This window comes from Mugil cephalus, chromosome 19 (genome assembly GCF_022458985.1).
Source record: "Mugil cephalus isolate CIBA_MC_2020 chromosome 19, CIBA_Mcephalus_1.1, whole genome shotgun sequence".
NCBI lineage: Eukaryota > Metazoa > Chordata > Actinopteri > Mugiliformes > Mugilidae > Mugil > Mugil cephalus.
In genome coordinates, this window is record NC_061788.1 from 22,285,407 (window position 1) to 22,536,325 (window position 250,919).

General features: G+C 39.8%; 13 protein-coding genes across 24 annotated transcripts in view; 7 read left to right on the forward strand and 6 right to left on the reverse strand.

Moving 5' to 3' along the window:
- The first annotated feature begins 8,848 nt into the window (after positions 1–8,848).
- On the forward strand, positions 8,849–14,507 carry derl2 (derlin 2). Its single transcript, XM_047569615.1, has 7 exons — positions 8,849–9,011; positions 11,147–11,212; positions 11,586–11,659; positions 11,895–11,988; positions 13,221–13,416; positions 13,545–13,635; positions 13,962–14,507. The coding sequence occupies exons 1-7, from the start codon at positions 8,919–8,921 to the stop codon at positions 14,065–14,067; spliced, it is 720 nt and encodes a 239-aa protein (XP_047425571.1). The 5' UTR covers positions 8,849–8,918; the 3' UTR covers positions 14,068–14,507.
- Positions 14,508–15,317: 810 nt separating this feature from the next.
- LOC124996510 (SWI/SNF-related matrix-associated actin-dependent regulator of chromatin subfamily B member 1-like) lies at positions 15,318–23,438 on the forward strand. Its single transcript, XM_047569614.1, has 9 exons — positions 15,318–15,652; positions 16,501–16,612; positions 17,203–17,311; positions 18,942–19,079; positions 19,345–19,472; positions 19,553–19,719; positions 20,017–20,207; positions 20,524–20,655; positions 21,061–23,438. Exons 1-9 carry the CDS (start codon positions 15,563–15,565, stop codon positions 21,098–21,100), a joined length of 1,107 nt encoding a protein of 368 aa, XP_047425570.1. The 5' UTR covers positions 15,318–15,562; the 3' UTR covers positions 21,101–23,438.
- Positions 23,439–23,837: 399 nt separating this feature from the next.
- slc25a25b (solute carrier family 25 member 25b) lies at positions 23,838–45,323 on the forward strand. 2 transcript variants are annotated; one of them, XM_047570284.1, is made up of 10 exons: positions 23,838–25,115; positions 35,645–35,771; positions 35,961–36,048; positions 37,852–37,963; positions 38,760–38,918; positions 39,005–39,157; positions 39,245–39,352; positions 39,742–39,909; positions 39,997–40,147; positions 41,062–45,323. In XM_047570284.1, exons 1-10 carry the CDS (start codon positions 24,780–24,782, stop codon positions 41,244–41,246), a joined length of 1,587 nt encoding a protein of 528 aa, XP_047426240.1. In that variant the 5' UTR covers positions 23,838–24,779; the 3' UTR covers positions 41,247–45,323. The 2 variants fall into 2 exon arrangements, with proteins under 2 accessions (XP_047426240.1, XP_047426241.1); XM_047570285.1 differs by lacking the exon at positions 23,838–25,115 and adding an exon at positions 30,176–30,884.
- A 1,408-nt stretch (positions 45,324–46,731) lies between these two features.
- On the forward strand, positions 46,732–51,982 carry uap1l1 (UDP-N-acetylglucosamine pyrophosphorylase 1, like 1). Its single transcript, XM_047570738.1, has 9 exons — positions 46,732–47,272; positions 48,413–48,617; positions 48,938–49,113; positions 49,186–49,358; positions 49,691–49,884; positions 50,372–50,512; positions 50,634–50,807; positions 51,379–51,445; positions 51,588–51,982. The coding sequence occupies exons 1-9, from the start codon at positions 46,993–46,995 to the stop codon at positions 51,672–51,674; spliced, it is 1,497 nt and encodes a 498-aa protein (XP_047426694.1). The 5' UTR covers positions 46,732–46,992; the 3' UTR covers positions 51,675–51,982.
- Positions 51,983–52,875: 893 nt separating this feature from the next.
- Positions 52,876–57,313, forward strand: zdhhc12b (zinc finger DHHC-type palmitoyltransferase 12b). 2 transcript variants are annotated; one of them, XM_047570116.1, is made up of 5 exons: positions 52,876–53,510; positions 53,716–53,855; positions 54,853–54,945; positions 56,561–56,730; positions 56,817–57,313. In XM_047570116.1, the coding sequence occupies exons 1-5, from the start codon at positions 53,414–53,416 to the stop codon at positions 57,130–57,132; spliced, it is 816 nt and encodes a 271-aa protein (XP_047426072.1). In that variant the 5' UTR covers positions 52,876–53,413; the 3' UTR covers positions 57,133–57,313. The 2 variants fall into 2 exon arrangements, with proteins under 2 accessions (XP_047426072.1, XP_047426073.1); XM_047570117.1 differs by having other exon boundaries at positions 52,910–53,510; positions 56,564–56,730.
- Positions 57,314–57,802: 489 nt separating this feature from the next.
- pkn3 (protein kinase N3) lies at positions 57,803–78,603 on the reverse strand. Its single transcript, XM_047570115.1, has 22 exons — positions 78,311–78,603; positions 75,660–75,927; positions 72,966–73,135; positions 71,757–71,880; positions 71,161–71,312; positions 70,596–70,824; positions 70,207–70,389; positions 69,336–69,445; positions 67,350–67,493; positions 66,721–66,796; positions 66,244–66,403; positions 65,101–65,191; positions 64,867–64,928; positions 64,332–64,398; positions 64,135–64,226; positions 61,042–61,218; positions 60,880–60,942; positions 60,718–60,794; positions 60,351–60,493; positions 59,970–60,077; positions 59,677–59,757; positions 57,803–59,457 (listed from the first exon to the last, which is right to left on the reverse strand). The coding sequence occupies exons 1-22, from the start codon at positions 78,329–78,331 to the stop codon at positions 59,257–59,259; spliced, it is 2,799 nt and encodes a 932-aa protein (XP_047426071.1). The 5' UTR covers positions 78,332–78,603; the 3' UTR covers positions 57,803–59,256.
- A 2,189-nt stretch (positions 78,604–80,792) lies between these two features.
- Positions 80,793–87,521, forward strand: LOC124996762 (protein SET-like). The gene is made up of 8 exons (XM_047570067.1): positions 80,793–81,033; positions 82,525–82,582; positions 82,657–82,799; positions 82,930–83,033; positions 83,115–83,228; positions 83,531–83,701; positions 85,647–85,781; positions 85,993–87,521. The coding sequence occupies exons 1-8, from the start codon at positions 80,964–80,966 to the stop codon at positions 86,011–86,013; spliced, it is 816 nt and encodes a 271-aa protein (XP_047426023.1). The 5' UTR covers positions 80,793–80,963; the 3' UTR covers positions 86,014–87,521.
- A 2,554-nt stretch (positions 87,522–90,075) lies between these two features.
- On the forward strand, positions 90,076–95,345 carry dync2i2 (dynein 2 intermediate chain 2). The gene is made up of 9 exons (XM_047569738.1): positions 90,076–90,314; positions 90,721–90,978; positions 91,505–91,614; positions 91,763–91,920; positions 92,715–92,824; positions 93,793–93,957; positions 94,254–94,486; positions 94,568–94,725; positions 94,974–95,345. Exons 1-9 carry the CDS (start codon positions 90,237–90,239, stop codon positions 95,210–95,212), a joined length of 1,509 nt encoding a protein of 502 aa, XP_047425694.1. The 5' UTR covers positions 90,076–90,236; the 3' UTR covers positions 95,213–95,345.
- On the reverse strand, positions 95,333–125,532 carry sptan1 (spectrin alpha, non-erythrocytic 1). Of its 10 annotated transcripts, none has more exons than XM_047569726.1 (57): positions 125,408–125,532; positions 117,380–117,619; positions 117,149–117,274; positions 116,423–116,563; positions 115,586–115,866; positions 115,318–115,462; positions 115,050–115,204; positions 114,598–114,733; positions 114,382–114,483; positions 114,114–114,251; positions 113,875–113,985; positions 113,647–113,724; positions 113,327–113,482; positions 112,993–113,197; positions 112,610–112,791; positions 112,271–112,514; positions 111,953–112,075; positions 111,628–111,845; positions 111,291–111,383; positions 111,037–111,171; positions 110,446–110,594; positions 110,129–110,185; positions 109,106–109,304; positions 108,638–108,742; positions 108,518–108,550; positions 108,387–108,422; positions 107,811–107,858; positions 106,509–106,600; positions 106,125–106,269; positions 105,854–106,035; positions 105,653–105,752; positions 105,335–105,532; positions 105,100–105,246; positions 104,906–105,009; positions 104,626–104,788; positions 104,274–104,288; positions 103,274–103,405; positions 102,882–103,019; positions 102,698–102,802; positions 102,235–102,443; positions 102,030–102,150; positions 101,699–101,820; positions 101,465–101,597; positions 101,252–101,350; positions 100,957–101,116; positions 100,371–100,447; positions 100,070–100,279; positions 99,627–99,923; positions 98,981–99,093; positions 98,457–98,474; positions 98,227–98,289; positions 97,566–97,620; positions 97,113–97,309; positions 96,952–97,005; positions 96,718–96,864; positions 95,875–96,022; positions 95,333–95,794 (listed from the first exon to the last, which is right to left on the reverse strand). In XM_047569726.1, the coding sequence occupies exons 2-57, from the start codon at positions 117,614–117,616 to the stop codon at positions 95,669–95,671; spliced, it is 7,503 nt and encodes a 2,500-aa protein (XP_047425682.1). In that variant the 5' UTR covers positions 117,617–117,619; positions 125,408–125,532; the 3' UTR covers positions 95,333–95,668. The 10 variants fall into 10 exon arrangements, with proteins under 10 accessions (XP_047425682.1, XP_047425681.1, XP_047425684.1 ...); XM_047569725.1 differs by lacking the exon at positions 125,408–125,532 and adding an exon at positions 122,777–122,932; XM_047569728.1 differs by lacking the exons at positions 107,811–107,858; positions 125,408–125,532 and adding an exon at positions 122,777–122,932.
- A 285-nt stretch (positions 125,533–125,817) lies between these two features.
- On the reverse strand, positions 125,818–138,444 carry odf2a (outer dense fiber of sperm tails 2a). Its single transcript, XM_047569736.1, has 19 exons — positions 138,305–138,444; positions 137,114–137,230; positions 136,840–136,953; positions 136,544–136,726; positions 135,347–135,540; positions 134,753–134,894; positions 134,465–134,590; positions 134,300–134,374; positions 133,960–134,031; positions 133,701–133,817; positions 133,341–133,526; positions 133,069–133,178; positions 131,699–131,834; positions 131,334–131,444; positions 130,962–131,225; positions 129,644–129,744; positions 129,070–129,232; positions 128,222–128,347; positions 125,818–128,118 (listed from the first exon to the last, which is right to left on the reverse strand). Exons 1-19 carry the CDS (start codon positions 138,305–138,307, stop codon positions 127,948–127,950), a joined length of 2,511 nt encoding a protein of 836 aa, XP_047425692.1. The 5' UTR covers positions 138,308–138,444; the 3' UTR covers positions 125,818–127,947.
- A 958-nt stretch (positions 138,445–139,402) lies between these two features.
- scai (suppressor of cancer cell invasion) lies at positions 139,403–166,933 on the reverse strand. The gene is made up of 17 exons (XM_047569737.1): positions 166,629–166,933; positions 164,824–164,948; positions 159,986–160,081; positions 159,643–159,729; positions 158,655–158,753; positions 158,399–158,495; positions 157,327–157,425; positions 157,045–157,197; positions 156,140–156,241; positions 155,784–155,885; positions 154,857–154,935; positions 153,337–153,436; positions 153,062–153,143; positions 152,844–152,916; positions 151,093–151,266; positions 147,491–147,591; positions 139,403–145,496 (listed from the first exon to the last, which is right to left on the reverse strand). Exons 2-17 carry the CDS (start codon positions 164,928–164,930, stop codon positions 145,350–145,352), a joined length of 1,698 nt encoding a protein of 565 aa, XP_047425693.1. The 5' UTR covers positions 164,931–164,948; positions 166,629–166,933; the 3' UTR covers positions 139,403–145,349.
- Positions 166,934–168,111: 1,178 nt separating this feature from the next.
- On the reverse strand, positions 168,112–171,931 carry ppp6c (protein phosphatase 6, catalytic subunit). Its single transcript, XM_047570319.1, has 7 exons — positions 171,722–171,931; positions 170,993–171,088; positions 170,548–170,613; positions 170,157–170,298; positions 169,980–170,059; positions 169,229–169,438; positions 168,112–169,123 (listed from the first exon to the last, which is right to left on the reverse strand). Exons 1-7 carry the CDS (start codon positions 171,794–171,796, stop codon positions 168,875–168,877), a joined length of 918 nt encoding a protein of 305 aa, XP_047426275.1. The 5' UTR covers positions 171,797–171,931; the 3' UTR covers positions 168,112–168,874.
- A 10,849-nt stretch (positions 171,932–182,780) lies between these two features.
- dcc (DCC netrin 1 receptor) overlaps positions 182,781–250,919 on the reverse strand; it is an 88,195-nt gene continuing 20,056 nt past the window's right edge. The window contains exons 2-29 of the mRNA XM_047570186.1: positions 242,316–242,672; positions 235,967–236,254; positions 234,404–234,554; positions 234,020–234,156; positions 229,209–229,363; positions 222,108–222,228; positions 216,060–216,219; positions 214,892–215,046; positions 213,906–214,120; positions 213,700–213,832; positions 212,326–212,375; positions 211,421–211,562; positions 208,594–208,704; positions 207,445–207,639; positions 206,499–206,594; positions 199,964–200,202; positions 199,076–199,214; positions 198,772–198,879; positions 197,123–197,317; positions 197,006–197,038; positions 195,824–195,889; positions 193,786–193,948; positions 192,639–192,862; positions 192,189–192,305; positions 191,020–191,169; positions 188,685–188,975; positions 187,522–187,670; positions 182,781–186,002 (exon numbers count right to left, since the gene is read on the reverse strand). Of these exons, the coding sequence (XP_047426142.1) occupies positions 185,913–186,002; positions 187,522–187,670; positions 188,685–188,975; positions 191,020–191,169; positions 192,189–192,305; positions 192,639–192,862; positions 193,786–193,948; positions 195,824–195,889; positions 197,006–197,038; positions 197,123–197,317; positions 198,772–198,879; positions 199,076–199,214; positions 199,964–200,202; positions 206,499–206,594; positions 207,445–207,639; positions 208,594–208,704; positions 211,421–211,562; positions 212,326–212,375; positions 213,700–213,832; positions 213,906–214,120; positions 214,892–215,046; positions 216,060–216,219; positions 222,108–222,228; positions 229,209–229,363; positions 234,020–234,156; positions 234,404–234,554; positions 235,967–236,254; positions 242,316–242,672 (4,430 nt within the window). The 3' untranslated portion in view covers positions 182,781–185,912. The remainder of the gene's footprint in view (positions 186,003–187,521; positions 187,671–188,684; positions 188,976–191,019; positions 191,170–192,188; positions 192,306–192,638; positions 192,863–193,785; positions 193,949–195,823; positions 195,890–197,005; positions 197,039–197,122; positions 197,318–198,771; positions 198,880–199,075; positions 199,215–199,963; positions 200,203–206,498; positions 206,595–207,444; positions 207,640–208,593; positions 208,705–211,420; positions 211,563–212,325; positions 212,376–213,699; positions 213,833–213,905; positions 214,121–214,891; positions 215,047–216,059; positions 216,220–222,107; positions 222,229–229,208; positions 229,364–234,019; positions 234,157–234,403; positions 234,555–235,966; positions 236,255–242,315; positions 242,673–250,919) is intronic.

The window sequence follows — 250,919 nt, forward strand, 5'->3', positions numbered from 1 at the left end:
TCCGCTCTTTCTGTTGCTATATAAAAGAGTAGTTTGGGTAAATTTTGTCCAGCAGTGTTTTGTATAATCTTACATTAATAATCTTGTTTGACATGTTTTATCAAAGCTGTTAAAATAGGGTATCTATTTAAATATGAAGTATAACGTAAACAAAATTGATAATTCCAGGGGCCCGTGGCACAAAACCAGGATAAGGGATTAAGCTGGGATATGTTAGTTATCCTGGATGAACTTATCCATGATACAGTTGCATAACAGAGAGATAGGGAAAAGTGGGATATGTTATGACACAAGTTACCATGTAGATTTATCCTGTGGAGCTAGCCTGCTCCAGACCAGACTAAGTTCCAGGATCTATTTAATCTCATCCCTTATTTCAGTCAGCAGTCACTACAAATGGAAACCAATATTTATTCCCCTGCCCGCTACACATTGTTATCACATTCAACTAGACCCACTGTCGTTATTTAAACATTTGTCATCATAAATTGCAATCATTTTAGATGATTTTGCAATGAGTAGATAGTTTAGTTTCCCATAGACTATATATAAAAGTACACATCATATATAAATGTAAATACACATCAATGAGTAACATGATGTTTCTTTATTGAATAAGGATAAATCAAAGCAAGATATCAGCTCCTTTCAAAACTGAAGTCCCATAGTGCTCTACAAGATAGAAAGCACAGAATCAAAGCATATTATACCACACACAAATACATGCAGGACAAATCCATACTTAAATGAACAGACAAATATCAGGCCTGTATACACAGTATACAGCACAATAGGCCAAAACAATATAAAATAACACAATTTCCTTTGCCATTGGAGGCCCAGTTTAACTCACCTCTAAATCATGCATCTCTGCCATTGCAAGCCATATTCAACTTAAATTTACAGAATGCATTTTAACTGCATATGCATATGGTGGGAGGCAAAAAGGCTGGCAGGCATCCCCTCTGTCCCCCAGCAGTACACCAGAGAACTCACCTGTGAATACAAAATGTCATCATCACAACCTCATAAATAGAGTGACATTCTTGCCATAATATTAAAAGTGGTTATTAGAGGTTATGTAGGTCAACTTGTGACAGGTGATGATAGATTGCAAACTACCAAAAGATTGGGGAGTCATGGACCAAGCCAGGCCACTCTGCCACAACATTGCTGATCAGGTAGTCAGCACTGCAGACCATTTTTATAAGATGTAGACTATTTAACCAATCAGTGCACATCACAAACAATGTACAGTGTTTATTGATTGAAAATATCAAAAAGTCATGATCACCTGAACATTAATGCTGTGAAAGTATTTCCTACTCACAAAATCTCCCTCATAGGCACCTGAGGAGGATTTTATTTTGATGTGGGTGCAGTCAAATGCACCAGTGATGTTGGGGAAACACAGAACAATGAATATCCTACTATGACTGTTAACACTTGTCCTGTAATTTGTCATTTCCTGATCACATTTAATGGGATTTGTAAGAGCAGGTTTATGTTAATTGTTGTGTGTCATGGTCTGATTGTGATTGGCGGTTCAATCTATATAGTGTAGGAACCTTTGGAAGCCAGTCCATGAAATAAATGGACTTGTCTGGATCTTAACTGAAAAGCAACTGGCCTCTCATTCATCCTTCATGGTAAAGTAAAAGCGCATCAGTTAGGTTTCCTGTTGAAATGCCTCAGTGGCTTAAAGCATTGGCTTAGTTTCTACAGGATTCATATTGAAGCTAGTAGATGAGACATGCCAGACCTACAGTTCGCCTTTGATGGGAGTACAGCGTGATGGTGTTGCTAGACACTGCAAGCTAAACCACAATCAGTTAAACCAAATTCATTTGATATGAATGATTGGATGTCCCATGTAAAGATGGAAGAATGTACCTTGCATGAAGAGGGTGGCATCTTCTTGCGATGGACTTAGATTTGAGTCTATCCCCCCAGGGATCCCCTCCAACACAGGCCTGTACATACATCTGTTAAATTCTAAGGCTCTGTACTCTGCTGGGGTGGGGTCAGCTGTTTTTTTTTTTTTTTTGTTTTGTTTTGTTTTGTTTTTTTTTGTTGTTTTTTTGTTGTTTTTTTTTACTGTTATAAGTACAGGTAATGTAGCAGAAACCTTCTGGGTACGATGTACGCTTGAGCACAGTTTTTGTCAGGGCACTTACCATTCTGCAGGATGTTCTTTAAATACATATACACGCAGAGACAGAGAGGAACCATGGTTGGTTTGTGGTTATCTTATGATCATTCACCATAGACACACACACACGCAAACATTTGCATACATATAAAGAATGAAACAGAAGAGGAGCATGGGGCATGAAGGGGGAAACGGAGTTGCATTTACATAATTTCACTCACATTTGCAGTTTCAGCTTCTCTCTTTGTTTTATGGCAGTCGTGGTGTTTCCTTTCTTTTTAATTTGATCTTTTACCTCTTCATAGTCCTCCATAAGTAGGCTATGTCCTTCTTCTGCGGAGAGAAGTTCGCTGCTCGCGTTGCCATGGTGAATCAGTGAATCTGTGATCGATTGCGGAGTCTATTTGAGGAGCAGTGTGCGCACTCTGAGCCAAGATTAGTTTAACCTGGTTTGGTGAATCCGTGCCTGCTCATCCTGGCTTAGTGTTTGTGCAACCGAATAAGCCCGGACGCCCTTGTTTCAGATTCGTTGAGCCCAGCCTTACTCATTTATCCTGGATATCCGAATCCTACTTTTATGCAACGGTCCCCTGGGGTCTGGGCAGCAAGGGTATTCCTTCTCGAGAGTTCCTGCTCAATATCAATAGGAATATTCCCTCCATTTTCTATTATCTAAGAACAGACAGGGGCTGTGAGGCATGCAGCTTGTGGAACAGATTCAAATAAAGGTTGAATCTGTTCTGCCCTCAGGAAGATAGCTCATTAACCGGTCACTAGGCCAAAGTTACACCTTGCCTTTGTTGGCATTTTCCAAATGTAAATGTAAATGTAATGAACAATTGATTCTGCATGTTCTTACATGCTACCAGCTAGCCAGATAATTTGATATTCTTTCTATTCAAATGTCCAACATTAAAAAATTATTTGCCCAAATCAGGTCCACACCAGGTTCTTCATACCTCCTCCTCAGCTCACTCTGCACAGTCTTTTTCTCTGCCCTATTTCTTGACCTAAAAGTCCTCCTTTTACCTTAAGGAGAGCCTTTATGTACAGGGTTTGCTGTTGGGACATCACCAAGTCTTGGGCATGGCATTGTTCACACAAAAATAGCAATATGAGTCTTAAATATAGTGTGTGAGCCTGTTGATGTCCTCCCCAATATTCCCATCACAGTTGTCTCAAAACACTTATTCAGATCTTCATGTGCCTCATCATGATATCGTTTTACTGTGCAAGCATCAGTTGATTCTCTATACACAAGATACCTATTCGAACTGGACTCGAACCCAGACCTTCTTGCTGGGAGACATCAGTGCTAACCACTGAGTCACTGTGCCGCCTATCCATACTAATATGCAATAATTAGTCATGTGTTTAATTTATCTTTGTTGAGTTTTAATTACATATTATATATACAATTTGTATATATTTAACACAATTTTCAACAGTAAAAAAAAAATGTTTAGCTGTTGTTTTACCCTTGCTTTACATTATGGCTTTTTTTTAAATTGCTTTTATTGATGGCCTTCCAGTAGATAAGTAAGTTTTGTTGTTGAATTTTACATGTATGCGGTCATAGTGGATGGTGGTCAGCACTGATACCTTATAGGAAGAATCCCAGCTCACTCCCACCATTCAAAGACATGCTGGTCAGGTGATCCTAAACTTGCTGTAGGTGTGAGTGTGAATCTGACCCACCTCTCTGTGTGTCCCTGTGATAGGCCTGTCCAGGATGTATTCCTCTCACCTCTCGCCCAATGACAGCCACCCTCAATTCAAGTATTCTACAGGTCCTTGAATGTAGACATTTCACATTACATTGTAAACAAGGGTTAACTAATGGGTTAAAGCAGTGACGTGACAACGTTAAGCAGCAACAGATAATCCTGTACTCATTACCACTGAGGCTACCAAATTGGCACACAATATCATGCTCATTAACTACCATGTAAGTCTGAATATATTTTTCTTCCTTCTTGTGACAGCATATACCAGCAGTGCCTCTCTGTGTATGTATATTTGTCAAGGCTTTTGATGAATCAGTAAGCTTATTTGATGATAAAGTAAAGTAGGGAATTACTCAAGTAAACTTATTCATGAATTATGTATTTTTTTTATCATGTATTCTTTTAACATTACTTTTTTAAAGTGAGATATATTTCTGAATTATTATTTTATTTCTCGTGTGATGGCTGTACTTTGCTGAAAATGCTTTCTTAAAGAAGATTTACAACAGATCCACATGAGTAAAAGTACAACAACAGCAACCAACCACTACATTCTCATCTTGCTCTTCACAGGGTGGCATGTCTGATGTATCCCTGTCCCAGGAAGCATAGACTGCAGTAGTGATGGCTTCCTCTTTGTAGTGTCAGCCTTCAACATCAGCATCACAGTTCTGCTGCTGGAACAAACTCCAAGAACAGGCTGAATGTCATCCAGACTTACAGCACAAGTTCAGCATGTTGTAAAGATATTTCTTCATTTTATTCTGTAGAGTATGTGTGAATGCCAGTTTATTTGTTTTGAATATGTTTTCTTAATACATATTTATGGCCATTTAATAGTTGTAACTCAACTTAATGTGAGCCTCCTCAGGGAACAAATTAGTCCAAATCACTAAATGGCTATTGTGACATACCTACGTTTAGGCACTGCTGCTATCTGTGATACACTGTGTTCTTTATTTATTTATTCATTTATTTTTTTTATCAGTTGTTTACCTTTAAATTAGTTTAGCACAATATTTAATAAGCAATGTCTGAAGACTGTGCTGGCCTGGCTTCGTCTTTTAATTCTTATAAGGGCGTGAGTCTGGTCATTTTTAGAATTCATTATGGGGCGTGTTGGTTTGAAGCAACTCAGATGTAATGATGTATGATTATTTTTTCCCTACTCTTCCCATAAAGCCCAGCCAAACTATTTGATTGGCCTGCCAGATCTTTACTGGGGCATGATCAACTTTCCCCTGCAAACTTTTTGTGGGTGGGATAATTTTGTGTTGGCTCCCAAAAAATAATTACGAAAATGAAGCTTGTGAAATGAGATGTGGTGAGTTGATTACCCAGCCATGTTGATGTTGACAGTGACAGCATCAGCACTTCATTTCCATAAACTGTCATGTAACATCATCAGTCATATCTTGTTTTTGTATCACCATTGGATTCTACATGTTTACTTTAGTCAGATGTATGTATCTATAACAGATGTATGTTTAACTCGTTCCTCCTGCTGTTCTCTTTTCTATGTTCTCTGTCTCTGCCCAGCTGGCCTCAATCAGATGGGTTCCTCCATATGAGCTGGTTTCTGCTCAAGGTTCTTTCCTGTTAAAAGGGAGTTTTTTTCTTGCTACCCAGCCTTCGTGCTTGCTCTGGAGGTTTCAGGCTGGGCTTTGTAAAGAATATCAAGACCATTTTTATTGTTCTTGACACAATATAAATAAAATTGAATTAAATTGTTGGCTCACCAGTGTTGTCCTGTGAAAAACTATGCATGAGCTCATGGAAACCCAGGAAATGTGCTGTGCAGTCCTCCAAGTGTCTTTGGAAAAGTTGAAACTTGGTACCAGAGGCTGATGTGTGCATGTAGCTGGTTCATTACTGCATATTACAAATATTTTGGCACTATGTTTGACACAGCAAAGAAAGAAAACACTGAGTTTACTGTCAAATAAGGTCAAGGAAGAATTAATTTAATGACAAAATTCCGTTCTTTTAATGTGTGTGATAATATGCTGTGTAACTTTTATCATTCTTTCATTGAAAGCCTTTTAACATTTGCCTTTATCTACTGGTGTAAAGGGTTGTCTGTGCAGGAAAAAAAAATAGCTGGAACACAGTTGTTAAGTATGTCCAAAAATTACTGGGACTAAACAGATGGATTTGGGAACGATCTGGGAGGAACGAGTCACTCAAAGAGCACAATAAACCAACCAGATCACATTTTATCAACCGAGTTTAATTGCTGCCTTCTGGTCCTTGCTATAATGTGTCCAACAGTAGGACAAATCATTGAATAAAGTCAAATAAAGATCATTCTTTCTGCTATTAAGCTTTTAAACAAAGACCCCACTCATTTTAGAGGAAAGCTCTTAGGGTTTCATCTATTTATTCATGGAACGTATTTATCCATGGGATTTATTTATTTATTGGATTTTTCCTACTGATTTTATTGATCTTAATGAGCACTGATTCTGTGATTATTATGTGCCCAACCACATTGCTTCCTTGGCTCATTTGTTTATTTGATTGATTGACTGTCATTGGGATGCATGTGAAAAAATTAATTGCAAAAATGTCAGGATTAATTGGTGTTGAGGTGAGGACCCAAATGATGAAGAGGCAGGGAATCCGTGGAAAGGGGGTATTTAATTAAAACCAATAAGAACCAAAAGGCATGGCAGGATAATCCAAAATAAAACATAAACTACAGAAACAAGACATGAAAAAAATCACAGGAAGAACACATGAACAGGACACAGGTAAGTAACACAACAACATGACAGGGAACAAAGGGATAAATATACAATAAAAAGTATAATAAAAGTATAAATACACAAGAGGCTCAGGTGATGACAAGACATAGGTGAAACTAATGAGGCCAATCAAACCAGGAGAAACCAAAAAAGCAATCAACACACAAGGAGGCACAAGAGACAGGAAACCCAGAAATTTAACAAAATAAAACGGGAAACACAAAACATGACACAGACAGACATCAGGACAGAAACACGAGGCACAACAGACAGGAAATTATAAAACTAAACAAAATAAAACAGGAAACTCAAAACATGCACACGAAATAAAAGACAGACACAGAACCATGACAAAAAATTATACATCAGCCTGTGTAACTTAATACTTAAAAAAAATAATGTATGAGTATACAGTATATTACATCTATATTACACATATATTTACTGCAGGTTAGGTATGCTGTTTCTTTCTACATTCCACGTGCTCCGGAACAATCAAACTATTTTACTACACAATCATTAAATAAATGAATAAATAAAAAATTTCCCAATAAGTAAAAAAAGAAATGTGCAAAGATACATACTCGACTTCTGTTAGTTCCATTCCTTCTTGTCTCTGTTCTGGTTCACTGATATTTATTTTAGACAGTATGTGCTAGAATTATATTACCATTTACCAGTTTCTCGACGACTGACATTGCTTAAATAGTTTAGTCATTATCTAATTATTTACATGGACAAAACATTACATCCACCAGTTGTCACACACACACAAATACTATCAACTGTGTCATAAAGCATATCACAAAATGTCATGTAGCGTTCAGGATCAAACAGCCGACATAAAACAAGTGTCATTTATGACTTTGTCTCTGAACCTTTGAACATCTCTGAATCTCTACATTGTATTTTTGTAAGCATTTTCCACCTTTGAAAAGATTTTAAAAAATTAGAAAAAAATTATGATTGAATACATATGGAATTATGTAGTAAAGTAAAAAATAGTTCAAACAGGAAATGTCTTACACTTGACAGTGGTGACAGGTGTGTTTGGGTCCTCTTGAAAAACAAATGATGGTCCCACTAAGCTCAATATAGTGTGCATGCCAGGATAGTATTTTGCTATGTGATGTTGTGGAAGCCAGGCTGGTTAAGTGGGCCTTCAGTTTTGAATACTGTAAATCATCAACAGTGTCACCGACAAAGCATCCACACCATTACAGCTCCTCCAATTTGCACCAATTCAGCCACGAAGGCCTTATTCACACAGTTTCTTCTGAACAGATGAGATGTGGAACTGGCCTTGCATTTAAATATTACTTTTTTACCTGCTGGTAAGCACACAAGCACACATCAGTGTCAAGGACCCAGCACTGCATGTTCCAGGGACAACCCAGTCTGCCTGAGCCACAACTTTCTTCAAGTGAGCCAGTTTCATCACAGCAGCTGATGGTTTCCTCAGATGCACTTAGAACAGATATATGCAGATGTCCTAAACGTTTCAGAATGCCTGACCTTCAAAGTAACAACGGACTGTTGTTTTTCTTTGTTTTGTTGTGTGGTCCTTACCATAATATGGACTAGAGCAGCAGTCTATTCGCTGTATACCAACTCCGCATCTGTACAACACAACAGATGGTGTCAACCACATTAAAAAGGCACACCTGCTAACGGAAAACCATTCCACGTGACTATCTTATGCAGCTGATGAGAGAAGGACAGCAGGGTTCAAAGCTGCAATCAAAATGAAAGATGGCTACACTGAACAATCTAAAGTCTAAAAAATATTTTGGTTTACTACATAATTCCTATAGATTTGCATTAAATAAGAAGGTGTGTTCTTGGGATTTTGACTGGTACTGTGCATAGTTTATTTTAAATGGCGTTTACTAGTAGACACATTTCACTTGTATTTGATTAATCCAGAGATTTGTTGTAAAACTGAGATATATTCCAATGTGTGCTTTTATGTATTCCTTTTTATAATAATAATAATAATAATAATAATAATAATAATAATAATAATAATACTAATTAACAAGACAAATACAATCAGATAAAGCTGCACCATGTTAATTCGTCCCGAAATGCAGAGACTTAAAAAAAAAAAAAAAAAAAAAATCTTATGCCATCACTCCCAAATTTAACATTTGTGCAAGAAACCCCGTCTTTATTTGTTTTGAGAGCGCTGGAGGTTCTCTTGCAAATTTCTCCCTCGTGCTTGAACGCACCACGTTTCGCTTTGTAGAATGACGTGTCAAGAAAGTGCCGGAAGCTTTCAGTCTGTCCAAAATGGCTTACCAGACGCTACAACAGGAGTACTTACAGATTCCTGTTGTAACCAGGGCATACACAACCGCCTGCGTCCTCACAACCGCTGCAGTGGTAAGATAAATTCAGGTGTTGTTCGTGTCCGGCAGGGTATAGCCCGGCGCCTCCTAACGCAGCTAGCGGGGGGGTCGTTACTCTCCGACTCTCTCGGCCGTTCAGTGGTCCGCCGAGCTCCGGCTCCTGTTCAGAAGGGATACGTGTCTGAACGTTGTAACTGGGATGTCAACTCTCTTATTGAAGTCACAGAAAGTGAAGCGGAGCTGCTTGTGGCCCCAAGCCCCGGCTTCATATTCGCCAAGGAACCATTATGATAAACATAGCGTAGCATTTTATGGAAAGCTCTAAAGGTAGTATCTTCCTTGTAAGGTAGCAGCTAGCTATGCGCTGTTCACTCTGGAGGGGTCCCACGCGAAACCCTGTTCGAAATTTGGAAATGTAGACGCGAGTATTGTACGCATCTGTGCACCGTATGCAATCATTCCCCTTCATGTAATGTTGGAAACCAATTTTCTCTCACGTACACATTAGGCGACGTAACATATTGTCTGTCGACTAAAGTCGTTGGAATTTGTAGAATATCAATCAGTTCGGGGCTTTGTATGTAGGACCCTACATTAATTGAAAATACTAATTGAATGTTGAGTGTGGGAAATGGTATTGAAAAAAAGTCTATTTGATACAACCGCGCTTTAAATAAGTAGGGACAGGGGCGTGTTTACAACTGTGTTACATCAGCTCATCTTCTCAAAACATTTAAGTGTTTGGAGACAGAGCAGAACAGTTGCTCTCATTCTGAAATCTAAATGTCTCCCTGCTCTTCCTTGATATATGTGTCCAGTTGCTCAATGCCCTTTACCCTCCTTCATTATATTTCTGTTTCATTAAAGCACCATAGAGAAAGTACAGGTGTATAAATGACATCTGCATTCTCTGCTGTCACACATCATTGTGCCTTCTCAGTGATATAGTCACTGGACTTGATCTCTGCCAGTCTTTCTCCTCAGTCTTCTCCAACCAGTCACACAGTTGACACAGTTAACCACAACTGTTACATCATGTTTACATTTATTTTGTACTATCTGATCACTTCGGGTAACTGTAAATAGGAACTGCTACCAGTAAAACCTGCATTAGTTTCCATGATGCAGATGTCGCAACATAAACAAATAGACTAAAATCATAGTGTGGCTACTATAAAGCTCAACATTCAATGACTCGTACGTGTAGAACTAAAGTGATAAGTGATGAAAAGATTAGTGCAGCACAAAGCTGGCTGATGCTCTACAGTTGTTTTACTTCCTGATCAGATGTTGAAGCTTGACACTGTGTGTGACTTGACAGAGAGCTTTATCTATCTCAGGCTCTTTTTCATCTGCACATACCCTTGCTCCATTTTTTTGTCAAAGTAATTTCACTAACCTCCTGTTTTCCTGTTTCGTGTCATTTTAGACATTCTATAAGTTTACGTTTTCAGGTTTACGGTTTAAACTATATTGTTGACATTTGCACTTACAAATGTATGCCTGAGACGTATAAATGGCAGGAGAAAGCATTTTAGTACAGAAAATAAAGCAGATTAGACAATAGGTCTTTTCTCTGTAAGGCACAGATTGGCTCAACTTGATGAGTTGACTTGGGCGCTCAAGCGTACTTGCTGACACCAGTTTGACACTGAGATGCACAAGTCATGTTAGGAAGGGGGCTGTGACTAGCTGGTCTCACTCAGCAGGCAGGTTCTACCGTACAGTTAGATCTCACAACGGATTTCTTTATACGCATTATTTGCTTAAACATTTGCAACGAACACATATTCAAAATTGAAATTAAGCCATCATTTGGCTTTGTTTGATAATAAAGTAAAATTGAGCTGAGTAACAGCAGCACAGCAAAACTGAATTTGGTTTAAAATCCCCACAATTATCAAACGTAGAGTAAGAGTTATTTGTGCTCAGCTAGAAGTGTCTGGATCAGTTGGATGTGACCAGTGATCACACTTAACACAAACACAGACAAGCTAAATGATAAAGGCCTAATTTTACTACTTCCTGCATAGATCCCACACACTCAGTAAATCTGTAAATCTCAGCTTCCATAGTTGTATGTTAATTTTTGTCAAAGCTGCAAAAAAAAAACTTTGTGTCTTTGTTTTAAGCACCTTGAAAGTGACTTTGTTTTGTCTTCTCTCACAGCAACTAGAGATCATCACACCATTTCAGCTCTACTTTAATCCGGATTTGATTCTAAGGAATTACCAGGTAAATAATCGGACCCTCAATGTCACGACACATAACATTTGTTTTTTTGCACTAGTAACCTTAGTAAATGCAGAGATAAGTCAAATCATTATCGTATGATGCTACATTCATGGTCAGAATTAGTTTTTGTTGAAATGAAAAGACAGGTCAGTGTTTTGTTTATGTAGATTGTCAGATAAACTTTGATAGAAACAGAAATAGTTATAATTCACATACGACTGGGTCTGTTTTACTTGTGTGTGTTGACTAAGTGCATAGCATAAAAGAAAGTAGCTATTAATGCACATATTGGAAATATTAGTAAATAATATTATGTTAGTAATCTGTGTATGTTGTCTGCAGCTGAATGTCTTCTCTCTCTTTCTGTTTCTAGGTATGGCGACTTATAACCAACTTCCTGTTTTTTGGTCCAGTTGGCTTCAATTTCCTGTTCAATATGATTTTTCTGTATCCTTCTCAGTTTCAGCTCTCACTGTAATTACCATATAAAGTTAGTTTGCATACTTTGAGTTTCGCAAGGTCTGTGTGTGGCTTTAGAGGTGGGATGTTAAAACTTGACACTAGAGTTGAATTTGCACAAAGAAACCAAAAGCACAGTTTGAAGTATTGAGGGGAGGTTGAGGATCTATGCAATGGTTCTCACAGAATGTGTGCGCAGGTTTCCTTAACCATCTGCTTTCAGGTACAGATACTGTCGTATGCTAGAGGAAGGCTCTTTCAGGGGACGAACGGCTGACTTTGTCTTCATGTTTCTCTTTGGTGGGCTTCTGATGACTGTATCCTTCCTGTGGCGCTTTCAAAAGCAGATTATGAGGTCTTGACTGAACAATGACCAGTTATTTACTTAGAGAGACTTCATCCTTGACACCTTTAGCATATGCTACCCTTTCACCTCTACAGATAACGAGTTTCTGTGTGTATGAGGCCATTGTTATAAGTCTCACCCACTGCAGCTCTTGATTCCTTCACTGAGGGTTATCAATACTTGTAGGTGGGTTACACATTACATCTTGCTTATGTATTAATTGTGAGTGTAAGGTCGGATAATGTTATGCTACTCTTGCTTTTGTGCAATACATTATTAAAATGTATCAAAGTTCATATACATGTTCACATATATTGAATGCTAGGAGAATAGAGCAGTAATATGAAAACGTTTGTTGCTGTGAATTTCATGCTGTGGATGTGATATTTGACTAAAGACTAAACATGAGATAAAAAAAAAAAGATACCTTTACATCGATTATAAAAGTTGAATATGTACAGTGTAGATGTCAGACAAGCAAAAGAACAGATAACAAAAAGTAACTGAGCAAAACGTGTACTAGTAATTAATATACAAAATTAGCAGCAAAGTAAAAGGTTTTTACATAAAAATATATAAGGTAGGTTCATTCTATATCTTGATGCTATTTACAAATCTAACTGAAGTTTGTATAAATTATATCCACTGACAGCTGGTATGCTAAACTGTACCTCAAATCTGCATACACTGCAGTAGTGGTATAAATGAATATTAATGGCAAATAGTATGTACCCATTTAAAAGTGGCCCTTACAACTACCGTGTGGCACACCACACTGGTACCTCAGAATAGCTCCCATTAAAGTACATTTACTCTCAATATACCCCTGCAGCTCAGGGTTCACTGACTTTAATTAAAACAGTTTAATTGATCAACTTATACCAGTTGCTGTTTTTGTTATTTGAATATCTGAAACTAAACATGAGCTTAGATAAAGTCTGACCATTAACATTGACATCATGCCAGTGCCATGGTATATGTCAGTAGGAATGGGTCAGAGGAAGGTGAGCATATCAAACTGCCACATGTCAGAAATCAAACCTTCACACTGATAAATAAGAGTGGCATAATATCAGCCACTTTTCAGCCTCAGTGCTGTATTGATTATGGGATGTAGAGAGTATGTAACTGGCCTCTAACCAATAATTATAGAACACGACAGTGAAGTTCATTACTTTGGCACATTCCTTGACAAGGTTCTAGATATTTGGCACTTTTGTGAGTCTGGTGTTCCTGGGTCAGGCCTTCACCATCATGTTGGTGTATGTGTGGAGTCGACGGAACCCAAATGTTCGCATGAATTTCTTCGGCCTCCTCAATTTCCAGGCACCCTTCCTGCCATGGGTACTGATGGGGTTTTCACTTCTGCTTGGCAACTCCATCATCGTGGACCTTTTAGGTGCCTGTCACTGACATCTGAAATAATTATTTATTGCTGACTCACACTGATTCACTTAACTGCTAGTAAAATGAATTAGTGTGTGGTTGGCCGTGAAAAGTATGATTTATTTGTTCCCCTTTCTTAAGGTATTGCTGTTGGCCATGTGTACTTCTTCCTGGAGGATGTGTTCCCCAACCAGCCAGGTGGTGGAAGGTGGCTGAGGACTCCATCTATCATGTGAGTCTACAGTTCATTTTAAATGTTTTGGTCTTCATCAAATTAAATAGCGAGGGACATAATCCATAGTCAATGAGCTCAACAAAAATACATGGTCAAGTTTAGCTGAAACTCTTGTGAGGTGTTACTATCTGTGTAGGTTCAGTCAAGTGTTTATCTGTCAAAATTGCTGTCTTTAATCCAAATTTAATCTTTGTATGATTTAATCTCCTCCTTAGAATATAGACATACTGCTTTTGCATTGTCCATTTTACTGAACTTTGTCACAGACACAGTTCGAGTCTATAGAAATTGCTCATATGTCTCCTGCTGTGTGTCTGTCACAGAAAGATGTTGTTTGACACTCCAGAAGAAGATGCCAACTACAACCCCTTGCCTGAGGAGCGTCCAGGAGGGTTTGCTTGGGGAGAGGGACAGCGCCTTGGAGGATAAATATGCCCTCTGTAGCATCCCTGATTGTCAGGTCACTTCCAAAGACCTTCCCTCAGAGAGATGAAGAGGACAAACATGGTCTTTGCTTTTGACACGTTTGTTTAGTTATGGATGAAGAATGCCAAACAACCAAAACTGGTTTGGAGGAAACCATCTGTTGTCTGTGTATGTTGGCTTTAATCATCCTCAAAAACTCTTGTTGATGCCAGATTCTTGCTCTAAGACTATTGGAGAGAACACAAGCTTCGGCTGGAACTTTGGACGGTGAAGCCTTTGAGTTTGGGTGACAGTGTCTTCGTCTCAGACAAAAGAAATATCGGCTTACACCTACGTATATAAAAAAAGAAAAAAAGGAAAAATGGCGACAGTAAAATATATTCAGATGGCGAGTCCATTTTTCGTTTCACTTTTTTAAAGAATAAATGTGTGTTGCAAATGAGGCTTTGGTTTCTTCTCTTTGGACTGTATTAGCATTACATGAAACCAAAGCAATTTTAGATTGTACAAACAACATAATGTCAGCAGAAAAGGTCATATAATTGCATTCTCTCATTGTAACATAAAGATATCAGGATTTATACTATGTCCTCAACTTCATTGTTCGGCTTGTTCTACACTTTCAGTTATATTCACTTAAAAACATTGTTTATACTTATTTTTTCTGTCCTCTTGGCACAAACAGCCTTAAATAACACATATAATACACAACCTACTTTTAAAAAGGGAGGGGTCCTGCTTATTATTTGCATGTGACAATACTTTTTATTTAACATTTTTTTAATGTATGATTGCACTGGATAGGCAAAACACCCTCCACAGGCTTTAAGACGAGGCTGAGATGAGGAGTTTTCTAGTTTTTTTCTCTTTAAAAAAAAAAACCTGTTAAAGAAATGAAGGTGGATTTTGCTGTTGGAGATACAAACGACCCCTTAATGTCATAATCAACCTAATGAGCTGTATTTCATTATACTATTTGTAATTATATATCTGCATTTATGCTTCACGTCTTCTTTTGATCCAACTAAATATGTGTTCACTGTATTACAGAACACAACATTTACAGAGTAATCCGAGTGATATGAAAGTTTTCAGATATGAGTTAAAACTGATTCCAGTTCACATCTGTAGGGGCGGTAAGGAGATTTGGAAATTGTTCCTCTACCTTGCAAAGACCGAAATGTTGTATCCAATGCAGCGTTTACAATTTTCGGAAACCCCCCGACAAAAGTTGTATGCGTTGTATACCATGCTTTCTAAAATCGGACGTGCACACAGTGCCGTAACTTGCATTTTAGTTTAGGTTATTATGCCGTTTTACACTTACCGAGCAAACATCCTTCAAGAGGATGCTTTCTTAGATGCAGAATTCTGACGAAAGCGCTGTTTCTAATGAAGACTGTAGGATTCCTTGATTTCTCATTTTTACCGTAGTCCCCGAACGCACCCGAAGAAGAGACGGCGACTTATTAGTTAGCTGGATAGCGACTACACAAAGATGCAATTAGCTCTAAGTAAAACGTTTGGCCAGAAGCCAGTAAAATTTCAGTTGGAACAAGATGGGGACTTTTACATGGTGGGGTCGGAGGTATGTGGCTATCTGCTCTTTGACTTTCAGTGCTTAGCTCCCTTGTTCTAGCTTCACTTACCACTACCTTCTTCTGCTAGTTGATGCTAGCATGCTAACGACCCCCCGATAGCTCTATAAACAAAGAAATGCCAGAAAAGAATAAACGGGGTGAAACCTAGCTAATAACACAAAGGTAGCCCGGCAAACTGCCTGAACTGATGACCTTTCAACCCAAATAACAAAAAGCCTAACCGTTGTAGCAGTAACTTCTTATTCATGTCTACCTCAGAGTAACGACCACTCGGGTCATATCAACATGAAGTAACGTGGGAATAAACTTGAGTTCGAGGAGTTAGAAACCACTCCAGATATTTTAACACGTTACTTTTGAACCTTTCGAATAGGGGGGACAAAATAACTACTAGACAAATTGACTGTGAAAGAAATTAGAATTAAAGACTGAAAATATTTAAAGACAAAGGGTGCATGTAAGGACAACTTTTGCTCATTGTTAATGTAAACTGTGAGCAATGTAGTTAAGAAAAGCCTCGTCTCACTAAGCTACCTGGCACTGAAGATACAGGGAACAAGATAGAAGAAGCTCCCATGATCTGATGAGAGCAAAGAGCTTTTTAATCAGTTGATCACTGATGTTGGCAGCTTAATGCCGTGGTGAGATTTACCTGCAGCAGGAGTTGTACGAAGAGTACTCAATACTCAAACAATTATTAGAAGTTTAAACACACTCATACTTTACTGCAGTATGATACTGCAGATTTTAACAGTGTTCTTAATCACATCTCAGCAGAGGGGGGTTTATTGTTTTTTTTTTGTTTTTTTTTTGTCTGGCTGTCCTTATTGTCTAGGTTGGAAACTATCTGCGGATGTTTAGAGGATCTCTCTATAAAAGATATCCATCTTTATGGAGGAGGCTTGCTTCTGTGGAGGAGAGGAAGAAAATTGTAGCGTCGTCTCATGGTAAATGTTTTTCATTGCCACACTGAACTTTAGATAGTTTGGACTGCTACCAGTCTGGAAGGTATGAGGCTTATATACATCGCTGAATATTGCTGGTATGAACAATTTTATTTTAGATACCAGTAGTTAATTTATTTGGCATCAGATGACTTGTCAATTTTGATATATCTTAAGCAGGAGAACTGGTTGAAGGAATTCTTTCATCTGATGCCAAGAGTCTCAAGGATTCTGTAGAGTGGAACTGACTGATAACAGGGCCAGTTGTAGTCACCAGTGCTTACATAAGTAACTGATTTAGGGCAAGTGCAGACAGACTGTGTTTGTAGTTTGTGGTCAAAGATAACGGATCAGTCTTAGCTCATAAATATTATTTTCAAACTGTGCAGTAGTATTAAAGTATCAACATAAAGCATTAAAGCATTGCTAATGAAGAATGGACTCTTGATATGTCATTGGTGCTTTCTTGATTTGATCCTTTTGTACAAGCCATAGTGTATTGGTGTGCAGGGCTTTTAACAAAGAGAATAGCATGTTGTTATGTGCTGTTGCTAATGTGTGTCTCTATTATCTTGTCCATTATCCATGTGTAGCCACCAGTGTTACTCTACTGAAGGCGTCAGAGTGTGAAGAGATCTTTGAGGGTAATGATGAGAAATACAAAGCGGTGTCTATCAGCACTGAGCCCCCAGCATACCTCAGGTAAGGGTTTGTCAGGTGATGGTAGACTTTAGCATTTGTACTTACTCATTATCTTGCAATTTCAACATTTTGAAAATCGTTTCCATATTTTTTGTGGCCTTAAAGTGTGTGTCAGTGAAAGTGACCTTCTGTCTCCTGACCCAAATACTTCTTCCACCATAAAAGTCAATTGTGCTGTAGTAGTAGCTGTAGTAAAGACATAATCAGGAGCTTTACTCAAGGGAGTTCATCTCATTTTAGTTGGAGGAGGTGTAAAAACCACAAGGGAATAATTTCAGTTTTCACGACTTTCTGTTCCGGTTGTTAGATGTTATTATAAATACATTAGTTGATAATATAAACAAAAACCCAGGGTAATATGGACAGCTGTGCTGTGAGATTAACTGTTAAATGTCATATTTAGACCTTAATGATCCACCGTAGCTGTGTTACACATAAAAGTAGGCACTCATAAAAACCACAAGAAAGATAGATAAAATGAGTTAAAGTAAAAAATAAATAAGTATTAACTAGCAAAATAAAATAAATTATTACATTATACATACATTATAATCAAAAAATTTACAGGATTAGCATTATGAACAAATATACAAAAAGTAGTTGGCGAAACAGTGTCCAAGGTGATGTGGTTGTTTGGCCCGTTGCATAGCAACAGCGGCATGGATCGTGTCGCATGGTGTTTCCTTGTTTGCCAATGGAGCGTGTCCGCCTGAAGAGTAGCTGGGCACAGACGTACTGTGGTCCTATGAACCAGGTCTCCGAAGCACTTCTCATGACACACTCCCTCTGAGTCCCATCAAGCGCACACAGTCCATCGGTCCTGCTGTCAAAGACCTCACATTCCCCATGAGAACAGACGGCACCGCCGACCTGAAGGTCCTTCTCTGCTCCTCCACCGCCAACTCCAGCCTGGGGGCACAGCGAGTGCTAGCAGCTGATCGCAGAAATACACCAATGGACACAACAACCGCTCCGCCAAACTCCACAACCAACGACACAGCCAAAAACATTAAAAAAAAATAAAATAAAAAGGACACAAAAGCCAACAACCATTTGACTGGAACGAGGCACAGAAAAACAAGAACAAGTCAGACAAAAACAACCAACAGACTGAGATTGACCTAAAAAGGTGAACATCACGGAGCTACTGGCAACATGCAGCCACTCTTTCAGGCGCATTTTTCAAAACAAAAATAAATTAAAAAAAAAAATAATAAATGTTGAAATTGTTGTGTTCAAATACAGCCACAAATGATCTAATTCTATAAATAGCTGCAGACTTATGTAAGACAAAAAAATCTCAGCGAAGCATCCTTGTCAGAGGTCAGGAGTCGGTTTTAGAGATGTCCATAAAGCACTGTTTCTAAGAAGTAAGTCTTAAGGAATTGACCGTATATACGAAGCCCCTTGCAGATTCCTTTAGGTTTATTTTTGGTGAAAAATAAATACTGAGAACAGACTATTAATTGTAGGGTGGAATATACACTAGCCAACATATTTTTTTTGTCTCTTTGAGTTGATTTTGTTTGTATCAGTGTGAGTTCAACCAGTTTGAGTTCAACCATTTTATGAAGGTGAAATACTGTACTGGTATACTCCTTTAAAAGAACATTTTGTCTTCTCTATAAAGGGAGCAAAAAGCAAAGAGGAGCAGTCAGTGGGTCCCCACCCTACCCAACAGCTCTCACCATCTAGATGCTGTACCTTGCTCCACCACCATCAACCGCAACCGCATGGGCCGTGACAAGAAGAGGACCTTCCCCCTGTGGTGAGAACTCTATTTCTTTACAATCTCATTCTAAAAAAGTTGAGAAATTGCGTACAAGGTAAATAAAAACACACTTCAAGTATATGTGTTATTGAAATTAGTACTCTGCATTAAAAAACGCATAACACCGTGGTGCAGGTAACATGAACATCCTTTATGTATGCTTGAATCCTTTAAGCACCACTGGTGTTCGAAATTATGTTAAAATGTCTTAAATTACATGGACAATAACAATCTAACAAAGGGCTGTGTGCATGTCACTCAGTTTTGATGACCACGATCCTGCAGTGATCCATGAAAACGCGGCTCAGATAGAGGCACTGGTTCCTATTCGTCTAGACATGGAGATAGACGGACAGAAACTGCGAGATGCCTTCACATGGAACATGAATGGTAAATATACGCCTGCTAGCTTACCAACATCTGAAACATCCAGTATTTTATCCTTTCTAATGTCTCTGTGTCCTCCTCAGAGAAGTTGATGACCCCTGAGATGTTTGCTGAGATCCTGTGTGATGACCTAGACTTGAATCCTCTGGCCTTTGTCCCAGCCATTGCCTCAGCTATTCGTCAGCAAATTGAGTCCTACCCCACTGACAGCATACTAGAAGAACAGGCGGACCAGAGAGTCATCATCAAGGTATGTTTGTGCACCAAAGTAGTCCTCCTTGAAGCCTTGATATTCATTTTTATTCTGAATTTTAGCTGGCGGCTCGTTGGTAAAACACGCTCAATTAGTTCTGTGTGACATACACTCACATACAATAACTTGACTGGTTGATAGAGGCAAGCTAGTTGCACCCCATTGAAGAAAGAAGGTTGAGTAATTGAATTGAGACCAATTTGAAGCCACCGTTATATTACTCAAATTGACATCCATCTCAAGATAAGGAGGTAAAAAGACACTGTGTAAATGATGTTTTCTTGTGCTGATCAGCTGAACATCCACGTGGGAAACATCTCTCTGGTGGACCAGTTTGAGTGGGACATGTCGGAGAGGGAGAATTCCCCAGAGTCATTTGCACTGAAGCTGTGCTCTGAGCTGGGTCTCGGCGGAGAGTTTGTCACCACTATTGCCTACAGCATTCGTGGTCAGCTCAGTTGGCACCAGAGAACCTACGCCTTCAGGTAACTCAGCTTCTTAAGACGTAAGACACTCATTGTAGGTTGTACAGGAAAATTGAGTACGGCGATAGGAGCACAGTAAGAATGAGATAAAGGAAGGGCAGCCATGGCAGCTTATAGTGCAACAAAATAACCAACTACTGCACATTCTTTGGTAAGAGTCATATTAAAAAAACGTTTGACTAACCTTAGTTATCCCATAGCTTAAATGAGGTTTCTATCTTTGAAGCTATCTAATCCTCACATTTATTTTTTTCTACCTTTTATGTGTTGATTTTTATAGCATGATTCATAACCGTCATGCTTCTAATTTGTCCAGTGAGAATCCGCTGCCTACAGTAGAGATTGCCATCCGCAACACTGGCGATGCAGACCAGTGGTGTCCCCTGCTTGAGACCCTTACAGATGCTGAAATGGAGAAGAAGATCCGAGACCAAGACAGGAACACAAGGTGAGACAGTGATATATGAATATGATGTATAAATACGGTACACTGTTTGCCCATTTCACCCAAACTGTTGGACTGGGGGTTTTAAGATCAGTGCCTTTAATAACATGAAATAATACAATTATGCTAGCAAATAAAAGAATCCATGTTAACATTTATAAACCAACCACTGGATAAATCATTTGATGGATGAATCATAATTATGAGGATGGAACCATGTTTTGGGAACTAAAGACTGAGTTTTCACTAAATAAACTTTCTGCAGCCATCACACAAAGACACAAAGACTTGTTTATCTGTTTTTTGTTTTTATTTAGTCGTAATGGATCTCTGTATGTAGTGTACCTAGAGGATCTTGATCATTTGTACAGATGCAGAAAATAATGTGATTTAAATTTGTGTTTGTAGGCGAATGAGACGACTTGCCAACACCGCCCCCTCCTGGTAGAAGATGAAAAGACATGAAGCTGCATTAAAACTACGTGATATCTGGAGACTGCTGTTACTCTGACACGATCCAGTACATACAAACAGTGTTACACTCACACACCGGTCACCTTTAAAGCATTGAAGAAACATCTGGACAACACGAGCACAGACAGGTAGTCTTTCTCCATGGGCATTCTGTCATCAGTTTGTTTCAGTGTGCCTCATTCTCATCAGTCAGCAGCTCACATCTATCTAGGTATCGTTTATCACTAAGGAATCTGATCCATTGTCTGTTACATACATATTCCATGCTCCCAGTCTTGTTTGGTTAAAAGACGTGGTATTGAATCTCTGTATAAATGGTTAGAGAAATGACACATCTGTAGCAATGCTCTGTCATGTTCTCTGTCTACCAATTTAAAAGAAATGGCACAGTTACCAGACTAATTTAGTTATAATCCCAACTATCATCAGTCATTGCTTTATGCAGCAGAGCAAATAGTCACATCAGTATTGGAAAAAAAACACAGGCATGAATGCAGCCAATATTAATGACGACTTGGTTGCAAGGTTTGATTCCAACTTAGAACGAGCTACAAAATTCAGAAGTAATCATTAAGTATTCCTAGACATATTTCACTTGTGACTTGGAATACTTTCAAATAAGTACTAGTATCACTCTGTAATAATCCTAAAAAACAAGAAAATGTGCTAAATTTAGAAGTAACTCAGTAGAGATGCTCCATATGGCTGTTATTCTCTTATACTGTATGTTCTATCATTTGATTGCTGTTACTCATGCATTCATGCATTATTTTGCTGCTGTTGATAGAGCTCATTTTGAACTTTTACTGTAGAGAGGGCCTGTCAAGAGTCCAGAGTGATACCTTCACTTGTTTTACCTAGCTGATAGTACAAACCTCAAAATTATTTAAAATAAATTCAAATGTTTTAAATAATTGGCACCAATCTTCACATTTTTGAAGCCAAGTAATGTTTCTGCATGAATAATAATTATTATCTTAGTATAGTTGCCAAGTAAAGTGAAATGTGCATGTGACTTGTTTTGACTGTGCCTCTCGTAGAGTATGAATCACCGATCAGATTGTTAAGAACCAAAATTGAGAAGTATTGTAAATAAGACATTTGACAGTAGTGATTTACTGCATACTAAAGATGTTGGGATTGGTGTTTTGTTAGTTGATACCAGTACACCGTAATTCCATCATCTATCAGCCCAAAAATATTAAATTACTTCAATAATGCTGCACACAGCAAGTGCTAACATGTGTACACATATTTTTCGCAGAATGTAGTGATGGCGTAGCTACTAAACTTACAAATGGAGCTGTTACAATTCACAAAAAATACCAATAATGTTTTGCGATATGAAAGTCCTGTTGAAAAAAGTTAACAATTAAAAATGCCCACCTTGAATTCTGTGTCCACATCATAATGTCTGTTTTTAAGCTATTTTGAGAAGTGTGAGGTGTTTCCCTTCACTGATCCGTTGCTGCAGCTGCATTTGCTGTTGCCCTTCTACATGCTGTTATTGTCCAGTATTTCAAATACCTACAAAATCAGTAATACTCAACACTGAGAAACAAGTAGTACTTTGGTATCTACTTGGTAGCATTGTATCTGTTCTCATCACATTCCTAATACATCATACCATGTAACGAGGCAGCTCTGCCTCTATTGATCAGAGGAAATGAAAAAAATATTATGAGGGAACAAAGTCCATGTTCTTTTGAGGCTCCAGACCATGGGCTGAAGTTGAAGTGATTATTTGTTCACTACTATTGGAGATTTTATTGACAAAAAATTGGACTTGCGTATCAGACCATTGTCTGTAAACAAGATCCCAGAAATTGGAGGCTGAAGACTGTATGCGAGGGTTTGATTCTTAATGGCTTGTGACTGAATGACTTGCCGTCCCTGGTCTTCACTCGTCATATGTGGCTCCAACTTGTTGCAGCCATGTAGAGAGTTGCTTGGATTGTAGCGTGTAGACTCTTTGTTCTGATCTTAGTTACCCATTCTAATCAGTTATGTATGCCAGTGTCCATCGGCATGCTGAAGTGTAGTTAACTCATACTGCACCCGTTGCATGAGGGAGTAATCGCTCTCCCAGTTACTTCTGTTTGCGTTGTGCCTCATGTTGTATGAGTGTCCAAACACTGCAGCCTTATTGGCGAGTAGAGAGACAAAACAAGCTGAACGAAATGTGTCATTTGAAATGATGATTTTCAACTTGAACGTGTTGGTTATTGTTCTCTTCTTTTGTAAAATTACTTTACCTTTATAGTGGACTTGTTTTTTATATGAAAATAACAATAAAGAAAACCTGTTGGGAAGATTGTGTGTGTATTTCTGTTAATTTCTAAATCTTGACATGAAATGTCTGTTTGCAGTGTTAATGAATAAGGATTGAAAAGAAACAGTAAATGTTTTACTTTCAGGATAATTCCTGTGTTTTTAAAGAAAATGTCGAAACATCTAACACACAGCACATTGGCCACAACAACTATCCATACAGCTGAGCTGCCAGCAAATTATATCCTGTGCTTTGTGTTTTTTGATAAAATATCTGATAAACTAGTATTTGATTTGTAGAAAAGAAAACAATGTAAAAAAAAAAAGTGGCAAACACGAGTTAAGTGGCCTCAGGCTTTCAGCAGAGTAATCTTAAGAATCAACAAGAGAAACAAAAAACAGCAGCAAGGAAAAAACTCAACCATTCTCCAGATTCTGACAGAATGTGACTGGAACACAGCGGTAATAATTGTAACCAGTAAACACATTAAGAAGCATTGGTTTTGAAACTGTTTTCATGAAGTTTCAGTGGACTGTTGACTTTCTTCTGAATGTGAAGTATCCACAAAGAGCAAAGAAGCAGTGTGTGATACCTTTCACCGACCCCACGTCTACTACTCCCGCCAGTACATCCCTGTCCAGATAGATCCGGACGACGCATGGCTTCTTCTACTATTATCCTACTCCTGACCCCAGGGATTCTTTTATGCCTCGCTAACTGCAGCTGCCTCCCTCTCTCGTTCATCCATTATTAAATATACAAACCGTGGGACATTCTAGTTACCATCCGTTTCACGCGTCGCATTCATTTTTGACGCTGTCCCGCCGAAGTCTCGCGTTGTAAAACGAGATCAGTGGCACACCCGGTTAGCAGGAGCCGAATTCTTTTGAAAGCCAGAGTCAGTCAGCGGCACAGCAATAATGGAATGAAAATCGTATTCAAAACCAGCTCAGAACAGTATTTTTTTCTTAATGTGCTGTGTATGAATGTGTTTCGTGGAAACTCAAAAGCACGATGCTGTAAAGGCATTTTAACACGGTTAAGGCGCTGACAGGTCAGGACTTCATTCCGTCGCCGCGTTTCACCGGCTTCTAAGTAGATATCGTTGAAAACGCAAGATAGACTGGCTACCTGAGTGGAGGGACAATGCTGGGATGACTCTTTCCGACTTCGGTGAACTCCGCGGATGTGCTCGTGGCGAAAAAGTTGGATTTGGGATTTAAACGACAGCCATTCACTTCAGCTCTCAGAGCCGGTGTTAATGGAGGGACATGTGACGTGTTAGTCTGGGCTCGAGATATAACGGTGGAAGTGGTCTCTCTCTCTCTGATCTCTCTCAGTCTGACCAGGCGATCAGGCTGTTCATTGGTGCCAGACACTCATGATACACCAGAAGGGCTCGTTGATGCCCTCTTTGCTCACTGATGTATTCTGCCAGTGCCGGTCTGCAGGGCTCGACCCAGGCGACGGAGGCGGGCCAGCCGGGGACTACTCAGCCTCCTCTCCCTCATCCACGCAGCCGGCGGCGGCTGACGGGCACTCGGACCCCTGCCATTCGGCGCACCCATGTGACTTATGTGGAGGACCAGAACAGGAGCACAGACTGAAAGTGCTGTTCCAGGTCCTGGATGTAAACGGTGATGGAGGGATCTGCATCAACGACCTGACGATCGGACTGAGGAAATTAGGAGTGCATCGCACTGAACATGAGCTCATGGTGAGTGGACACACTCCAGCTCTGTCCTTTCTGTTTCTGTTCTTCCCTTTACGTCTACAAGTGGACTGACTAATGTGTATTTCTCACGTGCAGGGAAAACTTCTGGGTGTTATTTAGACAAAAAGTGCGTCAGAAAAGTGGACAGATATAGAATATAAGACAAAACGCCCTTGTTATAAGAACATAACCTGTATTTAGATTACATTTAATAAGAAGAAACAAGAAAAATCTGGACTGCAAGTTGTGGAGATACCTGTATCTTTGTTGAGGGCAGTCACTACAGGATTAGCAATTAACAGCTGACTGAGTGTCTTCACCTGTTCTTTCAACTGTACAGTCAGTAAGAGTGAGACTTTGTTCCATTTTTCAACTGTGCTCTTTATCTTTCGTGCACACTGACACTGTGGTTACCCCTGACAGACCTGTATTTTCCCCTTTTAGTTTTCAGTGGAGGCACATCAAGCAGGTTACATCTTATCAGCTAAGCTACAGTTGTCATCTCTCTTCCTCATCTATGACTGCAACCGTTCTACCGTTAAATTGCTATTTGTGTACACAACCCTGGCCTCTGGTATTTCAGTTGGTATTTGCTTTCAAATTCAATTCGCTACATACTGTAAAGAGTAGAAACTGACAGTTTCTCAGTTTAACATACTGGCACTGATCCCATGTTTCAAAATCATGACCATAGGTTTGATGTTTTAAATTTAGTGGTACCACATACTGTTTTTTGAGTTGTTCCTAAAGCGTTTTTGTGTGTGTGGACGTGTCAGGCTGCATCCTGCTGGGGATGGCTGCTGCCATTAAGGAGTGTCATTGGGGTGGGGGTGCCTGGTCTGGTCTAGGTGGGTGGTACATGTCTAAGTAACATCCACATGAATACCAGGTCCAATGTTTTCCAGCATAACATTGAATTGTCACAAGATGGTCAATATTATGCACTTCTCCTGCCAATGGTTGTAATGTTGTGGCTGATCAGCGTGTGCAGTTTGTAGTTTAGGGTCTGAATCTTCCAGGAAGCCCACAGAGACAGATACTTCTGTCTGACCATGCTGCCTGCTTCTTGTTACCACACGCTGTCAGATATTGACAGACAACATGAAGAAACAACAAATAGGCTGAAAAGAAACCAGGCAAAAATTATCTCATGGGTAATTCCTTGAACCCTTTTAAATCTTATGTTTGGTGCTTGACTTGTATTAGTTACGTCTGATGAAGTGTATGAATTTGTAAACCTCTGTAAGAGTAAACAACCTATATGAAAAATTAACAGCAGAATTATTAAAAATACACACTTTCTTTCAATTTCTGCAGTGGCAAACGCACATTACACACACTGGTGAACATCCAGGGAATAAAATTACCTTATCAAAACCTACACTTCACCATGCTAGGGCCCTTTACTAGAACGGCCAGATCAGACTCCACCTGCTAAAGACACTTAGGTTCTTCAGAATGCAGGGAGACTACTGTGATCCTTCTATGACTCCAAAGCCATCTCCTGTGGAGTGGTCTGTTGGAGTAGCACAAGGTTGACTCTGTTCTGAGCTGCCATCTAGAGCCTGTAGAGGTGGTGGGTGATCAGAGGATGATAATAAAGCTGTAATCACTGATTGAAAACCAGTCCCACCTCCTCCATGGTGCTATAAACAGCACTGGACAGCGTCTTCCGCGGCCAACTGCTTTGCCTGTGCCGTGTGAAAGAGCACTTCCTTCCTACTGCTGTGAAGCTGTACAACCAAGCCTGCTTGCAGTAGACAATATAGAATTTCTGTTGTATTGAATATTTTTTTAATTTATTTAATGTTTACTTTCTCTTCTCTTGTATGCGCTGTCCTTATTTATATGCTGCTGCAACATGCCAAATTTCCCCACTGTGGGATAAATTAAAGGATTATTTTATCATATCTTAACTTGCTTGAAAATTATACTACTGTTTACTGCAGATCTATAGAAGTGAAAAACAGTTCCTTCAGAGAGTGCGTATTACTGTAGATGCCATGCAAACCACATAGACTAGACTGAAACATGAACACTTTTTAGCTGGTGAGGGAGTTTCCATTTGTGTTATGGGCACGTCCCCTTTACTTTCTCTCTCTTCCCGTGCATTTATGGTTAGGTCCATATGTGTTTGAAGGGTTTAGTCACTACATCTGTTTAATATGTGGCCTCCTTGATGGGCCCAAGATGACTGGTCAACTAAGTTAAAAGCTGTTTCATTGTCAGGGCTGGGACATTCCTTTATTATTTCTTCTTCTATTAAGCAGATCAAAGATTTGAAGTTGATTCTAAATGTGTCGTTTTCAGTCTTTGTGCTGCAATAAACAAATCCACCAGAGAGATGGGAAGCATGGCAAGGAAAAGTGCCTTTACAACATGAAACCAAGAAAAGAACATTCTTGAAGAGTTTACACTGTATATATGTATACATACAGTGCACCTGTATATATGTATATATACATATGTATATGTATGCATATATGCAAACATATAGTATATACAGTATACATATACAGTGGGGGAAATAAGTATTTAATCCCCTGCTGAATTTGTAAGTTTGCCCACTTCCATAGAAATGATCAGACTCTGGTTTTTATGGTTGTTTACTGGTTATGGGTATAGACAGAATATCAATCGAAAATGCATAAAAAACACACAATCTAAAAGTTATAAATTGTTATGTATTTTATTAAGGGAAATAAGTATTTGATCCCCAACAATTCACTTAGAATTCAGGCTCCTACAGATTGGCTGGTGCGCATGTGGCACACAGCTGTGCTCAGTCAACTAATTACCAATACTCCTGATCTTAACTCGTCATGTATATAAAGCACACCTGCTCTAAGAATCAGTTTCTTACATTCCAACTTCTACAGCACCATGGGCAAGACCAAAGAGCTGTCAAAAGATGTCAGGGACAAGATTGTAGACCTGCACAAGGCTGGTATAGGTTACAAAACCATCAGCAAAAGGCTTGGTGAGAAGGTGACAACTATTGGTGCCATTATTCGCAAGTGGAAGACCCATAAAAGGACCATCAACTGTCCTCGGTCTGGAGCTCCCCGCAAAATCTCGCCTCATGGAGTGAGGATGATGATGAGAAAGGTGAGGGAGCAGCCTAAAACAACACGGCAGGAGCTTGTTAATGATCTGGAAGCAGTTGGGACCTCCGTCACCAAGAAAACAGTTGGCAACACACTGCGCCGTTATGGATTGAACTCTTGCAGTGCCCGCAAGGTTCCCCTGCTCAAGAAGGCACATGTACAGGCCCGCCTTAAGTTTGCCAGTGAACATCTAAATGACTCAGAGAAGGCTTGGGAGAAAGTGCTGTGGTCTGACGAAACCAAAGTTGAGCTATTTGGCATTAACTCGACCCGCCGTGTTTGGAGGATGAAAAAACGTGAGTATGACCCAAAGAACACCATACCCACGGTTAAGCATGGAGGTGGAAACATCATGTTTTGGGGCTGTTTTTCAGCAAAGGGTACAGGGCAACTTCACCGCATTATGGGGCCAATGAATGCAGCCATGTACTGTAACATCTTGGACAAAAACCTTCTTTCCTCAGCAAGAACACTGAAGATGCCTCGTGGGTGGGTTTTCCAACATGACAATGACCCAAAACATACTGCCAGGACAACAAAGGAGTGGCTCAAGAAGAAGCATATTAAGGTCATGGAGTGGCCTAGTCAGTCTCCAGACCTTAACCCGATCGAAAACCTGTGGAGGGAGCTGAAGCTCCGAGTTTCCAAGAGGCAGCCAAGAAACTTGAAGGATTTAGAGACTGTCTGTAAAGATGAATGGGCCAAAATCCCTCCTGCGCTGTGTGCAAACCTGGTGACCAACTACAAGAAACGTCTCATCGCTGTGCTTGCCAACAAAGGTTTCTCTACAAAGTACTGACTTGTGTTGTGCTTGGGGATCAAATACTTATTTCCCTTAATAAAATACATAACAATTTATAACTTTTAGATTGTGTGTTTTTTATGCATTTTTGACTGATATTCTGTCTATACCCATAACCAGTAAACAACCATAAAAACCAGAGTCTGATCATTTCTATGGAAGTGGGCAAACTTACAAATTCAGCAGGGGATCAAATACTTATTTCCCCCACTGTATACAGTATTTAAGATGTAGGAATAAGTACTAAATTTTGTTGCACTGTATATGGCAGTGTTGAGTTTTGTGTTTCTACTGTAGTTTATTTTATCTCAAACTCATATACTCTTTCACTGCCAGAAGTAAGATTCACTAAAAGCTACAGCATTTTGTCCAGCTGTTTGATGAAATGGATTAGCCTTTTACATATTTTAAAGAAAAGAGAGCTGCACTGTTTTCATTGATTTCTTTAGTTGTTAATGAGCAGGCAAAGAACCACAGGCAATTGTGGAATCTGACAGTGGGAAGCAGCACCATGTTGTTGCTTTTTGTGTTTTCGTGGGAAGAGAAATGTGGAATATTGCCAGCTTTATCCTTCAATGGGTGAAGGGTTTTCTTTGACGGAATATGCAAATCTGTCATTCTGGCCCAATTATCTTTTACTCTGTGATCAGTATTTTCTTCTGCAAGCGGTGCATGCAGTACAGACAAGACTGCAGAAAGCCATTGAGAGCAACCAGGATTTTGTGAAGAGATGGAGCTACTTTGCTGCGTCACCACGTAACTTTTCCAGCAGGAGGAATCGAGTATGTGTTGGGAATAAAAATGCAGCTGATGTTGCCATTGAGTAGCTGAAATTGCTTGCTGCATGCTGATGGTGTGCTTGGAAGGACTCGGAGCAAGTGCAGGAGGATAGTGGGGGTGGAAGGAGGGAGGCATCACTCAGCAGATTTCTTCGCTGGGAGGGAGGTGCCACCGAGGGGAAACCCTGCACTATAGCCAACCCCCTCTTTTTACACGGACTAACAATTGAAGGCATAAAATAATTAGCATGCTGCTATCCTCTTCTTCATTGGCTCAGGGGTTTGCGTAACGGCTTGGCAGTGGGACCTGCCAGTATAGGTTGCTCTGATTGGTTGGGCTGGGCTGCAGTGAGAATGCAGGTTTCTCGAGGCTCTCCTTGCTGTTTTTTTCTATCTGCGAATACTGAAACCAGCAAAGTGGCATGCTGTCCGTTTTTTGCAGATGCCATTTTATCAGCCTCAACATGAGATTCTAATGATGGGAAATACTAGGTTTGATGAAAGGACAAATACTAAGAGTGTGCAAGAATTGGTAAGGAGCATTTTGGTTTATGCTGCATCAGTGGATTCTTGTGGACTGAGTTAAGACGTGTGTCAGTGCCGTGTTAAGAAAGGGATCCAGTAAGAAGATGAGTCACAAAGACACTGAGTCCTCTCAGTGAAGTGAAGTCCTCTGCACAGCCTCACTTTGTTTCAGCTGGCCTTTGCACACCTACTCGGGTCTTTGCCTTCTGACTGCAAATACAGCAAGTGTTACATTTGGGTCTGAGCTTAAGGCACTCACCCAGGCTCTGGTTCTCTCACAGTGAGAGCCGGCTTCAGGATGCTGCAGGTCATGAGTTTCCTGGGCCAGAAACTTTTTGTCAGGACACAGTGTAAGCCTGCTGAAACCCAAATGACAGGGGAAGCAGAAACTGGAGCTACTGACAACTGCAGAGACCTGCAAGCTGGTCTCCATGGAACGACTGCAGACTGTTCTCCAGGAAAAGCCTCCTCTAGCAATAAAGAAATTAGCAGGAGTGATGGCACACCAAAGAAGACCACAGTATTAATCATGGTGGCACCACCAACAGATCTTCGACAGGTAGGATAATACATATAGATAAGACCCCTACACTACTACAACTTATGACGGTTACACACAAAACATTCTGTTGCTGGAAACACCTGATAGGAGAAAGTGTGACTTATAGGCAAGATACAGTAATGCGGATTTTACATATTACCATATGATAGGTTTTGCTGATACATGAAGAACTTCCTGTCAAAAATTATTATGCTGATGGTCTTCTGATTTTGTGCTCAGTGTTCATTGGTCATGTATAACAATCTTCTCCTGGAACATAACCATATTTCCTCTTTGTACTATAAAGGCCTGCTTCAAATACAGGCTGGGTGTGCTAGTCAGCCAATTATAGATGCAGTAATAACAAGTGCCAACATTAGAAGTGCCACAGTGAAACACTGTCAAAACAACAGAGAGCTTTAGCAGCGTGGCGCACAGAAGAAAACTTTGCGTGAACTTCATGTAGGTTTTGAAATATGCAGAGCAAAATACAGGAGAAGGAACTGCAAAACGCATACATTTTGCATGTCTGTACTGTACCGTAAATGGACCCAATTAATTTTTTTCCAAACTCATACAATGGTGTAATTATTCATTCGTTAGTCGTCACTACCCATGCTTAAGTGTTTATTAATCACGCCCAGCTGCTGTTGCATGTATGGTGTAAAAAATAGCAGTACTAAATGATAGGAAAACTTTGAGCAACTGCTGGTTCGTACAGATATGATACAAACGGAATTAGAAATAAAGGCCTCCCTCAAATAAAAGCCTGCGTCCTATAATGGTCAGCCATAGTCATCTCAGTAAGCGTCGCTTTGCAGGATCTACTGTTGTGTGATTTCTGATGGATGCGATCTTCATTTTTTATGATAATTATTTTTTCCCCTCATAAATTTAGCTTGACATTTCTCAACCACAGACTCTGGCAGTATTCACATTCTTGTATGAAAAGCGGACAGGGAGTGACAGCAACAAAAATAAAAAATATTATAGAAGATTCAAATGAGTTAAAGAAGATATAAAACTGATCAATTGATTGAATGATTTATTAATTGATGAATTAATTAATGGGTTAATTGACTGGTGTAATGTTTGATTAATGGATCAAACTTTCAGCACAAAATCGTCCTTCCAGAGAACTCTGCTACAAAGGGGCAACCTTTGGAAATATTTCGGCCAGCAAACTCCTGGAAAATCCTATCTAATGTCCAAGAGGTTGCTGAGCAAACCTCCAGCATGCAGCTCAATGATTTGAATTCCCAGTGCTCCAGACAGAGCAGACTCAACTCCTCATGCAACAGGAGCAGAAGAACAACAATTGTGGCCTAAAGAGGGGATTCAAACAAAGCAAGATGGCAACGCAAAGGATCAGCTTTGGTTTAATTCTGCCAAACGCATTAGCTACAAAACCAGAACTGTATCTCACTGTTCCCGAGATGTGTGGCGAATTACCTGCTACAGACACTGAAGTACTTGACACAACTCCCGAACTTTCTGGTGCAGCTCCAGACATTCCTGGGGCAGCTCCTAAAATAGCCAGAGCCAGCTACAAAAGAGCCTGTCTCACCCCAGAGGTACCTGTCTCATCTCCAGAGGTTCCTGCCTCATCTCCAGAGGTACCTGCCTCATCTCCAGAGGTACCTGCCGCGTCCCCAGAGGTACCTGCCTCATCTCCAGAGGTACCTGTCGCGTCCCCAGAGGTACCTGCCTCATCTCCAGAGGTACCTGTCACGTCCCCAGAGGTTCCTGCCACATCTCCAGAGGTACCTACTGCAGCTCCAGACGAGCCCGCTGCATCTTTGGGGGTTTCTGTCACAGAGTCCAGAGTTAGCTGTTGCATCTCTAGAGGTGCCTGTTGTAGCTCCAGAGGAGCCTGTGGCAACTTCTGAAGCACATTCTGCAGAAGCCTCTGCACAGCCTACCATAAAGACTGAACTACAATCTTCCACACGGCCATATTTAATGGACATGAGACCTCAACTACAACGTTTCATGCAACCACCTCCGACCTTCAAGGACCTGACTTTTGCCACACCTACAGTCCAGTAAATCCTTGTTTTTCGTTTTTGTCTTGTTTTGTTTGTTGTTTGTCTTGTTTCGTTTAAAAGGCCGCATACCGATATAGTGATTGACATTGTGTCCAAGGCCATACATGTCACTTTGAACACCCCTTGCCCCAAGCCCCCATTTCTTGTTTTTTGGTTTTGTCATTTTGTTTGTCTTGTGTTACTAGTGTGAATGTGAGTGTGCATGGTTGTCTGTGCATAGAAAGGGTAAAATATATTTTTATCCTGTTTTTATGTGGCCCTGTGATGGACTAGCAGCCTGTCCTTACGTAAGTAAACCTCTAGCCATCTATAGACAATGAATGAATGAGTGAGTGAGTGAGTGAGTGAGTGAACAAGTGAATGAATGTTTTTGTCAAAAGCACAACAAATTAAAAAAACACATAAAGTATTATAATGTTTATACATATTTTTTAATTTTTAAGTTCCGAGTTGTGATTATTCAAGATATGATAGAATCAGAGTTGAAAATAGAAACTGAAACCATTTTCATTCATTTATGCAGGTTATTGATAGATGGTATGCACGCAACGTCACAGCAAGCAGAGTGGCAAAAAGTGACAGATGAGCATGGAGATTAGTCACATTAGTTTGAGTCATAGGCTTTAGTATCGTCTAAATTATAAAACAAAATAAAAAAATGGGGAAGAGCTGTTGTGCAGTTAACTGTGGAGGCCACTGGAGTACAGTGAACTCATTGTCATGTTCAAGAAACCAGTTTGAGATGATATGAACTTTGTGACATGGTGCATTATCCTGCTGGAAGTAGCCATCAGTAGATGGGTACACTGTGGCCATAAAGGGATGGACATGGTCAGCAACAATACTCAGGTAGCCTGTGGCATTTAAACCATGCTCAGTTTGTGCCAAGGGGCCCAAAGTGTGCCAAGAAAATATCCCCCACACCATTACACCACCAGCAGCCTTAACCTTTAATACAAGGCAGTATGGATCCATGCTCTCATGTTTATGCCCAGTTCTGACCACGATATCCAAATGTTGCAGCTGAAATCGAGACTCATCAGGCCAGGCAACATTTTTCCAATCTTCTATTCTCCAATTTTGGTGAGCCTGTGTGAACTGTAGTCTCAGTTTCCTGTTCGTAGCTGACAAGAGTGGCAACCGGTGTGGTCTTCTGCTGCTGTAGCCCATCTTCTTCAAGGTTCCACGTGTTATGCTTTCAGAGATGGTATTCTGCATTCCTTCGTTGTAACAAGTAGTTATTTGAGTTACTGTTGCCTTTGTTTCATCTCCAACCAGTCTGCCAATTCTCCTCTGACCTCTCACATCAACAAGGCACTGTCAGACTGTCGCTCACTGGATATTTGCCCTTTTTCCGACCATTCTCTGTAAACCCTAGAGATTGTGCGTGAAAAATCCCTGTAGATCAGCAGTTCCTGAAATACTCAGACCCCATTCTGATGCTCAGTTTGAACTTGCTCACCTCTACATGCCTAAATGCACGTGATTGGCTGATTAGCCATTTGTGTTAACAAGCAATTGAACAGGTGTACCTAATAAAGTGGCAAGTGAGTGTACATTACCAATTGAATTTAGCCAGAATCCCTTGACACTATTGAAGTGAAGGTCACTGTTCTAAACCATAAAGAAAGCAATATATTATTTGCTTTGTACTTTAGAGGCTGATAAAATTGTCAGTAAACCTGTTGCACCTCAGGTAATTGACACTACAGTAACAAAGCCACTTAAGCTCTCGTCACTTTAAGTCTGCCCTCTCTACAAACCACTATTTTTCTTATAGGCCAATTTCAGGAGGCTTTCACATGTAGAACCCCATGCAGCATGTCCGTAGAGTGTGCTGTACCTGTAGCAGATGGCATGCAAAGGAATTTATGATGAGCTTTATGACAAAAGACAAAAATGCTAAAACCTAGTGTTCAGAGCACAGTTAAACCTGAGTCTTTAACTCAGAAGGATTTCTCAAAATAGTTACCTTATTATTTGAAGATTTGGTCATGCTAAATATGACTGCTGACACTGAAATAATACATAATAATAATAATAATACATAATAATACCTATCCATTTATAGAATATTTCAATGTCAGCAGTCTTTATAAGAAGTGAGAACTCAGGGAGAGCTGTATGCCCTTATTGTAAGTCAAGCGGTGCATGTGGTGGATTTTTTTTTGCTCAGTCAGTGTTGCCACTAGTCCAATGTATTCTGTGAGAGACTGACATTTACTTCACTTGTTTGCTCTACACACACAACTGGCTTTTTCTGGCTTTCATCCTTCAGGCAGCAATTTCTCACCACTGGGTGCATATTCATGTTCAGGGGAACTCTGGTTCCCTGAAGAAATCATTCCACTCAACTTAGCAAGCCATAGTGGCTCAAAGTGCCCTGGATTGTTCTAGATAACCTGAGATCTGTGATATAAAGTGGTCTAAAAAGCAGGCTGAGTCAATAGTGCACAGATGGTATGCAGTGGCGGAAAAATCCACTCTGACCTTTCCCAATGTTTGTCACATCACTCTGTCCACTCAGTACCTCTGTTTTTACTAACCATGCTGAAATGGTTCAAGTTAATATCCTTTGCAAATAGTGTTGCTGCACATACAGTTAATGCTAACTAACACATGCTTAACATTGCTTTAAAAAGGAAACAAAAAAATCTTTTCTTCTGTTCTTTCCGTGTCTGTTTGCATCTTATTTGACATTGGTCTGTTCTGTGTTTACTTTTTGTACAGAAAATAGTAAAAGCAGGAGACAAAGACCTGGACGGACAGTTAGACTTTGAGGAGTTTGTTCATTATCTCCGAGACCACGAGAAGAAACTTCGACTGGTCTTCAAGAGCCTGGACAAAAAAAATGATGGTAAGGGACCTTGTTATACCTCATGTCTGCTGTGATGCACTGCCAACAGTTTGAGCCAAAACTACAACAGCAATTTAGTAAAAATGCAGAAAACGTTTTACAATTGTGACTTGTAAGCTGACCTTCAGTCGTACAATCTGTACCTACTTTAGTTGATAAATGACTTCTATGTTAATTTCTGTGGCGCAGGGCGAATCGACTCACAAGAAATCATGCAGTCTCTGCGTGACTTGGGAGTGAACATCTCTGAGGAACAGGCTGAAAAGATCCTCAAAAGGTGAGAGAAATGCTGCGACGTACTGTGTCTAATCCACAGTCCCTGGCTGCGAGCTGTGGAGAAAAAGAACCACAGCAAACAATGAAGTGACAGAAGAGTTTTTGCCACATATTAAGTCAGCAGTACAGTTTTCCCAACCCGCTTTCAGACACACATCTTTATGTAGGATGGATGTATTATTTGTGGTCTGATGTCTAAATAAGCATCCTGATCAACTAAATGTAGTAGTTATGACAGTAATCTAGCAAGGCAGATGAGTAACAAGTCTGAATAGCAACACAGACAACTTCTAAGTACAGCATGAATAAGCTGATATTGGTAAAATAATGATCTGCATGTCAGCTACATTTTTCTCTCTTTGAGGTGCATGCAGGCTTAAAAAAAAAAGAAAGAAAGACAGATACCATCTTTATAACCTGAGTAATGATCACACCAGCTGTTATAATCCCTATAATGTCCATTTCAATCCATGCTCAGTGCATGAACAAATAAACAAATGTACAGCAAAATGCTTTAAATAGGTAGCTCTAAGCAATTTGCCATTCTATGCTTTGTCTCTTGCCATTCCATGCCTGTGCCTGATGAGATATTAGTTGTGTGTGCACTGACAAGGCACATGCTCCTTGTCCTAAGGAAGTTCATTAATCAAGGCTCCAGCAGCTTACCAAATGTTAAACAGTATCACACCAGAGAACGCTCTTCTTCCTGTCATTTATAAATCAGCATTTTTCTCCAGCACAATCACCACTTACACTTACCACTTGCAAATTCTCATGCAAGCCTCTTTCCTTAAATAAATATCTTGTCGTGTATTAAAAGGGGGAAATGTTGACATTAGGGTCATTTATGGCTGATTGACAAAAAAGCCATCACTTTATTGCCACAGCCTAACTGTGCACTAGCGTGATAAGGCCCCCCAACCCCACCCCTCCGCTGATGCAAGTCTCGAGTTTTTCATGTTGTAAAGTGTATTTATTATGTGCTTATGTTGCAGAGGTGTAGTCCCCACGGGAGTATAGTGTGGGGGTTGCTTTTTTCTCCTCCCCTCTCCTCACTTACTCTGTATTTCTTGCGCATGCGCCGAATGAGCGCTCGCTTGAGACGCTTGGACAAACAGTTTCCCTGCGGCGATCAATAAAGTGAGCTTTATGTGCCTCGCTGCATGTTGATATGTTTTTATTTTAACTACTAGTAGGTCCCGGTGTGTCTGTAAGTGGCTTGGTTACTGTGTCATTTGAACACTGTCTTGGTGTCAGGGTTTCTTAGTTAGGGGTCTCATTCTATCCTCATCATATCCTGTTGCTTTAACTGCTGCTTGTCACTCCTTGGCTTCATCCACACATCCAGTTTAGAAGTTTCTGTCTCAGTGTGACCTGTCTGTTTCCTCTAACCTTCTGTCCGTCTGCCTGTCTATCTGTCTGTCTTGTCTTCTCTGCTGGTCTCAGAATAAGGAAGGCCCAAATCTGGGCCCCTATCTTGTAGTAAGTAGTAGCTTCTATAGTCTGCTTGTTTAGCTAATGCTGCACCATCTAATCCACTTACCTGCTGCAGTTTCCCAGTGTCTTTAAAATACATTTTTCACAAATGTGTCATTGGCAAAACAAATAAATGGTTCAATTGTAGCACAGAGAAAAGTCAAGCCTCCTGTCACAGCAAGTGTTTAGGTGTTAATCCACAAAGGAATCTAGGGAAAAAAACATCACTGAGATGCAACATTGCATGTGAGCAAGCAGCATTTTCTACTATCTGAAACATTGACATTTCTAACACTTTGTCTTGGCTGTGTTCTTTTTACATCTCCAGCATGGATAAGAATGGCACAATGACAATTGACTGGAACGAGTGGCGGGATTACCACCTCCTGCATCCAGCAGACAACATTCCTGAGATCATCCTTTATTGGAAGCACTCCACGGTACACACTCTTTCTTTCTGCTTGGCCGCAATACAACATTACCTAAGAAACTATACACACATACACATTTTAGAGGTATTTATGAGGTTGTATCCTAAAAATATAGGATCGTTATTTTATTGACTTATTTTACTGAATTCTGTTAATCTGGTAGGTATGAAGCTACACAGATCACTCTGTCATTGCTAACTTGAATTTGTCTGTCTACTTGTATTATCCATTTCATCACTTTTGCTATCGATAAATCAGCTTGATTTCTTCAACTAATTAATGTCATGAATGATTTATAATTTGTTATGATTTGTTCCAGGCAGAGTGACAGCTTTTATTGTCAGGTTTTAGATCATCGTTTACATCACACTTTAGTATCATGTATCACAAGCCATTAACAGCTATTATTTTAAAGTTTTGGTTCTAAAGATTGTTACCATGAATATTCTGTGTATGAAATTTTTTAGTAATCAAACACTGTTTACACATTTTGTCCCTTTCTTTCTGTAAAAACCTGGTGGCATTCAGCTGCACTGTGCTGGTAAATATCATAATCAAGTACTCATATTAATCTTAACATTGAATGACTCCATAAATGCATTGGGGTCACAGGTTGCATCATTTAGAGAAAAGGTTGATGTAAATTTAATGAAAGAGAACCATGAAGGAACTATTATTTTATTTGTCCTGAAATATTACCTAATTGATCAGAGATTTCCTATAACCCTCCTTGACGTTGCCAACCAGCAACTCTGGCTGTGTACTTGGACTACCACCCAAATGAAACTGTCTGCTTCTGCCACAGATCTTAGACGTAGGGGAAAGTCTGGTGGTACCTGATGAATTCACAGCAGAGGAGAAGAAAACAGGAATGTGGTGGAGACACCTTGTGGCCGGAGGAGGAGCGGGCGCTGTGTCTCGAACCTGCACAGCACCGCTGGACAGGCTCAAAGTACTCATGCAGGTACAACAGGCTTACTGACTTTCAAAATGTCATTTTATTTTAGACAAACTGAACAGAGAAAAGTGAAATCTTTAACATCTTCCCAGGTTCATTCCTCCAAGAGCAACAGCATGCGCATCGGTGGTGGTTTTGCACAGATGATCCGTGAGGGCGGTGTGAGGTCACTGTGGCGAGGGAATGGCATCAATGTCATCAAAATTGCTCCTGAGTCTGCTATTAAGTTCATGGCCTACGAGCAGGTACACATAAACACAACAAGAGTCCAACAAGACACACTTCTGTCCCATCATGTGACGTTAATCAATCAAGTATACCTTCTCTGTCAGATTAAACGATTAATTGGAAGTAACCAGGAGACACTGGGCATCGGGGAGAGACTGGTGGCAGGCTCTCTGGCTGGAGCAATTGCTCAGAGCAGCATCTACCCTATGGAAGTAAGAGAGAAATGAGCATAGAAAGAAAGAATCAAGACCTCATTAAAACAATATCTTAAAGTGGTCATTCTATAGCTCTTAAATAGCATGACTCATTGTGTTTATATGCAGAAATATGGAAGTAGATTGCACAACCCAGTTTAACTTTTAACTTTGAATCCATCATTTCAGTCTGAACTGTGGCCCCTTTGAGCTTCAGTTATGGACAAATTGTGAGGGAGTAATTTATGTAATTGAGGTTCATGAGATGCATTGGAATATGTAAGATACCTATGTTACTGTATCTTCATTCAGGTATTAAAGATTGTTTACTCTCTTGATCATTCTGCACCAGAACAGGAGGTTATTCCATGTATCAGAAGGTCTGACATCGCTTCCTGTGCCCTCAGGTCCTGAAGACGCGGTTAGCCCTGAGGAAGACTGGTCAGTATTCTGGCATTGTGGATTGTGCCAAACATATCTTCCATAGGGAGGGCGTGGCTGCTTTCTACAAGGGCTACGTCCCCAACATGCTGGGCATCATCCCATACGCTGGCATCGACCTGGCTGTCTATGAGGTCTGTGAGTTTTAATGAAGGGCAAAAAAACTATCTCTTCTTTGTTTCTTTATTTTCAATTTGCTATCCTCTCCTCTCATCTATCAGACTCTGAAAAATTCCTGGCTACAGCGCTTTGCCGTAGACAGTGCTGATCCAGGAGTATTTGTGCTACTGGCTTGCGGCACCACTTCAAGCACATGTGGCCAGTTGGCCAGCTACCCACTCGCCTTGGTCAGGACTCGGATGCAGGCACAAGGTCAGTTGCTTCGGAACTGTACTGTACTGCAGCAGCTGTCTGTTTGACTTACCTTACCTGTGATATATGTAACTCTAGGTTGTTTGATTTATGTGAGTTTTATGTAGGTAAGGGCATCATACGATTCTGTGAACAAATATGTTAACCCTCTGCTCCTAAATGTTATAATGTCGTGATAGTGGTACGATGAACAGCACTGAACATCATCGTATTTGTTGTAATTATTCATTGGATTTCTGCAACATGTCTAAAACTTAATGCATATTACGCTTCAGTAGGCTCCAAATACATCACATAAGGGTTTTCCACTGTGCTGTGCTGACACACAGAAACTTACAAGTGGTCAGGATAAAGTCATTTACAGTCTAAGCTCTTCTGAAATGTATCATTTCCACATTTTCTTTTCCTTAAATCTCCATATGTTCTGCTGAATAACCCACTTTTTTTTAATGGGTTCAATAACTGACTTAGTTATTGAACTAGGTAGTTCCTCGTTTTTAGCTGTTGTTCTGTTCTGTATTTCACCGTAGCCTCTTCTCATTTTGTCTCTTAACACATACTACTGATCAGTGACACTGAGAGGTAGAATAAGTTATCATTCAGCTATGTTAAACACGCTGTTATCAATTGGTCAAGTCAAAGTCTTCCATTCTTCATACAACTACGGACACGTTGTCCTTTTTTTTTTTTTATTTCTCTAAGGAAGGTGAGGTGACCCAGATCAGTCTTTCAAGTGAACCGTCCAGCCCCAAACCTCAGGGTTTTATTGTTAATATAATATAATGTGAATTTATCTGATCATGATTTAATAATGCAACATCACCTACAGCACAGGAGCATCTTTAATGTCTGTGGCTCTGTGACGTGTTCTTTACAGAACATGTTTGTTGACCCTGTGTTCACTCTGGTTCCAGCTACCGTTGAAGGAGGCCCTCAGATGAGCATGTTGGGCCTGTTCAGGCACATTGTAAGGACTGAGGGCGCCATGGGACTCTACCGAGGCCTGGCCCCCAACTTCATGAAGGTCATTCCGTCTGTCAGCATCAGCTATGTGGTCTACGAGCACCTCAAGATCACGCTGGGAGTCCAGTCAAAGTGAAAGAGGAGGCACATAGAAGAAATCAGAAGGCCAAGGTTTTGTTTTGTTTTTCTATAATGATCACTTTTGTGGGGTTCTAAGAAACAATCAGCTAAAATTATACACATTTCAGCCAAATCATCAGCTTGCAAGGGAGAAAGGATGAATGTGAATTAGGAGGAATGATAACTTTCGAGTAGAAGGAAGGTTTGATTGAAGCAATGCACATTAATTAGTTCTTATTTGAAGTATTCATTTAGTGATCCAGCAGTGCTTTAACAGTGCTGCCAGTCTCCATTTAGGAGGATGTTAAATTTTTGGTGAAGCCGTACCATGTGCCTGTTGATGAAAGAGGCCCAATCCTACTGGTGTGTGTGTAAAAGGAAAAAAAAAAGATGTCTTGAAGGACCTTAGCAAGGGTCCATGTATCTTATGGTACTTATATTTTCCTTGTAGAAATGGGTATTTGAAAAAAAAAAAAGAAAGAAAAGAACAAAAGACAGGAATGAACAAACAAGTTTTGAGCAGCTGTTGAAATTTCAAATACAGTTTCATTTCAAGTACAGGACAAATGTTACAGTGATATTACATCCAGAAATTTACCCCAAATCCCACCAAAGACTGCTTTCAGATTTCAAACTATGGGAGGGTTTTACCTTCCACTATTTGCTATTAATCAACAGAACCAAGCATGTTCATTAATGAATGGAAGGAAAGCAAACTGATTGAGTCCATCATAATGAACCAAAACCAAGTTTCAACCACAATTATGACATAGTTAAGCTATGAGTAGTTTATGAAATTACTCCTGGAATTAATACTTCTTGGAAAGTTTTGCACAAATCGTATTTGTCTAAGAAGTATAAATGACATCCTCATAGTGTCTTCTCGTGGTGCTGCAGAGTTATTTCTCATCATTGGAAAGCTTATTGTGATTAATTATGTTGGGCTCGATCAGCAGACTTTACAATGCTGCCAATAATGAATGTGAAAGTATCCCTGTCACTTCCATCAGCTCCTCAGAGCTTCTTTATTGCTTTCAACTGACTTTTCTTTTGAAAAAGAAAGACATGTTGTATTTCAGAACAGAAATCAAATAACCACATTTCTGTTTTTATTTACCCGTTTCTGAAAGGAAAATCAAAACACCAAAACATACTGTATATGGAACACTAAGGCATATCTTTTCCCTCTTACACAGACTATAGATCATATTACCTGTGCATGTTTATGCTTACATGCATCTTAATGTAGATTTATACGTGATTCACAATTTTGCACTGTGTATCAAGCTGAGCTCCAGTCAAAGTAGACCCAATTAAACCATGAAATGAAGGTATATACATTCATCCTGTAGACAGAGAGCCATTGTTGTGTCACCATTTATCCTTACCTCTGTTTCCAGGTCTGTAGATTCTTTCTGAAAACACTGGCTTACAGTAGATTGATCTTCACATAAAAATGAAATATTAAATTATCAAACACAACATAATCACAATTCTTATACAGGTTAAAAAGTTTGCAATGTTATTGCAATGTTATTTCTTCTCATAAATCATTCTCCCCAGAGGATCAACTTTCCACATGTCCTCCTTAGGCCACAGTAAAATTTCATTAGGTCAATAAATTTCACCAGAATATGACACCGCATCCAAAGTTGATCAACCCTGTCATCCCTCAGTACATTAACTTTACATGTCTATACACTATTTGTGTGGAGAAAAAAGGATTAAAGAAATAATAATAATATATAAAAATTATTATTGAACCATGGTACTACAATACTTTTATGTAAAGCAGCAGCACATCACCTAATAGCCTGTGTGTGATCATTGATCACATTTAAAATGCCATCAGTATGATTTAAGTCTATAATACATGCATACAGGCATTTCTAAACCTTAACAAATTAAATTTGTACAAAAATAGACCTGACCTATAAAGATGTTGGAGCAGATCCTAGGAATGAGTCGGCTCTTCTGCTGTGAAGGAACAAAGTGACTCTTTTCCCTAATTGCAGAAATTCCAAATTGGCCAACGCACCATTTCACCATGTTACATTTTTTTTTCTTAATAATGTCAAGGGTAACATGTATGCGGTTGGTCAAATAGAAAATATCTTATCCAAAGACCAGAAGCCAGAGATGAGAAGCTTAAAAAATAGGTTTTTCACACTCATTTACACTGGCTTATCATCTTCAAACATCACTCTCATCTGGTTTTGATCCTTTTCAAAGCTAACCTTCTGAAGTTTCCACAGTTCTACATTTACTCCTGTTCTCCTAAAGCTGTACAGAAACTTCAACTTCAATCCTCCTCAACTCCTAAACTACATCAGTTATATCTTTTAAAACAGTTTCTTTTCGTGCTTGATTGGTATTAGACTGTCTGTCAAGGGTCTGCAGACATTTCACCAGCTTGTTGATTAAAGACATTTTCCATCCTTGTGTAAACGCTCCTTAAAGTCACGTGGCACGACGCCCAAGCAGAGTCAACACTCCCAACCTGGCGGAGGACGCCTGTGTCAGATGATCATAGATTCCCACAAGTGCCTTTTGTGCCGAGCCTCTGTCGCATAAAAGCACCTGAACACTAGAAGAGGTGGAGTCTAATGGACATTGAATGCACTTTAAGGTATACTGCTTTAATCACTTATTTATTTATTTATTACTGGATTTATTTATTTATTTTTGCAAAAAAAAAAAAAAAAAAGGATTCATGACTGAATTTATGAATGAATAATTCCATTTTGAGGTTGATTTCACTGCTTGGTCCTGCTACCAAACTGAGGCTCGTGGTTTGTTTTGGAGTGAAAAGCGGCTTAATACTCAGTTTACCAGTCAAACGTATGGAGCCCCAGAGTGTATCAAATATTAAATAAATAACTATTAGGAAATTAATGTCATGCAATTCAGTTATATAAAAGTTACAATTGAAAAAAAAAATTGTAGCCTGTTTAAAATAAGGCCACAAATTCATTTTAGTTCCAAGGCCACATACGGCCCAATCTGATCTCAGACAGACTGAACTAAAATAATGACTTATTAATAATGACAGCTCCACATGTTTCATTATGAAACAGACTATCCTTTCTACACAAAATTTTTAGTTTTTCAAATCACAACTAGAACAGCGCAGGACCAAAATAGGTTTAAAATGACTATTCCTTATAGCTTTTATTTGTTTAATGTTGGACCTCAGGGGCACCATACGGACACCTATAGGATCACAATCAATTCACATCAGTTTGCTGTGGTGAAAAAATTAAGTAAGGAGCGATACAATCCTAATAGGATCTCATCATAGTGAATAAAGTTTATTTTGTGGAAAGTACTGTAATACAAGGAAGGATGCATACATTAAGGTCCAGCCGCTGCGCTGTAGAAACCAATGTGTTGTACAATCTCTGCTAGCTTGCAGTCCAGCTCGTTGGACTGTGTGCTTGTGACCTTCAGAACCCCAGGCTGCTTCTTTGAGCTGCCTTACTCCAGCACCCCGTCTGCTTTGAAATCACACAGTGTCTTTGTGGTGGGGGCGGAGCAGAGATGAACCGTTACATTTGTTCATATGAGTGTTAATCATCAGTCATTTATTTAGCAGCAGATGTCTCAGTCAATCTTTCGTTCTTCCTCCTTCTTAATTCCTGGCACAGGTGTGTTTGTGACTCCTCACTCAGATATCATATATTGTGCATTAAAAGGTGAAATGGAGTGAATTCTATCACTCTGCGGCTGTGTATAAATGTTTTCCATATTTTGTCCAGTGACAGGTAACGCTCTAGTGTCTTAACAGTAGCCACTCTGTGTTGTACTTAACAGCATCCAGTTAGTGAGATGACTTATAGGACTTGCACAGGAACTACTACTTAACTAAAAGCTACGATGTACAGTAAATTGTAAATGTTGGTATAGTTTACAAAAGGTATTTACTATATTTTATGCTAGCTGTAAATGACTAAATGAAGATGCAGGAATGAATATGTGATTACTCATGCAGTAACTGTTTGCTTGTAGATGCATCCATTGAAAGAATGTCACGTTGAAAAACTGATTTACGCTTGTATGAGAACAGCTGTTGAATAAACTAGTTCAAAACTTACTGGTCCTTGCGGTTATTTGTCATTGATTGTCATTGGAAATCACTCCGTTTTTAGCTTAGTTTTGGGCACATGGCAAACAAATGTTTGCGTCTGTGTAATAGATGTCATATATGTAGACAGATATCCAATGAAAGCAGCACTGGTGTCACTTTTGGTGTCACTGGTGTCATATACATCACATTAAAATCCTCATTTACCATACCACCCTAACACATCACTTCTAGGACTAGCTCAGGCGACACTAAATACTCTGAAGATGTTTAATGAATATGTTCAGGTTAGAATGAACAACTTTATTCCAATTCAGTAATCAATAAGATGTAGATGTAGAGTCCACTTCTAGGTAATTATACTTTGGTATAGATTCATGAGGAGTATTCTCATGTTTTTAGTCCAATGGAGAACAACAAAGCAGTTACTTGGACGGTACACTGGTTCCTCCGCATGTCTAGACATGACAAGTCTTCTGAGGCTCACTGCCACATCCATACACAACCTCTACAGTTTCATTAGCTGCTTAGCATCATTAATCCTCCATCAAGAACCGACAAATAAAATTACACATCTGCTGTCCGAATCTTGACCTTTTTTGCTTTCCTTCCTGCAAAGTCACCAATAACATTATCATATGAAATATATACGTTTATGTATTTGAGATTTTCCCCTCGTTCACTATCATCCTCACTAGATACTGGTGGTAGTTTGTCCATCACTGTCGTTTAGAGGGAAAGTAAAGCTGGGTGATGTCCGAATTCTGTCAGTGAGAACTGAAGACCTGTCAGTACCCTCTGCCCAGGGTGTGCTCCCGAACACTTTAGAAGTGACCCTAATTTTGTATTAAATCTTTGATACTGTTCAGGTCAAATCTGACCCACTTTGACATTTGACAGCGGTAAAAATACCATAAATGTCATTCTTTCAGCGTGAATTTTGATGACCCAAAACACATGAAAATGAAAATATTTTAAAATGTTATACCTTTTCTGTACAGGTGCTATAACTTTAGGATCTAGCAGTGTGGATCAGATCAAGGAAAGTGGTGCTTTTTGGGAATCTTGAGACTGTGAAACTGTGCAGGCCATGTTAGGTGTATGAGCCGGCCTTCTTCACCGTGCTGTTCAAACCAGCATTAGTTTGAAATTACTTTATTTATTTTGAGGTTTAAATAACAGAAGATGGGGAAACAGAGATTTAAGTGTGAGAGAAATGCTATAGCTGAGCATGAGGTGACCCAAACTGAGCCTAAATGAATGTTCTGGGTTTCCACCCTTTGAGGACAGAGTAAATAAACAACCACTGGGCTCTGATCGCAGTGAGTTCTTTGCACGTACACTGTGTGCAGCAGGAGACTGGCAGCATGACCACGTGGTACAGTCAGCTGATCTGTAGTTTCTGTCCTGAACTTGTGGCATGCCAGGACTCATGACTGCTGACTGTGGTATACATACATCCGGTAACCAGCACATAGAAGCTATATCCTGTTTTATACGCGGATCTTTCACCACAGGATCCCTGTCTGGATCCGCGAGCTTCAGTCACGAGTTGCTCATGACACAGTGTCGGTCATTTCCTACAAAACATTCACGCTCCTGCTGCCTGCTCAAAGGAGGGAAGTAGGACTAGACTGAATGTCTTGCTCGGCGCTCTGCTTCGCTGCTGGGACCCGGAATGGCTTCGTTGGAGCGAGTGAGGCAGGGCTTGGAGAGCTCGGGACAGGGCCACGTCCTGCAGTTTTGGCCGGAGCTGAGTGAGGAGGAGAGGGACGCTTTCCTCCAGGAGCTGGGCCAGCTGGACTTGCAGGGGCTGAGGGATCACTGTGAAGGAGCCGCCAAGGCTGCAGCCTCCCCCCCAGACAGCCTGGACCGGCACATAGAGCCGGTCCCTTCGGAATTCATCGGCAGCGTCAGGAAAAGTGACAGAAAGTCTCTCGCCGAGTGGGAAAATGAAGGTGAATGTCCGCTTGAGTAGAAGCAAACATGTAGACCGCAAATAGCTACTAGGAGGAACAGATATAGAAGGAGAAGGTACCGGGCCCTGGACAGTGAGTGTGAGACCTGTCTCTACTGAAGATGTCTCATATTTGTTTTATCAGATAAAGATTTCACAGAAAACAATGTACACTGATCAGGCATAACATTATGACCACTTTCCTAATATTGTGCAAGTCTCCCTTGTGCCTCCAGAACAGTTGTGACTTGTGGTGTCTGGTAACAGAATGTTGTTAGTGGGGGTCTTTGGGTCCTATGGATCATCATACAGATACTTGATCAATTTGGGATCTAGTGAATGTCAAGGCCAGGTCAACACCTTGTTGTTGTTGTTGTTGTTTTGTTTTTGTTTTTTAAGTTCCTAAAGGGCGTGTGTGTGTGTGTGTGCCACACTGCATCCTGTAGCGTCATTGCTCCATCAGTTCTAACCTGTCCAGGGGCTACAGTTGGAAATTAGCAAATGTTGCTTTAACCTGGCTCAAGACAAGTTTTCTTGTCTTACAAGATTAATGTTTTTTGTGCATTGTCCCTGGACTTGAATTCCAGAAGTTCCTGCTGATGCTGAAACAAAGACAGAGTCATGTAAACAACAATTAGCCAGCAGTCATTACTATCCATTTAAAATTAAGTACAATACACAATGTGTCTATCTGCATGGACATTTAAACCCATTTTTGCCATTTGTCGTAACTGGAAAGTATTCCGTATTACTATTTGAGTAGTAGAGTCTCCTTGGTTTTAAGTTAAACCTGCATGCAAAATTGTGGTTGAGGTCAGTGCACATTTGAAGAACTGATTTCATCCATTTACGTTGCCCCATTCACCGTGCATCAATGTTTTCATAAAAGAAATGGCCCAGAGGTAAAATGTTAATGTCTTAGACATGATGATTTGTATTTAGAAATTAAAAATGGGCAACATCTGCACACCATCTGGCCCTTAATTGCATAAGCACTGAATAATTCTTGCAGTCATATTTGAATTTAAGCATACAGTTACAGGATGGTAAACTTGTACCTATTTAGATTCCTCCACTGAACAGTAGAACAGTACTATGGTAGCATCCAACTTTTGCTCATGGTACCAATCTGTCCTCACAGGCCTGCTGCACATCTCCAAGAATCGCGTTGGGGTTCTGCTTTTGGCCGGTGGTCAGGGGACTCGTCTTGGTGTTCAGTACCCCAAAGGAATGTACAGTGTTGCCCTTCCAAGCGGCAAAACCTTGTATCAGATCCAAGCAGAACGCATTCGCAAGGTCCAGGAGATTGCAGACAGGAAGCATGGCTCTAAGTGCACCATTCCATGGTAAGATTATATCCTCTTCTAATCCGATCAAGTGTAGACATAAGGCCATGAAACACCAAACACTGAAAATAACTGCCCGAAGCTGAATACGTCAATGAGAGTGAAACAAAAAGTACAAAAAGATATATATCCAAAAACCATAATTCTGAGTTTGCAGAATCTACCCAGTGATGTTTAATGTATATGTAAGATATTTGTTCATTGACCATTAATGACCTTTAAGAAATGATTTCTGAAACCATGTTGTCATGGGCACCATGAGTAACCTTCGTCTACTTTTTACATTTGAAACCTCTTGTCTGTATTATTGCACTCCCCAGGTACATAATGACTAGTGAGTTTACTCTGGCTCCCACTGAGAAGTTCTTTGAGGAGAAACACTACTTTGGCCTAGAGCCGACAAACATTATTATGTTCGAGCAAAGGATGATCCCAGCAGTGACCTTTGATGGAAAAGTCATTCTGCAGGGTAAAGGGAAGGTAGCGATGGCCCCAGGTAGGTGCATATTGTCCTTCAACTGACCTCAGTATACAAATATGAGTGAAATCACCAATAGTTTGATTCCAGATGGCAATGGAGGTCTTTATAAGGCACTGATGGACAATAAGGTGCTGGAGGACATGAAGAGGAGGGGCGTGGAGTACCTGCATGTTTACTGTGTGGACAACATCCTGGTCAAGATGGCAGACCCTGTATTTATTGGCTTCTGTGTGAGCAAAGGGGCTGACTGTGGGGCCAAGGTGCAGTGATACAACATGACACTATAGATGGAAAGACAATGTTAAAGGAAGAGTTCAACATTTTCAGTGATAAGTCAATTTTTTTAAAATTACATTTCTTGGGAAGTGACATTGCCTGAATCTTTTAATACATTTATAAAAGGAGGCAATTCCCACAGTAATTATGTTACAGTCATATGTACAGTATGATGTTAAATTGCCCAATGCTTATGTTAATAGTGACTTGCATAAACCTCTCCTTTATAAATCTCTGTGCAGCTCTTAGAGCAGACTGGCTACACTAGCTGTCTTATCATGTCTTCTATTTAATCCTGTTCTCTCACCTCTCTCAGGTGGTGGAGAAGGCGTACCCTGCTGAGCCAGTGGGGGTGGTTTGCAGAGTGCGAGGGGTCTCTCAGGTAGTGGAGTACAGTGAGATCCGACCAGAGACGGCTGAACTCCGAGGACCAGGAGGGGAGATGGTGTACAGTGCTGGGAACATCTGCAATCACTTTTTTACTAGGACCTTTCTGCAGGATGTGGCAGAGTAAGAGGCAGTAAATTATTATACAGAGCTGAGTGAAAAAGACCACTGAGAGTTCATGGGAGTAAATACGATGGCAGAATTGATTGAGAACTATTTAATAGCACATGGGTGTAGATTTTACAAAAGCCATTTTGTGAGATGATGGCAACAGCCATCCCCAGCAGGATGCAGCATGCACACACAGAAATGGTTTAGGAACAACTCAAAAAAAAAAAAAAAAAAAACATGAAGAACAGCACAAGGTTTTGACCTGATCTCCAAATTCACTAGATCACAAACTTCATGGATTGGCCTTGTCCTGTATCCCGTAGCATGGCCACCACTCCAAAGTTTCCACTTTGGACAACATGTTAGTGTCAAAAACTCCAGGGCAGATTTCCATGACACAGCTGTGCAAATTTCTGGTCGCCAGAGACCAAAACCTGTTTGTACCATTACTTTTTCCCCAATTTTCTGTTAACTAACTTTCACCTTTTTCATCTTGCAGGAAATTTGAGGGCCAATTAAAACAGCATGTTGCTCTCAAGAAAGTGCCCTATGTGGACGCATGTGGCAATCAAGTCAGACCCACCAAACCGAATGGCATAAAGATGGAGAAATTTGTTTTTGATGTCTTCCCATTCTCAAGGTGTGCATTATTTAGTGTGTTTAGCTCTGTATGTGTTAAGTGTTACTGGTCATTCACTGATATATGCCATGACATTGTATATCTACAACTAGTTAAAACATTTATTACCTGTCTTTGGAAGGAACTTTGTTGTATTTGAGGTTGTGAGGGAGGATGAGTTCTCCCCACTGAAAAATGCAGATGGAGCAGCCACCGATAGTCCAACCACGGCCAGAAACTCACTGCTGGCTCAGCACTGCCGCTGGGCCACATCTGCTGGAGCCACTCTGCTGGATGAACATGGGAACACAGCCAGGTCAGAGCAAACATTCCTATATATTGCACATTCCGCTTTAGTTGATATATATCCAAAATATACAAAACACTTGTTAAGGGCTTAATTGAGCAGACAGTAAGCTTAGTTTAGCATAAAGGCTGCAAGCCACATTTTACAGATGCCAAGCAGACCATGGCATGACTCAACAACTGAAATGAGTAAAATGAGTAAAATGTTTTCTATCCCAAATCTCAATATACTTCTTACTGTCATAGGATTTGTTGGTTGTTTATTACATAGGAAGTAATGCATGTGTGAACAAGGATGAGAATTCAGAAGCAATATTTAGTTTTCTTTCTCAGAAAAGACAAGACTTTAGGAGATTTTTGAGAATTTCTGAGCCTTGGTGTACTTTTAAAATTCGAATACACAGCTAATCAGATATTCGAGTCTGAGTTAAGGCCAATGCACAAGCTGTCTTCCAAAGTTAGTCTTTAGAATTGGAATGAAAACAGAAGTACCGTTATTATACTTTACATGAAAGTGGAGTGGAAAAAATCAGAAGCCATCCTTGAAATCTAAAAGTGTGTTGTTGTTTTTTTGATGGCAGTGTATCAGCAGGAGATACTAACCCAGCACAATGTGAGATTACACCACTGGTGTCATACTTTGGAGAGGTGAGAACACAAATGTATGTTGAAGTGGTGAAAGCTGCAAGCGCAGTGTTCTTGCTTGCATCCAAGATCATTTGTGGACAACACATAAACAAGATAATCTTTTGTATATGTTTATGTTTTAAACTATCCTTTCCTCCTCCAGGGTCTGGAGCAGCTGCTGAAAGGGAGGACACTAAAAACCCCCTTCTATCTCGATGAAAAAAAGGCCAAGGAGCTGCAGGCTGAGTAGGATTTCTCTGATTGAGAGGGTGCGACAGCAGCAGACATTCCATTAGTGTAGAACACCTTAGAGATAGCCAACCTGGATGAATATGTTTAAGTAGTTTCAGACTGAGATGCAAACTTGTTTAAATGAATTGTATGTGATTTTATCAGACTGCCATTTCATGTATCTCATATTAGTCCCTTAAAGCTACTTTGTGATGTAATCAGTTGAAAACAAACAAGGAAGTTGCAATGAATAATGGGAATTTATATAAAATCGTTTTTGATTTACAACAAATAAACAAAACTAAAATAAAAATTTATATTTTCTGATTCTTTCAACTTTTTATGCTACTAACTCTGTTAGTTTAAAATTGCCTAGGTTTATTGTACAGTAGTTTTAGCATACCGATTTTTGAAGCAAATGCAGTTAACAGTAACAGGTAACACTGAGATGTTTTGAGGAATACTCCAAGTAGAACATCAGTGCTAAATTAGGAAGACTTCACTTATGTACATTTTGGCCTGGAGAATCCATTCATGCACCTTACACAATAAATATCAGCTACTTCGTTGGGAAAGATGATGGACGCAAACATCCTAGAAAGGTTCATTGGTGATTCTAAATTGTTTGAATGAATGTCTTGTTTTTTAAGTTCCTCTAAGATTGTGTTTTTAGAAAACACAATCTTAGAATTGAATTTAATTGGTAAATTGTTATATTTTATTGTGCTGTGAAAATGTTGTCAAATGTTATCAACTAACATTGTTTCCTCAGTCCAAGTCCTGTCAGGCAACTGCAAGTCAGAGGTCAGATATGATGTAAAAAGACACCACTGCCTCCAGGGTACAGCAGTGGTGTCAAACTCGTTTTAGTTCAGGGCCCACTTTGATTTCAAGGGGGCGGGATCAGTAACACAATAGCATATTAACCTATGAATACCAACAACTTCAAATGTTTCCCTTTGTTTCAGTGCAAAGAAGTACAAGTACGTTATGAAAATGTTTACGTTTAATGACTGCACTACTACATTGCATGTAATGAATAATTGGACATCTCTTAAGAAAAAGAAGTGTAATATCTGTTTAGTATCTCATTAGTGTTGTGTAATGTCCACACTTCTTACCAAAACTGTGTGAACCTTTGAAATGGCAGTTACCTTTATTGGAAAATTTGCAGTTAAAGTCTTCAATGTCATTTTTGCGGGACAGATTAGACCCTCTGGCGGGACGCTTTTGGCCCTCGGGCCGTAAGTTTGACAGCTGTGGCCTTCAACCTACAGCCTCCAGCCTCCAGTGTTGTGTTTCGGGACAGCCTACATGTCCCTCCCGGCCACCCTATTTTGTTTTCACTGCCATGTGACCGACCCTGGCCAATCACAGATGACTTCGCGAAGCGACCACAACAAAAACCAAATCCATGAAACCGAAGCGGATGGTTTGTATTGCCGTGTAACTGCGTCCACTTGGTGCTGCTTTCGTGTCCTGTACAATAAGCCTGAAGTCTGATATTCTGTTGTGACCTACATTTTATTCAGCGTCTCGTTCGGTCACGCGACACTAACAGCTGAACGCCGCAGGCTCGCGCGGTCGGCCGCAGTAATATAACCGTTAATTCTCTGACGACATCGCCGTTAGTTCGTTCGTTCGGTCACAGCTAGCGAGTGGCTAGCTCATCTCGGACCGTCTTGGCTCTCAGTCCCGTGAGCCTCCGCGTCCTGGTCCATCCGCACATTGCGATGGATGCTCTAGTATGCTAGGACCATGTTCAAAAATGTTTTTGGCTCCGGCTTCCTGGTGAGGACAGCTCATGTCATTTTGACTTGGGTCATAACGCTAATACTCTTCCTTCATGATACAGGTAAGTGTGGCATGATATGATAACACTATAGGGTACATTAGTGCAAGTGTAGACTCCAATATAAGGTAGCCTAATAGCCACGGTAGCAGTGTCACATCTATATTGGCTTTTGCTGTGTTGATCTGATCTGATGTGTGTGTGTGTGTGTGTGTGTGGCCTCTAATAGTATCCCAGTAACACACTGTCCCGTGTGTTTTGCTTGAAGAGCTGAGAAAGCAGGAGGAGACGGGCCAGCTGGTCCAGCCTGTGCTCTTCGTCCTGCTGGTTCTGGTGTCGGTGCTGCTCTATTTCGCAGTTTCTCTGATGGACCCGGGATTCATCTTGTCCGATGACACAGACTTGCAGGTGATCCACGAGCTTAAGATATATACAGCACACTATTCAAAAAAAACAAACACATGTAACGCCATGTGCCCTCCCATAACGTCAAGACAACAAATTCCACCACCATATACACGCCACCACACATATCCAAATGACACAATGTGAGGTTTTGTCTTGGCTCACATCGTTATTCTTTGTCACGTGTTTGGTGTCAAAGCTGAACGCGGTCATGGTGTTGTGACTGGACTGGTCTAGGATTTCATGCCTCTGACTTCAGCTGATACCACCTCTTACTGCCTCTTTATGACATTGCAGGTGTATTGTGTTACAGTGCAGGTGCTGCCTGTTTTTCTGTCTGTCAGGACTATCATTGAACCTGAGAAGAAGAAGTGGTTGTAGATTTTACTTTAGCAAAAGCATCAGTGGCACACGGTGTAACAAAACTCTCTTAGGAGTAAAAGTCCCGTATTAGTATCAAGTATGTAGAATGTATTTGTTATCATGCTGAATTCCAGATTAATTAATGAATCAAGGCTCCCCTTTAATGTTGCAGCTGATACATGCGGGTCTAATTCTAATTTATACAACAACAATGTATAGCTGTTGGGTAACTTGTTGGGACTACTCTATAACTTTAGCCATAATGTAAATCTGCAAAGTAACTTGTGAAGTTAATAAACAACAGCAGTGTGGTGAAAAATAGACGTGGTTGTGAATAGCTGTGGAACAGGAGTAGAAAAAGAAAAAATACAAAAGTCACATCTACCCATTTGTTCACACATTCACACACCAGTGGTGCTACAGAAGTCGGCACACAACCAGAACAGAGCAACACTAAGCCATTTCTACAAGGCCGTATTATATACTATGTGTAATCTACCACTAAAAGTGGCTTGTTTCTCCTTATGTACAGTATGTGATGCTAGTAATGTTTTGAGTCCAGCAGGGAAACAGATGTGTGGAAGAAGGGTCATGATAAAACAGCAGTTTGACCAGTTTGTCTCCTTTGTTGTGCCAGTTCTCACTTGGAGTGACTGAGGAGCAACAGGACATAATCCCACCCAGCACCAAATCCTTGCGACTGCGTCGCTGTGGTCACTGTCTACTGCAGGTATGTTGCCCACAACATGTGTACATGATTTTATAACGTTGAAACCTGTCCATAGTGTTACCCTCAAAAAAAAAAATCTTTAGAAGATTCAAACTTTTATTAATAAATAAAATCACGTGAACTGTTTCCATTGTGATTTGGTTTCAGGTAAATCAAATCAAGTCAAATCACTTTATTTGTACCCAAGGATAAATTTAAAACAGTATAAAAATAGACACAACCACAAGCAGTAAAAACAGCACACACAGCATAAAATAATCCCAAATAATTTATGAAGTGCTTCAGTATAGTGTGCATTTATGCATTTTTAAGATAACAAAACTGGTGCTGGCACGAGGTGACCTATCACAAACATGCACAGGTTGAACCGCACATTTCTCACCAACAAAGTCTAATTCTAAACAAATATAAGGAATGCAAAGATTTAAGAGACATATTTGCTGCAGCCAGCAGCAGGAAAGAATCAAAGCTGGAACAATATTGCAGTCTGTGTCAATAGGTAGGTTCATAGGCTTAAATGATCATTAGTAGCTGGGATGGAATAAAATCTGCTCTCAGACCAGAGGGTTATCACTTTGTTCCCCAACACATGGACAAAATGCCCAAGTGTCCTTGAACAAGACGCTGAGTTTCTCCCAGTGTGTGCTTGTTAAAAAAAAATGGGTAGATGTATCATTGTGACTGTAAAGTACTTTGAGTACCAACAGGTAGAAAGGCACTATATAAACACAAGAGCATTTACCATTTAAATCTGACTACAGTTGAATGAAATGTGTTGCTTAGCAGCATCTTTATGGTGCATATTAAAATGTTGGTCTCATTCAGGAGCAGCTCCAGTTTAATCGCTTAAAACCCAGTTCAAAGCAGCTTACTTTCATATCATTTGAATACAACAGGTTGAAAGCTGCACCGCTTCAGTCGGTCTCTTTTTTGGAGGATGTTTTGAATGAACTCACCGGTCTCAGTGCCCCTCTCACAGGAACCAGTTTCTTAAGGATCAGTGAGAACATTCAGTGTCACAAAGGAAGAAGTGAGGGAAACAGACACGGCTTCTGTTCTAAGTGTGTGTTTGTAATTTGTCATCTCTGTGTGGTGTTGGTGTAGCTCTCAGGTTAAAACGTGACACTTGAAGTTCTCCGGTACTTGTAGGATCACTCAGTAGTATAGAATATCAGATGGGCTGGCAGGCAGCACTGTTCTATGTTCCACACCCACACTACCCCCAGTGAACACAATATGATACAGGAGCAGGGCTTATTTAAGCAGTCAGGACTCAGTGTGCAGCTTTATGCTATATATTAGATTTTCTCTCTCCAATATGCCATGCCTATGTTGCTGTTTTACTCTATATTTAGTATAATTAAAGCAGTTTTAGGCTCTACTAAAACAGCACGTGAGCTTTGAAAAAAGTCCTTAAATATTTCTTCTCTTCTGCCGTATGCTAGTCATTGTAACACTACTAATATTATAGTATTACAGATGGGAAGTCCTCACTACTTCCTGCTCCTTAGTCAAACTGAATCAGCAGTCATTTTTGTTGATACAGCTGGACAGGACATCAGTGATGTAATTATATGTTCATGGTTTCTCTAAATAAAATGTCCTTTTTTCCAAGCAGCAGCCGATGAGATCAAAGCACTGCCAAACATGTCAGCACTGTGTCCGGCGTTATGACCATCACTGCCCCTGGATTGAGAACTGTGTTGGTGAGAGGAACCACCGCTGGTTTGTGCTTTACCTGGCTGTCCAGCTGCTGGTGCTGCTTTGGGGGCTGCACATTGCCTGGTGAGTATGAGCCATGTTGCTGGCAGATCATTGCTGCAGCTCCAAAGCCCTTACAGCCTGCTGCTCTCCTGTTTGTGTTACCTCAGGACGGGTTTCAGCTATGCGCCCATCTGGCAGCTGTGGCTGCGTACTAACGGCATGCTGCTGGCAGTGGCTGTGTTGGTAGCACTTCTGTCGCTCATTGTGCTGCTCCTGCTTGGCTCCCACCTCTACCTGGTTTCTCTTAACACTACCACATGGGAGTTCATGTCACGCCACCGCATCTCCTACCTCAAACACTGCGGCGCCGATGAAAACCCCTTCGACCGCGGAACATTCCACAACCTGTGGGGCTTCTTTTGCGTGTGGGGCACAGTGGTGTGGGAACAGGTGTACTTCAGAGAGGGCAGCGACCAGGTTTAGAACACATGGATTTCTCTCATGAACAAGCTTTCTATATCGTGGATCACGTACACCGATCAGCCACAACATTAAAACCACTGACAGGAGAAGTGATTAACATTGACCATCTTGTTACTTAGACATGTACCACCCACCTAGACCAGACCAGGTACCCCCACCCCATAACAATGACACTCCTTGATGGCAGCAGCCATCCCCAGCAGCATGCAGCCTGACACAGACACACACAAAAATGCTTTAGGAACCAAAAAAAAAAAAAAAAACAGCACAATGTGTTGACCTGGCCTCCAAATTCACTAGATCCCAAACTGATCAAGTATCTGTGGGATGATCCGGAGAGGCCCCTCCCCTCAACCCATAGGACCTAAAGACCCTCACTAACAGCATCATATTGCCAGGCACCACAGGAAACCCTCAGAATGCTCATGTCCATTCTGGTCACATCTCTCTTGTGTCCTGAGGCACAAGACCTACCTAGACCTACACCATGTGGTGGTCGTAATGTTATGCCTGATCGTCGTGTTAGGAGATCTCTGTCTGCAGGTACACTGGCACTTTTGTTGTTGTGCCATAACTCTGCAACATTTCCCTTCTTAACGGTCCAGCACTGGACTATATGCTTTTGTCATTTTCATGTTATTACATTCTACATTTCTATTTTTTCCTTTTATTCCCAACTAATGACTCTTAAGAGATTTGCATGTGTTTGTGTGTCCCCCGAATGAGCCACCTGATCCTATTAATCAGCATTTCTCTGAATTCTAACAATTGTTTACACCAGAAAAATGTCCACGTCATCCATACCCATGTTGCAGCCCTGAATGAAGTCATTCACCAAGTCCTCAAGACTCCCTGCATCTCACTTGACCCTCTACTCAATCATTTATGTGAAGAGTAGTTACATGATTGAAACTCCTTGTCTCACCTTTAATCATGACTGATGGACTGTTACGGAGTTCTGGAGTTTACAATGTGAGTCAGACATAGCATTAGCACGTGTAGACAATCCAGATGTTTCTGTGGTGGACATGGTTCCCATCAGATCCTGATTCACAAAAATTGCACCTTTTTCCATTTCATTATGTCATTGTGTTATGTGATAAATTATTTACTGTGAGGTTTGACAGGGTCAACTTGCTTCAGCAGCTTTTGTCTCAAATTAGTCCAAGTGAGAGTTTGATATCTGTATTATTTACACCATTTAACCAATGGTGTATGAAATGTTTTTAATTTCAGTGGACAGCGTTTCAAGCTATTTTATATTGTACATATTTTTTTAAACTATTTTGAACCAGAAAATGTCTTTAGAGTTTTGTATGACTGTTTTAACTGTGTGACTGGAAGAACTCTGTGGAACACTAAGAGTAAGTAGGCAGATTTGAGTGCAATACTTTGGTCCATTTCCATTTGAGCTTTCCCCTGTGCAATAGTAACCCTGTAAGACAGCAATAAATGTGATGGTGATTTCAGTATACTACAGTTGTGGTGGACAATTAGACTGAGTCCTCAGTTAGAGCTCTGGTTTTATAATGTTGTAATGTGTACTTCAGAATTATATGCAATACTGTCATGCAATGTTTTTTACCGTTTTGAAAATACTGTATACATCAGTGAATAAATGTTTCAAGAGTTTCCTGGCCAGCAATTATAAATTTATTCATTAAGATTTACCTTCATGTAGCTTACACATTGCACATGGGCTGGTTTGTTCTATTCAAGAAGAATTTTCATGATCGCATAATTTCAGATATTCTGATATTAACTGTGAAAATAAGGATTCGGGTATTTTCAACATTTTACATTCCAACATTACACATAAACAAAAAACATTTCTTTAAGATCAAATATTTACAAGGTGCTACTTTGGAGTGAGAGGAGCATGATGACATTCAGTTATAAAAATCACCTGATGGAAAGACGTCTCCTGCTTGGTGACAAGCGGCATTCAACACTTCAATATCCATTTGACAAAGGCACAGTGTGTTAAAAAGTAAATGGCAGATATTCCTTGGCAGAGCAGTATTTGTATGACTTGGTAATATGCTGCAGTAAAACAGAGAGATGATGTGTCAATGGAAAAGGCAGGACTGTAATGTTTTTCAGGCAGAGACGGAATCCTTTTGGTCAACTCATCAAAGAGAAGTCAAAGTCAGCAAAGATTTCTTGTTGTTCAGCAGTGAGGATGCAGGGTGTACGTGGGAGGCTGAGGACTGGTTTGAGATGAGTGAACTCCTCATCAAAGTTGCTGACATCATGTGGTGCTCTAATGACGGGCAGGAAGGGAGGCTTCACCTCCTTAGCCAGGAGAGCGTCCCAGTCCATTCCCTGTTAACGGAAAAATTGGTGCACAAGAGAAAATACATTTGATTCACGATGTATCATTTATAACTGGCAGCAGATATTAATGTTTGCAGTGGAACAACTCACTCAAAACCGACAGAAGCCACACATTTCAGCTATTTTAATTAGATTTCATCTAGTTCCATCTTTTAGTCTATACCAGCCATAAGCTGATGTTGTTGCAGTGCTTCATAAGATAATGACCTGAAAGAATTTCTGCCTTTTGATCTCCAATGCATCCTCGCGTCCTGCTCCGAGTCTCTTTTCAGGATCCTTCTGCAGCAGCTGAAACATTGAGGAGTCAATATAACAGGACAGACAATATTCAGATCAACTAAATGTCTGTAATTAACATGCTGTGATGTGCCCAAAAGATGTGGTAGATTTTTAATTTAATGTACTTTATGACATGATTACATATTCAAATCAAAGGGAATCTGAAGAGACTGCAAGGAACCTCAATTTAAGAGCTCTGATCCATTTAACAAACAGCCAACCTTTTGAATAAGGGACGTAGACTCAGGAGAGAGGAAGCGAGGGTAGCGCACTTCTTCGTTGACAATGCTGTCAAACACTTCTTCCTCATTATCACCTGGGAAAGGAGACTGAAAAAGAAGTACAACACATTACTAATGAAGGAGAAGCTTTCTTGAGACATCCTACTGGTTTTGAGGTTAAGAAGGATACTCAACCAATATTCATTTAACTTCATTGTACTAATAACTTTTAGATTGCATTTCCCTGCTGAGAGGTGTATGGAAAAGACGGTGTCAACAATAAGAGGCACCTCTAGGGTTCAACCTGGCTCCAATACAAACCAATAGATGGACAACATCCACTGTGACTGTATCTATGTACATTCGGTGGCTTATACTGACCTCCCCCACCATCATCTCATAGATGAGGACTCCCAGGCCCCACCAGTCCACACTGCGGGTGTAGTTGTTGTCTGTCAACACCTCTGGAGCCAGAAACTCTGGTGTGCCACAGAATGTTGATGTGCGATCCCCATGGCCCATTCCTAAACACAGTAAAGTGGGGTTTTTTTTGTTTTGTTTTTTTAATCTCTACAGGCTACATGGTTGCATAGTAATTATACACTCTAGTCTTGAAAAATGTTGACAGAAATATATATTTGCACGTATAAAAGCCAATATATAAATCTTCTTTTTTGTAACATAAATTACATATGGCATCGGAAGAACAGACATTCCCAGTGCAATTACATAAAATGAATTCACCTACCTTCTTTGCACAAGCCAAAATCTGCTATTCTTACAAAGCCATCTGCATCCATTAGCAGATTATCCAACTTCAGATCCCTAAGAGACACAAACATACAAAGACTGCACAATGCTGCATGTTTTCAACCTGCAACTAGTGGGTGCAAGTTTTGAAAGGACTCACCTGTAAACTATTTTGTTTTGGTGAAGAAACTCCAGACCCAGCAGCACACAAGAGGAGTAAAATCTAAAAACAGACAAGACATAGTGGAAATAACATTAACATCCTGGATTGCTGCTCCTGTGTTAGTGAAACTCTAGTTCACAGAGAGAAATATGTGCTCACTGGGTCTGTTTCTCGGTGAAGATGTTGGTGTGAATGTGCGTCATGAGATCTCCTCCAGGTGAGTAGGCCATCACAAAGCACACGTGGTCTGAAGTCTGGAAGCAGCCATGCAGGTTCACCAGGAAAGGATGTCGTGAGGCGTTGATCACTTCAAATATCCTCTTTTCACACGTGAGGCTGAACACAAACATTTAGAGTGATGACATACTGCATGACTAATTCTAAAAAAAGGTCTGGGCTTGTCTTTTAGCAGAACACGTTCACATCATAAGAATTATGTATGAACTGTACCCTTTTCACTCATCAACTGAAAGAAATTATTTGTTATAGCTGAGTCACATTGATTGTAACTTGTCAGTAAGAATAAATTCATTCATAAAACTTGTTGATGTTCATTTTTATGATCAAACTGATTTGAGGACTTTAGATTTTCTGGATCTTGTTGCTTGCATCATTGTTGTTCAGTATGTGCACATTCATGTAAATATATTGTATAACATGGTTAGTAACGAAAGACAAAGACTCTTATTTAACTGGTTAGTATATACTGTTTTTCCTGCGCTGGTGACAGCTGGTGCTCATATATCAGAGTTTTGTTTTCATTGTATAGGCCTCCATCATCATGTCAATTTCCATTTTTAAGTTGATTTTGTGGAATGACCCCAGTGTACTACATGCTCGCCTGCCAACAAACACCTTGAGATTTTATACTGACATACACTACCTGTTCAAAAGAGTTGCCACCGGGATTTAGTAAAGTAAAGTAGTAAATAAGTACGGGCCTCCTATTGGATAACTACTCTATAAGCGATTATCTTTCAGCTGGCAACGAGTTCTTTCACCCCAACTGATGCAAAGAGTAGCTTCTCATTTCTGAAACAACCATGACCAAAGACACATCCTGTGATTGATTGTGGAAAAGATGTTAGGGAAGCATCAAGGAGAGAAAACCTCTGAGGAAACTGAAGCAGAAACTACTAAAATTGTGTTGACAGCTGTCCAACGCTGCATTATTAAAAACTGGAAGGATAGTGGGGAACCATGGTCTTTGAGGAATATATCTGGTTGGAAAAAAATCTGGATTGATTGTGATTGGCAATCAATGAACCATGTAGTGAAATCAAACTGAATAAAAACAACACCAGATCAGGGCTATGTTTAGTAGTGAAAGTAAGAGCATTTCCACCCATACAATGCCAAGAGAACTCAGGGATTGGGACTGAACAGCTGTGTAGCCTTAAGAAAATCACTAATCATAGTAGGGTAACCGGGTAAAAAAAGGCTTCAATTCGCCGGGGAGCGTAAAAATTGGACTCCAGAGCAATGGAAGAACGTTGGGCACATTGTCTGATGAGTCCAGATTTACCCTGTTCCACAGTGATGAGGCATCACCATCATTCCTAGTGTCTACTGTACAAGCCTGTGAGGACTGTGCTATGATCTGGGGTAGCTCAGGTCTAAGCTCAGCAACATTACACCAAAAGAATGAGGTCACCTTAATATACTGAATGACCAGGTTATTCCAGCAATTATGTTTTTCTTCCCTGATGGCAGAGGCATATTCCAAGATGACAATGCCAGGATTCATGGGGCTCAAATAGTGAAAGAGTGGTACAGGGAGCATGATACACATACACACACACACACACATATTTTCACACATGGACTGGCCACCACAGAGTCCAGACCTTAAGCCCATTGAGAATATTTAGGATGTGCTGGAGAAGGCTTTGTGCAGTAGTCAGACTCTTCCACCACTGATACAAGATCTTGATGAAAAGTTACTGCAACACTAAATGGAAATAAATCTTGTGACATTGCAGAAGCTAGTTTTGCTGTAGCCCCTCACCCTTCAGAAATACTAGGTCTTGCATGGCATAGACACCAAGAAATGTGTTGATTCCGCAGCAAGACCACAGACAGGATTTAGCAGGAGAGATCATATAACTCCAGTTTTAGCTTCTCTTCATTGGCTCCCTATAAAATCTAGAATTGAATTTAAAATCCTCCTCCTTACATACAAGGCCTTGAAAGGCCTAGCTCTATCATACCTGAAAGACCTCATAGAACCATATTGTCCCAACAGGGAAGCAGACACCGTCTCTACGTTTAAGGTCAGGCTTAAGACTTTCCTTTAGACAAAGCTTGTAGTTAGAGCTGGACTTAACCATCCTTTAGTTATGCTGCTATAGGCCTAGACTGCAGGGGGGTGATGCACTGAGGACATGTCCTCTCCTCTTTCTTCTCTGGCTCCTGTCCTCTAATATTTTAGAATTTATTTTCCATCTCTTATAATTTATTTTCTATTACTAACGCTGTGTCTCACTCTCTCCCCTTCCCTCCCCTCCCCCTCCATCTTCTTGTGAGGGTCTCTGGTCTGGAGTGCTGAATATCTGACCTGTGGAGCTCTATAAACTATATCTGCCCCAGTCTTCATGGCCTCCTCCAGTTGTCCACTCCTATCTAGATGAACAATTCACCAACCTGCCCAAGATTCCTGTTATACTCACAAACTGCCACATAAGATCATCAGCTATGTGTTATATTACTAGACCCTACATGTTTCCTTCCGCTTGATGTATGTATCTATGACAGAAGTTTGTTTATCTTGTTTCTCGTGTTCTTCTTCTCTCTCTATCTTCTCTGGTTCTAACCGGCTGGACTTCAGCAGATGGGTCCCTCCATATGAGCTGGGTTCTGCTCAAGGTTCCTTCCTGTTAAAGGGAGTTTTTCCTTGCCACTGTCATCCTCAGGCTTGTTCTGGAGGTTTCAGGCCGGAATTGAATTGAATTGAATACCTCATAAGAGCTTAAGTTTTGAGGATGTTCTACAGTCAAAAATTCATCTCATTATCATTACCAGCCAGTGATAGACAACAATATAACACAATCGGCCAATAAAATGTTCACTACAATGGACGATGTTAGATAAAGTTTTGAGTTGCTTTAAGTTCCCTTATATAAAAAGAAAAAAAAAAAGTAGTATTCTGCAGGGAGCAGAACACGGATAATAATGCTATCCAAAAGGATAACAGCAGTGTAGAGGTAATACAATACAATCAGTATTAAATCAGCTAGTTTAGGCATTGCTTACCTGTCGACTTCGTCACGTGTCACGATGTCTCCCTTCTTCAGTGCTTTGATGGCGTACAGTTTTCCTGACTTCTTATACTCTGCTAGCAGCACCTTGGATCAGTTAAAATATGTGATGTTTAATTCATATTAAGCCTCTTATCTATTCACCCTTACTAAGTACAGTGCAAAAAAAAACAGACTAATTTATTTACATACCTTTCCAAAGTGACCTCTTCCCAGGACTGAAATCCACTTAAAGTCTTCGGTTTGAAGTACTTGATCCCTGTTACATGAAAACACAAATGTGACTTACTGGCCAAATGTACTGGTGGATAAAACAATCTGCCGACCAAGCACATTTTTAACGGGACAAAATACTAAATGACTTTTATTTTGCCTTTTTGTGTCACATAGACAATTGTTTCAGTACATTTCATTGAAATGGGGACTTATCTTAAATAAAAACTTACCGGAGAGGCTAGCACAACATCTGAAGCTTAATTCACTTCATATATAGATCAACAGTTAATCAGAAGAAGTCCTGATCTTAAAAGTCAACGGAACATACTTAAAGATCAGGACAGGTACAGACAGAAAAGTGTGAATAACTGCAGGCCATGAAGACTGGATATCCTACTGTACACCAAGTACATACAGTATGTGTATAGAAATGCATGTTTTTAAACCTTATAACAGAGAGTCCTCCAACAATAATCAACAACAACAAAAGTACACATTCATGCTAACTTACTGTGGACGAGGATGAACAGATGGCTGTCTCTTGGGCTTTGGGCTCTTGTTCTCACCAGGAGACTGTTTTCCAGAAAGACAAATAGACAACACAAAAAAAGACAAAAAAGAAAATCATGGGAGATGGAAATGCAATAAATTATGAATGGATCTTTACACATGACACAAAGTAAATAGTCTCTGCAATCAGTCCCCTATTTTAAGTATTTGTCACTCAGACAGCCAGACTTCTTACCAGAGGAGAGTCTTTCATATTTTTTCTTGAACGATGTGGAGATCTACCTGGTGAATCTTCAGCAAAATTCAGATTCACCACAGACTGTTCTCTATGAATAAATAAATAAATACATACATAAGTAAATCAACAGCAGACACACACTGGATTTACCAAAAGATCTTAAACAGTACCCTCTAACAGTTTTATTTATATCCATTATCAAACTCTAACATCATCAGCTATATCTTGTATTTACATCACAATTAGAATCTATGTGCACACTTTAGTCTGATCTATACCTCTCTTCTCGCTCTTTTTCTGTTTCTTAAACAGCGGGCCTCGAGCAAATGGGTTCTGCTCAAGGTTTCATCAACTTCATGCTTGCTCTCTATACATACATACATATGTATATGTATGTATGTATGTATGTATGTGTATATATATATATATATATGTATGTATATATATGTATGTATGTATGTATACACACACACACACATCTCTGCACATAAGTTCTTAAATGACAAAATCCCACAGATCCTAAGCACTAGTAATTTTGGGAAAAGAAACATATTTAATATGTATATATTTTTTTAGGCGTTTCATTTTACTTCACTTAACACCTTTTTCGTATCCATCTTATCTTAAATCCGTGCTTCCATTATTTAATGCATTCAGCCTTTATTGTGTCCTCACTTTTAAAAGGATGTAATAACCAAAACATATAAAAACTGTAACTATTTGTCAAGGTGGATTAATCTGCATTTACTGCTCTAGTGAGTATTTGGGCCACAGACTGATTGGGTTAAAAAAAAAAGTATGTGTCCTTGGTAATGATGTTAATAGTTTTACATAAACTATATTAATATATCTGTTAGCAATATAGATATTGTTGATTTGAGCTTGCACATTTTCTCATAGTTACAGTTCTTATACAACCACTGTGACCTCTCTAAACACTGACTACAAGACAGTATAATGTCACCATCAGCGCTCCACTGAAGTCACATTGTCTCTAGTCTGAGGCTATGAAAAATAGCCTCAAGTCACCACGGAAGCTAAGCAGAGAAGTTAATGGTTCAGTTTTGTAACTTCGCTTCAATGGATGTGACAAATGGATGTTTCTAGGTCAAAGTGTGTAGAGACACCACAGAGCCTTACCGCACTGGAGAAGTGATGGATGATGTGGGGCCAGTGTTAGGACCTGCTAATGGAGGGCTCAGTGGCTCCAGGGAGTTGCAAGGAGGCAGGATGCTCATCATCAAACGGCCCCAAGTGGCAAAGTTCATGTTCATCTGAGCAGCACGCAGGAAGTTCTTCCCTGTGTGGTGAAAATTAGTTTCAGCTGTGTAAAATAAATGAATGGCTTCCAGTGGCTTGCATGTAATATTTGTAACAATGGCACACAAGAGCGTGTGTAAGTATGTAAGGTTTTAGTTATAAACTGTGTGCATTTGTTTATAACAGTAAACATACACTGTAAACCTGTAATATCAGGATTGGAAAATTAGATTTGTACAACAATATCTGTGTGTATACAACTTCTGGAACAAACAGCAGGGGTAAAACAATTTAGATCAGCAAATAAACAATCTGTAAAATTAACTGATGTAATACAGTCCTGATAAATTTTGCCACCTTTTTCTTTAGGGAAGATTCTCCTCTGCCTTTGGAGTTTGGAACGCCGCTCAATGACAGGATTAATAAATGTCACCTGGAAATGAACAAGAATGTTCAGTATGTGAGCAGCAGTTATGTTTATCATTAGGCTCTAAACTTATAGGACCATTGTGCCAGATTATTGTCATCTAGCAATAGAGTTGTACACAGCAAAAAACTGGACAATAATCCCAGACTCTTCTTCCAAGTGTAGAAAAACCATCAGCAGGTGCCAATTTAACATAAAAACACCAGTGTTTGGTATGTCAGGTCTGCTCTACTCCAGAAAAGTAACGGGAAGTTAGCCTGCACTCTGTGAGATATGAAGATGTATTTATCTTAACAAAACACTAACAATTTAAAATTAAATGTGATTATAAACTAATGAAATATAAATTAATATAATTCATTGCTGATTCTACACACTGGTCATTGTTGTTTCTTATTTAGCGCTTGTCTTTTGGTGATTTTAAGTGTAGACTGATTATACAGGCATCAACTTTATCAATTTATATACAGCATAAAGAGCAATTAAAAACAACAAATGTTGACTAAATTGCTATACAAACAGAGAAGTACAGTCGCAGGCACAATGTGAAAGTGAGAACCTCAATGAAGAGAATGCCTTGAGGCTCCAGCTGGAGACACAAGCCATGTCGCTGGTTATCCAGGAAGTCCTCCAACCGCAGGAACTTCACCGCACTTAATGCCCGCCAGTCTTTCCAGAACACAGCGATTTCTAGCTCCCTCGACTGGATCAAAACACACAGCAGAGATACATGTTAATCTTTTCATTATTCAATTCAAGCCTTTCATCACAGCTGATGGCTTTATCTTTTAAGTTAGAATATTGACAAGCATTATTGTAACTGGGTCATGGTAAGTTTTACAAATACTCAACTAAATGTTCAGAAGTGGGAAATACTTACCCAGGAGAGATCCAACAATCCTGCTATATGTTATTCTCTATCTATCAGGACAAATCTGTTTTCCCCATTTCCTACCAATTCAGTGACCAGGTTTTTCTTTAACATGAAGGAAAACAAATGTAACACAATTACTTAAACAAATTAAACACAGTCATTGTTTCAAGTTTTTAATGAAATCTCTCTATTATTGCAGATAACAAGGTCAAAGTCTTGCTTTGATAACACTGCCAGGTTAATTTTCTCAGTCTTAACAAAATTCCTCTCAATTTACAGAAAGTATACAAGTGTTTTCGCAACCTGCAGGGAACTCCTATTACTAGTAAAACTGTCTGGGTAAAATCACTGACTTCCACTTTATTACTAGCTTCCAGGTCTTAGGCAGGAATCCTGGGCTAGTGTGGATTAAGATAGATTAAAGCAAATGTCAGAGGATTATCATGGGGATTACATGAGTAGACGTTTGAGAGTGTATCAAAGACATACCCAGAGGAAAAAAAAATCTGACGTTTGTGCTACTGTTTTCTGGCTGGTAACAGATGCTCTCCATTAGTTGTGACTGAAAGAACACTTTGGGATTTAGTATCTTAGAAGTCGTATAGTATTTAGATTCAGATACCAGTGCTCTGAACAATTTAAATGGCATTTTATATATATATTATATATATATATATATATACACACACACACACACACACACTTAATAAATGCTACCTACACACACCATGGAGCAAAACACATCAACATTCTAGGTGACTGATGAAGTAGGTTGAGCAATAATAGCCTCTGTTATTCCCATATTCTCTAATACAAGCTTTTTGAATGTTGACAACATTTTTTTCCTCCTCAAAGTTGTTGTATATGGACAATCATCCATAACTACATGGAAGCCCCGTTTCTTTAACATTAAACAGAGACATGGAGATCAGAACAACAGTGAAGCAGTGTTATATTTTTCAGAATATAAACATTTGTTTTCCATCTTGCCTTTGACTAAGACACATTTTATCTTCCCTTTTTATCCTGGATTTCAAAATGTAGTTGAACTGGAAATAAATCTTAGAACCTCTTTTCTATGCTCATGCTCGTAGGAACTGTAACATGGACTCCTAAAGTCGGACCTCTAATTTTTATCTTCAGTCTGAGACAATGCAATTTTTACTTTTTCAAATTTCCTTCATCTTTTATCATGACTGCAACATATCATGCCATTTAGGTACATTCAGTAGATGCTTTCCAAGTAATAAATAATAAAACAACTATGAGCTGTTTTAAGAACACAAGAAGAATGTAAACTATGTATCATCCAAATAGGGGATTCACTCAGTTCCCCCCAATGTCCCTGCCGGTGGACATCCTCATCTGATTTCCCCTCAGTCTAGAAAAGTCCAACATTTGAACTTATTCTGTCTTGGCCGACAATAATAATTTAAGTTGAGTTCTAATAAGTTCATGTTATGCTATCTGTTTCTCCAGGTATTCATTGTTATTCCTACCCTATACAGTTTGGCTTGCTGACTTTCATTTATTGCCATCCCTTTCCTTGGGTTGCTGGAGTTGTTGTCATATACAGTGGGGATTCTTTTGCTCTCATGTCCCATGTAGCCTCTTTAGTATAATCGATATATTTTTCTCTCTGTTGTTCCAAGTGAAATAAGAGCCACTGACCCGTTCCAGTTCAATGCTGAAGCTCTGGCCCCAGGCCTCTTTGCCAGGCTGTCTCCAGTGCGTCCGCCCCACTCTCCTGTTGTCTACCTTCAGCACAGCACTTATCTCAGCTGAAACACAAAAGACACAAACAGATAGAGTCAGAAACTACTAAACACATAAATATACACACGTCTCATAATTATTTACTAAAAACTGACAAACTAAAATAAAAACTAACTCCACTAAACTAACTAAGTTTTAGGTCAGGACTTATTGCTGGCTAAAATGAAACAGTGCATGTTTTCTTCGTCAGAAATTCGTTTTTGCTGTTGGATGTGAGTTTACTGTTGTCCAGCTAAAAGAACCAAGACTTGTGCCTCAAACCTAGTTATCTGATGCATTTTGCTCTAAATTGCCTCACTATCTGCTGATTCTCTCCTTCCTGTGATTGTGTTTCCAGTACAAAAGGCAGCTAAGCAGCCCTACAGCATGACGTAACATGTTTTACTGTTGTCTTTACTATGGACTTAATTTCATTGCGTATAAACAAAGTGATGCATTCGTGTAACATTAATTGCAAGAGTGAAATGCTCTCTGCCTCTCTGCCTCACATGGGGGTCATGCTGCGCAGTTTGCTGAGCCATGTGACCCAAGGTCGTGTTCACACTACTGAGTGTGAAATCAATAACAGAAATTCAGACCACATTTCTATTGTTGGACATGCAACAATATGTTTTATGCTAGCCAAATATGAATGCATCTAAGCTAATTAAAATGCATTTGACCCACCCTGCTCCTGTAAATATCCATCGTGGATTTGTGCATTTTCTGACAAAGAGGGAAGTAAATGGTGGTGCAAGTACAGTAAGTGATCTGAGAGTAAACTTACATGACAACTCATCAGCCTTGGTTGTCTTGCCACTGGCGCTGCGTCCTGGGAGGCCAGCTCTAATTTTAAGGGACTTTCCATCTGAGAAGCTCCCAGGGGTGGTTGAGGCACTGGTCACACGGCCACGGCCTGGAACTGACTCCAACAGGTCTTGGCACCCCATAACACATACCTCTAACCGGCCTGAAGAAAAGCATTTCAGTTAGTAATTTTAACTTGAGAAAACATTTATTTTAGGTTTTACTGAAATTTTTTCACCTCAAGGGATAAAAACAAAACAAAACAAAAAAAAAACAATGTTCTTAAAATACTTAGGTCAAACAAGAAATCACATAACAAGAGAATTTAAATAATTCTAATAGATAGATAAGTGAATATAAATGATCAACCTGTTAAACTTGCTGGCTTTAAGACAGAGGAAGAGGAGGAACAGGAAGAAGAGGACAGAACACTGGACTGTTTCTTTTGTGTGCTGTAAGTAGGTGAGTTTGCCAACATCAGTTCCTCTTTAATGGCAGTGTATGTTGGATGGTCCTGAGGGAGCTCATGTAAACGTCTCTCAAGGGAGAAGCGCAACAAATCCACTTTTTGAGATGACTCTTGCATTCGTGCCTGGGCCTGTGAAGTAAAAGACTCAGACTCAGACTCAGGAATACAGATTGGCTCGAGGTTTGTTCAGGCATGTTTCATAAAGTAAGATGATCATTTAAATCACACTAATGTCGGTCCATACGGTTGGTCTTCCTCAAACACGTCAATTGTTGATGTCTCTGGTATTAAGCAGACTAAATATCAAGGATATCAGAAAATGTAACACTAATAATAAATTGGAAAGGATCACTTATGTATTACTATGTATCACTTCCATCCAACCACATTTTAATAGAACAGTTAAATATGTCGTTGTCTCAGGAAAAAGGAGAGGAGAGAGGAGGCCATCCTACTGGCACCCACCTCAGCAAGTATACGGCGGTCCTGTATCTTGTTACTATGTAGCTGCTTCACCACGTTTGCTGCACCCTCAGCTACAGCTGATTCAATCTTCATGTGGTGCATAAGTTCAGCTATCCGAAGCTCAAGAGGACTGGTTGTCTCTACAGGGTGACCTGAAGGCAGGGAGGATATTAGTTTTGGGCATCATCTTCTCATGTGAGAGCAGATACAGTAAGCACCACTCTTTCATAAAAACATTTTAATGTGAGCTTTTACAGACTTATACGAGCAGAATACATTATTTTAAAAAGTCATTGCAGTATTCCAAGTGAAAAAAAAAAAATCTCATCTCATTAAAAACGTTTTAGTAAAAATTTCAACTGAAGTTCATTGATTTCTGAACTCTCCAGCTTGGAGTGTGCCTGGACTCAGGACCTAATGAAGAGCATAAGATGCTTTGGACAGGGTGCGTGTCAGACTTAATCACCACATTACAGTTGTGCTTCATATATATGAAGAAATCTGCTTCATATAAACACCGGTTGACACTGGTATTCACTTTGTAACTACTATAAAACACAGAGATCCACTGTAGATGTATGAGAGGTAAGGTTTACCATGTATGCCATCCCGCTCGCCGTCTCTAGCTTGACTGACTTTGATAATCTGCATGCGCAGCAGCTCCATCTTGGTGCGGCTGTCCTGCAACATCTGCTGGGCTGTAGACAACATCTTCCTGTCCTAGAAAATAAATGAGAGAACTGAAGACAACAGCAACAAAAAAAACTGCTCAACTAACATTAATAAAAATAAATGGAAAGATAATAAATAGTAAAATGTCTGCTTATTCTGCATATGTGTATGTTTTGGTTTAGTTGTTCGTTTTATTTCTACATTATATATGATGCTAACAACCAACTGTTCTTATTGAATACGAATCCAAACCTATCATTGTTCACTTTTAATCTATAATATGCATCAAAGAGCTTTTCAGAATAGTTCATAACTGAAGTATATCATCAGTTGCACCAGCTAGTGCTTCACTAGTCTACGAACACTGTAACTGCTTCATGTGTAGAATGACATCACATCAAAAAAAAAAAAAAAAAAGCCAATGCACAGTTAAAATGGAGTGAGACACTGGGTAGTCCTAACATTAGTGGTGAAGTGGTAGGTCAATATGTCCTGCAAAAGACTTTCCACAAAGTCACGTGGCTTTGATAAGTAAAGTTTATACAACATATGAATTTTATATTTAAGCTCAAGTCAGCTAAGAAGACGGGTTCTGACTCGACTGGCCAATGGTGATGTGATCCACTCCAAACAATGCCGAGTCATCAAGAGCAACACACTGGGCCAGAGATTATCTTTTCTTCTGCAGACCGTGGGTTGTCTCTGGAAATATTTGCCTTGAAGCAAATTGTTCATAGACTCTGCATTGTTTCTTTTTAACATTTTTTCAAACTTCTTATATTAAAGTAGCTATTTTCTTCTCCTCTTGAAAATTTAGCAGTCTGCTTTACTTTTGTCGATTATCCAAAAATACAGTATTATCAAACTGCCAACAATGATACTCCTGCACCTATCTGTAGAGTTAATACAAGGTTAATGTTATGTTGCAATAAAGTAGCATAGGACATAGTCACAGTGACATTTCCTGTTTCATTATCCTTCTTTTATCCTTTCTAGCACACTAAATATTTCTGTTGCTGTCAGCAATTTACCACATTTTCACTTCAGACATTTCTGCCACGAAAATCATGTGACTTGACCAAGTTGATGATGGAGGTATGCACGTAACTTAATTTACCTACATTATACTTTACCTTGACTGAGCCATTGGTGTAAGTCTGGATCATGTTCTCAGCACCCTGTTTGACTTTGGTCTCCATTGTCAGTTGTTTCTTCAGGGTTCTGACTCGACTGGCCATTGGTGATGTGATCTCTTCCCACTGACATGACTCTGCTGACTGGTTGTCTTCTTCTTTCAAGTACCCTACATTAAAACACAAAGGATATGTGACATATTAAGATTTAGAGATGGATAGGTACTTATTTGTTTACCACAGCCCCTTCCATAATTCAACTTTACCTCTTTGCTCAACAAATTAATAATGGTTGAAGTAAAATGTTTTACTTCATTTGGCCCAGTGTGAGGAGTTCTCTACAAACACCAGATTTAAAACTCTGACATGTGTTTACAGTGCTGCTTAAAAGCATTTGCATCTCTCTGAATTTTCTATAAATTATATCTACAGAAATGCTCTGCTATTTTTCATGGCCTGCCACTTCATGACTGAGTTGCTTTCATTTCCAATCGCTTCTTTGTTATAATACCACTGACAGTTGACTGTGGAATATTTACTAGTGAGGACATTTCACAACTGGACTTGTTGCACAGGTGGCATCCTATCACAGTACTAAGATGGAATTCACCGAGCTCCTAAAAGCAATTCATTCTTTCACAAATGTTTGTAGAAGCAGTCTGCATGAATAGGTATTTGATTTTATACACCTGTGGCCATGAAAGTGACTGGAGGTCACCAACTTTCTGCAAAGTCAATTGCTACAGACTTCCAAACTGTGGCCTTCAGATTAGCTCAAGAACAGTGTGTAGAGAGCTTCATGGAATGGGTTTCCATGGCCGAGCAGCTGCATCCAAGCCATACATCACCAAGTACAATGCAAAGCGTGGGATGTAGTGGTATAAACCACGCCACCACTGGAATCTGGAGACGTGTTCTCTGGAGTGATAAATCACTTTTTTCCTCTCTGGTAATGTGATGGACTAATCTGGGTTTAATGGTTGCCAGGAGAATGGTAGTTGTCTGACTGCATTGTGTGAAGTTTAGTTTAGGGGGGGATTATGGTATGGGGTTAATGTTTCAGAATGGCTAAATCAACGTCCTGAACTTAATTTAATGCAAATGTGGTTGAAGGACCAGAAGCAAACAGTTCATGTGAGGAAACCCAACAACAACGGTCAACTGAAGCGGTTCAGTACCAAGGATGGAATGGACCAAAATTCCTCATAGCTGTTGTAGATCAGAAGTTACCAAAGATGTTCAGTTGCTGTTATTGCTACACAAGACGCTGAAAACAAGGGTTTGCTTACTTTCGTACATCAAAGATACATATATTAATTTTCTTGCATAAATAAAAACAAAAGCATAATTTATTTTCACATGTTTGATTCAGTTCTCTTTGTCTACTATCAGGATAAATGTGAAAATTCACTGATGTTTTGAATGATTTTTATGCAGAAATGCAGAAAACTCTAAGGAGTGAAAATACCTACTGCACACCAATCTGTCATAACATTATGACCACCTGCCTAATATTGTGTAGATCTCCCTTGTATCTCCAATGCATTTCTGATTCATCAGCATAGTCCTCAAATGTGTTATGCGTATGCTTCAAGTGTTCTTGCACTGTTTGAAATTGTTTATGCAATGTATTTATTGTATCTATTGGTAATGGAGGATGGGGATTGCATCCACCTGGCTCACCCTTAAGAACCAAGCAGTCATAATCTTCTTGACTTCTTGTACATTGTTTTGAGAAAATTCAGACCTGCTGCAACCAAAGGAAGAAAAACTAGAACTTGAGCATGCTGAGGTGCTTTAAGGCAGAGCATCAGGAAAACAAGTTGAGCAAGTCCATTATGATTGACTCATTGTTTTCGGCAGCTCAATTTGTGGATGTTCCTGCCGGCTGTATATCTTGCCCTGCATTCGCCCTAGACCAAAGCAAATGCAGCAACAGTTTTCAGGTGTCTCAGTTAGCCAATACGGTGTAATAATATCCTCTTTCATAACATTGTGTACACTTACAATAACAGATGCCAATGGCAATATTGAACACATGCCAGACTTCGAGCTATGCACTTGTGGCAGATCCACAAAGGTGCAGCTGAATCAGCACCATGTGAGGAACTACTGATAGTTATATCCCATTCTAGGTCTGATGACAGTCAATCCTAAGAGTGTCCTTTAAACATAGTTTGTGCAAATTTTCCTTACAAATATGGGAAGAACTGTAGACTCATTACAGTGTTTGCTACACTGAATGTTTAAAGCTCCTCTGTCTGTCCTGAAAATTGTCTGCCCTTTTCAAAACTGTTACCAAGAATGGCTAAAGAATGACTTAAGATGGTTCTGTGTAACAAAGAATCTGGCATGTCATATTAATGGTAAAGGCATCTCCAAACAACTATTTCTCATATGAATGCCAGCAAACATTGCATATTCCCAGTAGTCTTCACTCTAACAAACATATGAAGGAGCCATCTCAGTATATTTGCACAACTGTTGTTTTTCAGCCTGGTTTTAGAAGTAGTGCAATACCCATACTTATATCTTGTATGTCATTTCCCTCCCTCCCTCCCACACACACACGCACGCACGCACGCACACATGCACACACGCACGCACACACACTCAAAATAAAAATTTAACTGTTGTGGGTTCTAGAGTGATCATTTTAACAGAACTGGAGGGACCCCAGCATTGTCAAAGTACCTGTGGTACTGTCTTTCTCCGTGCTCATAGACCTTGCATTGAGCTCCTGCAGTTCCCAGTGCAACTGCTCCAGCTTGCGGGTTGAGGCCTTGAGTTGGCCCTCCACGTCGGCTGCGTTCTTGCGACTGGTGACTGCTCGTCGCAGTCTCTCAGCTGCCTCCTTGATCTTCAGCTCCCGCTGAATCTCTTGTCTGACCAACGTACGAGCATCTTCCAAACGTTGCTGAAACCTCGGGTCAAGAATATCCCACTCATCCAGATTCACGCTCTGAATGACAGACCACAACAATTTAAGTCTCATGTGTTTGTTAATGCCATAATCTTTCATGTATTATGTTCCTGTCTGTGGGTCTTTTGTTTATGTCTTCAAGTTTGGTGTTTATCTTGTCCAGGGGAACTGTTCTATTCTATTCTATTCTATTCTATTCTATTCTATTCTATTCTATTCTATTCTATTCTATTCTATTCGGGGAACTGAATTCCAATAGCTTTGCAATAAAAAATAACCAATTCCACATGGTCAGTTTAAAAGGAGGGCATCTAAATGTGGACAGTTGTAAGATTATAAACCAGCACTGAGGTAAAGGCCATCGCCGGTGAGAGGAACTAAAACCTAAAACTGCTACAATACAAAGAAACACTGCCATAGCACACATTTCTAGCACATTTATTGAAAGCTTGATATGGTCAAAAAAATATTGAATGGGATGGGTGTTTTCTTATTAAATGATAACTTAAAAGCTGCAGCAGCAGTAAATCAAATATGAATGAAACAATGCTTCCCCCTTGTGGAAAAAGATATGGTAAACTCTAGTAAAACTGCATGTTTTTTCATTTAAATCTGCTTTTAGAGGCAGGAATGTTTTCAGTGCGTTTTCAGTAAATCAACTGGAATTAAAACATTATAATAAATTCTGGGGGTGATACTGCTTATTTAACTGTTGTCTTCTAAGAAGGCTCCAGGCACCATGAACAAAATGTATTTAAGCTGAAACAAAAAAAAAAGACTGTTTTCTTGGATTTTTGATGGATGTTTGGATTGATTCTCGAGTAACAGCTGCTCACACTGATGAAAATCTGACAAAAAACTGACTTCTGTACTGCCCTCTAATAAATACCTTTACAAATATGACAAAGTGACTCCTACAGCTTCCCGAGAAGGCTATGTGCACTCAATTTCTCAATAGATATTTATTATCTTTTTGTATATTTGAGGGAAGAAAAGAAAAAAGAAGAGAAAATCTTACACAGTTGACCAAATTTAGCTAATTGTGACAAGTTAAAAATTTTAAGAAATCTTAAAAACAGTCTTTGTGCACATCTTAAATACAGTTCTTGTCAACTGTATCTTGACACCATGAGTATTTCTATTAACACTATATAAATAAAACTGAATTGAAAACGGAATGCAAGTTAAACTGTATCTATATTGTGACACCAATATCAGGGAGCATTCTGACGGTTCCTCATTAATTATGCCACAGGAGAACAGGCCCAATCATCCAGCCACAGTATCCTCAGCTTCAACAAATGGCCTCAACCTTCAGAGGTATGATTTCAACATCATGGAGTCAGTCTGGGACAACATAAAGAGACACAGAATTCTGCACAATCTACCTCTCAAGAAACCCAAGGTGAACAAGTGCTATTTCAAAGACAAAACCATAATAAATATTTGTATAACTTAGATGTTTTTCTCTTGGCTGCACTTAGTATGAAGTTTGAAGCAGTGTATGTTCTTCCATATTAAATGTTTTGTTGTATGTTGCCCATCTATGTGTTCATTTTTGTTTACTACCCTCTTAGCCTAATATACTATAATTCCTGATATCATTGTTTATCTGAAAATAAAACCATGATTACCAAGGTTAACACCAAAAAGTCAATCATTCTTTCATTATTCGAGTCCTCAACTGCTCCTTTTCTTTGTCTGTTCTTAACACTGTTCTAAGGTTTCAGGTGTAGGGCCAAAAGTCAAAGTAAACACTCACCATTATCATTCATCTACAGTTACTACTCAATTAGCTAGAAGCAAGTGACATTGCTACAGGAGTGTCAGGTAGGCTACTACCTGTATCTATTCATTTCTGTAAGTATCATCTTCTGTAATACTTAAGAGCTAAACATCCTGAAAACCGAAACAAGACGCTCTGAAACACAAGAAATACCCAACGCAGTATTTTGATAATATATGGATTCATAGATGTCACCAGGCAGGTTTTTAAAATTATGAATGCTTAATACCGTTTGACATCGGAAACTGAATAAATGCCGTTTAACAACATCAGCTTTTACATAACCCTTCCCTAAGGGGCAAAGCCTTTCTTTTGTCAAACCCGATGGTTTGGGTGGTGGCTTAATAAATAAACGAACCCCTTTTGAATAAAGGCTTATTAAAAAGTTCAACTTACAGTTAAATATAGGTTTTCCTGTTTGGCTACAACAATGACATAAGAACTGACTGAGTTATGAGGAGAATCAAACAAGACAAACAGGAAAATCCAGTGCGACTGTTCAACAAAGTGACGAATACAGTCACACTGACTAACCTGAATGACAGGAAATATTTATACTCGCAGAAAACATATAAAACCTAACCTCTCCGTCGTATTTAAGTTTCACTTTAAGAACAAGGTAAACTGTAGCTTTACCTGTTCTGTTAAACCTGACATGGTGTCTGTCAGTTGTCCACACTGGACGTTCACGTAGCGTCAACGTCCGCTCCGGCTGCCACTGGCTGGTTTCTTCGGGTCACAATTTAGTTAATACAGCTTCAACTCCAGGAGAAATGGCACAACTAGTCCCGACAGCGGCATGCGAAATGCAACGCGTGCTAATATCGTTCACGGGCTTGCCGAATATCCCTTCTCGTGTTCATCGTGGAAACAATAACAAGAATCTGTGAAAAAAAGTTTGAATTGAGTAGAACTAGCTCGAGGCTGGTGGTAACGTCAGCAGACGATGACAGGATTGGTCGGAGCTCGTTAATAACAGGCGCAGTAGGAACCAATCACATTCGATTATTTCATGCACCTGCCGAGGTAGCCGTGTGATGCATTCACGTAGCCTTAAACCACAGGTGTCAAATATACAACCCCCTGGACAGAAGCGGCCCGTCTGGATTTGCAAAGTGAAAATGTGACATAGAAGACTGCGATTTTCAGTGAAAATAACTATGCCCAATTTGTCCACTGTTTCAGAAAGAGAAGTGGACAGAACAGAAAGCCGTGATTGTTTTCCGTGAATGAAGAGGGCCTTTTGGGGAAACTGACTTCCGCTCCACCCTGCCACGCTCGAAGAGAAACTGGAATTAATTATATTAATTTTAATCTTAACTGGAACACACTAATGATAAAATAAATGATGTTGATAAAATGTAGCTATTTTTGTTTGCTTGTTGTATTTTTGTTGTGTGTTGCCTCTGTCTAGGAGTGCCTGTGTATGTGATGCTACACCACAGAAAATCAAGGCAACATACAAGAAAAAAAAAATGGTTCTGTTTTATTCAAAATACGAAGCGCTTATGAGATACTGAACCAAGAGAGCAGAAAAACAGCATGACAAAGTATGGAGGAGTGGACACTCCAAGAGCCCTAGTTAGAAAGAATAGTCTGTTTCAGCGGCAGACAAGCTCAGCAGGGAGAGAACTATTGTAGTCAATAATAGATGGCCATATTTGGATTGGTTAGAGCAGTGAACTGAACATATATTAGGCAGTATATTTTTTCTATATTCACTTTAAACATGTTTATTGATTAGTTTAATCTCTGCAACCTTAAACGTGAAAATAGAACTGTAGAAAAAGGATGAAGGTGTGATAAAGCAGCAGTAACTTAACTCTGTTCATAGACATCTAGCCACCACACCCCTTGCTTCCTTGTTTTGCTGCCCGAAAGCTTTAGCGGCAGGCACACAAAAGAGCCACAGCCTTACACATAAAGCCATCAGAGGAATGTTGAATCATTTTAACACTGCTTGGAGTTTGAAAAACCCAATTTAACCTTTTCATTTATAATTGATGGTGTTTTATTGTTTGAATTTGAGTTTTGAGTCTTGGATTTCTGGTGAGCAGCATAAAAAAGTATAAGAGACCAGAGAACAGTAAAGCAGGAGGGAAAACAAAAATCTATTTTTAGCATTTTAGTTGGATAAAGCTGTGATGCAAATGTTGTGCCAAAGTCCTTTCAATTTTAGACAAAAGAATTAATAAAACAAATACAATACGTAAGACAGGCTATATCGTGATAATCCCAATACATAATAAAAGATGAAAATGATATAATGACAAATAGTGGACAGACAAATTAAAAACATTACCAATAATAAAATAAAAACCTAATTATTTAATTGTTTCTAGAAACACTAAAAAGGGGAAACTGAATAGAAGCTACAACTGATGCAGGATTATGAGACATTCAAAAAGAAACTAAAAGTCTTCATAAAGTAATTTCAAACTACAAAAAGCTATAGAAAAAAATGTGTTTAAATTTGATTTGAAATTGTATTGATTGCTCTATCTGTTGCTTGTGTGTGCCAGCACTTACTACCACAGGCAGGCCTTTGCCTGTTTTTGGTGCCATTTATGATCACTGTCTAGTTTTGAGTAATCTCCTTGGCCAAAGCATGGAGATCTTATTGTTGAGTGTTGCATTCTGAAACTAACTTTATCTTGAGGGTGTCTGGCCTGGAGTTTTTCTCCTTCTGACTTGTGGAGCGGCGTACTCATCTGTGGTCATGCTCATCAACCTGATGAGTCTTAATGACATGCAGTTATCCACTCCTACCTGGATACACCATTCTCTCGTTATACCTTATTTGTATTCTGCCTTGCTTGTCATGTGGTAATATATCTTTCATAATTTATTTATTTATTTTTTACATATATACTCCACCTATATGTGCACTGTTTGTGTGTGTGCATGTGTGCGTGTGTGTGTTGAATGCTTCTATAACGCTCCTGCTAACAACGTGAATTACCCCATTGTGGGATAATAAAGTGCTTCTAGATTTGGAACATAATAATAATTTACTAGACCAAGTTTGAGTTGTTGACTGGCTGCTAGCGTCAGGTTGCAGTGTTGCACTCCGGCCAGCCGGGGGCTGCAGAGTACCATAAATGTATTCACCGACCAGGCGAAGCCACAGAGAAACAAGCGTGCGAGGCTGCGCTCATTCTCCTTACCTTACAGTGGGTTCTTAGACACGCATTTTGTGTAAGGTGGAACTAACTTTTGTCCTACAGAGAAGAGTTGTAGACTGTCCTGGGTATTCACCTGGTCAAAAAAGTCGCAGCAAACGATAACCATGTCGACCTCATCGGCAAAAGTCACAAGGAAGGAGAATTCTAACCACGACGGAGCGGACGAGACCTCTGGTAACGTTAAGGAATGGCGGTTGTCCTGTGCAACGCCATTTTCATTTGTTTATCGTCATTTTGTTATTTCCAGCACAATGTGCTGTGTAATTTGGACTCGAATTTATATATCACTCTGGGCGAGCAGCTCAATATATTTATTTTTCCGCATAGAGACCTCTGTGTATTATAAGCTGTTGTGCAGTGCAGCTCAGTAATGTAGCCCGCTAGCACGGGCTAACTGTTTAGTCAGCGTGAGAGGGTAGCTAGCTGTTAGCTTACTTTAGCTGCTAGCATTAGTTCATGATCATGAAGAAGGCCGATATTTGTTTTGCGTACGCTACTATGTGATGCGTGGTGCAGTTATCGTCCATGCACAGATTCTGTGGAGGCTGTGGTGCACGGTGTAGTGACGAAATCGCCCTCAGCTGTGCAGTTCCCTCATACGCTCGTAGTTGCACCTCCATCACATTCCCCCCACATTGTTAGCAAGTGCCATATCCACTGTTGCAGGTCCAGTGAATGGCCGATCACTAGCAACATCCACGTTATTTGCTCTGATTAACAAGCGTGCGAGCTTGGCTTTTGAATTCTACATTACGTGAAACGTAAACAAGCGACTATTTATTATTTGTTAAAATGTTGCTACGAGCTGCGCTTCACACACGTAAGGGGGGCTTTAGTGGACATGGCAGTATGTCCTTACCGGTGGCAAGTAGGTCTTCGAGCGAGACATAGTTAAGCCCCTCATTCAAACCAGGCCGCCTTTAGAGGCAACAGGAAGCTCCAGACTGCAGGAGCAGAGGGTCGCTCTGCAATAGAGTTAACACACACAGCCTTTATATCTCTACGAGGACACTAGTAGCTCTTTATCTTATCACATTTAAGTAAATTAGATTAGAATAATTTTAACCATAAAACCAAATCTTAACCCATCTTAACTGTGGCTGCCCTTGCAACGGGTCTAACTTTATGTGCACCTGCACGTCTTGTCTTCATGCCATAGTGCTAACCATGTATATGGTAGAAAGTATAATTTGTTACTGGAAAATCAGCCTATTTTCTTTACAATCAGTTGTATTTTTCATGATCAGTGGTTGATTAAGTTCCCGTGAAACTTAACCAAATTATACTATTCCTCATAAAAGTTAAGATTTATTCACTGTTGACCTCATTAGGGAAGTTTTAATATGCTGTTTTCTTAATAAGTGTAGCTGGTGTTGTGAATATTTTAAGTGGCTTATGATTAATGAGAAATGCTCCTCAATTCAACTCCAAACAGTTGCCTGCTGAACATCTGCCGTAGTCTAAAACACAGCAGATGAGAGTACAACAACTCCCAGGGATAACCTAATTGCCGCTGTAATATTTACTGTGTAGTAGTTTATTTTCTGTCAACAGTTTATGTACTGTAATTGTTTTTGACCACATCGCGACACCTAACCTTGATTGCTTTATAATTTTTTTATTTGGAAATAACACAAATTTAAAAATGTTATCTTTTCGTTTCAGAAAAAGAGCAACAGGAAGCCATTGAACACATTGACGAAGTACAGAATGAAATTGACAGGTAAATGTGAATCTCGTTATTTGCACAGAAATATTGGTTCATTGAGAAAAGTAACATTTTCTTTTCACCTCCAGACTGAATGAACAGGCCAGTGAAGAAATTTTAAAAGTAGAGCAGAAGTACAACAAATTACGCCAGCCGTTCTTTCAGAAGCGATCAGAACTCATAGCAAAAATCCCCAATTTCTGGGTCACAACATTTGTCAACCATCCACAAGGTAAAATGTTTTGTGTTTGTATGGTAGCTGTAACCTCCGACACTTTTCTTGTAACCTATAATTGCTGTGAAGTGCTTTTAAATGTTATTGTAATAAATGCATGATCTAACAGTGTCTGTCTGACCTCCAGTTTCAGCTCTTTTGGGGGAAGAGGATGAGGAAGCACTTCATTACTTGTCGAGGGTGGAGGTCACAGAGTTCGAGGATATCAAGTCTGGATATAGAATAGATTTTGTGAGTTGTTGCGTTCACATAGTATTTGTGTGTTGTTAATGGTTTGCCATATTCTGATGCAGATGTCTTTTCTTTCTTAAGTATTTTGACGAGAATCCATACTTCGAGAACAAAGCCCTTTCCAAAGAGTTTAATGTAAATGAGAGCGGCGATCCTGTTTCCAAATCGACTGAAATTAAATGGAAGGCCGGGAAGGTTGGTGTGCATTTGTTTCTTTGTTTTGTGTATCATTGTGTAGGAAAAAAGTTGTATTTTAACTACAGCACACTTTCATCCAGAGCCAGAATGAGTCATTTTTCAGGCAAAATATAAAGCAATGTTTTCATCTTACTCATATTCATAGACCATATTAAATGTGTGTTTTATGATTAAGTGCTTAAATGTTTTAGAGACTAAAGAAACAACATGACTGTAACAGTGGTTTCAGTTGTTTTTTTCCTCCTAGCAATTATCACTTTATAAACTACATTCCCGACTGGGCACCTCTCTCTCCTCAGGATCTGACGAAGCGTACTGGTCAGACATCAAACAAAGCAGGGAAGAAAAGGCAGCACGAGGAGCCAGAGAGCTTCTTCACCTGGTTTACTGACCATTCGGATGCAGGAGCTGACGAGCTTGGAGAAGTGATCAAAGACGACATCTGGCCTAACCCGCTGCAGTACTACCTGGTAGGAAAGCTCAGGGTTACAGTTTAAAACCCATTTATTTAATCTGGTTTAAACTTAAAACGTACATAATCTGGACAACTACTATTGTGTTAGTCTGTTTTTATTTTGTTGTTTGGCATTAAAGATTTGTGAAAGGCAGTTTGCGGTAAAACTACTAGAAACACAGCAGTTTAAAGTGTGCCTGAATGGATCAAATGTAATAATTAATTGAATGCAGTAGATGACCTGGCAAATAGAAGAGACATAAACGGATGGTCTGTTCCTTGTTTGGAGTTATAGTCTAAGCCTAGGCATTTGAAGCCCTGTTCTAGGGCTGAGCGGTATGACCAAAAATGTATATTGGGATATTTTTCAAAATTCTGATGGTATCAAGGTATATTACTTTTTTTTTTTTTTTTTCCATGCATAATCACATGTTCACAACATTTTCTACTTGTTGAGTGAGTGATTAATGCAGTAGACTGACTAAGCATGGACTGTTTTACTGTGATGATGAGTAAATATTGTAGAATAATCTCTCACTGGTAGTAAAACTGGTTTGCATGGCCCCGTGTTAGCACTGACTGCTGATGTGGAAATCCGGGGACAACTCGGAGATTAAAAAAAAAGAATAAAGTATTATCAAGATGAAATGAAGAAATGAGGACAATTAGGGTTTCATTTATTTTGACATATTTAAACTGCAATGACGTCAGTAGCATTGGCCTAGTTGAGCCCTGGTCTGGACTCAACTTTTTTTTCTTATTCATAAAGCTAAAATTGGAGGCACTTTTGGGGGCGTCCAAAATGGGGGCTGTCCCCAGAAATCAGGGACGTCTGGTCACCCTGAAAAAAAATATCAAAACAACCAACACAACACCTTTTTTTTTTTTTTTTGCAGTGTTCCAAATGCTGTTATCAAATACACCAGAATAGCAGTATATTACATATTCTTATCAGAACAGAAAAAAATGCCAGTGTTCGGTAGGAACTGGTAAACTGCCCAGCCCTACCCTATTCACACGAGACTAGCATTACCTGGGGACCTCTAGTAATTCATAATCATCTATGTCCATAATTTGTCAGATAAAAAAAACCACCACAAATGAATTTCTCCAAACACAGAAGCCCTGTGATAATACTAATCTGGTGCTAATTTGTGTCTCTGTGATTTGAATGTGTATTTTTATTATTTTTAAGACATTTGCTTGATTCGCTGATTTTTATTTTTTTTTTTGTTTCGGCCTGTCAATTAAGATTCAATTAAGATTTATCAAAGGTGTGTTTGGACAGCGGTTGGGTTTCAAGGTCATGATGCTTTTCACAGGAAAAGGGCAAGCTCAAACTATAATGATGAGACAGATGACACATAGAGCAACATATTTTGATGTGTTGGATTTTATGTAGAGATGCATTATTTATCACATTGGTTGAGGTGGAGCTGATTTATATAAAGCCAGATAGTTTGTAAATTGTTCTCCAGAAGCATTATAGTCTCATCGCATCATGTTTTCATTTTAAAGAGATTTTTATTGTAAGTCCATATTTGCAAAATGATAAAAGCTGTCAACAAGTGTATAAAAGTAGCAGAGTACCTCGGGCATGTAGTCAAGTGGAAGCAGGAAGTTGCTGAGATGTATGAAACACAGAAACAGTCATTTCTAAATCATGATGTCACCAGATAATGTTAATCACATGTGAACAGGGCTTTAGACTGCATATTACGATACCATAGTGACATACATGTGTTGCCAGCTGCGTCATTGGCTACATCTCCCAGTATTAAGATGAACGGTTTCCACAGAGTTCACTTTGTTATGCGTCTTGCCTCTGACGACCTTTTGGATCTCTGGAACAGCTGGGTTCTAGCTGCTCCAGTACAGAGAGTTGTCCAGACTGATAGCAGGACTCACTTAGTGTGCTTACAGTGCCTTCACAAAGAATCTTTCTCCGTTTAACTCCCAAGGTCCCTGACATGGAGGATGAGGAAGGTGACGGTGATGATGATGATGACGAAGAGGAAGGCCTGGAAGACATTGATGAGGGAGAAGAAGAGGAGGGCGAAGATGAAGATGAGGAAGGTGATGGGGAGGATGGAGAGGTGAGGAACGAACAGAATATGGCATTTTGTTTGTGTACAGTTGGTTGTAAGAGATTTGTGTAGTTTAATTTAGCACCATCAGACTACTGGTGTCAAAAGAACATGCACATGCTTTAAACACTTTCTGAATATTGAAAGTAACAGTAACTTAATATACTTATGAGATGTTGTTCTCAGAAAACCCAGTGTAATACTTGTTTTCCTCCCACAGGATGATGGTGAAGATGATTAAATTTCAGCCAACATGTGTTTTTTTTTTTTTTTTTTTTTTTTTTTCTTCCTGGTCCTCCCTCTGTGATCATCCTACAACCCATGGGAGCAAAATATTTTGTTTTGGGGGGTTTTGTAAAAAAGAAAAAAAGAAGGAAAAAAAAGAAAAGAAATTCACCCGCCCTTTTGTGTCATCGGCCTGTTCGTCTTCTTCCTCTGCAGCCATGGTCTGTCCTGCAGACCGGCTCCATACACAGCAGGGCTGCAGGAGTGGAGGTGTCTGTGACTCTCTCAAAGTCTCACTTGTCATTGTATCTGTACATCTCCCAAAGACATGTAAAAGAATAAAAAAAAATTTGTAGCATCCTGCACGTCATCTTACATAGATTTAAAATATGTACAATAGCAATTTGTATGTACAATGAAATAACAGTTTCTGTTGAAGTTGTGAGTTCAATAAAAATAAGCCATGGTGCAGTGATAACTTAATCATAGCATCCCTAGCCACTTTATATATATATATATAAATATATATAAATGTATATTATAATATATCCAGTGGTGGGGGTGTACTGAGGCTTATTAGAAGCTGCATTTTTTTTTGTGATCTATTGTACTAATGGAACTGATTGAAAGCACCAGCTTGTTCCTTTCAACTGTTGTAAATGTGTTTTGGGATATACATGTACCTTAGTAAGCCAGTTGTTAAATGCACATAGTTTAATGGGGAGGTGTGGTGGCAGTGGGGCTTTGACACCAACTTTAGACTTTTGTTAGAAGAATTTTCATTATCTTTTTCAGGCACCCACAAGAAAGTTTGAAATGTAATTTTTTTTAAAAAATAAAATGAACTTAAAGTCATGAAATTTTGAGCATTTTGAGATGGGAGAGTAAACGATGTTTTGTAGAGTCCTCTGTGGAGTCTGCAGCTTTTCTCCTGTTCCACTGGAAACATGTTCACATTAAATTAAGTGTACACGTTGCTTTGTTACAATAAATAACTGTATACATGATGTTTGGAGTAATTTGATCACATTTGGGTGTTTCAACTCGAACTATTCCAAATTTTAGCCGCTCTGCCCCCATCAGAAACGAACTTGCCCCTGGCTCTGTAGCCAACATGGCTTCTGTCGCTAGGCCAGTCTGGTTGTTTAATTATTATTATTATTTTTTTTTTTTAAATCTCATGTGGACGTAAAAATGGTTTAGTGAAAAAAGTGCATGTATTTATTTTTTAAAATTTTGTTGACCTTTTTTGGGCATGGGGAAACCAAACAGTCCCTATGGACTGCTGTGTGGCAGCTTAAGTAAAAGTTATTGAGCTCAGTTGACTGTATAGTCTGCTGTGAATGCAGCAATCTTTTAGTATATTACAGTTCAAATGAAATACTAAGGCTAATAATACATGGCTAGTGGCTATCTAATGTGACCTTTGATGCTCATAACTGTTTAGTTGTGTCACATTGTCAAATCTCCCACCTTGCTGCAGGTGGGTTTTAAAATAAACTGGGCTGACTCAGGTTTACAAAATTCTTGTGTTGATTTGTTTTCTTCGATGTCTTCAGTTATCAGTTGCCTTTGAAGGCACTCAAGTGGTACATTTTAAGGTCAGTGGTACACTGTAGAGAGCTGTATTTCAGTGCACACCAAGTGTGGCAGTAAGTAAGAAAGATGATGAAAGGGAATTATTTTTAAACAGGTCCTTTTGAGTTCTGTACAACGATTTTATCTATATAGCATCAATAACAATACAAATTGTCTCAAGATGCTCTACAAAACCTGACCTGGAACCGTTCAAACTGTTGAAAATGTTGACATAATCAAATTTGAATGTAATCATGTGATTTTGACATTTTTGTACAAAAAACATCCTAAATTATAAAGCAACATCACCAACATTTCTCTCATGCTGTTATTGTCACTACATTTACCATCATATACTTTTAACAAAGCGCCTGTCGTGTAGTTGGTCCACCACTAGGCGGCGGACTTTCACCGATGGAAGGCCGTAAGGTCCAGCTGCCGATTATTTATGCTATGTCTGAGAAGATATTCAGTCATCCAGATTAGGGTATATTTACACCATACAAGTCATACACCATACAGCTGGAAGCTGAAGTGCAGACTATATATATATATATATATTATTATTTTTTTTTTTTTTTTGGCTGTTTAAGACACAATGTAGAAATGGTTCAAAATTGTTCTTCTTGGGTAAAAATGATACAAGACTGAAGAGAGTGATGGAGCAAATAAACTACATCCAATATTATTTATACGGCATCAATAACAATCCAATTTTCTCAAGACACTTTACAAAACCCACAGTCTACAACCCTCAGAGCAAGCACTAAGGCAATGGTTTCAAGGAAGAAACCTTAAGCAGAACACATGGAGGGACCTATAGGCTTGAGGCCAGCTGGAGGACCAACTAATCAAAGTGGGAAGAAAATAAATAATTTAACCTAAAAATGTAGGCAGCTCAGCATCCATGACACCAGCCCACAGGAACATTCATATATTTCCCACACATCTAGGATGCTCACTGACACTACATTCCATAGCCCCTTACACGATCCACTACAACTGATGTTAAGCCATAACTCTCATTGTAACCATTAAGTTTGGGACCACCCATCCAGTCAGTGGTGATGCTAAACCTTTTAGCTTCTTTAGGGTGTAATTGGCAACCAATTTACACTGATAGGCATGACTTTATGACTGCCTTTAGTCTCCCTTGTGTCTCCAAATCAGTTGTGACTCATCAGAGAAACAGAAACAGAAACAGAAACAGAATGTTGTTAGTGGGGGTCTTTGGGTCCTATGAGTTGAGGGGAGGGTTTGGGGAAGGTTTATTTAGTTTTTCAGGACCAGCTGAAATTATTTAGGCATTAACAGACCCTTCTCTCAGACCTGTCTGGTAAAGCTCATAGGGCCTTTTCAAACTGCTGATCGCCATCCAAACAGCTCTCAGCTTTTCAGTCTCTCAAAACTCGTCATGATCAAAGACACCACATCGTCCTAGGATTGGATTCAACAGTCTTTAGTTTGCTAAACAACACTATGCATTCTTCAGTCTCTGCATGATCATTCAGCTCAGCCCCTAGTGAAGGAAAAGACGATTGGTTTTAATTGATTATATCAAAAGTAATTATTAAGAATAATGTTTGATGATAATGTGAATCTGCAATCTACATCTAAAAATAGCAGATCTGCCTATGGATTGTTGCAGAGAAAGAATAAAGCAGTTGAAAATGGAAAAACTCCGGTACCTCAAAATTGTACCTACTCTATGCCACTTAAATGTGATGGTTTTTAGGTCCTACTACCACCGTAAGTGTTTCAATTCACCCTATCCTGTGAACACTACCAGGAACATGTGGCCAGGGGCAGTGCACAGTAAATATTATAACATTTAAAAATATATACATATTTCCATCGTTTAAGACAAGGCACAAATGAGCTTTGCTTCATCTATTACAAACTAGGGCTTGTGCCATTGGTGTGTGTTTGTGGTTGTGTCTCTGTTTGTCACCAATATTATATTTATGCCCACTTTTATCATATGTCTTAACTTCCGAAATGGTATTGTATTTAATATATGTTGTACATATTTAGTCTTATTGATCTCACATTAAAACCGCACTGAGGTGAGGTACTCCACTTCACAGAAGGGGGCGCTAGTGACGCTACGGGTTAAACTTGTTCTATTGTTGCACTTCTTCTACGCTGATTCCAGTGATAATTTTTCTCTCTCTCTGACGGAGATTATAAGCCATTATTTAAGTCAAATGATAAAATTATGAACCCATGAAAGACCAGTTTCGAAGCATTTTCGTTGAAGAATAAATTGATTAGTGTCTCCTCAGTGTTTTTTTTTTTTATTATTATTTTGATAGAGACTGGAAATTCAGGAAATTAAATTATCTAAAAACCAACAACCTAAAATATATCGGGAAAATATATGCTGTTTTAATTCCAAATATGACACAACAATTACGTGAACGTTAGGGTACTTTCTTCTGGAGAAAAGGCGGAAGTGAACGCAGGATTTCTTTCTTGCCCCGCGAGATCCTCTTCGTAACCAAGGCAACGGTAGCTTTGTGTAAGATGGCCTTAGCAAAGGTGGGAGGGTGGGAGATACGAAAATCAGTCAACGCGGAGTCATTGGTTCGTCGTGGTTAGTTTTTAATCCGTCGATATTAATCATCGTCAATTCCTTTTGTTTTAGCCAGATTATCTAACATGTTTACTGACGAAGCCCTGGACTCAGTGAGTATCCAGTCACTGTGGTGGAAATCCCAGCAGTCAGCGCAGCAGTCGGTATGTTTGAGCAACAGTACCATTAAGAGTGTCCCCTAGCTGTGAATGAAAGTGTACATGATGTCCGTAGCTGTCGAATATTGCAAGTATTAAAGACACTGCATCACACTTAACCTATACTTGCTCGTTGTCAGAGGCTAATGTTAGCATGTTACGTTCAAGATGAGGAGGAGGATGCTTCCAGGTTGAATCACGTGATAATTTACTTCATGAAACAACAGAAACGAGATTTCTCCAATGTCACAGCCTCTTGCTTTGTACCACTTTAATATGAGATGTTGAATGCATTCTTGCATTAGTACTCGTCTCCCCTATATTACCTGCTTACGCTTGTTTACTTGTGGATTTGTGACTGCATTTACTACATGACTGATGTCTTAGTAGAAGTTCCTTTCTGGTGTTTCAGAGAGGCTGTCAGACCAGAGCCGTGCACAATGCAGAGGCAGAGATACAGACTGTGTCCACTACTACCAGCTGTACGCAGACAGAGCCACAAGACCAGACAACACATGTCTCCCAACAAAGCCATGAGGAACTGGAGCTACCTGGCCTGAGGAACTTCTTGCAGCGGGTTGAGGACACAGTTATCAGAGAGTTGGTGAGAAATTCCAGGAGCCATGCCTTTGACGGGTTCCAGGCAAACTGGGAAGATCACAGTCAGCTGGTAAGCAGGACGTAAAACCAAATTTTTTTTTTTCTTGGTTTCTGAGGCAGGCATAGCTGTTGGCTAGAGTAAACTCAGAAAGTTTATTCATGTGCCTAATGAGCATTCTGGAGACAGACTCTGTACCATGGCAGAGGTATACATACTAAGCAGAAGGAAACAATACCATGAATAGTTTTTATTTACTAACATAATACAAATTGCAGTAATTCAGTAATTCACACAGTTTTTCAATGTACTTGGCAGCATGTTAGAGAACTCTCCGTAGTTCTTCTGTGGATTTAATATATTTCGGTGTCTTCTGTCTCTTTATGTAATCCCATGTTGACTCCATCATGTTGAGACCAGGACCATCGTACTCATACATCATACTCTGATAGATTTTATTACTGTAGATGGATTGGATGAATTAGGAAAGATGATGTCTCCTTGGTGATATTGTGTAGTGGATGAAAAAGGAAGCATCTAAAGTGCTTAAAACTTTGTCGCTACCTTCTCTTTGTGTGACACTGTTCCATATTTGCAGGTCTCAAAGCTCCATTGCCTTCAACATACCAGTGCTCAAGAAAACCGTCTTCATGTCACCAGCGTGTCCTGGAGCTGCACAGGCTCAGTTATTACCTGTGCATACGGTCGGTATGTTAGTGTTTCATCTAATGACAATCCTCTGAGAGTGTTCTTGATGCTCTTCGCCTCACATCTATATTTTGTTGTTCAACGCAAAGGGCACTGTTGAAAATAATTCCACTTTGGTGTGATTCATATGTTGGTTTTTGGTGGGCAGGATTGACAATGGAGACTGGACCAATGAGAGGTCGTATGTTTCCACGTGGAACCTGGATCGCCAAGCTCTGCACACCAAACAAGCGGACATGGTCATAGATGTTCACACTGCAGTCACAGCTCTGTGCTGTCACCCCAGCCAGCCCGCCCTCATCGCAGGTAAACAGTGTCTCGCTCAGTTTAATATGCCATGCAAACAATGTAATCTGTAAAACATGGTTATGTTATGGGTGTGCATAGCCTCCAATGGCACTGACACTATAGTGTATACTGATAGTGGGACATAGTCTGTACCTAAAGCCCATATTCATTTGATATTTGCAAGGAAATGGTAAAATATTAAACAGGTTTTTGCAGGGTGGGTGACCCTTGCTTTAATGTGTGCACTTGGCTGCAATAGACGTGTTTCCTGTCTAGAGTCATTAATGTTATATTTCTTGCTGTTTGTGCTGAGGAGATGGCAACAGGACTTGCTAAATTAGTAGGTGGTCTCTGTGGTGGGCTTTCTAAATATCATTCTCTGCTGTTGCTACAACTGCAAATTCGCTGGAAGAAATACACTTTCATGTGATTTCACAAGATGTTCTGATGTTGTTGAAAACCCAGAATTAACTGACCGTGGTGATAATCAGCTTTGTGTATTATTTATCCAGGATGGCCAGTTTTCTTCTTAGTGAAGCCAGTTAACCCCACGTAAGCTTTGTTGAAATTGCTTTGTGGTTCTGGCCCCAGATGTAAACTTCCTGTAGAATGAGCTGGGTTATACATCAGTCCGATAAAGATGTTTCAATTCTCGTTCTTGTCGTATGTTATTAATTCCAATCACAGTTTACAGTTTTAATGTGTTGCATTAAAAGCTCATTAAGTCCAGTGTTTTGGGGTCACCGTAACGCTGCGGTTTAGAGCACTGTATAAACCTGTGTGTGTGTGTGTATTTAATGCTGCGACCTCAGGAGGTCTGTACAGTGGAGAGGTGGTGATCTGGGACACAAGTCGAACTCAGGATCCCGTGCTGGCTCAAACTGGAATGTCAGCAGACAGCCACAGAGAGCCAGTTTATCAGGTGAGTGGGCACAGTCAGTTTGGCTTGTTAAAAAGAAAAAGAGATGAAGAGCTTTCCAGTGGTTAAGATATGCTGAGATGTGAATGAAGTTAACCATAAGGGGGAAAGAGGAAACTCAAGCTACACTATTAAGTATTTTATTTGATGCAGCCACTTTAATGTGAAAACTTAAAGGTTACTGAAATAAATTCATACAGCTGCAAGATTACTCAACACAATGGATGTTGACATTATGGGTCTGTTTAGACCTTGTATTACGATCTGATCTGGGCGATCCGATAACATAACTTCATGACGTGTATCAACACCCAGGGCGCACTGAGATGGTATATGAGAGATCTGACCTCTGGCCACACTTGGTGGTGATGTTGGTGAGTTTTTTTTTTTGTTTTGTTTTTTAAGAGAGAACAGCAGTTACAACATTCTACTCGGCCCCAGACGACGTTGGGGCTTCATTTTCATACAGAGCATGAAACTGAGATCAGATCTGGAGAAGCATTTGGATATAGATCTGTGGACACACAGATGTGAACACACGTACCTAAAGCTGACCAGAATAGTAATGGTAATGGTAAATGGTCTTGCTCTTATATAGCGCTTTTCTACCTACTCAAAGGTACTCAAAGTGCTTTTACAGTCAGAGACACATCCACACACACATTCACACACTGGGGGTTCAGTGTCTTGCTCAAGGACACTTCGGCATATGGCACACTCAGGGGATCGAACCGCTAATTCTGGACAATCCGCTCTACCTACTAAGCCATAGCCGCCCCCATAGTCCAGATCAGATCTTAATGCTATCTCTGAACAGGCCCTTATGACCTTCTTGACTTTTGCTTGAGGACATTTTCTCTAACTGGACCTCTTTAAACTGGAACTGAATTCCACAAGGTATTCAATTAAAGAATAAAGTGAGCCTCGACTCATCAGTTTGATAACAAGATTAAACATCTTCCTGTTTGCAGGTTGCTTGGGTGCCCCGGCAGAAGAAAGGAGAGTTTGGGGTGCTGAGTGCCTGCTCAGGAGGAAGGGCGCTTCTGTGGATGGTGGACTTGGACCAGGGAGGGTTTGTCCTGAATGCTGCCTATGCCTTAGTAACACAGCAAGTTCCCCACAGCACCAATTTCAAGGTGAGATTAAGGTGGACTGAAATCACTTTTCCATTTAAATTTCCTATTTAAGTATACTTTGTATTAATCAATGTCTTTATTTTTATAATGTCTGCTTCATAATGCAAATTTGGGGTCAAATTTTGGAGTGTGGTCTCATTGTGACTAGACTACACTGATCAGCAGTAAATTTTATTGCTTCAACACGTGCGGCCAGATCAGTCCAGAGGATATTCTTCTCGTCATAGCCTTCATGTGGTTCCCAGTGGGTGGAAAAAAAAAAAACAAAAAACCTAAAAAACTTATTTTGCTCAAAGGCTCGTGGCAGCAGCACTGTGGGCGTCACCGCCCTGGCTTTGTCTCCATGGGACCCTGACACCTTCCTGGTGGGCTCCGAGGGCGGCCTGCTGCTTCGATGCTCCTTTTCCTCCCAGACGCTGGCTGCAGCGCCCTCTGAGGGCCAGAGTGTGACACTGAGAGCCCCTGCAGTCTTCTCCTTCAGGCCTTTCAGTGGCCCTGTTCACTCCATTCACTGCTCCCCTTTCCACAGGTGATAGTCCAGAATTATGAGAGATCTGCAGGTGTTTTCCATGTGATTTTGACCTTTGTGACTTTTGCCTTGTGTTTACAGGAACCTGTTCATGAGTGCAGGAACTGAAGGTCTGGTCCATCTCCACTCATTGCTGCAGGCCAACCCCCTCCTCTCTCTCAGGGTTTCAGACTCCTACATTTTTCAGCTGCAGTGGTCCCCAACCAGACCACTGGTTTTCGCTGCAGCCACTGGTCACGGTACAGCATTCAATTATCTAAAGACAATGTACATGATGTCTGGCGATCCAGTTTTTATGGAAACACTGGATCTACACATGCACCCAAATCACATTGTTTTCAATCATAAAAGTGGAATTTCTGCTATGCAGGATCCCATCGCTGTCTACCTCAAAGATCAACAATTATTTTTCTTGAAGCCTAACAGAAAACTGACAGCATGTGAGGGCGTGAAAGAGATTAACCTGACTCACTCATCTCTTTCTCAGGTGAGGTGCAGATTTTTGACCTGGGCCGCAGGTCGCTGAGACCCGCAGCCACCATTGATCACGGAGGTGCTGGTCAAGCTGCAACTTGTTTGGCCTTTAACTCTCAGAACCCTCACCTCTTGGCAGTGGGGAAAACGGATGGGACAGTTGTAATTTGGCAGCTGAGTGCTGATTTGACGGAGCAGAGCCCCAGAGAGAGCAGCCAGTTGGAGCAGATAGCAAATCAAGTGGCAGAATGAGACATAGTGCCTTTGACAGAAGAAGACTGTTGCAGAGGACTGACTGATCATGATGTGAGATAAAAAATGTTTAAGTTCAAGTGTTTCAAATGTGTATATGAAATAAATCCAGAGTAGAGGTTTCCAGTTCTAACCAGTAGCGTTTATTAAAGCACACTGCAGTTGTTAAGCTGTTGTTACAACTTACTATTAGGTTCTTAAATTCATTGAAAGCACAAGCTAAAACAGCTAAAAACAATCACATTCAAATGCAGACTGATCCACTATGCTATCATGAGAAGCACAAAGAGTTAGGGGTAAAGTGAGATAAATAGATAGTACAGATATTTGGTATTAGTGAGTGTTCCTGGTGCCACAATCATGCAGATTCAGCCTTGTGTTGGTGTTAATGTGTGTGTGTGTGTGTGTGTATGTGGGGGGGAAACGCATCCCGATTGGTCACTGGTGGGCAAGGGATCAATTGACGAAGAGCGAGCGAGTGAACTCGACAAAGTCAAAAGCTGACGGCAACTCTCGACCCTTGCTGTCAAGGTAGGGCTTCATGTGCGAGAGGCAGTAGTCCGCCTGCTCCTTGGTCAGATTCTAAAAGGAAGGAGGACAGGGTGTGACTTACATGAAGACTTGAAACTTAATGTACACAGTAAGTAGTAAACACATCTGACCTGGTAGAGCTCTTCTTTAGTGACGTAGGGTTTGTTCTCGGTGCTGAGAGCTCGGAAGGCGCTCTCAATTTCCTCACTGGACTTAACGTTCTCTGTCTCGCGACTGATCATAAACGCCATGTACTCCTGCAACGACACGTTGCCATCCCTGCAAACAGATTTGTCAGTTAGGCAGTGAATATGAATGTGTACAAGAACCATGTTGGCTGCCATTTACATCCATACAAATGCCTGAAGGGATCCTTCATAGCGCAACAAGGGACGGATAGAACATACAAATTATAAGATGAGAACTGGACAACATTGTTGACAAACAGATAACAAATCAACTGCAATATACAATCCTAACCAACAGGAAGGTACATGGGACAAAAGGGATGCATGACAAGTCATTTAGTTAATCGACTGTCAGATTATACACAGATCAGGCATAACATTATGACCTGCCTAATACTGTGTAGGTCTCCCTTGTGCCTCTAAAAGTTGTCAATCTGAGAATGCTGGCTGCTGCCACCAAGGAGTGTCATTGCTATGGGGTGGGGGCGTCTGGTCTGGTCTAGGTGGGTGCTGCATGTCTAAGTAACATCCACATGAATACCAGGTCCAAAAAGAACATTGAAATGTCAGAACATGGTTAATGTTATTCACTTCTCCTAATGTCATAATCAGTCATAATGTTTTGCCTGATCAGTGTATGAGCAATACAGTAGTCATGTTCATACACTCCTTGATGCATCCTCATCATACTACAGTGCAATTTATATTCACAAAATGATAACATCCTGATGAAGATGGATTCAGGCTGGACAAAACCTTATCAAGGGACCCTTATATGTGTCGAACCTGTTTGGATCCACAGTGTCGAGTATGGCCTCAAACTCAGGATCTGGTTCTCCTTCTTCCACCATGGGCAAGTCGTAACCCAGCGAGCGCAGACATGACTTGAACTCCTGGTGATTCAGACGACCTGACTTCTCCTTGTCGAAGTGCCTGCAAATAAAAAAGGTTTAAAAAGAGACTCTGACTTGCATCAAATGGACAAATAAGTCATGATGATGTCAGGAGAAAGCCACTTACTTGAACATCATGCTGAACTCCTTCAGAGCCTCTTCTGTCACTCCAGTGGTGTTTCTGCAAGAGAAGGAATCTGAGCTTAAAGCAGCATCAACACAGTTTCCTTACAGTGTCTTGAAGTCCACCTCAACTCAGTGACATGGAATTATCACTAGGGCATGTACCTGGCTTGAATCTGTTGCTCCAGGTTGTGCTGCATCCTCATTCCCAGTTGGTCTAGCTGGTCCCATTGCTGGGCCAGGCCCACTGTACTGTGCTCCGTGTACTTGTTGTCCAAGATCAGAGCTTCCTCCATGGCTGCACCCAAGTCTTCAATCTTCTTCAGCTGGCTGCGCATGGCCCGGATCTCCTGGTGCTTACGCTACACACACAAAAGCATGTCAATAAAACCTCCCACATGGTGCCTTCATGGTCAGACTGTACTGGGTTTTGGGATTTTAACAGTATATCAACAAGAGTAGGAGGATAAAACTTAGAGACTGTATAAGACTGGGAGTAGTTTCATGGGCCAAGATGTGTTCTCATGTACAAAAGATAGATCAGTAGAGTTTGAAGACCAAACTAACCCATCTTCAGTGTTTAAAGATGTACACCACTGTGTTATTTTCTGTTTTTACCTTAGTGGCCTCCAGCTGGGACTCCAGGGTACCAGATTCTTCTACCATACACGACCTAATACCAACACAAACTGATTTTAGAAACAAAGCAACAGTCTGGGCAACTATGAACACACAGTTATTAGAACACACACTCTCTACTACATCTAGTGTCCCCAGAGAAAACTTCCAGAAGGTGCAAAGTGCTAAGGTTCTAGTGTGTAATTTGGCCTGTCACTGTCAGAATTAAATGAATTTAAATGTGGAACTTTAAATGGGTTTTACTGCTACACAACAGAGTTGTATTCATGCCAATAATCTACTGGTAACCCCAAACCATGCCAAGTTAGGGGTACTGCACACATGAGTGGAAACTGCAGCAGATTAGCAGTACATGTTCCCAAGTCAGTTTTGTACACCCATATATGTATACTCAATTGAAGTAAATCATTTGCAGATTCCATCCCTAAAGTTCACACAGGAAATGTAACAAAAAGCCAGTCCACTGGTGCTTGAGTCTGGTGACCAGGTGAAGAGGGTTAGTACAGGAGGAAAGTGCTGAGCACACGGTGTCCTAACATGGTGATTTTAGACTGAAGCGCAGGAGGTTACACAGCTCTGAGAGCACTACATGGTTCAGGAAAAGCAAAAGAAACCAGAGCCAGGCTTGAAAGAGGTTGACCTTCCAGAAAGATCATCAGCAACTTGGTACTGATAGACACAGATAACCCGACGATACGCTATGCTATTCAGAGAGAGGACAGGGAGAAGGAAGGACCAGAGATAAAATGTGAGAAAATTTCAGGGCATCCACCTTTAAGGTGAAACATTTACCTTCATCATTACATCCTAAACTGTTTTCACAATCTCACACATTTGATCAACACATAAAAAAGAGAAAGTGATATTAACCCATCCAGAAGATATGTCCTGATTAGCACAGTAATTCCAAGCATCAGCGAGGAAGCAGTCACGAGGAAGGAGAGAGAGAGAGACAAACACACATTAACATCATAAGGTAACAACAAAATTCAATGCAAAAAAGACAGAAACACAATAAGCTAATCAGAAGTGTCAACAGCAGTGATTTGAATGAAGCTTTGATTCTAAAAGACAGGTCTATTTTCAATGTGATAAGAAAGAAAGCATTTCAGAAAACATGATTTGTGCGGCGAATATTTAGTGGCTTTATGCAAACGAGACAAACTGAGAGAAAAGAGCAGCTCCACGATTCTCATCATGTGTTCTATTACCAGCAGTGCATTAAGCACAGTGTCTGATGCTAAGCAACATCACACAACACAGAGAATTCTGTTGTGAAAAACATTTATTGCTGATGACTAACTATATGAAAGAATGGCTAAAATCTGAGTGAGACTGTAGAAACCTCAGCTCAGGTTTCATAAAAGGCTCAGTTGGAACAACATGTCCTCTACCTAGTCTCCTGTAGCCACTGGTGGAAAGCGTTTGCGTGCTGGGCAAACTCTTGGCGCAACTTGTCGTTTTCTTCCTGCCTCCTCTGCTCCTTCTGCAGCTCCAGCTCACGCTCCTACACTCACATTTACAGAAAGAAATCAGCAAGATGAGTTGCATTGAAAACATAACATGTCAAGTGTTTTGAGTATGTGTCACACGGTTACTGTGAATAATGTGTTGTCAGGGCTTGACTTATTTATATGGAAAATAGAAATCTCCAAAATCCCTTTTTACTTCTGGAAACATGAATTAGTTGAAACCAATCACCCTAATTTTTGTATTAAATCAACTAAATATATTGTGTTCCAAAAAACACATTCTCTTGTCCTGCTGTAACCCTCCTTTTTTAAGTGGGGATATCCAAAGGTCCTGCACCAGTGGTCGTGTCTACATGTGTAAAAGCTGTTACCAGTTATGCAGAAGTGTTAAACCAAACTTCCCAAGATTCTAGATTTCATTTAACTGTGTGACAAAGACTTGTGTATTTTATTCTTTGCTTTCTTTGTACAATTGACCAGATTAAATTGGAAACAGGATATAAATTATGAATGAAAATGATTAACAAGTTGTATTTATGAACACATTATATATAAAATATGTATAGACCTTGATGATCTTCTGCAGGTTCCTCCATGTTTCCTCCAGGGCCTCCATGGTGAACCAGGTGTAGGGGTTGGATACCACCTGGTAACTCTTGATCTGCTGGTCTAGCTCTGCCAGCTGGTTAAAGTCAGCCTGAGCTGAGCTCAGTGAGGAGCGGAAGGCCTCGTGGGCTTCACGCAGAGCCTTGATCTCCTCCAAAGAGTTACACCTCACTGGGTCTGTCAGATCCTCTTCTGCATTCTCAAACCAGCTGTTGAAGGCTGATGCTTTCTTAGCAAATGTCAGGAACAAGTCCTCAACCTAGGTGGTAGTGGAGAAGATTTGGTCTTTAAAAGATACTGATTCAACTTTCTAATTATAAACCTCGGGAGTGTTCAAATGCTCCATTCTACTTGACTTTAAAGGTGAGTTCTGGCCACGCTGATAGCCCCTTTAACAAACTCTACCTTTCTGAAGTGCTCCTGAGCCTCCAGCAGCTTCTTCTTGCGAGCAGCAGAGTTGGACAGCAGCTGGTTCCAGCGTTTTATCAAGGCAGCATGACGAGCTTCAATGGCTTTTGACTGGACATGCTTGGCAGCCAGCAGCTGGTCCTTCAAAGCTGTAATGTTAGTGATACCCTCCTGCTGGAAGGCTTGGAGACCAGCATCAAATGTCTCCTGTCAACAGAAAACATGCCGATGATGATGATGATGAGAAGAGAAATGCGTACAGAGGAGAAGAAGGAAACTTTTTTGAAGGAGGCCGTACCTGTTTGGTGAGCAGGGTCTGCACAGAGGACAGGTCTCTGCCATAGTCATCTGTCTTCAGGCTGTTTTCTTTCTCACCTTAACACAAACAACATCATTGTTTCAAAGATATTTCCACACAGGATATAGACTCAATATAGGTATTCAACTTAGTCTTTGCAATTTAAAAGTGTTATTACACAAAGAAAGCACAGAGAACAGACCAGATAGGAAAGCTTTCTGATAAAAGAAACCAACAGTATGAATAATTAGAAAAGAAATGTAATAATTTTACTCTTGTACTTTTCTTTTCTTTGTGGTTGTGCAAACATATGTGTAAATCTGTGTCATGAAAATGTATTTGCAAATTATTAAAGTGATTTTTAAAACAGGAAATAAGACTAAAATGGGTTACCTGGCCTGTGTGAGTATTCCTCTGTATGTTGTCTTGCCCCAGACTCTCTAAAATCTTTACTAGCAATATTTTCTTATACCTCAAAATGTCACTTTAACACTTAAACTCTAAGATTGTTGGCTAATATTTGAAGTGAATATTATATAGTGATAAACATTAGTCTGTCTGACATGTTTTGGAAAGGTTTTCATACCAATCCATGACTCCACAACATCAGCTTTCCAGTTGAACTGCAGGAAAGCAGAGTTCTCATCCAGCTTGGCCTTCCTCTGAGCCGCTGCCCGCTCCAGCTCAGACACTTTGCCACGCAGAGCTGACATCTTGGCACTGATGTTGTCCACATGATGATTGTTCTGTTGTGAGTGCACAAAAAATATCCCATTGAACTTTTGCTTCTTCAGTCACACTGCACGCACTGACATGCATGCTCAACTGAATGTTTTATAAAATATGCATTTTCTCTTCATATCTCATCATACATTAAGTACCTTTTTGATAAGCTCTTCTCCATTTGCACACACGTCATTAACTCTGTCCCTGTGTACAGTGAAGTCAGTCTCAAATGCTTCGTGCTTTTTCAGCAAGCCCTGTAAAAAATAATGGTTTTCCTTGGCAATCAGTAAAAATCCTCAAAGTACACACATACAACAACAAAAACACTGATACGTTAAGTCAGGTGGTGGTTTATAAAAGAAAAGCACCTGCACAGCAGCCAGTGTATCTCCATAGTCCTCACTCCCAACTAGGTTCAACTTCTCATTAATCCAAGCTTCTTCCTCTTCCACATTCGCCACAAACTGCTGGTACTCCAGTGACTCCTCGAGCCTCTGTCCCCTGGGACCAAACATACACATTTACAGTCCCCATTTCTCCGTGTGTTTTTCTCCCTCTAGGCTGCTCTTGTCCAGTGTGTCCATGTAGCACAGCAGTCTTACCTCGCTCCAGATAAGTCCTTGAGTTCCTTCCAGTGTTCGACAAACTGAGCGAGCCTCTGCTGGATCTCATCCTGGCCGATGGTGTTGTCATCAGACAGCTTCTTCCCAGTGTCTAGCACAGACTGGGAGCAAATAAAACAGTCAGCCTGGTCACTGCAATCCCACGCCCTCTGGCAACCAGTCCTGTTGGATTAGTCCCTGACAAGAGCACTCACTGTGTCTACCTCTGGTAAACAGCACAGATATGACAGAAAACCAGACCAGTGCCTGCTTTAAACAAACAGTTTCCTCTTTAAACTAAATAAATACAGCGACCAGATGACTGTCATACCTGAATAGCTGGCTCGTGGGCTCCCAGCTCAGCCTCCAGTCTCTTGTGTTTCTTCCTCAGATTCTGTACTCCTGTCAAATCACGTCCATAGTCCTCTGAACTCACAAGCAACTTCTTCTCTCTGGGGGGAGTCAGGGTAAAAATGGTTGAGTTTAAGTTAGCATTCCGCTTGAAATAAGACCATAAACAGCAGGGCCTTTCTTACTTAATCCAGGATTCTTCATCATCCAAGTCCCTGAAGAACTGATGCAGACGATGGGACTCGTTGAGCTTGGCGCGACGACCCGCTGCCATGCTCTTGATTTTGGTAAAGCGGCCATTAACTGCATCACGTTTGTCCTTCACCTGTGAGGTGTCAAAGGCGTTGCTGGCCATCAGGCTGTCAGCCTGGCCATTCAGATCCTTCAGTCGATCCTGTAAAGAGGAGAGTGGTGGTCAGGGCCCTCATTATATCCATGTAACTATTATGCTTCGTTATTTAACATATTATGAAAATTTTATGTTTATCAACCAGAACCTTTCATATATTTAGTGACTACAAACTTCCCACATTCTGTAATGTATGCCTTGAGTCTAAAATAGAAAAATGTCCTGAAATAAGGTCTTGGGTGTTCCCTGAAGTACATCTGACCCACATGCAGAGATATCTGTGATAATGAGCTATCTACCTCATGGGCAGAAATGTCAGCCTCCAGTAGTTGATGTTTCTTCAGCAGGTTGTTAACTGAGGCCAGATCTTTGCCATAATCCTCAGAGGCAAGAAGAGCTTCCACCTGAGGAAAAACACTATCAGTCCTTGGGATCATCTTGTATACATTGGTTTGTCTGTTTCTATCTTCCACATAATCTCACCTCAGAGAGCCAGAAGTCAAAGTCCTTGATGCCTGTGTTGAAGTTCTGCTGTTTGTTGGCCTCTTTCAGTTTCTGGCTCTTTTCTGCAGATTTGTTGACAAGGAACTGCCACTGTTCATCCAGAGCATTGAGGCGTGCCTAAAACAGATACGTTTCCACAAAGTTACATTTTAAGATGATATTTTACAAGGAGTTCAATGAAGTTGACATTTCCATTATATACAACCATCACCATCACCTGCTTTAACTTTTTCCAAGCTCACAATTGTTTAGAGGATTGTAATGTTTGCTATTTAATGTCTTAGCCTGAGCTGATTTGCTAACACACTGACATTTACACATGTTGTCTTCTTTTATATATTGTTCACAGCATGGAAACGTGTTGAATATACCTTTACTGCATCCTCGCTGCCAGCACATGCTCCTCTCTGGATCAGGGCATTGCCGGTGTCAATAACTCCACGGATTCGGTCTGCGTTGGCGTGCAGCTCAGCCTCAAACGCCTGATGTTTCTGATGCTTACTCTGACAGCACAGATAAAGAGGAAGGACACAGAATGAGAACCACAAACCTCTGCTTCATGGTTTAACTGTCCTTAATTTGAGTTGGGCCGGCTAAACAGACTGCAAAGCTTTAATACTTACACTCCAAAACAATTCAAATTCAAGCATCAATTCACCTTTGAACATTACATACAGGTGACTTTAAAATTACAACATCAATTAGACTCAATTGACTGTAACTGAAAGACTAGAAGGTAGAATATAAAATAATTACTTTAACAGAGCAGTGACTGTAACAGTGTATGAAGAAATTGGCAGACACACAAGACAAGACAAAACTGAAACAATATAAGTAACAGAGCTGAATATGAGAAAAAAAAATTGGAGGAAGAGTCACAACAAAGTCGCTTCCGGTTTGTATCCATCTAGGTTTCTACTTTATTCACAACTGGTCTAGAAGATGCCTCTTTAAAAATCACCACCAGTGGCAGACTCACAGCTGCCTGTGCTGCAGTGACTCTGCAATTCTCCTTATTGCTCAGTTTCACTTTGGATTCAAACATCTGAAGCACGTTTAAAGTTAACTCCCCTCCAAGATTTGAAAATAAAACTGAAGCCACACCACCAACTATTAACTTTCAATGAGCAAAATAATGAAATAACAATAAAATACAAAAATAAACACAGAATTAAGCTGTTTGTTTTTAACTAAATTACAACCCAGGTGAAAAGAAGCTGGCACTCAACAGTGCTGATGAGGGACAAACTGAAGATAGACAAATGCTTGTTTCTACATAGTGTCTACACATATAGCCGTGACACATGGACATGGACACATGGAAGATAGTCTGCTTGGTTGTTAGTTAGCTGACACACTACTTAAACTTACCAGCAGCTTGGACAGCTATGAAAAAAAAAAATAAGACAGCAGGAGAAAAATTCAGTCTCACTTTAGACAGGACACAGGAAGGGATTTAACAGTTTATGGAAATCATTATTAATAACAAGACAAAATAAACTGGAAATTTTAATTTAGCATATCACCAACTAACCAGGAGTGAGTTGCCATCTGAGTTAATTATCTTCTCTTTAATGAAAACATATTTTGTATTCACTGAGTTGGTTTGTGAAATTTATACTCCCATTTAAAATCTATTGGGAGGGGCTCCATGTCAACTACTCCTTCCTTTCTGGCTAGATTGGCTTCTAAGAACATCTGTGAACAGAGGCCAGATGTGTACCTGGATGTTGGTAGGATCCTTGTAGGACTCATCCGTTGCAGTCTGCAGTTTCTCACTGATCCAAGCCTCGATCTCATCTACGTCTCGGCTAAACTGTTGCAAGGTCTGTGATTCACCCAGCTTAGAGCGCTTTTCAATCATCTGGGCCTTCAGACGGCGCCACCTGACAGGGATAAGGATTTTAAGTTTAAAAACAACATTGCCTGTAGTTAGTCTGGAAAATCCTAGAAATGTTGGGATATATATATGTGTTTGAAGTCTTTGTTAAAATGTGTTCTACCTATCAAGGACTTCGTTACGGCGGTTTCGGATCTCAGGTTTGGCATAATGATCAGCTCCAATCAGCTGGTCAGCAAAGGACTGCAGAGCAGCAATCTTCTCCTCCTGTTTAACAGGAAAACATTGATTCATTTAGAAAACATCATTATTAATTCATTTCAAAAGTTTTTAGCGAGCAGTAAAACTCTTACAGACCTGCACATTAATGGCTTTATCGAAGTCTTCATGTTTCTTGATGAGGGCCTCCACACTGTCCAGGGAGTCACCCTTGTCATCACTGGCAAGGAAGGCTTCACGAGCTGCCATCCAGTTCTCAGCTTGCTCACAGTCCCTGTTAAACAGCTGTGCAACGACAAAAACATTTGTCAGGTGCTATGTAAAACTACTAATAATTTCTAACTGGTCATGTGAAGGCTAAAAATGTCTTTACTTGTAGCTCGAGGCACTGGTCGAGCATCATGCGGCGCTGCACCCAGGCTTTCTCCAGGTCAGCACGCTCATGATCTAGAGTCTCCAGTTTCTGTTGAATCTCAGGACTAGCATAGTGTCCCCGAGCCAGCAACTGCTGGCCGAACTGCTCAAAAGCCTGGAAGGTACCAGCGCGAGCATCAATCTCTGTGCGGTGTTCCTAGAAAGATTAGACAAAAAAAAGATATAAGTACAGATGTGTAGCGTTAGGTGGGTAATAGTCTGCACTGATGTTTACAATTTTATACAAAACAAAAACAGAAGGGGAGAGATTCCATACCTGGTGTCTTTCTAAAAGGGCCTCGGCTCCAGTCACGTCTTTGGCCAGCTCTTCTGAAGACACTAGTCCTCGGATGCCATTAATCCAAGACATGAGATCCCTGTGACAGGACAATTAATCCCACACATATATAAACTGTATCTCTAAGACATAAACAATCCAGTTCTTCACCCTAACAATAAACACTGTTGTATGGCTCACCTGAAGTCAGAGAGGAAACGTTGCAAGTCATGAGAGTTGCCAAGTTTGTCTTTGCGCTGGTCAGCACGTCCAACCAGGCTGCTCCAGGCAGTGTTCAGCTCAGTGCATTTCTCCTGGATGTCATCCACTGCCTCAGGGTGGGACTGGATCAGACGCTCTGCTGTCTCCCCAAGAGAGTTAACCTGAGTATTGGAGTAGAAAAAAAATCATAAATGCCCCAAGAGAAAAAAAAGCATTTCAGTCATTACAAATGACTAAAAGATAATCTGACCTTATCACCCAGGGCTGCCAGGTCCCTCTCAAAGCCTTCATGCTTGCGCTGCAGAGCCTGGACACTGGCCAAGTCGTGGCCATAGTTGTCGGTGTTGAGGGCTTGGTTCTTTTCCTCAATCCACTCTTTCGTTTCATCAGCATCCCTGAGAGCACGCCACTTTGGTCAAACGTACTAGAAAAGCGTTCATACATCTAGAAAAATAGTGTCTGTCCAGACTCACAATAAATGTAGTAAATATATAATGAAAAGATTTTTTGCAGAGGAGTTGAAGTTTACTTTTTGGACATAAAATCTACAGTCACTGAGTTGGTATGTAAGCAAACTGAATTTTCCAAAACCCCATAGGTGATGTCTATTTGTGTATTTCCTGTTGACTTGTACCTGTGGAACCGCTGCACCTCATGGGCACTGCCCAACATGTTGCTCCTGTCTTCTGCCAGCTGTTGCAGAGATCGCCAACGGTTGTTCAACTCCTGCACAGAAAACAATCAACTATTAAAAGAAAGCAGCATCCTTCCAAGAGTCTGCTCAGAATTCCTGCAGCATACTAAGATTTGCAGCGCTGTATGTGACCTAAACACATCCTGAATCAAAGAGGAACTCGTCACTCGATTAAGTAATTGAATTGGAATTAAAAGAGCGCTGTGAGATAAACACTTAGGTGAGGAATACTTAATTGAAGATCTTTAAATCAAACATAACCATGCAAATACAATATTTGCAAGATATGTGCTTATTTGTGCAGTGTGTGTGATGGGCACAAACAGCGATGGGCAAAAAAGCAGGTGAACAAGGCGAGATGCACAGGACTGGATGCAGGGTAAAAACAATACATAGTATAAGGACAAAGAAAATGACAACTAAGGGTGATTTCACACGTAGTTTGTTGTTCTGAAACCAGAGTCTTTCCCCACCAGGTCAGTTCATTTGGACTGGTCTGAACACAGTATCGTTCTCTGTTCCAAAACTAATGAACTGAGCTTAGTCTGGTTAGAGAGGGGGTCTCAGCCAACTAGCAACTGCTCCGGGGAGCGACTCATTTGACAGAGGTGTCTGGCAGCAACAGTGCACCTTCTCATTAAATATGAGATATCTCTGTCTCCAGTATCTCTATGCTTAGTCTAGATGTTCAGACAGACTGAGGACCTTGTTCATGTACAGAACACGGGTATGAACTGTAGAACAGAAACAACAGCAGCAAGTGTCGACACTTGCTGCTAATGCTCCACTCTTGATGGAATTATTTTCCGAAATTGAAATTATGACCAATTACAAAAATGTTTGCTTTTTTTTCGATTGCTTTGTCTCAGTGGCCACAGGACCACGAATCCAAACAAAGTTAAATACAACACTGTATCACTGTTGTATCAATTATTCCCTAAATCGGAACCAGGCGTGAAAACACCCTGAAAGTCATGATCTACAAAAAGATACTGACGACATCATTCATGTAGTCCAGCAGCAATTCTTCCTATTATTAAACAACAAGTAGACCACAACAGGACAAACAAATGCTATGGGAAAAGGATGGAACCAAACATTAACACTGCAACCACTAGAGTCGGTTTCAGAGGACAGGAAGGGATAGATGTGAAACCATGACAATGGGGTTAGTTTTCGGATCACAATGCAGGACACAGGAAACGATTCAAAGTAAGGTTGGGGTGGACTCGTTAATCTTACCTTAATAGTATTAAAGTTGGCCGTTGTTTGAACAGCCAAGCGTATATTCTATAGTCAAAGGTGAACGAAACATGGTAGAAGGAGGACAAAAACAGAAAAAAACACCACACCAGTCAAGAGTGTTATGGAAACCTCCCAGGGTTTGTCTTTGACTTTTCCCAAGACACCAGGACATTGTAAGAACTGCAACCATGGCTTGAGTAGAACCAACAAGCCCCAAAGACTGAATACTGATGAAACACGCAAGGTATGTGTAAATGATTGAGACATCTTGAGACAAAAACTCAAGTGCCTTAAAAAGAATTAGTCCCCATGATCTGCAGTTGTCTCATCAATGTCTAATCATTTTCCACAAGGACATGGGACATCACGCCACATACCAATAACATAATGTATTGTTGGGCATGATTGCAGTAAATTGGCAGACCAGTATCAAACATCAATCTAGTCATGCACGGTACAGTAAAAACCAGATTAAGATTGACAAAGAGTGTCAAATCTTTGCATTTCATGCACATTATATAAAAACCTACAAAAAACAACTGAATAATGAAGCGGATGTTACACAATGTTTACCTTCCATGGGGATGCGGTCTTGGAATCAGCTTCATCCTGTTTAACAAACAAGGCATACTGATGAGTACACTAGCAGTAATATTTCAAAAATATCAAATTAAGTGTATGTAAATTACAGAGAATATTTCAACCTTGCCAGGAGCAGCACCCAGTTGCTCTTGTTGCTGAAAATGTGAAAAAACACAACATTAGCAATCAAGGAATGAATAATGGATGTGATCTAACAGCAAATCCAAGGAGGAAGAACTTACCTGAGCCTGAACCATGGGAGCTTCCTCTGCCATGAGGCCTTCAGACTCTAGCTCAGATGCCACTTTGTTGATGTCTCTCAAACGGGATTCATTGGCCTTCAAGTCCTGTTGAATTCAACAGAACAATGCCATACACACTGTTAGATATGACCATCAACAAAATAACATGCACAAACATCTATTTGGCATGTTTTGGATTTCATTCATGCTTCCAAATATTTTTTTAACAAATATATGCTGGAAGCTAGTTGAAAGCAGTTGTAAGTTATAACATTGTGATGATATCTCATGTGGTAAGGCTTCATCAAAGACAGTGAACAGTGGACTGGACCGTGACTTTACAAACTGTATTTTAAATCAAACTACAATAAGACATTTAATCTACATTGTACAGCACTACCTCATGTAGTCACGTTAGCTCTTAATTTATGTATGTAAAAAAAGTTACAACACACAAGCAGACATTACCTTCTGGAAATCATCAAATTTCTTCTGCAGGACCTCAACCTGCTCCAGGTCAGAGCCAACCTCCTCATTAGTGAGGGCACTCTCTTTCTCATTGATCCACTGCTGGAGCTCATTGGCCTCACGGAACAACATGAACTTCTTGCAGCTCTTCTCTAGCATGTCCTTGCGTTTCTCTCCCAGCTCTAACAAGGTACCATACCTTCAAAAAAAAAATAAAAGGAGATGACAAGATGCATGACATAAGAGAACCACTAGAAATCCATCAACTGGACATTGACATGCTGTGTGTAGGCAGCGTGTGCACATGTTGTGTCTAATTCTTGAGATTCTGATCAATTTATATGAAATTATTTTCATTGAGGATCCGTCTAAACATCTCCAGACGTGAGGACTGCTTTCCTGTTATATATCACTTTATTCTTGATCGTCTTTGGACATGTGTTGGTCTCTTGGTATTTCCGTCTTTTTTTTTTTAATTTACTCCACTGATCCTTAATTAAAAAATAATCTGTGCTGATCAGCTGGACTTTTATCACTAGTTTAAACATGGGAGATTTGTCATATCTAACCACCTTACTCAGCAAAACTCTAAGTCTTAACAATGCACACCTTTTACCATTTAATGGTAAATGTCCATCCATATCTTGACCAATTGTATAAATATATATTGTATTTCAATGTTTTTAAGGGTATCAAGATGAGAATATCCCAGCAATTAGCACCTCCAACTTTGGACTAAGAATGTACACTAGAATAAATAAATTCCCAACATGTGCAGAATGGAACAGCTTATGAAATGACAGAAAATCAGAAACGAGCATCCACAGGCAAGCTTGGGGTGAGAAAAAGATGCACATCAGGGGCACTTCTATCCCTGTACTGAATAGAAGACATGAGTGAAGTAGACACAAATTCACAAAACATGAGGGCTCTTGGGTTGGAGGGAGAGATGTAATGCTGCTGCTGATATTTAATGGCATCACGATCACAAGGACACGCAGAGAGGTACTGGTTCCTACTCACAGCTCTTCCACCTGCTTCATGCGCACAGACACGCTGCAGGCCTCCTTGGTGACAAGCCTGCACGGTGGCAAGGCAAGGCGGATGCACAGCAAAACAAGATTAAGTTGTTAAATTCAGTAAAAGGACACCAGAGGAGACAGAAAAAGAGGCCAGGCGAAAGCCAATACAATTACACAACAGTGCAGAATATAGGATTAGATGGAAGAACACTTAAAGAGCGCAGAAAAGACTGAATTGTTAAATCTATTAAGGAAGGAAGAAGTTAGTCAGCTACATTCTAGTGCAAACATAAAGAGATTAAGATGTGGGTTTCTTACTGATTCTCAATCTGGTCTTGACGTAGAGCAATGCTGCCATGTTCATCCAGCAGATTTTCCCTGGAAGAGGACTGGGTGGGGTCCAGCTTCTTCACGTAAGCCGCAGGAACAAAGCCCTGGCGATCGTTCACCTCCACCTTCCACCAGTCCTGCAGCAGGGTGAAACAGAGGTGGGTTACACTTTCTTGTTGTTTATCTTTTTGACAGAACAGTGTTGCAAAAATTCTGTTATGTTACATTTTTATCCATGAAAAAAATATTTTACATTATATTGAAATCACACCGACGTATTACAAACTCAATCCAGATTTCTTTAAAGTTGTGCACCCTCTGCAATTAACAGGCAATTAAATCTGTAATTATGCATTTTATTCATCAATGCAGCTCCAAAGCACAATTTGGACTTTTACTCTCGGTATCATGTTCCCTCGAAGACTTGAAATGTGCCTGTCCTCTAAAGATGCCAAACTGTATTTTGTGTAGGTGTGTGTTCCTATAATATATGCAATGGCAAAAAAAGTTGAATCTAATCTAATTCATTCAATGCAATGAGAAAGAGTCGATTGCAGACTGAGCTAGTTTTATATGTACCTTGTTGGTGCTGTTGAGCAGGGTGAGGATGTCTCCCTTCTTCATGGTAACTTCACGAGGGCTCTTCTCCTGATAGTCATACAAGGCTAGAACCAGCTCCTTTCCGGTCTCATCATCAGTTGGTGCAACTTGTTGCTATTCAGTTAAAGTTAAAGTGTCACTGGTAAGTTTTTTTTCCAGCTTCAAATAAAAAACATTTTGACAATTCCCCAAAGTCTGGTGTGGGGAGGTTAACTGCACATTTTAAGTCTTACCCTGCAGGATTGGGCCTGCTCCTTCAGGGCCTGGATGCTGCTGCCATAAGCACTCAAGTCGGACATCAGGGCCTCGTGTTTCTTTAGCAGAGCCTGTGGAAGAGAGAAAAAAATCACAACAACTGCAGAGTATGGACTGATGCTTTAACGAGCCTTAACTTGCAATAACTGCCTCATCATTAAAAAATTTAAAAAAAATGGAGCTTAAGAGGGAAATATGATAAGACAACAAATTCTATACCACATGTAGAAAAAGCATGTAGATCATAAAGTGATAATAGCAGTTCCTCAGACAATTTGTGTTACTGTTGTCAAATGACTTTTTATGATGTTCTACCTCAGCAGAATCTTCATCTTTGCCATAATCTGGGCTCCCCACGATGGGCTCCTTCTCCCGCATCCAAGACTCCGCCTCATTCGCATCAGCAAAGTACTGCTGGGCCTGCAGAGAGTCCTCTAGATCCTGCCTCCTCTGGGAGGCCTTAGCCTTCAGGGTGTCCCACCGTCCGTGTAGTTCACCCAGTTTAGCCTTCACATCCTCAGCAGCAAAGTGTCCTGAGTCACCCACAGGAATCAATGTTGTGTCAGTATTTCACTTGATTAAAAGGGTTCTAGTTAAGTCACTTAAGATGTCAGCCGAAGAACAGAATGCAAATAAATACCTTCCTCCACCATAGCCTCTCCTTTCTGGGTGACGGCCTTAATCCGGGGCTCATGACCGGTGATTTCAGCCTGCAGAGCCTGATGCTTCTTCAGCAAGTTCTGGACACCAATTAGATCTTTGCCTGAGAAAAACATTAAGAGAAAACTAATCAATTACCTAAATGTGAAGATGTTTAAATTTAGATGAAATGTTAATATATTAACAATTATATTCACATATATATCAACTACTTTAGGGAGGCTATAAACTGCCAATTGTGCAGTTTTATAGTACTGCATTACACAGTAGTCTGGATGCTTATTAATCTGTGTTTTACCTCTATTAGTAGAAGCAGCAATTGGCTCTTTCTCACGGATCCAGGTCTCCTCATCCTCAACATCTCTGAAGAGCTGCTGGAGTCTAAGAGAGTCGGAGAGTTTCTGCTTGCGTGCAGCCATGGGCTCACGCAGAGCTTCATAACGAAGCACCAAAGCCTCCTGTTTCTTGCGGATATTGTCAGCATCAAAGTGTCCACCGTCTTGAAACTGGCGAGCCTGGATTGTTATGCCATCAATCCGATCCTGAGAGGAACATTCACAGGACAATTTACAGATATGCCATCCCCCCAATACAAATATTCTGGTATGGCCATGCGAGTCATGTTGAGTTGCTATACCTGGTGAGCAGCCACGTCGGCCTCCAGTAGAGCATGTTTCTTCTGCAGGTTCTGGACACTAGTCAAGTCTTTTCCATAATCATCTGAAGCCAAGTGGCCCTCAACCTCATACAGCCACAGCTCGATATCTTCTACATTCCTGTTGAATTGCTGCTGTTGGTTGGCCTCGCGGAGCTTGATGCCTTAGAAAAAAAATCCCAAAGTAGTTTAGACTGTTGATTGTTGCTGATACATTGATTAAATCAATTAAAGGAACACTTTGTGATCAGAGTATAGCTTTTGGTGCTTTACAGATACCACTTGATCATATATATGTTTTAAATGTAAATTTCACCAAGAACGTTTTGTTCAAAAACAAGTGTCAGTTTCAAAAACCTCCACACCTTTGAGCTCTGTGGCCTCCAGCAGTTTCTTCCACTGAGAGCTGACCTCCTCCATGCGGCCAGCCACCTCATCTGAGGCATAATGCTTTCCATCCAGCAGCTCCTGACCAGACTTCTGAAGAGCGTCGATACGGCTCTGGTTAGCTGACAGTTCAGCTTCAAAGGCCTGGTGTTTCTGCACTTTACCCTGCAGGTTGGAGGGGTCCTGTTGTGAAGAGAATAGAAACAAAAAGGTTGAAGAATGAGGCATGAATAAATAAAAAACAGTGGAAAGAGTGGAATGCACAAAAAAGTATTTTATTTAGAAGACGATCAACAACTGTTTAAAAACTACCTTGTAAGCTTCATCGGTAGCAGTCTTCATCTTCTCATTGATCCAACTCTTGAGCTCATCAGAGTCCCTGAAGAACTGCTGGAGGTGGAAAGAGTCCTCCAAGGCTGCGCGACGAGACTGAGCACGCTCATGTAGGGCGTTGCGGCGGCTGAGGAGCTGTAAATGTGAAAAATAAGACAGAAGATGTTGCTTTCGTGCACTCATTTGCAAGAAACAAGAAAGAATCGGCTAAATGCTTTCTCAATTGAGATGGTTTCTACATTTGATGTCCATTTTGACTTGATTCAAGGGAATTTAAGGAAGGCGAAAGTGGTGCTTACAGCATCTCTGCGGGTAGCCACATCCTCTTTGGCATAGTGGTTGTTCTGAATTAGTTTGGTAGCAAATTCATCCAGGGCCTGGAGAAGTACAAGATGAATAGATGAAGAGTTTATTTACTATTATTATTTATTATCCAGTGTACAACTAAGAAAAATAACAAACACAAATTATAAAGCAAAATCTATAATACAGAATGGGAAGCACTTAAGACAAATTCAGTAACTCACAGTGATCTTCTCTTCTTGGGCACTAAGGGACTTCTCAAAGTCCTCATGTTTTTTCAGAAGTGCCTCTACACTGTCCAGGGAGTCACCAAGGTCTTCATTCAGCAGGAAAGCCTAATCGCCAATCAAGATGTGTACATCATGCGTTAAAAAACTTGCATATCACCTCTACTCACCAATCCACATCAGGACCATTCTTTCCTGAGGTAAAGTATAAAATATTTGTTGATGTGGCTGGTTACCTCTTGCTTGCTCATCCAGTTGTCAACTTGCTCAGTATCTCTATAGAAGAGCTGCAAGTCCATGCACTGCTCGTACTGCTGTCTGCGAACCTCCCACAACTCCAGCAAAGACTCTTTCTCTTCAGTAAGGATGCCAAGCTAAACACAACACACACCAGTATAAATGCTCGGTAAATGCTAAAATATGACACAAGTTAAAGTATTTTTATAGATGTGGTATAACATCATTAAGCAATGAAATACAATTTAGATTCTGCTGTAGTCGTACCTTTTCCTTGACATCCTCAGAGGCATAGTGGCCTGTATTGAGCAAAGCCTGGCCAGCTTCATCGGTGGCTCTAAAACTGTCCTCATGGGCGTCAATCTCTCCCTGAGAAACATAAATAACACCGATTGATGACTGTTGTTGAAATTGGACGCTGTATTTGGAGTTTAAGCTTGAATGGTGAAAGTTTGAGACAACTGTGGAAATGACAGATTTTACCTTATGCTCTTGGTGGCGGTCTAGCAGAGCCTCCGCTCCTGCCACGTCGTTGGCCAGTTCATCAGCATTGATCAGGGCCTTCATCTCTGTGACCCAACTGGTCAGATCTCTGAAGTCGGCAGTGAAACGCTGAAGTCTAGAGGAGATCGTCACAAGAGCAAAGTGAGCAGACTTGGTGAATGAACATTAAACAGAGCAACCAATAATATAGGCGATACAACATTCTTCCCAAATTTCCAAGAAAAATAATGATATTGTAAAAATAATACACACACATAAATATATAGACAGTAACAGCACTAAATGCAACTTTAAGACTTAGAAATATAGTATCTCATTTATTATTATTACTCAAATATTGGTCACTTGAATTTTATCAGATTAGATATCTAATCTAATCAGTATTAGACGGCCATTTCAGTCAACTACTAATGTGGTGGCTGGTATTTTACTGGTAGGAGTCATTCAGGCGTGCGTGGCGTTCAGCTGCCAGAGTGCGAATCTGTTCCCAGTTGGTGATAAGTTCGTCCTTTTTCAGATGGATTTGGGAAGCGTTTTGGGGATGTGTCTGCTGGAGGCGTTCTGCATCACCACCCAGTGTGTTGACCTGATTGATGCAGAAGAAAAGGGGAAGAAAGTAATAAATTAGAATATCAAGTTTTTAACCTTGTGGTTGATCTATTAGTCCAGTGACATTCTGCAGAGGAGTATATGTCCTGCCTTGTCTTCCAAAGCAGCGAGGTCTCTCTCCAGTCCCTCATGTTTACGCAGCAGGGCCTGCACACTGGCCAGGTCACGACCAAAGTCATCGGAGGCCATCAGCTGCTCCTTCTCCTTGATCCAACTGATGGTCTCATCCACATCCCTGTTGTTGGAATCAAACATACAGCCAGTTACTATGACCAAGAAGACAAAAAAATGTGCATTTTACATACAGATAAATACTCAAATCAACAGACTTATCACATGTTGTTCTTCTACTGTTTACCTGTTGAAGCGCTGCACTTCTGCAGCCCCAAACAACTTGCCCTGCCTCTGCTGGGCCAGGCCCTTCAGGCGCTGCCAGGCAGCGTTGACCTCGTCCTGCTTGCGAACTATGAGCTCAACCTCTGGATGGGCTTCCTGGGTGAGTTTGGCTGCCAGCTGGTTCACCTCATTGACACGTTCCTCGTGGGCAGCCAGATCTGTCTGGAACTCCTCAAACTTCTTCTGCAGGAGCTCGACATGCTCCAAATCCTGTCCCAACTCTTCAGAAGTAGCCATAGCCTCCTATAGATTAAAGTGGATAAACAAGTTTGATATATTTGTCTACAGCTAATTATTGCAACATTTAAAAAATGTATTTCTTTACCAAGTATTAGTAAAGCAAAAATATCACTTTTTACCAAACAAAATACCTTACTGGCTTTCATTTCTCAATTAAACTGGTACTATTACACTTACACTGGCTTTTAATCTTCAACACTTAAACTCAGTTACTTTTAAATGAGACCAGCCTCAAGTTGAGGTACTTAGCTGTATTTTACATTATAGGTTAACAGTTACTACGAAGCTCTACCATCTATGGTTCTCTCAAGAACAAAGTTACATGCATTTACTATGAATGCGGACACAGTTAGCACCAGATCAATGTTGTGTAGAGTAACAAAAAGTAAAAAAAAAAAAAGTCCATCCCTTCCAGGTACATATTACAAAAGTGCACTCGATTTGCATTAATTGTATGATAACTACGGTAATTTAATATCTTAATCTATCGAAAGTCCTAATAAACACAGAATGTATCTATACCTAAACATTATTTGTTTGATCTCCTTGCAGTATTTACCTTGTCACTGATCCAGTCCAGGGCATCTTCACACTCACGCAGGTACTGAACCAGTTTCTGGGCCTGCAACAGACGCATGCCCTTCTCCTTTGTCTTCTGTAGGAGGAGGTCCCATAAGCGATGCAGCTCCTCCAGACGGGTCTAGTGCATAACAGAGAAGTGTAATGTTTAATTTAAAGTCGGTGAAAAGGAAAAAGCAAGGAATGATGAATTATGAGAGGGACAAATTAGGAAATTCCTGTAAAAAGGTACTGTTGTTTGGAGTCAAGACATTTTCCAATGTGCAAGGGTTCAAGAGCTGATCTTTACGTAACAAGCGGCATAAAACCACCAGTTAATTCTGTACAGAATGACAAAAGGGGAAAGAGGACTACAAAGGCTGAATCAGAATGTATCATACAAGTAAGAATTTTCACAGCACTCAGGAGTCACACAGCAATTAAACACCTACTTGTATATACTCAGCCATATTGACACTTGTAACTATGGGTCTCTGTTGTGTCCGGTAAGGCGTGTAGGACTGAACCACATGGACAGTTAAAAGTGAACAAGAATTCAGTACACAAAACCAGGCAAGGTTGGTTTGTATGTGTGTTTCCATCTCCTATAATATTCAGTTTATTCCCTAAAGATGCAGCTTAGCCCTACAGCCCAGCATGAACACAAGTGCTTTATCTTACACATAACTAGACATAAAGTCACCATCTTCTTCATTATGTGCCTTACTCGAATGGTCTCGGAGGAGAAGTGGCCCTCTGTGATCATAAGGTTTCCGGTCTCATCCAGTTTGATAATGGCCCCAGCATTGGCCTGAACTTCAGCTTCAAAGGCCTGGTGTTTCTGCAGCTTACCCTGTGTGGAGAAAGAATGTGATATCAAGTACATATATTGAATAAATGTATCTACACTGTTAAAAGGAATTAAAATTTAGCACTACAAGACTAACAAATGACAGACCTGCAGGTTGGAGGGGTCCTTGTAGTTCTCGTCAGAGGCAATCTGTAGCTTCTCTTGGATCCATTTTTCCAACTCATCAGCGTCACGGCGGAAGAACTGAAAACGGTAAGAGTCCTCCAGCTTCTGCCGGCGCATGATCGACAGATCCTTGAAACGGCGGTAGCGGTCCAGCACCTGCTGCCGCCGCTCCTGGATGTCTTCAGCTGTCTCCAGCACTTTGACTCCTGCTGTGTCCATTTTCTGGGAAAAAACAGGATGATAAAATAAAAAATAAATAAATAAAATTTTAATTTTCAACATACATACATACAACAAAAACATCTGTAGCCGAAAATACGGACTTCTGAAGTTGGTGAATAACATAGAGTTCAATAGGGAAAACTCAGAAGCTATCTTGTCTTGTCTATCCAGTAAAATAGCTTCTCTTGCTGCGTCCATTAGACTGAAGCACTCAGTCTTTGTTTTTTCTGTTTACAATTACATTATGTCTGTTCCATTCCATTCTTGAATACATCACACACAGTAAACCCTCGTATGACTTAAGTAGAGTTTGTCATTTTGTTTTCCCACAGAGTATAAAAGCATTAGAGGGAAATGAAGGAAAGGACATCTGAACTTTTATTTCAACTAAACTGCAATATGAAGGCAGGATGTAAAGGACAACTGTCCACCACCCACCCAGAATCCCTTCTAAAGCCAAGTACTTCAACAGCTAAAACAAAAAAACAAAAAGCCAAATGGGGTGGGGGCGGAAATTCCAAACGTTTGTGAATAGTAACTAGGCTTCGCTACACAATGAGATCACTGCAGTCAGCTCCTCTGTCCACTGTGTCTGTGGACCCATGAACAGTGCAACCTCAAACAAGATCGTAATCTGACATCCACAGAATTTTGTTTCAAGAGTTGGGCAATCAAACAGCCAGAGCAGTGGACAACAGTCTGCATATTTGAAAAAAAAATCTGTTCAGCAGTTATTTGAAGTCAACGGCATAACGGGGAGATCATGGTGGATGCACTGCAGTGAAACATTAATCATATACTTAGTGGCTTGCACAAGAAAATACTTTCAAAGCTTTTAACCAAAGAGTAAATAAGGATGTATTTGTTCTATATGACATATACCTGCTATGCTATATGCTTTGTTCTGTGTGTTCTATACACCACTCATTAACAGAAACAAAGAGGGAGAGCAACATTGACCCGTCTAACCAAGGTCAACAAAATGCAAAGCAACCAGCTGACCTCCAGGCTGAGTGGAGAGTGTGCACAGTCTGAAGCCCCTTTGACATTGCACGAAAAAACGTCGAATGACCTGGCAATCGACTGGAGATTTTATCGGTTCAGCTTGGCTTCGATGTGAACAGGAATACTGAGCTCACCCACTAACACACAAAACAGCAAAGATTTGGTCGACTCCCATAAGAGACCGATTTCTGAAGAGATTTTTGTTAATTTTTTTTTCAAGCAAACAAACCAAATATGCTGTTACACGATTGTTAATGGTAGCACACAGGTGACCCCTACATCATGTCTGGGAAAGTGCACCAGGGAATCTTGACGTGGACTTCACACGCAGTGTTTTTATACAGCTTGTATAACGATATCTCACACTTTTTTTTATCGACCATGGCAGTGCACTGGTGAGACCGTGAGATCTGCTAGCTGCTCTGCATCCGTGGAGAAGAGGAGATTCTGAGGTAATGTGCAAGCATGACGGTGTCGCTGCGATGACATATGAGAGGGAGGAAAAAGACACATGCAGCTTTCACAGGGAGACGTCAGACCCAGGACTGCTGGCAATGTGAAAACACACCAATGATGGGTTGACCTGGGTCTGAAAATCCTGTGTCAAACTGGTATTTTCAATGTGAATGGGGTATGATAGACCTAGTATTAGATGAATATGGGTTTTTGTTGATGTTGCAAACAGTGAGACAAAAAGCAATTGATGGATGTGAGAATGTCTCTGGCCCATGTTTGAATACTGGTATTAGTGGAGTCAGCAGTGCATGAGCTCTTTGTCCAGGGCCAGAGCACTTTGGACCCATTAGTGGTACCATTCGACTTTCAAACAAGCAAGTATCCAAATGAGACTACGCATACACAGAAACAACAACCTAGAATTACTATATATTGTAAGCCGATTAGAGGCATCAACCCACTGCCTGAAAAAAAAAAAAGAAAAAGTGACGACCTGAACAAGTCCCTCCCCCCATCTCTGCCCCAGTTCACAGAGAGCTTAAGTCGTTTCAGGGATTTAACTGAACTCAGTCTCATTTTGTACTGTGATGTCAGCTAAAGAACACCGATAAAATACGCGTCATATCCTCGTAACTTCAACACCACTCACTTAAATACCATATGACTTTGGAACAAGGGTAGTAAATGACCTTTGCAGCATGGCTGAAACAAGACAGGTTTTTCTCCAAGAGAAATATAACAGAAAGTGTAGAGCAGTCAGTAGCACGTGGGTAGAGGACTGGCGACAGATACTTTATCTTTATCATCTCTGTCATGTTTAGGCTCAGTGTCCCTTTATTACCCCACTTGGTGAATTTGTTTTGCAGAGTGCACACAATGAATACACATGGACAAAATCAAAAATATTTAGAAAAACTAGTACAGGAAAATGGAAATTCATACCAAGTATAAGTGCTGGAGAGTAAATGTTCTAAGGTAGTGAAATGACTGGAGTCAAAGAGCTTGTTTCCATGAAGCAAATCAATAGGACTGGAAGAAGGCATCAAGTCTTTTCGTTATGGCTGCAGTCTTCAGCAAGACAAGGATCTTTCTTTTTAGCTAAGAGGTTTTAGTGAGACAGTTTTAGTTAGAAATTTCTGAGCTTCATGATTATCCCAAGTAAGTAAAAGCTGAATTTTCAATTCCTTTAAAGTCTAAACAAATATTTGGCTTTCGCACTCCAGTGTGCTGTGACTTGGAAATTCTGCTGCCATTTAGTTTAGTCATCTCAGTTTGGGTAATTGCTCACTACTGCTACATCTATGAGGTCTGTTCAAACAACAACCTTCATGCAAGCTGTATAAGTTAATTAGTAAAGAGAAATTATTACTTTTACACCCAATGACACCTCATGTTACAAAAATGCGATGACACAACAGTCTTATAAACACATGACAACCAAATTATTTTATAAGGACAAGATAGCTTGTGAGCTGTGAGGTACAAAGTTCAAATGCATTATTTAGTTCAGTTCAAATTCTGATTGTAACCAATTTGGAACTTAAATTGAATATATCTGAAAAACTAGCCCAAATTTATGTTAGAGCAGGTCACTAACAGCTCTGTGACACACCTAAATAGAGTACTGCAACGGCTGATAACAGTTCCTTCCACTTTGTATCAGCAGATAACAGCTGTCACTCTTTTCACGCACCACTGCTACTTCTGAGGGGGATTTTCTGTTCTCCACAGACACTGGTATCAACCAGGCTCCTATTCCATGAATGACTGTGCTCATGTAACACTCGCTCCCATTCCTCCTGGCGTATTTAATATTTAATGTACAGTGAGAAACTTTGACAGTAACATGGAGCTGGTTGTTCAAAGTCAGCAGCCTTCCAAAGTCCACTATTACATGCACGAAAACAATAGATGTGAAATTGCTATGACAATGAACTCATGTGATTGAAATTGGAAATTGTCGACAAAAGTTTCTTGTGAAGGGAAACATATGCTGTGGTCTATAGAGAAATATTTGTGACCCCTGTGCCAAAAGCTGTAGGGTTAAACAATTATTTAAGGAACTTAAGTGGAATGCCAAGTTTTAAAAAGCATCTGCTGCTGGTTAGAAGTATTTTTTCAGTGCGTCAGGCCATTTATAAGCACCACTCAGTAGCAGAATTGGAGTGGAATGCCAGTACTTGCTGGTGTATATCAGTGAGATAACACTGTGACATCTTCTAATCTCATTTTTACCAGTTCTATTATTGTAAATTATTTAAGATGTATATAAATATTTCACCTCACACCAGCAGTTAAAAAAACAAAAAAAACTGAGACCAACTGATCCTCTAATGTTCCAGTATACAACAGAATAAGGGGAAAACACAAGATCTTCCCAGTAATTAATTAATTGTCTATATAAATCAGAATTAACACTAATTAAGAAAAAAAATATATAGACTGAGCATCCATCTTTTATCATCGCTTGCAGATGTATTTTTTAGAGGCACTGTTTAGACTCCATGCTACCTCTATGTGTGGAAAGAAAAGTTCATTTGCCAGGAGATGACACACAAGTGTGGGTGGATGCAATAGCTATTGATTCATTCCATTTAATGGATTTATTTAAATCATTGAACATCCTCTACTAAGGTCTACGCTTCCCTTCCAGTATAATCAATATCCTTATATATATTATATATAGCCCGCTATGTACAACAAATTGACTCCGATCTAAAAGGCTTTAAACATTTCTAAAGGTACTGGGAAGATACTTAAAAGACAGCTGGGGGTGGATTTGACAGGGTCAAGGAAGATGCATTTCAAGTGAAGGATAAATGCGACATGCGTCTGGCAGAATTTGACCGTATTAATAAAGTAAAATGTCGGTGCAGTAGGAGAAACTCCTCAGTTAAAAAAAAAAGTATAACTGCAGAGTGTAAAACAATGTGTCAGGAAATCTTGTGCTGAAGTCGTATGTTGGCAGTAGCAGGACATTGAGAATACAGCTATGTTACAGTACATTTATCGGTTGAACTGAGTTTGCCTAAACCCTCTGTTTTCAATAGATATCCACAGTGGATGAAGTCATTCACTTAGCAACTCCCAGTTACGATGATTAGGAGTCATACTGACGCCAGGCTAAGAGGGTGGAGGCTAAAGGAATTTGCAGGAAACAGAGGAGTCTCATGGGACTGGCCTGAGGAGGAACAGAGGACAATATTTCTTTTCCTTTTCTTCAAGCTGAACTTTACGCAACCTGCAGCTAACCATAAAACATTTTCTATGTTTTGGAACGCGGACAAAGACTTTTACTTTTCATAATATTGTAAATGTCGTAAATGTAGTTACTCAGTACATGTTAAGGACATCAAGCCTGAAAAAAAACGGAGTCACAGCTTGACCTTTCAGTTTTCTCAAGGAGTGAAAATGTCTGACTTTAAAATGTATGAATAAACTTTACTAAAAGATTTCCAAAGCTAAGTTTACACTTCACTTTCATGCAAAGACTTTCCCCCCCTACAAAACACATGCAGTAAAAATCAAAACTCGTTCCCATGCTGAAAGTAATACAGTACAGTTATTCACAGACAAGGAAGTGCTGGCTCAGTGTGAACCAAGACCAATCAAAATCCAGACAAAAGCATGCAGACTTCAGATTCACAGCCACATCCATGTGACACTCAAATTAAATGAAGCATTATATCTTCTTACTGAAAGAGCTGAAGTGTCAGAGTTTGTCCGGATGGCAAAACAGAAGCATAAACCAGACAAATCTAGTCTGGGTCCTCGGTTTTTCTTGTATCTTGATGGATCAGAAGGTTACATCTTGGTAGTCAAAGTCTGCAGCAGTGTCTGTAGACCGTAGCACACTCGGTGGTAGTCGGATAATAATTGAAGAATTCTCATCTACTCGACAGCATAGACAGACGCATTGCACCTGCAGTGACTATGCTGTACAAAAGAGCAAGCCAAGATTTTGCCCAGCCTATGCGTCTCTCTCTCTCTCTCTCTCCTCTGTACCTCCTACCCCTCCCTTCAGCCTTCTACCATCCTTTTACTCAGCAAAAACAACATCACCACTTCTCTCGAATTTTCTTTCCCGAAGACAAGAAAATGCAAGCTGGCATACAAGCACACAGAGGCACACAGCGGTGACGCAAACATGGTTGTTACCTTGAGTTTGGGCTTAGTAAACGTTGCCATGTTGCGTATCTGTGTGGGCTTGCTACAGGGCATAGCATTAATAGAACAAACATAAAAAGCCATTAGCAGTTAGTAGTCAGTATAAGAAGATGCTTTTACAGGAAGGCCATCAGGATAATGGCAGAGAAGCCCAGGCACTACATAATGACAATATATTAGATGAAATAAAGACTCTCTTAATGACTGGTAAGTATAGCTTGAAAGTAGTTCATGCAGCAGAATGAAAATGAGTTAGCAGGCTACAATGTATCTGCAGGCTCAACAGCAAACCTGACAACCCCGGAGACAAGGGGCCTATTTTCTATTCGGGTCATGGTGGCGTAACAGTTACAATTAAAAGTATAACTGGTAGCTTGTCAAGGGCTGGCTAGTTTTTGGAGAAGAGAATACACAGGTTTAAAGACAGAAAAGCTTACGGTCAACTGCCATTGTAGATTTTACTGTAACTAGACACACTGCTCTGTGTGCCTACTGTGGCACGTATTCCTTTCTCAGTATAAAACATTTCTAGAGAATCTAGTTAAAAGAAGCAGTGCAAGAAACATAATTTGGCAAGGGAGCATCTGTAGACTCCTGTCTGAGAGTTTGACAGTTGAACGCATTCTTCGTGTGTTTACATAGAATGCTTCCCAATGATGATGCCCACTAAGAGTTCAATTTAGTTTCATTACATTTCTGTTGACGACCTATTCTAGGTCAGTAATTCTCTCAAAGTCCCAGCAGTTTCTCCTGCCACACTTGCTGGAGGCTGACCCTAACCCTAACCCCAAATTTGAAACCTGTTATCTGCAGTGTGTGTTTTTCTTGGCGGTACAACCAGAACACACACAATAACATGAAACTGGATTGATAGGGGAGTATATAAATCCATATATAAATCCACCAAAAAACAGTTTTCATTTACAATCAAATAGCCAAATGGCACTGGCTGATGATTAAGCACTAAAATTTCAAATTGTGAACGCATAATGTCATCCCAAGTTTCTGAAATACAACCGTTCTGATGCTTTTTATGTCCAATATAGGAGTGTCTGTTCAGAACCAATACCATTTGCTGCATCCAGATCCTGTGACATACCAGTGTGAAATGGCAAATTCCTTTGGAGAGACAGTCGGTATGTAAAAAACTTGGCACCACCCTAACAAAGCCAGCTCCAGGGACAGTCCCCAGCAGAGCCTGATAGAAACCTTACCTCTTCTTTTTATACTGTCCAAAATGTCTTATTATCAACTGCAAATTTTCTTTGTGTTAACAACATAGCGCCATTCACCCTTTCAGCGTTTAGAACAGCATTGCTGCACTCCTTAAAGGCTTGTTAAGCCTGGGAATAACAGTACATTTGACACGCTGTCTCTACTCAAACTCAAAATATCCGTCGACTGCTGTACTGTCTGCGTTTTACAATTGTAGAGTAGTAGAAGTGACAGCTGGAGCCATATGTTCAAAGGATTGAACTGGGTTGGGCGGCTCCCTTCCAGCCATGGCCGACAAGCTAATGTAGCCACCCACACAACCAAGCCACATTAAAACCATCGGGTTTCGGTTCTCTCAGTCATAAAACACAATACACAAACGGTGCATGAACAGTACGTTCAATGGACATTAACATGTAATTTGGTTAAGCTTCTGCAAATTTACATCGTAAACTACAGGACTACTTAGCGTGGCTTATGACAAAACCATAAGCCTACATTCGCTCATGTCAACATATGAAAAAATATAGCAACAATTTAACGTCAATGGTGCATTTTACAGACGGGAAAATAAATATGTGAGCTAACACAAAGCGACATGCAGCTTTAAATCGACCACTTTACTCGAATGCCACACATATCCACGGCTTTCAATAAGAGCTAATGTCATTTGGGAGGGTGGCTAATGATGACATTTACATTAACGTTACATCTTAACCAACACCCTGGAAGCAGACAAGCATCAATATATTTTACCTAGTGTCACAAACAGCATTTGACAATGGGAATGCTTGCAGCTAATTAACGTTAGCCACCGGGCTAGCGAATCCGGAGCAGCAGTGCAACACAAAATTGAATTACAAGAAGAGAGCAACCACAAAAGCGCAATATACAGGGTGCAGTGAATCTTAAATGGCAAACGGAAAAATATAAGCAAGTTCGTACCTCGGTCTATTTACGAATGAGCCTGCGAAAAGATGGTTGTCCGAAGGAATCGACGACGAAGGATTGTGTGGCTGCTCTCTCTCTCGCTGTAGATGGCTGTTTTTTTAGCCAAGTGTGACGTAATTTTCTGCAGCTGTACGGAAAGAACCGACACCTGCCGGAAGAAGCCGAGGTAATGCCTAACCACGACCCGTTGTGTCAGTTCAATGTCACCATGTTATTACATTGTTTTGCAGTGACGGCGGCTTTGGTAGAACTGAAAGTTGGACTAATTAATTTTAATTAAATCAGTCAATCATGCTTTTTCCAGACGTCTATATCCTGCTCTACAATACAAGGATACACTCAAAGGCAAAGGAAGAAGGACCACTTGCTGCTCATGCTCAAGTCAATGAAGTGCAGTGCAGGGCTGAATGTCTTAATTTTATTATACTAAGATATTGTGCTTCTATCCTTGTACACTGCAGCCATATAGTTAGTGCTGAAAGCATTATACATTACATGTATATGGACTTTCAATGATGACTCATTTATGAATAATGAGCTACTCAGTCTATGTTCAGCCATGAATACAAAACATTTGAAAACTAAAATGATCTCCCTCTTTAACATCAGTGTTGTTTGTGGCAACATCAGCTGATTACCACAAGGTCTTAGCAGACAGAAAAGATCTATTCATGAGCTGTTATGTGTTGGTAGTTATATTCTTTTGCCTGTGTTATTTTCATCTCAACTTCAGTGCTCCAATATAAACTAAAAATACGAAAAAAAAATAATAACAATAATTAAATGCCTCCACATTTTTGCCTTTTCATCTCCTGAAAATATTGTATGATTAGTAATATAATAGTTGTTAGTTTATAGGATTACATTGTGAATTTTACATATAAAATCACAGACACTGTAAAAAAAAGTTATGTGTAACTTAAAAGCTCTGTATTCCATTACAACTAATTTAACAAAAGACTGAATCGCTAATGCCAGTTGGACCAATACAAAAAACTGTATAATGTCAGTTTCACACCATATAACAGAAACACAATACAACAAGTGTGCATCCTTCATTCTTCAGATAGTTTCAAGGACTTTGTTGTTTTATTGCTGCTTAAAGTTCTATAGAATATAAATCTTTCAGTTATTAAATACACTCCAAAAAGGTTATTGAAAACATGAGTGATACCCTTTGATATGTACTCATGTAGTATGTGAGACTGTAAACCAAAATAATTGTTTCGACATAGACTGCTTTGTACCAGCCAAAGGACAGTGATAGCACCAATGTTTTCAGCTCCATAAAATCCTAAAGAATTGATACATTTAAATATTGTGTCATGGAGCAATAGGTTGGCTGCAAATATGTATATGTGCAAAACAACAAGCACATAATTATATAGGTATACTGGTGTATATATATATATATATAAACCTAGAGTGATTGTGTTTATGTGTGTCATCGTGACAAAAAGTAGTCCTGGAGATCTGCTGTATATCTGTAATGTATCAAATACATTTTGCACTGTACATCCTTTTCCACTTTGCAATCAAATGTGAATTTTCACAATGACTTTATGTCAAATGCTTTGTGAAAAGTATTTCAAGGTGTTAGAAATGAATTCAGTAAAGCATTTGGCATAGGTGAAGTTAATGTTGATTATGACCACCAATCACCTTTTCCATCTAAATAACTTAAAGCCTATGTAAACGGAATCTCTCTGGGACGCATCCAAGACGAGTGATGGGAAAGGGGTTAAGTAGAATTATACTGTTTGATACTATTAAATACCACCTCTGGGAAGCACCTTAAATTTCTGCAGGGGTTTATTATAAAAAAATATTAGATTCCATTTTTTAATGTTATCCTCTCCGCTTTGGAGTAAGGCTCCCTAAAATGTAAAAATGCCACTGACGCTCTACGTATACTCTTACTCTTCATCTCACCTGGTTAAAGTGGTGTTAAACAAGAAGCCGGGTAACGGACCATAATACTCCTCAAAGCCTGTAGCCCTAACTAGCAAATCTTCAAATCAGGTTCAGTCAGGCCTCATTCAGACCTTGCATTAACATCTGTCCTTGGTAATCCAATCACAAGTGACCAGATATGAACGCAATTGAGAGATTTGATCTCTGAGAGTGGAGATTACAGAGTGGATGGAAGGTTCTAGGTTCGGAGTAATAATCTGAGTTTTATGTAGGCCTAAAAAATAAGTAGCATCAAGGTAGAGGTCAATACCTAATAACTTATTGCATGTGCCCAAGTTATGATGCACACACGAAAAACAGCACTGCTCGTGGTTCCGAAACAGTGGTGGTGATCAATTAGAGATAGTAGTTGTTGAATTAGTCTATTGCATCCCAAGTGATGTTTATTTGAATACAGAGGATGAAACTGAGATCGGGTCAGAAGAGCTGGCTGAGGACACATGTTAATGCCAGGTGTGATCACAAGCAATAAAAGCTTGCCATTTGCAATCGGATTGCCCAGTTTGGATGTTAATGCAATGTGACCTCAAATTCATATCATTGTGTAGGAGTATGTGCTATCAGGTGGGTGAAGGGGCCCGCAGTGAGGTACTGAGGGCAACGTCTCCAAACACATTGGCATAGGAGGCTTTGAGGAACTGGACGTAGTTCTGCAGGCTTCGGTTGGTGCTGTCTGACTGCTCCAGACGATCCTTCAAGTCCTGAAGTCGGCTCTTGTACCGTCGCTCCACCTAAGAATCATGAATGCATATGTATAAAGTTAGGGTAGGGTTAGGGTTAGGGTTTACACAGTTTTGAGTCACCAGTTAACTAAAATGTTTAAAAAGCCTTTACCTCATCTTTGCTGCGTCTCAGTTCGTTTATTTCTGAGGTAGTCCGGCTAAGTTGGGTCTCTAGGTCCAATATCCTGGATTGGGTGGAGCGTTCTTTACTGGCAGCACGTTCTCTAGTGTCTGACATCTGGAGATAAATATGTCATATTGGCATTAATAGAATTCATTTGAGTTATCACAGTACTATACTAAACTAGAGATGATACTGGAGATGTTTTCATTCCAAATTCATCTTGCTATAGGGCAGCAAGCTGCCATTGATTAATAAAGGGCTATAGAAAGTTCTCCAAGGTGTTGGTACCTTGAAAAAATGTGTGCAGGTGAACCCATGACAACTGTTATTGTTTTAAAGGGAAAGGGGCTCACAACATATCTGATTAGATTTTTTTTTTTTTTTACTGTCCTTTATAGAAGGTAAGTTTATATGCACGAGTTTACATCCCTCCCTCAGCGGACAAGGCAACAGCACGAGACAAGATCCACGCCACTGTTGGCATGCAACAGACCAACAACTGGATCCCCTTGGACTCTGTTTTGCCCGCTATTTTTGTAAATGTGTTCATAATGATAATTCTGTACATATTTTGCTTACACCATTCTCTATTTTATTTCTTTCTTAAGTCTAAAACAGGAGTGTCCAGAGCTAAAATACTGCAATACAAAAACACAGGGTCCTTGGCTTCATTGACTGTCACTACAGACATTTAACTAAAACTGTTGAGTATTTCATCACTGTCAATCTTGTATTCCTTGCATTGCTAATGCTTAACAGGATACAGCTGTGTCCAACTGTGATTTGTTGGTAGGTCTTGTTTTTATGTGCACTGTGTGAAAATATGAGGTTCAGACCTGCTGGCGAGCATCATCCAGAGCCTCCTCCAGCTTCCGGCTCAACATAGAACATTCTCTTGTTTTTTCTTCCAGACGGAGCTGATTGCTGTGGATTGTCTCTTCCCGTTTGGCAACGACAGTCTGCAGGTCACTGTTCTGACTGCCAGCCTCCTCCAGCTTTCTGGGATATGATAGAAGAAAGACAAATTACCAAACCTTCTGCTGCTAATCACTGTGCCAAGCAAGGGGCTCAATGCTACAATAGCCACAAATAGTATTGTACGCTTCCAATGCAGGCAATTTTTTTATTTACACAGGACAAGACTTAACACATGCACTGTTTCTCATCAACAGCAAGTTCTCTCTTGTTTATCATGCTTTAAATGCACAATTCAGAAAGATATTGCCTGGTTAATTAAATGGTTGTAAAATTACGAAATAAAGAGATAAGACAAAGGGTTTGATTATGAAAAAAAGTAACAACTAGAAAAAGCATGTGGGAGCACACGCTGACATGTTAAAGATGCGCTGTATTATCTGGACAGTGTCAGCGTCAGTGGAGCAGCAAAAGAAGCAGAAGAACGTGACTGACCTTTCCAAACTCTCCACTCGTTGCTGAAGCTGTCTGTTCTCCTCCAGCAGCACCTTGTTCTTCTGTCTAAGAAGCTCCATTTGGCTGCCTTGGGTCTCCACCTAACACAACAGAAGACACTGGTTTTATCAGATGACTGTAAATGAATTAACACCAAGTGGGTAATAAGTCAACACGATACACAAGTCTAATAAAACTTGTGTATGGGTGTGCAAAAAAGAGCCACGAGTGAGCCTCAAGAGACGTGAAACATCAACATCACCAGCCTGTTTTCTGTATATACAGTATATCAAATAATGCACCTCTATAGTAGACTACTATGCATTTAAAATGACAACACAAAACACTATCAAATAAATCAATCAATTCTACTGTTAATATGGGTCTGCAACCTTAAAGACAGAATTTTCTGGTTTGCGTTAAATAATTACAAAAGCAGTGCGCACATTCATATCAATTGGTTTAGTCCTTACTCTTGACTGATAGGTAATGAAGTGTTTCTGCACTGCCATGTTAACACCATGAATAAGAAGAGGTTAAAGCAGGGTTCTTCAACGTTTTTTAGGCCAAGGACCCCAAACTGATGGAGAGATTAAGTAGGGACCCTCTACCAACTATATGTGTTCTATGTTAAACTTGGCCTAGTGCTATTGATAAATATACATTGCAATTCAATGTTAAATATTAAGCTATTCAAATAATGCACTGGTTCAAATATTCATTTTTTTCATTTCACACATGTGCAACAGTAGGGCTGCGAAACTGCTGTAAGCATAAACATACATACATACGTGGGATTTCACCTGGAAACTGAATAGGCTCTCTTTAAATTTGTGGGGGAAAATGAAAAAAATATAAATATATATAAAAATGTCAAATCAACCAAAGATTTTGTGAGCCCCTGCAGTACCTCCGCGGACACCCTAGGGGTCACAGACCCCCTATTGAAGACCTATGGGTTAAAGCATCAGGTGCTCAGTTTAAAAAAACACATGATTTATTTTATAGCTTATGTGACACCACCATCAATGTTTTCCACGGCGTTGATTAGGTCCAGAGTTAAATAAGAAGATGTATATATTGCATACATCTTCTATTTCTGAGACCAAGACAAATTCCACCTTATGCCACAAACACATGTGGTTATCAATCTAATAAAATTTTCAGAAAGTTTGGCATTACCAAAGTGGACAATTAGTACTAACCAACTTTTCAGACAACGTTTAAACATTATGTGTTACACAATAATCTAAAACTAGGTATAGAAGCCACAGCATTCTTTGTTATTCGATGCTAACTTCAAATTCATTGTTGTGACCTTCATGCGGAGATCAGTCAGGGTTGTGCTGAGCTCCGTACTGCGTCTCTCTTGGCTGCGCTCCCTGTCTTGAGCCTCCTGTAGTTGGAGCTGGGATCGACGTAAGGCTTCGGGAAGAGGCTCCAGCTGAGCCAGCTGGCCTAGAAGCTCCTTGCGCACATCCTCTATCTCCAACTGCAGCTGCCTCTGCACCACCTGGGCTTCCTGCTCCACCTGAGCTAGTCGAGCACAGTACTCATCTGCCTCTGCCCGGGTTTTTCCAACCTGCGTCGAGTTGGTTCACAGAGCAAAAAACAGGACACATTCATGCTATACAATCACAGTCTGTTACTGTTGTGTGTAGAGAGTGAGTAGTATGTTAGCTTCACATACCTGCACCTTATAGCTGTCCAGCAAGCTTTTGTATTGTTTGATTGTAGCTTTGACCTGTTGGAGCTCTGATTGGGACATGGCCAACTTCTCCTCCACTGCAGACGCTGTCGCCTGAGAAGAGCAAACAACATCAAATGATGTGTCATAACTTATTAAATTAACTGCACAGTCCATCCTCCTAATGTAATATATGTCTGTGTAAGTCTGTTAGAATAAAAAATGGCGATAGAAAAGACATTAACCATGACTCAAAGGACCAATTAATATGTATAAATTCTAATCTGAGCAACATCAAGATAACAGTCAACAAATGGGTTTTCCCTGTAAAGTGAATTACAGCTTTCTGTGTTTGCTAATTGTTTCACCTTGAGGGTCTGGTTCTCTAGTTTGGCCGCAGTGCTCTCTGAGGTCAGGCCATGCAGGTGATCCAGCAGCACTTCTCTCTCTGCTCTGCCTTTATCCTCCATGCTCTGCAGCTGCTCAGTGAGCTCTGTTATACGACTGTTGCAACACAGAGAAGATTCGAGAAAATGTTTTCATCTATAGCAAGAAAGTCACTCTAAAAAAAAATTCTTTTCCAGATGAATCCAGTTTACTGATTCCGTGATACTGAGGGCTTTCCATCAATCATGCTACTTATCCTGAAGCCACTCACACAAACAGACAAATTGTTCAGTGCAAATGATTTTATGGAACTTGTCTCAATTAACAACTTCTCATTTTTACAGCCTTAGATTCAACATTCAGGATTGTTCATTGTCATATATTATTTAACAATGCAGCATCATTACCAGTAGTGAATTTCTTGGTAGTTCTCCTTACCAGTAAGGCACAAATAAAATGGATCCATTTTTTTGTACACACAGGTCATCAGCTGTCTATAATATTAACTTTAAACAACCCAAACATTTGTGCATTTCGCCTCGTGTGTTTGTAGTCTGTCCTAGACAACAACATACAAATTGTTTCAAGATGCTTTACAAAAAAACGGCCTGAAACCTCAGCCTGACGGCGACAGTGTCAAGGAAATACTCCCTTTAACAGGAAGAAACCTTGAGCAGAACCCAGCTCATATGGAGGGACCCATCTGCTGAAGGCCAGCCGGGTAGAAACAGAGAAGGAAAGGCATGACATGCAACATAAAATCTTCCCTCATGAAAATTCTTCGCTTTTAACTTGTCAAGAGAACAACCATACAACCAACAACCAATAAGGATTGTAGAGTTGTAGAATTTACATGCATCATGAGAGACAGTCATTGTGAGACAGACTGCTGGTTGAAATATGCACTTTTGTGAAACAGGCCTCATGTCCTATGTGTCTGGCCAAACCATTCGTGTATTTCTGTCACAAAATGATGCTGTTCTGATGACACGCAGTTTGTCCAGTTTGAGGAAAATCTCCCACACATCTGATGAAAGTAAGGAATGCGGATGGAAGATAGATCCAAGTATAGGTCCCAGTTCCATACCATATACTAATAGCAATAATAATGACAGTGTGCTATTTAGAAAGGTTTCAGTTTAGCTGTGAATCTGTAGCGCTGTTGTCACATTTCTGTAGCCAGATTCACATTTGAATGTGCTGTCTCTATGTTTATGGTGATGTCTTTATTTTCTACTCAGCCATTCACTTGTGAACAGCTGCTATACACAAAACTAAAAATCTCTAGTCTCATTATCAGAACCACACTTCTACCTGTCAATAGCTGTAGGCACAATGGAGCTGCTGTTACCTGTTTAACACCGACAGTTCAATCTCTAGTTTACTCTTTTCCTTTGCTTCTTGTGCATGGTGACTTTGCCAAGTCTCAGCTGCTGACAGGGCATCAGCCAACTGCTTCTCCTATTAAAGGAAATAAAAAAGCAAACAAAAAAACAAATACCCTTTCGTCATTATAGATCGTTTTTGCTCAATTCTGTTACAGGGGCTAGCACAGACACATCACATCTCTGATTAATATGTCTTAAGTTATTTTTCGCAGTGGTGCACTGTGACACAGCTTACCATGTCCAGCAGCTGAATGCTCAACTGGCCTGCAGTGTCCTCGCATCGCTCAGCTCGCTGTTTCTGGGCTCGAGTGGCTTGTTTAAGAGCATCGCGGTCTGTGCTGGCCCGCTGTTTCAGTCTCATCACTTGCTCCGTCAGATGGTTCATCTCTGCCTTCTGCTGGTTGGCTGCTCGCTCAAAGTTCTGAACCAATGGCAACAATAAAACCAAGAATTTCATCAAGTTTACACACACGCCTTAACAACCAAATCCATTAAACCTCATGTAAGTATGTACTTACTTACAATACACACCACGAGTTGTGAAAGAGAAGGACTCAGGATGGCATGTGCTAGGATAGACAGACCCATGACAAACCTTTATCTGTACAGTGAGTCGGTTGTTCTCAGCTTCTTTGCTGCGGAGCTGGCCTTGTAAATGAGCTCTTGTTGACTCCAGACTCTTGGATAAGTCTGCGGTGCTCTTGGCATTCTTCTGCAGTCACAAAACCAAGAAGAATTTACGTCAGTGATAACTGCGTATTGTACTTTAGAAGACTGAGTGGTTCAGTCAGATTTTACTTTATTGTATGTACAACAGAAGACACATAAAATAGCAACAGCTATGCTCACAGTACCTTCTCACTATCTAAAAGACTGGAGAGTTGATTAACTTCACTTTCTTTCTCTTGTAGTTTCACCACAAGATGCTGTAAAAGGAAAGATGAAGCAAGCTTTAGACAGCACATTTCATTCACAGGCCAAAACTACAATGCCCAACATTAAAAGAAGAAGATGTGTAAGAAAAAGACTGGCATGTATCAGTTTGTCTTGGAGACAAAACATTTAAGCTGATGTAAATGAAATAAAGTTATTTTGTGCGTTTATAGTAGCGTTTATTAAACTCACAGCATTTTCAGCTGATGTAAATGAAATAAAGTTATTTTGTGCGTTTATAGTAGCGTTTATTAAACTCACAGCATTTTCAGCCTCCGTATCCGCCAGTCTCTTGAGTAATGCATCCTTCTGCTCTGACAACTGGATGGATTCCATCTGTTCAGATCCAATCCAGTAACACAATACAAGTTAACACGTGTCATTCCCTCTATTTAAAACGCATTTAAGGTGCATCACACACAATACCTGGGATCCATGTTGCTCTCTGAGGAGGTGCCGCAATGTTCGGTTTGTGGCCTCAAAAGTCTCCAGTTTCTGTAGTAACAGCTCCTTCTGACGGGCCAAGACTGAAGACTCACTACCAGATAGTCTCTGTACCAGCAAACAGGAAAACAGAGAGGGATAAAGGTAAGGATTTGGGAAAATAACTGATTTGCATCATATACTATAACAGCTGTTTGAATTCTATAGCTGCATTGTTTTTAGAGTGCACTTTATATTAAAGGGCACATAAAGTTCAGAGTTAATACTCACACTGCCACCAAAACTACACAGATTGGAGACAGATTCTCGCAGGGCTGAGACTTGCTTAGCAGCTGCTGCTCCGTCTATTTCAGCCTCCATCAGCTTCCTGAGCAGAGCTCCTTTGTCCTGTTGTGCACTGTCTCTGTTCAGTCTGCAAGGGACAAGACAAAAACAAAGTTGTATTGTTTGAAGTTTGATCTAATATAGTATATTACATGTTGTTATTGAGGTTCTACAGAAATACTTCATTATTGTTTCACTGGTTTCAGTGACTACATTGTCCTTTTGACAGTGCTAACAGTTTGTAAGAGGGGAAAGTGCCAGTGAAAATAACACCAAGATTGCAAGGACATCTTTTACACTACACTCACAGCATGTCTAACAAGAATGATCAACTCTCTTCCTTCCAGAGAGAAGTCAGAAAGAGTAGATTGTATTCATTTTAATTCTTTGTAATCACAGATTTGTTCTTTTCAGCACCAAGTGTATTAAATATTGTGTAAAAACATGGCTAAAACAAGGATTATTGTCTCGTGGCTGCATGCCTCCATACCCTCTCAGGTTTTAAAGCCAAACCAAGAGGACTGTAAGCGGTTTTATCACCTGTTGTATTCAGTCTCTTCCGAATATAACATCTTTTCCATGGACTGGCGCAATCGAGTGTTCTCCCGCTCTGTTTCCTTCAGCTCCTTGGTCACCTCAGCCAGCTCCTCCTCCTGCTCGGCAATCACCCGCTGGGAGACACTCAGCTGATCTGACTGACGCTCTAAAATATGCTCCTTCTTCTGCATTTCCACCTGCACACACACACAGCGCACATATGCAAACACACACATGGACAGACGGAAATAAACAAACAATCTATTACTAATGGATATAGCCAGTGCATAAATCCTAACTGGATTGATTGCACGCGCCGGATGAGCCAATGCAGGGAGGATCAGATATTTGGACTCTGCAACACTGTTTTCTCTGTGCCATGACTCCATCACATGGCATCATGGTAATGGTAATAAAAGCCACTGTAATATGACACAGGGTTTCTGTGTTTTTTAAAACTCAAAAGTGCACTTGTGCATTTTTTATAAGAAATGGATATACCAGGGTGTTGTATCAAGAAGAATAACTGGCTAATAGACTTAACTCAGGGTCTCATGTATCATGAGGTGGACTAATTTTTAACTAAGGAACCGTCCGAACCATGGGTCGATTGGCGTGTTTCTGCTCTTGCATAGATAGTATTGAGAAGATGTGATCTTAACCAGTAAACAGTTCATCAGTCAATCCCTTCACTGGCTCCCCATGACATTCAGAATGTATTTGAATTCTCTCCTTCAGAACAGCAGTAATATTTATTGCTCTACATTTATTTTGTTTTCCGGTATCTGTATCTTTTGATGAGAGATGACATCACTGTATCTGGATAACTACTTCTATAAAACAGTTTTTGGTCTAAATCCCAAGTTGAGTGTTTTGTACATTTCGTATTAATGGGAATAGTTTTCACTGATACAAAGTGTCATTTTAAGTACTCCACTCCTGCTTCTGATGATGTTACTTACTTCTGTAGAAGTACTCTCAAGAAACCATTTTTTCTGGATATGGAAATGCGCATATACATATTGATAGCTTAGAATAAGCACAGGACCAAAGGTTCCATTGAGGGGTTTGTGTTGAATTATGCTATAATTTTGGATAGCAAATTTCATTGAATAATCTTAATGGCTCCACTGTATACTTAGGGCAGGATATGCGATGAACGCTTGCTGAGTCCAAACTGAAAAAAGAGCAGACACTAACCTCATTTTTCAGAGAGCTGACTTCTGTCAGCAAGCTGTCTATCTTCCTCTCATATTGGCTGATTCGTCCATGTAGGCCTTCCTCTTCTTCTGATGTGAGGTCAGCTAATCGCAGCACAGACTGGGAGTTTTCAGGTTCTAGTTCAGGGACTGGTGGCGTGATCTCAAGAACGTGTGTTGGCCCCTTGGTGACAAATACAGTGCAGGGAATCTTTGACTGGATGAGCTATTTCACAACAGTCTTTCATAATTCTTACAGTGAATGGCATTTGGGTATAATTTACTTCAGTGTGTTACCTCCCACTTGTACGAAGCATCTGGTATGGAGGCCTTTCCTGGGGGTACCCATGGCACTCGAGTTTTGACCTTAGCAGTAGTACGAAGGTTTCCCCTGTCGACCTTAGTCTTCCCCTGTAAAATGTCATGAATGTCATTGCTGTCTGTCAGGCATTTTTACATATAAAATCTACACTGTATGAATACAAGGGTGAATTACAGGCTGAGCAATAGTGATGAAGTAGAAATGTCAGATTTCACAACATATAATCAGAAAACAAGTGAAATGTCTAACCTGAGGTGAGAAGGCAGGACTCTTCCTTTGGCTCTTCACATGTACGTGTACCGGTGTGGCATCATTGATGTGCACATGAATTGGAGGTGAACTTGACCGGGTTCTCATTGCTTTCTTCTGTGAAACAATGAGTGATTACAATCTATAACCAATGCCAGTGAGCACATCAAAAGACACTGAAAATAGGTTAGTCAAAGCCTTGTCCACTGAGGTGACGGAGAGTTCAGGGTGTGTTTGAGACACAGACTGTATATAAATATGGACAACGCGTCAACACGGTTTCTATTACAGTGTCATTTCTAATAGCATGCCATTCCCCCAAGTATGCATATAGATGAAATGTAGGGTGGTTTTATTACCAACACCATAATGTCATGTGTGGAGTCAGGGCAAATTGAAAACAACCTTGAAGAATCCGAATATCTGAACATCCCTGCACTGGCTGGTGTGTGCAGTCAATCGAGTTAGAAATTTCTGCACTACCAAGTTTTGGTTTATTTGTTTGTTTGTTTGTTTGAATATTTGACCATACTTCCGCTGGATTCACTTGCATTTTTGCTTTACTAATACTGTGCTCTGTTCTACTGTCCCCAGTTACAAAGAAAGGTTGGATCATACACTGTACTTTATTCCTGCTCTCATTGGTCCTTTGGGAGCAGTTGGCATGGTAACTGGTAGTCATCATGTCACAATCTGTTCTATAATGTCAAATAACTAACTAAACAAACAAATAACAACAACAAAAAAATGTGTATAGTAGTGTAAGGTGGAGCTTATGATTTATACTGTAGTCAGCTACCTGGGGGAGCACTACTTGCCTTGGCTTCACTTAATTAGTGTTAATTAGAGTTCTGTTGTTCATCCTTATTTACAGTCTATGGTTTGGATGCACAGAAAAAAACATGTGTGTAACCTCTTTTCACCAGCATATTAAAGCACGTGAAAGTTAAATCAAGTTGCTAAAACAAACACAATTAATAACAGCCCATTTCAGCTTTAAAATACATGTACTTAAATCATTTATACAGCAACTGTGGTGCAGTTTTAGATGTGTATTGTAGGCGTGTCATCCAATAGGCAACTTATCCTAGTAAAACCTATGCATCCCCCTGACATTAGCCTTAGCTTATTGGCTAACCTTAACAGCATCGCTAGCCTCTGTAAACTTAATCAACAAATTTCTCATCTTACCATAAGAGAAACCAAAACGTTTTCGTCACGACCTAAATGTATATTTCATTAGCAGAACAGCGTTTGTTGATTTGTTGGGCAAAGAAAATAAGTCGGTTGACATAGAGTCTGTAGAAGGGGCAGCCTGGATAAACTTAAACAGGAAGTATGTACCTATCGGCTTTCTGGTTGGTCAGTTCAAGGCGCATGACATTCTTCTCTAACGATGATTGGATCGGAGTCCGAGCTAACGTTCCTTAGCAACACACTCGACTCTCAACAAGCTGTGACCGCACAAAGATACTCAGCGCGTAAAGATGAATCGCCCCGATCAACGACACGTTGCATAGTAAACAGAATGAGAACCACTAACAGGCCTAAACTTAAAATAACTTCACAGTCAATTCTCTGTTGTTATTTTCAGCACTCACTTCTAACAAACGCCGTTAATGTAGACTAAAATCACTGTTAAACTGGGGGAACCTAATTTAATGAAGTTTTGCAGGACCTGACGACTGGAGGTCACTGAATGGCTTTATGTTGTCATTGTAAATAGTAAACCCCCATAGCATTAAATTAGAAATAATAGCATGCACGTTTGAAATAAAACCAGCAATTCTGTATGCAAATTAGGTGGTCAGAAAATTTAAAGGTAATATCATGGGTAATATTTGCATGTCGTATTTGTTGCAGGTTTGTTTTATTCATAATGTACGGACCGTTGTACAGCATGAACATACATTACTGGTATTTATAATAGCAATACCAGCCGGCCTGTGTAAAAGAAAAATAAGAAACGTCTGCGAGCAAACTAGCACCTGCCACTAGGTGTCTCTGTTTGTGTGTGTTAGTATCTCTAACATACGGCTCTGATGTGCAGCAGGTGCATTACTGATTTATGATACTTATGCTACATAACCCTTTTATAGAGCATACACCTCAACCTCCACACTTGAATAAAAATGGATAGTTTTTAACATAACAACAACAATCTTCCTGAATATGCCGTTACATGGCTAATACTTGATTTATTTTGATATTCATTTATTTGTTTATGTTAGTAATGGCAGCAAAACATTAACATTTCTTCCAAGTCCCAGGAAAAAAACGTCTCAGTCCTTTTATGAAGCCAAGTTTTATTTTCTTTACTGGCTTCATCTTGCAACACACAGAAATAAAGAACAAGAGACTTCTGATAGAATAACTGATCTCAGTCATTGTTAAGGTGGGAAAGTGAAGACACACCATTCTTTGGCACTTTCTATTCTATACAGACATGCTGCTTACAGAAATTTCATCATTTGTTCTTTTTTCTTGAACTTAAATAGTAAAAACACATTTGACAGTTTGACACTGATTGATAACCACAACAAGCAAGTCACACGTGTTGCTATAAAGGAATGGTGCACACATGTTAAGGAAATTTTACAAGTAGAAAAAGGTAGAAAGGACCCCTTTATAAGTGGGGAAGAAGCATTAATCAGCTGGCAGTTTTTTCTGATGTGTTCCCAAGAGGCATGGTCTGCATTCTTTGTGGAAGTGGTTCCTTTCCAAGTAGCAGCAACCTTTGTGCCATCCATGTCAAAAACAAGTTTATTTCTTGTGCTCTTTTGGATTTGAAAACTGATTATACACTAATTTTATATTACCAAATAACCCACCTCCCACACAACTCCCCCACAACTGGCCTTCGACAGTTCAAAGTCAGAAATGCCAGATATATGCATTTTCTATTAAGGATCCGAACCAGGAAAATAGAGGAGGATATATTTCCACAAATTCTGTGAAAAAGCAACATGGTGCCACGTACAGCTTGTTAACTGCTTTATTTTAGGTACACTAAAGCCAATGGCAGCAACTGAGAAAGGAAAGCCATGTGCAGTTTAAGTGGGGGTTTGTCACAGTGTCCACTTTACAGAAGGCTTCATGATATGAACACACAGTGGTTATTGTTCTGTGTGAAGGATTGCTCGTTTCCACAAGCTATTTTGTCTACAGCTTACATGGTCGCATAAGTTTCTAATTGTTGCAACCAAGCTATATTGATTTGCAGAAATTGATATCTTGCTAGAACCATCTATCTCGTTTGAATCTTTAAGTTGTATGTTTTGCAAAGGATTATTTGAAAAAAAAAATGTTAGTTGCATGTGTTATTCACATGTGATGTAGGTAGCACAGGTTTCTAACAAATCCATATTGTGTTCTCAAAAGCCCTACTGTGATAAAATGATATCTTGCTCAAATTAGTTATCTTGTTAATTTTATCATTTCATTTCTAGATGGTTAACATCTGGTTTACCAAAATTAATTTCTTTTTCATCAGGAATGTTCTCTTATGTACAATAAGGATGTTGTCTGCACAAATTAACATCAGTTTAATACCATTTTCTTGTTTAGTTTTGTGCACACCTTATTTAAAAACCTCTTCAAGAATTGGTTTTCATACACGCATTAATTGAGGTGTTGCAGGACAGACCTCTCTGAATCATACAGAATAAATACATTCACTTGCATCATGCACGACATGCTGCTGGGTAGTATGTAAAACTAAAGCATGATCTAAAAACACATATCCCAGCTCACTCCCACAATGCTTCAGGTTGTGTAAAAACACATGCAAATACTAAAAGATTTTTTTTGCTGGCGCTAATGATCCCACTGGTGCTACATAGTAAATAAACTGGTTGTGTTCTAAATATGAAACACAGAAGACATCACTACAGTCTTACCAGAAGCTAAAACTTATTTTATTTGTTTTGCTTTGTAGCTATATGATCAGAGAACAGTGGCACGTCACTGTTAGATGATGCTCATTTTATGCCATCAGGTACCTTTTTTTTTTTTTTTTTTTTTTAACTTATTTTAAGTTCAGGGAACACATCAAACAATAACATGTTAAAAACATAGAAACATTGCTTTTTTCGAGAGCTAACGAACAAAGTTGTCAACATGCAGTGTTTGACAATTGAATATTCTTCTTTTCTTTCTTCTGTCCTGGTTGAAATTCAAACAAGGCTCATTTTTCTTTTGTCTGTCATTATATATATATATATATATATATATATATATATATATATATATATTAAAAAAAAAAGTCAGTCATGATAGGTGTTGCAATCCTCACTGACAGCATGACTTTGGAGCACCACTGGCTATAAAACACGAGGATTTCTCTTTTTTTCATATATTTACTGTAAGTGAACATGTTATTGCTGCCTATTCAATACTTTACAGAAAACGGTCAACATGCTTGACACATTTCAGGCAGAAGCTGTTAAAAAGTGATGACAAGTTTCTAGGAAAATGTCTGAAATCACTGACACAAATTGTACTGTTCGTAAGAAAAAGTGTGAAGGGCTGGTAGGAAGAACAATAACATGGAAAGAGATTTCTCTTCTTCTTTTTTTTTTTTTTTAACCTAAGCACAACAAACAAGATCAGAACAATATTCAACTTCTTAAAGTGCAAGCCTACAATATCATAAATGTCACAAGGGAATGTGGAAGTTGATATTACAGTAAAAATAGAAGCAAATGTTTAAACGGCTCACTTCCTCAAGACAAATGTAAAGTGGAGAAAACACCGGCACTTTTCCTCTGCTTCTCATCAAGTCCTTGGAAAGTTGGAATGTAACGTTAAAAAAATGGCCAAAGATCAAACTAGCTTCTTTTACATGTCGCTCCTCTTTCCTTTCAACTTCATATTTCATTACAAGGTACCAACTTACTAAATATCGAACAAACACGTCTGTCTCAAAACATTACTATACATCATGTGAACAAACACAGTGTCAATAAATACATTAAACACTAAAAATAGTGTCAAAAATCTTAAACCCAACCAGCTCCTTGGAAACTTGCTGCATCACTGCAATATTAAAACATTTTGGTCAGAGAAGTCAGCGTTAGCATCACTTCCATGTCCTGTGCACTTGTTCACCTCTACTTGTGACAAAGATAAATCCAACATCAACACCGTACAGATACACATTCTGCACCTGCCACTGGCTTGTTTCTGCTTTTGGGGTATGGTAAGAGATGAGGTATAAATAAAATTTGAGGGCTACATCTAATAATGTATGTAATGTTGGAAGTTACAAATGATCACATCTCACTAACATATCAAGGAATCTGAGTATGTAAGTTCATTACATATGTCTCTTCATCTTCAAACTATTCAATCAATTCCCTTCACACTTGTCTGGTGTGTTGCTGGACACTGGGAGGAGTGGTCATTATACTTTAGCTAAACGTTCTTTCATTGTACCTTTTTAACTATTAATAAAATAAACAAATATAATGAGGAGGTTTCTGCTGAAATAATGACTTCATAGCTCAACTTAATGAGGAAATGTTCCAAAATAATGATAGTAATCACTTAACACCTCAAAATAGCAACTTAATATATTAAAATAATGACATAGTATCTCATATAATTGTTAAACCAAGACAGTCAATGCAAAATACTGAGTCGTACTTGTGAGATACCAAGTCATTATTTTGAAAAATGTTCTTACGCAGACTTTGGTGGAAATGGGCTTCTGTATGAAGGCGTACGCCTTCATACTGAACGGGACTTTGTCAGTGAGGGACTGGGTTCACAACAGGCACCATTTGAGGAAATACGACAAACTGGAGAAACCAATGGGTGTGATGGACGTGCGATGTAGAACAGACACATTTAGAAATATCCATTGCCATTGCTGGACTTGATGGTAACAAAATTAAAGAAGAACTATGCTAGTGGGAAATTCATGACAAAGTGGCAGTTAGGTAATTAGACCTTATAAAAACTACCATTACAATTTACAAGACATGCCAAGAGGTCATCTTAAATTCAAACTCTCTTGTTCACAGCAGAAATTCCTCTCATATTTTTAAGTCCACTGAAGTCGGTCAAGCAAACTTTTGCCCACGTCGTCCTGCTGTTAGCTGTCATCTGTGTGTAAAGAAACACCTGTACTGACTGACAGAATAACCTAGCAGCCTACTGGAATGTCATTTACTACTGCAAAACACAACTCAGAAACAATAACAAAATTAAAAAGTGCTTGGACTGTGTCCCAATTAGCGCTAGCTTGCTACATTTTTTTTTCCAATCCCAGATTTGTCTGAGCTGTCTGAAAATATTCTTGAGGGTTGAAATTCAAGACAGAAACTGGTGTGAAGGAGGGATGGATGAATCTCATGGACTGAGTAGATTCACTGCATCATAGGAGTGTAACAGTGACTAGTGCCTCAGCATGACTACGCCTCAGTCTCTGCCTTGTTTGAATGGCAGTGTCAACTAACTTTAAGTGACTGGCAACTACTTAAAAATACATACTGCATCTCAAATTGCTTGCAAGCAGCAACCACAATGATGAAGTGCAGAAGAGTCGTTATTGGCCTTATCCCTATCAGATAGCCTTAAACTGGCTGTATTATTCAACAAAAGCATCTGTTGGCTGGTTGAACCCTTACAGATGTGGCTGCTTAGAACAACTACAGTTTTGCCTTCAAGTCCAAAGGACTGACCTGCATGTGAATGTTTGGTCAGCATTAGAGAAAAAAACCTCCATGCAACATCAGAGATGCTACCTGACATGCAGTTCGGACAGTCATTAACTGTTAAATTTCAAAGTTATTGTACTTCAACAGAAACCGTCTTGCATTCAAAATCAAGACTGAGGTCTGGGCATGCTACATCTCATGACTCAATCTCATAGGCAAATAGTAAAATCAAGTCACAGAGTCTCACAGCCAGTTACCAAAAACAATCCACAGAGGTCACAGACTCTATTGATCAACAGCTACAACTGAATCACGGTGGCTGCTGCTTGTTCATCCCTCCTCGGCTACATCTAGGCTTCCTCTCATTCCACACACATTGGACTTTTACTGGATGCACTAAAAGACAAATGAGACAGCAACTGTAAAGCCATATAATATAAACTTGAAAGAATAAATCCCACCAAGCAGTTCTGCAAGAACAGCAGAGTAAGCGCAGGTCGTTGTCAGGGGAAGATAACTGGTGTTGCCTATGATCTATATAGTAAAGAGCAACAAGTGGCAGGTCACATGACAATTTGGCCACCATCAAGCTTATGAAGGTGTTTTGGCGAGTCATTTCAGTATAATAGATGGAATGATGTGTCCTTACATTGTGATTAGATTGTCTTCATTTACTGTGTCAACTGTAACCGCAGAGGTCCATGCGATACACATGCACTGCTTCCTTTTACCTCCTAGTCCAATGCCATTTTAAAATTGCGGTCAGTTCTCTGTTAATCAAAAAGTCTTTGCATGAGCATGCAATCACAACTCAGTGACATGGAAAGCAATAACTACAATTTCTACAATACCCAAGGCTGGACAGATGAACAATAAAAGGAATTAGACTAGACTGCTAATTAAAGGCATGGACTGTTTCAAAGAATGGTGACTTACAACATGCAACAGAGCAAAAACGCATGCACCTCAGCCTGCTACGGTAAAGTAAGGTGTGACACAGCAAATACTGTTTGGAAAAATAGAATACTCTGAACCAGTAACAACATTTTTGGTGAAATCTTTCAAATTTCAGTGTGCAAATAATGTGGCAATATTATAACTGAACCTATAAAGAACTTTTACTTAAATAGACAATAACAATAATTTATCAATAAAACAAAACAAAACAAAGAAAAAATGCAACCCAGACTCTTATTATCTTAACAATTATCTGAAATGATGAATAATGTTCGAGGCTGCAGTTTAACGTCCTGCTTGGTTTGGGAAAAGTGAGTTGAAAGATTTGTGTGTTTACCGTTATTACAACATGATGCATGTATTTACAAGGCTAAGACTCAAAATGAGGAATTCACACTGTATTAAATTGTCAAACTTATCTATGTGAAAATTTGAATTGTGCGCCATGTTTGCTCCCACAAGGACATAATGTGTGTGTCGATTAGTTATTTCATTACCTGTAAAAAAAAAGAAAAGAAAAAGAAAAAGAAAAAAGACGAAAAGAAAATGAAAACAAAACTGAGGGCTTCAGCAGAGTCTGTATGTACACAAATGCCATTTTGCCCAGTGCAAAGATGTTAGTAAGCTTCTAGCGAATCATCCCAAAATAAGCTCTGCACGTCCAGCATAGTCGCCAGATCCAAAATATGCTTCTGTAGAAGGCTGCTTTCCACAGTGTCCTGTTTGGGGAGCTCTGGGTATGACTCTGGGAAGCTCCGAGACTCCTACAAGCACAAAGAACAAATGACTCCATCAAATTAACGACACACATGCTTCGGAAACAGCTATCATCACAGAGATCAAGAAGATCTTGGACTTAAATGTTTAAAGAAAATTTAAAATTTTGATGAAAATTGTGTGTAAAATTTATATATAAATCTATATCTCTTTCCGATACCTGAGCAGATAGTTGATCATTTACAGATGGCCACAGCAGTTTTTCTGTATGTATGTCATAGTGCTTCAGTTGACTCAATCTCTGCTGGGTCTAGGTAGCGTACAACATTGGAAGTTTAATACCAGTTTGGACTTAGCTGTTTGCAGGGCTTGAATACTATATGTATTGTACTTGAAACCTTTATATAAATACAGTCCATGGTTCAGTTCCTCGCATTTGTGGCGATACCATTTTGGGACTTTGTAGCCAGAGTCTGCGCAGTATGGTCCAAGAGTGGAGCCACCTGGAGCCGCAATATCGATGACCCACTACACAGTCCCACCTGACTCACTCACATTTTTGTTTCATTAATACTGCACTCTGCTCTACCTCCACCAGCTACAAAGAAATGTTGGATGATACACTGTACTAATTTATTTTTTCCAATTTTTGCTTCATGGAGCGATTGGCATGGCAACTTATAGTGATCATGATGTCACATACTGTTTCTATAGTGTCAAATAACTAGCTAAAACAAAAGTTATCTGTATGCATCAGTATTATATTAACTGCAGTAGGCAGTCCAAAAGGCGGTCCATAAAGACAACTGGGCTTGTAGACTTGAAGACGCTCATCCAAATAGCTCTTGAGTTCTGAGAGACTAGTGGCCACTAGCTGAAAATTCTACATATCCAGTTTAGTCCTTTATTCGACGCCTTTTGGATTACCATGACCTGGATGACTGAGAACCTTCACAAACATATTGCAGTAGGCAGTTAGCTGGTGTCTTCTGGTTGGTTGGTAGTTGGTAGCTGACTGCTAACCTGCTAGTCAGTTTTTAAGTTGGACTGGGCTTCTAAATGCGTTTTGTCTGGAATTATGGCACAATGTATTGTAACATCTTATCCCGTGTAATAATGAATGCCATGTAAAATGACAAAAAAAAAAAAAAAAAAAAAAAAAATCATTAACAAACTTTGACGTGTATTTTAGTGTCTTAGTTTGGACCATGTTCCATCCACTAACATGGAAGGGGTGGAGCTTATGGCCTATACAGCAGGCAATCACCAGGAAATCACCAGGAGGAGCTCTACATCTTTATACAGTCTATGGTTGTACCAAGTGAAACAACTTAAAAGAGACAATGATGTTAACTCTGAGAGAAAGAAACAAGGGACAACACTTGGTAACTACGCAGAGCAGCTGGGTTCAGAGGCTTTATCAAACTTGGGGATGACAGTAATTACGGGTGTTGTGATGTGTGTATACATGTACAGCTGGAGTCTCATGTACATCATCACATTTATCTTCCTTAAGACATGAAAAGAGGTGTCTTCAGTCAGCCCACATGGGGTGTGATATCTCATACTACTGCCATTTGGGTTTGGTGTATACACTATAGAAACTGTGCTTTTGGGTGAAATGATTGTCCTGTAACAATCTACACTACAAAGCTCCACTTGATGTGCTTTCTGATTTCAACTGCACTTCAACACCAATAATCTCTGTGAACATGCACTTTGTGTAGTGAATTCAGAATAAACTTTGGACGTTCATGTATTCCCATTGATACTTAAGAAACCAGTTTAGCAAGCATGCTGCATTGTAATTTATAATAGAAATCATAATACATGTTAAATGTATGCTTTTTTTTTAATGATTAAATGACAGGAGTATTACTCAACAATCGTGGCCTTTAAGATTGTGCTAGAATAGAAGCACTTAAGTGATATCAGACCTGGTGTGCATTAGGTGAGGGTCAAGTGTATTGTGACCTGGAATGTTCCAGATTTTCCTTTCCTACAGGACGGTGACTGTGTACAGACTGTTAAAATGACTTACACGAAATAGTTTATGCAGTCTCAGTGCAGCTGAGCAGAACACAAAACGGATCAACAGCAGCCGCAGAAACTCGTCGCCAAAGAATTGCAAAAAGGCTTGATCTGTGGAGACAGAACAGAAAAAAAGGTATTGGAGGAAGAAGTTGATCCATCATTAAGTTCATCAGTTTCACTCAAATCATGGCATTCAATTTCTCACATGGGAAAATTCAGTCTTTTATTCCCGTAAAATCTAAATAGAATATCATTGTTACTGTATGACCTGTTGGAATAACAAGATATTTGAAAATACCACCTTGGACAAAAAATAATGATAATGAGACATAATGATACATAGTGAAAATAGTGACATTGTGAAAAGAATCAAAGCCTTTGACAATGAGCAATTCATCTTGAGACACTTTTGAAGATAATTCCCATTTATAGATAAAAAAAAAAACTCTGCCATAGAGACAGTGAGACAAGACATAAACCAAAGTCACTGGCCAGACAGACACATTGGTAACAGCAATTGGGTGGTGCTACTTCTTTACACTACCAATTAATGCTGCTATAACTTAAACGGATGTAGCATTGGGCTTTCTGTTGCACAGTGGGTGGAGTTGCAGTTCACAATTTCTAAAAAAAATTCTGTAACTTTATGTCTGAGTACCGGCCCTTGTTTTAAGGGTGTGACTCAAGCCAACTAAAACCAAGCTATAACAAAGCAGCTGGACTTGTTTAAGTGTTTTTGAGGATGTCTCACATTCATCTAAGTGTCCTCAGTTCTGTCTCATACCCTCAGGGCCACTGTTGTTTTTTGGCCTTAAAGCTGAAGAACTATCATTGGAAATAAATAACCACACACTTAATTGGTTTTAGCTTCTCAGCTGTCAGTCAACCCCATGTTAGTGATTTTAGTGATGATATCAAATTAAATTAATAATCCCTATAACACATTAGTGTAGATCAGTGGTTTTCAAACTTTTTTGCCCAAGGCACACCAAAGGCCGAGCCAAAATCTCATGGCACAGCTGTGTACATCTCCATACATAATAGCTTTGATAATATGTGTTATCACTGTCATGACTCCATAAATAAAATTTCCTTATACCAAATAAAACTTGACAAACAACTATGATGGTCATTCATCACTTATTAACCAAATATTAATATAAGTCAAAAATTCTTTTGTCTTCAAGTCAATAGAACATCTGTAATATTGCTCTGTAGCCTTATGATAGCCTACTAAAATGAGTGCGCACACAATATTGATATAGAGTAAAATTCTTCCCAGTGGAGAGCCAAAATTGAATCCGAGAGGTGAGAAGGTTGTGGGCCAAAATGTTAATTTTGCAGTACATTATTTAAATTAGGTTAAATATGGGTATATACAGCATGCATGTGCAAAAATAAACACTATCACAAATTAATTTTGAAAAATGATTGACACTGGTTACTGTGCTTCATATTTACGTTCAAAAAAGGACTGAACATTTATTAACTGAAGCACTCTGGAATAGTTGAAGACAATGAACAAAGTAACATGTTACAAGGCATGGCCCCATTAATCATACAGACTTCCAATCCTTCAACATACACTGCGGTGGAATCGACCTTGGTCAAAAGATAATCGAAAACGATTATCTGTGTGCCACTGCCTAACAGGCTCCATCTGCATCCTCTCACTCGCTGCTGGTCTTCTTCACGTCACAGGATTTTAGCTAGCAGGAGCTCAACAGCGCCAACCATCAATGTATCACAATGACATTTTCTGGTCAGGAGTGGAAATGCACCAATAAATAGTATTCAATGAGAGGGAGTGGAGTGAGCGAACGCAAATTCTGAGCGCTGATGGTGGGGGGAAAAAAAATACAGTGGGCAAGTCGCCTTACCCACTGTATAAGCAGCCAGGATATAGGCCCTTTTACATTTAATATTAATTCATAAATGTGTGCATAGTTAAATAATTAAGCAGTAACAACATGCAGCTGCCACAAAATCCCATGTCACACAGGGACTCCTCTCATTGCACACTATTTGAGAACCACTGGTGTAGATTTGATTAAAATGAAAAATCTAACCACAAGGCCTGGATGATAGATAATGTCCCAGTGCTCCTTAAAAAAACCTTACAGTGCCTTCATGTCTGGTAGCAGGGTGCTGCACAGAGTTGCTAGATCTGAACTGAACAGAGGTATTAAGGAGGCCCATAAGATGAGAACTGAGGACCACCTAATGCACAATGACTCACAGAGGGTGTGGAAAGGGTTACAGCACATAACAAACCACAAAGGCAGCACTAACAGCACTGATACTTCACTGGTTAAGGAGCTAAACCACTTTTTTTGCCTTGTCTGAGCTGCATTGAACTACTGCAACAGTAACTGACTGTGGAATCTGTACGGTGAATCAGAGAAAGACTGCTGGACCGGATGGAAAGAGAGTAAATTACTCTAGGCATGTGTGAATCAGTTTGTTAGGTCTTCACACAGATCTTTAACATCTGGCACAAGCAGTCATGTCAACCTGCTTAAAAGGAAAACCTGAATGACACCAGACTAGTTGCACTTACGCTTGTCATAATGAAGTTAAAGAACAAGTCCTACATCATATCAAACCTCCCACCCTCCTTCAACCCACAGGTCAACTGAGTATGCAATAACCCTCACAGTTTGCACTTCACTGAGCCATGTGGCACATTGAAATAGCTATGTAGGGATGCTTCTTACTGATTGCAGTTCAGCTCTTTCCCCATGTGTTCACATTCTTCTTTTAACTCGTAGAATAAAATAATTCAAAACGGAGAGTCAAGATCATTCTCACTAGTGTCCCACATAGCTGTGTACTGAGCCCAGATCTCTACTCTCTGTACATACGATTGCAAATCAACTCACTCATTGGGTGACACAGCATACAGGGACGAGGTACAGAGGCTGCTGGACAAGTGTTGGGTGCCAGGTTGCTTACTGAATACTCTGAGAGGAAACACGACACAGGCCTCCCCTCTTTACATCAATGAGGCCCCCTAACACCACACTAACCATCAAGAGAGCACAACAAAGACTCTGTGCATCACGGTACCTTAGTGGGGCTACAAACATCATTAAGGACTCAACTCACCATAGGCACCATCACCATGGGTGACTGTGGCCCAGTAGGTAGAGCATGGTGTCCATGAACCAGAGGGTGAGCAGTAATGTTGCAGTGAGTACGATTGCTCCCAGTACTGGGCAGATATGTGTGCGCTTGGTAGATATGACATTGTGACTGGTACCAATAGGTAGAAGAGTGCTATCTAAATACAAAACCACTTAGCACTTTCAACTGTACCCTGTATCAAAACAAGTATCACTCAACTTAAAGGAGTTTTCACCCCCAAAGGTCATCATCACACTAACTAACAATAACAATAGCTTATGGGTTAAATTATTTGGCTCCTATGATATTTTACTGAAATTTCCTGTGCTGCATTTTCATGGTGAATGAATACACCGCTTAAACTGCTTCTAATAATTTCATTGTACACACTAATATAATTGTAATAAAGAGTTCTGATTGCTAAAAGACAAAGACATATGAACATGCATGCATACACAAAACAATCTCTGAGAGATAAGATACCTATGGTCCGTGATCGAGTTATCATCTGCCCAATGTCACGGTAGACTTTGAGTAGGAATTCTTGAGCCCTTTCCCACAGGCCTCGTCGCACATTGCTTAAGCCACAAACAGAGGAGAAAGCCAAGAGCGGGCTGTAGAGGAACAGAGTGAAGAGACTCCCGCGCTGAGATTGATCTAAACAGTCAAAGACATGGCACAGGTCAGAGGTGAGAACATAAGGTACATTAACATTCCATGATCAATTCCATTCTGACAGCTGGGATAGACTCCAGCAACCCCCACGACCCCAGTGAGGATATGTGGTAGTAGAAGATGAGATGATATGAGATCAATTCCATTCCTTGATCTGGAACTTAATGTTATATACTTAGGAATAGGAAAGGTCCTATGTGTATGATTATGTTTAGTGTGTAGTCGACTGAAAATAAAAATGGGTGTGTTTTCCTTTCTTAGAATAAGCCTTATTTTCCAGAGCAGACCAAAGTGGGCCCTCTGTTAGGTACTTGAAAGGGCGGGCTGGGGTATAGTATTTATTTGGTTGCAAGCTGCCATCTCATCACTAAATCTACACATTTAGATACAATTATGTCATCTATGTACCTTCAGTGGAAGTCTTGGCAAACAACGAACAGTCCTCCTTTTGTACAAATAATGTTGTCAACAGTTCATTTGAATTTAATTTGAGAAGATTTCAACAGTTTAAGTTACTGTATCAAAGGAGTACCTTCCAAAGTTCTTTGGGTAGAATATTTCCCATAAAATAGTGAATTTAAAATGTCAAAAACATGCACTGCATTTATCTCCTATTAGCTTTTCTTAAAGCCAAAATGTATATGTATATCTCGTGCCCCAGTGAAACAGACCACAACTGTTGTCTAAATACTCCAACATTCAGTTCACTTGAATTTTACTTATATAGGGTTAGCATCAATAACAATACAAATTGTCACAAGATGCTTAACGAAAGCTGGTCTGAAATTCCCAGAGCCACCATGAAGTTGACAGTGGCAAGAAAAAAATCTTTTTTAACAGGAAGAAACTTTGAGCAGAACCCAGCTCATATGGAGGGACCCATCTGATATACAGTATGATATACAGTATACACTATGACATACATGTATCTGACTAAATGTAGAATCATGTTACAAATACAAGTTGGGGCTGTGTATGATAAATGAGTGATTGATAATGAATCTAAATAAAAAAAAATGTACCTTTACTTTACGAGGCAGATTACTTATGATCAAAATATCTCTTTTACAAGCAAGGCCTGGCCAAGAAGACGTCTACTATAATGACTGAATATAAGAGATATCATAGGCAGGTTGCAGAATGAGGCGTTCAGGTAAGAGTGGCTTACTGCAGGTCATTAAGACTGAGCAGACTTCTTCATAACCATGACATATGCAGTAGTGTATTTGATTCAGTTGCACACACACCATCCTGCTGCCAGAAATAATGTCCTGTCCAAATGTGGATGAACCTGTTGCTGAAACTAGTCTGTAACTCATGTACTATTTTCATCAGTCTGAGTAACGTTTCATGAAACCACCCTGAACAGCTGTTTTCAGCTGATGATCCCTTCAATAGGAACAAATGGGCTTTGACCAAGATCCACACATGAAACAGGGAAGTCACAACATTTAGAGACGGACTAACATGGTTTATTTATTAAATGACTATAGCTTATCAAAAATGATAAACTCAACTCAACTTTTCTTTTAAATGACCTTTTCTAAAGTCATACTGACCTTGTACACTCTTGGGATATACCGTAGGTGATAGCAGGCACACCAGAGGCTGGCCAAACAGATTTGTGAAATTCTAACAGGACAAACGAAAGACAGAAAACATGACATTAACTACAACGATATACATGTGTGTGATCAGATCACTGAATCTGAAACTGCAACATCCCATCCCCTAAACAAAGGCAAGACAATTGTGTCTCCACATTGCCCTCACGTACCTTGTAGGCTGTGCTGTTTGAAGAGTCCACAATGACAAAAAGTGGCTTCCGAGTAAAAGGGAATAAATCCCCTGGATGAAGGCTGCAACATTACAAATAAGTGTCAAGGGAAAAAATGGCAGGAACCTATGTATTTACCCAAGATAAAACTGCAAAAACTTGAATCTGTTTTAATTACTGGGCATTTTGAAATGGTGTAATTTAAGCTTTTCCTAAAATTTCGACCATCTGAGAAATAAAGATCGGGTATGATAGATCAATAAACATTGACTCACCAGTGCATTTCTTTCTGGGCCTGATTTTTCTTCTGTATCGTCTCTCCGTTCACCACATCTCGATTTGTATTTGTGAGAACTCCGCCAAAATCATACGGGCCTATGGGAAATATTAATTAAGTATTTCCCTGGTAAATCACTGCATTCTGTGGTGTTAACAGAATTTATACTGACATGGTCCCCAAAACGCAAGGCATACCTATTGGTTAATGTCCATTTAGGTACTCAAGGTTTAGAAACCTTTATTATTTTTACTTTTGAGCTTCTGTACATAAACAGCCTTAAATGGAATAAAACATTATAAAATTGCAGGGTTATTGACAGACCTATCAGTTCAGTATACCACTATGCATCATTTTGGTGTGAAGGTTTTAAATTATGGATCGTTATTAAAGGAAGGGACTACTTGTCCCTGCTCCTCACAAAGGATCCTCTTCAGGCACAATGTTGGATGTTACATTAGGAGGCTCCCTGCTTTATCGAGCCGGTCAGTGCAAAGCATCCTTTAAATTGTGTTTGCAAGTTTAGTGTACTGGATGTGGGCGTAAGTGGAATCATGGAAATGATTAGTAATTAATCAGTAAATGGCAGAAGTGCATGAAATCCTGCACAGACACATCAGTCAGTAGTAAAAAAAGAGCAAAACATGATCTTGGTGAATGTGAATTATTTTTTCCACAAAAGTCTCTAGGGTTCACACAGAATGGTGAATAATTCCTCTGCAGATGAAAGGAGATAGGTCTGATTGGTTGGAGCTGACAGAAAGGATATGGTAATCACAGTAATCAATGTTCAAAGCTGTGCTGAGAAACTCAGACTCACAGTACATCCAACCTTGAGCATCAACAGGTTCTAAGGTTTCTGTCAACCGAGAAACTGAACGAAGCAGCAACAGTGGCTGATAAAAACTGTTAAAGACTGGAGAAAGTACCCTGCTCTGAATCTTGCTGAAGTAGCAGAGGCAGAGGCACCAGAGGAGGCTACCTGTCCTGTGTCAACATTCCAGGCTCTTGCTGCTGCTAGTGTAATGTTATAGGCCAGTCAACTTACTTTATTCTCCTTAATATCAATCTAAGCCTCAGTTGTAGAGCAAATACCACAATGTCCCCAAGTATTGCTACTGACCTAGTGCATCACACTTTAACATCAAACATAAAACTATCTCAAAGTGGTTTCACAAACACGATAGTGAATTTCAGTGTCCTTCTGACTCATCAGTTATGAATCCTGCAGGACACCTTAGTTATGTCACAGAACAGGAGATGGATTCTTCTGAAATGACGTGAACGTGGAGCAGAATCTCAAAGGAATGTTTTAAACATCTAACATGATACCAAGAAAGCAATAAAAGACCAAAAGTGTTAGTTTTCAAACAAAATGCTAAATTGCTTATTTCATTTTGCATTTTGTTGTTTAGAAAGCAATGTTAAATCTAACATCTCAACTGTCTGATGGCATGTGTTGTTATTGGTGCTGCGCAGAGAAAGAACATAGGTTTGGCCTAATACTCAGCAATTTACCTTCATAATCTGAATGCCCAGTGGGGAAGACTCCAGTAGCTGACAAGTACACAAGAAGAACACTGTTGGCAGGCAATTCCTAAAAACAACAGCAATGAAAACAAAATAACAATACATTTTAGTAAACTGATGCAGTAATGTTGAGATTAAATTACAATACCGGACAAAAGTTTTTGAACACATATTTCTTTCTTTTTTTATTGAAATATATGGAGTTTATTGTCTAATTTTACTCTGAAATAAAAGCATAGACCAAATAAACAAGTTAAAAACTCAATATATAACCCAAAATATATTCTAAATTTTCGACTCATCAGAGAAACCATCTTTCGCTGATTTAACATGTGAACGCACTTATGACATTCTTTCTTTCTAAAATGGAAATCAAATATTTTCTTCCCAATTTTGTTGCAGAAGTTCCCAGAAATGTGTGGCACTTGTAGGGTGCTTTGCCTCCACTCTTCTGTCCAGTTCACTGCAAACCAGCTCCATGGGGTTAAAGTCTAGAGACTGGGCCGTCCACTGTTTTCAAGCTTTCCAGCTTTTACCAGGTAGTTCTGGTAGAGCTTGGACTAAAGTTTTGGGTCATTATCTTGCTGTAGGATGAATCCCTGATCAACTAGACCAGAGGACACTGATGCTGTTCTAAAACCTTTGACCGGTAGTGTATATTTGCGGGATAACCTATGCCGATATAAACTGAGATAACAGTTGGCAAATCATCTTGTCAGGGTATGAATTAACTTTGGTCGTCATGGTGTCTCTATGAGCCAAGATAATGCTTGAGTTCATTTAAGAGGAGAAGAGAGGAGGATCTAAATAGTAATAACATCGATATATGATGTATATTGGCAACCTGGCATGTCGAATGCAAAAATATGGACTCAAATGATATTTAATGCAGAAAGGCAGAAAGTATATCCCTACCTTAAAGGAGGCAGCCAGGAAAGTGAAAAGCTGGCTGAATGTTGGCTTGTACAGCAAATACTTGTGTGGATTTTCTCTTTTAGCTGGCTTCTCATTGGGTTCCTGCACAAAACCAAACAAACAGTTTCAATTAAGAACCTATGGTCAATTAAGAATCACAGATGAACCTAATGAGCATGTCTTTGGACAGTGGGATGAAGCCAGTATACCCAGAGAGTCATCAGTGGTAACCACCACACTGCTGTTTCACACCTACAAATGACAGATAATACTGACTGGTAATAGATGAGAAGTATTTGTGAAAGTCTTCCCATGGTGAAGACCCCTCAGATTATTATCAGACCATATGCACTTACTAGTGTTCCTTGTTTGGAGGTCTGTGTTGCCAGGTTCACAGGTTCCCTCTCCAAAGCTTGAAGCATGCGGAACATGTCAATGGTTAATTCACTGAACTTGACCTGAAAACATGAAGAAAACACCAGAGGTCAATTTGGTGCTTAATACCGATTAAGTTAACACATCAGCAAAGGAAACATCCCCAACAATATACACACACAGGCACACTATACTATTTTAGTGCTCTGCATCAGTGGTTCTTCTCATCTGGCCTGGCTTCACGACCTACCATCACCTCTTAACGACAAGATGTGACCCAAAGCACAGAAAATGTTCAACTTTTAGAATTTACTGGACAAAAAATGACAAAAACTCAAATTACATAGCTTTAGCTGAGTATTTTCCAGCAGATTCTAATTGAGATCTGTGGAACTCAGAGACCAAGTCAACACCTTGATCTCTTAAAGAGACAGCAGGGCAACAGGGAGCATTATCCTGTGCATTATTTGAACACATTAGCTTCATTCGTAATAACTTGAAGACCATCTTCAAAAAACAAAAAAAAATCTATAATGCTGTTTAACATTGTGGAGAAACGCAGATTATTTGCTTTTGATACTGTGATTTATGTTGCTACCTTGGAGGAAGTTCTAAATGAAGAAAATTGTTTAATAAGGCAAGTTCTCTTAAATCATTCTTGTCCTAAGAGGAAGAGTGGCAGTTAACAAAGAATGATGGACTCATATATTGTTGTCATTTTGTTCTAGAATGCCTGGGTTATCTCTATACTGCTGGCTGTGTGTGGAAACAAATAGGTGTGGATATACATGACAATCAAATACTTGTTTCCACAGCTGCCACACTTCATGTCAACTCCAGCGTGGGAAGTGTTAGAAAAAACAAATTAGAATTAGTGTGTTAGAACCTGGTTGTTACAGTTGCCGATGATTAGTGCGTCAGCAAGGGTGAGCTGCCCAACCACCATGCCTTGTTCCAGTGGAGGCACACTTCCTTCCTGTAGCCGATTGCTGGTGACGACGACAGAATTGTTGTCATTCAGAACTACCACTGGATCTGCCTGTTTTAGGAATGGAGAAGAGTGACAGTGAGACAGACATTCCAGTCTATCAGCCAGCAGTAACTCCAAGGAAACAGACTCATACATACAGTCATAAAGAAACAGGCAACTGCCTACTAGATTGGTTACCTCTATGAAAGCTGCCACTTCCTGTAAAACTAGGTTCCATTCCAACTGGTCCTCTGTGTTGAATCGCTGAGTGTAATCTTCGATTTCCTCAGATAACTCCTGCAGGTGACAGACAGGAAGGAGGCATCAGAACTGGCTTATTTAAAAATGAAAACATTTCTTTTAAGACAGGTTTAATTTTGCGAGATTTATAAATTGGTCTCATAAAAAAATTCAAAAGCAGGCTAACTTTTCTGTACATCTTAAAGGGAGAAAGTAGAAGCTGTGTTGAAGTTGTGTAAGTTTGTTAAGCTGGTGTATCATCCTAGCATACTACAAAATATATTTGATGCTTTGTAAACCGGCAGAAGAATTTTATAACTGGTTACAGGACTCATCTGATCCACTTTAAACTGTATTTCCACACAAATTACCTGGAACTATTAGTGTAAGGAACCTTTTACAAGGAACTAAAAGGTTAGTTCTGAGAGGTAGGTTTTCAGACTTCTGATCCCTTAGAATAAGTTTGTAACCAAAAGGAAATGTTTATACTCAATTAGACTTCTTAAGGCTTTCTGGTTGACTAGCTATAATGAAAGCTAAAACTGGATTGTTTAACACAACTATTCCAGGTGTAAGGAAGATTCAAAACATGCCAGAAGCCACAACACTGAGAGCACTGTCAGGCCCTGAAGGATGAGTGGATTTAAAAAGTATGACAGCAGACTATCATGGTGCTGTTATAACAGTTGGAACTTAAAGTCGTTGTCTGATGAGCACAGGTCGACAGAGTGTTGTGCCTGGTTCGCTCACCCTTCCATGTTTTAGGCCACAGTGCAGATATCTTTTTTTCTCTAATCCTACCAAATATATGACTCTGGTTGAGTGCAACTCCCATAGTCGGACAGAGCGTCCTTCAAAGTCTTGAATCATTTTAGAATCATTTAAGGTACATCTTTACTACACTATAAGAGGATTATGTAGATGTCAGGTATGTCTTAATGCTTCTCAGAAAACCAGCGTTGGTTGTTCACCTCACAGTGAAGTTTTTGCCAATTGATACTTTGGTACTTGAAACATGTTGCTTCCATACCTTCACCAAAACTTTGACTAGGTCCATCTTGTTCAGCAGTAAACAGACAACTATGTAGCGAGCATAATATCGAAGCTTCTTCACTACTAATTCAGGCCTGAAAAAAGACAAAAAGAAGTCAATTTGTGAAGTACACATGATACATTTACGTTTCATTCAAATGAATAATGATACTTTTCAAAATGAAAATTACACTAAGGATTTCTGTGTATTTTTTTTTTATTTATTTTTTTTTTTTACACATCTTTGAGCTTACCTATCCTCTTTGTTGACCTGAAAGTAGTAGGAGCGCTGACGGATGGCTGAGTAGAACGAAAAGGCCTCATTCAGGTAACTTGTTTCTGAGGTACGAAGGCTGTCAATGAAGAATAGGAGGAAGGTGTATTGATAACTCCAGAGGGAGACACATTTCAAATTTGCATACGTTACATCAAAAACACAAATTGTAGGTGAGAAATTCACCATATTATTCATCAAATTATTAAACTGTGGAGCACATAAACTGAATACTACTTGTAGTCTTTCATGACTGATCAGAAAAGTATTTGGTGCTTTGTAAACCAGCTGCAGAATTTTATACACGACTGACATAAAGTTGAGTTTGCACCCAAAGTACCTGGAACTATTAGCCCTAGGAATATTTTTCAAGAAACTAAAAGGTTAGTTCTGTTGCCTTTTGGTCTTAATGCCCACAAAGAGAAGATCAGGCAAATTAGCTATTAGCATGGAAAAGCATTGGTTGTATTTTACATGTCATTTTTGCAAGTACTATACAACAACTAGCTCCACTCTATGCAGAAGACTATACAACAAAACTAACAGCACGAGGATGGAGGAGATTCAAGTTGTTGATTAGGATTTACTTCTTTGCAAATACAGTTGTTGAGTCAGAACTGGAAAAAAGAGCAGCAGATGTTTTATGATCTATTGCTTTGAGAAGAGTGAGCAAGCGGCTAATACAAAATATTCTACCACCACTCAGAAACGTTCAGTGCTACAAGCCCTTGTTTTAACATTCAGTGTCACATTATAGGCTTGGTACATTTATCTCAAAGTATAAATGGTATTGTAAGGAAGTTAGAAATTCCAGAATAAAGATATGAAAAACAGTAACAGCAACAAATAAGAGATAAAGCAGTGTGCAAATCTACGTTTAATAGAATTATAGTGGCCCACAGTTGTAGGATTACTCAGGTAAGACAATGACAGTAATTAGAGCGTGGTTGAAACATAGTGTGACTTACTAGTAGTGGTAGTAAAGCTGTCCAATTTTGGATGCAACTTCCCCAATCTGCCATCTCTTCAATCCATACCGACTGTCCAGAACCTGCCTATCAATAAATATAAAAAATACAACACTGAACAGTAGACATTTTTTTAATTAAAGAGATAAACACTTACTGCGTCACATTTCAGGTCAATATTTGTCAGTATATATTTGTTTTGTTTAATATTTGTCAGTCTTTTTGGTGACGGATTTATTCAAATAACTATGTTACCAACTGCAACTCTCATTTCATTGCACCACCATATCTGAGACAAATGAGTTGTCATCCACTCATGCAAACAGTAAGAGATGAAAATAACCTGTGCTGTTGCTGGAATTTCCACAGCTTAGTGTAGACATCAAAAGTCCTTCCAAAGTAGGACTGCCACTGCTTGTGTCCATACTGTGGAAGGTCCCTGTAGCAAAGAGAAGAGAATAAAAGGACTGACAAGGAGAGAGAAAAAAAAAATCACACAAAAAAAAAAATGACTGAAGGGTTATAGTTTTGCAGACTTCAGGGGGTGGTTCAAGAGGATTCTCTTTAATATATCCAATGGGCAAATGGTTTTGCAGCCAGCAGTCAAACAACACCAGACGACAACACAGATAAAACGGTTTAAAATATATGAAATACAAAAAACATGACTAGGGATGGGCATCGATAAGATTTTATTGGTAATGCTGCCATTATCGATTCTGCTTATCAACCCGATTCTTTATCTATTCCCTTGTAAATTCCTACTGTAAATGTTTGGTTAAGAAAAAGTAGACGTTTGTGTAAACAATAGCAGTTTTACTGAGCTTCTAAACAACAGATAGAGCTTGTGTAGGAAAACCAGTAGGGGGCCATTGAGCATCTACTACCAACAAAACTAATCCATATGTAAGGAAGATTCAAAAGATACTGGAAGTTACAACCCTATCAGGCCTGAAGGATGAGTGGATTTAAAAAGTGTGACAACAGAGAAGAGATGCAAGTAAGCAAAGTTATATCCAGTCAAATCTGCAAACTACAGGATACTTCGGAAATATCACAAATCTCTGGAACTAATGACAACATTAGTTTTTAGGAAAACTGTTTCAAAACTGAAAAATCTGCAAATGAACAGTTATTGAATTGAATCAAATAAGGACCTGTGAATCTGACTTAAAGCGATTGAGGAAATCAATACAGATAACTAGCCCTAAAAGCAGAATTGGTGAGACTTATTCTAGAGGCTTCTTCAGCAATCTGAGGCCTTTTTATCTGTTCCATGTTCCACTCTTAAATTGCTTCTAACATTGTAGCTACTAAGCTTTGCATAGCCTCTCAAATTCCAGATTCAGTCTTGTGCAAGCAGTCATAAGCACATAGCAGTAGTGGAAAGAAAGGGAAGTAGCAGGTAAAAGTGACTCAAACTTTATTATTGAAATAGCATCAATAATTCCATTTTCCTCTTTTTACTTTACTTCCTACACATACACAAGTATGCTCACCAACACATTATGTCATTTGTCTAATCAATGGAACATTTTACACATCAGTCTATCAGTCTAGCTCAAGAGCCGACCCTTTTCCTCTTTCTGACGTTGCTGTCCGGCTTGGCTCACCACCAGATGACAGGTTCACCAGCTCAGCGGGAAAACTCCTGCTACTCCAGATGGCCAGTCTATCTGTTTGCTTTCCACTGTGTTACTGAGCTTATTGTGAGAAACACTAAAACCATACGACGCGAAAACCATCCCAAATACTGAATCAAGCTGAGGACTAGGCCACAAAACAGACAGTAGCTCCACCACAGTCATTTACTCAACTACAAGTTGTTCTAGTTGAAGTTTGTCAGAATAATGATGTCAGTGTATTGCCAGTAAACTGAGCACATAAAATTCATATTGCGCACAACTGCAACACAATTAATGGCATGACTCTCAGATACAATTTATGGATTTCTTTCACCAGCTTACTTGTCATTTACTTACTGCACTAATTAGCGAAAGACTGAAATTACTGCAACAAAAACATGCATAACATAACCAAAATATAACTCCAGCTCCTGTTAGCACACACTTTGAATTCCGTATCATGTGTGATTGTTTACAGAATTCATTTCTCAAGCAGGAAAACCATTAAATTAGTTAAATCAAAAATAAAAAAATAAGTCTGACACTGTATATTCTTTTACTCTCTAAGAAAATGTATTCAAAGGACTGGTCAACATCAGCTCAAAATCTAGAATCACTTGGGCGACTGCATACACTGTCATTTAAGTTGCAAGGGTTAGGGTTATTACAGGGGCTAGGAAAAACAGCTTCTAAAGGAGAGCTGGCACTCTGTAAAAGTGATACCGGAGCAGCAGTCAGTCTGCAAATAATCACAATTAACCTAAAAAAAAAAGTTTTAAATAGGTCAGTAATACAAGGCCAATGATTGTTTCACTCATAATTATCCCAAGAAAAAAATTTATTTCAATTCCTAAATCGGGAACATGGCAAAAATAGCTTGAGCATGAGAATTCACCTTTTGTGTGTTATTTATCATCAGTAGGTTTGAAGTATATTTTGATAGAGGAAACATCTGAATCAATAGTAGTAACTGAATTTACACTAGTCACACTTAAAATCCCTCATTGAGCCCTTAAACTACATGATAAATACTGTAATGGCATCTTTATTAAAAGCTGTTCCTTATCACCTTAACTTTGATTGACGGTCAATCTTAGCATATTTTTTAGCATAATTACGCAAACATTCTGCACTGTAACAAATGCTGTGTACATACAAATACAGATTAAAGATATATTTAAGGGGTTTTCAGGTGTTTTGCATCCCTGAGTTGCCTGCGGTTTACCTTTTATGCTGTAGCTACAACTACTGCCAGTCTGAGAGTCAGGTGATAGCTCCTTTGTTAATAAAAATTGATATATCACTATCACAATTACTCACTGCTGCTTATAAAGTCATCAACATTTTACATTTTTTGCTCATCTCATCTTGATTTTAGCAGCTAGACAGTCAAGGCACACTTAAAAAGAGCAGTCTGTTATAGTAATTATAGCCTGAATTCTGATATATTCGTGTATCTGAGCAATCTTTCAGTGATCCAGAGCTATTTTCCCCCAACAAATTTCAGATCTCTACACCTCAGTGCATATAAAAAGGTCCACAATGATACATAATGATTGTGTGGAACAGGTATGTATGTTACACTGACAAAATAAAACATGTTGTTCTGCAGTTTTTGTCCATCAGAGAGCTTGGCAACTCCATTGCTAGAAACACAGTTGAGCTGGACAGGGCAAACAAGAAAGGAACTGGCGTCAGAGTCTCATTTTCACACATAATACATTATTTGAACAAATGGAAGCGTGTCACCTTTCTGACATTTCCTAAAACCAGTCATGTTAAACATGACTGGTTTTGTTGTAGTGAAGAGGCATTCTGATGCACTTAGCAACGCACAACACATTTAAATCTGTGGACTGCAGCCCACTGATTAATGCTACATTGTTTTGTAAAACAAAAGGTGTCTGTCATTTAGTGTTGAGCATAATGTATATTTCCTGGCAGTTGTGGCATCGATACAATATGTACATTGTTTGTACTGCGGAGTAGGGCTGGGCGGTGTGATCAAAAACGGATGTCAAACTTATGTATGTATTATGTTTTTTTTTTTCATGCATAATGTTCACAATATTGTTGTTGAGTGAGGGATTAATGAAGTAGACTGACTAAGAATGGACTGTTTTACTGTGAAGATGAGTAAATATTGTAGGATAATTACTTGTAAAACAGGGTTGCATGGCCCGTGTTAGCACTACCTGCTGATTTGGAAATTTGGGGACAACTCCGAGAAAAACATAAAATATTATCAAGATGAAATTAAGAAACGGGGACAATTGTTTCATTTATTTTGATATATTTATTCATACGTAAACATACTTAAAACTGCTTTTTTCTCGTTCTGCCGCTTCATTTTTCGGACCTTTCCATCTTCACCACGCATTGCAGTGATGCAGTCGCACCACGTGTGTTTAGAAGCACTGGTGAAAATGGTCTGGTCTGAAACAGAGTCTCAAGGCGAAGCGTTCCGAAGGCTGTGTAATCAAATACACCGGTATGGCGGTATATTAAAAATTCATATCATAATGGAAAAAAAATGCCGGTATTTGCTGTCCTGGTCTTATCAACCTGGTCAGTCTTCATGGCCTGCAATTATCCACTCCTACCTGGATGAACAATTCTCCATCCTGCACATGATTCCTCTTATACTCTCAAACTATCACATAACATCATCAGCTATATCTAGCATTATTAGATTCTACATGTTTCCTTCAGTCCAATGTATGTATCTATGACCCGGCTGGCCTTCGGCAGATGGGTCCCTCCATATGAGCTGGGTTCTGCTCAAGGTTTCTTCCTGTTAAAAAGGAGTTTTTCCTTGCCACTGCCTTCATGCTTGCTCTGGAGGCCATTTTTGGAAAGCGCCTTGAGACAATTTGTATCATTATTGACGCTATATAAATAAAACTGAATTGAATTTGTACCTTTGACATGTTTACTTTTGTATAGTTTCTCTTGTCTTACCTCATTCTGTTTTTTGGACTTTGCACTGTTGTTTCCTGCTGCTATCACCTTAACTTCCCCGCATGCATAAATAAAATCTTATCGTACCTTAATTTAGTAAGAAAATTCAACAGTGCAAGTAAATTTAACAGTGTAAATAGGAGCTTGTAAAACTGAGGCATTGGACAAAGGAAATGAAAAATAAAGGTCTGTATCTCCAATACAAACCTGCTTCAGTTAATGTCACTATTTGCGTAAACATGTAAACCATTTTATTTTCTAACTGCACAATGTTCTGTTCAGTCTAAATCTTGCTCAGAAGTACCTAAATTAATATAAGCAATGAAAAGTCTTGTTTTTTTGTTTGTTTTTTTGTTAAAATCGGACTGCGGCCAATCTTTTACATTTTTAAGCTCTCAAAGTCAGCAGCTGCCTTAAAAACACTCATACTGGTCTGACTCTAGTACAGAGTAGATACACAACCTCCTATTCCAGACCTGAATGCAGCATGATAATTCGATGCAAACTAACCTCCAAGAGACAAATGCTAACATTCCTTTTCTTTGTGTGCATTTCCCACAAATATACCAGTACAGTAAACCGTAGCAAAACTAACCGTAGCCCATTGAAGAGTTGCTTGGACTTGTCCAGGAGGTAGCAGAAATCTGTGACAGTCTTCCTTTCCCCTAATGGTATATCATCCTCAGTCTCGGCTCCAGTCATGACACTGATTTTTCTCCCCTGATCACGAACAAAAGAGAAATACATTACATACACACTGCATTGGTACAGCTATAAAAATACTGGAAACACACACAAAAGTTGCTGGAAATACTGGAAACAGTCGCAAGATGTTGGTCTTTTCAACCTGGTGGTGGTTAACGTGCTTCACAGTGATGGATGCTCCCATTCATACTCTTGTCACTAAAGCAGACATTGCTGATTGTAGATATTACAGATGTCCTAGTTCAATGTGAATAGAAATAAGAAACTTTGGAGAAAATGTGTCACGTGACCACCTTTTTTAGGCTGACCTGGACTGTCCCAGATTTCATTCTCACAGTGGCTGCAACCTCCAGTTAGCTAAGATAGATGCGTAATCAGGTCAAGTCAGCACACAGTCAGGTCACAATGTACGACTAACGCTGTGCCTTCTTGTTCAAATCGTTTACAGCCCACGAAAAGTTTATTCTGCAGTGGGAATGTCTGACTGTAGCTTCATATCTATTAGCCATGCCTGATAGTGTTTGTATGTGTCTGCATACAGGACTAAGCAGGAGTTTCAGGCGATCTAGACATTAAAAATGTTGCAGTCACAGGCTAACAACAGGAAGGGCCTTGATTGCTCCAAACCTTTCACACACAGCTAGAGTTACGAAGAACTATCTTCAGACAAGCTGCAATGCACTGCCATTGATAAATCAGCAAATAATCTGTTAATACTCGTTTAAGCACCAACAGCAGAGCATTCTCTAAGTCGTCTCCGAGTGTGAATATGATATTATATCACATTCTAGACTCGGGCAATTGCTTGGTCACAGTAGCGTAGTTACATAAAAAAAAGACCTGAAAACTGCTAGTAAAAATAAAAATAGGTGCAAGATATAATGATGATGAAATGATATAGTAATAGTAGTAATGTACAAGAAATAGAAACATATACAGTAACCTATAAACATAGGAAGGATTGATAAGGTGCAAACTAAACAGGTTATTTTTGGGGTATGGGACTGGACCAAACTTTTGCAGAGTAGTGTAGAGTGGAGGGAAGCCATCACTGTCACCAGACATCTGCAGGATGAGATCCTGTCCGTACCATCTCTAACCACCAGCCTGCAGCTCACTTGCCATGTAAAACTAAAGAAGGGCTCTCCAACACCTGCAGGGCATGTTTACACGTCTCAGCAAAACACTGTGCTGGCGCTTGAAACCGACAACATTTAAACGAATATTATGACAGAGGACAATATATTTAAATGTGAACGGGCGAGAGAGAGAGAAAAGGCACATGAATCATTCGCGACAAGGCACAATGGATGGAAGAAGGACGTCTGACTGAAGAAGGGCTGAACACGCATGGCACTTCAAAGATGCAGTTGGATTACTGAAGGGTCACGGGAGATTCTGAAAATCTAATTCAGTTGCGATCTTAACTACTGCTGATGTCAATGATAACTCTGTCACCGCCCATTCATCTATCTGGGCTTAACCGGGCCATGAGCTCTCACGAAGCTATTTCTCTGCATCTAAGGTGATCACCACTGAGGTCAGGACATCATTCAATAAAATAAACACGAAGGCTATGGATCCATGACGAACACGGCCAGGGGAGCTGGTAGCTTACAAAGACAGGTCCAACCTAACAGAGGGGATGCACCTACTTTAAGTGCCTCTGCTTGCGTAATTCATATACCTTCTTACCTCGCCAGCCGGCTAGCGTTGACGAACCGTAGTAACTACCACAGAGATGCTTCTCAAAAAGCGGCGCAAAGGCAACGGCGAGCTCTAACCGCGAAGAGCGACTTCCTTGGCATCTCACTGGGGATAAGTGGCATAAGACTGCTGTCTAACAAGTAATGTGTCCCCGCGGCGCGGACAGGGTAGCTGCCCATCGAAACCCAGATGATGATTTGTGTTAAAGGCGGTAGTCCTATAACACAGAGGAAGGCAGGAGGAGGCAGGGTGAGGGGGAGCCGCTGGCTCTGCTCCGCTGCAACTGGCTAGCTACTTCCGGGTCACGTTTTCAAAATAAGAAAATCCAGAGTGTAGACCAGGGGTATCAAATTGAGTTTAGTTCAGGGGGCACATACAGCCCAATTCGATTCAAAGGGGACGGTAGGTGTGTCTAGGCCTAGTCCAACCTTTAAACTTCACACTAAAAATAAGAATTGAAAAAAAAAAAAAAGTCCTTTTTTTTATTTTTATTTTTTTTAAGTTTGTCTATAGTAAGATGACAAAAAAATCAGCACAATAGAAGACAGTATGTGGTTTAAACATAGGGGGGTTGGGGTGGTTGCCTGCTAAGAGTCTGCAGGATCTGATCTGTCTAAAAGGGTAGAACGATGTTGTCTCTTAGGCAGGGCTGCCTGTCTTTATTGACCATCATATCTTTAAGTTGCTATTGTTCCTACCTCATCTTCTCATTTAAATACAATTTATTTTCTGTAATTTTTAAAACAAATGATAACTTTGTGAAACAGTAATTTGACATTAAAGCCCCCCCAAAGCTCTGACCCTAGAATCGCGCCTGGCTGGACCAATACTACAATAGCGTATTAATCTACAAATAACGACAAGTCCAAATGTTTCCCTTTGTTTTAGTGCAAACACACACATTATGACACTGTTTAAATTTAATGAACTGCGATATTAAAAACATGCAGTGCAATGTCAAAGTCACGTAGTATTATGTTCACAACTCTGCTCTAAACTACTAAATCTTTGTGAACCCTTGGAATAGCATTTCCTTTTATTGGAAAAGTTGCAATTAATATCTTCAGTGTAATTTTTGCACTTTGCAAATTCATCCCACGGGCCAGATTAGACCCTCTGGTGGACTCTAGTCCACACCTGAAGAGAGAGGATTACACTGATTCCTCGACAAACCTGATCAACTGTTGATCAACACTTGCATTTCTTTGTAAAGTCTGTTTTTATGGTTTGGACCCAAAGACCACCAATAACAACATTCTGTTGTCAAACACCACAGAAGGCCCATGTCCACTCTCTTATGAGTTCAGAACAGTTTTAGAGGTACGAGGGAAACCTATATTAGGAAGGTGGACGTAATATCATGCCTGATTGGTGTACAGTCTATCAGTTGTAAAAAAAAAACAAAAAAAAAAAAAAACATGTAGCTCAAGTCCTGCTGGTTTTGTGCTTCGAGTGACTGTTATTTACAAGATTTGTGGAATAATGTTTTTATTCAAATTACAAAACAGGGAAACAATAGAACCACACTGTTGTCTGTGCAATAAACACAACTATTGCTTTGAGCTGTTGAGAAAAATCCTCTGAAAATTAAATAGTTATGAATGCCATTGTAGCTGCAATATCACATTATAGACACATAGAATAATAGTGAATTAAACAGTGTCCAACATTTGTGAACGTTTGTTAGGAACAAAATGTGTGCAGCAATGGAGGATATTTTAAAATGAATAAATTAAAAAGGAGATATAAAAAGGAAGAGTAAAACTAAAACCAGTACTTAAGGCAGAAGGTTGGAGTCAACAGTTGTTTACATAGTGGATCTGAGGTGTTTAAGTAATAAGAATTATTACAACAATTTTCTTTCTAATTTAAGAAGCGTGAAGAGAAAACTAGCCTTCCAAAATGCTACACTATACACAATATTATCTCTTTACTTGATGTGTACTACTGGCATCTACCACTCAGTTTAAATGTTTTATTCTCATTAGTGGGACACAAAACATCAAGTTTACATTTTATGATCACTTAAAATATGCAGAAAAAATTAAAATATGCTTCTCTTATTTGGGGAAGGAGAAGCTTATTTTCCTTTATAACAGAAAAAAAATGAATGGTTACGCCATTTCTTCGCTAAATAACCCTGAAAGATATGTCACTCCTATGAATTTCTTAAAATATGTTGCATATAAATAATTCTTGAGAGGTGAGAGAAAAGAGACAATGGTCTTGTGTCATTAGAGGAAGTAGGGGGTGGTTGTTCGGGGAGGTATGACACGCTCCGAGTCAGGAACAGCCCGGAACAGCTTGGGCTCTCGTCTGTTGACGTCCTTAAAGACCATGATGGAGGCGATGTTACCGCAGCGGTAGCAGTAGTTAGGCGCGGACCACACAGTCACCAGCTTCTCATCAAACATGAACTTGTAGCCCTCATGAACAAGCTGGTGTGCACGGCAGATCAGCTTCAAGTTGTTGATGTGAACAAACTAAAACAGAGATAACATGATTATGGTCATTTCATGCTGCTGGTCAAATGATGTCTTCACCCAATTGCTACTACTTGTTTTTTGAAAGCCCAATACTCAAAGTACCTCATTAGTAACCTTGGATCCAAACAGCCAGCCAGCACCACGCGGACTGATAGCCCACGTGTCTACATCCTCTGGGTCCGACCACACTAGATCACAGAAGGCCCCCTTGTGGGGAATCTCCTGGTTGCGTTCAATGGTTCGGATCTGGTCCAAAGTCTTTATGTCAGGTGAAAGGCCGCCGTGGACACACAGGACCTGCTCATCTATCAACTGGGATTAGAGTACAGAGTATCATTAACAAATCAGGCATCTCTGGGAACAAGACACCCAACAGATCATAGCAACCAACTGTCAACTACACAGCAATGGTTGACAAGCAATTTACATTCTATGTGGAGGGAGTTTTCAACTACACTGAGATAAAAATCAGACTCAATTTTCCAAGTGTTGGGATGGTTGTACCAATGCCAAACAACAATGTTTTTTTCTGAATATACATGAAAAGTGTCACTGCTGCCTACAGTATTCTATAGAATTAAGAAGTAAATCTCTTTGTACATGTGTATGACCTTTATTTTTGCTGTCTCCTCATACCAGAAGCAGACTGTATTACTGCATGCTGCACATGACTTAAGGTGATCACTGTCTGCATCAGAGTGCCCCCACAAATTAGTATTCAAATTACCTATGAGTGAATGATTGTAGTAACAGAGCCATGCTATGAGCTTGTAGTTTTGATTACTCTACAAAATGAGTTTTGTTTAATGCACTGTTAATTTAAAAAAAAAAAAAAAAAAAAAAAAAAACTTACAGCTGCCACAGTAAGCATGTCAAACACTTTTGTGCAATACCGCCAGGCATTTGCATTTCCGTACTTTGTTTGACACTCATCTAAAAACAAGCACAACATAAATGGCAATGTGACTTGAGCTTGATAAACAGAAAAGAAATTGCAAAAAAAAAAAAAAAAAGTCAGCGAAATACATACCATAAAAGCCGTACACTTGCGTTATCTGTCTGCTTTCGTGATTTCCCCGCAGAAGTGTGATACGATCTGGCCACTTAGCTTTCAAAGCAAGCAGGTGGGTAAACGTCTCCAAGCTATAATATCCTCTGTCTACGAAATCTCCCTAGAGAAAGAAACAGAAGACATCAACTTAGATGTCAAAAATGCCTCACTAAATGAAGACACTAGAAAAAGCATGGCTTGCTGATAAAATTCATTATGGGGATTGAATGACATACAAGGTTGCCACTGTTGGTAATCATTGGTTCAATTATTCAAACAACAGGAGTGCACAACAACAGTCTCTGTAATATCCTGGTAAATTAACATCTGCTGCTGCCGCTTATGGTAAGGATAAAGAAAGCTTACTTACCATGAAAATGTAATTTGTGTCTGGGACTTGGCCTCCAGTTCTGAAGAGCTCACAAAGATCATAAAACTAGACAGGAACATTAAAAATGACATGTTTACATTCAGTTATTACTTTGTTACTAATTCGGTCAGTGACTATTCAGTATTAGCAACATGACGCATACTTAACTCGTTAAACTCATTTTGCATGTATGCATGTAAGTAGATGCTTCCACATACTAATTTGTTCTCAGACTTGCTGAAAAAAACGATACAGCTTTTTCTGTCAATACCAGCACTTGTAGGTACTATTTAGGAATGTAAAGACACTAAAATATACACAATTTAAGAAACAATAATAAAATCTGATATGGTAACAGCTGTAATCACAGTCGCCGGATTGATTCAATTTTAAAGGACATACAAATATCTTGTGAAAACTGAAATCTTTAATCGGTTAGACCCACCTGACCATGAATATCTCCACAAACTGTAACCGGGGTCGCAACTGGCTGAACATTTGATTCTTCCAGCAGCAAATCACAGACATAATCACATAATCTCTAAAAAAAAAATAAACAAATAAAATAAATTAAAAAAAAATAAAATAAAATAAAATAAAAAAGGAAGAAAAAGAAAGGAAAACACAACATTGATTAATTGATTACAGGAATAAGTCAGGTTACACTAAATTGAGTGACAATAAAACGCCACAGAGAAGGACATATTAGATAAATTGAAAGTATTACTGCTGACAGATGTTGGCTAGTGGCCAGGTTGAAGAGGAAGGGTGAAATACAGATTTACAGTTAGCTTTGTTGTATCAGAACTAAATACTGCTTCAATGATCCCTTAAAAAATAACATTTATCCCATATTTAAAGGGCAGGCATTTAAAAAGAATTGTTCTGTAAGGTGCTAGCACGGCTCCACTGATGAACGCGCTGTGAGAAACTCTTAACTGCTAGCATGTAGCATTAAACATTTCAGCTTCCGCATTGACTCTGCGGTTTGTTAGCCGACAGTCGGTACAATCTGTCACAATGATAAAAACGACACTAACCACGACTGTCTCCGAGTAATAAATATTGAAGTTTTTCGCTACGTTTATAGAACAAACTTTGAAAAGTCGCACAGTTAGCTTCCCCTGGCATTGACAAACCGCAGCTACGGGTAATTCCTGTAACTTAGACTTACCTTTAGGTCATTTTCAGGCAGGTATTTGCAGTGTCTTGCTATTTCAACGTATTTATCAAGGTCTAACGGCGCCATTATCAAAATGCGTAACGCAGATCACAGCTAAAGCTCTTAGCTTGCTAGCAAGTTCCTTTTCGTCTTTTTCCTCTTCAGCGCTTCTTCATGTTCAACTTTCAACGCCGTCATCAAATCTTCTTTACGACTGTTGGTTGGTGGATTGAGATACCAACTTAAAGGTGCATACCGCCATCTAATGTAGCGGAGTATACCTGCGCTCTAAATCAGTGAAGTAAATACGTCCTTGAAGGGGATAAATAAATAAATACATCCTGTCCCTCTCTGAACATTTTCACAGTCTGTTATTATCACTTACAAGTCCGGTCAAGTTTGAGCTTCAGTAGATCTGACACACTGTTCATTATTTTCAGTTACTTAAAAAAAAGTGTTTTTTCTGGATAGGACTCGGGTTAGGATCTATTTTTTTTCTGTTTTATGACTGAACATGAGATTATTTTTGCAGCTTATATTATACCGCAGCTCATACAACATATAGCTGATGATGTTACATGACACTTTGAAAAGTTAATGACATCAGTTGTTATTACAGGCGAGTGTTATAATGATTGGATATAGGCCGTGTCACAGGCATGCTGGAGGGTTATGCAGGAGTGGATATAACTGCAGGCCAGGAAGACTAGGCAGACTGATGAGACCACAACAACAGATGTTATATGGAGCTCCGCTGGTCAGAAACACAAACTCCATCCCAGAGACAGTAAGAACATGAAGGAGGAGGGACATCCGTCATGTGAGTAAGCGAATTGCATCACTTCCTGTTTCTGCATAGTGTGTTGCTGCCTACGGATTGTTTTAGCTTCTTTGAAATCAGAAAAACGGTGAATTCTTTCACAAATTTAACGCAATCAATCCTTCCAAAGCTCATTTTGAATCTTGCATCTCGTTCTCGTTCTTCCGTTTTGTCTCAGCGCGTCTTCATGCACGTCGGAGAATGCGCATTGGTACATGCGTGGCTCTCAGAATGATTTAATACCAGTGGCGGGTGGTGGTGAAATTTGGTGGGCGGGCTAACAAAAGCATAATACCGATTAAATAGTAAACACAGCAGCAAAAGAAAAACAGACTTTGCATTGAGATTTTTGAAAGTATTTCAGTGTTTTTTTTGTTTGTTTGTTTTGTTTGTTTTTCCAAAAAATGTGTAATGCCATCACAAACACTGGCATATAAAGGGTTAAGTGTCACAAATGAATCAAATTTTTGGTATTTGTGATTAGGACTGAAGTGGATTAAAAGACTTATTTGAAAAAAAGTACTGCTATGGCAGCGTGACCGGCTACCATAATAAACGTTGTACATTTTTTGTCTCATTCATTCACTAAATTTGCTAACCGGCACCTTTTTTTGAAACAGGTTCTTCCTTTTCATTTTCATGGTCTTCTTGTTCTGCCGCAAACATTCCATCTTCACCACATCTCACAGTGACGCAGATTACCATGTGTGTTTAGAAGCATTATATTGAAAATGGTGTGGTCTGAAACAGTGTCTGCACAACACTGGGTAGCAGGTGGCTAGTGGACTGTGGGATTTTTTCATGGACATTAACATGGATTTGGGATGTGTGAGGATTGTGAAGTTGAGTTGGGAGTGGCATGATGGTGTCAATCTGCGAGACTTGAGAGGTGGTTGGAGAAATGAGAAGCTATGACAGTGATTTCCATATTGTTGAGGTGGAAATGGTCAAACATGTATAGATCAGTTCTTTTCCACAATGTGTTAAAATTGTCAATGTACCCATAGCCACACACTGAGCAGAAGTTCTAGCAGAAGTTGCACAGCCACTGATAAGATGGCTGAAGATCTCTGAATCTTGTCTAAGGGAGGGGATTAAGCCCAAAAAATCAATCAACTCTGCCAGCAGTTCGTAATTGTCAGAACCTGAGGTTGTTCTTACCACAGTGTATGAGGATCATGTGAGCAGAGGGGTGACGGTCTATAATGGCGGAGATAAGTGTATGTATTTTCCAGGATTTTTGCACCAGAGAATGAGTAGGTAATGCCATTTTTAAATCAAGGATTTATTGTGCAGGTGGAAAACAGAGGATGGTGCTAGCATTAGCTATACTAGCAATGGTCCATGCAGCACCAGCATTGGGTAAAGGATTGACAGTAACAGCAGTGCCCCCTTTCCTCTGACTAGCACCAGAAGGGTCCACAGTGTCAGCAATAGGAGGAGGTGAGAAGGCCATCACAGGAGCCACTTCAACTCGTGCAGAGGGAGCCCCCGCCACATCCACCGCAGCTGGACTCAAGGCTGCAGCGCCACTGGCAGCCGCCAGAACCACAGCCGAGGGTGGAAGACCCATCATCACTACAGCGGGATTCGTCACAGCAGCGGCATGGTCCAGGTCCACACCCGAAGGCGTCAAACCAGCTCCAGCCATGGGGACATCAGGAGGGTGAGCCATGACATTGGATGGCACCACGGAGAAGCACCTTGATAGGGTAAGAGGTGGAGGGGAGATGACTCAAGGCTTTCCTCGCTTAGCTCCACACACCACCTCCAACGAGAGAGCACGTGAGCTGGGAGTGGAACAGGAAGAGGGCCAATAGCAGGATGATGAGGGAGACTTTATGGCTGAGATGATCTGAGATTGTGTGGCTACAGTATCCATGAAGCCAGCTGGGAGAGAGTCTTTTTTCCAGAGTTCATGTGAGAGCCATCTGATATCATCTTGAAGGTTAGGAATGTCTCTCTTTGCTTTTTGACATTCACATGCTAGCTTCAGTATGTTGACTGGCTAGCCCGACTCCTCTTCCTCCAAGCGTGTTTGCTTTTTATTAAATGTGACTGCACATGTCACATACAGAGTCCATCAGCATAAAATCGCCAAATCCAGAGTCAGTATTTCAACAACTTCTTCGTCCAGATCTTTCCTGAGGTTAGAGAGCGAGGCCATAGGTGTTCAAGAGGACTATTCCCGCCTACCCTTTGGAGCTGTACCCTTCCTGGCTGAGAATCTGTATCTTCAGGTGTGTTTCTTTCATTAGGTTCCTTGTTTTAGCCATTTTTGTCTCTGTGGTGAATCAACAATGAATTAAAAAAAAAACCCTACCTGCTGAAAATCACATTGCTCCTCCACTTTACAGAGACAACTGTCACCTGGACTCAAGGCAGTAAAACAAGGATGTCTGGGTTGATGTCGAAGAATCCACACATTATGGCAGATAGTGGGTCTCCCATGGCAAATCCCTCCTTTTGCTTGTATATTTTGCAAAAGGAGAGGGAAAAGAGGAAAGCATCAGAACCATAGCTTTCTTGGACTTAAAAATCCACCACACTAACAACAGTGACATTAAAAGGAAAATTTACAGGAAACCCACCCACACAGACCAATATCTGTTAAGGACTTCAGAACACCCCACCGCACATAAATTATCATTAGTCAGAACATTATAACATTATATGAACGCACAACAATAATAACAGATCTGGAGGACAGAACACAGGAGGAACAACACACACAGCATGCACTGACAAAATGTCAGTATCCACCATGGGGAGGGGAAAACAGGCAGCACAAGAAAAAAAGAACAAAGAGGGGGAGTAAAAGAAACACATCAATAAAACAGACAACAGAGGACTGGTGATGCTAGAAAACTACAAATCAGCCATAACCTGTTACGAAACCAACTTGTTGAGGGGAAAAGGGAAGTAACACACATAATCTGATTGAAAATTAAAGAGATTGCAAATCAAATGTGTATTTATTTTTTAAGGACAATGTTGATAGTAATAACATGAAACCAACAGAGAAGGCCCACCAGGGGGACGTGAAATGAAGTTGTGCTTTCTGTCTGATGACTCTTCAATTCAATTCAGTTCACTTTTATTTACATGGTGGCAATAACAATACAAAATTGGCCTGCAACCTCCAGAGCAAGCCTGAGGGCGACAGTGGCAAGGAAAAGCTCCCTTTTAACAGGAAGAAACCTTGAGCAGAACCCAGCTCATATGGAGGGACCCATCTGACCAAAGAGAAGTGTCAATGATAACAAATTAAATATTCACAAAACAAAACACTATCTAACTACTCTAGTGTGTGGCAAAAACAGAAATACAATTCTACTCCTGTTCCTAGACAAAGTGAGAAAATCTAACAATGAGTGCAAATAAGCAAAATCAGTATTAAACCTTACCCTGGCCCAAATCTGGGTAACACACGAGAATCACTAATTCACATAATTTAACTAATCTTTCAAGCTTGCACGGTTCTCATAAGGCGGGTGTCTGCCGGCGTCTGTAGGGCACACCAGGCCTTCATCAGCTTTCCCCAAGATGTCGCTCAGTGCTTGGAAAAACTGGTTGGCTTGGGCCTGCACCAATCACCCACCAGGAATATACTCTGGGACTGGGAGGACACGCTCACCGGAGATGCTCCGCTAGGACACGCTAGACAGAACAGATACACACACACACAGCAGGAGTGGAGCATCATGGAGAGACGGACAGACAGCGGGAGGTAGCTGTCAAAACTGACAGGATGGTCATGGCTCGGTAACATCAGCTGATAAGACCGTCCAAGGTACAAGTAACATTTTCATTTCGTCAAAGAAATCACTGTCTGAAAAAAAATCAAATAACAATAACATTTTATTTATCAAAAAAAGACACAATGAACACCATTGAGCAATTACCACTAATGTTTAGCAAATGATCTGGAAATTAAATCTGGTCTTTTATACAATGTTAAACCCTAAATGAAAACAACAAAACTATCTGTACCAACTCCATGGGGAAGATGGGGAAAGATTTAACCCTCTTAACTTCTCTTTCTAGCAGTAGTCAGACTGTCCTCATGTCTCAGTATCACCTGCATTCAGGTGATGCAGTTAATTTTCTGTGGCCTTTGGCAGAGTATCCTACACCTGTTTGTGAATATCAGGGAGCATGGAAGACAGATTTGCACAATATTTATTTTTACCAGGCCCAAATCCCATAATACAAGTCCTGTAATTTTTATTTATTTTAATTTTTAATCAACAGAGGCTCATTGATGCATGGTTTGACTGAAAAATGTTATACAAGCATGGCCTACCATTTGAACCATACCAATTTTTCTGAGTAGTATACTTTTTTTCAATGAGTCCTCATGTCTTAAGAGATAAGAGTTGCTTCAGAGCAGAGGCTTACCAGTGGAGAGGAGGTCTAGCAAGAGAAGGCATCATGTGCAAGGGTCACCTCAAACACACATAGTCAATACGCACATCATACATAAACAAACAACCAGGGAGTACACAGTGAAGGAGATGTCGCCACGAAATACCTGAAATGCAGGGTAAGTCAGTGGGAGTCCATACAAAGAAAGTAATTACAAAACAATGTTTTCAAAAAATAATATTCATATCAAATTACCATAATTCTCAAATTAACCAAAACAAGTCAGCAAAAATACACAAAACCAATACAAAAATACAATACTAGTTAGTTTCTGGATGGTACTTTACCTCTCATGTCGCTGCTGTGGTCCATGGATTTCAGGCTTTTGAAAATTAGCCATCTGAAGTGGTTCTATTGTCAAGGATTTCCTGAATTGGAAAACCACCTCAATTCACTGCATCTCTGTACAGGGTATTATCAGCATGGACACATTCCACTTTGCAAAATTTCTTTCCACTCTGCTCTATACTGTTCCCATCTGGCTCTTCAGCAGTCTACACTGCTCCATAGTTGTAGGTCAGTGTTCTTTGCAAACAAGTTCCACTTTTTTTTTTTTTTTTTAAGCTTGGTTTTCAGATTCTTTATCTGATTAAGACTGAAACTTCCTGCTGGAGGAAACCACACTCTTCTTTCCAAAAGTCTAACTGGTCAACACATTATGTTTACCATGTTTACCATGAATGTAATGTTGGATGAAGACCGCTGAGTAGAGTTATCAGTGTCCCTAGTCTCTGCTTAGCTGCCAGTCAATTCCTTTGTCTATCAGTCAATTATTTATTCACCTGTCTTTTAGTGTACTAGTCTAGTTTACTAGGTCTAATAATAATAAAATTAAATTAAAGAGCAAAAACAGAAAACATACAAAAAACAAAGACCAACTTAGCAGTCTCTCTCTCACAAACACACACACTACAGCCTTTCCCTCCTAATTGATCTAAAATCCAAGGCGACTACCACTGCTCAAATCCCAGGTGGCATGGATTCCACAGCATGTCTGCCCTGCTGACATGTCTGTCACAACACAATTAAGTTAATCTGTATCCAATGAAACACTCACCAGAAAGACACAGCAGGTTCAAAGCTCCACAGCCATGCGCGAGCCCACTTCCTTACCCTGTTTTTAGAGGTCCTCAATCCCAGAAGCCACACACAGAAGACTGTTGGAAAATAAGAAATCAGAACACTGGTCTTTCACTGTGTTTAATCCAACATCTGCAGACGGGCTCACAGTACAAAGCATTAAGCATTGAGAGTGGTAATGAGCAACATGTTCATAAAATAGATGAACTTTATACCTCTGCTGAAGGTCACATTGTTTACATTGCTGCTCCACCTCAAAGACATAACTATGACTTGCAGTATAACAAGTATGTCTGGGTTCTATATAGGTCACATAGGTCCAATTCTCATCCGACCCATTATGGACTCACTGACTTAGAGACGTGTTTATGGAGGTCCGTGAGCGTGGGAGGGCTGTTCCATTGTCAGATCATCAAGTCAGTGAGTCAGTGAATGAGCCCTTAATGCCCCCTTACCATAAGTCAGACAAGTCAGAAGTCAAATGTGTGTTATTTCAAGTATGAAACAACCCGACATCTCCTCAACAGAAGCTACATGCTGCTGACTCTCCACAGGTCCAGAAGGTCAACTTCAGGCCCCACTCTTCCACACCTCCTCCTTACCTTCTCCAGGTCTCAGGTTTGCAGGCCAGTCCTCACCTTCCTTGCAGGTCCAGGGTTCAAGTCCTCAGTCTTCGGCAGCTTTTCTCCAGGCTCTCAGTTTGTTCCCCCAGCCAGCGTCTTCCACTTCTGATGGTGTCCAGCAGGATACAGACACACCACCGAAAATCCACGGTTCCACAGTGGTGGATGACATGCTCAAGTAGGTTTGTTATCCAGGTTGACCAGATGAATGGAGATTTGTAAATGAGGCAGCGCAATTTCGAGTTGTAAACCCTTACACATTCCGCAACACACACACACAATGGTTTTCTGTGACATCATCACATGACCTTGTAGGCTATTCCCCTCTGACACTCCACATTCTTTAGCCGCTCTGTTGAAAGTACAGAGCTCATCCAAAGCCACTCCTCAGAGATAGCACAGATGTCGCACAGTTCTCCTAGAAATGCCAAACATCACAGTGAAATGATGTAACACTTGGAATTCAGCGTCATTGGTCTGTAGCCACATTTCTGAGAATCAGAAATCTCCTTATTTTGTACACCCAGACCTGAAGCATGAACCCTTGGATAATCTTTTATGTTAACGGCTCCACCTACAGGCACCCAGAAACTAGCCAGTAGTGTGCAGGTTTTTCTGTTGTTATTCTGATACTACAGACAGTGTGCTGTTTGCATGTTCTCTCTCTCTCTCTGCCCAGGGTATATCCTGCCTGTTGCCCAATGACAGCTACAGAAAATAAATTAATATATGTTTCGATACGGAACACCTAAAACAGAAAACATGGAATATACTGTATATTGGAGCCATTCTCCATCCTACAGCCGATACAGTATGCTCCCAGAAGCTCAAAAAAGATGATTAATTTCTAGTTGTCTTACAACCTTATAACACAATATGCAAATATTGTAATATATTATTTTTTTCACATTCTGTATATATTTCTAAAGCATCTGGTATTCTAAAGAAAATTCTCTCTTTGATCAGTTCCACTTTCCAGTTATTTCCTTTCATTTTCCCACCTTAGAGTACTGTTGCTTTATTAAATGAGAGAATTCTAAACACATACTTATCCAAGTACTGTACTGCTACACAGAATCAGTTGAGATTCACTTGGCTTTGGGTTTGCCAATACACACAATGGTGAAGACAATGGTTGTGACAGAGACCAAGACCATGATCAGATTAATCCACTTGATTTCTGTATATAAATAAATAAATAAATAATAATAATAAAAAAAAATAATAATACAAACTATAAACATTCCAAAGACAAGGCTCATCTAAATCGGTCACTGTAACTGCTTGCCATTACCATTTATCATTCTCACATTTTAAATGAAAGCAAAGCAGTATCACAAACAGTCTAGATCCAGGGTTTAAGTGATCCTTGGCTTTCTTTTGTAGGTGGCCAGTGTAGCTGTCTCTTACCGGGGTTGTGCTGAGCCAGTGGTCCACTCTGCCACCGTCACCACTCGCTGTAGGTCCTTCCTGTTCTCCTCTGTTCAGCTCCTGACCCACACAGTGCAGCAGTGGATCAGGATGCTCTCTATAGCTGACCTGTAGAAATGAGAGAGTAGGCCAGCACACCTTAGCTTCCTGAGGACACAAAGGCTTTTTGTTGGGTCTTGCTTACCTGGTGAGAGATGTGTGAAGTCTAGGTGAGGTCAGCAGAGATGTGAACACTAGGAAACTTAAAGCTATCCACCCTCTGACCCCCATCTCCCTCTATACAGAGGGCAGACTACTGAGTGTGCTTGGATTTACAAGTCCAGAGTAAGTTCCTTGATTTTTTGAGGTGTTCAATTCTAGGTTATTGTCACCATGTAGTGTAATCCAAATTAAAGTTGGGTGCCAGACAGGAGAGTAAATTATTTTGTCAACCTGTCAATTTCAAAATTTTGATACAGAATGAATAAGTTAAGCCTGGTTAACTCAGTGCCTGTGCTACAAAAGGCAAAAACACAAAGACATCACCACCAGTTTCAATGTGGTTCAATAAAATTATTTGTATTTAAACCACATTATCATTCATCATACATAAAGATCAACTTACTATGCCATTAGAATCAATCAACCTATCCTGAAATGTCATAAATCAAACAGAAATTCCCATTCTGAAGTTCCGAATGATATGGTCAAAATAACGAGCTCATACATTTAACCAATTACAATAAAACAGAAATTAGTGTTTTACTTTTCAACTTTCAAAACAAACTCCGATAATGTTGTGTGAATGTGTGAATCTGGGATGTTTGAATGTCCTCATCAGCTTGAAACCGTCCAGTTCAGAGTGTTTGTGGGTGAAAGTGTAAGTGAACAAGTGGTCTACAGAGCAACAAGACTCCTTAATCTGTAACTTTCTCTTGTCTTGTTTTGTTGTTGTTGTTGTTTTTATAACTCCTTTGTACTTATTGATCCTCAACCTTTACAGTCACAGACGCATCTACCCATTCACTCACACAAGCACACACACATTCAGACCCCAGTGTCACCAGTCCAGATTTTGGCTATAGTTATTTATTTAATTGATTAATTTCCTTTTAAACATGTATTTTCCAAAAACTAGATTTACCCTTAGTTATTTTATTTTATTTTTTTTTTACTCCAACTTCTCTGTTCTCCTCCATGCTGCTTTGGTTGATTGAGAGATTTTTTTCCCAGGTGTGTCCAATATTTGGTCTGTAGTCTTATGTGTGAACTGTAGTATCTGTGTCCGTGTACTTCTCTCTGTAGCTTTCTTTGTCCCCTGCCACGTATTCACGTTTCCTCAATACCCTGTCTATATCAGTGCTTGGCCTCAATGATGCCCTTCCTAAGGCTCCTCTGAGAATCTGTGTAGGCCTGAGTGTCCTCACTCCTAAATGCAGAATCCTGTAGTTTGAGTAAGCACCTTCCCACTGAACCCATCCCATTGTTTTTTGATTTATGTAGATATGCAGTGTTCACAGCCAGTCCAATGATATCAGAAGAATGGGTCTCTCTTTATGAAGCTCCATTGTTATGAACCAGCAAGAAGTAAAATGCCTTCTACTGAAAGCTCCTCCTCATCATCTGCCTCACCATTTAACAGTCCAAAATGTGACTTGCTGGGTCCCCTCCATTTCCAGTCCATCTGCGTCCTTATCATTGTGGACTGGGTTGTCCTTCGTTGTCAGTATCGTCCCGATGTAGCCAGTCAGCCACTGGGAACTGAGTGACACAACATTTGACCTCTACCTTGACCAAGACTCACAATTAACAGGACAGATAAAGGACAGCAACTGAGTTGACAATTTCTTGCAGGTCATGTTAGGCCTGAAGACACTTGCTACATGCCTTGGAAAGTGGGAATGCACATTTTATCATCGACAACATAATTGATGAGGCTCACACAAGACTTTTATTTTGTTCCCAAAGGTGACGATGTGTATTTGTATAAATGAATTATTTATACACACATGCACACAAACCTGAACAGTCACCCAAAAACACACACACACACACACACACACACACGTGTAGCAGTCATGTTTTAGTTTGTAATTGGTGCACATAACTGCTGTGGCAGGTTTCAGGTGAGCACAGTGTCAGTGCTCGTACATTCCCAGGACTGAAAACAGTCCTCAGTCACAAACTTCTCTTTCAGCTGCAGAAAAGAGAGTGAGAAGTAGGAGGATAAAATTGGTGATTCTAAATTAGCAGTAAGTGTAAATGTGAGTGTGAATGTTTGTCTATCTCTCTGTGTTAGCCCTGTGATAGACTGGTGACCTGTCCAGGATGTACCCCACCTCTCACCCGATGAACACTGGGATAGCTGGGGCTCCAGCACCCCGTGACCTTCGAGGACAAGCGGTTATAGCAGACGAGATAGAAGAAAATGACGTGGGCAGTTCTGCTGTTTTGCTAACAATATCTAAGCTGCTTAGTCAGTTAGTTTGAGTGTCTTGCTGAAATTAAGCACATAAATTAACAATGTAGATCGACTTTTCATTGATTGATTTTTTATCCAGGATACTTGTCTGCTAACCTTATCACCGGCAGCCATGATGTCACATCATATTTATCACCACGTGCTGGTTTTTTTACATGTGTGAAACAGACTTTCTGGAAACTCAGAAGTTAGATGCAATGGCAGCAGCTTAATTATGACAGTAGGTCATTCCAGTTTGATGGTCAACCTTATTTATTAGAGTACACAGACAATGAGCTAAATCAAATGAAAGAGACAGAGAATGATAATGATATAGACAGACAACAGAACACAGTGAAATACTAGGCCAACTGTTCGGAAACTGTTCTGGTGAATTCTACTCCTGACTGAGGAGGAATACCTTTGCTGCAAAGATGGGACTTGTTGATAACAGAGTTGGAAAACCTCCATGATGGTCTTGGATGAGAACAGAAGAAATATTAAGTTCACACATGTAAATAATCTGGCATATGTGGAGGAATACATCAGTAACCAGTTCAACCAGCAAATATCCTTAGTATCTTAGTGGCATAGTGGCCATTTCAGGTGACTAGTTCCTGCGTTTAAAACCACATCAATGGAAAATTGACCTGGTTGAAAGAAACAGTAACTTTACCTTACGGTTATTAGACCATCACGGTTAAATAAGAACTTACTAAAGTTTTCTAGGCAAAAAAACAAACATGTGTCATGTTATGGTACAAATACTAGATGCAAATAGTCCAGCAAAGCCTCAACACAAGTTTAGATGACAAGTATGTGTGATGCCATGTAAGTATTAGTTGAGTTCTTTTGTTACAAACTCAAAAGCATGGTTCAGGGGGTTACTCCAAAATATCAATCTCAATTTTAGGGCATCTATGACTGTTTTTGGAATAGTCCTGGCCCCTGGACACATGATGTAATGGTACTAAAGTAAAACTAAACAAACGACAATTGACATGGATCATCTGTCTGAAGCAGTTTTAAGTAGTTGGTTTATCATTATTCAGTCACTAGACACCATGGTCAGGTGAACCATTACCCCACATATTTGGTGTGATCTAACTGCTGTAGCCATCCCTCACATGTTTGCTAGAAGCAGTCAACTCAACATTTGCTTTGTTAATGCAAAGTTAGTCAAATTAAGGTCAATGCACTAAAAATAAGCGTCTATAATGATTCTAACGAATGAAATGCGTAATTTCTTAAGAGTTTTTATGTCATTTCTGCTTGTCAGGAGTTTTGTAGAGAAGAAAAAACATCTCTAACACATCTTATCTCATTCTGGTTCAAGTTCTCAATCCAAATCTGGTTGATCTGAAAGACTAACCCTGTGGTCTTTGCACTGTGTTCTTGACCTCATGTGGAAACACAAATTCTGAAGGTTCAGTTGCCCCACTGTAACACGTTTGCTTCACCCCACTTACATTAAGACCAATTACTCATGGAATTTTGAATGAATTTCACAGTTTGATGTACTTAATGGCTGTAAGTAAAACATTTTTGCTATGTTTAGCTCTGTGTAGAAGATGATTCGTAAAAACACAATGCAAATGCAAAAATATACTTTGTCAAATATGCATTATGCGTTTATGTTTTTTCTCTTTTGTATAAAAACCTTCTGAAATGAAGCTGTCTGTTTTACAATTTTCCCATGTGGCTGACAGACATATGTGAGTGTTCTCTTTTTACGAAAAATAAATATGAATTCATCAAAAGCATGTAAAAACACAACACACATTCAGCCAAGTACATACTGAAATATTTAAAAAGTCAAAAATGAATTTTAAACATTAGAGTTCATTAGCCTTAACTGTTCCACAGTAATAATAACAAAATCGTGTAGCTGTAACACCTTCTCAATAGATGATCGAGCTTTCTTGTGGCTTGTTGTGAATATCATACTGTAGTATACAGCTTAATCTTGTTATCTCAAAATAACAAACTGTTATCTGTTTTTGTGATATTATCTTATGATAATTTAGACCTCGATCCAAGAATAATTGTCTTGTGATCATGAACATCGGTAAAAAGCTTTACTAATCTTTTGTACACTTCCTTTCTGGGAACAGAGCCTTTCTTTAGTTCTCTAAACAGTGTGCAACACTGCACTGAATCTAATATCTAATTTGATATGTATACAATACATCATACATAATGACAAACTGAGTCAAGTTAAAGAGTCTATAGGAATTTGTTCATGTCAACACGTTCATGGTAAAGACAAAAATGACTTTAGTTTAGGATGTCATTGGTCTCATCAATCCAGCTCCAGATTTCAATTAACATTTGTTATGTAAAGACAATAACTTTCTCAGATTTCCAGTCAATGTTTGGAACAGAGATGTACTTAGACCAGCAAAAGCAAAGAAAGTAAAAACAAGCTTTCCAGGATGAGAATGAAATAAGTCTTTATAGGTAATAGAGAGTAATGACGTGACCTAAAGAGAAGCATCATAGCCTTTGCAGTTTGAAGTTTTAATAAAGATCAGTCTTACAGATTCCTCAAAATTTTAATAAGTTTATTTTTTTATCTCAAGATCAAAGAGGTGGAATGGCTACACATGTTATGGATGATGGCTGGTTCTGTGACGTCATACCGCTTTGCTGGAGAGAGGTACTAAAGAGTTACTGAAGAAAATAGAAAAGAAATCCTGGAGAGGATCACCTCACGCTGCCACAACACGCAGGTTCAGAACCACAAAAAATAGTTGAGTGGAACTTTGGTGGCTGAGTTTTCTGTTTCCCACTGTAGGTTCTGTTTAATTCTTCAAACCATTTACACATCCTGTAGACTTAGAAATCTGGGATATCAAACAACAACTAAAACAAAAGACAAAATGAGCACTTCTAACAGTGATCATGAAAAATAAATGAGGTACAGTCACAGTAACTGAGCAGAGAACTCAAGAGGAGGGTACTAATAAATACCACAAATAAGAGAAACAGAAGGGGTCTCTTTATCTTCTGTTGCTTTGATAATTCCTTCTTCCCATATCACTGAGTTGAGACATTAATCATTGAGTTTTTCTAGTTTTAGTGTTTGAGTTTGAAGGGTTTTTTTTTTCAGTTTTACTTCTCTAAGAAGCCCCTCAACATTAGTCCAGTTGATATGGTGGTGCTGTAGTATGCATGTCCGGTTTCCAGTAGATACTAGATGAAATCAGTAGAAACCAAAAAACAAACAAACAAACAAACAAACAAACAAAAAAAATTCAACCCAGCCCAAACTGAAGTCTGATTCCATGAAGGCATCCTAAAACCCAGAATGACAAAACAGGTAGCAGGTACCATGACCTGGATGACAGAGAACCTTCACAGATGTGATTGGGTTAGAAGTTAAAAGGCAGAGCCGGTAATGGCATTGAGTTGCTTCATCAACCCTTCTAGACTGGCCATCTGCTCTGACAGGTCATCCTGTTCATAAACCTAAAAGACAAAAACACAGAACTTTTACAGGTCAGTAAGATTTGTGAAATAGGATTTATTATGATTATATCATTATTTAGATGAAAACAAACTATGTGTATGTCCAAAAAGATTTAACGAAAGGCAACTGGACTTGTAGAGTTGTTGTCTGTAATTTAGGAGTAGGGGGCAGGCTGGGTTTCTGTAAACATTAGTAGTATTAGAAGTAGGTGTAAATTAATTTTAAGGAATCAAATGGGTAAGACAAGGTGAGACTTGAGACTGGAGCGTCTTGACTGATTATAAATTGTTAGAGCACCATTCATTGGAGAAAAGAGGACAAGGTCAAAACAGTGTCCTCCAACGACAGGTAGGGATCTGGTTGTTAACAGACACAAGTCAAGCATGTTTCTGATGGCACCTACAGATGTGCCAATGTAAACGTGAGCTCCTCGCCAGTCTTTTAGAACTAAAGAATCTACTTGAATGAATGGCAAAACGTCTTCAAGAAACTCTACGAATCCAGTTGCCTTTCTTCCTTTCTGAGAACCTTCCCAGATATGAATATGAGTTTTTTTTCTATTAATCATAAGTGATAAGGTCATACCTTTGTGTAGCCTTGTACTCAGTTAGCTCTCAGTCATAATTCCTTTTTTACCTTACAAATAAAACCGTTACCAAAGAATTTGTACTTCCCACAACAGTCAAAGATGCGTTGTCATGTGCAATGATGTTAGAAATGTCAGTACCACTTAATATATATTTGGATTGCTTTTTTCCCTATGACCTCTTTGAACTAATTTACATTACATTAAATTTAAAATGACATGTCTTTTAGAATCAATCACACCTAGGTTGTCCAGAATGTTAATAATACGTAACATATAATACGTGTATAATCGACTGCAAAGGATTTGCAAGCAAGTGTTAAAAAGGGAAAGTTTGATTTATGATTGTTAAATTGTTCCATTACTTTTGGTCCCTTAAAAAGTGTGAGGCACATATACAAACTGTTATAACCCTAACCTGACTAAATATCCTCCAATTAAAGCTGAAAGTCTGCAGTTAAAGATGAAAGTTGTGTCGATGTCCCAATATTTATGCCCATAAGGAAGTTGTAGTTGTACCGTTAGTTGTAGTTTAACAGTAAGTTATTTGTGGTGTAATTTTTACTTTTAAATTCCTCAGTTAAAACTCATCCTGTGTGAATAGAGCTTTTGTCCTATATTATTATTTTTTTTCCCATGAAAAAACCCTAAAAAAAACTTTATTGTTTTATAAAACATTGGTTAAAAGTGAACAAGACTATGAAGATAAAGAAAAACACCTCGTCCACTTTTCACGAGAGACTATAACGAGTCCCAAATATAAATGGACACTAACAAAATAACAATTTTCAGTGACAAAAAAATGACAAAACGAAATTTTGTCATATTTTACTTCTGCCATGAGCCTGCCATTATTGGGCATGGATACTCACTGCATTTGTATGTCTGTGTTGTGATACTTGTCTCATAGCACTTTTTCCTTTCAGACTTACGTTGGTGGCTGAATCCTCTGCTAGTTTCGTTCTTTCCTCTTCTGATAGGTCTGGTGCTGTAGGTACTGAAACAGGCAGAAGAGGAGAGCGAGCTTTATTGGCCTGGCCCACAGAAGCCGTCTTCACCTGGGGTGTGGGGTGGCTTGCACCTAGACAAAAAAAGGGAAGATTGTCATCCCACAATGATACATAATATTAAAATATTATGGAATCACAGAATGTGATGTCTATCATTTTACACCATGCTTTCTTTGCAGTAATTGATGACCTAAAAATAAATCTAATGATAAATCTGCATGTACACACGAATTGAAAGATACTAGTTGGATTTCTAATGATATATCTGACACGAGTATTTCCTGAACAAACATCTGTCAAGAATCTGCATTTTTTGAGATGACTGAAAGCTGATCAAGAGCAGTCATCAGTTTACTCAGTTTCATTCAGTCACATTAAATCAGGTCAATTAGAGACATTCATTTTCTTTTCCAAATTCCAAACTAGGTATTGTTGTCCTCAGTCATTGTTTGGTTATTGCTTTGGTTGTTGTTTTTGTTTTTTTAACTTGCAATTGGCATTAATTTGAACAACTATTCAGTATCTCTAGAGCCTGTACATCTGATGTTCACTTCATTTTGTCCAAACTGGTTTAAATTCTGGATCATTCAGATTCAGTCTATTGGTGTTCCTTACTATAAGCCTCCAGAGGATTGTTTGAGATTATTTCAAACCAGATCTTAAGAGACGCACACATATTTGTATCCACTGTTATAGCTCATTTTCAGTAACTTTACACTATGTCTGATCCTATGTTTCGTTCTTTGCCAAATATTCCTCAAAATAAATTCATCTCACTTCAGTATATATATATATATATATTATATATATATATATATATATATATATACTGTATATATATACATATATATATATATATATTATATATATATATATATAATATACACAAAGACAATCAGGTTCAATGCACCTAAAATATATTAAAATCAAACAAATGGACAGGCAGTGGAATTACATGTCTTCCAAATAACAATTTCTTGTAATTGGGTGGCTATCAATGAAAAGGAATATAAAATAGGTCAACTCAGCTTCTTAATCTTGGAATTGTAAAACAATCAGTTATGAGACACATCAGCTGTACTCACTAGACTGCGGCATTACAGAAATGTGCACTTTGGGATCAATTGTCCCAACAGGTTGCGACAGCAGAGGGTTGGTGAAGCTCCGTAGTGGGTGCGTCGGCCTTATACAGGCTGTGGGTATGTTCTGACTGTTACATGCGAGGGCCTCCTCAGTGGCAGTGGTGGCAGCAGAGGCACCCGGGACTGGGCCAACCGTGGGAACGTGCTCCCCGGGCAGGGCAGAGGAACCGAGGAGGAGCGGAGTAGTCTGTTGAGGAGAAGGCTGCTGCTGGAGGAGGGGACTGCTGGAGGTGTCTGAGGGCAAGGAGAAGATAGGAGTGGATGAAGGAATGAAGTTCGGAAAGATGGAGGGAGGTAAAACCAGTTTATGGGAGGAGATGTTAGTGAATGTTTTGGAGTGGGGACATTGATATCCAATTAGTCTGGATCAGCACCATCTGCAAAGAGTAAGCACTCATTTGGAAAAAGACATAAAATCTACAATGACAAAGACAGTAATGAGTTATATTTGTATTCATGCTTTAGTTCTTTGTAAGTAAGTAATAAGTAATACCTTCAAATCTTTGAGTAATATAAATACGTGGTTGTAAGGGAAATCAATTCATTTGTATAGTCTACAATAGATTCCAATAACAGTCCCATCAGCATCAGGAAACAGTCATCAATATAGTTATAGTTTAAAAATAATTTAAAGTAATGAATTCACAAATTTTAATCTCTTTCACCAAACTTTAAGGATTTAGTAGTTGCTGAGAACAGATCTTGAATCTACTTCAAACTATTCAGTGAAAACTGACACTCTTGCATTGGGTATTTACGTATAAGAATAAAGGCAATGCTCTCAGACCCATTACCATTACCCACATGTCCAATACCATATAATTGTAATGTACAAATAGAAAACCTGGTGGTTAATTCAAATTGTCTAAAGATGCTTTAAAAGATCCAGAGCCTTAAATCCCAAGAGCACTCACTTGCTCTCTTTTAACCTTCTACACCACCCTCTTCCTTCTAGTGAGCCATTACTGATTTCTAACTTTTCAGGTGCTGTTACCCCTGAGAACCAAGCACCAAGAAGTAGTACAATTGATCATTATAAAGGATTACAACCATCCACCACCATTACCACTGATATTGTTAACCAAAGGACGTTACCCCAGACTAAGGCACAGGCAGATCTACATAAAAAGGATAAAGAGCCCCTATTATGTGCCTCCTGTTGTTCAGTATGTTTGCTGATTTGTGAATTCTTAGAAAAACCTTTGTTACCTGTCTTCAAAATGAAACTGATTGCTAACCCTGAACAAAATTATTTTAAAGGGGACTGACAGTGTTTCTATAACATTATTATGTATTTTACACACATTTGACAGAACAGTCACACATGTACTGATCTTCTTCAATGCCAAGGAAATATTTAACCATGAGGAATGGGAATGGGAAATCATAAACTTTTATTCAGGTAAGAATGGCTAACTATAAGCAATGAACACTGGACAGGTTGATGAGGCCAGAATCACAGATGAGTAGTATGCAGCTCCACTAATCACCAGGGACACTCAGGTAACAGTGTAAAGCCCGTCTAAGATATGGCAATATTTCCTATAGCAAATAACCTTTGTCAGATCAAGTGCTCTAGCTTTAGCATAAAAATGGACATGTGATTTTTCAGTTCAGGTTTTCTATTTGCTAACAACCCTTTCTCAGAACTGAGAAATTCACAGATGCCCAGATTTTACTCTTTCAGACACGTTCAGATATGCAGTTTGCATTGAGTGGTATAAATGAATGGTTCATCAGTTTATTTCAGATTTCAGCATTAACACACTGAGTCTTGATTTTGCTTGGTTATAATAAGTGAGAGAAGGTTTGAAGTGACACAGACATGGATCATTGTTATACTTACTTGTACTCCTGCCAGCATACACACAATAGGACCCACAGGTGTAGCTGCGCTCGTATCAATAGAGACGCTGAAAAATTATTTCTGAGCAGTATGCACAGGACTACAAGTGACACAGTGGTACATTTGTAGGCATATCTTGCTTTTACCCTGTGCTGACTATCTTCCTGTGCACTTTTCTTGCAGTGATATTATTCATTTTTCGATTTGAGTCAAGTGCATGACTTTCACAGTCAGTGCATAACACTGAACAAAGGTCTTCAGTTTACTTTAGATTCAGTACGAGAAACTTTATGTCCGTCCTGTATGTCTATAAGGACACTGAGGCTACCATAGCAACCTTTCTTGTTAGTCTATTGCCAGCTCACAGATCTACCTGTTGCCTGTGTAATAGGGTTGCTTGTTTTTTTCCAGTTATATTCTTGTGGGAAGTACCTGGTGGGTATGCTCTGTCCACAGTCAGGTTTGGAAAAGGCATTGGTTTCAGGCTGAACTTGGTCTTAGTGAAGCCACAGGAAGGTGAAGGCAGAATACCAGGATACTGAGAGGAGTCGAGAGCTGGCACTGGGATGGCACTCACCATGGCTGAAACAGAGAAACCAGACTGTGATGCCAGGAACAACCTACATGATGAATTCTTGAAACACACAGACAACCCAGCGTTGAAATATACTGACAAAACAGTCAAAAAATCAAGCTGTGGCCAACACTTTAAAAAAAAAAAAAAGGACTTGCTCTTTGTTGCTATTCAAGCATGCCTGCGCTACTACTGCACATACTATATAAACTATAAGTACAGTATACAGGTATATAGTATTCTTTCGGAGACATCATACTTTTGTGGACACCCTACTCTATAGCACAGTAGGATTCTCCAAAGTGTCCCCCTTTGGAACTTCACCAAGCAGGTTCAGCTGTGAGGAGTATCTGGGGTAAATCCAGAATTTGTTGTAAAGGTTATGCACTGATTAGGATTAAAGCCACTGACAGCAGAAGTTATCACTGACATCTTGTGACAATGCAATGTTCTGCTGGTAAACTTTTGGACCTGGCATTCATCTGGATGTTACTTAGACACATACCACCTGACCTCTTACACCATACCTGGGACCCCCAACCCATAGCAACAATGACACTTGGAATCATGGTCCCGACCCTAACCATTTAGGAGGAAAAATGATAGAAGTGTGTTTTGATAGTGAAACTGTAGGACATTTATTCAACATTCAGGGTAATTCAGTCCCAGAATAAAAGCTCAACAACAGCTGTATTTTCAAAGTTGGTCTGAGCCATTAGTTGATCACCCAAACTTAAGTAGGAGGAAAGCATCCTCAAAAGTGGCAAGACATGTTTTGTGAAGACAACAATGATAGATTCTAAAGAATGAACCTGAAAAGAGTGTAAAGAATCATCACGATTGCAGAAAGAGTACTTACAACCACTCCATAGAACTCTAAGTGGAGAAGCTCTGGACACCAGCTTAAACACCAACAACACTAGAGCATGGAAACTCATAACAATGCTTTTATAACAGTATTCTCACCAGCAGCAATCAGAGTAGTTGCTAAAGAAATAAAAACTACACATGTGATTGTGTGACTTACGTGTGTTACTTGGCTGTGAGTCCATAGGGATCATCATTTTGCCTCGTGTTCCCCGTCTGGCAGCCAGCGAGCACTCCAGAGTGGAGATACTACTGGACACTTCATCAGTATCTGCTCCTGGAACATAGGAATATTTAAAAAATGAGCTTGGTAATATGAATTCACTGAGATAATTATTTATATATGTTTACTTTATTGGATGGATGGAAAATGAATTGATGGATGGATGGATGGATGGATGGATGGATGGATGGATGGATGGATGGATGGATGGATGGATATATTTCTTATTTTACTGGTAATTTAATCCAGGTTCATATTAAATATGGAGGAATTATTCTGGCATAGAGAAAAACAAAAGATAACATATATTATGTCACATATGTATAGTAGTTATGTAAAATGGAAAATAAATAACCATCATATAACAAAGGTCCATCTGTTTAATACCTGAGTGACTACTTTTGCTGCCCATCTGGCTCTCAGATTGGCAACGTGCCACCTGGGGGAGGTCCTGACAGGACTGGATGGGTGAATTTCTTCCAGATGGGGCGACACTAGGAGCTTTCTCCATGTTCTTCATCTCCATCTCTTCATGGTGGATCCAGAGGTCAGGAGGCCTCAGGTCCTTCTGGCTGCCCTTCCTCTTATTGGCACTGTGGCTCGCTCTCTTTCTTTACAGAGGACAATACAAAAAAGGAGAATGAAAACAGACAACTCTGAAGTGATGAGAAATATTTCTACACATGCAGTTGTTATTTTCATAGAAATTAAGAACTACTACTCTTAATAAATCTGATTTTTTGTACTGGTTGATGGAGGCAGGTTCTATGCGTACATGTGAAAATGTCTGTCATTTCAAAGGATGCATATGGTTCTGCTGCCCTGCCCCCCCGGGACAGTCAGATCATAACCTGATCTGTTAACAACCTGATCACAACCTGATCAGCTCTTAACACCTGAGAATATTTGTGTAACAAAGTTAGGAAGTGGAGAAAGTAGGCTAGTGACACTGCAGAACTGCTTCTAGACCACCAACTGGGAAGTGCTCTGTCAGCCACATAGGAATGATGAATGATATAGACAGTATGACAGACTATATCATGGACTATATCGACTTTTACAAGGATACAGCAATCTCTACAAGGGCTGTCCACTGTTATCCTGACAACAGCTGAAGGATCTGCTGAACCAGAAAGAGCAGGCTTTCAGATCTGGAGATAAGGATGAACTTTAGATGTAGAGGATTCAGTGGCAGCTCAAAGTCAAGCTGAGGGAGTGTAAGGATGCTGACAAAATCATGGAAAGTCAGTTTGTCCAGTGTCCTCCTGTCCCTCACTGACACAAATGTCAACAACTCTCTGCCATCCAGCCTTTCATATCAGATGTGTGTCCTTGTGTGTGTGAATGGATAGATGTGTCTGTGACTGTAAAGCGCTTTGAGACCCAACAGATACTCAAAATACTGACTAATGTAAATTAGACACGTAAATAAGCTTATAAATCCAACCATGGAAATTTCCAGACAAACTAATCTCAGGTAATAAACAACCAAGACTGCTTAATGGGCATCAGACAGATGAATGGAATGTCTTACTTCTTCTGCTGGGCGGAGGAGTGTCTTGTGCAGATGAGTACCACAATGACGACTGCAAGCAACGTGACGGCACCCACAGAAACCACAATAATGACCAGGAGGTTGCTGTTTTTTTGAGGTGTGACGCTGCCATGAGGTGGACGCATCTGACCAATGGGAGACTCTGGAATACATACAGAAAAGAGTGGATTTTAGAAAATGTGAAAATAACAAAATTGGATATTATTAAATATGTTGGAGATATATTATTGAAACACCAGGTTTTTCTAATTTTTCATTTGAAAATAGGTTGTAAGGATAATGTAAGTCTTTATCTGCCAATATAGAAAAATAAATTAATTAAAATAATTTTTTTGTGTGTAATGTGTAAAAAAAATTTTAACATTTGCTCCTCTTTTCATTTAAAAACAATGGTTGATTACTTCCCAAATGAACACAAAAATCTGTTCCAACACTGCATATCTGAACTGTGAAGTGAAGGAACTCATTTTAGTTTTTAAATTACTAAGTTATTAAGTCTCACATTTAATGTGAATTGTCCTGATTTAGCTTCAGCTGTGTTTAGAACAAGAAATTTAGGATTCCAAGCTGGACACTCCAGACAGTGCAAGCAATTATTTAATATTTACAATACAGTGGGAATGCGCAAAGAGCATAGAAAGGGATAAAAACACTTTTGATTGGCACTGATATTCAATCGGGCCAATCAGGGGCTTCCTGTGGTTACTGTGGATTCAGTATAGCCATGACCAGAGATCTCTATGCCGATATGAGAAATTTTGTTAAAAACTTTTTGTCTGCTAAAAGTATTACTATACCGCCACAGCGCTAAGGTAAAGGTTGAAGCTGATATTTGAGCGGTAACCTGGAACTTGTCATGAATGTATTTTGTTGTCGATATTGGAAAAAGTCTGCTTACCACTATGGCAAATTATTGAAAGTAAGTTCCCATAGATGTATGAAAATTGTAATTAGCTTGTAATTCATGAGTGAAAATATGGGAGGCATCTGCCAGCCATTAAGCTAGTTTCTAAGGCTTATGTTAAAGAGTTTTTTTTTTCTTAACTCTTTAGACCAGTAAATAATCCACAGTGCTTTTCTATCACCCATTAACACATCTAGAACCAATTATCCAGGTTATAATATTTGAAGATGAAGATATCACCACTCATCTGCAAATCACTTGGCTGAGCAATTGTTTGATATATTGTGCATAACAAGAAAGCCTTGAGAGCTCTGCAACATGAAAAAGGCGTGGGAGGGCAATCCACTCTACCGACTGAGCCACAGCCTCCAATAGGCCTCAAGAATAATTGCTTGGAATACTATTCCAAGCAACATCTAAAAAACAGACCAGTTCCGTAACAGTTTTATCTGGACAAATGAAAAAAAAGTCAACCTCTATCAAAACAACAGGATATAAAAAGTATGGAGAAATGTTGAAATGGCTCATGAACTGAAGCCTATGACATAATCTGTAAAACACGGTGGATGCAGTGTGATGATGTGGGCGCACACTGGGTTTCATAAAACATTAGAGGCGTTACAGATTTGTTTTATGTGTGTAAAAGTCTGTACTACTATGCTTCATAAGAAATGCTTTATGAGTCATAAAGGCACCTGCATCTTCAAACTCTAGTCACTAGAGAGACATCACAAAATGTTACAACCTACTGACAGAAACGAGCATAGGATGACATAAACAGACTTCCTCAGTGAAAGGCTATTACCATGGTAGTCCCAAGATAGATTTGGTAAAGAATAAGAATTTGTACTATGCCACTGCCATTATTTATAGTAGTAGCATTAATATTAGCATTAACAAAAACATTAGTATTGGTATTAATATTTGATTAATTGGTACAATTAAGTACAATTATTGTTTGTCTGTTTAGCAACAGACAAACAATTTCCTTGAAGGATTAATAAAGTATTCTGATGAACAGATGAGCGTGCACAAACCAGCTCAGCTGCAAGGAGATTTGGTCTTGTCGCAGCAGCCAAGTAAAGAACCTAAAAGTAAGACTTTGAATGTTACCATTAATGCTGCTCCTGTCAATGAGGTTGTTGTCAGAGGGCCAGTAAGTGTGGTCTACTCCTCCTCCTGGAAGACGAGCAAAAAAAAAAAAATAATATCAGCAACAGAAAAAAGAAATGCCCTAGAATGGGTTAGGATTAGAATGAAAATAAATAGTTTCTGTTTTTTTTGCATGCAACTTAATTGGGGTCAAAATTTCTCATTGGTGTCTTCTAGAACGCAAATTTAGTTTAAATACAGGTTTAATAAGGAACCTTTGTACAGCTGTTTAGTACCATATGCAGAGCTGATTTGATAAAACTGCACTCTTACTGGACACAACACAACATTAAAACCATTGACAATACAGTGTTCTGCTGGGAAACTTTTGGACCTGGCATTCATTCATGTGGATGTTACTTGGCGAGAACCCAGAAAGGGCACAGTCGGCTGGTGGATTTGAACCCAGAGCCTTTTTGCCATGGAAATAAAATTAACATTGCACTGACATGTTCTGTCTATCCCTGCAATGTCACAATAAGTGTTGCATGTTCATAATTTACAAAAATCTGATTTAGGCTAGGTTAACAAATCTATAACAGTTCAAAAATGCAACTGTAACACACACACACACACACACACACACACACACACACACACACACACACACACACACACACACACACACACACACACACACACACAAAATGCAACTTCATTTTCTGAAATACTGAGGAAATTTGGGAACAATTCAAGGGACATCAACTGTAATTTATCCATACAGTATGTATGATCTAATGGAATACTGATTGCTTAAGCAGTATTATAATGTTTGTTGTCAGTAATCAGAAACGTCACGCTTCCTTAATGACATACTGTATATTGTTTTCAAAAATAGGGATACTACGATGTTGAACATGATCTAACATTGATTTCAAGATCAGAGATTATCAATAACAAGAACATATTTTAAGATCAAAGATATTTCAAAACTAAATTGTTGCTGAAACCACAGATTATTGGAGATTATCTGAGAATGAATTAGATCTCTGATGATTTAAAGTCAGACTTGAATTAGACATGATCTAAATATGAATGAGAAGACAGGTTAAAAAGATTCTAAACTATTTGTAGGCATTATGAATACTAAATATGAATATAGACTTCTAATTATACAACATCTTGAGGGTGTAAAAGTCCTACCTTGATCATTGGCCATTTTGTCTGGATGTTCCACTGAAAAAAAACCCCCAAAAAACGACAGTGAGCACAGATACAGGTAGCACAGTTCTCAATCTTCAATCACAAACTCTGACATACCTTTGGTGGTCCTGAAGTGGACGGACTCAGACAGAGGGCCAACTCCTTTGCTGTTTTTGGCCTGAATTCTGAAGTAGTATACAGTATCGAGGTGCAGATCCACTATCTGATGGGTTAGCCGGTCGCCGCTGATTGACTCCATCACCCAGTCATCGATTGGCATGTTTTTATCCAGTGTGAAGTACAGGATGTAACCTGTCAGACAAGCAGTAATCATAGGAATTTTTATTTTTTTTAATGGTCTTGTATTTACCAAAGTCAGACAGAATAATACAAAAGAACAATTGTAAAACAAGATACACATTCATATTAGTTAAAAATACACAGTTAAGATTCCAGTTTAGAATTAATAGAGGTTTGTTTGAAATATCACCAGGAGTCACTCCAAAGTGGCCACAAGTGGCTCCTGCACACCACCACCAATGGTTTAATTTGATAGGTGACTTCAAGCTTGAGATTTAAGATTCAAGTGGTATTTACTGTCACTTCCACAATATATCATCAAGGTGGACACCCAGGTACTGGTTGAAACTTACAAGTACCTGGGTGTCCTTGCTGGATAGGAAAGGAGCCGCAGACATCGGCTCCTGTCACTGAGCTGCAGGATGGAGGTCATTCATCTACACAGTCATCAGAATACACAACTGTAACTGTTAGTGGTCTAACAGTTTAATGGCCTGGCTGATTGCACTGGCTGTTGCATGTCTGCAGACGAGACACTTTATCTAACCTCACATTGAGACACTTTGGATCCACACTGAGACACTTAGGCTAAAATGTCTTTATATCTAATGTTTGTATATAAACGCTTATACTGTATAACTCATGTAAATTGGACTGTAGATTTTTTTGTAATTCTTTACTACCTCATTCTTATTCTATTTTTAAGATTATTTCATTTTATTTTATTTTTATTCTTATGTCTGGTTCATATATGTTCTTTCCGATCTTGGGACTCTTGGATTAAACATTTCCCTGTGGGGACCAATAACGTGATCTTGAATCTTGAATACAACGAGTATATACAGCTGTACACTAGGGATTGAACAACTATTATGCTGAATAACTATTAACCAGTAGAAAGTAGAAAGTAATGCTTTGCAACAATGAAATCTATGTGGTGGTTGACTGACAATTATGTGGTGGAAGTTGAGTTAATATTGACTAGTCGTTGATGATGTCACTACCTTGACATCATCAACGACGGAACACCACAACATTTAAGTTCTTCAGCCATGCTAAAGTGAATAAATGCTAATTCATGGACAATTGCATGGTTAACATAAGTAGGTTATTACAATTTTTACTGCCGATGGCAGAAATAGTTAATCTAACAGTTAGAAAAAGCAACTAAGTAAACAAAGACTCTGTATAAATGTGTTGGCGTTAACATGTTTGACCCGCTAAACTGAACACAGACGGATGGCATATTTATGTTCATGTTTGTGTGTTTTGCATACACAGAGACAATCAAAGTCCGGACCTCTTAAACAAACATTTGGTTTTTGGTCGAATTTCAGACATTGTAAAGACAAAATCATCAAAATCAAAAACAATCATACAAGTACAATCATGTACTGTAAAAATTTGAATATCACTGCAGTTGTATACTGCAGCTGCAGTGATGCTGTGTTTGAATGAATCCTCACCTGTGATTCTTCCATTAGCCTCCATAGGTGGTTGCCAGCTAACCAAAATGGCACGAGGACGCCCTTCACGACTAATCACTGTCAAATCTTTGGGTGCAGAACTAGGAGCTTTCAGTGGTTGACGCAGAGATAACAAGAAAAAAGAAAGAAAGCAGTTTTTAAAACTGAACTTGTGCATTTAGCTTGATGAAAGTTAAAGTGTGACATTGAAGGGTTGTTTAAAATAAGGGTTGGGGGCTGGGGTGTGAGTCATGGCAATGGGATCCTTGCAGTCAGATATGTAGCATGTGTTTGAGAGATGTACCCGCTTCATATGTCGTGGCGTGTGCAGTCATACTCCAGGTGCTTGACTTGCGACCTTTGGTTACCATAACAGCAAACTCGTACATGGTGTTTGGTTTGAGACCGGTGACAGTGTGGCTGAGCGCTGTGGTGTCTGCAGACTAGACACATGACATACAGTATTTGTAGAAGTTTAGAAGTTTTAAGATTTACACTGCAGGACGCAAGACTACAACTACTTTTAAAAAAACAACAAAACAAGCAGATACAGACAGCAGAGAAAGGTGTGCCTGTAAATTCCTGGAAGCACAAAGACAATGGTTACTTTTTTGGTGTGATGTAGAAAAAAATATTTTTCTACTCAATACATCTTGTTCAGAAGAAACTAGAATCACACTTTGAGGTGGACAAGAAAATACATTTACAACAAGCATTTCATTCATTTCTATTCATTTCAATTGCAATAAATGACAAATTGACAAGTAAATATCAAATCAAGTACTAGGTTAAGGTAGGTAGGTAGTACACAAGTAAGTACAATAAGTCAAGTTTGATGAAAAATTCCAAAAAACGTCAACAAGCACTAAGTTGAGCTCCAAAGGTCAAAGCAGATAAGTTCCAAGTCAAGTACAAGCTCCAAATATATTTTCTAAGAAAATACTCTTACCCATGTGATTATTTATTTATCCTGTGGTTTCTGCTGCCATAAGGAGCTTTCATTTCCGTTTTTGGACTAATTGTAAATCTGAAAATTCAGTGTTTAAACCTTCAGTCTTGGGGGTGACCTCAAACCAGGGTCTAAAATCCTGCTTGGTTACAGTTAAAATCATGTTCCACCTGATGCATGAGTCGAGTCATGGGCACAGACCATGTGATTTACGATCACCATAGATTTACTATGTGAATTAACCTTGTACTTTCCACTGGTGGAGTAGCTGGTCTTCCACTTGATGGAGTAGTACCGGACTTCAGATGTCTTCTGGTTCTTGGTTATGGAGTTGTCAGCCCAGGAGATGCGGACTGAGTCCGAGGACAGAGCCACTGCCTGGACCCCCACTGGGGGGATCATGGGAGCGCTGATGTCTGGCATGGGAGTGGGGTATTTATCATAGAGGTGAAAGAGATCATCCTCAGATGGGTCCATGGGGTCTGAAGGGTTGTGTTTTGCAATCATACAATGAAATGAATGTCCGAAGATGATTATGCATATATAGAAATATGAGTTTGAGAAGCATAATTTGAGATAAATAATTAATGAATAAATTAGTGAAAGTTTGGATGTATGAGGAAGTGAAAAACAGGAAAAAAGAGAAGAGAAAAAGACAAACTGTAAGAAGACTGTTATTTATATAAGGTGTGAGCAGGAAGCACTGGAAACGCAGATCCACAGACAGGCAAGACTCACAGGACAAACCCATCACACGTCTTCACTTGACATAAAAGTGTTTCAGCCACCTTGCCAGTTCTCACACTATTGAACGGCTAGTCATGCTAGTTGACTGCAAACGCAAAACATGAATTTCAGTTGTTATTTTAAGCCAACTTTATTTAATGACCAAAGCACAGATGCAGTGAAGTGTTTTGTGTTTTGAGTGTTCGTCTCGTCTGTGTACACCGGAATTCAAAATTTACAGTCGACAGGCTCTGCTAAACATTCACAGTCGACAGGCTCTGCTAGACATCCTCAAGATCCCTGGACAATAAAATGTATCATCTACAACTGCTGAGTCAACAGAGCAGAACGTGAGTAACTGCTGTGTGCTTGTGTTCACTGAAACATAACTAAACGACAACATCCCCGACTCTGTCCAACTGGACCAGCTAACATGCATTTGAGTGGACGGGGCCCTGGTAGAGGGACGAAAGACCCATGGGGTGGGGTTTGTGTTTTCTTCCATGCCGGGATCCTTTGGTGGTATGCAAACACTGTTCACCACTGGCGGAGTTTATGATCATATGCCGTCCTTTCTATCTGCTGAGGGAGTTTACTGCAATCTTATTAGTCGTGGTTTACATCCCTCCCATCCCCAATGGCACTGACCAGAATGCAGCATTTTGTGAACTGTATCAGGCCATCAGTCAGTGCGTTAACATGTACGTGAAAAAAACGAATAATTGCCTTAATCGGGCATGTAAACACGTTACTCTGATTAAAATCTGAGTTCTCATTATCCGATTGAGACACTCAGATAATGCGATTGAAACAGAGTTTTCATCGGATAACGCGTGTGCGCATGCTCCACGACCGCTGCGCTGGCGTTTGACCCCGGAACAAAAACGTCCAAGAAAACCGGGCGTAGAAGAAGAAGAGAAATGGAGCCGTCTGAGGGATAGCGCGGATCTTACCTGCATCAGAAGTAGCGCGAACATTACGTACAAGATTAAAAAATTTACTATTATCCGTTTGGTTGTTGTTTGAAATGCCAGTCTGCCGCATGAACGACTCTTGTTTATTATATCACGTAATAAGTCAACCGGAAATCGGGCCATATTAACGTGGTATTAACCCGCTGAAAAGACACGTATCACCACCTAGTGTGGAAGAGGAGAACAGTGATTTTCTTGCGCTGCATGTAAACTGGGACAAAGACTGTAGTCAGAAAGTCGAATTTTGAGCATAGCTCGATTAAGCTCTGCATGTAAACGCACTGAGTGAACAACAGACAGCTCACCCAGACTGCTCTCCAGGACTGCTTTGAGACAACAGACTGGGAAATGTTTAAGCAGGCAGCCACTTACAACAACCATACAGACACTGAGGAGTACACAGACACTGTGACTTCTTGTATATAATAAGTGCATTGATGATGTGACCCACACAAAAAATATCACCACTCAGCCTAACCAGAAGCCATGGCTGACAAGAGATGTACTCCAGCTGCTCTCCACCCAGCCCTCACCCACCTGGACACAAAGGAATATGTGAGAATGCTATCCATAGCCGTTAGCTCAGCATTCAACACCATAATCCTGCAACAACTCATCTGTAAACTTGACAAGATGGGGCTCAACACTTCCCTTTGCAACTGGCTGGTTTCCCTCATTGATAAGCAGTACGAGTCGGCAACAAAACCTTGAGCAGCATCATTTTCCATTGTGCCTGTACACTTTACTTTTCACCGTGGGCTAGAGGAAAAGTTTGATTGCTTTGTATGTCTAGTACACGTCTAAAAGAAATTGACAATAAAGTTGACTTTCACTTTGATTTAACTAGAATTGCAAGCAATTATAAAGGTGTCCAAGCCCTCTCATGCAACTCTGACCCAAAGCCAAGCCGTCTTCAAACAGGTGTTGCCACTCGTGTAAGACATGGTGCTGTACTGAGTCATTGTGTGTTAGTTGCTTCTGCATCCTTGCCATGCTTCCATTCAATGGGCAACCTTTTACCTCTATAGTTTCTATACCTACCATCACAAAGACATTTGACAAAAAAACAACAATCTCTTACCACCTCCGAGAGGTGCCAAGTCCTCAAATTGTTTACATAAAAGGATTTGTTTCTTCCATGTGGACATGTGGACTATAACATGCAACAGTAGGGTTGCCTTGCCAAGTTATGGTTATTTTCCTTACTCATCAACTTGCCCATGAACTTTGACGTCATATTGCCAGCATACAATGTATAGAATTAAAAGTCCTTGTAATAATTAATTTGCCGTTTCTTGCTTTACTTAAAAATATCAGTTGGCCACTTTTGTCCAAACTTCTTTAAGTCTGTCAGTTATTACATCTGTTTATACTTTTCCATTTATTCCAACAGCACTTGAATATAATATTACATAATGGTTCCTTCATATCTTGTAGTACCCCCTGTTTAGATGCATCTTTAGCTGGTTACCTGGAATAACTGTGCAAATGTATTTATATGTAAACATCAGTAGTGATGATGGTGCATGTAAACTACACACCATCTATGATATAAACATGCTGTACTGTAAATGGATTTGGTTATGAACTAAAATGTAATTCCATCATACATGTGGTACTTTTTTAAAAAAATGTATTGCGTCCGTGCAGTTCGTCCTGCTTGGATCTCCAGCACACCATGTGGGAATTGTGTTGGTTTGATTCAAGGTAGACACATTCAATGACAACACTTGGATAAACACATGCATGACACTCACAGATTACTGATTCTTTTGTTTTTTTTGAGATGCCAAATAAACTTGTGTTAAAAGTTATGCCAATGTAAATGTGATTCTCCCAAAAACAACATGAAAAAAATGTTATCTCATAATGGTTACAGACCATGCACAAAACCAGAAGTAGTTTTGATAAATATTAACAGATGATAATTTGACAGCAACCTTGTTTGTGTAAGCGCATATTAATAGATGCAGCAGCATTAAAGGTATTCAGAATCAGAATCAGATTACCCTTATGTTAGAGAGTCTGGCCAACTAGAGAATGGACCGTCTGAGCTATCCCACTGTGCTGATTGGTTCTGAGCTGGTCACATGTTTGCTACATCCAACCAATATTCACTCATAGGAAAGTGGAAATAACAGAGAATAAAAGTTAGAGGATTAAAAGTTAAAACTCAAGTTAGAACTCCTTGGGGGGTGCTGTACAACTACTTTAACCATCTGGGCTGTTCCCTTTCAAACTGCACACTCTAGCACACCTGCTCATAATGTGGTGGCACCACGTGACATAGTACCACATTCCAATCGCATCAGCAGGATGACTAACAAAGCACCACGGCACACCTGTCAAGAAAAAGATCCTAATTTATTCCTGCAAAATTGTCCTGATAGTCTAATATCCTTATAAATGGGTTCACCCATGGTTTCCACCCCGACATAGTAATTATTCTTGACACATGTGTCACAACCTTTACTCTGCATGTTTCAAACTCAGTTTACACCATGCTAGCCATAGTGGTCAAAGAGACATTCGCGATAGACATTAGTAAATGCTTGAGTAAAAAGAAGTTTATAATATACTTTCTTCCCATGACACACACAACTGGGTCATTGATTACGCAGCTCCACTCTAAGACAGTACTATGTAGACTCTGGCTCCAAACTCACAACATGGTGCCGCCTGCTGCCCAGGATACGTAAGTTTGACTGAGCTGCCTTATGTGCTTTATCTTCTTGACAATTTCCTCATTATTACCACTCCATTCCCACCTCCGTGTGACTGGCTTTTCACTCCTACCCAAGGCTTCTCAGAACTCAGGATCCACTCAGAAAAAACTTCAGGGCCTTTACTCTACCTCATTCCTGGTATCTTTTCCTCCTGAAAAATAGATATTTAGTCTGCTTTTCTCAAATCTGCTAGTAGACAGATACTGGTCCCTCACCAGAGACCTCCACAATGCAGACTCGGGAATCTATCTTTTTCTACATACTAGACAGAGGATATCATTGTTCCAATATTTCCCTTTCACTTACTGTCAAATGTGTATGAACACAAGTCCCACGTTAGATAATTCCTCAAGACGTAGAAAAAACAAAGAATGGTAGGACGACCACAACCTGGGCTGATCAGTGAATCACTGTGGCTCAGTAGGTAGAACAGGTTGTCCACGAACCAGAGCATTATCAGTTAGGTCCACAGAACAGAACATACCCCATGCCAAAGTGTTCTTGAGCTGACAGACACTGACGGACCAGCTTTAGTGTACAGTATCTCTGAAGAGGTCCAGCTGTGTCTATATATCTGTACAAAACTCCCCGGTGTGGCTCTGTATAACTAAGGATGTGTCTGTGCATATCTATAAATCTTTAGACGGACATACTGTACACCAGGGGTTCTCAAACTTTTTGGAGCCTTACGATGGAAAAACCTTCGAGGACCCCCTCATCCTCCTCATGCCAATTAAACATATGTTTAGTACCATTTGTAATTGCCATAGGAATTATTTGTTTTAAACTTTTGTTCATAGAAATTAACATCATTTCATTTAACACACAGAGTAATTTTATTCAAATGACATTTTGTCTTCACAACATTTATCATTTTCAAGTTATAGATCTTGAAGGTTTCAGAAAATGAACAGTACCAAAACTAGCGTAGTCAAAATGAATCAGTTCATTTCAAACAATTTTAAAGCATACTTAAGTGCTCCAGCTTTAACATAATTTATTGTCCCTTATTCAAATGATTGGAAGAAAACTGAACAACATTCCTCACCCTTTAGTGAAGGATAAAAATCTTTAGTTTTTATCCTTACGCTCTGGGTGCTTTGTAATGAGATGTCGTTTTAGCTTAGCTAGCTTCAGGGCTTTATTTGCTGGCACCTGAAAGCACACAACACATTTTGGTCTTCCCTCGCTGTTCACACTAAATCCAGACTCGAGATAACTGTCGTCACATTTTATTAGTTTAGCTGGTTTGGGATAAGCATCACTTGAAGTGGATGTACTAAAATGTTTGTCCATTGTCGCAAGCAAGAAATGCCAAGCAGCGCAGAAGCTGTGCAAGAAGTGACTCATGAGTAAAGCAACAGATACAGGAGAGTGACGCATGACAGATTTATGTGGTGTCCTCATATCAGACTTTTTATTGACCCAAAAAGTAGGAGGGAGTAATTGGTTTAATATGTTTGTTTTATTGGCACAGCGGTCCCCACATGTAATTATGCACTTTCTTAATGATACGACATAACTTAGAGAATTTATTTACAAATTATTTTGCGGAACCCCAAGCTATGGCTCAGGGACCCCCAAGGGTCCGGGGACCCCAGTTTGACAACCATTGCTGTACGCTACTATAAGATGGTAAGATCTGATTAATTTAAAAAGCTTGAATAATGTGCAGAAGTTCTTCTGCTGCCAAGTGTAATTGCTACGACACGTCTAACTGATGGTAACCATATGTCGAGTCTGCACGTCAGGGGACTACGTGAGAAGACTTATTGTGGCCTGTTGGACAACACAAAGCCTGATAAGGAAAACAGCACCAGAGCCTCCATCACTGGACAAATGCCATTGGGATTCCAAGGGAACCCTAAAGTTTGAGTCATCATGACATCGGGTCTCATCGGTATGACACACCATCGCTGCCTCTCCCTCCTCCTCCCTCTCTCGCACAAACACACACCCACACACCTCTGCATACATGTTACACATGCTTGTGGTAAAAGCTAGCTGAGAGAGTCGGTGCTCGCTCTTACTCCTTCACTTTTCACATTTCAGTGAGTAATTGAGATAGAATTGATTAATTAGGTCACTGGTGACTAGTAATTATTAATTGTAATTAATCATTTTCAAACTCTGATAATTAACTGCTGTTATTACTGCTGGTTCTAATATTACTGTCAATATTGACAGCATAATAAGACTACTTTGGCCTCATCACAATCAGAACGCTGCTCAGATTTTCTAGTTTTATATACTGATGCTATATCTTCAGCAGACCACATATCACAGCTCACCAGTGGTGTACTACAATACAGATTCCTGTAATTATTAACAGTAATTTATGTGTGATCCTACCTGCCAGAGATCGAGTGACAGCACTCTCATACAGAGGAACCCCCTCTCCTGCATTGTTGAAAGCCTTCAGGGATATCACATAGTGTGAGCTTGGCTCTGAGGAAAAGATAGGGAGGGAAAAAAAGAGACACTTTAAATGACATTCTTCATAGCACTTTATTGGGTTGGGGAGCTGTGGTGTAGTGGTTACACCACCACCTAAGCACATCAGTTGATCATCAGCTCTGTACCTAATTTGACGCGATGGAAAAAACAACTCAGACAACCCACGGAGCATGTGAAGTTATTTGTGTTGTTCACTAATAAAAATGCACACTACCACTATTGTTCATAACCCGATGTGTGTGATTTTTTTCGACCATGTAGATATACAGTTATTTTAAGATAGTCAAAACCCAGAGGAAAAGACTGCATACATAACGTGAGCCAGCTTAACTTATAAGCGCTAGCTAGAGAAATGTTAGATTGAAAGTCAGTTGCTTACTATACATAAGAATTATTCACTGATTCTACATTACTCCAATTATTCACTGATTAGGTTAGGCTGCTGTTCAATTGAATCCAATCCCACATCTGCCTCATCTCATCTTCTACTACCGCTTATCCTCACTAGGGTCGTGGGGGTTACTGGAGTCCAGTAATCACCATGGACAGGTCTCCAGTCTATCGGCTAACACAGAGACAAACAACCATTCACACTCACATCCACAGTTAGGGTCAATTTAGAGTCACCAATCAGCCTAACGAGCATGTCTTTGGAGGTGGGAAGAAACCAGAGTACTGGGAGAAAACCCACGTAGGCACAGGGAGGAGAACTGGACTCAAACCCTCCCTTAATATGGTAATTTAATGACAGACTGATACAGGCATGCACTTCTTTTAGACTTGCTTGGACATATGTATGTATGATTTCATTAAATACAGGAAGCGTTCATGCCCTTCATACCTAGATTTTCTATTGAGTAGTATCTCTGCTTGGTGTCCACCCTGACAGTTTCCGCGTATGGACTTCCAACTCCATAACCGATAATGTAACCCCGGACCAAAATGTTGGGACTGAGGGGTGGAGTCCAGGACATGATGATGCTGTGGGTTAGAGGCCTGACATGCAAAGAGCTTGGTTGGTCAGGAACCTGACTCTCTGCAAAAAAACAACAACAACAATAAACACACAGAAATAATAAAACGATGAAACGTTAAACCAATTAAGATAACACTGATTGCTATATATTATATCTACCATGAGCAGTTTTAAAGCTTACCCTGTTAGCAACCACAAGAGCAGCTTACTTGGGAAACCAATATTAACCCTGTTATCTGTCCATTTAACCCTAATAACCTTCCAGTGTGTTATTCTTCAGGATCGGTTTGTCTGCTCTTCAAACCCGTTTCAAATCACTTTATTAATTGATACTGCACTGGGAAGAGATTTGTGTGTCTCTGCTAGCTTCCAAATCACACAAGTGATGTGTTTGTTTTTTTTATCTCAGCAGATTGCTGCTAACCAGAAAACTCTGGTCCTGAGAACCTAAGGTAAGATTTGTTTTTAATAATTCTGCAGGAATTATTCAAACAACAGTGTATGTGTTCCTGCTGCTTTCAATACTCCATCCAACTGTCCATACAATGCAATTACAAGCAGTTACAAGCAATTCTCTAAAGACATTTTACATCCTTATTGGTGTACAATATTTGCCCATAATACTTCTGTAAAAATACATTTGGTATTTAGAAAGTAGAGTAAAGGTTGCTGTCTTTTCACCTGGAAGCTAAAGCAAAGACTTATTCTCTTAATAAAGAAAAAGAGTCAGACAGAACTTTAACTGATCAACTCTTAATCTTAAGCTGTGACATGTGTACAATTTATTATGTCGATAGGTCCTTGATTCTGTTTTCTGTATTCTGTAAATTGGTCATTGTGTTGACAAATACATTTCCTTTCTTTTCTCTCTCTCTGCTACCATCCCCTCCTTTTACCACTGTTCATCCCTGTCTCTGTCCCCTCATTCCTTCACCCTTTATTCCTCTTAGAGAAAAATCTTCTCTTTATCCACCCATGTAACACACTCACACACTCTCTCTCTCTCCTTTTTACCATCAAGGTCGTTCTCCGGCGTCTCTGTGGTGTGCCAGTCAGTGAAGGGACCGGTTCCATTAGATGTCATTGCTGCTACCTGGAAACTGTACTGACTGCCCTTTTCTAGACCTTGAGAGACAGAGAAAGAATGTCATTATATCCGACTTTCAGCTACCTCTGTTTATACGTTAAATATACTACACTTCATATATTTATAATAAATGTGTCATCAAATATGATGATGAACTCACTGTGGGAGGTAGAAAAGGCAAATGAGCTTTTATTTAAACAGTGTATTTAAAGTTGAAGGAACTACTTGTGACATTACAGATTACGTTTACTTAGAGGTCAGATCAGTCATGTATGGCTTGCTGACTAATATGACCTATATTCGAGAGACAAACCTAGTAGCATTGACAACATGACTCCAAGAACTTTGCTCCACATACAATGAGGAATTAATGGTGAGTGTCCTAATGCATCAGCCAACAGCATACATGTTCAGAATCGGAATTAAAATTATCTCTATTGCCAGATATGTTGGTGGTTCCAACTGCAAGTTCAAAGCACTGATACAATGAATAACTTGGAACTTGTGCATAATGGTCAGTGGCGGTTGGTGGTGAAATTTGAGGGGTGGGCTAACAAATGCATAATTGGACTGCTTCAGGACCCCTTAATCAGCCCACAATGACAAGATGCCAGCCAAATCAAAGAAAATTTTCAATTTCTTAAATTTATTGAATGAAAAGATTGTGCCGTTTGAGCCTGAGAGAGTAGTAATAATAAACCAAAGTGGAGATGCTAGAGAGGGAACTATTCCCTTTTACCCTCAATTAGCTGCCAGGTGTTGTTCTATTCACTTACTTCTTCAAGCATTAATCATAAGGCTGACATGACAATCACAACATTTTACTAACAGACATTTTTAACATACTCAGATGGTGTTTTCATGCAAAATATGTAAAATAAAAAAGTGAAACTTAAAAAAAAAAAAAATGAAATGACTTTAATTATGTAGCTTTGGCTGATATTCTTCATTTACTGAAACTATGACAACCTACACTGCATTATGGAAAAAAAAAACTAATCATTTTGTGTGTTTTTTTGACCAGGATTTTAACCCCGATGTCCGATGTGATAGCCAGTGTTGCTAGAGACACGTTTAGAGATATTCTATGTTTTTCTCTTGACTTTTTGGTGGTGTTGCTACCCTCAGTATCACCAAAACTTAAAATAGTCCGTTGTAAGTTAATTCAATTGGTAATAGTAATAATAAAATGTGAAATGTACCTAAACTGTGGCCTACTTGGATTGGACATTGTAGTTTCTTCACTGATAAGTGAAATGCAGGAACCTGAATTTGACATAATATGGATATCTGTTATGTGAAACATTGCATATGAAATTTAAGTCACTTTACTAACTGCGGCAACAGTGTTTTCAGTTTCAACTAATGAAGGAACATTTGAGGCACCATTAAGGCCATTTTCTCGCTTTTTTGCTCCTGCTGTCAACATCATCTGGCAGCTGTCTCACTGTCATACATGATTAAGTTCTTTCTTTCATTTAATTTGTAAACTCTTGTTGTATTAGACTAAACCATGTGACATAGCATCATATATGGAATAGTATTTGTATGTTTTTCCAGTGTGTAATGATTGTAACTAGAAGGATAACAATATTTGAATTCAAGACATTTTCATTAGATTTAAACACTATGTGGAGGATATCGAACTTGTAGATGCTGTTTTTGTTTATTTACAAATTCAGTGGTTTGCTATCCATTTAAATACATTGACTGTATACTAAATCTCATGTGCTGTGTTCAGTAATGCTGGTAACCTGTTACTTAGTGATACGTTACTCTAATCTGACTCATTTTTTCAGTAACAAGTAATCTAACATGTTACTATTTCCAAACCAGTGATCAGATTAAAGTTACTATCCAAGTCACTGCCTGTTACTATCGTTTCCATTTCATACTTTTGCTTTCTTTTTCCGTCTCAGGGAGTGATGTCACAGTGAAGTCACGTAATATCACGCAGCGACACAAATGTAAACAATGATATAGGGAGGATAGAGATGAGAGTTATCAAGCTAGAAATACCGCCACTGGAGTGGTGGTTAGAAGCCAGCTTGGAGGCCAAACCTCCTCAAGGGGAAAAAAGTCAAGATTTTGGAGTAAAACCAGTAAGAGGAGAGTTGAAGAAGTTGGTCAGGCAGTATGCTGTAGAAGAAATGCTGACTATATATATATATATATATATATAAATATATAAAAGTCAGCATTTCTAAATATATATATATATACACACACAACACATATATATATATATATATATATATATACACATATGTGTGTGTGTGTGTGTGTGTGTGTGTGTGTGTGTGTGTGTGTGTGTGTGTAAAAAACATATGTTTTATTTTAAGTAACTTTTAAGTTAACTTAGTTGGCTAAGTTGGCCATTGGCTGCGTTGCTAACATACTTAATGTAAGTACTATAGACTGTATGAACTAAACACAATTGCTAAATATAGTATGTTAAGACAAGTGACTTTTTAAACAAGACTATGTGGTTAGTTTGTGAGTTGTAGTACAGCTAGCAGAAAAGACCATCAAAGTTAGAAACCCAGGTATTTCAAAAGTTCAGGGAGCTGTGATTGTGACTGAGTGAGCATACGGACTCCACGGCTTCACTATCTGAACTATGGCTCGAAGTATGTCAGTAGTGCAAGACGGCCCTCAAAGCCCTTTTACAGTCACAGGCACATCTACCCATTTGCTCACACAAACACACACACATTCACACACAAGATCACAAACGAAGTTAAAGAGCCTCACCTGTAAACAAGTACCAGAGGTTGTTGGGTTCAATGGCCTCCTGGTCACCACGGCTACCAGTCTTCCTATACTTGATCTTGTAAGCAATTATAATGCCATTCTGGGAGTGAGAGGGTGGGGGTTGCCATGATATCTTAATGCTCTGAAAGGCAATGAAAACAAAAAAATCATGCTACTTCTAGTTAAACCTACAGAACATTAAATATGTATACAGACCCCTATTTATAACTTATTATAAATTAATTCCATGGTCTATAATGGTGGCACGGTGACATAGATCTGATTGGCAGTGATGTACCACTAATATAGGTCTCATCCTTCTATGACCAAAAATGCAGGTAGCCAAGAAAAGTTAAAAATAAAGTTAATTTCATACAGCCATCACCATAAATGGTGTCTTACCTATTATTTCATTATATTAAAGTGTGTTCAAGAGCTAAACCACTTTCAATTCAATCCCAGTTGCAATTTAGTCACACGACAACTGCATGTCAAACAGTCAACTGGAGTATGGGCTGACAAAGCTGTAACATTCTGAAGCAAAATAACTGCTGCCATAAAAGTCAGACTGGAAAATAAAGAAGACATTATACGTATATTTTTTGTATGAAGAGCTAAAGTGAATGAGATAATTTAAAGAAGAACAGTTGAATATATAGTCATATATAATCACTATATATGATAACACATCTGATGTCACACACTCTCAAGTCTCACTTTAGCTATTGTGGATTAAAGCACACACACTCTTCAAATCAATTTACATAAAAAACATATGTATATCCCCTATATATACACTACCAGTCAAAAGTTTGGACACACCTTCTCATTTTAACTTTTGACTGGTAGTGTTTACTGTATATCTAATTGATGAACTGATATTGAACGGAGAAGATAGAACTCACCCTGGACAGAACAACTTCCAAGGTGAGGTTCTGTGGAGGAGCACTGGGTACTGCAGAGACAAACATGAAATAGTTATATTATGTAGAAGTCTGTTAGAGCAAGGCTTTCCAAGATATTGTTAAAGGGCTATATTGCTCTTCCTAATATTTATCTTTGTCTCATGCTCCACTCAAATTAAGGGACATAAAATCTGGGTGGCATAGACTGAAGTAGTACTTTTATAGTTATTTGTCTGCCCTTTCTTGGCAGCCCAGCCACACGAGACAGGGCAGCAAACCAAATTTTAATCACCACAGCTTCAGCTTTCCAGGAAGCAGTGTTGTTACTTTCCCAGTATTGTTGTACTGATTGTCCCCTGCCGAGATTATTCCACCAGGTCGGAGTCTTTGAGGTCCGCCTAAGGATTTTGCCTAAGATTTTGGAGAATTGATATTGGCTCTGCATTCACACAGAATGGCCTTTGACAATGGAGCTGCACATGATGTGTTTCTCTGGACTATATGCAGCAGAGATTTGTTGCACATTTTTATTATTATGATTACTATTAGTCATTATCATGTCATGTACATCTACATTGGAGGGACCATCAAATGCACCCCCTCCAAGCAGGTAGAACTGAAGATCCTGAAGGTAGGCTTTGGCAGGTATTGATACGCCCTCTGGAACATGAAGGACCTGACAGCATTTGTAAGATCTAAGAAAACCACATTTAGGTTTTGTTTTACTTTTTTTTTTGCTGAAGCCATTTAGTGCCAGATGATGTTGGCATATTGCTATACACACCAAAGAACCACCTATCCCTGCCTTCTGCACCAAGGTGTTAACCAACTAGTTACTGAAAGAAAGTTGAAATTCTTTGGGCCATAACACTGAATAAATTCTTTGTTTCCATTTTCAGGAGTTTGAACTGGTTAATGTTACAGGGGATTTTTTTTTTCAGTTGGTTAATCTATGTACTCATTTCATCACTAGTTAATTTATCTACCAATTATTTTTTCACAATAATCTAATGACTATTTTCTGGGTGCTCAAATCCACCATTGCAGAGGCAACTGGTAGGAGTTGTGGTCATGTGGTCCTTGGTGCCAGTCATGGTGGCAGAAGGCCAGTAGGACAAAAGCAGAGAGGTTCAGGGAGGCAATACAGAGGTACTAAAAGAAGTTCTGGCAAAACAGGTGATGAAGAGAGGTCAAGATCCCTGAATCCTGTTCCTGATATTCATGGACAGGTTTTCAAGATGTAGCTGGGTGACAATGGTGCCTGGACTGTGAACCTTAGAATTGCATCTCTACTTTTTGTAGGTTTTGTACAGTATGCACAGTTGGCCACTGAGTGTGAAATGTCAGTCAGTTTTTGTGGATCACAGTACTCACCATCTGATTGTGTAGTTATACTGATAGTCTCCGAGGCGCTCCCTGGTCCATAACGGTTAATCGCCAACCGCTCCGTGGTACCATTCGTAATTGCCAAACCTAACGTGTACTCTGTGAAATTGTTGACCCTCCACTGACAGTCCACTCCTCACACTCTGAAAAGACATAGAGAAGTGTTTACGCAAAATTCCATTCCCAAACAAGACAAGAAGTTGTGACAGAACAAAGACTCCTGCTGATGGGCATGGAGCTGTATCAGTCACTGTGCCCACCTGTTTCTTGCTGGATGGGCTCTCAGTCCACAGCAGTCTGTAGCCCAGGACAGGGCCATTTGGGTGGGTGGGTGGCTCCCAGTTAACCTGAATAGACGTTGGAGACAGAGCCCCAGCTCGGAGAGACTCTGCCTTGCTGGGAACCTGAACTGTAGACACAGCGACAAAACATCTTACAGACACCAAAATACACTGGTAAATTATATAGCTGCTAACACTGCTGCTACTTACATTGCTATATCTATTACCATTACTACTTTGTCAGTATGGGTTCATTATACTATCAAATATACTGTCATATATTGTATCCTGCATCGTGGTGCATCGTGATCAGCACCAGACTGATCACACCATGACGCACCACAGAGCACCACAGGAAATCATTCCATGGCCATTAGCCTGTACAACTCCTCACTCTGACGGTGTAGAATCCATATTATTTATTTAATATGTAATAATTCATTAATGTGCAATAATTCATGTTAACCTCATCTCTTAGGAACACAGGTTTCACTTCACTTATACTTGTACATATTGTTATATATATTTCCTATATTTTTTTTTACATTCTCTTACTTATTCTGATTGCTCTTTGTACTAAACACTGTTACACTTTGGGTTGGAGCTGCTGTAACGAAAAGTAATTTCCCCCCGGGATTAATAAAGTAATTCTAATTCTGATTCTGATTTACACATTTACCCTCTTTGCCTGTGTCTGTCTGTCTGTCTATTTGTCCATCTATCAGTACTGATCAATATCAATACTGTATGTCTGGGACCCAATATTTTATATTCATCGGGTTATTTTCATGTGCTTGAACACAACATGAATTATGAACAGAAAACATTCAAACAGAAGATTGAACAGTAGGGGCATATAAATTCAAGAGTCATATTCTATTTCTATGTGTGTGTCTCACGGTCAGGCTTGGTGGTGATCTTGAGGGGGGCAGAGCTCTCTCCTGGCCCTATGTCGTTGTAAGCAACAAGTCTGAAGCTGTAGGTCTCCTCTGGTTTGAGGTTGGAAACCGTCAATTCCAAAGACTCTGGCTCTGACACATTCACTGACCGCTCCCTAATATGGAAGAACACAGGACAACGATGTTAGATGTTAGAAATCAAACGATACAAAACATAGGCCAAACAGGTGCATAAAAGTGCATATAAAAAAAAGTCTGTCTCAGGTTTTTTTCTCCTGCGAACAGACTAATCCCCCATTGTGCTTTTGTCCTAGCAGTTCCTTGATGAACTTGTAAGGGTTGGCAATAAAGGCAGCACATTTCCAGGTCCTTTCATGCCGTCTCCTGCAATGCCACTCGGCTCAGAATTGATGATTTGACTGGTAATTGGGTGGAAAATATGGGTGGAATATGTAATTTGTATGGACCATGTGGTGTCAGGTGAACATTTTAAAGCAATCTGCTAAGTATCGTTACACAACAAATAGTCTGACATGTCTAGGTAGGTAAAATCAATAATCTCACACAGTGGTAATGATCACACATATTGTAATCCTTCATTGTGTAGCCCACATACTCAGCAGACCAACCACATCATGTGGTTGAGCTGTGCTTCAGCAGAAAGTAAACAATGGGACTTTTTTTTGAGCATCTGTTCCACAAGACAGGGCAGCTGCTAACACCTGAGGATGAAATGGTGATTCCCTGACCAACTGACCACCAACCAAGAATCAGACAAAACCCAGTGTGTATATATAATATATATACAGCCACTGTCTCAGTGTTTTAAAAGGGCCATCTTCGTTGATGGCTACGACATAGTGGCTGTGCTACAACCTTGGGCTGATTCACTTTTACTGGGGTGCAATTTACTGGATCTCTAAAGAACAGCAATTTATTCTTGTCACAGGCCCCACTTTTGTCCTCTGCTGGTCAGTTGTATGGCATAGATAGATAGATTACTCTATTCATCCCCGAAGGGAAATTATTCTTCTAATTATTTGTAGAAATGTTTCCATAAATAAATTTAAATAAAATAAATCTAAATAAATTTAGATAGCCGTGCCTTCAGCAGGGATATGATATAGAACCCACTGCAGGCCAAACAGATACAAAAGTCACATCTTACCTCTCAGTGCCATCCTGGGAGTAATAAACTCCATAGGTCTGCACGGCTCCTCCGGTCTTCTCTGGTGGGCGCCAGCTGAGTCGAACAAAATGGCTGGACACTAGGACAGGGACCAGGTCGCGGGGGGCAGAGGGGAGGGCAACGCCTGGGCTTGGGGGCACTGGTGGGGGATGAGAGTAGGAGTAAGTCAAAGGGGTGTCAGAAGGCGCAGGAGGGGGGCGAATGGAGGCTGAGTGGATGGGTCTATACTGAGAGGCCGTGGCCCCTGTTATCAGTGCATCGAGGGAGAGGAAGTTGGGAGGGGTGGGAGGTTGGGGGTGCAGGGCAAAGTTTGGAGGACAGCAGAAAATTGAAGCAGAGGTGCAAAGGGTGTGTAGGAGCAAAGTAATAAGGGAAAGACCAAATGACAAATGAAAATACATGGAGGGGACAAGAAGGAAGAACAAGGAGGAAGAAAGGTGGTAAAGAAGTTCACAGACAAGAAGAAGGAGCAACAAAGCATCAAAGAGAAGTCAACAAATATCAGTCATTGGAATATAAGCACTTAACATCACATGTGGTGTATCAACCCAGAACCTTTGAAGGAAATGTCTTTACATAGGACACTTGAGCAAGTCACAGTCACAAAGTAACAAAAGTCCACAAATCTGTAGGGTTCAATTACATCTCTACTTGTATTGAGAATGTGTGGTCAGTGATATAGTGTACACATTATACAGATTAAAACTTAGTTTAGTAGATTTGGTAGGTTAGTAGATTGTGATTTTAGAAAGCTTAATTTCGTGAGATTAGAATGATGCACACTATTTCTGGATACATAATTAATCATATACAGTTACAGTTAATCATAACTGCAAGCTGCAGTAACATGGTTAGTTCACACCAAGGCTTTTATCTAGTGGCATAATGTATGCTGCAGCTGCATCTTATTCACAGTTCACATTAAACAGACATAAAATCTTTCTTTTTCAGTCTATTCAAATTCCTGTTATTCAGTGTCAGTAGCACTAAGACAGATTCTGACTGTTGGGTAGAGCGTTAACTTTGAAAAGAATCCAAGACCTTGCCAGTGCTCCTAATGGTTCAAGAACAGCTTTAAATTTTCTTTAGGTATGCCTTTTAAGGCGTTTTAGGCAGAATTTACAGTAACATTACCTGGACCTCAAACTTTAAGCCTCGAGTTTCTGGCCTTATTACATGCCCACACAGTTCTCACACACCACTCACATGTGTGTTTACATTCCACCACGTTGCATGCAGAGGCATCTTGTAACATCATCCACTTGCTAGACTCTGTACTGTCTGCATTTTTTTTTTTTTTTTTGTGGACTGTACTACCAGGACAAACACAATGACTGAATTATATTACATTAGATTACGTTATAACAGCCATTATGTTACAGTAACACTACAAGCCACAAGTACTAAGACAACTCTCTCTCATCTGTCCTGTTCACACTACAGCTGTGACTTCAAATAGAAATCGGCATCGTGTAGACATTTTCAGACAATGCTTCAATTGTGGGGTGTAGGAATGGACAGAAGGAGGGGGTACTGTATGAAGGACTTTGTGACATAGTGCATGTCTAACAACCAAAACATCAACGTCCCCAAAACCAAGGGGAAGCTAGTGGACTTTTGCTGGTGGTATTTTTGGTAACCGGATCACCCAGATCGGATCTTAACAGAACGCATGTACAGGTCCTAACACAAAAGGGGTCTGTAGAGTCAGTGACAGAGTCATGTTATTGTTGACCAGCCCACACTCCCACTCGTGCTTTTTTGTTTGATTACACTGCGTAATGCTCAACCACCACCATTTACAGAGAAGTGTTGGATTGTACACTGTACTTATCTATTTACTTTCTCCTACTCTCACTACTCACTAACTCTGGGCAGCAGTAGCTCAGAAGGTAGAGTGGTTCTCCAATAACCGAAAGGTTGGCAGTTCGATTCTGAAGACCTCTGCTTTAGTGTTATAGTTTGGCCCCAGTCCCATCCACTAACTTGATGTACACTTAAGCGTCAAATCAATTCAGAGTTCAGTACAGAAAACTTTATTTATCCCCTGCAGGCTATTCAATTAACAGTTCCCAGCACAATAAAACAATAATTACAAACAGTCATCTGTTAGACATACACCTTTAACACTCAACTCGCAATTGTCAGTAATCCATTGACTAATGCTTTCCCAGCAACAATCCTGTATATGTGCAAATATACAAAACAAGGAAAAGAATAAATAATGAGTAAGCTAGAAAAAATAAAAAATGAAATAAAAACAACAACATAATAATGAAGTGACAAGCACTGATTCACAATGCACCTGGCTGTTTATTGTCTGCATTACAATTTCTGCACTCAATTATCAGCTCCTTTGTTTTTGTTACATTAAGATCCAAGAAGGTGTTATCACACCATTCAATAAAATCATTTAATGTCAAGCCATGATCAGCCAGTAGATCCTGAAGAAGAGACAGCAGGGCGGTGTCATCCCAGGATTTAACCAAGTGACTGCCCTCTTGGGAAGATTTACAGCTGTCTGTGTACATGATAAAAAGCAACAGTGAAAGAACACAGCCATGAGGGGTAGCAGTGCTAGAAATGATGGGGGTTGACATGAGGTAATTAATGAAGACACCCTGCACTCTGTTTGGTAAGAAGTTTAAAAGCAACAATAAGATCTGATCTCGAAGCATAAAATAAGAGGCTAGCCATTGATTTAAGATATGGGGCTGCATCTTATTATAAGCGGAGGAAAAATCAGCAAGTAAAAGTCTCACATGGGATTTGGGTTTTTCAAGGTGCTTTAGTGCTCTCTCCAAATAAACAAACTGCACTTTTTTCACCACCAATTTTTTTCTTTTAAAAAGTTTATCATCAAAAGAAATGACAATGCAACTGGTCTGAAGTCATTAAGATCTCTTGGATAATTTCACTTTGGAACGGGAATAACAGCGGATGTTTAGGGGAGACGATGTCTGCACACATCTGAAAAAGTCACTGAGTTGATCTGCACAGTGACGCAACGTGCGTCCACAGATGCTGTTAGGACCAGCTGCCTTCCTGATATTCACCTTTTTGAACAAGGAACCAACTTTCCCTTCTGAGATGACAATTCCATTTTCAGGTTTGGAGACATCCTTAATGTAGAAATGCTGAATAAAAAGTTAGACTTTTCAAAATGGGAAAAGAAGAAATTGAAAGCATTAGGCAGGTCAGCCATAGTACTGGTTTATGGATGCCACCAGTTTTATCCCTTGCCAGGCAGCTCTAAGGTCACCACTGCAGTACTTTTCCTATTTTGTCTCTGTAGTGAATTTTGGCTTTCCTTATTTCGTTTCTTGCTTCTCTGGAGACAGTTTCTTTGTTCGGAGGGTCACTTGTGTAAAGTGTAAAAAATACGCTTTTTCTTATTTATTACAGCTTTCACTTCTTTAGTCACAAATGCATTTTTAGATCATTTAGTTTCTCTGGATGGGATGGCATTTCCTTGGCCTCCAGTACTACTGTGAGAACTCTTGGTTTTATATTTGATGAGTATATGCTCTTTAATAAACTGCATAATATCATGAAAATTGGGAACATCCTGTCTCAGAGTGATGCTGAAGAACTAGTTCATGTATTTGTGTCTTCCAGGATGGATTACTGTAATTCATTACTATCTGCACAAATAGCTCTTTAGCTTCTCTTCATTGGCTCACTTTGAAATCTGGATTAGAATTTAAAATACTTCTCCTTACATACAAGGCCCCTAAAGGCCTATCTCCACCATATCTTAAAAACTTCATTGTTACAGTATCATCTCAACAGATCACGTCCATCTCAAAGTGCAGACCTGGTGTTTAAGAAAATGTACTGGAAGGTAGAGCCTATCTAATTGCTTCTGTATTACACATTTGTGTGTCACTACTATATGGCATGTTAATAGCTGTGTGTACCTCTCTCCATCTTCTCATCCACCTGCCAATTCTTCATGGGTTGCAGTTATCCACATGTACCTGAATGAATAATTCCCCAACCTGATGATATTGCTTATTTTCATTCACTAGCTTGGTGGAATATATATCAAATACCAATACTGAGAATACACACACACACACACCCGCACGCACTAATCTGGTCCTCACAGGAAATAGACGAGCAGAGGAAAAGAGAGGAGAGGCTACTGTCACCATGGCAACAGATCTCCATTATACATGGGCTCTTACACATTGTTATAGAGGGGGGTAGTGTTAGTGTGTGAGAGAGCTGAGGTGACAGAGCAAAATCATTCTTGTGTGTGGCTGTGATAGGTTTGCTAAGGAGATCAGAGTGGAATACAAATCTGTGGTGGCTCACGAGTGTACTTTGTTGCAGAGATACACAGTATAGTACAGATACAGCCATTAAGAATGTGGTTTGGCTCAGCTGCAGCGTCTGCCAGCTGCCAGACGGTTTGCTAGACAGTTTCTAGCCACCCTCCCTTCTCCTGCAGCGTTTCTAGATTTCACATCATTCTGATTCAATTGCAGGGTGTCACCAAGAGATGGTGCTATATTCACAAAAACACTTCATGGACTGCGTGTGTACCAGGGGCGTCACTAGGCTTTAAGGTCAGGGGAGACCCCCCCATTAAAGTATATATTTTGAGAAAAATAAAATAAAATTAGGATTCAAAATTCCCTCAAAAACAACCACACATGAACCCTGTGGTGATATCAGATGATGAATGTGATGTTTGGCATTTGTTTGGTAACAAATGTTTCAGAGACTACGCCCATGGGCCCTCTACTCAGTGTTAATAAAAGTTACAGTCAAATGTTGTTGGGTTCTCCTTGACATCTTTAAAAACTAAATTTTTCCAAACTAGCATTCTGCAGAATGAAGCAGGTGTAACTTTATAAACTTTGCAAAACACTGGCTATGACAAATTCTTAATGTAACCTATGACATTGGTCATATGTAATACATTAAGTTATCCATTTCATTGTACATTTTGCCCATTTTCAAAGAGATTTTGGGCTTTCATAGTTCAGATGCAAATTAATAAGGCCAGCAGCCTCTTGGCAATACACTAAGGAGCTTCTATAATTATTGCTCCTCCTTGTGGGTAGATAACGCATTGCAACACATGCTTAGGAGACGTTACAGTCAGGACTGTATTCATTATGAGGAGGATATCATTCCAGTGATGGTCCCAGCGGAGATCGGCCATGGAACTAGAATGGCCCTGTCAAGGACCTGTGACAGACCAGTGCAATTCTCAGTAGCTGTATCTAGATTATAATGAATATTTATAGATTATTTCTTATTCTCTTTTATTAGAATTCGATTTTTTCCCTTCACCTTCCAATTGTTCTTTTCTCTTTTGTCCCTTGTGCTTAAAGATGAGTTAAAATATGAAGATAGGAAAGAAAGAGACAGAAAATAACAGGAGCACAAATAAAAATGAAACAAAACAACAACAACAAAAAACAGCAAAAAAGCAATCCCTTTTAAATAGATCTACCAATGCATTCCAACTGCAGAAATGTATATTCCATAGAGAATGCTCTTTGACTTCTGCAATTTATTTCTGCTTGCTTACCACTGCTGAATATGACTACGGATTAACTTTAACTGTTCCTTAATTTCCAATTTGCAACTTTATTTTCAAAGTTTTAGCCTAATTTGAAGTAAACAAAAATGTTATGTAGTCTAACACCTATCTGGAATTAGATTCAAGCATTGTGAGAGTAAATTACAAGTTAATACAGTATGTTCATGCTTTTTTAGAAGTAAAACGAAAGCCAGACTGTGCAACAATTAAAAAATAATGCAATAGTGTTTTATACTTCATACTTTATGAGCTTTTACTAAATAACCATCACATTTTTAAATTAATTGATTATGCATGCTGTGATGAAATTCTTAATCACTGAGTTAGATTAAGCAATTTTTAAGATGAATCTATTGCAGGTTGTGTCTAAGTTGTGATCGACCAGAGGGATATGTGTGTGTGTGTGTGTGTGTGTGTGTGTGTGTGTGTGTGTGTGTGTGGGGGGGGGGGGGGGGGGGGGTTCCTACCTGGCTCTCGGAGTAGCAGTTGAGCCATTGCCTGTGAGCTGCCGGCAGAGTTCTCAGCAACACACTGATAAAATCCTTCATCGGACTTCACCACACCCAAAATCTGAAGATTACTGCCATCCTGACAGTCAACAAAGACAAACGACATATCAGTAACTCATATAAAGTAAACAAAAAGACCATTAAAAAGGAAGAACATGCTAATAATACACAATAATAATACACAGCACAAATTCCCATTGGGAGTTGGAGACTTCTAGTCAACACAAAGCAATTTACACTATCCCAGCTAGTTAAAGATTATCCCAGGTTGCATGTAACACACTGCTGCTATACCTTTAGTCATAATTGCTGTTAGTGTGAGTATCTAAATGAATATAAAATCATTTAGTTCAAGATGACACATTGGTTTAATGTTTAAAGCAGGGTTACAATGCAACCAACCATCAGAACTCTGAACACTCTCCCTGCTCCAAAGACTCAATAACCCCCCAACACCAACACAGACACAATGCTCTCCCATACAATCACAAAATTCCAACCATTGCGCAAGCCACGTAGTTACCATGTTACTCTCATCTGACCACTTTTTTCAGTAACGAGTAATCTAACGTATTACTATTTCCAAACCAGTAATTAGACTAGAGTTATTGCTCGTTTCCTAGCTGGAAATACAACCACTATTTTGAGTTTGCTATAGAAAACAATATTGAGGTTCACTGTACACTCTGTGTTGGAGACAAAGTCCTTCAAAAACAACAGTGAATTTAAAGAAACATTTGGAGTTGCAGCACAGTCACAATAACACATACGTGTTTTATGACAACAAGTATTTATGTTAAGTGTATTCAGGAAAGACTGTCATTACAGGGTAAGTCCCATCAGGTGGTAGGGAGCAAAGAGCTGCACCTAATGGCAAAATCCAGGAAATTCATCTTTATTTATGCAGTTTTCTCTCTTTTGGGAGATGAATTACACTCAAAATAGCAGAAGAACAGAAGAAAACTGGGGCAGTAAGTACCATGAATACTGACTTGATTCTTATTTACAACATTCTTCACTATTACTACACACTATTACTATTACTATTAGTCATGATTATGTCTTGTATCTTGTTTTGAGTTTCCTGTTTTGTTTTGTAAGTTTCTGGATTTCCTGTCTGTTGTGCTTCCGCATGTGTTTCTTGATCATTTATTGGTTTTCTCCTTGTGTGTTTCTGTCATGTCCCGATGTCTGTCTGTGTTATGTTTTGTGTTTCCTGTATTATTTTGTTAGGTTTCGTAATTTCCTGTCTCTAGTGTCTCCTTGTTTTTCCCTTGATTATTTATTGGTTTCCCCTTGTGATTGCCCTGATGCGTCTCAACTATGTCTTGTCATCCCTCTGCCCTGGTGTGTATTTATAGCCCTGCCATCCCTTTGTTACTCGTCGCGTTGTTGTTTTGTGTTGCCTCCCTGTGTCCCCCATGTGTTTTCCATGCATCCATGTTCCTGAGATTTTGTCCTTTTGTCGTGTTTTTGATTCTTTCTTTTCTGGATTTACCTGCCCTCTGCAGCGCCTTGTGTTTCCCGTTTGTTTTTTATTAAATACCCTTTTCCCCGGATTCCTGATGAGTCTACTCATTTCTTGTCCTTCTCATCTCTACAATATTACGGACAGAACGACGCGACCTGTCATGGACCCAGCGGACTTTATTTTCGATGAGGCATAGGAAATAAGGCGAGTAGTTGAATATTATCAAGAATGTATGCTTGAGTACAAACCCTTGCTCATGCCAGAGCTTCAGCAACTTTTTGAGGGCACTCGCCTGGCCATGAGGCCCCCGACAGGGAGGCATGGCCCTCACGGGCGCCACAGAGGCAGACTTGCTGACAGGCAGCTCCAGACAGGCCGATATGCCTACAACTCAATCGCTCATCTCAGCCGGCCAGCTAGGCCCAGGACTGCGCCAGCCCCTGTCTCCACTGCGAAGGTCATCGCCGCTTCAGCCCATCTCCACTGTGAAGGTGATCACTGCTACAGCTGCTTCAACTCCTGTTCCCACCATGAGGGTGGTCTCTGCCTCTGCTTCTATTCCTGCCATGAGGGTGATCACTCCTCCAGCCCTTGCCTCTTCTCCAGTTCCTGCCACAAGGTTGGCCATCGCCCCTGCTCCTGTCCCCACTGTGCTCGTGCCTGTGCCTCAGACCTTTGCAGAGCCCCCTGTCATTCCTGTTCATATCTCTGTTCCTGGGGATCTAATTGCTTCTCTCCATGCCGCCATTCCTGAGCAGGCTGCCATTCCTGTCGTCCACGTCTCCAATCCTGAGCCGGTCGCCGCACCTGTTGTCCACATCTCCGACCCTGAGCCTGACACTATTACTGTACGATAGCTCAAGTCATTTTACTGCATAATTTTGAACAAAGTCACCCAACCTAAAGGCATCCTGTTCAATTCCTCATATTCAGATTCAGTCATAAAACACTTTCCTTCATTGGTTTGTTCAAAAATTGGGCTGGCTTGACTCGCTTTCTGTGGACCACTTGACAACTCACTTGACTGCAGCTGAGCAAAGTGAATGGATGACATGCCCAGAGGCAGAAAGCAGATATGTTGGGCTTATGGAAATAACAGTGTTACAAATGCAAAAAAGTCAACCAATCAGGATTTGCAACCTGAGACCTTAGACTGCCACTGTGACTTCTAACATCAGTTTTTTTGTGAAACTCCTCAAGTTTGCAGATGACACCACCGTCATAGGACTCATCCAGAACGCAGATGAGTCTGCATACAAAGGGGAAGTGGATCAGCTGGTTCTCTGGTGCAGCCACGGGAGCTAAACCCACTCAAGACTGTGGCAATAACTGTGGACTTTAGGGAGAGACCCCCATCCACCCCTCCCCTTACCATCCTAAACAGGATGCTCATGCTCATACTCATGTTCATACTCTTTTTCAATTCATGTTCATATTCATTGTATATACTTTACACAGATGTATATGTGTGTATATGCCATTTTTTATTATTTATTTGTTTCTATTACTATTTTTGTGTACATTTTTATTCTTATGCTTATTCAAGTGTTGTTTTTTATTTTGTTATACTATTGAGCAAAGTGACCAGAGTCAAATTCCTTGTATGTGTTCACATTGGCCAATAAAGCTGATTCTAATTTCTAACAATCACTTTCACATAATGAGTAAGCCTGCTCGTTTACTTCTGGTGCTACTTCAGCCTACTGAATGGCCTTACTAAGCAGACTCATAGACATATATACGTAGATGCTGCACTGACTGTGGGAGGACGTACCAAAAATGCTGCCATCTTGGTACAGTACAAGCAGAGGCAGCGGTGCATGCATACCAATGAAGGAAAGCGGTACTCCAATTTTAGAATAGAATTATTCCCTGAATTTTGAACAGATTTCCAATTGGTTTGATTTGTTAAAAATGTCACACATGTAGCACTGATACTGGGTGCTTGGATTTTTAAAAATGTTGGTTTTACTACGTAAATACAAATTGTCTCCCTAAAATAATGGCATACGTCATTTTTTGACAAAATATTTTTAATAATAAATATCATATATTTATTCACAGGTATGATGTAAGTAAGGGATATATATAGACTATATATATAGAGAGAGTGAGCATGTTGTTGAAATAAACCCTAACAGGCCTATTAAAATCTAGACTAGATTTTACTGCTTGGACTGAAAGCTGCATGCTAAAACCAAGGAGGGTGAGTTCCCATGCCTGACGGTTTTTAGAGTTAACTTATTCTAGACCAGAAATCTAATTCTACATTGTGTTGGCTTCTCCCCTGGTGTACAATGGCAAGAGGGTGCACATTTTTTTTTCAAACTAACTGTGACAAAACAGCGTGCTGCCTTTATTAAGGTTAAGAAGCTTAGCCTGCAGCACTGTGCATCATACGGTGAGACACAGTGTTTGATGACCCAGATCTGGCCATGGACTACATAACAAAAGAAAAAAATTGTACAGCCTAAGAACCAAGCTGATGTTTTGGACATCACTTTGTTGGCTAACTACCAATTAAATGCCACCGCAGATAGTTGTTTATAGACTTAGTTACTGTTTTGTACTTGACACAGTTTATTATGAAGCAAAACCACTACATTCTACTATTTTAGTGATTTTTAATCTCTCCTTCTTTTTAATCTCTCTTTAATCTAAGATTTGAGATTGCTTATTTTGCAAGATTTAGCAGTTTCCTTACAAAGAAACTCTTAAGAAGAGTGTATCTATACTCTACAGTATACATTCCACAAATTCCATTTATACTGTATAGTACATTCTACACGTGTCTGTCTGTGTGCTTTTGTGAGCAAATGGATAGATGTGTCTGTGACTTTAAAGCAGTTAGAATACCAGGTAGAAAGGTATTATATAAAAACCAGACAATTTGCCGATTGGAACCATAATTTAACTCTGAGCTTTGGCACAGTTGATACTACATTCCCTATGGTCATTCAAAAGGCATTGTACCCACAGGGTTATCCTATTTAAGCCTCAACCTCCCACCAGTCTCTCAGAACTGAAGAAGCTACTTGGATGAGTGGCGAAACATCTTCAAAAATTTCTACAAGCTATTTTATCATATTTTTACATTATTATTAATTATTATCATTCGTTATTATTTATTATTCTACATCTGAGTGCCAATGGGAGCAACTAGCTTTATAATTCCCCATCACAACACTATTTAGAGGTTGGAAAATTACTTTCACTCACTTTTGTATGTCCTTTGATAAAGGACTGTGCAAAAGTTTTAGACAGGTATGAAAAATGCTTTCAAAAATGGAAGAGTTAATAGTTTATTTTCCTCAATTAACAAAATGCAGTGAAAATAAATCTAAATCAAATAAATATTTGGTGTGACCACCCTTTGCCTAAGACAGTATCAGTTTTTCTAGGTACACTTGCTCAGCTGGTAGGTTGTTCCAAACATCTTGGAGAACTAACCACAGATCTTCTGTGAATGTAGACTTCCTCAAATCCTTCTGTCTTCTCTTCCAGGACTTCTTGTTTTTCTTTACACCAAAGATAGTTCTTAATGACCTTGGCTGTATGTTTGGGGTTGTCCTGACGCAGAATAAATTTGTGGCCAATAATCTGCCTCCCTCATTGTATTGCATGATGGGTAAGTACCTGCCTGTATTTGTCATCATTGAGGAAATCAATAATCCTGACTAAATCTCCAATGATATTTGCAGAAATGCAGCCCCAGACTTGCAAGAAACCTCCACCATGCTTCACTGTTGCCTGCAGACACTTATTATTGCTTGGCCTTGTTTCCATGTCAGAGGTATGTTTGTTGGCTGCAGCAGATGGGTGTACCTGGGTCCCACTGGTTTCTGCCAGTTATAAGCTGATGACACTGCTGGACATCTTCCAATTTCAAAGGTAAATAAGCCTAATGTGTTTTTCATCTGCTGCACTTAGTTTCCTTGGCTGACCACTGTGCCTTAGATCTTCAACGCTGCCCGGTCTTCTGTGCCTTTTGAAAAGAGCTTGAATAGCACATCTTGAAACACCAGTCTGCTTTGAAATATTTGTCTAGGAGAAACCTTGCTGATGCTGTATAACTACCTTGGGTTTGTTGCTGTGCTTCTTCTTGCCATAATGCATTTATTACCTGTGAGATGAAACTGTCTTATATAACCTCAACTCGGTAGCAGAGCTTGGCTGTTCCTCTCCCAGTTTTAAGTCTCCTACACAGCTGTTTCTGTTTTAGTTAATGAGTGACGTTGGCACCTGTTTGCTTTAATTGGGTGATCATACACCTGACTACAATCCTGCAAAATCGCTGACTTTTTGCAAGTGTACTAATAAAAATGAAGAGAGTAATATCATCAAATATTGATGTGACTTAGATGTTTCTTTTGTTCGCTCACTTTGCATTTTGTAGATTGATAAAAATAAACAATCATTATTTATATTTTTGAAGGCATTCTTAGTTTACAAAAAAAATTTCACACCTGCCTAAAACTTTTGCACAGTCCTGTATATATGTTGCTGAATCTGTGAATGTAAATAGTTGCATTTACAAGGTACTTTATTTACTTTAGCTTGGTGGTCCAGTCTTTGAATAATGGCAATCTTCCTGTTCCAGCTAAATGTTGGTGTCGTGACAGCCAGCAAAGAGGTTAGAGGCGTATGAGGCTTGGGGGGGCTAAGCCTCCATTAGAGGGGCTTAGGTAATGCTTAAAACAACGGCACTGGAGAAACAGGAAGTGACACCCCTACCGAACAATCAGAAAATCTCTACTGACTTGCGGACTATACTGCCACTGTCACTGGCTGTGTCAATAAGTGTATAGATTATTTGACTGTTATCAAGACTATCACGCAGCATGCCAATCAGAAACCCTGGCTGACAGGTCATCTGTGTTCACTGTTTGAGCTAAATCTGAGGACAAAACAACATACTGTAGAGACTTGCCAGGGAAGCCTCTTGGGAATTAGAGAGGCAATAAAATGATAATATGGACAATGTCGATACAAAGTGCTTGTAAAGAAGAAGGTGCATTCTCAAACACACTGGACCTCCTGGTGTGGTGGTTAACCTCTCACTGAGAAGGTCTGGATTTGAGTCTGAATGGGACCTTTTTGGGTGGAGTTTGCATGCTGTGCATGGGTTTTCTCCTGGTGCTCTGGAAAAAGACATCGTTAGATTGATTCTAACTAAGTGTGTGTGTGAATTGTTGTTTGTCTCTTAGTTAGCTGGGATTGGCTCCAGCAACCCCTGCGACCCTAGTGAGGCTAAGTGGTTGGATGAGATGAGATTTCAGGATGGGAACACCATGACAAGGTGCCCTTTTTTCTTACATGCTCGACGTTCAACCTTGAAATTGCAATAATCTGTAACTAATAATCTGTAACTTCCTGTTTATGTCCTTTTTCAGTGCAAGTACATTAGCCTTGAAGCAATTGTGTGACCTGTTATAATTATTAAAATTCCATATTTGTATACTGTACTTGTACCGAGACCCAGACAAATTCCACTTGCCAACACAATCTCCAACTCTGTGTGTATAAACATGTTGAAAAAAAACTTTTGTACTACATGTCTTTTTGTTTTTGGATTTTGTGTGACTCACCACTATCTGGAAGTAGTCGCTGGGGATGACTTCCTCCCCATTCTTCATCCAGTGGACAGTTGGCTGTGGGTTTCCTGTCACAGCACACTCCAGCTCAATATCAGTTGACTCGTAGGCATATGTGTTGGTTGGGTAGTTCAGGAACTGTGGAGGAACTGCAGAATTACACAAATCAACAAGACATATAAACACTGTCATATCTGCATGTTGGAAAACAGGAAATTAGCTCAAATGTTGTTATGCTCAATGTCAACAGCCTCAGTTAACAACAAACTAACACAAACTTACTCTATTACAAATGATCAAAATGTGTTTGATCTCGGTATGGTTTCAGGGTCATTATAGAATCAACTTCACATTCAGCTGCAAATTAATATTCAGGTTTTTTTGAGAGCTATTTTAAAACCACTGCAATCATTTTACCTAGCACAAAGTAGTGGGGTTACATCAATCAGGTACCTCAGTCTTCTTTTTGGTTTCCTTTTTAATGCAAAATTATTGCATATTAGGATTAGTTTTATTAATGTTCTACTTCTATTGTTCATCCCTACTAGACAATAGTGTCAGCAAGCATTAACCATTATATCTTGTCAAGTCTTAACTGTTAAATAAAAAAGCAATAAAAAAAAAATCTGTGGGGGGGGGGGGGTTCATTAAGATGAGTGTAAGAGATGGACAAACAACAACCAGTGAGTGTCATATCCACATCCCTGCTCTCCTGCTGTTTTTCCCTCCTCCTTAGGGGTGGTTCCAGACGCAGTCAGCTGCTGCAGGGCGTACACCTGTTCCTCATCAGCTCATCACTGCTCATCTTAAATACATCGATTCCTCACTCACTCATTGCCAGATCTTTACAGTTCACCTCACGGTAACTATGACTGGCTCCTGCTCCAGTGCTTACTTTGATCCTTGTAAAACGAGATTTCTTCCAGTGCTCTTGTGATTGCTGCCCATGTCTTTGTCTCTCTTTGTTCAAGTCACCTTTTTGAAACTCAGTTCTTTCTGCCTCTGATTCCAGCCCTGCTCAGCTTGCTGCTGCTCTGGACCTGCCCTGGAGGTGTAACTTTATCACTACTTTTGCAGCTGTCGACAAATTAAGTATGGCTACTGGTTCTCTTTAAAACATATTTGTAGCATGGTTTGTAGTTAAACCAAATGCAGGAAAGGTATTTTAAAATATTTATTTAATAATTGTAACACTTTATTAAAGATAATTTGTAATTTATTTGTGTCTTTGAGTATTTATATAGCAAGCACGGTATTCCAAGCACACTCAAACAAGCGCACACATACATTTACACACCAGTGCCAAGCTCTGAACTGGGAGCAGCTTGGGGTTCAGTATCTTGCTCATAGACAATTGTGGTCCATGTACCACGGATTGTAACTCACAATTTTAACGGCTCACCTGAATGAATGAAGTGGATCACAAATCCAGAGTCAGATACCAAATAAACAAGTGTGAAGTGCATGGCAGAGTGGCAAGGACAAAGCAACTTTCTGACAACTTTCTGGATTTCTGCCCATCATATGGACAAGCCAGTAGACTTAAGTTTGAATGATAAAAACAAAGAAACACTCAAGACCTTATTTCCTCTGTGAAACATCAGGGTGGGAATGTCCATGTATGGGCCAGTTTTGCTGCATCTGGACGAGATTGGCTTACCATTATTGCTAGTTATATGAATTCTGAATTATACCAGTAAAATCTACAATTACATCTGTCCATGAGGTGAAAATGACCCCAAGCACACAAGAAGTTCTGAAGAAAACAAGGAAGAAATTAATGTTTAGGAACAACCAAGTCAAAGCTGTGAACTTCATCAAATAGAAATGTTGTATAAGTACCTGAAGCAAGCAGTTCATGTGTGGAAACCCACCAACATCTCAGAAGCAGGTCTGTTCTGAGAAATGGGATACAATTCCTCCAAGCCAATGTAGACAACTGATTCATTACTTTTGCAAATGACAGATAACTCACTGTTTTTATGGTGTGCAGTCTGCTCATAATACTTTTCCATACAATACTGTTTCTAAAATTAAGAACTTCACAGCTGCATGGAGTGAACAACAGCTTTGCTTTAGGAGCAATAGTGGATATTTATTAATTTATAAATAGCCACTGTTGCTGTTGGTGTTGTTGTAAAGTCTAATGGCCTCCAATAACCCTGGTGTAAAATACAACTGGACCAAGAGACCAGTTCACATCACCTGGCCTCTCAGTCAGAGCTGTCTTTCCACTGGAAAGTTTCCAGAGAAGCCAAACCTAACGGTAATAACCGCGGACAACTAAATGGGAAACAAAGGGCACAATGCTGACAAAGTGTGACAGTGTGAGGGAGTAGACAGCTCTAAGGAAGAGCTGAGCAGATACAAATAGTCTAAAGCATAAGAGTCACATCTCATAATCTGAGATACTGAGTGACCATGGCACTCATCAGGGCCAGGACAGTTTGTCAGAGAGGAACATGCCTGATTTCAGTGACAGGGTAATTGATCATTTAGCACCTTTGAAAGATAAGTGAGCAAAATTTCAAATGAGTATTGTAATTTAAACTCTGCACTTGATGATTACTGTTATATTATTGTATAAGTGATCAGGTAATGTAAGCATGTCCAATGATAATGCAATGTTCTGGTGGGAAACGTTTGGATCTGGCATTCAAGAGGATGTTACTTAGACATGTACCACCTAGACCTGGCCAGGCACCCCTACCCCATAGTAATGACACTTCTTGATGGCAGCATCCCCAGCAGGATGCAGCCTGACACAGGCACACACACAAAAATGGTTTAGACACTCAAAGAATAGCACAAGGTGTTGACTTGGCCTCCAAATTCACTAGATCCCAAACTGATCAAGTAACTTCGTTTTGCATAGCAGCATAACAGCAGAATGGCAAAATATATTCATATCAGTATTGTGCAGGTTATAATAGGCAGTAAGTAAACATTCGGTTACAGGTCGGCAGGACAATTACTAGTTACAAATGTATATGTGTATGTATTTTTTCTACTACTACTATCTAACATAACCATCAGACATCAGCTATTGCAACCAACTGCCCATCAGCCCAACATTATGACCACCTTTGTAAAATTATGTAGGTTTCCCTTGTGCCAATGAATAGACATGGGCATTCTGAGGGTGTCCTGCGGTGTCTGGTAACGGAATGTTGTTAGTGGGGAATGTTGCCTTTGGGTCCCATGAGGGGAGGGGTCTCTGTGGATCATCCCACAGATACTTTTGGGATCTAGTGAATTTGGCCAGGTCAACACCTGTTTTTCATGTTTTTTTAGCAACTGTAAATCTGCAGTTTTTGTGTATGCCTGTGTCAGGCTACATCCTGCTGTGGATAGCTGCTGCCATCTAAGATATATGTACACTAGATGCCGCACTCTGGCTGGTCAGACACGTCAATGCGGCCGCCATCTTGGGCAGGGGTTCTTAACAGCGGTCAGACTGTAGTCAGTGCATCTGACCAACTAAAATGACAGACTTTTGTGTCGTTTATGGATGGTCCCATGAAAGAAATATCAAACACAAGCAACAGGGAATACCATTTCGCAAGTAAGAAGATGTTTTATATCATATCATTTTGACAAATACCTACAAGCCTTTCAATGGTGTGCACATTACCTGCATTTTCAATGTAACCAATCTATATTTTATCATAAATATATGTCTGACATTTATAATAGACCAAATGAATTGATAATCGGTTGAAAATTCAGTGAGTTATGATGGTTTTAATCATTGATAGACCTCTGCCTCTGTTCACTAATACACTAAGTAGACACGGCTTCCCCCTCCCCAAGATGGCAGCAGCATTGACGCATCGTTCCAATGGACAGAGACGACGGAGGCGGCATTTAGTGTTTATATCTATGGCTGCCGTAAAGGGGTGCCTGGTCCGGTCTAGGTGGGTGGTACATGTCTAAGTAACATCCTCATGAATGCCAGGTTCAAACATTTCCCAGAGATGTAGATTGAATGCGATTATAACAGAAATATTTGAAAGTTAACTGCTTCTAACAAAATAATCAATGGCTGTTCAGGCATTTCAGTTCATCAAAATTCAGAATTCAGTCAAAAATTCTGCAAGAATCCATTAGCAGCCAAGGAGCAGTCGTAAATCCAAACATGGGTTAGGGGTTAGGGCCGGGGTTAGATGTTGTCTCTATTTTGTACTCTGTCTCATTTTAGAGATTAGCAAGGGTCTGCAGTTTGTGTGTCTGTGTAATTGTATTAAAAGTTGATCTGAAATCCTGAAAGAGCATCCTGACATAATAGTTCCTGTGCCCTAAGCCCAAGGGTCTGCAGTTTGTGTGTCTGTGTAATTGTATTAAAAGTTGATCTGAAATCCTGAAAGAGCAGCCTGACATAATAGTTCCTGTTACCCCAGTGGGTGAAGCCCGGATGTGGAACATGAGATGGTATCTATGGAGAATCTGCCCTCCTTGTAAGCATACTGGTAAGGGTCAGTGCTGACAGCGATTGTCTTCTTTATTCAGTCCATGACCAGCAACTCAGATCACTTCATGATTATTAGAATCACTGGATGATAACCATTGTGCTCCAATCTTTATTCTATGTGTGTTTTTCTATCCATGGGAGGACTGATGTGAGGTAGGAAGGGAGTGATGACATTTAGTACAGTCTTTGCTTTTGGTATAAAAGCATTTTAGAGTGAGGTAATACAGACATGGAGATCAAGCGCTGACCATGTAATCATGGCACCTTTAGTCTGACAGAAAACCTCTCCACTGTCATTATCGAATAACAATGTGCATTTTCTCCTAGTACTCACCTAGTACACTTAGCTCTGCATGTGCTGTGATGTTGTAGTTCTTGTTGGTGGCTGTACAGCTGTAACTGCCAGAGTCATCATCAGTGACGGTCCTGATAATCAGATTACTGCCCCCCAGCAGAGAGTACTTTTTGTTCCTACAGACAAGGTTTAAAAAAAATAAATAAATAAATAAATAAATGTTTAGGTTTTCCTTTCAAATGTTTTAAGCTCTTATAAAACTTGCACCTGGATAGGATAAGGATAAGTCCATTGTTATGTTATATCAAGTCAAACCCCAGCCTGACTTACAACACTCCTCAACTTCCCTTTTGTGACAACATAAGAATTACGTCACAAATCATACATATGAACACAGTCAAACAAACAAGTGGAGTGACAGACCAACTGTGGATCCCTTCTTCTCCTTTCCTCCACTGGATGCTTGGAGTCGGGTATCCGGAGGCGGAACATTCCAGCAAAGCATCTGTTCCCAGCAGAGCTGTTACTTTGGATGAATGTTGTAGGAACTGGAGGTTCCTCATCTTCTCGGGTTCTGAAAGAGAGAAGGATGGAAAAAGGGGAGTGAGGATGAAAAAGACAGTGTCAGGGGTGATCAAGCATTCAGTAACCTGACAGTCATTACCTGGACACATGATTACCAAACAAGCAAAAAAGTTCCATCTAACTAGCATGTTATTCAGTTCAACTGTGTAAGAAAAAGGAATGGAATAGAAAAATAAATATTAAAAATATCCAGAGAATTTAAAAGAGATCCAGATATTTAAAAAATGACAGTGGAAACTTTTTTAAAAAAAATAAAGGGTTCAATACCAAGCAGCAACGCAGGTTGTGTCTGACATTTCCTGTCTTTGAAAGGGATAGCAGAAAAGGCTAGAAATAAATCACTTCCTGCTAGTGTAGAGTTGGAACAATAAAGGCGAAAAATAACTGAAGCTACATATGGACACATGAAAAGAGAAATCCAGCTAAGAAATACCGGGGTCGCACGAAAAACGAGGGTTGACCCGAGTTGGCCCGGCAAACAACCCGGGATCTTACTGGCTCGACTCGACTTTGCTTTGATGTGAACAGCAATGCTGCATCGACCCGCTAATTCACATGAAGACATTGATGTACCTGCCTGTCACATTCTGATTTTGTCACTGGACGGCCCGTTAGACATTGTCATTGTAGAAGCTCCACGGCTCTGAGCACCTCAAACACAGAGCAAAGTTTTGGTGTACTCCCATAAGAGACCAATCTCTGAAGGGAAGAGACTTTTATCTATTCAATCAAACAGATCAAATGTGTTGTTACACAATCTTGATGTGAAATGTGCGTGCACCGCTGTGTTTATATACAGCTTGTATAGCGATGTGGCACATTTTTTTATCAATCATGGCAGCGCACTGGCAAGACTGTGAGATCCGCGAGCTGCTCTGCATCCGTAGAGGAGAGGAGATTCAGCGCACTAAAATGTGTAATTACTACGTTGGCGACACAATGACATATGAGAGGAAGGAAAAAACAGGCACGCAGTTCTCACAGCAGGTGGTCAGACCCAGGACTGCCAGCAATGTGAAAGCACACGAAAGGCGGGTCGACTCGGGCCTGAAAATTCTGTGTCCACCCAGTATTTTTAATGGTAAGGGGTATCAGTGACTGACAGGCACCACACAACCTGGGGGAAATCTGCTCTCTCACATCCCATGCACATCAGACATGCTATGTATTCACTGTCACATTTAATTTTCATTCATTTCGTCATCCAGCACTGAGCAGAAATTAGTAAAAATTCAAACTGACAAAAAAAAAATATTATCTTCAGTAGCAGTAGCTTTTAAGCAAATGGACAAATGTACACCTTAAGTGAACTGTGTGGTATCATGTTCAGTCTCAATCAGCCATGGATCAACAAAAACCCTCAGTCATGTGTTTTCATTATGTTACTGTTTGATCAGTTACCTGGGAGCACTCTGAGTTCTGCATCCGCCCCTGTCCTAGTACTGCCTGGGTTCTCAGCCAGACAGCGGTATGTTGCTGAGTCTGTTGGCTGGACTTGGCTCACCTGCAGTGAGCCTGATGGCAGCACCACAAGACGAGAATCAGAGTTTAAGGATAGCAGCAGGTCTTCTTTGTTCTTTTGCCAGCGGATGACTGGCATTGGGTCACCAGAGACTTCACAGCGCAGCAGGGCTGTGTCACCAACATAAGAGGACACGGACTCTGTGGAGACCACCACCTTCAGTGGACCTTAGGGGAAGGGACGAAACTTCAGATTAAGTACATTAGCAAAATTAAAGTACATAAAGATATAAACTATACTAAACACAACTTTCATATTAAGGAGCCATGTGGACCCAATGGTTATTTCAGCATGTAGCTATGTTTTTACGTTAACCATGCTGCCAGAGTTTGGGGATATTAAAGCTGTAGTGTAATGAATGGATGTTACATTCAAACCCTTGCCAAACATGTTGAAACAATGGTGACTAAGCCTATCAGTGTCAGTGAAATCTGTCTGCATTTTGCAGAGTACCAGAGTTTTAATCTGGTGTCATGGCAACATTCCCACATTGGCACGCCTTGTGTTGCATTTTATGTCCACCAGAGGGTGGGAAGATAAAAGTTATGCACTGTTGGTTTACTTCAGAAAAAAAGTGGTTTACTTTCCCTCTGTTGAGTTTCTTTTACAGCAGGTTTGTATGATTTAACATTTGAAATGTTCTTTTATTCCTTCTGCCCAGACCTGAGCTTTCTGACAGTGTTTCTACAAAACTAAAAGTGTTGGCCAATTTCATCAAGAGTCTGGCAGAACAACTCTTCTCTTGACCCATATTTCTAATACAAATGAGAGATCTGTTTCAGAAGATGTCTAATATCAAATAACTTACTTGGTCGCAATTTTTTTCTTATTGATGCTGTTTTCAGTATGCTTGGATATTTACATCACCCCAGACAGTAGGAGAAGCAGTAGTTTTGAAGTCTGATATGCTTGTAGTGTAAGATTTTAATGTTTACATATTCCACTGAGACCAGCATTAAAAAATGCTTTCTAAACTAATAGCTTTAGATGTTTGCGCTGTTTGGAAGCCAAACTCCTGTCTTCTGGGATCAGAAGACTACCAGAATCGTAACCAAATGTAATTCATTGCAAAAATATAATAACTGAATAATTATGTTGACCAAAATATTGATTGTCCAACAAGATCCAGGGGGGTATTGCACAAAAGACATCGCGGATAAATGAGGAAGTTTAGCTAACTAAGCCTTGTCGGCACTTTCATGGATTAATCAGCTGCACGTTTGCCGAGCCAGGATAAAAAGACATGGCTGAGTCAAGCCAGGTGTGGACTGTCACCATAAGTGCTTGTTCATGTTATTCTTTAGAAGACCACAGATTCACAGATGGGAAAATGGAACATGGACGCGTGTCCTACTTCACGCCCGCTCAACAAGAGCTGCTTGTTGGACAATATGAAAAACTGAAAGACATTTGAAGAAAAAAAGCAACACCAGCGCAATTAAAAAGAGGAAAAAGCCTTAATGCATAAGTAGCCCAAACATGTACAATTGATAAAGTGTACTCCACTGGAGCTGTCATAGTTACAGTAAAAGGATGCGCAGCAGATTACTTTCCAAGTCCACTAATTAATATTTGTGTTTCTTGCTTTAATGTGGCGCATAGAACGTATAATTACATTCAAAGAAATTATCTGCTCTGTGTGTCAGTGTAATGTACTGAATCTTTTTTCCCCATGTTGTATTCTGTTTCATCCACCAACCTTCTTAAAGAACAAACCTGTCTGGCCAGAGAAGGACGCGGCAGCAGGTGAAAATCAAATATAAGAATATTCTGCAGTCTGGTGAGTTACTTTAGTGTAGCATAAATAGCAATTATCAAATTGGGTGGCAGATTTGTTGTCTGCTGACAATGAATTTCTGTATGATTTTAGCAGTCAAGAAAAAAGCACATAAAAATGGCACAGGGGATGGTCCACACAGCCAGGATCTGTCCCCAAAGGAGCTAGCAGGGGATCTTAATAAAGGGAGGCCAGCGATGTTGAGGGTCCAGGGAATGCAAGTGACAGACTCAGTCACTCAGTGCAACAGAAAGTAGCGGTACATATTATATAAATATACTGTGTGGCTTAACTTGTAAGAGTTTCCTGTGAGTCCAGCCCTAAAGACTCTGAAACCGTGGACTGATCCAGATCCTATATATCTTTAAAAGTAATCTAATCAACTGCAATAAACCTATATAATTTGAGTTTTTTATATTCCCCAGTAGTCCTGATCTTTTATTTCATGTATTTTGCATGAAAATACTAATATAATAATAATATAATATTAATATAATTATTGCCTTCAATAAATGTGAGAAGTTGAAAATTTTATTTGATCCAGGTCATTAGTAGTTTACCACCACCAGGGTGTGACTGTGTGAGCGAATGTGTTAGCCACCAGCCGCCACTGCCTCTTTCCTGAGTTTCTTTTGGTGTGGTAATTTTACTATTGTTTTCCCTCTCAGAACAAGTTTACAAGTGACCCACAGCATTATAAAAACCTCCCCAGTGTCATTTTCTTTCAGATAAGTCTGAATTTCTTTTTGAATTTCTTGTTTCATGTGCCCTGTGACTGTAGTTGAGTTTGGACTTAATCTTAAATTGAAATCACCTCCACATTTCACAAAACCCTGGACTTTTGTGATCAGTAATTCAATTTTCTGTAAAATGTCCAAGAACACCTAGAGGTTGCATACACATTTAAAAGAGTGATTTCTGTCCCCTCCATTATTCTGATTACCACATTATATCTTCCCTCCTCGTCTTTAATTGTTGTCATTCCTGCCCTTTTTTGGTTGTGGATCATTTTGAGGATCAGCTGGCAGAGACGATTGAACTCACAGTTGTCGATCCCATTTAGCTAGCGGCCACATTGCTCTGTGAGCTTCCATATGCTAATATTCGCAGTGTGAGCGCTAATCTCTCCTGGGTAAAGGCTGGCATACTGTGTGGGGGTGCATGCTGAATAAATAGCGGACGAGTACGTCAAACCGATTGGCTGCCGTCCTAAAATAAGAAAAGTGCCTCTAATCATCCAGTTGTTTCTGTCTTATGATGCTATGTGATGAATGTGATGAAAAGGCCCTATGAGGACTTCCCTTAAGTACTGCATTTGAGTTTCTCTTGAAGTGACCTGGAAAAAACAAACTTTGTTCTTGTTGTTGCCAGCTCAAGTACAAATAGCTCTGTTTTTGTGTGGTATGAAAAAAGCTTAAAAACAATAAAACACATGTTATTCATAAGAACCTGTAACAATCTCAGATTGCCCGCTTGGCCCAAGGAACACGTTTGACTATTGGCACCTCTGTCACACTTCTTTATGTTTTGTTTTTAAAATAACTTCCAAGTACCAACATGTGTCACTGCGTCGGGAAAATTGATCTGAAACATGAAATTTCGAGAGATAAGGTTAGGTTGGTGCTATGCCGTTTAATGATAATAAGCAATAACCTAAAGGGAGAGGGAAATGGAGGTTTGAGAAGGAGGCCTGGTTTATACCAATCTAATGGACCTGACAGTTGGGATAGCATAAAAGGATGTAGGGTACAGAGTCACCAAGGCTGGCAGAAAAACCTTTATCACTTTTATTCTTTCTCATCGCTAAGTTTTAGGACTATTCTAAAGTGGCCAAGAGAGCTCCACACACAGCATAGTAAGAAAACACATGCAAACAGACAAAACACAACCACAAAATGTCTTCATCAATATAAAAGCAAATTTTACATCGCAAGGGGGTCTGGAAATAATGTTGTAGACAGCTAACATGATATCAGCATAAGTTTTCAAATTGAATTGCATATTTTGGCAGCTTTGGAATTGGCAGCTAATAAGCAAAATGCTCATGAAGTCATCGGGTTGTTCAGAGAATGATAATATGAAATAAGAAGATAGCTTACATTTCAGCTAATTTCTAACAACACTGATGAGGAAACAAATGTCAACAATTCTAAAAATCATAAAGCTTCCATCACTTCGTAGGGAATCGATTCCATCACCTGGTGTGATTCTTGCAGCGTGTTTCTGTATTTGCAGGTGTCTGCAGCACATGGTGGCATTGTGAGTATTTTCCGGTGTTGTGAGTACTTGCATTCCGTTTCTGTTTTCAGTTGTGTTGTGAGCTTTTGCCGCGCATGTGCTGTGATACTGAAGAAGCCATTTTCTGAATTTGCTTGTGTTTTGTCTCAGCGCATGTATTTATTAACTTGCAGTGTCCTGAGCTCTCAGCCACACACTTTTGTGTTGTTTGTCAAAGTTCCTGAGCCTATTGAAGTTTAATCAGTTTAATCCTGAGTTGTTACTCCCTATCAACCTCCTGCTGGATCTAGAGGAACTCATCACCACTGAAATCCAGCCCAAGGGTTGCACATCTGTCTCTCCTGTCCAGTACCTCTGTTCTGATGTCCTTCTGCCTACAGTTCTACCTCACCTTCTCTTAGTTGCCAAGTACATAGTACATAAATGGACAAGGGGTTTGTGGCAGTCATCTAAAATAATATAATCAAAAATGTAATTTCTGCTTTTTTTCTTTTAACATTTGCAATTGATGTCCTTTATAGTGTCAAAAGACAGCTGCATATTTCACTCCTTTTCCACTTGCACTCAGCTCTCTTCAGTTCTCATAAGACAGCACAAGTAAAGTCATTAAGCTATGGTTCAGATTTCTGTTTGGATAGCATGATTAAAAAAATGTGGTATGCAAATTGTTTTGGCTGGTGAAATGAAGGTGTAATCGAGGTTTGCAGACTTTCCTCTTAGAATTAAAATAAAGGGGATGGTCTTTTACTTTTTATGGTAAAACATATTTACCATGTTCTTCACAAAACCTCAGCAAACCTTTTTTCAGATCTAAACTTTTCATTTGAACATTGTTTGTTTCATGCAGCAGCAGTATTAGAATACATGTTCTGGAGCTGTCAGAGGATATCAAAGGATAGATTATTGTAGAAATATTTTTCTCACTTCAGGATATAAAATGCTGTGAAACAGAAGAGACTTTCATTTCTGAGACTGCTAGCATGAAGATTAATCTTATTTAATTGGAAACAGAAAACTTCATCTGTCGGTACATATTATTTTGTGAATCATGTTTTGTGTTTCCTGTTCTATTTTGCCAAGTTTCCTAGTTTCTGGTCTGTCGTGTCTCCTTGTGGTTTGTCATGTCTGTCTGTGTCATGTTACGTTTCCGTACGTATTTTGTTAAGTTCTGGATTTCCTGTCTTGTGCTTCCTTGTGTGTCCCTTGATTGCTTATTGGTCTCACCCGAGTTGATTATCCTCATGCATTTCATCTGTGTCTTGTCAGCCCTGAGCCCTCTTGTGTATATATAGCCCTGCTTTTCCCTTTGTTCGTGGTCGTGTCGTTTTAATGTCTCCATGTCATGTTTCCACGTCCATGTTCCTTGTGTTTACGATTTTTTGCCATGTCGTGATTCTTTTGAATTTTGTATTTAGCTGCCATGCGCAGCACCTTTTGTTAATTATTAAATACCTTTTTGTTTGGAGTTCCTGCCTCATCAATAGTCCTGCATTTGGGTCCTCACCTGTAAAACCTCCTCCACACCTGACACCAACATACTCAAACCTAATGAATGAGGTGATGAAATACCTGGAATTAGAGACTGCGGTCTCTCTGAAGACAAGAACTCTTTATAAATGACTCATGTCAAATGGGATCAAAGCTATGGTCCTTTAGAGTCTGAAGTTAGTCTGGAGTCTGTATCAACCTGACTTCTCATGACTTCCTATTGCCCACTCAGTGTCCTTCACCAGTTTTTTGTTTTTTGATCTTTTTGATCTGGTCAGATACTGGGTGCTTTCCTGACTGTGATGAACCTTCTCACTAAAATACACTGCAGTGCCATTTAGTCATGTTTTCTTTCAAGCGTTACTCTGTGTAGCTTTTCCCTTTCTCTTATCCCTCAGCTGTTGATCACTACACATCTGTGCACGTGGTAAATGGTCTTGTATTGATTTATATATTTATATTGGTACTCAAAGTGCTTCACAATAATAATCTACCCATGTGTTCACACAAGCAGTGCCAATGTTGGGCTTCAGTGTATTCAGTGGCATGAGGACTCTTTATGTGTGGTCCATGTATCGGTGATCGAGTTGCTAAGCCTCTGGTTCATGGACAACCCACACTATCTAATAAGTTACAGTTGCCCCAACTGTATATTGTTTGTGCAGTTAGAAAAACACACTGGGTAAAAGTTATATCACTAACTGAATATAACAATACTTTCTTACCCGCTACAGTGATCCTTGCTGTCCGGCTCACAATGCTTCCCAGTCCATCCAGCGTGGCAATACACTGGTATTCTCCCTCATCAGGACGGTGGTGTCGCGAGTGAACTACATTCTGGACCAGCAGTGAACCATTACCCAGTTGTCGCCGCCGCTCGTCAACCACTGCACTAAGCAGCACTCCATCCTTGCGCCACGCGATGTTAAGAGGTCTTTCCACCACATCTGAGTGCGCCTGGCAGTCGAGCTGTAGCACACTGCCTCGTACTGTCACCATGTCCTGAGGTTCAATGGTGAAAGTGAAGTCTACAAAACCTCTAAGCCATGGTGAGGAGGAGGAAGATGAGGAAGCATCTGAGGCTGTACAAAGAGCAAAAAAGATGACAAATAGTGAGACAGAATAGAATAGAATAGAATAGAATAGAATAGAATAGAATAGAATAGAATAGAAAACCCTTAATTTGTAAGACAGAGGCAAATAACTGAAAGGACAGCAATTTATCAAAGCAAATACTGAGTAGCAACCAAACAAAAATATGGTATAAAAGTGGAAAGTGGTTTCTGTGGGTAAAAGAGACACAGACCTACATTAACTTATCAGACAGACAGATGCTTTAATCATCCCAAACATACATTCCTTAAAGCACAAACAGAGGACGAGGAGCGGTATCTACTCTGACTTGAACCTAAGCAAAGCTTTAAATCACTTGAAAGCCTTATTAGTCTTGCTCATTCAGATTGTCTATATCATCCACCTGCTCTTTTTATGTGATTTTGTGCTAGTCATTATTGCATTTAAAATTTAACATCCATGTTGATGTTGTCAGTGACAGCCTCAGGTTTACTTCATTATTAGACTCAATTGGCTTTTTCTCAGAATGTAAACAAACCAACTCATTGTTTTAATACCACCTTAGAGAACACAATGTCTACCACTCTACACACAGTACCTATGCCAGAATCCCATGCACTGATTTGAGCTCAGCGTTAAATACTATCATCCCCAGAGACTAATAGAGAAACTCCTTTTACTCTGAACACCGCCACCTGCCACTGGGTACTGGACTTTTTGAGTGAAAGACCACAGGCAGTAATAACATCTCAATTATGCCAAGCCTGAGCACACACCCCTCTGCATTAGAGCCCTACACTAGAGAGGATGAGCCACATGAATCTCCTTGGAATTCATCTCTTTGAGAACCTCAGATGGTTGAAAAGGCTCAACAGACTGTACTGCGTAAGGAAACTGAACTCAGCTTCATTTTCCACAAGCATTCTCTCAACCTTCTTTTAAGGGGTGGTGGAGAGTGGTGTTCTCACATGAGGTATATATCTTCATAGACAGGGTTTCATGATCCACAAGGGATCAACAGTGGCATCTCGACAGTGGCAGATAAGTAGGCTCTGTAGTTGGTAGAGTAGAGAGTTTTAGACAGGTGTGAAAAAATGCTATAAACTAAGAATGCTTTCAAAAATTTAAGTGTTAATAGTTTATTTTCATCAACTGGCAAAATGCAATGAATGGACAAGAGAGAAATCTAAAACAAATCAATATTTGATGTGACAACCCTTTGCCTTCAAGACAGCATCAGTTATGCTAGGTACTTGCACACAGTTTTTGGAGGAGCTTGGCTGATAGGTTGTTCCAAACATCTTGAAAAACTAACCACAGATCTTCTGTGGATGTAGGCCTCCTCAAATCCTTCTGTCTCTTCATGTAATCCCAGACAGACTCGATGACGCTGAGATCAGGGCTCTGTGGGGGTCATACCATCACTTCCAGGACTTCTTTTTCTTCTTCACGTTGAACATAGTCCTTAATGACCTTGGCTGTATGTTTAGGGTCTTTGTCATGCTGCACAATAAATGGGGGGGCAGTCACACTCCTCCCTGATGGTATTGCATGATGGATAAGTATCCTGACCGAATCCCCAGCTCCATGTGCAGGAATGCACATCTTGACCACTGAACTGGTCTGTTTATCAAATGCAAAGGCAAAGGCAAAAATCACACCAAAGTTTCTTCCAACAGGCTGCAGTGGGAGGCTAACTGTCAAAATGTGTCCAGAATTATTTCTGTTTTTCTCTTATTTACTTATTTAGATTATGAAAGTCTGCATTTATCCACAATTGCAAATCTTTCAAACAGTTCATGGTCTTGCTTTTTATATAGTGCTTTTCTACCTTTTGGTACTCAAAGCGCTTTTACAGTCACAGACACATCTACCCATTCACTCACACAAGCACACACTCATTCACCAGTGTCACACACTGGGAGGACTGCTCAAGGACCTACTACCTACTGAGCCACAGCTGTTCAGTCCAGTGTTCCTCATGTTTTTTAAGTTGTTCCTAAAGCGTTTTTGTGTGTGTCTGTGTCAGGCTGCAGGATGACTGCTGCTGCCATCAAGTGGTGTCATTGCTATGGGGTGGGGATGCCTGGTTTGGTCTGGTCTAGGTGGGTGGTACATGTAAATTGGACTTGTTAAATGTTTTTTCAGTATTGTGTAAGAATGGAAAAGCTTGGTACTGGACTTCTGGTTTGGCTGCGATGGAGTACAGACGTGTCGAGTCTTGCTCCCACAACTATTGTAAGGTTCACACTTTTAGACTCACAACAAATAGTAGTACTCTTCTCTTTTGACGGGCACACCACCTAAATATGTAAGTATATGCGACCAGACAGAATGTAAAAGACCAGTGTGCGAAGGTCAGTCCCACACACGAGACAAGTGGTGAGTTTAGCATGGCGGCCATTGCTAACCTTTTGGAAGAACACCACCAAGCCCTCTCCGCTGATTTCAAAGCTTCCATCTCAACACTTGAAACAAAGCTGGACCTCGCCTACACCACAGTGTCAGACCACGCTCAGAAGATGGTCTCTCTCGAGGTAAATGTTACTCTACAAGATGAGCGCCTGCTAACATTGGATGCATCCTGTGCTACACTAACGCTAATGCTAAGCTGTTAGCCAAAGTTAGCGACCTGGAGTCCCGGAGCCAGCGGAACAATTTCAGAGTGGTCGGCATACCTGAATCAGTGGAGGGGGCGCGGCCCACAGCCTTCTTTGCAGAGCTGCTCATGGAAGTTATTCAAGAAACCGAAGCAGGGGCAGAGAGTACGACTTGTCATTATCAGACTGCCCGGGTACCAGGTAAAGGAAAGGATCATACGCGAAGCCCGAGCCAGGAGAGGCAAGCTACAGTACGGGGGTTCCCCCATCTCCATCTACGAGGACTACGCACCAGAGGTGGTAGAGCAACGTCAGAAATACCGGGAGGTGATGTCGGAGCTCTACAACCTGGGCTTCAAACCTGCATTGGTATTCCCTGCCAGGCTTGTCATCTTGATGAAGGATGGGGAGAGGAAGACACTCCCTTCGGTCTCAGAGGCTAAAGGCTTCATAACATCCATCTGCATGGGAGAGACCTGACGACCGTGGGTGACTACTACAGTAAGCCCACCGTGATGAACCACTGTTACGTTAAGTGGATAACCCTTTATTTTATATTGTCTTTTCTAGCTCTCACCACCAATGGGTTATCTGAAGTACTCTTGCCTTATGCACTTAGTCAAAGGAATTTATTGAAGCCTGACACTTTTCATTAACTGATTTGCTGTCAGTAGCCTGCATCAATAAAACCCAATAATTTCTAACCCATGATGGACGTCAGTGTCTCATACATGTGTAGGAACACTTTAATGGCCTGCCTACCCTAAGAAATCTTAGTGCCCTGTGCTGGCTCATTTACTTTAATTGTTAGTTGTTGTTTTTTTGTTTATGTTCAACAAGCTCTACTACATGGATGTTATTGTTATACAGGATGTTCTGGCATTCTTAAACGTTTTATGGAGCCATAGAGGTGCAAGTCCTATGCAGTAACCTTTTCTGCCTTGGCTCATTTGTTCACAAAAAAGGGGTTTGCATACCTGGTTTGGAACACAGTACCCAACTTGGTTATTGATGTTTTTCACTTTGACTCATGGGGTCAATTATTGTTAATGCAAGGGAAGAGACCCTGGAAGCTTAGTTTAGCTGTTAGCTGTGAGCTTGAGAGCTCAGAGGATGTTCCTTGTTATGGGCATAGCCCTCAGGAAGGTCTTACTGTTTTGTCTTTGTTTTTTTTTCTCTCTTTCTTTTCAACACTTCCTCCCCACTCTCCCTCCCTTCATTACAGGACAGAATACAGGTCATGTAGTGTCAATCTAACTTGTTACTGTTGGTTCTATGGCTAATGCTGTAAAGACAGATAATGGTGTGCGTCTGATTTCCTGGAATACTAAGGACATGAACAACGCGATTAAAATTAGTAAGATCCTGACACAGTTACAACACCTTAAAGGGGACATGATGTTTTTACAAGAAACACATCTCAAAACATCTGATACCCCATGTATTAAAAGGGTGTGGATTATTCCATTCTATTTACAGATAAAGTTAAAGGGGCAGCCATCATTACTCATAAAAGGGTCCTGTTTGAGCCAACAAATGTAATTCTAGATACTGACGGCTGCTATGTCATTGTTTCGGGCACGCTTCAGAATATACCAGTGGTCTTATTTTCAGTTTGTGCGCCAACCTGGGATTTTTTATGTGGCTCTTTGCAAAAACTCCAAACGCTAACAGTAACCGCATTATAATGGGTGGGGACTTCAATCTGGTGCAGGATGTGACTCTCAACAGATCTTCCCCTACACTAACTGCACTGTCCAAATCAGCGAACATAGTGAAAACGCATGCATCGCAGTTGAGTATCTCTGATCCCTTGAGGTTTAAAAACCCCCATGGTAGAGCTTTTTCTTTTTTTTCTCCATGTACACTACACATTCTCCTGAATTGTTTTGTGTCTACTTGATAACAATCTCCTAGACTGCGTGAATGCATGTGAGTATCACCCAATAACCACCTCTGACCACGCTCCTACCACAGTTGACATTAGTCTTCCACGGGATACAACTCCACATTCTCGATGGAGGTTCAGTTCGCAATTACTGTTAGATAATAAGTTTAAAGATTGTGTTGCAACTCGTGATAAATGCAAATCAGATGACAGGACTCTGGGTCACCTCTTCTGGTCCTGCCCTAAGCTTCAGAACTTTTGGGAGGACAATTTTTATTTGTACAGCATTATATGCAGTAAACAGTTGATCCCTGACAGTCATCTGATATTATTTGGCTGTTCCAGCTTCTCTCTCACTGTTCTTTCATCACTACAACAAGCCCTTATGCTTGGTATGGTTGTAGCAAAACAAGTTATTCTTAGACATTGGAAATCAGTTTCTCCTCCATGTTTTAAGAAATGGTTGAACGATATGGTTTCTTGTATCTACCTGGAAGAAATTTGATATACTCTGTCGGACACTCATCACAAGTTCTTCGATGTCTGGGGACTTTTTATTCAGTGTATTCAAAGTGACAGACCTCATCCTCTTGACTAGTACCGCTGCACACTATCATGTGTTTTTAACTGTCTACATTGTGCTTTGCACAGTCAAGCTTCCAGTCTCCTCATCTTCATTTGGACCTGGCTCTTTGAACTCTTTGGACTCTGTCCTGGACTTTATAATCTACCTGTACACTTTTGATTCAGTATGTGAGCTGACATGCATAACTGTAACTTTTACATGTTCATATCTCTGTGGGCTGGCGGTTTGTTTTGTTTTGTCCTGCTCTTTTTGTTTTGTTGTATATTGTCTCTGTTGTTCTACATGTGGTTTAAACTTATTATAAATAAAGTGTTTAAAAAAAAAAAAAGATTTTGTTGCGACTCAAATTCGTGTTTACATAGAGTTTAATGACACCCCTGATGTCAACAGTAGCATTCAAGCGCTTAAAGCCACTATTCGTGGACAGGTGATATCCTATATTTCCCAAATGAGAAGGGCTGAACAGGCTAGGCTGGTGGAAACTGCAGAGGAACTTTTAAAGCTTGATGGAACCTACTCCACCTCTCCACCCCCCACCCTCTATAAGAAATGGTAACTACTACATTCAGGACATGACGTGTTAATGACGCATAGTGGAGAGACAGCTGCGACAATCAAAACAAAACTTTTTTCGAGCAGGGAGATAAGGCAGGGAGACTCTTGGCACAGCAGGCCCGCACAACTACTGCTTCTAGATTGATTTCTCAAATTAAGCCCCCTGATAGTAGCCACACTTCTGAGTAGTTATCAATAAGCATTTTTCTGATTTCTATTCCACACTGTATATTTCTGAATGCAATCCAATTACTGCAGCGACCCCTAATCCTTTAGACCAGTTAACATATCCTTAGATTGACATAAATATCGCCCGAGAACTGGGCAGACCCATCTTTTTGTTGGAGGTGCATGAAGCAATCAACTCTATGCAAAACAGGAAATCTCCTGGTCCTGACGGTTTTGCAGCCGAATTCTTTAAGTCATACTCGATGTTACTAGCCCCCATCCTTGTGAGAATATTCAATGATTCCTTTATTGAAGGCAGACTGCCAGTGACCTTGTATGAGGCATCTATTTCACTGCTTCTGAAGAAAGACAGGGATCCTTTGGGAACTATAGACCTGTCTCACTTTTAAACATAGATTATAAGTTTCTGGCTAAGGTTCTCGCCCTTCGCTCCAAAGTGTGACGTCATCAATAATCTCATTAGACCAGACAGGCTTCACATTGGGGAGACATAAATTCTTTAACACCAGAAGGCTGTTGAACACCATATTCTCACCTCTGTCAAACACTCCCGAAATCGTAGTAGCGCTTGATGCGGAGAAAGCTTTCGATCGGGTGGAGTGGGGATTTCTATTTTTCAGCTTAGAGAAATTTGGCTTCGATTCTAACTTTATTTCTTGTGTTAAACTTCTGTATGCCACCCCTTCTGCTTCTGTAAATACTAATGGTGTCCATTCAGCATACTTCCCTCTCAAATGTGGGACCCGGCAGGGCTGTCCGCTTTCACCCTTGTTGTTTAATATAGCCATCAAGCCACTAGCCATGTGGCTTAGAAAGCAGAATGAGTTTGAAGGCATTTTGTGTTTTGGTCTACTTCACAAATTTTTTTTATATGCTGATGATCTTATTTATTTCAAATCCCACATCCTCCTGCCCCCCAATTTTGTCAACTCTGGATCAGTTTGGGCACCTATCAGGGTATAAATTGAACAATCAGAAAAGTGAGATATTTTTTGTTAACAATTTGGCGAGATCTCTCCCACAATCTGTATTTCCCTTCAAAATAGCTGAAGAAGGATTCAAGTATTTGGGGGTGTTTATTACCAACTCCTTCAGGGAACTCTTTCAGAAGAACTTTGAGTCGCTATTAGATAAATGCAAGTTGGACCTGTCCAGATGGGCTGCCCTCCCCCTGTCCCTTGCAGGCCGAGTTAATCTCATAAAGATGGTCATTCTTCTGAAATTTCTGTATCTTTTACAACACATCCCAACTTGTCTCAATAAATCCTTTTTTTTGCTAATCTCGACCAACAATTTAACACTTTTATTTGGCATAATAAACCGGTCTGTATTAAAAAAAAACATTCTTCAACTTTCTAAACCCAAAGGGGGACTAGCATTGCCAAATTTCCACCACTATTTTTGGGCCTGCAACATTAATAAACTTATATACTGGCTCCTTGGTGAAAGTGCAGATACCTGTCCACCCTGGGCTCACACTGAGAAATATCATCCTCTTCTTGCACTTTACATTCTATGATCTGTTTACAGCTCCCCACAAGTGCCCATAGTGTCTCACCTAATCCGGTGGCCACCAACACAATTAAAATTTGGATCCAGTTCAGGAACCAGCACGGCTTACATGGGGCTTTGATTCTTTACCCAGTTTTGAATAATCATGCATTTCTCTCTTTCTGCTCTGACCCTACATTTCGTGTATGGTCAGATAAGGGCCTCATAACATTTAATGACCTGTATGAAAAAGGTGTTTTCACGTCCTTTGCATCGTTGTCAGATAAATACAACCTGCCTAATAGCCACTTTTTTTTTTGGTATCTCCAAATGAGACACTTTATCCAAAAGCAGTTCCCACATTTCCCAAACCAACCCCCTGAAGCCGAAATAGACCAATTACAGTCTCTCGATCTGCAACAAAAGCGACTGATATCTGTCATTTATAATAAGATTGCAATTCTGAACCCAGTCCCCATTGTATCACCTAAAAATGTTTGGTTTGACCACTGCTTTTGGAGCTCCTATGATGTCATTTGGCAGTTTTCCCTGCACATGCAGATCAGGATGTGGTCATTTCTTGCTGAAGAAACCCTTGGACACCCAGATCTTGGTTCATCTCTATTTCTGCAGAACGGATTCAACTGCTGAAGGACTGCATCTGCACTTCCTAGGGATCTGGCGGCAGCTGTAACCTTCCTGGCTGAGAATCTGTATCTTCGGGCGTGTTTCCTGAGTTAGGTTCCTTGTTTTAGTCATTTTTGTCTCTGAAGAACTTTCATATGTACTGGCTTTATATAGACACGCAGCACGGCAACAGAAAAGGGTGTCTTTTAATAAAAAGCATGGCCTTCATTAGTAGATCATTAGTGGATCACTGGAACCAAAATGACCTACTACTCAAAATTTCTGATGTATTTTTATGGTTTTTAATGTCTGTTTTAGG

Coding starts and splice junctions, on each gene's coding strand:
- derl2 (XM_047569615.1), top strand. CDS start 8,919: ATGGCTTACCAGACGCTACAACAGGAGTACTTACAGATTCCTGTTGTA. Junction 11,213..11,585: donor TGATTCTAAGGAATTACCAG/GTAAATAATCGG, acceptor TTCTGTTTCTAG/GTATGGCGACTTATAACCAA. Junction 11,989..13,220: donor TTGGTGGGCTTCTGATGACT/GTATCCTTCCTG, acceptor ACAAGGTTCTAG/ATATTTGGCACTTTTGTGAG.
- dync2i2 (XM_047569738.1), top strand. CDS start 90,237: ATGTTTACTGACGAAGCCCTGGACTCAGTGAGTATCCAGTCACTGTGG. Junction 90,979..91,504: donor GGGAAGATCACAGTCAGCTG/GTAAGCAGGACG, acceptor CCATATTTGCAG/GTCTCAAAGCTCCATTGCCT. Junction 93,958..94,253: donor CCCACAGCACCAATTTCAAG/GTGAGATTAAGG, acceptor TTTTGCTCAAAG/GCTCGTGGCAGCAGCACTGT.
- uap1l1 (XM_047570738.1), top strand. CDS start 46,993: ATGGCTTCGTTGGAGCGAGTGAGGCAGGGCTTGGAGAGCTCGGGACAG. Junction 49,114..49,185: donor GAAGGTAGCGATGGCCCCAG/GTAGGTGCATAT, acceptor GTTTGATTCCAG/ATGGCAATGGAGGTCTTTAT. Junction 50,513..50,633: donor GATGTCTTCCCATTCTCAAG/GTGTGCATTATT, acceptor TGTCTTTGGAAG/GAACTTTGTTGTATTTGAGG.
- LOC124996762 (XM_047570067.1), top strand. CDS start 80,964: ATGTCGACCTCATCGGCAAAAGTCACAAGGAAGGAGAATTCTAACCAC. Junction 82,583..82,656: donor GTACAGAATGAAATTGACAG/GTAAATGTGAAT, acceptor TTTCACCTCCAG/ACTGAATGAACAGGCCAGTG. Junction 83,702..85,646: donor ACCCGCTGCAGTACTACCTG/GTAGGAAAGCTC, acceptor TTAACTCCCAAG/GTCCCTGACATGGAGGATGA.
- slc25a25b (XM_047570284.1), top strand. CDS start 24,780: ATGATACACCAGAAGGGCTCGTTGATGCCCTCTTTGCTCACTGATGTA. Junction 38,919..39,004: donor GGCTCAAAGTACTCATGCAG/GTACAACAGGCT, acceptor ACATCTTCCCAG/GTTCATTCCTCCAAGAGCAA. Junction 39,910..39,996: donor TCGACCTGGCTGTCTATGAG/GTCTGTGAGTTT, acceptor CTCATCTATCAG/ACTCTGAAAAATTCCTGGCT.
- odf2a (XM_047569736.1), bottom strand. Junction 134,591..134,752: donor TGTGTAGTTTTGGTGGCAGT/GTGAGTATTAAC, acceptor TTGCTGGTACAG/AGACTATCTGGTAGTGAGTC. Junction 131,445..131,698: donor TAGAGAACCAGACCCTCAAG/GTGAAACAATTA, acceptor TGCTCTTCTCAG/GCGACAGCGTCTGCAGTGGA.
- scai (XM_047569737.1), bottom strand. CDS start 164,930: ATGACTGGAGCCGAGACTGAGGATGATATACCATTAGGGGAAAGGAAG. Junction 157,198..157,326: donor AAGTGGCAGCTTTCATAGAG/GTAACCAATCTA, acceptor TTCCTAAAACAG/GCAGATCCAGTGGTAGTTCT. Junction 153,437..154,856: donor TGGGCATTCAGATTATGAAG/GTAAATTGCTGA, acceptor TATTTCCCATAG/GCCCGTATGATTTTGGCGGA.
- pkn3 (XM_047570115.1), bottom strand. CDS start 78,331: ATGTCAGGTTTAACAGAACAG. Junction 71,313..71,756: donor CGAGCGGGATGGCATACATG/GTAAACCTTACC, acceptor CCCTGCCTTCAG/GTCACCCTGTAGAGACAACC. Junction 69,446..70,206: donor CAAGGCTGATGAGTTGTCAT/GTAAGTTTACTC, acceptor TTTGTGTTTCAG/CTGAGATAAGTGCTGTGCTG.
- LOC124996510 (XM_047569614.1), top strand. CDS start 15,563: ATGCAATTAGCTCTAAGTAAAACGTTTGGCCAGAAGCCAGTAAAATTT. Junction 16,613..17,202: donor AATTGTAGCGTCGTCTCATG/GTAAATGTTTTT, acceptor ATCCATGTGTAG/CCACCAGTGTTACTCTACTG. Junction 19,473..19,552: donor CTTCACATGGAACATGAATG/GTAAATATACGC, acceptor TGTCCTCCTCAG/AGAAGTTGATGACCCCTGAG.
- ppp6c (XM_047570319.1), bottom strand. CDS start 171,796: ATGGCGCCGTTAGACCTTGATAAATACGTTGAAATAGCAAGACACTGC. Junction 171,089..171,721: donor TGCCTGAAAATGACCTAAAG/GTAAGTCTAAGT, acceptor TTTTTTTTTTAG/AGATTATGTGATTATGTCTG. Junction 169,124..169,228: donor GATCCAAGGTTACTAATGAG/GTACTTTGAGTA, acceptor TCTCTGTTTTAG/TTTGTTCACATCAACAACTT.
- sptan1 (XM_047569726.1), bottom strand. CDS start 117,616: ATGGACACAGCAGGAGTCAAAGTGCTGGAGACAGCTGAAGACATCCAG. Junction 100,280..100,370: donor AGACCCTGCTCACCAAACAG/GTACGGCCTCCT, acceptor TTCTGTTGACAG/GAGACATTTGATGCTGGTCT. Junction 99,924..100,069: donor CTCAGGAGCACTTCAGAAAG/GTAGAGTTTGTT, acceptor ACTACCACCTAG/GTTGAGGACTTGTTCCTGAC.
- zdhhc12b (XM_047570116.1), top strand. CDS start 53,414: ATGTTCAAAAATGTTTTTGGCTCCGGCTTCCTGGTGAGGACAGCTCAT. Junction 53,511..53,715: donor ACTCTTCCTTCATGATACAG/GTAAGTGTGGCA, acceptor TTTTGCTTGAAG/AGCTGAGAAAGCAGGAGGAG. Junction 53,856..54,852: donor CCGATGACACAGACTTGCAG/GTGATCCACGAG, acceptor TTGTTGTGCCAG/TTCTCACTTGGAGTGACTGA.